Raw genomic sequence first — 258,168 nt, forward strand, 5'->3', positions numbered from 1 at the left:
GTGATAATTCTTACTTGATTACGAATTATCTTATTTGCCAGGCCGACTTACAGCACAGCACTAGTTTGTAAACTTTAAATAAAGCAAGTCGAAACATACTCTAAAATGTATTGTGTCCAAAAACCAAGACTCAATTTCTGTAAGGATTAACCTTAACACACATCATCTCTAGAAAGCAGACATATTGGCGTTGCCAGTGCTTGTTTAATTTACATGGTCATGGTACAACTTCACTAAATCAAGCAGGACACGAAAAAATTCCATGACCTCATTTCCTGGCACGTGGTCTGGCAGAACAGTGCCTTGTGGGTTCTCACTTCCTGTCCAAGACCACTCATAGAGAGGGCTCACAACCTGTCCACTCCTTGCTCGGTGGAGGTGTGAAGATCTGAAGATGGATTGTCTGTGGGTGTTGGCTGCTCTCAGCCTGCTGTCAGGTGGGTCTAAACTACTTGTGCAGGAGGCTTGGGGGGGCTTCCCCCACTCCTTCCTCCTTATCGCATCTTCCACATGAGATGAGACATTTCACAGTTTATTACATGCGGTGTCCCATGAATGTATACAATTGCGCCTCTTTATGGGTTTATTTGAGTGGTTTCTTTGTTTTTACTGCTGAGGCATTTTAGACTACAGCACACTGCACTGTAGTCTATTCTCACATTATTTAGCACTTGTTAGCCTATATGGGACACTACAAGCTCTTGCCTACATGGGTGTGGTGCAGCCTGGTGTAGGGTGTGTGGTTAGAAGGTTAGTTGTCTTTGATATGATCTTATGTAGGAAGTGATTACGATGAGCGTAAAATCCACCGAGGTGCAGTTATCGTGTTATGGGATGCAGCGCTTAGCAGCGTGGTGGATGAAGTCGTGCGAGAGATAGGTGCATAGTTGATGGTTTTCAGTGGGCTGGCAGCTTTTAGCTTCTTCTGCAGGTCCCTTTATGGCATTTCTTAGGATCACAGTTCTGTTATGTTAAAAAGTTTGTAAAGCGCTCAACTCACCCTAGGGCATCTCGGCGCTACCTGATAGACTAACATCCTGGACAGGAGAAAGCAAAAAGGAACAGAGTGAATAGTTCAGAACAGAAAGGCTTTCAACTTTTTCCTAAAAAGTTCGCACTTAGGAATTGATCGCAGAGTCTGGGGAAGCTGATTCCAATTTTTTGGAGCAAGATATGAAAAAGCTCTGCCTCCCGTCCGATTAAGACGGAAACGTGGAACCTGGAGGAGGCCCTGCAAACTAGATCTGAGACTCCTTGATGGACCATATTTAAAAAGTTTTTTTGTAAGTAAAGAGGACCTCTGTTGTTCAAGGCATGGTAGGTGAGACAGCAGATCTTGAAAAAAGATCTCTTCTTCACCGTTAGCCAGTGCAATTCTCTGAGCAGTGGCAGAGAGGGGGAGCCTGCTGGTTGATTTAAGATCATTCTCGCTGCTGTATTTTGAACCACCTGCAACTTAGCTAGGTGGGTCTCACCTAAGTCCGCCAGTAGTGCATTACCGTAATCCAGCCGACTAGTTACCAAAGCTTGCACTAAAGTCCGGCGATAACAAGTAGGCATATATGGAAGGATTTTTCTCAAAACACGGAGGCTATAATAGCATGAGGAAGACGTGGTCGCAATATGGTCTTTCATGGACAACAGCCGATCAATTTTTATGCCCAAATTTTTAACTGAAAGTTTGGGGATGGGGGCGGAGCCCAATTGGGCGGCCACCAGCCATTGGACCAGACATCAGTTGCTTTCCCCAATAGCATAATTTCTGACGTGTCTGGATTCAGCTGTAAATAATTGGCCGTCATCCAGTCATAGGTCATCTTCATGCCATTAGCAAAACAAACTTTCTCACTCCCTAAGTTTCTGCACTGGGATGTCCATTCTGAGGTTTGTTGCATGTGGTTATGATTCTGAGCAAGAGGTTGGAGGGAGAGAAGGTGGGGAGACCTGCTTGGACAGACTTTGTTACAAGCATCTATTATACGACTGTCGCGAGATGTCACGAGCAGTCATAGCTTGTTGAGACCTGCTGTGGTGGACTAAAGTAGAGTCCGCCACTTTTCCGCGGTATGTGGCTGATCTCTTCAGTTACTTCAGCTGGTGACGGGTGGTTTGTTGCTGTGGACTGGCACAGTACTGGGTGATGGACGTGATCTATAGGGGCTCTATCCTATGTTTCTCATTTCTATTTTCACCCCAAAAGGATATGAAGGTGCTTAGAAATCCTAATACACAATTAAAACCAGGCATCAATAGAAAAGTAAGAACACAAGCTTAGACTGTGGAAACAACCATGTTTGGATTCATTTCCTCAATCAAGCAGGGGTTAATATAGCACAGCTACTCACCCATAAGGGTCTCAAAGCGCTGAAGATGTCCTACACTTGACTAGGTCAGACATCTGTCTCAAATTCATTGGGGAAATCTTGGAACTGGAGCAGGAGGACAATAGAGTTTTGTGTACAAGACACATGGGTTTGAATAAATACGGACTTTCACCGCAATCCAATGTGCAGACGCCCCTGCTGTAGAGATGTTATTGTAGGAGGGCCAAGCAGCATATAGGAATCACTATGCAGCCTGTAAGAACTAGAGTCGGCGGCACGGCCGCTGAGTGTCATGGTATTAGCATTAGAGAAGGCCAGGAGGATGATGTATGAATGTATATTACTGCATAATCCCCAGACTAGACACAGGTCAGTCCTTCATAACTTACCTGAACATAGAAGGGTGTGTGCTGGCAGGGCGGGTCTCAGTCTTATGAGACGATGCAGTTATCTAAGGACTAGATCTGTGTTCACCTCTGTCCAAGACTGGTAAGGTTGCTGAATGCTTCAAATCTTGGCTCATAGTGAGTTCCAGAGCTTGGTGGCTTCTACCGAGATGGTGCATTACCAAAATGTTCTGCAAAAAATATTGGGAAAAAAGAAAACTGTGTGAAATATTTTCAACTCAAATACAGTAGGATAGAATATAGAAAGTAAAAATATGGGGGCAAGTTAATCATGGTTTTGCCTCACCCTTGCACCATGCATGGGGGCGCAAGGGTGTCACAAAACCTAGAATGACATTTACCAGGTCACGAAAGGTCACCTTGCATTGCCCTGCGTGGCTTGGTAATTGTGGTGTAACGCAAGGCAGTAAGAGCTTTCCATGGTTAAAGCGTGAGTGTTCCCACACAACCACCCATGGGTTTTGGTGCGTCCCCAGATTTACCATGATTGGTAGACCTGGGAAGGTGTCCCTTCCTGCACAAACAATCCTGCTTAAAAGTACAACACAGGCATCCTTGTACCATGGTGCAAGGGTGCCTGCCTTGGCACAAAGCAGTAGACCGAGCGGGAATGTGCTTTATAATGTTAAATACGCCACATTACTGTCCTCCCCGTTTCACACAGAGCAGCGCTACAAGGTGGCTTGTTGCATTGCATGAATATTTCATAAATATGCCCCATAATCATTTATGCATGTAATGATTGTTTTTTGTAATATAGTTGTATATATTATCATTTAATTTAATATAGTTGTATTAAATGTCATTTTTTAAGTAAGTTATAAAATCATTTTTAGGTGCTAGTATTAAGATAATTGCTTTTTGGTTAGTATAGGTTGTAATTTTGAATATGCAATTTATATTTTTGTACTTTTACTTAGTAAGTTTTAAGTGAGGAGTAGCTGGATATTGGGTAAGCAGTAGATTAGGTGGGAAGTTATTTAAAATATAATTAGTTAATTGTTAAATAATTGGAAAGTAATTAAGTAATTTTTTAGCTGACTAATATTAAATTCAGGCCCCAATTAAGATGCCAGTCGGACAAGCGTCACTGCATTAAAGGGACCGGCCGACAAGTAGTCGGCAGTCCCGAGCCCCAAATTAGGATCCCACCGCCATGGAGGCGGTCGGAAACATGCCTGTTTGCATTGAGGCTTGTTCTGTAGCCAAGAAAAGGGCCGCAGTTTAAGCCCCAATGCCAAAAGGCATGTTTTAAAAAATCCCTGCATCCCGTGGCACATGGCGCATGGATGTTTGTGGCCTCAGAGGGGCCGCGGAGGGTCGGGGGCCCTGCTAGGGGCCCCTCAGAGTCCGATTATGACAGCCTTTCAATGGTGGTTGGACCGCCATTGAAAGGCGTTAGAAAGGGCCATCGTAATCCCTACGGCAGTGCCTGAGCAGGCCCCGCCCTTATTGTAGGGGTTACATTCCGACCGCATCAGTCGGTCCCTCACCCATGCAGGTGGACTGACCACATCGTAATGTGATGGTCTGACCGCTGTTTCAGATATAAGTGGGACCACTGCACGTCATTCCCATCAACAATGTAATGAGGCCCTTCGTATCATTTAAAAATTGTAATGTGTAATGCAGATTAAAAAAAATATTATTCATATTTGATATAGAAATGGATGGTGGGGTTTGTAAGTTATTAGAGTGGGAAGTTATTTAAAATCTGAATCATTGTTTAATATTTTGAAAGTATTGTTTTTAATTTCATAATAGGTAATTAACTATAGAACATATTTAATTGTCATTTGAATTATTTCTGTAAAGTTGATAAGTTTTCAGTGGAATCTATTTCGTTAAAACTTTATTTAGTCATTTTTATTTTAGTAGTGAGTTGTTGGGTGGGACGTTTTCTGAAAATTTAAATGATTGTTTTTTTATTTTTAATAACTTTATGGTAATGAGAATAATTCGAAATTAATTAATCAGTATATCTGGTTATATTTATTATTTGTGTTAACTTTATTCATTTCTTATAGTTTAATTATTATTTTAATATTTGTAATGTTCTATTTAACTTTTTAAAATCTTTTTTATGTTAGTGGGTTTTTTGGTTGTAAGTAGGGAAGTATATTTATTTTACATTTTTTCAATTTGTTTTACTTTTAAAATTATTTGTAATATGAAATTTGTTTTTTCATATCTTTCATTTTATGTTAAAACACTTTGGGAATTGGAATGGAATATCGCACCCCGCCGTAGTCCAAGACTTTCCCTACTGTTGCTTAGATTAGAGTGGGAATAGTAAATCTGACCCCTCCAAAGTCTAAAACTTCCCTTAGTGTTGCTTAGTTTGAAGTGGAAATATTAAATCAATCCCCCACACAGTCTAACACTATTTCTGCTGTTTATCTTGGATTGTTATTATTTCTCTAAATATGTAAGTACGTGAACTCTAAATTTTTGTTGATGATATTCTTGTTGATGATATTTTTTCATACAAGCGCTGTGAAAGCAGTTTCTCCTATGGATTGGTGGTATAAAGATCCCTGGTGCAAGCCTGTTTTGCTAGTACTGTTTGGAGTTCATTTGTAGCTGTAGGGGTCGTTTCCCTGAAGTCTCTGTGGGCGTTGCACGGTGCCTTGAACATTGCTCGTCGCGTCACTGTAGCCGGTGGAGTGCTGGCAGGATTGGTTCAAGCCCTCTCTGGGGTGAGTGAAGGCTGAGGGTCTTGGGGCAGGGTTTGGATTAGTTGAATCTTGCACACGATGAACCTGGGGGTGCCGAGGTGGAGGATGGTGACAGAATCGAGCTTGGCGATTACGAGTGTGCGGACAGAGTGTCTCTCTTGTTTGTACCCAAGGTATGGGATGGTGAGCCGCAGCGTTTGTATTGTGTAGAAGGTGCTCTTTGTGCCCTTGTTGACATGTGGTATCAAGGATATATCACCTGATATGTTTCTACATATGTGCACGCTTTACGTTACTTGTGCCCTCTTCCAGAAGCTGTTACTAGGCATTTACTTGGCTTGGCTTCTTTTTCTGAGCCAGAGAAATAGCATTTGACACAAACAATGTTTGTATTCCACCAGCTTAACCCCTACGCCGCGGCACGAATTCTGCCGCGGCGCTGGGGGGGGTTCGGGGTGAGTGCGGCGCCGCCATGCTCGTGACGGAACCACTCCGTCATGAGCCATGGGCGCGCTGTGCTCATGACGGAGTGGTTCCGTCACGACTCCGCCCACTTGCATTATTCGCCCGCACAGGCGGGGAATCAGCGCCGCGTGGGCGGAGCGGCCGCAACGGCCGCAGCATGACGGAACCACTCCGTCATGAGCACACGGCGCCCGTGGCTCATGACGGAGTGGTTCCGTCATGAGCAGGCAAGGGGTTAAAACAATAACATGTGCATTTCTCTGCATTGATTGCAGAGAGAGGACACATGTTTTAATTTCAGAAATAAATATAAACAGAAGTGACTGCTGCATTTCCATGACTTTTTAAACAGACATTGGTAAAACAATCTACACTTCTCTGTTACAGAGTCTATGCTTTACATGAACTTCAGAGTTTTCTGTAATTCACAAAGAATTTCAGATGTACAAGTCCGAAATTGAAACCACAGCAGAGTCCCAGGAAGGTGCAGAGTGTTAAACATCCTGAGATCACTCAAATATACATTTACTCATGGAAAAATTACTCGTAAAAAATTAGACTTTGAATACTTTTAATCTAATTTCTCTACATGTTAACAAGTTTCATAATGCCCCTCCAAACCCCCCCCCTATTCTTCCTCTGGATACGTGGTTAATCTGACAATAGAAAAACTGTGTTTAGGGAGGGAATGTGCCCACCAATAGTTTGTAAACCGGGCCAGACAGGCCATTTATTTCATTCAGCATTTCCCGAAGGGGGTTCACTGATAGAATATCAACCCCCAAAACATCCCCATACTAAAATAATGAGTTATAAATAATCGATGTAAAAAATATAGTTGTACAAAATGGCGATTTTAATATATAAAAAAATAATATTAAATATATTAAATAATATAATTAACTTTCAAATAAATTAGATTTAATATACATTGTAACAAATATAACAAATACATTTAATTAAAAAAATGTAAACGCGTATATAAAATGTTATAAATATACACTTTAAAACAATTAATAAACTATAAATTTTAATTTCTTTTCTAATTTCATAAATATTTAACAATTTACAAATATATATATATATATATATATATATATATATATACCAATAACATAACATCTAATAAAAAAGCACTATATTATAAATGAAAACATTAAACTATTTAAAAATCTTTAAACTTACATTTTCCACTCCAGTGAGTGCAATAGTAGGTAAAGTGTTGGATAGCGGAGGGGTAAAAATGACTATTCCAACTCCAGTGCATGAAGCAGTAGGGAAAATGCTGGATAGCAGAGGAATAAAAATGACTATTTCCACTCCAGTGAGTGCAACAGTAGGGAATGTGTTGGATAGTGGAGGGGTAAAAAAATACTATTCCCACTCCAGGTAGTGCAACAATAGTGAAAGTGTTGGATAGCGGAGGGGTAAAAATTAACATTCCCTCTGGAGTCAGTTCAAAATTAAAAACCAAAATAATAACACACATTTTTTTTTTAAACCATATAAAAATATTAAAAATTAAAAAAGATAGAAACATATTATAATGTTAAATACATATAACAAATACCTAGAAATGTTATATAAGTTTTTTAAAATAAAAATAAGCCTTATCACATAAAGTGAGCACCAGGAGTGCTAAGGTAAGACGCAGGGCCGTATTACATAAAGTGAGCACCAGGAGCGCTAAGGTAAGACACAGGGCCGTATTACATAAAGTGAGCACCAGGAGCGCTAAGGTAAGAGACAAGGCCATATCACATAAAGTGAGCACTGGGAGTGCTAAGGTAAGACGCAGGGTGGTATCACATAAAGCGAGCACTGGGAGTGCTAAGTTAAGGCACAGGGTGGTATCACATAAAGCGAGCACTAGGAGCGCTAAGTTAAGACACAGGGTGGTATCACATAAAGCGAGCACTGGGAGTGCTAAGTTAAGACGCAGGGTGGTATCACATAAAGCGAGCACTAGGAGCGCTAAGTTAAGACACAGGGTGGTATCACATAAAGCGAGCACTGGGAGTGCTAAGTTAAGACGCAGGGTGGTATCACATAAAGCGAGCACTGGGAGTGCTAAGTTAAGGCACAGGGTGGTATCACATAAAGCGAGCACTAGGAGCGCTAAGTTAAGACACAGGGTGGTATCACATAAAGCGAGTACTGGGAGTGCTAAGTTAAGACGCAGGGTGGTATCACATAAAGTGAGCACTGGGAGTGCTAAGGTAAGAGACAGGGCCGTATCACATAAAGCGAGCACCAGGAGTGCTAAGTTAAGACGCAGGGTGGTATCACATAAAGCGAGCACTGGGAGTGCTAAGTTAAGACGCAGGGTGGTATCGCATAAAGCGAGCACTGGGAGTGCTAAGTAAAGACGCAGGGTGGTATCACATAAAGCAAGCACTGGGAGTGCTAATTTATGACACAGGGTGGTATCGCATAAAGCGAGCACTGGGAGTGCTAAGTAAAGACGCAGGGTGGTATCACATAAAGCAAGCACTGGGAGTGCTAATTTAAGACACAGGGTGGTATCGCATTAAGCGAGCACTGGGAGTGCTAAGTTAAGACGCAGGGTGGTATCGCATAAAGCGAGTACTAGGAGCGCTAAGTTAAGGCACAGGGTGGTATCGCATAAAGCGAGCACTGGGAGTGCTAAGTTAAGACACAGGGTGGTATCACATAAAGTGAGCACCAGGAGTGCTAAGGTAAGACACGGGGCCGTATCACATAAAGTGAGTACCAGGAGTGCTAAGGTAAGACACAGGGCCGTATTACATAAAGTGAGTACCAGGAGTGCTAAGGTAAGACGCAGGGCTGTATCACATAAAGCGAGCACCAGGAGTGCTAAGGTAAGACGCAGGGTGGTATCACATAAAGCGAGCACTGGGAGTGCTAAGTTAAGACACAGGGTGGTATTGCATAAAGCGAGCACTAGGAGCGCTAAGTTAAGACACAGGGTGGTATCGCATAAAGCGCGCACTAGGAGCGCTAAGGTAAGGCACAGGGTGGTATCGCATTAAGCGAGCACTGGGAGTGCTAAGTTAAGACGCAGGGTGGTATCACATAAAGCGAGCACTGGGAGTGCTAAGTTAAGACGCAGGGTGGAATCACATAAAGCGAGCACTGGGAGTGCTAAGTTAAGACGCAGGGTGGTATCACATAAAGCGAGCACTGGGAGTGCTAAGTTAAGACGCAGGGTGGTATCACATAAAGCGAGCACTGGGAGTGCTAAGTTAAGACGCAGGGTGGTATCGCATTAAGCGAGCACTGGGAGTGCTAAGTTAAGACGCAGGGTGGTATCACATAAAGCGAGCACTGGGAGTGTTAAGTTAAGACACAAGGCGGTATCACATAAAGCGAGCACTAGGAGCGCTAAGTTAAGGCACAGGGTGGTATCGCATTAAGCGAGCACTGGGAGTGCTAAGTTAAGACGCAGGGTGGTATCACATAAAGCGAGCACTGGGAGTGCTAAGTTAAGACACAAGGCGGTATCACATAAAGCGAGCACTAGGAGCGCTAAGTTAAGGCACAGGGTGGTATCGCATTAAGCGAGCACTGGGAGTGCTAAGTTAAGAGATCGGGCAGTATCACATAAAGTGAGCACTGGGAGCGCTAAGTTAAGACACAGGGCGGTATCACATAAAGCGAGCACTAAGTTAAGACATTGCCCGCTCAGTTAACCAATGGGTAATTTCATATGAAGAGAGCACCAGGAGCGATAATTTAAGACCTGGGCCATATTCTATGAAGAGAGCACTGAGTGCTCTAAGTTAAGGAACAAGACTAGGTGTGGGACAACTGGTGTAATGCTCTCTACCGTAATTACTAGTAATTAGCGCAAAATTACTCTTAATTATTGGCATTTGTGTGAGAAGTGTAATCCAGCATTTAGCACTGTTTTCTTAGTGCAAAATGCATCCTCACTTCCAAAATGGTCCCAACGTTACATTTTTGCTCTAAGAAAATAGCACTAAATGCTACAGGATCTGAACAGCAGTAGCCGCATCCGCTCGCGCTCTTAGTTTGTTCTTCCTGTGCTTCTGCGGTAAGATTTGTGCTCCAAATTACTCTGAATTATTCAGAATGATGTAATCATGTAATTTAAGTAATTTTGCATTATAGGAGTAATGCGTAATTGCTGAAATTACTCAGATTGCTCCTGCATAATTAACATTGTGCCCAGGCCCACAGAAGACTGTATCACATGATGCGAGCACTGGGAGGGGAAAGTGAAGTCTCAGTCTCTGCCGCAGTTTTGGGGTGACTGGTGCTTACTCAGATGAAGAGCTGGCGCAGCGCTGCTATACCACTTTATACAGTGGTGAATTGCTGCTGGTCACTGGAACCACAATGGCATGCGTGGCTTTTCGCTGAAAATATAGCAGCGTTTGTTGATGTATCTTGAGTAAACATCAGAACATAACACAATTACATATGCAAAGTAACATAAGAACACAATAAAAACCTAATAGGGCACATCACTATAAAAGACTCAAAACACACTGCAACATAACACGGTCACCCACACACTCATCACTAGCAGACTCGACTATAGCAGAGCACTCTGCGCCGGCATCACTCAGAAAATTCTCAGGAAACTACGGAACGTTCAAAAATCTGCAGCAAGACTGGTCCTCAACATCCCCCGTCAAAGCCACATCACCGAACACCTTCGAAAACTGTACTGGCTCCCAGGCAACAAAAGAATCACCTTCAAGCTCCTCACTCACACCTACAAAGCCCTTTACAACCCTGTACCAGTTTACTTGAACCACTGCCTCCCATTCCATGTACCTACCAGACACCTCTGCTCCGCCCAACTGGCCTACGCCTCTGTCCCTGGGATCCACAAGACAAGAACTGGAGAAAGATCCTTCTCCTACCTCGCTGCCAAGACCTGGAACATCCTGCACCTCCACCTTAGGCAATCCCCGTTGATGATCCAATTCAAGAAGGATCTCGAGACCTGGAACACCCTGCATCTCCACCTTAGGCAATCCCCGTTGATGACCCAATTCAAGAAGGATCTCAAGACCTGGAACACCCTGCACCTCCACCTTAGGCAATCCCTGTTGATGACCCAATTCAAGAAGGATCTCAAGACCTGGAACACCCTGCACCTCCACCTTAGGCAATCCCCATTGATGACCCAATTCAAGAAGGATCACAAGACCTGGAACACCCTGCACCTCCACCTCAGGCAATCCCCGTCACTGACCCAATTCAAGAAGTATCTCAAGACCTGGAACACCCTGCGCCTCCACTTTAGGCAATCCCTGTCGATGACCCAATTCAAGAAGGATCTCAAGACCAGGAACACCCTGCGCCTCCACCTTAGGCAATCCCCGTCTATGATCCAATTCAAGAAGGATCTCAAGACCTGGAACACCCTGCACCTCCACCTTAGGCAATCCCTGTTGATGACCCAATTCAAGAAGGATCTCAAGACCTGGAACACCCTGCACCTCCACCTTAGGCAATCCCCGTTGATGACCCAATTCAAGAAGGATCTCAAGACCTGGAACACCCTGCACCTCCACCTTAGGCAATCCCCGTTGATGATCCAATTCAAGAAGGATCTCGAGACCTGGAACACCCTGCACCTCCACCTTAGGCAATCCCCGTTGATGACCCAATTCAAGAAGGATCTCAAGACCTGGAACACCCTGCACCTCCACCTTAGGCAATCCCCGTTGATGACCCAATTCAAGAAGGATCTCAAGACCTGGAACACCCTGCACCACCACCTTAGGCAATCCCCATTGATGACCCAATTCAAGAAGGATCACAAGACCTGGAACACCCTGCACCTCCACCTTAGGCAATCCCCTTGATGACCCAATTCAAGAAGGATCTCAAGACCTGGAACACCCTGCACCTCTACCTTAGGCAATCCCCGTTGATGACCCAATTCAAGAAGGATCTCAAGACCTGGAACACCCTGCACCTCCACCTCAGGCAATCCCCGTCACTGACCCAATTCAAGAAGGATCTCAAGACCTGGAACACCCTGCGCCTCCACGTTAGGCAATCCCCGTCGATGACCCAATTCAAGAAGGATCTCAAGACCAGGAACACCCTGCGCCTCCACCTTAGGCAATCCCCGTCGATGATCCAATTCAAGAAGGATCTCAAGACCTGGAACACCCTGCACCTCCACCTTAGGCAATCCCTGTTGATGACCCAATTCAAGAAGGATCTCAAGACCTGGAACACCCTGCACCTCCACCGTAGGCAATCCCCGTTGATGACCCAATTCAAGAAGGATCTCAAGACCTGGAACACCCTGCACCTCCACCTTAGGCAATCCCTGTTGATGACCCAATTCAAGAAGGATCTCAAGACCTGGAACACCCTGCACCTCCACCTTAGGCAATCCCCGTTGATGACCCAATTCAAGAAGGATCTCAAGACCTGGAACACCCTGCACCTCCACCTTAGGCAATCCCCGTTGATGACCCAATTCAAGAAGGATCTCAAGACCTAGAACACCCTGCACCTCCACCTTAGGCAATCCCCGTTGATGACCCAATTCAAGAAGGATCTCAAGACCTGGAACACCCTGCACCTCCACCTTAGGCAATCCCCGTTGATGACCCAATTCAAGAAGGATCTCAAGAACTGGAACACCCTGCACCTCCACCTTAGGCAATCCCTGTTGATGACCCAATTCAAGAAGGATCTCAAGACCTGGAATACCCTGCACCTCCACCTTAGGCAATCCCCGTTGATGACCCAATTCAAGAAGGATCTGAAGACCTGCAACACCCTGCACCTCCACCTTAGGCAATCCCCATTGATGACCCAATTCAAGAAGGATCACAAGACCTGGAACACCCTGCACCTCCACCTTAGGCAATCCCCGTTGATGACCCAATTCAAGAAGGATCTCAAGACCTGGAACACCCTGCACCTCTACCTTAGGCAATCCCCGTTGATGACCCAATTCAAGAAGGATCTCAAGACCTGGAACACCCTGCACCTCCACCTCAGGCAATCCCCGTCACTGACCCAATTCAAGAAGGATCTCAAGACCTGGAACACCCTGCGCCTCCACTTTAGGCAATCCCCGTCGATGACCCAATTCAAGAAGGATCTCAAGACCAGGAACACCCTGCGCCTCCACCTTAGGCAATCCCCGTCGATGATCAAATTCAAGAAGGATCTCAAGACCTGGAACACCCTGCACCTCCACCTTAGGCAATCCCCGTTGATGACCCAATTCAAGAAGGATCTCAAGACCTGGAACACCCTGCACCTCCACCTTAGGCAATCCCCGTTGATGACCCAATTCAAGAAGGATCTCAAGACCTAGAACACCCTGCACCTCCACCTTAGGCAATCCACGTTGATGACCCAATTCAAGAAGGATCTCAAGACCTGGAACACCCTGCACCTCCACCTTAGGCAATCCCTGTTGATGACCCAATTCAAGAAGGATCTCAAGACCTGGAATACCCTGCACCTCCACCTTAGACAATCCCCGTTGATGTCTATACAACAAAGAGAAGGGGGGACCGGGAGCTTGTTATGGTCCAGTGTCTGTGCTCCGTGTGTCATCTATAATACTCAAATGGAGACACTGTTCCTTAAGAGGGAAAGGAAAAAAGAGACAAATTCGAAAAGAAATAGGGAAGAGTAAAGTCCTAGGCTAGTATTAGGCCCCAAAATAGATCAAGGGGGGGGCATACCTTAGTTTCTCTTGTTGCCCTCACACACCCCGAAGGATGTCATGCTTCATCATTGGGCGTTTTGCTCCTCGTCGGGCCGGCGCTGCAATGCCCTACGGGTCCCCCGAAGGGTCACTTTAGCGGAGATCTTTTAGAGAAAACGCCGTTGGGTGCATGCGGGTGTGTGGTTTGGGTCCTAATAAAAAGACACGTGGTGATGTGGGTGTGTCGGTGACGTGATAGCCTAAAAATGTCTAAGGGTTACTAAGGAGATAGGATTTAATATAGACAGCACCCTTGACATACTAAAAAACCCGTAGGTTAGGTGTTACCTTATTGGAAATAATGTGCCATTAGGTAACTAATGTGTGGTCATGTGGTCGACATGTTTCGCGCCCCACTGGTCCAAAAAGGATCCTTGGCGCTTCCTCAGGACCAAAAAATAAAATAGTAGTGAATGTGGACTGAGGGATACTACCCACAGTTAGTATCCGGGCGTACAGGTCAAGATAGCCCTGCTCTCTGTGTAAGAGTCAAGTCGCTCCAGGATAAAAGCCTAGGTAAACATAAAAGAAAGAGAAAGGAGAACATCCTGCGTATTAAAGTATGTTCACCTGTCCAACGAATTCCAAAACGAGTACATAGTTAAATAATTAAATAGGGATATCACCTCCACTCACGGGTGGTGGCGTGATGGGGTCTCAACGATAAGCTACCGGGCGCCTAGACCAGGGAAAGTAACCTGGAATAAAGACTACCCGTCGCCGATCGGAGTCACCCATTAGTCCAGACACTAACCGTGGAAGAGATCATGACAGATGTATAAGTCCTCATACGGTATACAGTGAGTAAGCCCATAGCGTTTGGGCCAATACAACAGAATGTTACACCACTCACCTAAAAACGGGGAGAATAATGCTCCATAGTAGCGCTAGCATTATCTTTTAGCTATGACACATATTTTCGTATACACAAATAACATAGGCTAAAAATGCGAGTACTCATACGATGCGTTCTCTAACTAATTCTACCCCAGTGTACCTAAGTGTACGACAAGGTTAGAAGTAAGTGCTGTATGCTATAGTCTAGTATACCAAGTCTGATATGCCAAGAGTCCTTCTAGGTTCTAGTCAGCTCCTTACCTTAAGAATGAGAGAGATTGGAATCTCTATACGGTTCTCGAACTCTAACACCCCGCGAAGGGAGTCAAAACACTGGAAGCTGGATTCTCTGCGAGCAGGGATGACAGCGTCTTGTCAGAGCGTCAGGCCGGGACACAGGCTCCTCTAAGTCGAGGTCTCCTCCTTGCTTGCCGCCGTGGTGAGCAGTATCAAGTCTTGCAGCCGAGCCTTGGCTTGCCATGGTAAGGGAAGGTATATTTATACCTGGAAGGTGCTTGGGAATGGTCGCATTGATGTAAAGTCGGGCAGAGGAAGACGTCATGAATGAACCCATAGGGTATAGCGGTTCATGCATAATAAATGAATTCTTGGAGAAATCAATCATCCTGGGCTAGGGAAACTCCCAACAGCTTAAGGGTCTGTTTTCTAAGAACTTGTTGTTAAGTTGGGGTGGACGGATGTAGGTGACCATGCTTGTATTTGGATAGCTTGGCTAATGCCTAAATAAGGACTTGGTTCCTATGCCTATATAAGGGCAATGTGAATTGTGCCTATATAAGGACATGTATCAGGAAAACCTATATACGGACACCTAAAGCGGAATACAACACCCCAGCCATCCTAATATGGCGGGGGATCTTTTAAGTATGGATGGTGGGTAGATCGCCCCCGCCGGGCCTTCTGTGGCTACCGCCGGCCCGGTGGGGGCGATCTGCCCGCCATCCTAACGGGGCCCTTAATCTGGCCCTTGATGCTGCCTTAACAGTGTAACCGTATCAGATAAATACCAGGAGCGTATTCTGAACCGTGCCCTGGGGTAAAACGGTCGTGTGCGACTGCTTCAGGTGTCACCGATGCACTATGGTATTACATAAGAGACAGTAGACGATAGTATGGCCACTTATGTAATACCAATAGCTGCGGCACTCATGTAGCACCAGCGCAATCTTGAGAAGACATTCCCTCATATACATGGGGTTGGGGCCGCATGGAAATGAGGCAATCACTTTGTCTCTGTGCCCACGCCTTATTAGAGATGGCGCATTAGGGACAGCACGCCCAATTCATAATATAGCCCCAGGTGTATCTTTTGATACTCGTTGACCAGCAAACGTTACCTTTGTTTTACTGCATTAACTTCTACTTTGTTGTCTAATGTTGGCTAATGGGCATGAGGTCAAATAGCACAGAATGTTCCACAAATTGTAAAAATGGGATGCATAATTATGTAGCAGGGCTAGGCATGCACTTTTGCTTTTCAAGATGGTTGGTAAATATCTTTGAGGAGAAACCATTATCCATTCCCAATTTAGTCTGTACCCACATATTTTCCTATGAAGACATAATGGCTTTGAATAGAATAGCTGTTGTTATGTTATGTGAATTTGTAGCGCGCGGCTAATCACCTGTGAAGGCATCCAGGCGCTGATTACAGTAGGCCTGGGGCCCCCACAGGGGAGGTGATCATGCCTGTTTAATCTGGAAGAACCATGTCTTGGGGTTGCTTCAGAAGTCCATGAGGGAGGGGGAGGTTCTGAGGTGTTTCGGGACGCCGTTCCAGGTCTTGGTTGAGAGGTATGAGGAGTGCCAACCATTTCTGGTCTTCTTGATGCGAGGGAGGGGTACTCTTGCCTGGGATGCAGATCAAAGGTGTCAGGTGGGTTGGTAGACATTGAGGTGGTGATTGAAGTGAGTTGGACCAGTGTTGTGGAGAGCTTTGTAGGCGTGGGTGAATAGCTCAAGCTTACATGTTTCCTGGACTCGGAGTCTGTGGAGAGACGTGATAATTTTGTGTTATGTTCTGGATGAGTCTGGTGGCAGAGTTCTGGGTGGGAGAGCCGTCCCAGGGGGGAGTGGTTGTTGTCGAAGATTAGGACTTCAGTTTTGTCTGTGTTGAGCTGGAGGCAGTTGTTTTTCATCCAAGCAGCTATGTTTCTTATGCAGTTGGCGAAGTTTGCTTTGACGGTGCTGGTTGAGTCAGTAAGGGAGAGGATGAGCTGTTTGCCTTTGGCGTAGGATACAATGTTGATGCCGTAGGGTCGGACGATGTCCGTGAGGGGCAACATGTAGATGTTGAAGAGTGTTGGGATGAGCAACATTCCTTGAGGGACTCCACATATGGCTTTCTTGAGTACTGTAGGGGAGAAGTAAAACGTTTTGAATTGTGTCCATGAGGAAGGATATCCACTTGAGAGCAGGTCTGCAAGTGCCTAAGTGCTGAGGCTTTCTGCAGAGTGACTTGTGGGACACCGTATCAAAAGCTGCGGAGAGGTCGAGGAGGATGAGTGGGGTCATTTCTCCTCGGCTGAGGATGCTTCTGATGTCATCAGTGGCTGCAATGAGGGCTGTCTCTGGGCTGTCTCGGGTGTGAAATCCTGATTGAGTGCCTTCTAGGAATCGATGGAGTTGTAGGTAGTCTGCGAGTTGGGTACAGATGGATTTCTCCATGAATTTTGCTGGAAAGGGCAGGAGAGAGATGGGTCTGTAGCTACTGAGGCTGTTGGGGTCTGCTATTGGTTTCTTTAATAGGGCGTTGAATTCTGCATTTTTCCGGTATGACGGAAGGTGGCGGTGGTGATGGAGGTGAGCACGGGGGAGATGATGGTTCTTCCAAGGCAGTATTTGAAATAATAATAATGCTCAGTTTTGTAGAGTACGTCTAGTCACTCGTAAGGGTCTTTAGGAAATGTTCTTAAGCATGGGAAGATTAAGTGATTTGCCCAGAATAACAGGATGTTGAGCCGATGCTGACACTTGAACCGCTCTAACATCACCAGCTCTGGTCTTCATGCCACACCCTCTCTTAAAGTGGGGGCATGGATCTGAGGGGGCTCCTGAGTGGATGGTATTCATCAGGGCAGTGGTTTTTTCATTTGAGTGAGGCTTCCAGTTACTTAGCTGCTGTTTGGTGATTAAGGAGGTGTCTGGTTGGTCGGGGGATTTTGTGTCAGTATGCTGTGGGTCGAATGTGTTGTAGATCTTGGCAATTACTGTTCGAAGAAGTTTGAGAGGTCATTACAGAGTGCCTGGGATGTGGTGATGATGTTGTTGTTGGCAGCTGCGGGATTGGAGAACTTTACGATGGTGAAAAGTTGTTTGAAGTTGTTGGAGCTGGCTTAGAATCTGAGATTTAGGGCCTTTTTATTTATATCTCGTAATTGTGGGTGGATTCTTTGATTACTTAGGCATAAGTGATGTCTCCATATACTATCCAAAGAAGTCATACAGACAACAAAACAGGCATAAGGTGATGAGTACTTACTGTGTGTCTGCTAACGACCCAACATCACGTAGGCTGCAATGTTGTCCAAAGTCTCACATGAAGGGCAAAAACTATCTGAAAAGGAGAAATCAAATGATTTCTATCTGACCAAACATCTAAAAGCAGGGAAGCATCATACTTCGATTCAACATCAAAGAAGGATCATCGGATAGCTGCCAGATAATGGTGGATTATGCTTCTTGTATAAAGGGCAGAGAATCGAAGCCCTCCATGAATCAGGAATCACAGAGATACTGGATAAAAACACTGCGGGGAGCATCGTGTTCAGTGGGAGCGGCTCTTGAATATCGAATCCAGAATATTGTGGGACATTAACATCCTGGACAAAATATTGAGAGAATAAAAGTTGGAAATGTAGGTGTGTATAGATTTTCTATACCTCACTCTACATCTACGTACCTTGAAGCTTTATATAGCAAGGTACGTAGATGCGGAGTTAAGAAAGTGAATCCATACTTCCCTATGTGCACTTACCTGTTGATATTTTGTCCCTCGATATTAGTGTTCCACGATATTCTAGTACTCGCTATTCAAGCGTGTAATCTGTCCAGTGCTTCCTGGGGCTGTTTCACAGTGTCTGACGGTGTCTGTGGAAGTGGTGGGCGGGGAATGTTAGCTGACAGGAACCTTATTTCCTGGTCAGACATTTGGTTGTTTGTGCAAGAGCTGAACATGCAGAGCACCCACTGCCCTCGCATCCAGGAACTGTTGACGACTCTGAACCACAGCTGGAAGACTAATTTGTTGATACTTTGTCTCGTTTAAGATGCACGTGTTCTGGAGGTTGGTAACCGAAGTCGAGGCAAGCAAGACTCCATTGCTGCAAAGCGCCAGCGTCGTTGGATTCCCAGATTGCCAAATATTAATGCCCAGCCGGGTGGTAAGTATAGATCACAGGTGACGGTACAGGGTCTTCAGGGTCTGGTACAGGAGTATGCAAAGTAGGAGCCATTTGTTTTTAGGGGAGCTAGATGCAGCTTTTATGGGCTTGGCGGCTTTTGAAAATTGGAAACAGAATTTTGGCTAGACATCAGACCAGTAGCACTGACCATTGTAGGCAAAAACAGGGCTAACAGCACACTGCTTGTGGGGATTGTAATAGGAAGTATGATGAGGGCTAGAAAACTTGCTAGAAAAAATTCCAAAGGATAAATTATGAGGTTTCTGCAGCCCAGTCTTCGGAAGCATGATGGGAGTGTGACTGCAAATATGCACAACCCTAGCGGACAGCAATAATGGTTGATCTGTGCAATTGAGATATCATTGGCCAGCAGAAAGATGGATGACATTAGAGTGAAACAACTTGAAGATTACCGGAATGGGGTGTTATACTGAGTGTCAAAATCCAAAATTGAGGCATTTGGTAAAATGACAAGTAAACACCCTGAGCCTATGGTTGACCTTGTTAGTCACATCTAGATGAGGAGACGGAAGCGTTTGAAGGGTTGGGATCATGTTATATTATATGTATTTGTAAAGCGCACTATCCCCCACACAGCTATACTGCCGCTGAGCAGGCGGGTGTGCCGAGCCCTGCCTAGAGTAGGTTGGTTAATTGCAGAATCCAAGAAGAGAAGGGGAGGCTCTGATGTGGAATGGGACGCTGTTCCATGCCTTGGAAACAATGTCAAAACATGCCCATCCACCTGATCTGGCTCTGTATATGTGTTGGATATGTGCGAGTTGGAGTCCTGCATGGTGGAGATGTATGTGTGGTTGGTGGAAGGAAATGCAACTGTTCAGGTGGCTGAGGCTTACATTGTACAGTACCTTGAATGTATGTGTGTGTGAGGAGTTTGAACTGATTCTGTTTGTGTAGTGCGAGCCAGTGGAGCTCCCGGAGCTGGGGTGGGATGTGAGTTCTGTGTGGGAGGTTGAGGAAGAGTCTGGCGGCCGAGTTCTACAGGGTTTGTAGTCAGCTAGTGTGTTGCTTGGTGATCCCGGAGTAGAGGGTATTCCAACTTGATAGTAATGAGAGAATGAGTGAAATTATTTCTGGTGTTCCTTGGGAGCCATTTGAACTTTTTCCTCAGCATCTTCAGGGTGTGGAAGCAGGATGCAGTGACAACGTTGACCTGTGTGGTCATGTCCAGTTGGCTGTCGATGATTATTCTGAGGTTCCTGGCGTGGGTGTGGTTCCTAGTTCAGCTGGCCACCAGTTGGAGTCCCATGGTGACCGAAGATCGCTAGTTCTGTCTTGTCGGTGTTGAGCTTGAGGCCGTTGTCTTTCATACAGTTAGTGACTTTGGTCATGCAGGCGGTGAACCTGTTTCTTGTGATGGGGGTCTTATCTGAGAGGGAGAGTATAACTTGAGTGTCATCAGCATACAAGAAGATGTTGATGTTATGTGTGCGGATGACATTGGCCAGAGGAATCATAAGTATTGAATAAAGTGGGGCTGAGCGATGAACGTTGTGGCATTCCACAGGAGAGTTTGTGGGCATCCGAGGAGTAAGGTGCCAGGCTGACAGTTTGTGTTCTATCAGTTAAGAAAGAGCAGATCCATTGGAGAGCAGGTCCCTGGATGCCAATCTCAGGCAGGCGCCTGATGAGGATGGGGTGTGAGACCATGTCAAAGGCTGCGGAGACGTCCAGGAGAACGAGGGCTGCCGCGTCTCCTCTGTCAAGGATCATGCGGATGTCATCTGCGGTGGTGATGAGTGCTGTTTATGTACTGTGATTAGGCCTGAGTCCGGACTGCACAGCATCAAGTAGCTGGTGGTTGCTGCAGTGGTCAGTGAGTCAGTGGTCTATAATCTTCCAATAGGTACAATATTCTTAAACAATGGAGAAAATAGATTTTTAAAATGTGTATAATTGCTATAGAGAACTGAGCCACAACCCTAGAACAGTTAATAAAGCTGATCTCAAGCATATCAACCCCAATCGTTCACTCCAAGACTCACCTACATCGGATGCTCATTAAGTGCAGATCGGCTGTTAGTCACGTGTCTTATATTTATGACCTTACCACCACACATGAGCTCGACCTCGTTATCCTGACAAAAACGGACTCATCTGCCCCCTATTTTAGATCTACTAGTCCCCCCTAGTCACAACATCATTAGGCTGGACAGAAATCAGAGAGCTGGTGGGGGAGTTGCACGCATTTACCGTAATACCCTAGTGGAAAGCTACTGATGCCCTTCCTGCTGGAGAATACATTTGCATCAATATCGTCAGCGACAATAGACTCATTTGCAAACTTCATCTAATCTACCACCCTCCCGGAGACAACCTAGCTTTCATCGAACATGTCATGGAAGTAATCTCAATCAACGCTGATCAACAAGCTACCCAGATGTTCCTTGGGGACTTAAGCCTTCACTGGAATGACTTGAATGACCAGGAAATATAACACCTTTAAAGCCTTCCTATCAGACCTCGATCTGACCCAAATTTGTGATCACTCTACTCACAAACAATCATTGCAAAGTGGGGCAACACTACACTGGAGTCTATTCTGCCTTGCAATTGGACAGACCACTACCGTATTACCTTCCTCATGAATGCAGGTGAGATCCCAAAAAAAGCTCAAATAAAAAAAAGGCATTGGAAAACAAATCTACAGAACGTAAACCTCATTGACTTATCGGCCCTCAGTCACAATTACCTGACTCCCCAGGTGGACTTCCATAACTTTACAGAGCATTACAATACCTCCATCTTGAACATCCTTGACTCGATCGCTCCTCTACAACTAAATAACCTCTCTAAACCCTGGTTCAACGAAAACCTCAATACTGAAAGATGCAATTTGAGACTAGCAGAAAGAGCCTGAAGATTCTCACCTTCCATGGTGAACCTGAAATGGTTAAGATCAGTCAGAAACACTTACAACAAAAGAATCAGAAACTCGAAAGTCAATTTCTTTAGAACTCAACTGCACCATGCCAGAAACCGCCCCAAAAAACTTTTTGAAATTGTCAAGCAACAATCCAACAACCAACTCAACCTTTCCGGTGTCGGATCCAACAAGATTCTAAATTGCAAAGAATTTGCATCCTTCTTCACGGAAAAAATGGTCATTATTGAAAAGGAGCTGCAGAAACCGAGCGAACTGCTACCAACTAAGTTACCCACTAGTCCTCATCCATTACAGTCTGCTATTCCTGTCGGTCACCCTGGGCATTCCCCCAAAATCAATGCCTCCTGGCACACATCCACTCCCCTCAAGGAAAGCGACATTCACTACTAGCTTTCAGTGCTGAAACCTTCCAATAACTTCTTTGACCCTTTACCTCCAAATATGTTGAAGGAGATCAAATCGCTATCCTCCATTTATAGATCGAGAATCCTTCATGGCACCATCCCTGATTGCGTAAAAGTAGGGCAGGTAAACCCCATCCTAAAAAAACAACGGCAGATTGCTTAGACTTAAACAATTTCCGTTCAATCTCCAACATTCCCACTCTGGCGGAGCTTATCGAGAAATGCATACAGACCCAACTCTGCAACCACATAGATTGTTACCAACTACTAGACCAATACTAGTCTGGTTTCTTCCATGATCACATCAATGAAACAGACTCCCACATATAGTGGATGACTTAATATCAATGTTTGATCAGAATGAAGGATGTCTTCTTATCCTTCTGGACTTACCCTCAGCGTTTGACACTGTGAAATATGACAATCTTCTAAACCTACACGAAATAAGGATGGGGTTATTAGACGCCGTCTGTCAATGGTTTGCTTCATTCCTCCATAACAGAGCCCAAAGAGTCAAGATCAACCAATCTCTGTCCAAGCCCTCTGGAGTCACCCTGGGAGTCCCACAGGGATTTGCCCTCTCTCCCATTCTCTTCAACTTATTCATGGAACCTTTAGCAGACTCCTTGTCATCCTCCAACATTCATTGCCAAATGTACGCAGACGACACACAATTGTATCTGAAAATCTCCTCTCCTGATGACCTCAATACCCTAAAAGTTATTCTTCAAAATACTCAGAACTGGCTCTCAAACATCTCAAACTTAATGCCATCAAAATAGAATTCCTTATCATTACTCCACCTAAACACATTCTCAAGATCGACCTACGAATGAAGTAACTAACTGCCCTCAATTGTACACCTCTCTTTGTAGATTCTGTGACATCTCTGGAAATGATACCAGACAAACATCTAAATATGCAGAGCCACATCAGTAATGCCACCAAAGAAGCAAACTACCAGATGAGCATCCTAAGGAAATGAAAACCCGTCCTCCCCCAGGACGACCTTAAATCCGCGGTCCAAGCCCTAGTCATCCCCAGGCACTATTACGGACGTGCTGCGCTCAGTGGGCTGCGCAGATACAAGCTGGCCCTTTTACGGGCCTCTCTTGATGCTGCGGCCTGACTCGTCACCGGTACAAAAAGAAACAAACACATCTTCCCTGATCTGAAATCCTTGAACCGGCTCGCTTATGAAGCACAAATTCAACTACAAATTCCTTGCATGACTTATAAAGCCCTACATTTCAGTACGCCTAGATATTTGGAACAAAAGTTGGAATTATCTGGCGGATGTAGATCATCGCGAAGTATCTGCTTCCTGCTGCGGAAACCACAGACTTTCTGCAAAAAGAAAACATACAACAGCTTTATCGGGCATTGCACCGTAAATTTGGAATTCTTTGCTGAAGGAAATCTGTCTGATTCCTTGTACACCTCCTTGTATTTAGGTTGTATCTGCATTTTATTACTGTGTCTGTACTGGTTATTCACTCCTCTCCTGCTAAGTGCGCTGATATTATCAGGAGTCATGTTCGCGCTATATAAAACTTTATAAATGTCCGAATAGAGGCGGTGGTTCGGAAGGTTGGTGGAAGTGTCGGAACGCCTCTTATAAACAACCCTTGGAATTCAACCCTGCCCCAAAGCGTGCTCTTGCATAAGAGCAGCATTTCATTTCATTTATGGAGCTAATGCAATGTCACCGCATTCATGTTTAGCACTGTTTCTTATCTCGCTTTCCCTGTCTGTTTTAGCACCATTTCTTATTGCTCTTACCCTGTCACTCTTTCAGCTCGTGTTCCCTGCCACCGGGTGATATCGGCTCCTCACTGGGAGACCGTGTGATGGGAGCCGATATCGCGTGTCACACAGTGGCACCCTGTGAGTTGGCAGCTATGCAATACACTTCTGGAACAGTTGGAATGTTGTCCCACTATGGGGAGAGTTTGTGGAGGGGTGGGAGGGTTTTCGTATCAGTGCAACCTAGGGACCAGCTGAGGGGGGAACTACAAGGGTAAGAAACCTTGTGCTAATTAAAGCTCATGTTGGAACTAGCAGCTTCACCAAGAGGTTTACCTTGAACATAAGGGGTAGTAGCAGCACTGAAACTATAAATTACCTTAAAATGAGGAACCCACTGAGCTTCTGAGATCCGAGGGGCATATTATCAAGGTAATGCGATAAACATCGCAAATCGCGCTAATTGAGTTTACCATTATCGCCGTCTATCGCTGATTCACATCACTGTGTTAGCGGCGTATTAGCAACGCCTTGCTAAATGGCGATGTGTAAACAAGCGATAGACGGCGATAATCGGCAATAGCGCGTGAAATCAAGCAATGATTTCACAGCGCTAAGGGAATGCTTGATAATATGGGAGTGTGGACTTAACCTGTAAATCCACCTCCCATATTACAGATAGCTTAGTCAGGATTTTACCAGGCTTTAGCTTCCGGTGAAAACCGCGGTTAGCGCAGCTTTTTTCTTTGCTTCGCGGACCTGCTTCATGCTTGTAAATATCGCAAAGCTTTGTTAGCGATTATTTACATGGAGTAATGGTCAGGAACGCCTTCTTTGCATCTCGTTAGCGATGTATATCGCTAAGATGCGTGGCGTTACGAAAACGGCAGCTAACATGCGCTAATGCATGTTAGCGCCACATTGTTGATAGGTAGATAATATTATCGTGCTTTTTTGGCTTTTAAAGCCAAAAAAGCGGCGAGATGGCCCTTGATAATATGCCCCGGAGTGTTTATTATGGTTCAAACCCAATCACTTACCCTAATTGAATTGATCGTCTACTAAAAGATATTGGGATGGCCCCTCTGTGGAGCCTACAATACACAATCCCAATTCTAATGCTCAAGCTCTGTTTTGGACGGATGTATGACGTTACAACGCACACTTTTACAACGCATGCACTTACAACGCATTTTTTACAACGCATAATCCATTACAACGCATGACATTACAACGCATGACACTACAACGCATTTTTAAAAAATACCTTTACAACGCATTTCCATTACAACGCATACTACCTTTACAACGCATACCATTACAACGCATAATATTAAATTGCATTTAAGGTAAGTATTAGATAGTATAGGGGTTAAAATTACTTTTCTAACTCCAGGGGGTGCAACAGTAGGGTAAGTGTTGGATAGTATAGGGGTAAAAATTACTATTCTAACTCCAGGGGGTGCCACAGTAGGGTAAGTGTTGGATAGTATAGGGGTAAAAATTACTATTCTAACTCCAGGGGGTGCAACAGTAGGGTAAGTGTTGGATAGTATAGGGGTAAAAATTACTATTCTAACTCCAGGGGGTGCAACAGTAGGGTAAGTGTTGGATAGTGTAGGGGTAAAAATTACTATTCTAACTCCAGGGGGTGCAACAGTAGGGTAAGTGTTGGATAGTATAGGGGTAAAAATTACTATTCTAACTCCAGGGGGTGCAACAGTAGGGTAAGTGTTGGATAGTATAGGGGTAAAAATTACTATTCTAACTCCAGGGGGTGCAACAGTAGGGTAAGTGTTGGATAGTATAGGGGTAAAAATTACTATTCTAACTCCAGGGGGTGCAACAGTAGAGTAAGTGTTGGATAGTATAGGGGTAAAAATTACTATTCTAACTCCAGGGGGTGCAACAGTAGGGTAAGTGTTGGATAGTATAGGGGTAAAAATTACTATTCTAACTCCAGGGGGTGCAACAGTAGGGTAAGTGTTGGATAGTGTAGGGGTAAAAATTACTATTCTAACTCCAGGGGGTGCAACAGTAGGGTAAGTGTTGGATAGTATAGGGGTAAAAATTACTATTCTAACTCCAGGGGGTGCAACAGTAGGGTAAGTGTTGGATAGTGTAGTGTAATATTATGCGTTGTAATGGTATGCGTTGTAATGGTAGTATGCGTTGTAATGGAATGCGTTGTAAAGGTAGTTTTTAAAAATGCGTTGTAGTGTCATGCGTTGTAATGTCATGCGTTGTAAAGGATTATGCGTTGTAAAAAATGCGTTGTAAAGGTAGTGCGTTGTAAAAGTTGCGTTGTAAAGGTTGTTCCCCGTTTTGGACATCTTAAGGGCCAGTTTATAATGCGCTCAACCAGATTTACTCTCATCCATGTTTCTAGGTTTTTTAAATGGTGCCGCCCACAAACGCCTACTGGTGAGGGACCACAAGGCACCAAACCATCGAGCTGATGATATTAAATGCTTTGGTTACGGCTTAAGTGAGGCATTTCTAATACAGGGACTTGAGTCGGTAAAAGAGTCTGTGATTTGCCGCCGACCGCGGCCCCCGCATGGGGCCACTACAGCGGTCGGCGCCCTAGTGCCACCGGGGCACCGGTCACCCCTCCCCACCCCCTCCCAAGGGGAGGGGGCGGGGACGCCGACCGGTGTCCCCCTCCTCGTGTTGGCCGGAAGTGATGCGCAAGCGCGTCACTTCCTGGCCCCTGTGGGGAAGGGGAGGCTATTTAGCCTTCCCCCACCCTCCTGGCGACCTCTTCTTGCTTCCGTTTGGTCTGGGGGACCAGGGTTCGAGGCTGGGCTGTGGCGCAATGGTCTCAGCGGCGGCCCAACATAAAATTTGCCGCCAAAGGGCGAGAACGCGGGCTGCGAGCCTTGAGGTCGCGTCACCATCCTGGGAGTCTGGGCAAACTCGCGAAGTGCGGTCCGGCGGCGGCGCGACCGCCCAGGGGGCGGGAAAGCAGGTTGTGATCCTCGTGTGCTGCGTTCGCATCCTCAGATCAGGGGCAATTCACTTGCTCTCCCCGGGTAAAGCGTCGCATACACTCGGGCGACCTCGCGTTATATAATTAACATGCAACTAATTATAGGTTGAGCATCGTGGCGCGTCTGACACCTGTTACCTCTTCCCTGAATGGCTAAATGTACAGACGATGCTATGTAAGGTGCTCCATTACCTTCGGGCGATTTCGCGCTGGTGAGATATGCAGCCTAGTAACAATTAAGAGCGCGCCTCCAGGTGGAGGTCTGGACCCGGCAGCTGAGTAGCGGTCCGCAGGGAGGTGGGGCGGAGGAGTGCGCGAGCAGCGTGAATTCACCCCTCAACACCGCAGCAGTCGCGGACGTGCCGCGGCTAAACATTGCAGGGGGAGAATGGTAAACCCCACCCCCCCTGGGCATGTGTGTTCCTTGTCTCACAATGGTTTGTTGTTACAGCACCGTTCTCGGCGGGACTGAGGGACCAGCGAACGACAACCGGACGTCCATTGCAATTCCCCTTGTTTAGGTGTAAGTACGGGCTAGTCGGGGGGGTCGGGCCTGCGTCCATTGTCCAAGGAGCAAGGCGTAAAGTGCCTCAGGGGAGGAGTATATCGCTAAATTATGTATTTTCCCTCCCTACAGACCGGAAGCGTGCACGCCTCAAATAAGATGGACAGTCAAGGATCCCCTTCGCTGTTTACAACCGGGCCCCAAGTCGAGGAGACCCAGGCAGGCACCTCGGAGGACGCTCGTATTGCCGCTTTTCTAGATTTGGCCAAGACCAAGGGTTTGGCTTGGGCCACCGAACTGTTGAGAGCCAACATCCCCGCTGACTCTGGTATCGCCAGTGAAGTCCCGCTCGCCGACCGGGAGCACGGCGAAGACGTGGGCCCCTCAACGTCAAAGAGGATTCGCCGCCCCACAGTTAAGGATTTTCCGGCTGAACAACCGCCGGCGAGGAGCAGAGCCGCTGCTCCCCCCAGAGCCGGACTTGCCCTCCAGGCGCCCCTCCCCTTGTGCACTGGGCCGTTTCCTACACCTCCAAGCTGCCCTAACCAGGTGGCATTTGCAACATCTGATGACCTCGGTAAGCTCTCGGACACCTTGAGAAGCTTTATGGCAGAGGTCAGAACGGGCCTATTGCTGGTCAGGTCGCCCACTGGGGCCGGGCCTGCCGCCCCTGCCCTACCTAGCGTTGCCCTGGGGCTGGGGGCGTTCACACAAGTTTGGGGGGAAGGGGGCAGCCAGTTCAGCGCCACCGGGTCGACCGGGGCGGGGGGTCTGGCGGGGGCCGGCCTTTCGCCTGCGGGAGGGCAGCCCGCTGCAGTGGTGGCCCCACCTCAGTCGTCCACCCCCGCAACGAATGTAGCGTCAGACGCAGTGGCAAGCACACTAAACATACCGACGGGGGTCCCACCGGCGGGGCCCCCGGCGGCGCCCACTCTGGCTGTGGTGCCCAAGCCGCTGGTTACCACCGCTCCGCTTGTATCCGGCCGCTGCTCCTTCGCTTGGCAGGTTCCCTTGGTGGCCAAGGAGGGTATATGGCGTAGGGAGTTCATCGATATATTCACCCTGCTCATGCATGGGGCAGAGGGGGTAGATACTAGAAGGATGGGCACCAAGGAGGAGGACAGGAAGATGCGCTTTCAATCTTGGCCTGAGAAAAACATTGTCACTTGGGGCCAGGCCTTCGCTATAATGGCAGCAGTTATCATGGAGAAATTCCCTGATGAAGGGCCAGGGCTATTCCATTACGCAAGCGTCATCACAGAGGAGGCTTCCAAGGGTGGGGGCATGGGGTGGTACCGATACGATAGCGACTTCCGAAAGAAGAGGGCTATTTGTCCAGAACTAGAGTGGGATCAGCTGGAGGTCAGGCTATGGGTGATGCATATGGGTAAGCACACGGTAGAAGCGGCAACAAAAACGAGCACTCCGAACAGTGAGAAGAGCAAGGAGACTAAGCAGGAAGGGAGGGCACAGAATAAGAAACACTTTCGAGGCGGCCGAGGGGGGGGGCGCAAGCCGGGCTTTAGAGCACAGTCCAACGGCACCTGTAGGCTGTTCAACGCAGGGTTATGCTCCTGGGGCAAGGCGTGGCGGTTCGCCCACAATTGCAGCAAGTGCGGGCCCCCCATGCTGCGACCTCATGCTCCAAGCGCGACAGCCCGGGCCAGCCCACTTCCAGCAAGTAGCCGGTGGCGGGCACAGGCCCCACAACCGCCCCGCCCCCCTGCCCCTGCCCGCTGGCCCTTGGCAGACGTAACTCACAGCGCGCTTGTCCTTGCCCCGCACGACCGAATGAAAGGCCCATCTCCCATCTGCATAACCAACCTTCTTCCCGTCCTCCGTGGATACCACAACAGCAGAGAAGGGACCCTCATTGCAGAAGGCTTTGTAGAAGGTTTCCGCATCCCATACCAGGGCCCCCTCGTGAGCAGGGATGCGGAGAACCTCAAATCTGCTAGGGACCACCCGGAGATAGTTCAGTCCAAGATAGCAAAGGAGGTTGCCTTGGGTAGGGTGGCGGGCCCGTTTGCCAGCCCCCCCCTGCCGCATTTTGTAATCTCACCCCTGGGGGTGGTGCCGAAAAAGGAGCCTGGAGCGTTTCGGCTGATACACAATTTGTCGCACCCAGAGGGGGACTCAGTGAACTTTTGGCTTGATGAGGGGAGGTGCTCAGTGTCCTACTGTTCCCTAGACCTAGCTGTTGACATGATCAGGAGGGCAGGTAAGGGAGCTTGGTTGGCAAAGTCAGACATAGAGTCGGCATTCAGACTGCTGCCAGTACACCCAGATAGCCAACACCTTTTGGGCTTCAGGTGGGAGGACAAGGTTTTTTACGACAGATGTATGCCCGTGGGTTGCTCAGTGTCATGCGCGTACTTTGAGGCGTTCAGCTCTTTTCTCCAGTGGGCCCTAACGAGCAGGTATGGGGTAGAGGGAGTGACCCACTACCTGGACGATTTCCTGTTCATCGGGGGACCTGACACGCAGAAGTGCGCAAGGGCACTGCAGTGTTTCCAGGATTTGGCAAGTCACTTGGTGTGCATTTAGCTCCGGGCAAGACTGAGGGTCCAGCGCAGATTTTGGTATTCTTGGGCATTGAGTTGGACACAGTCAAGGGCGAGTCCAGACTCCCTGCGGATAAGGTACAGGCCCTGCGTCAGGATAATCACAGTTTGCTTGGTAGGGACAAGGCTACGCTGGGTGAAATCCAATGCTTGTTAGGGAAACTGAACTTTGCAGTCAGGGTCATACCCATGGGGAGGGTTTTCGCCCGTAGACTAGCAAGGGCCACCACGGGGATAAAAAAGAAGCATCACTGGGTCAAGCTCGGTTCAGGGTTGAAACAGGACCTGGCTGTATGGGAAGATTTCCTTTCCCGTTTCAATGGAGCAGTGATATGGAAGCAACCGTGGGTGGACAGCCAGGAGCTGTGTTTATTCACGGATGCCTCTGGTAGGGAGGGCTTCGGGGCAATCCTGGGCGAGGACTGGTGTGCTCAGGAATGGCCCAACGTCTGGCGCAAGCGCATGATCACAAAAAACATCACGGTACTTGAGCTCTCCCCCATCGTAGTTGCTCTGCACCTCTAGCCCGTGGTGTTGTCGGACAGAAAGGTCTTATTCTGGTCTGACAACATGGCGGTCGTTCAGGCTATCAACGGTCAGACAGCCAGGTGCCGGCTGGTACTATGCTTGTTGAGGGAATTGGTTAGGGCTTGCCTGCGCATCAATGTCGAGTTCACAGGCACATTGAAGGCGTGAAAAATGTGGCAGCTGATGCTCTTTCTCGTTTTCAGTGGCTCCGCTTCAGGGAGGCCTGGCCGCGGGCGAGAGCTCAGATGACCCCATTCCCGGAACACCTATGGAGGATCCTGCAGTGGGACAGCAGCTGAAAGCGATGGGAGAGAGAGCCTTGGCCCAAGGTACCAGGAAACACTATGGTGCACACATGGCAACCTTTAGGGCGGTGTCCCTGGCGCTGGGTACTTCGGGGGCAACAATGGAGATCAGAGTCAGAGCATTTGTCGTATGGGCAAGGGGGCAGGGGAAAAGCCACTCGTGGGTGGGCAGCCATTTAGCGGCGGCGAGCCACGATACCAGGTTATCTGGTGGGGCGGACCCCACTATTCCTTTGCCATCCGGGCCGCCATGAAGGGTTGGGCCAGGGATGAACCCAGGGTGCCGGACAACCGAGCACCCATTGACTTTGACATACTGAGGGGCATGCTGGGCGCACTCGAGGCGGTCACCTATTCATCGTATGAGGCCACGCTGTTCTCTGTTGCTTTTAGCCTAGCATTTTTCGGCGCATTCCGCATTAGCGAGCTAGTGGCCAGGTCAAAGTATGACAGCTCGGGGGATGCCCTAGCTATCTCAGATGTGTACGTCACTGACTCCCTGTCCATCCACCTACGGAAGTCTAAGACTGATCAGGCAGGGCGGGGATTGATGTGGTTCTCCAGCCCCTCGGCGACCCTAGGTTCTGCCCAGTACATTGGCTAAAGGTGTTTCTGGGGTGCCGCCCCGGGGTACTTACTGTTCCACAGGGACCAAACCCCGGTGACCAGATACCAGTTTGAGACTATGATCAGGGCCAGCTTGTCCAGAGCGGGGCTGGACCAGCCTGAGAAGAGGTACTCCAGCCACTCTTTTAGGATTGGCGCGGCCACGGCGGCCCACTTAGCTGGTTTAGCGCCCGCCAAGGTGAAGAAAGTAGGGCGTTGGGAGTCGGATTGTTACAAACGATATGTTCGCCCTTGATGTTGGTTTTGCAGTGATTTGTAGTGAAAGTGTTATTAAGTGAATAATCTACTGTGATTAAATAACCCTGAGTGTACACCATGTCTCCTGTTTTATTAGGGCGCGTGGTGTGGGTGATCGGGCATTAATTTGTCGCCCCGGCGGCCCAATGGGCGTCGCACCGAAATTGGATGCGGCACTTCCCACAGACACAGGTGGAGTGGATGGGTTTCCCTGGCATGAGATGGTTTGAGCTAAGGAACAAGCTGGAGCAGGGGCTGATATCGCAAGGCTCCACCCTCCCTCACACGTTGGTGATTCACCTGGGCGGGAATGACCTCATCACCCTAGGAAGGAGACTGCTGTTGCTAGCCATGAAGAGAGACCTGGGGGAGATTTGCAAGCGCTTAGGCCAGAGTGAGGTGGTTTGGTCAGAGATTATCCCACGTAGGTCTTGGCGGGGGGCTAAATTGGCAGAGGCAGTGGAGCATTCTAGGAGGCGTATCAACGGGGCTATGCGGAAGTTTACCGCGCAAAGGGGCTTAGGTTTTATACGCCATGAGATGATTAGGGGGAGCGTGAAGGGATATTTCGATTTGGATGTGGTACACCTGTCCCAGGTGGGCATGGACCTCTTTCTATTAGATTTAAGCGAGGCGTTAGAGATGAGAGGGTGCAGGTAAGAGCAAGGTGTGGTGGGGGGCCCTGGCTGTGACGGTGAGCCGGCTCCAGGGCTGTGGCGGAGTTACAGGGCGATCTGAAAGCAGGCCGGTACAAAGGGTACCTCTGCGCGGCACCATAGGGGGTGCTTGAGCCTAAACCGAGGAGCCTCAGGGGAGGGTCCCGGAAGCCGTGTCGGTGCCCCACTAGTCCTGCGAGCGGTTGTGGGCCTGAACAACCGGGGGTTTGCTAAGCGACGCTCCGTTCCGAGAGGGGGGGTGTGAGTAGAAGTTACCAACGCCACATGATCGTAGAAAGAATCACATGGATGGCAGCAACGGCGGGTATCGCTCCCGCGCTGCCCGGCTCATCAGGCGGGCAGGCGGCCCAGTTGGTTGCCTCCCCTTGGATCACCCGTAAGATAACCCACCCATTACATATTCTGGACTATGTAATAAACCTGCAGCAAATTTACCCAACTCAACAGTCTGAGTGTGTGTTATTTGGGTATGCATTTTGGGGGAGGGGGGACAGAGGGGTGCCCTTGGGGGTACTATGCCGCCGACCGCGGCCCCCGCAGGGGGCCACTACAGCGGTCGGCGCCCTAGTGCCACCGGGGCACCGGTCACCCCTCCCCGACGCCGACCGGTGTCCCCCTCCTCGTGTTGGCCGGAAGTGATGCGCAAGTGCGTCACTTCCTGGCCCCTGTGGGGAAGGGGAGGCTATTTAGCCTTCCCCCACCCTCCTGGCGACCTCTTTGTCGCCCACCACGCCACATCCCTCCCTACCGCTTACCCGGCGTAGGCGTTGGGTGGGGGGGGGGTTTCTGAGCGTTGTAATGTTTCTTTTTTCGTTGCAGGCGGAGTTACAGGGCGATCTGGAAGCAGGCCGGTACAAAGGGTACCTCTGCGTGGCACCATAGGGGGTGCCTGAGCCAAAACCGAGGAGCCTCAGGGGAGGGTCCCGGAAGCCGTGTCGGCGCCCCACTAGTCCTGCGGGCGGTTGTGGGCCTGAACAACCGGGGGTTTGCTAAGCGACGCTCCGCCCCGAGAAGGGGGGCGTGAGTAGAAGTTACCAACGCCACGTGATCGTAGAAAGAATCACATGGATGGCAGCAACGGCGGGTATCGCTCCCGCGCTGCCCGGCTCATCACGCGGGCAGGCGGCCCAGTTCGTTGCCTGCCCTTGGATCGCCCGTAAGATAACCTACCCATTACATATTCTGGATTATGTAATAAACAGAGGGGTGCTCCTGGGGGTACTTTGCACTGAGCTCATGTTTCCGATAAGCAAGTAAAAAAGAAAGAAATAACACTGTTACGCAGCCGTGCCGCACTAACTGAAAACAGTTGGCTTCTTGTCGCACTAGAATATAAAACGGGCACACACAGTCAAAACACCGTCCCTTTCACTGACCTCACAAAGCAGCCCATCTGGCACTGCCTAATTGCCTTATAGGTAGGCCCACTGGAGTTATGCGGCAGGAAAAGACCGAACTATGCGGCAGGACTGAGCAAATTATGGGGCCAGAACAGGTAAATTATGCAGCTTAATGCTGCACATTTTGTATAAGTGTTACTTCATTAATTAGTCCGCTTGAAAAGTAAAACGAAGGCCGCTATATTACATATGTCAACGCTTAAACAACACTTTTAAGTACAAGTTTATTTAGCGCATGCCCTATATTTACAGAAATCCCATACTTTTTCATACCCAGAAACTGCTGTTTAATAAGCTATAAGAAAACAACAGCCTGTGACAGTGCACCCCTTTCTTGCTTCTTGGATGTTCTTTTATTGCTTATACTATTGCTGGGATGTAGTTCACAAAAAAAAGAACTAAAAAAGATTGTTATTTGCAACCCCCCTAATGACACTAATTTCATGAATGCGAGACCGATTGCAATGCAAATGCTTGTTTGCACATTTGGCAGGCATAATGTGGACATTGCGCTCCTACAGGAGACCCACCTCACTGAGCGTTCAGCTGGCACCCTGCGTGGGCGCTGGTCCTCCTGGGCACGGGGGTGGCCATGTTAATACAGAGGGGTGTGTCTTTTGTAAAGGGCTGGTCACTCATGGATACACAAGGCTGGTGTCCCATACTATGGGGAAGGGAGGGACGCACAAAGGTAACTATTGTCAACTGCTATGGGCCCAAAATAGATGAACCCACTTTCTTCAATATTTTGTGAGTTCGAATTTTGGCTTCCGACCCACAGGTTTTGATATGAGGGGTCATATTAACCGCGTATTACAACCCTGGCTGAATAAAACCCATGTGCAGCCTGGTGCTGGAACCGCTGCTGCACATTTAAGGTCCATTAGGCAGGATCATGACCTTGATATCTGGTGGTGTAGAGTCCCACACTCTGTAGAGTGCACCTACTACTCGCACATACACTGGAGGGGGTCACACCTGGACTATTGGCTACTGTTGAAAGATGTGGCACCCTGGTTCTGCTGTCCATGGTGGTCCCCAGGGCACCTGGGACTGGTTGCTTTGAGACACTGTATCTCAAGATCCAGTTCGATGGGGGGCTGCGCATGAGGTTCACAAGCAAATTATGGAATACTTCTAAATCAATGATGGCACAACTACCTCTAGGGAGGCCTTCAAGGCCACTATCGGGGGCAAATGCATGGCTAAGCAAGGCAGAGTGGAATGTTCTCTGCATGACCACTTGTCGAGGCAGGAGCGGGACATAAAGGGGACAGAGCGCACTCTGGTACAAGCACCGGATACGACAACAATGCCCACCTTCGAGCCCAGTTACGAGAGTACAATGAAGTTACACCCAGAGAATGTAAAGTTTGGGGCATATATGCCAGGGCGCCAATGTATGGAGAGGGGGAGAGACCTGGCCACTCATTGGCTTCCAAGAGCGCACAACCTTGGGCTGTGGAGTGTTGTGTGGAGGTTGAGGATAGTCATGGGCGAATGCACCAGGAGATCACGCATGTCCTAAATGTATTCCTGAGATACTATCAGGAGCTGTAAGCCACTGCGGGGGTAAAGACCACCACACACGTGGGCAAATATCTGTAAGATGCAGACCTCAATTGGTTGAATGAGACACATCGCCTCTTTTGATGCAGCCATCCACTGAGGCAACAATGTGCTAAAATGGCTCGCGTCCTTCCTCAAAGGCAGAAGCTTCCAGGTATTGAACCAAACATTTCTCTTGGACATCTCATCCCTGAAATGTGGAGTGCCACAGGGCTCAATATTAAGTCTCACTCTTTTTAACCTTTAGCAGAGTTAGTCCAATCTTTTGTGCTGACCATAAATCTAGTATTATCTATCGCTTCGGAACTGCAAACAACTTGTCTCCTGCCTTCAGGAGGTCGCCAACTGGATGGACAACTGTTCCCTCAAACTAAATGGGGACAAGATGGAGCTCTTGATGTTAGAAAACAACAAAGCCAAGGGGAAGGTACTCCCCTTGCTGGAATGTCTTGTGGCCACACCGATCCTGAAAAACACAATAAAATATCTGGGTATCCGGTTAGATGACATGCTCACAATGAAGCACAGGCCAGCACGCTAGCAGCAAAGTGTTATGGAATTCTCCGACTCGCAAACTCGAAAGCCCCAAACTGGATCCAATCTAATCCTGTACTCAGGGAAACCAACATGTGGATGGAGCTCAGCCCCCTCTCACAGTAAGACGCTGAATGTTCTTTTTTGTTGCTCACATAAGTTCAAGTGACACTTGCACTGTCAAGCCAGACCCAAAGGTTCATGTAGATCATTCTAGCCCTGGGTATCGCTGTCTGCTCTCAAACACAAAACTACACTCTGAAGTCTAAAGTTAGTAATGGGAGGGGAGGGTGCTGGGACTGCAACAACTCCTCCCCCGGTGCTGCTGTCAGAGAAAGACCGCATAGATTATGGAGTTATCTAAGACACCTTTACAGCATTACAATGTCACGTGTGTGCGCCTTAAAGTTCATGCTCAAGCAGCTGGATAAATAAACACGATCACAGCTAGGCGAGGGCAAGTACTTTTATATGAATCAATCAAAACATGTACTTCTGGCTTTCAACATGTGGGCGGAGCCAAAGCCCCTCTCTAGTAATGCTCATATAATTGTCTGTCAAGCCAGACCATTTAAAAGGAGAAGGACAAAAACAAGCACAGGAGATAGAAAGGGAAAAACAGAAATAAAGAAATCAAACAATTCACTTTTAAATACTTGTACCAACATTAGAACTTTCATCAGCGCCCGCCTTGGTAGGAGATTCTTATCGCATCTTTTAAAACCTGATACCACAGGGATCAGAATTTAAAACGTGCGATATTTATCGCCCATTACAAGCGGTCTACTTTAAAATGAGGCATAACCTGCGTAATCGGTATTCAACACACTGAAATCCCTATTTTCTTACCTTTTTCATGGGCCTTTTCACCTGATATATTTCAGCAGGTTTAACGTTCCGGGACTTGTCAGGGGAAAACTCTGAGGTGTGATAATTAAATATCTCTGTATATATCCGAGTGATTTCATGATTTCCTAATAATACCTTGAGTTATGATCCTCCGTTTCAAGCAATAGTTAAAACTTGTCGCAAGGCATTGCGTTGAACTGGAACAACATCCGGCCTGAGTGAACAGACTCCTAAATCTACATCATCATAGGTTAAAGGACATATATGGTCCACTCTAGCCTAATCATTAGTCCTGTTGTCTGATGGTGTCCTGGCTGTGGGTGTGCCCCGGTCCACGCGGCCTGATGTGCTTATCAGTCAAATAACTGGGGTGTGGGCCATGATGACTTTGTAATAGATGCTGTTAATTGTGAAGATGGAGCAGGAAAGGTGCGGCAGGTAATGTAATGGGTTTTGCTGTGGTGTGTAGGCTGTCCTTAACAGATGGGGCCAATATTAACTCTGGGAGCTCCTGGAGCAGGGTGTGTCCATCATTGAAATGTAAGAAGACAAGGGCTTAAACATGAGTTCCGAAGTTGTTCTCTGGGAGGAACGGTTCCCCTTTTTTAGTAGAGAGAGCTGGTGGCAAGCCCCCAAATTGCAAATCCAAGTGACTTGGCATTGGGTGAAATTTGGGGTTCGGATCGTCCAGGATCATGTCATTTAGCCAGGTTTGGGCTGCTTGTTCCTGGTGAACTATGAGAATTCTTCTTGGTGGAGTTGAGTTCCAGGTGGGCGCTGCACATCCACTTGTCAATGAGGTGCATGAATTCTTGATCCCTCCAATTTCAGGTCTAGAAAACTGCCATGTACAAGTGCCAGCCTCCATGGCAGACGTCAGTGATGTTGCCAAGACCCCCCCCCAAAAACTAGCTGAGGATAGAAGGTCTGCCATCACTGGCTTTCCTGCCCAAACCTGAATTCCGTGGGATGAAAATGTGCCATTTTTTCACACCTCTCAACAAAACTCTCATTAATAACATGCATGATGAATTTTCATGATTTTTGCAGAGGTTTCATTACAGGTTTTTCAGCCAAGCTACGCAAATGTGACAGTCGGTGAAACAGTGGTGTTAGAGTGCTCCCACTTCAGCGAGAATTCTACCAAGGGCAGCTATAAATGGTTTTTCACCAGCACCGCCACCTCATCCTCTTCTTTAGGAGAGATCGAGGTATCCAACACCAGTCAACAGTTCAGCAGAAGGGTCTTCAAGTCAGAAGATTCCACCATCACATCCCAGCAGGAAGCCAACATTGAAATCCACAACGTGCGACATGACGACTCAGGAACATACGTCTGCGAGGTGGAGCTCCTCATGGTCACAAATGTTACAGGACGCGGAAATGGGACACGGCTGCTGGTGCTGGAGGGTAAGATGCCTTTGTGTTTGTGGTACTTATGATGACTACCACTCATGATTCCTTCTTTGAACATTTCTGATTGAGTCGTCTCAGAAGCTGCAACGGTCCAACCAGGGTATGAGGGGTACTGCCCATGTCCCACGACCCGCTTATGCAGTGTTGCCTCCACAATGCTGCTGGACTGATATATTGTCATAAGTATTAGGAGCCTCACTTAATTCTGAGACCTTACCCCAAAGTAAACCTAACATTTCTCCTCTGCACAGGGACCTTTATTGTTTGCACCTAGCACCACACTTTTGTCTGTACCTGTCTAATAGTTATTGACTCCGGGATCCTCGACCCTGCCCTCTCTCCTTCCACCTGGCAGACCCTGAAATAGTGTACGCTGCTATCATCCTTGCTTTTTCTAACCATTTTTTACTTGTTGACCCCCAAAGTCCCAAAGTATTCCAGTACATACGCACCAGCGAAGTCTTACACACACAGGTGTGTGGTCGCCATCACTCTCTAACACTTGGATAGAGACTCCTTCCCATAGGTTGGTATCCACCCTCTTAGCTGTAATCCACCGGGCAGTCATCCTTCTAACCAGGAAACTGAACCTTTCCCTCTTAGTTTCAATCACCAATGTCCAAACCGATATCCCGACGACTGCCCACTTCAAATGCCCCACTGATGAATGACGACACTTGAACTGTAATGGGGTAACCCCGTGTCCCTCAGAATGTGGGCATTTCCAATGTACTACAGATGGTTCTGTCAGGTAACCAATTTCTTAGCATTCCATTATAAATATGTAACAAGAAACACACCAAGAGAATTATTATCTGATTTTCATGAATAGTATATTATAGTTTTTATATTTTTATATATGCATCGACATGTTCATAATTAAAAAGACAAATACGTGACTTATTGGTGAATAAGTGATCATAAAGTGACAAAGTGGTAAAGTGAATACAATATATACTTTGCGAGCGTTTAAAAACACAATGTATAAAATGTGTGAATCAATTTGCATCCGTCCCTATACAGGAAAATCTCAAACAACCATAATCTGAGTCCTTTTTCAATTTTAGGGCGTGGAGAACGTAGGGTATGGATTGTTAAGAGGCATTGACGTTTCGACCCAGGAACTTGCGTTACTGAAACAACATCACAGCGGGTCTTCTTCGGGAAAGATGTGTGAACAGCCCGCTGTAGTGGCGTTGATTTCCACTTGCTTAACTTAAAGGCAAATGGTGAATCAACTGTCTGGTTAGATTCTTTTACTCAGCACATGTTGTTAATGCAATATGTGGGCGCCAGCACGAAGAAGATGGGACCAGATTCCGAGAGCCAGAATATAATCTTCAAGAGATCCAGGCAATATGAATGCTGGTAAATTTCATTATTAATGTTGTAGAGTCGAGGATTGCACAGGATCTATTAGAAGGAGTGTGGGTTTGATGGGCCCGTAGGTCTATGACAAATCTGACATTAATAGACCTTAATTGGAGGCTAAAAGGTTTAACTTATAACGACAAGTTGGTTCTCTATTTGTGGCACACAGGAATAGAAATATCCGAAGCATTGTTACAAACAATAAAATCAATAAGGGTATCTTTAGATCCAAACAAGGAAGAATAAAAATATCCAGTAAGGAGGACAGGAGGCTAGGCGTGTGGATCAGCTTATCGACCAATCGGTTAGGAGTACCTGCGGCTGAAGTAAGATGGACAGTAACCAAAAGAAGGAACCAGAGGACGGCTATTCTGGGTTTCACTAGCCGAGTCAGAAAATGCGTTACTCTGCCCTGGGAAGATGTTCTTTGGATGAGCGTGGGTGTTCCCACGCATCCATCCGTGGTTTCCGAGGGATTCCCAGACTTAGTAAGACAGGTAAACCTGGGAATTCGTTTTAAGGCTACAGCTTTCCCGGGAAGGTGTAACAAGTAGAAACTCTCTTTGGGTCATATTATCAAGAACGGCGTTAAAATTATCACCGCTTTACGCAGAACATGGGCTTCTATTGGAATTGTCTGCGGCATATTATCAAGCCCATTCTCACCGCTTTAGCGTCAGTTTTCTGCCGCTAAAGCAACGATAATTTTAACGCCGTTTCTTGATAATATGCCCCTTTGTTTTTTCCTCTTCCTAAGTATCCTGCATTTTGCAGCCCACATAGAAACAGAACAAGTCCAAAAGCAATACTGCGTGCAACAGAGGCAGCCCTCAGTGCACCAGCAGAGGGGGAGGCCGTGAATGCTTAATAGATGTGGCACATTCCTGCCTTCTCCCTGTCACGCTGTGCAGCGAGTTGTTTTGCGTTGCGTGACTTGTCAGTAAATATGCCTAAGTCTGTTGGAATGCTTCCACTCAATCTTTCAAACACCCTGAGAGCACACACCACAAGGGTAGTGGGAAAAAGGACGCCAGTCGAGAGTCTTGTCTTCATCTGTCAGATGCCTTCTGACAGTGAAGAGTTTTTGGAGTCCGAGGCAGTAGCCTCATTACTCCACATTCATTTTGAGTTTATTAGGCGCTGTTTCGATTTTCGAATTGATGTGCGACACTTTGTCACAGTTGGAGTTGGTTCACAAGGTCAGCACTGTGATGAGCGGTCAAGAGTCTTGTCTTTGTCTGTCAAGATGCCTTCTGGCGGTGTTGAGCTTTGGATGCCTGCCGAGGCGGTAGCCTACTGGCGGTGATGAACTTTGGATCCCTGCCGAGGCGCTAGCCTTCTGGCAGTGATGAGCTTTGGATGCCTGCCGAGGCGGTAGCCTTCTGGCAGTGATGAGCTTCGGATGCCTGCCGACGTCAGGTGGGCGGGAGAGGTACTTATACCTCGCACCCGCCCACTCCTGCCCAGATATGACCTGGGCGCGTGGACCCCTAGGCGGTCCCCCCAACACTGGGCTGTCTCGTGTGGCACGTGTGCCCTCATGTGGCACTAAGGCGGCCGCCCTCTTAGGAGGGTCTCCTTCGTGGACCGCGGGCAGCCAACATTGACAGCTGGTGTGGTGTGAGAAGTGCCGGTGCGCACACGGTGCGTACGTTGGACACACTCTTCAACTTCATGCAGAAGGAGAAAGAGCAGCGGGTTGCAGAATAATTATCATTTTAATTCCCTAGAAGTAAAAGCTGTGATGAGACTGGAAAAATGCGAGGCCAGGGATGGAGTTTACTGCTTTTAACGCGGAAACGTGCGACCATTTGGACTGACAAAGAGGAGAGGCGTGAACATTACTTTGAACAATTTCCTACAGCGTCGTGAGCTTTGTGAAAGGTGCGAACAGCTATTGTTAGAGCCGACATTGTACCCCCCTCCCACCTGCCAGACCCCCCACCTGCCAGACCCCCCCAAACTTTGCGTGAGGAAACAGTTTGCATCTGAATTGAACGCGCCTCAAGAGCTGTGAAGAAGCAGGATGTATGCGCTATCTTCCGTTCCAGCTGGGCCCGCGAGGTGCGTTTAGTAAACTATCCGGGCTAGCAGGATGGAGCCTAGTCAGTAAGATTGAGGGGCTGGTAGGGTGACCAGACGTCTCCGTTTTCCCAGGATGGTCCCCGTTTTTGGAGAAGTGTCCCGACACTTTTCTCCAAGTGACTCAAATGTCCCTGTTTTCAAAGAGTGTCCAGGTTAAACACAGAAATGTCCCTGTTTTTCATTGTTCCGGTTGAGCATGCGCGCGCATGCCCTCTTTGCACTCTTTATGTCATGTGTCGTCACTGAGGTGAGTGCTGTAGCAAGAAGGGAAATCCTTTGAAGAGGGACATTTTATACGCAGCGCCACCTACGTCATCGTGCCAGCCAAAGTTTCTACTTTGGATAAAACAATATTTCTTCGTCCTGTAGCTTGTATTCATAGCTACACAAACTTTTCAGTAGCCCTTATGCATACTGTGCAAGGATTAATGCATTGCTCATTGCATGTTTTATTCATAACCAATTGATGCATGCTCTGTGTTCTCCATATCAAAGCTATGACTTGACCTTTTGACTGACCTTTCAGATTATGGCAAACAGTTTCGCTGGAAGGGACTTAAAGGAGCAGGGTTAACGCCTTTGGGAGAGGCAAGCAGCGCTGCTCGAGCTTTTTGCTCAGGTCTTCACACTATTGCGCTATGAGATGATACCAATGGCTAGAGTGCACTATACATACCCCAGTACGGTAACATGACATCCCAGCAGTGACCACGCAAATGTGGGAGGACTGTGTGGTCGGCCAGCCTTTGCAACCCTTAAGACCCTAAGGTAGTAATACCTGCAGAGAAGTGTTTTTTTTTACATTGGTCCATGGCTGCCATTTAGCAATTTAGCATTCCGCAGTTTACCTCCCATGCTTTTCTGTCATGAGCAACTAAGCAACATTGGTGAGTTGTACTTTACGTGGTGCTGACGCGCAGCTATAGAAACGAGCATTGATAAAGCTAGTAAATCTGGCGGTTGCTAGCCTGTGATGTTTTATTGATTTTTGACAAATATATGCTATAGTCCTTAAAAGTGTAAATAAAAAGTACTAATGCTGCTGTGTAAAGGAGAGGGGTGCCAATAAAAGACCGCGGATTTGTTGTCTGTAATGCTTCATCTCGGTCTGTGGAGGGAAGCTGTCATTGTAGTCCCTTTTCTATGTCTATGCCTAAGTCTGTTGGAATGCTTCCACTCAATCTTTCAAACACCCTGAGAGCACACACCACAAGGGTAGTGGGAAAAAGGACGCCAGTCGAGAGTCTTGTCTTCATCTGTCAGATGCCTTCTGACAGTGAAGAGTTTTTGGAGTCCGAGGCAGTAGCCTCATTACTCCACATTCATTTTGAGTTTATTAGGCGCTGTTTCGATTTTCGAATTGATGTGCGACACTTTGTCACAGTTGGAGTTGGTTCACAAGGTCAGCACTGTGATGAGCGGTCAAGAGTCTTGTCTTTGTCTGTCAAGATGCCTTCTGGCGGTGTTGAGCTTTGGATGCCTGCCGAGGCGGTAGCCTACTGGCGGTGATGAACTTTGGATCCCTGCCGAGGCGCTAGCCTTCTGGCAGTGATGAGCTTTGGATGCCTGCCGAGGCGGTAGCCTTCTGGCAGTGATGAGCTTCGGATGCCTGCCGACGTCAGGTGGGCGGGAGAGGTACTTATACCTCGCACCCGCCCACTCCTGCCCAGATATGACCTGGGCGCGTGGACCCCTAGGCGGTCCCCCCAACACTGGGCTGTCTCGTGTGGCACGTGTGCCCTCATGTGGCACTAAGGCGGCCGCCCTCTTAGGAGGGTCTCCTTCGTGGACCGCGGGCAGCCAACATTGACAGCTGGTGTGGTGTGAGAAGTGCCGGTGCGCACACGGTGCGTACGTTGGACACACTCTTCAACTTCATGCAGAAGGAGAAAGAGCAGCGGGTTGCAGAATAATTATCATTTTAATTCCCTAGAAGTAAAAGCTGTGATGAGACTGGAAAAATGCGAGGCCAGGGATGGAGTTTACTGCTTTTAACGCGGAAACGTGCAACCATTTGGACTGACAAAGAGGAGAGGCGTGAACATTACTTTGAACAATTTCCTACAGCGTCGTGAGCTTTGTGAAAGGTGCGAACAGCTATTGTTAGAGCCGACATTGTACCCCCCTCCCACCTGCCAGACCCCCCACCTGCCAGACCCCCCCAAACTTTGCGTGAGGAAACAGTTTGCATCTGAATTGAACGCGCCTCAAGAGCTGTGAAGAAGCAGGATGTATGCGCTATCTTCCGTTCCAGCTGGGCCCGCGAGGTGCGTTTAGTAAACTATCCGGGCTAGCAGGATGGAGCCTAGTCAGTAAGATTGAGGGGCTGGTAGGGTGACCAGACGTCTCCGTTTTCCCAGGATGGTCCCCGTTTTTGGAGAAGTGTCCCGACACTTTTCTCCAAGTGACTCAAATGTCCCTGTTTTCAAAGAGTGTCCAGGTTAAACACAGAAATGTCCCTGTTTTTCATTGTTCCGGTTGAGCATGCGCGCGCATGCCCTCTTTGCACTCTTTATGTCATGTGTCGTCACTGAGGTGAGTGCTGTAGCAAGAAGGGAAATCCTTTGAAGAGGGACATTTTATACGCAGCGCCACCTACGTCATCGTGCCAGCCAAAGTTTCTACTTTGGATAAAACAATATTTCTTCGTCCTGTAGCTTGTATTCATAGCTACACAAACTTTTCAGTAGCCCTTATGCATACTGTGCAAGGATTAATGCATTGCTCATTGCATGTTTTATTCATAACCAATTGATGCATGCTCTGTGTTCTCCATATCAAAGCTATGACTTGACCTTTTGACTGACCTTTCAGATTATGGCAAACAGTTTCGCTGGAAGGGACTTAAAGGAGCAGGGTTAACGCCTTTGGGAGAGGCAAGCAGCGCTGCTCGAGCTTTTTGCTCAGGTCTTCACACTATTGCGCTATGAGATGATACCAATGGCTAGAGTGCACTATACATACCCCAGTACGGTAACATGACATCCCAGCAGTGACCACGCAAATGTGGGAGGACTGTGTGGTCGGCCAGCCTTTGCAACCCTTAAGACCCTAAGGTAGTAATACCTGCAGAGAAGTGTTTTTTTTTACATTGGTCCATGGCTGCCATTTAGCAATTTAGCATTCCGCAGTTTACCTCCCATGCTTTTCTGTCATGAGCAACTAAGCAACATTGGTGAGTTGTACTTTACGTGGTGCTGACGCGCAGCTATAGAAACGAGCATTGATAAAGCTAGTAAATCTGGCGGTTGCTAGCCTGTGATGTTTTATTGATTTTTGACAAATATATGCTATAGTCCTTAAAAGTGTAAATAAAAAGTACTAATGCTGCTGTGTAAAGGAGAGGGGTGCCAATAAAAGACCGCGGATTTGTTGTCTGTAATGCTTCATCTCGGTCTGTGGAGGGAAGCTGTCATTGTAGTCCCTTTTCTATGTCTATGACAGCTGTCAAACAGTCCTATTTTTATGTCGATGGTTACTGCAAACCGTAGTCCTACTTCTATGTCTATGACCTGTCCCTGTTTTTTGTTTTGAGAATCTGGTCACCCTAGGGGCTGGGGGTGATTGAGTCAGATTTCCCGACCATCTGTCCGGCATATAATGTTTAAATAAATGACGCGACACGCAGAGTGCATGAGAGGGTCTTTGCGTCGTGTATTGTGAGACGCCAGTCGGATTTCAAAACAGAGAGGGAGAGAGTGCGTGTGTTTTTTCTGTGTATATGTAAAAGTACTGGTGAAATCCGACTGGCATCTCACAATACAGGACTCAAAGCACCTGATTGATTGATTGTACCCAACTTACCTGTACCCACCCCCAAAGTGGGGGTTGTATAGCACCCTCCACTTGAAGCCACGCCCCTGAGGCATCACTGGAGCCAAGGCAGAGGGCGTTGCTGTTGGCAGGACCTTTAGGCAGACAGCTCTTTTTACTCCTCTGATGATTGGCGCCCTGGGCCTGTGCCCAGCTCACCCTTGCCGAAAACTGGCCCTGAATGCAAGTGGCACTTTTAAAGACCGCTGCAATTTGTTGCTTGTTGTAACTGCTTCTTCGGACTGGCCTAAAGACAGCTTTAGCTGTCTTGCCAGCCTCATGTTTTCTGAAAAAACTCACATAAAAATATGCGCATATATTGGGATGCTCAATCACTCTATCCCCATTGGTCTCTTAAAAAATCACTTCAATAAAGCTCCCTCCCTCCACAGTACAGAGTTTAGTTCACATCCACCTAAAAAGAATTCCCCAAGAACACATGTTTTAGACGCCTATACTCTCCAGTGACTGCCAGCCCCTATGGATAGTAAGGTGCTATCATCTAATTCCATAACACTCAAGACAGTTCCTGTGAGCTGCAGTGTTGACTCGTCCCTATCCAGCGGCTTAGGTACTCTTGTAGCCTTTGGAATTTGGAAGTGCCAGGCATTAGAATAGCAGAGTATAAAAACGATACAAAATCCAAGTATAAGTAAAAGCAGGTTTATTTGCTGCACGGCTAAGGCGTCCGCCTCGGTTGATCTCTAGATGCAACTGGAAACAACTGAGTGGAACCTAAAGTTACAAGCACTCCAAAAGGAATGTGGAACACATGAAAAATACACAAAGCGCAGGCCAATGAAATAAAGGCAAAGAGCACAGTGGGTGCATGCACAATTATGATGAATAGATAAAATGTACATGGATGAAATGCAACACATCCTCCTCATTAGGAAAAGGGTGAAGGAGAAAGGGGTTAAATAAAATCATTAACCAAAATTTGAACACGTCTCATACGAGTGTTAGTTTTGCCTCTGGAAGCCACAGACTCATTGTCATGTCCACTACTCTGGTTTCCAATCTGGTGGTCGATGTTCCTAGAATCAAAAATCTGTGAGAGCAAATGATCGGGGCATTTAGCAACCCTCCTAGTGTTCCATACCTTACCATCTTGAGTGATTATGCTGTTGCTAAAGGCTTTCCTGACCTGCATGGCCGTTCCATATCTATTGGAACCTTTATTGAGAAGACCCGGTTTTAAAACTCTGACACATTCACCAACCCTGAAATCATGTGCTTTCGTTCTCCATTTATTATCGTACCATATTTTGGTTCTGTTTGGTTTCACCCTCCTGGCAGCATCATGAACACATTCTCTCTCTTGTAACAAACTCTTGCATTTTTCCCTGAACCACCAGGGACAAACACTGGCAGCCGGATTTCTACCTTTGAGTAACTTAAAAGGACTGCCTTCAGTAGTGGAATGTGGAGTAATGCGATACACCCACAGACATTCCCTAAGCGCAGTCAACTAATTTCCTCCTTGTTTGAGGGAATCAGTGACAAAACTCTTGAGCACACGGTTGAAGCGCTCAACCTGTCCATTCTCATGTGGTTCATAAAGTGAGGTGAGTTTATGGTTAATACCACAACCTTTAAGAAAATCCTCCATTTCAGACGATGTAAGTTGCACCGCATTTTCAGAAACAAGGGTAGCAGGGCATCCTTCACGTGCAAATACTTCTTTAAAGAAGTTCACAACAGCACAAGTGGTGGCCTTTGGAACAATCTTCACTTCTGGCTATTTAGAATGATAGTCGATCATGACCAAAGCAAAGTGCGACCCCTCAGGCAACTTACAGAAAGAACCTGAAATGTCAAAAGCAACTTTCTGCCATGGCTCCTCAGCACTTAACTGTCTTAAGAGGAGGGGTATGTACCTTTATCATCTTTTCACTGGACACACACTCGCGGCATTCCCTGACTGTTCAATCAAAGAACCTGTCCATTCCAGGCCACCACAGAAAGGTTTTGATTAGGCGCTTCATGGCGGATATACCTGGATGTGTCTTGTGAGATAATTTCAAAATGATATCTTGTATACCCTTAGGAGGAATGCACTTCCCCGCTTTGAGAATTAAATCACCTTTGATTCCTAGTTTGTCTGTAACATTGTAAAACGTCAATAAATCTGACCTCACATCATTCTTCCTTGGCCAACCTTCCATCACAGATTTCTTAAGATCACTCCACCTGTTCAATTTCTCTCCAGAGTTGTTCTGTGATTTCCTGGTACTGTAAAGGAATAATGTCATTAATTCCCACCACAAAATCCATTTCTTTGACAACATTTGCATTATCATCACTGCGTGGTAGACGTGACAAAAAGTTAGCAGGTAAATTTTTCTTACCCGGTACATATTCAACTTTAAAATTATACTCCTGGAGTCTTGATGCTAGACGGGCAATTCTGGCTGTGGAATGCCATCCTCCTCCTGTGGGCAGAATATATACTAACGGTTTGTGGTCCATCCTCAGGATGAACTTGCTGCCCCACACATAAATTCTGTAATGTTCGACTGCCCATACACATGCAAGCAGTTCTCTCTTAAATACTGCATACTTGCGCTCAGTCACATTAAGAGTCCTTGAAGCAAAGGCAACATTCCATTCATCCACGCCATCCTTTTGAGATAATAGACTTCCAAGCCCATACAGACTGGCATCAACTGTTATGATGCATTCTTTCCTCATGCGGAAAGGTTTCAAAGTGGGAGCATCAATAACATCTCTTTTTATGGCTTCAAAAGCTTTTTGTTGTTCTTCTTTCCACTTATATGTGACACTCTGCCTCAACAATTTCCTCAATGGTACCAACTTGGTGGCAAACTTTTCAACGAATTTGCTGTAATACTCACACATCCCTGAGAATGATAATAATTGTTCCTTGTTTTTAGGAGATGGGGCATTCTGGATGGCCTCAACATCAGATTTTTTTTACCAGATAGCGTGTGCCCTAAGTATTGAACAGAGTGTTTGAAAAGCTTACACTTGTGAGCCTTGAGAGTGAGGCCACAACTTTCAAGCCTCTTGCATACCTCATTCCAATGTTCTGATTCATTTCTTGAGAATATTAAAATATTATCTTGAAAACATTTAACATAAGTGTCAATGTCCCTAAACATCTGAAACATTACCCTTTGAAAGACTGACGCCGTCGACGCCAGTCCAAAGGGCATTCTAGTATATTGAAAAAGCCCTTGTGGCGTGATGCGACAGTGTACTTTTTTGACTCCTCTGTAAGTTCTATTTGGTGATGTGCAGACCTTAGATCAAGGGTGGAGAATATCTGCGCACCTTCTAACTACGAAACAACCTCATTAATATTTGGAAGAGGGTGGCAATCTTATCACATTGTTAGAATTTAATGCTCTCAAGTCCACACACACTCTGAGTTTTTGATCGGGTTTGCGCACTAGAACAATGGGTGAAACCCATTCAGATGATTCGATGGGCTCGATGATGACCTCATTTGACAACTCTTTAAGCATTTCTTTCAATTCATCCCTAATGTTGATGGCTACTCCCCTCAACTTTTGTTGATTTGGACAGGCATTTTCTTTTAATACAATTCTATGTGTAAAATTCTTCATTCTCCCCAATTTGTCACAAAACACTTTGTTTTATGTATTTAACATCTTTGTTTCTCTGTCAAGCATGGCAACATTCGTGTTAACTGTAGCGATACTGCACATTTCTTGTTCGCCACAAAGAGAAACAGGATCTTCGGATTAAGGATTATGCCCAGCTTCCATTGATCTCGCCAACCTAACACATTTACCCCTCTCACAGCAATGTACAATTTTATATGAGCACACTTCCCTTTGAAATACAATGGTACTTGGAAAAAACCTTCCATTTCAATGTTTGACCCTTCAAAGCTTTCAGCAGTAATGTCAGACGGTTGCAAATTATCATAATTACACACAGTCTGTAACTTTTCTAAAATTAATATTAAAATATTGTACGGTGATAATTGTCCACGGTGACCCAGAGTCCACCATGAGCTCTAGATCAGTACCTAAAACTTGAAACACACATTTAGGAGACTTCATGCAAACTTCTTTTTCGGGTCCGCTGTGTATGATGGAAACAACAAAACCTTTGTTATAATCAGGAGTCTCTCTAACACTGGTGACCCTATTAATTTCAGAAATACCAGAACTAGTACTCTGTGTCTGGTTATTGTAGCGCTTGTCTCTGCAAACATTTCCAAAGTATCACATTCTGCCACAAATTCTGCACTCTCTGTTGATTGCAGGACATCCCTGACAAAATGACACATGGGATCTGCTTCCACATCTGTAATATGTATTAAGGTTAAATGAATTGTCATTCCTTTTACGAGGATAAATGTTGTTGACCTATCTAGTAGGAATCGTTCCTTGTGGAATATCATTTTTTAAATCGTTTTTTGCTTTAACTACACAAATCTCCTCCTCAGTTGCAGATTTTTGGGGATTTTGTCTTACAGTCTCCAGTCACTTTTCTGAAAGTTCCATAGCTTTTGCCGTAGAAATTGTTTCATCTAATTTGGGGTCACCCATGACCCATAATTTTTCCTGTATCTTCTTGTTTTTCACATGTACTATGATTTGATCACGAATCATTTCATCAGTGATGGTACCAAAATTACAATGTAGACTCAAAGATCTTAGGGCAGTTAAGAAATCGTCAAAGGACTCATCCTCTTTTTGAGACCTGGTGTAAAATTTAAATCTATTTAAGGCGATATTTGTAGTGGGTTTGAACCTCATTTCCATCCTGGTGAACGCTTCAATATACACGTTCATGCCATCTCCTTCGCCTCCCCCCCCTTTGGGCAGTAATTTGGGGTCATTTTCTGAAAACTACCTGCCCCTCAGAACCAAGACAGTGGAGAAAAATACTTTTTTTTCTTTCTGGGCCCATGCGCTCACCATCTATGGCCTTTATGTAAGTAATGAACTCTTCTTTCCACCTTGACCATGGTACAGGTGGGTCGCCTTTGGTTTGAAGAAATTTGGCCGGGGATCAAACAGCATTTTGTAAATGACGCACTTGAATATACTTTGTATTTATTAAAGATAAGTCACTGGTGCAGAGGAAGATACCGTATTGATAATAAGTAATACATTAATAATCAGTAAATCAATGTTTTTCTTGCAAACAGTACCATAGAAATCATGTCAACAAAATGAAATATAAGTGTGAACACTAAACGATGTCAAAAATGAGGTAACTCACATCAGTTCGCATTAATTTCCTTCGACCGCTAATTAAATGCCATCAATATGTTCAAGACGCGTACGGCAGTGTCTATTTTCTTTCACGAAGACACTTGCCGACGCACGATGAAGCGTTGTCAGGGCAACGGCAATATGGCCGCTATGCGCGTTGCACGCACAGGCTAGCGCAATGACGTTTAAGGACTTGCCTAAAAGCGTGTTCAAGGGAATCTCAAAGGCTCCATTCATCATCCAGGACAAATGTGTTCCACATTCCTTTTGGAGGAGTGAGGAACACAGATGAAAAATACACAAAGCTCATGACAATGACATAAAGGCAAAGAGCACAGTGGGTGCATGCACAATTATGATGAATAGATAAAATGTACATGGATGAAATGCAACACAGAGACTACATGGAAATCTGCTAGTCGAGGCCACACCCTCTCAGCTTTGTGACTGACATTTCAAGCAATTTTCTCTAACTTAAGAGGGACCTCTAGTAACAACTTGAGGAACTACACCAGCTTTACAGGGCTTGCACTTCTTTCTAATAGATGGGTGTTTCCATTACATATAAGTATAGACCCAGGAATGGCTGTGACGCCTTTGTTCACTTCTGCGAGGACCGCTGTTGGTAGTTTAGTGCAACGAGCTTCCCCTCTCCACTGCACTTCTCTGTGAGGACCTGTGCTGTCGGGCTAACACAACTGCAGCTTTTCATCCTCAGCTCCATTATACCCTTCTGTGAGGACCATTTTGTGGTTCAGTATAACAAGTTTTCCATCTTCATTGCACCCTTTTGTTGGGAGTTCTGTTGGTAGTATAGCAAAAGTGCAGCTTTCCATCTTGTTCCCATGCATCCACCCATGAATGTTTGCGCATTTCCAGATTCACTACGAGTAGCTGACCTGGAAATGTGTCAAAACGCTGCACCTCCCCAGGGGAGGCGTAACGAGGAGAAATATATTTCTCCCGATTTTTTCCTCTTTGTACATGTGCTGTTTTCTGCAGCACATTTGGAAAGAGATAAATGAGTCGGATTGTTTTTCTGCAGAAAGGTGTTCTGTCCTGCACAAAACAATGGCGCCTACAGTTCAGGCACCCTTGCCCTGTGGCGTAAGGGTGCCCGCATTGGCGCTCGGCAGCACATTGTGCACCAGTGCCGGCATAGGGCATGAATGCGCCGTATAATGTTAAATACGGTGCATTTCTGCCCTCTCGCTTACATGCAGCACCGCACGGTGGCTTGTGCTGCGTGGAAATTTGATAAATATGTCCTAAAGTCCCTAGTGCTAGAGGGTCAGGAAAACCCATTTACGGGCCGTGTTCCATTCAGCCGGCAGTGCACAAGGTGTAAGAAAGTGTTATTAAACTAAAGTGCATCAGGAGAACCAGACTCAATGGCATTTATAATTTGAAATGAAATGACAGCTGTAATTTGAAATTCAAATTAAATTAAATTCAGTTAAAAGTGAGAAGGAACCACGAGAAGATTTAGAAATACTTGAGGTAAGAGGCGACGTGCTAGAAATGGTGCAATGATCAGTCTGAACAGGAGCCGAAGGCACAGAGCAACGCCACACCCTGGTTGCCAGGCTGGTGAATTTAGTAAATTGAAATGTATAAATTGCTTGAATTTTTCCATTCAATACGGCAACTCAAGATTGAGTACTGCTTTTGTTTTGAAAAATCTTTGACAATTTAAAACAATATTGAGGGGTTATTACTGGACAAAATGTAATCTGAGTAATATTTATAGTGTGTGTGTCTATGAGTTGTGCTCTGAAGATCTTAATCCCTTCCTTACATTTGTCCCAATCTTCCGGTGCATAATTTGTATTTACAGGCGCGGTTCACAGTGGCTAGGTCGTGTGTATACCAAGGATCCAAATTTGTGAAGTCACCGTCACCCCCGGAGCGACTGGGTCTAGGGCAGGCACAATCTATGCATTAAAATTCACCCTGTTCTCCTGACCCTTGTCATGTAGAGCTCAAGGAAGGTTCTTGAGAGGTCGGATCCAACACTCAATAGGTAACTTCAAGTATCTTTTATTCAGGATGGTTCTTACATCTCAGCCTGATAGTCCCAGCTCCAGTCCAATCCCAGCAGTCTTCTTTTGAAACTATACATTCCAGACATGGAGATTGGACACACAGGATCCTACCACTGGAGAATGGCAAGCACTAAAGTGTTCTTTACAAGAACCTTACAATGGCTTAAAGACGTAAACACAGGATACCACAGTTCTCCAGAGTAGGGCCCACATTTGAGGATGAGATGTTACCCAAGTTACCGTTAGTGATCCAAAGCTGACGAGAGAAGATAGATTTGTGACCACTTATCTCATAACTCAATGAGAATAAGTGTTAAGTGATCTGACCAGGCCACCAGTAGGGTGATCACATCCTATATAAAATCACCCCATGCCAGGTCTGCCGTTTGGAACATGACACTCGGCGATAGATCATTCGTCTCAGAGCCTCGAAGAGCGTCCCTCAGTGGGGAGCGGGCACCGTCACTACTCAGAGGGGTCAGTGTTCATGCAGATGTGTGGACGTGGTAGTGTTTTAGCTCAAGGGTCTGGATATAAACCGTGAAGGTCACCTCGAGCATTCCTTCCTACAGGATTTTAAATCGTTTTTGAAAGTACAGTCGATGGGAAGATCCACAGAAATGGTCCCAATATGTAACCTGTAGTCTCCATGAGTGGTTGTTTTTAAATCTACAAGTAAGTGCCAGTAGGGTTTTCCAGTATTGTCTTCCAAAGTTTCCAAGAAGATCTGCAAAATTCTGATCCGGCACTCGATATGAGGCATTTAAAGATATAGATTAGCCGAGTACTTTACCCATCTCTTTCTCCATCTTCTTCACACATTGGGGTATATTCTCAAGGACTTATCGCCGAGTTAACGGCACTTTATCGCAGCCAAAGTGGCAAACCTATCGCACCATTCACAAGCTGGTGCAAACAGCACATATCACCAATTTATCTGCGATAGCAGCTGGAAAAAACATCGCCACGGATGACCCCGGCAACGAACGCTAATGAGATGCAGAGTAGGCGTTCCGGTGCAAAAAGCAGCGAACACACAACTCTGCCACATTCTCAACAACCAGCAAGATCAGTGATAAGATCACAAAACAGGCGATAAGGCGCGTTAGCAGCAGGAAACTAACGACTGCTCTGACCTGGTGTAAAGTCGGACGACAACCTGCAACATAAAAGGGAGCCCAGACCACTGCCATACCAGAAGAACAACAGTTGCCATTGAGCCAACGATCATGCAGCTCGTACGCCCAAGAGGGCCTCGACACCCACCCCCAAGCCCGGCCCACCCCTGACAAAGATATGTGACATCAACCTTACGAAATCATGAATAAAACAATTCGCCTGATGTCGCTAAAGTACAACACTCAACATGTATGTGAGGTTGGAAAAAGGAGAAACACTCAGTCATCTTTGGATTACCAAACAAAACATTTTATTCTAATTAAACTCAAAACAAACATTTGGAAGATCCATGGCGGGTCATCCCTGGACAATCTGTAAGTCACAGTCTGCAAGACAAAATGCAAGATAAGAAGGTGCGTAATGTGCTCATCAAAGGACTGAGAGAGAGAAAGAGAAAGAAAGAGTGAGAAAGTGAGGGAGAGAGGGAGAGAAAGAGAAAGACAGAGAAAGGAAGAGAGGGAGAGAGTGCCGACACTGCAAAACCAGGGATCACTGCTCACCTGCTGCCACCGGTGTGTCTCCAACCAGGTGCGGTACACACTGCAGTCCACCAGGTCCCTTATCTGAAACAGAGTCCAGATTTAGGAATGGCAGAGTACATACAATTGCACATGCCATCTTTGCTTGCCCGCCCCTGCGCTCACACACTGCCGCACCCCAGCCCCTATCGCCGCCCAGTGGTGACTGCCCACCCCTGCGCACCCAGAGCTCACTGCTCACCTTCTGCCACCGGCGTGTCTCCAAGAGGGTCCACCACGTGCCGGTGCAATCTCCAAGCCCGGGGCCCGCGACCTTGGCAGCCTCAACAGCATGCAGTCCCGCACCGCGGGCCACCTGGTCACACACTTGATTCTGGGTCTTGATATCACAATGACCGAGAACATATCAGTGCACAGGGCATCATCGCAGGCTACACACCCGCTCAGCCTTTAGGTGCCACTAACTCTGTGAACCGCGAGGCAACGCCACATGGCGGTAGGCCCATGCTGCCCGCTGGCTCAGGCCTACACTGCGGTTCAGCAGGGCACACACAAATCCTTACCAGGACAGGGTATTATCGCAGGCTGCACACCCGCTCAGCATTTAAGGTGCCCCTACCTCAGTGCACCGAAAGTCACCGTCCCGTGGCGGTGTGCCTGTGCCGGCCACAGTGTGTCCGGTGCCATCAAGTCTGTGACCCGCAATGCATGGAACCTCTATGATTGGGTATCGTGGTGCGGACGCTATCATGTAACCTCCGGCCCTGGGGAATGTGATGTTGGAGGGACCTCAGGCATAAATAATAGGCACACGGACACACACAGATAGAAAGTGGAAATGGCGTCCAGCACGTGCGCCCGGACCTTTTTATTGGCAGGGTAACAGTCACATGTCCTGTGATGCATGTGCTGGATGGGTGTGGTGTGGGTGTAAACCAGCCGTGAGGGAGTGGCTGTAGCATGCTGACAACTAGACCAGTGATAAGCAGATCACTACAAGGAAGACTTGGGACATGTAGCGTTGTCGCCCCCCGTGAATGTAAGCGGAGTGGGCTGGCCTGGCGTATGGGAGTCCAGCGTAAGGGTGTGAACAATGACCCCGGGGCTCTGGGCGTGGTTCTGTCCTGGGCTAGACAAGGAAGTAACTGATGCGCGAGTCCCAGTTGTGGTGCCGGCGCCACCTGGACCGCAATTGGCGATTTGTCACCCTGTGACCCAAGTCCCACAACATGAGCAACATGGACGTAAGGGGGAGTCATTGACCCTACATTCATCCATACTTTCCCACTTGAAAGAACATAGACATGACACATCTGTGTGAATATGAATGTGTAAGGCACATTCAGTGGAGTGTTGTAGCTGGAGCAGTACAGGTCCAGGCAAACCCCACTTTACATTGTTGGCCCGTGGAGGGCCAGCCAGAGTCCTTCAGGGAATGACAAGTTCAACGGAAGGGAAAGCTCTCAGTCCGCAGCCTGAATGCTGTGTCATAGGGGACTAATCAGAATATGGCAGTCCATGTCGAGGTCAAAGGTGAGTGTCACAGAGTGTATCGGGGGACAGTGGAGGGTGATGATGCAGAGGGCAGAACCAAGCACAAACCGTCCAAATGGCGGAGATGAATGCTACTGGTTTCTTCTTACTGGGATTTCTGATTCATCCGCATCTTCATCCTCTGCTGTTTCATGTGCCTCACAAGTGGGCGGTGGTGTTCTGTCTCCAGCACTCTGTGGCAGTGACACCTCAGGGGGCAGAGATGTTGACGTGGTGGTAGCAGCAGCAGCATTCATCAGCGCTAGGCCTTGTGGCAGCAATGCCATGAGGAGGGTCTTCAGGTCATTGAGGAACCCAGCTACCACTCGCTGGTGTGCGGCCGTGGCAGCCACTCCTTACGTCTGCATCTACACCATGGTCTCCATTAACCTCCGCATGTGTCCCAACTCCCGGGTGACATTGCTGGAGCCACTCCGACTACACAGTTGTTCTTGTCTCAGAGTCAGGACTCCAGCGATGTCAGCCATGGTTCATTGGAGGGCATGGAGTCGACTGTGGGTGTCTGTTAGGTACTGTGAGTGGTCCGTGATGGGACTTAGACACCCACGTATGGCATCTAGTTTGTCTACCATGCGGTCGAACCCCACCCGCACCTGTTCAGCCAGCTGCTACTGGTACCCCAACACACGGCGTTGGAAGGCCATGTGGCCTTTGTGGGAGTCCTGGGAGTCAGCCGTGGTGGTGGGTGCTGCCTGCTGTGTGGTCTGTGCAGGGGGTTGTGTCTCCTCGTGGTAGCTGGGATGCCCTGCTCCTGGAGGTGTGAGGTCGCAGCTGTCCAAAAACTATGAGGGCATCGTTGTCGAAGGTGTGTTTGTCCTCTTCATCATCCGAGAAGAGAGGTTCGGACAGCTCTGCAGGAGGCGTTGGAAATCCCTCTGCAATGTGAAGGGGAGATGCGTTTTAACATTGTGTTTACATGTATGTTGACACATTGTACATGTTTACATACAGACTGCATGACAGTGTACATTGTGACTGTTTGGGAGGAGCTGCCTATCTGATGCGGGACAGTGGACATTTCGACACCATCACGGATGTGGATTTGTACTTGTATATTGTCAACTCACATTTACCTGCATTGCTGTAGGAGAATACGATCTGCTTCACATGTTTACCCCCACTTTTTGCTGGTGTTTCACAGGTTTTTTTTTTTACTTTAGTCTTGCTGGGACCCTGCTATTCAGGGCCCCAGCCTAGCTGCTTCCTCTCTAAATTGATTGCAAGTACATTAGGTGCAATCCAGATTGGATTCTGGGGTACTCTTGTGAATCCCTAGTATATGGTTAGGCTAGGTTTAAACCTATAATAACTGATTAAACCCCACCAAAAGGAAAATAGCCATCACCGGTGTAAAGTTATAAACACTGAGAAAACACCTCTGCAACTACAAACTAAGTGCCATTCAAAGAAAGGAAAAGATGAGTGAAAGAGTCATTTTTATTTCTACCTGAGGGGCCAATACAATGTAACTTTTTTATACAAGGCAACAGCAAGAAAGACTGGGCTAACATTATTCTGCTTGAGTTTTGTTGTTTAAGACTAAAACATTGTCTCTTATTCCTTCTGCTTTTTTCAGTTTTGTGGTCTTTGGTCTAAAGATGCAGTGTTTAGAAGATTGTTTTAGGTGTTATTTAGTTATTTTATAAACTGTAGAGAATCAGAAAATATCAAAATTATATATGATATTTTGGCTACCTTTGATTTCACCGATAGGTAAAATGGCTGGTTTCATAAGAATCCTTCCCAATTTGTACAATCACATTTACCCACAGACAGAGAATGGGTGAAGTCCTTTGATACATCATCCTCTTTTTCTAGCGAGTCAGTATTGATTGTAAGTGAATTGCCAAACACCCTAGGCTTTAAACATTCAATGCAAGGTGTAGTGACAGGTATATGGTAAAAGAATGTTGTCACCAAGATAGTGGTGAAAACATGACACCAGACGTTGGTAAATATGGAACGCAGTGTCACTTGGAATGATGCTGAAAAAAGTTCCTACCAAGTTCAACAAAGATTGGAGTTATATTGTTTGTATTTGCAGTAGTTCAGCTATGTATATGAAAAAGTTGTATAATGACCTGTCAAAATCGATACCTGAGCTGAAGTGCTTCCCTGTAAGAGATCCTTGTCACTTGATAGATGGTATGCTGAAAGCATCTTTACAATCTACACAGTTAATAAAGAATGCTATTGACTTTGTAGTCCATTCTAGTGCACTGTTTTGTTATGCCCAGGAAATAAAATGCAAATATTTCTCATTTTGTGCTTTGTGTGGCATCAAAGAAAGAGTCATCCCAACGGTGTCCCTTAGCTTATGCTTCTCAGTCGTAGAAGCTGGGAATGCCATATTATCCATGTGGCGACCGTTTACAGAATTTTTGCTTAGTGATGACGCCAAAGGCAAGAAATGTGATGAGATTCGGTCACATATTGAAAGTGATGTGAAAAAAGTACAGTCTACTGTATGCTTAGGTTTTTACAGTAAAATGTGACTGCTGTAGTGGACATAATCAAAATACTAGAGTCTGAAAACACCCTTGTCTACCAAGTGTTCAGCGTAATTGGTGTAGATGTGAAACATCTCATTTAGAGTAGGCTGGGCAACACTTTTAGTGACTTTGGCACTGCAACATAGTCCATGTTAGAATTCTTGCCACTTGCTAAGGAAAGAAATGTTGAGGAGCAATTCAGGAACTGTTTTTTTACAGTCTATGGGAATGGCTTGCAATGATGGATAGAAATGTCTCCACCAACCATGGCATTTGAAGTTAATGAAGCCTCACTGAGGTACTCTGCACAAGTTCTAGATCCCTTCTGAATTTTCTCCAGACTTTGAAAAGTACTGCTTCATTTTTGACCGCTTTAATAACTAAGGGCATATGTGCCCAACTCAACTCATATGTTGCAGAGCATGTCCTAATCTAGAGAATCACAATCTTCAGGTGCACCAGTATTGGCATGGGACGCTATGTCATTGGCCAGAGTTAGCAAATTGTGTACTGGCTGTTTTGGCGTTGCCCAGCTCAAGTGTCAATGTTGTGAGGGCCTTTTCACAGATAAACGTTTACATAGGAAGGAAAGAAGAAGCGCATATCACCAAAGACTCACTAAAGAAGTATTGTATGGTGTCCTACAATAAGTTTGATTTGTAAAATTGTAATTGGTCCTCATATACCCTGTGCCCACGCTATCTATACACATGCACTATCAGTGCAGAAAGCAAGCAATAATTAAAATAAATAAACATTCCATTAACACCGGAAAAACACTGTATCTGTGGTTTTTAATGGCGCGTAAATGTGTAACCACTGATAACCACTGTTTTTTTAAATAATTGAAAAAACTGAATAAACCCCACCAGAATTTACCAACAATAGAAACTGAACACAGGAAAGCCTATATATGGTATACTATGTACCCAGGGCATAAGTACCCCAGAGGCTTACCAGGGGCTGAAGCTTGTATTATGCCACCCCTGGAAAGCACTCCAAAACGACAGCACTGGTCTGCTACTGCAGCCTGGGTAAGGTGGTGCATGCACCCCTTACTGAGGTATAGGTTCACTATACCTCACCTATCACTGCACATAGTAACCTATCAGTCACCCCTATGGCAGGCCTTATCAATCCTGAAGGCAGGGTGCTTGGTTATCTGTGAGAGGGTGCCCAGGCATGAGCTGAGCCCCTCTGCAGCCTTTGGAATCTCTTCTCCAGGGTTGTCAGTGGTGCAGCCTGACCATATACTCTTAAGTGCATTATATCTTAAACGATTAATGCTAACTTCGGACTGCTGCACGGAAACATGTCGTGTTTGGTGCCAAACACCTTGGAATCATACCCCCACATCAAATCTTGATAGGAGGATATGATCTCACCCTTCTAGAGGGAAAGACATGGCTGTACTGGTATACCCGGTAGAAATCTAATAGAGCCCTGGCATCACAAAATGGATGCTGCAGCCACAGACACGGGTCTGGCCTCCTGCTGCTGACCGAGAGTCCGGCAGGGGAGGCCTGGACAATAGGTTTCCTGTCACAGAGAGGTGTAACCACCTCACAGACAGGTTTATGTGTATTGGGGCTGGGTGGGAGCACTCTCAGAGTGCTTTGAAGTCCTGCACTGGGGGCACATTTGGTATCCCGGTGCATAGTCCAGCTCAAACCGGTTCAGGGGCTTCCAGCCCCTGCTCTGGCGTGAAACTGGACAAAGGAAATGGGTGTAGGCACCCCTCTTTCCAAACCCTCCCATAGGTGGGTCCCTTGAGTTAGTCCAACCCCTTCCTTAGGTATAAGTAAGGAACCCCTGGCAACAGGACTTTAAATATCCCTGGACGAAACTCTGAAGCTGAATCCTGGAACTTCAACGCTCTACTAAAAACTAGAGGACTGAAGAAATCTCCCTGAGCCCAGGAAAAGGATTTCCAGACATCTCAGAGGCCGACCTGAGTCCCCAGCAAAGCTGAGACCCACAACCCTTGTGAGTAGCTCAGATCCGGAACTCCTGGTCACCGTGCACTTTCTCAAGTGCATTGACTTATTGACGTCTCTTAAAGTCGTGCTTGGGGTTACTTGTAGCCCCCACCTCGAGCAGAGAATCCACCGAAGATGGTCGGGCTAGTCACCCTGAGTGACCCGTGGGCTGCCATTTTGTGTTTCCTCTCGAGGCCCCTTCGCGATCCCTGGTCCGTCGACTGGTGGGTCCCTGTGAAGGTAACTTTGATTTTCCTTCGGCTTCCCTGGTTACTCCAGACGTGCCCTGACTTCCAACCAAGTGGTGAGTCCCTCAAACCTTGCTCGTCTGCACCGAAGCATATTTCTCCTTTCTGCGTGGGTTGCTGTTGCCAAGGCTTGTTGTGTCCATTCCGGGCACCGACGCTGCAGCACTTGACATCCTTCGTGGGACAGCTCGAATCCAGCTCCTGGTTGTCCTCGAAGCCTCCTGGTCCTCGTGGCTGAAGAGTCAAGCTTCACCTTCTTCATCTGAAATCACCCGACTTTGGTGGTCATCTGCCTATCGTATTCCTGGTCACTAGCAAGTGACCCAGACTCTGTCCCCTCTGCTTTCAGGTTCTTCTCGACTTCGATCCAGGCTTGGATCTCTTCGGACACTTCGCATCTTCCCGGCAGCAGCACTTCTTTGCCAGCTCCCATTGAAATCGACGACCTGACACCATTTGACACCTATGCACCTGGCTTCCTTGGGTGAGGTAACACGAGTACTCCAGTGCTCCCGTGGGTGTTGATCCTAGAACTTCCTAAGTCCCAAAGGGTTTGGTCCTGACTCATTTCTAAGTGTCCCTAATCCTAAAAAATCCAACCGCGACTTTCCCCATAGAAGCTAACGGGAGCTCGCGGCTATGCTATCACACTGCACACGGCCCCCATGGATCCCCTGTGTCACTACCTTGGGTGGTTCCTTGGGGTCCCAGCGATTCTACAGGCTCTAGGCCTTGTATCTAGTTAAGTCGTGGTTCTTATACCACTATTTAAGTATATGGTTTTGCTCACCCCTAGGGCCTGACGTGTATTTGTGCTATTTTACTGTCATATTTGTAGTGTAACTTATGTGTTTTGACCTCTAGTCTCATAAAGAGACTAGGAGGGTGTGTTTAGAAATAAATACATATATTTTATATATATATTTGAAGTGGTTGTCTTTCATTTAGCCATTCAAGAGATTATAGACTGGTAAAACAAGCTGCTTTACATTCCTTCAAGACTTAGCCCGAAGGCTGCTCTCCATAGCTACCACTAGGATAGCTTTCAATAAAGGTTGTCTTTAACCTATAACCAATAAGGGGTTGTTTGGACTGGTACAGGGTGCCCACTATAATTAGTGGACAGTATATACCAGGCCAACTTCTCACAAATGCCAAATGAGTTCGGCCAGTTTCTACACACAAGCGGCACCAATTGTGTCCTGTGTTCTGTTGTGTGCGTGTTGTGGTTTGTACCACATTGTTATCAATGTTGATGTGCTCTGCCTGTTATGTGTGTGTGCAGCATTTTGGGGGAGTCTCCCCTGCAGCTCTGATTTTGCTGCCCCTTCTTCCTTTCATGCAGTGTGCCTTTGACTTCTGTGCTTATGCAGTGCAGAGAAGTTGCATACTTGGGGACATTGGTCTCTTACTGGGAGTTGGGGGTCCGGGGCATGGTTTGTCCGCAGATGTGCTCTACTTAATTGTGCATGTGTGCCATTGTGCCCATCTCCCCCGGTCCCCCCAGTCCCTAGTTGTTACTCACCCCGGTGCTGTTGCGTCCGGTCATAAGCAGTGTCCGGTCCCTCAACTCCTGCCACCGTCTCCCCACTGATGACTGTGGACACCATTTCCACCATGTCATCCAGCTCCTCCTGTGGCGCTGGGCTCCCACCTCCAGTCTGCCTTGCTGCCCTCCGGAGGTTGGCGAGTTTCAGCTTTGTTTTGCGCTTGACATCATTCCAGCGCCTCTTGACCTCACCAATTGTCCTCTTCCTCACTCCGACTGCATTCTACTTGTCCACGATGGACTGCCATATTCCATTTTTAGTTGCCAGTGACACAGTGGAGGTGACGAACAGTTGTTGATGGTGTTCTACCACCTCCATTATCAGGATCCTGTTTCCCTGCGGACGGAACCGCTTCTTCCTACTCTTCTTGTCCTTGACCTTCGCTGACCCCGAGGTCCCAAGCTGGACCTACGGGGGGCTTGTGGGGGTCTGATTGTCCTCTGGACTTGCTCTGGCTCCCTCCATTGTGCTTTGCTGTTGTTTGTGTTTTTTTTCTCTCCAAACTTTTATAGTGATTTTTCCCGCCTGACGTGTGTGATTTTCAGGCTTGGGTAAGATTGTCACTGTCTTTTTTATTGTGGTTGTGCCCATCGCAACTTTTTTCGAGTTGGAGTTTTCTTTTTTATCGCCGTCCCGGTGACTTTATCGCGGACATTTGGCGCGGTATCGGGAGTCTATCGCATGGCCCCGCTGTGTTCAGATTAGTACATTAACACGGCGTTATTTTCCCGTAAAATAGTGCGATATGCAAAGTTGCGTTAAGCAAATTTTGCGATTATTAACACACGTTCTTGGGACTATACCCCATGGTTTGTTATCATCTAGAGGCTGGTCAGTCAAGATTATTTAAACACATTTAAATGTAAAAGCCACATTTACGCTCATTTTTCCATCGTTACAAACCCAAAAATAAACAAATGACTTGAGCTGAATGATTCACCTATACACTGGTCTATATTATTTTTTTTAACAAATATGAATTTTCCTATTTTCTTTCCCCCTTAGTTTTGAACTTGGAGCTGCTGGGGAGAGACCACACCGCACTCAATGCTGTGCGGCTAGCCGTGGCCACATTGCTGCTCAGTTTTCTGCTGATTCTGCTCTGGACCGGCAGAGCCCTGTACATGAACTTTCATTTGATGGAGGAATCAGAGGTAAAACTCCAGTTTGGGGGAAAGCATTGGTTAAATCTCCTGCCCAGAGCTTGGTAGTCAATTTTTCCTTGGCCTGTCTAGTGTGGTGCGAATGTCTCCTTACCCTGAACCGGCAACAATCTTTCCCCCACACAGAACTACCAGTCATCCGGCAACCAAAAGTGTAACTCACTCAAGAGCCACATTAAATGGAAAACAAATATTTGTGTTGATTGTGTTGGGGGTTTCAGGGCACGTGGAAGGGTTTGAAGGTGTACTAGCCATATTCAAAGAAATCTTGGCATTTCTTTTTCATGAACTATTAACTGTTGTCTATGTTGGCTGGCAGATATAAAACAGAAAACGTTACTCACCTTAGGAACTGCGTCTAGCCTTTATCTCTGCTTCTTGCAGGCTCATAGTGATACACACCCTCCTCAACTATCTGAGGAAGGAGGTCTGGAGGCTACCAGTCCAACAGAGTTAGAGTTAGTTATACTTTATTTGTTGATTAATAAAAATCATTACAATCAAGAATAAGACACAATAGGTTAAGAACATTAATTTTTGTTGTCAGAACACATTTGCAGCTTTATACGGAAAAGTTAGCATCAATGATTAAAAGTGCCTGTACCAAACAATAATTAAAGTACAATTGTGCAAATATTGTTTTTTAATTTTTTTTTAGCATCAATAAGTAAAGTGCAGTTGTGCTAGCAGCTGGCGGACAATTCCAAAAACTGTTATTAGGAAATAAATAATTTTCTCCTTAGCAGGACGGCCCACAAAATACAGTTAATTGTGCGTGTTTTAAAATTTTAAAACCGTTTTACTTAAATCTCAAATTTGTTTTCCCAATCACTATAACAATTTAAAACCTTTTGGAACTTCAAATTCAGAGTCGTGCACTAAACCTTTAGACGCAAATTATCATTTTGGCGACATGTTGCTTCAATAACAATCATTATCAGACTTGGTTAGTAGCTTTTTTTCGACAATATAAATGAACTTTACAAATTATATTCCCAGTGAGACAGATTATAATGGCGTGTCGACATGTTCTCACCCCTAGTTCATTAAAAATGGGTCTCAACAGAGTCTTCCGCTCTTCTAACAGTTGGGGGCACGTAGTTACAATATGTAGTAAGCATTCGTTCTAAAAGCCACATAACATACAGCTTTTTGTGGACCAGTTTTTTTCCCATTTGGGTATTCCGTCCTTTGTGGGATATCTCCCAAACCGTAACAACATAAATTTGTTCCTCAAAAATGGTTTTTAATGGGCCATGAGATATGATTGAGGTTCTAATTTAATAAATGAGTTGATAACTGATCAGGAGTGACTCTTTTTTGTGAGCTCATCCTTATCTAAAATACTCGATAAAAGAGTGACTGAACAATTTATTGTCTGTTTATAAACTGCCTTGTTCCTAACTTCTTCTTCAAAGACTGGACACTTAAAATTGAGTAAACTCTCTCTTAGATAAGCTCTCCAACTCCTAGCGTGCTCATACCTGGTTATCTCCTGCCAACATTGGTTTGCAAGGGAAGCCTGGTCTGAACGAAACAGAGAATATAACGTTTTGAAAAAGGCAGATTGCCGTACCAGAGATTGCCTTTTCAGACCAAATTCTAATCTGACATTAGCGTGACCTATATACCTAGGGACCACAAAGAGTGATTTGAAGACTTTTATTTGTAGGTCATCAAGGATTTTCGCGTTAACCTTTAATAGATGTTCATGATTTGGATAAGACAACTTATTCCTCAACTTTCTGAAAGCAAAGGACAAGGCTGCCGCATTTGCTTTAAGGTTAATGAAATGCTGTCTAAAAGACAGATTATCATCGAATGTTATTCCTAGGTACTTATAATATTTCACGGTTTCGATATTTAACCCGTTAATATTCCATTCTTTCTTATCTGTTTTTGTACCACCTATCGTCATTATTTTTGTCTTTTTGGTATTGATTTGCAAACCATTAAGGGTGATATAGTGAATAAAAGAATCAACGAATCTTCTTAGGCCTATGGCAGTATGGCTTAACAAAATGGTGTCATCGGCATATTGTAAATATTTGATGTCTTTGCCTAAGAAGGTAGGTGAGTGAGCGTTAAATTCTTTAAAATGCATTGATAGGTCGGCCATAAAAAGATTAAAAAGGCATAGAGCCAGAACGCAACCTTGTTTCAGACCACTCTTAGTTTCAAATCGGCAGGTTGTACTTCTGCCATATCCGACTTTGATCTGGACCCATGTGTTAGTGTATAACAGTTTAATCATGTCAAGCAACTGGTTTGGGAAACCCCATTATGAAAGTTTGACGCAAAGTAGATTACGGGGAACAGAATCAAAAGCGGCCTTAAGGTCGACAAAACAGATATATAGCTTTTGCTTTCTTATATTTTGCTCTTTTGGACAATAAAGTCAGTAAGCTCAAGTTCGTACTCGTTGATTCGCCCCTTCTGAAGCCTGTTTGGAAAGCTGGAATTAGATCTTTTTTTGCTGCCCATTCTTCCAAGTCGTCAAGCAGGCAGCTCGCAAAGATTGTTGCCTCCACATATGTTAGGGCAATTAGCCTATAATTTGCAGGGTTATCGTGTGGACCACTTTTGTATATCGGCTGAATTATACTTCCTTGCCATGACTCGGAACCGATCCAAATTTCAATAACATCATTGAATAAAATCGTTAAAACCTCTGACCAATGCTCAAGATTTGCTTTAAAAATTGAATTTGGAATTCCGTTAGGGCCAGGCGCTCCATTCGATCTGAGCCTACTTATACAGTCCAACAGTCAGTGCAGTGAGTAACTTCAAGGAACTCTGAAAGCTACATTCTGCCCCACCTCCTCCAGATCAATGCAAAGATTTCAGAGGCCTGAAACATCAGGGTGGGATAGAGCCTATCCAAAGGAGGTTGCTTCAACAGGGCGTGGCCAAAGGGAGCTTTCAGTGTAGGACAAATGTAGTAATTAGAGAAAATGTACATCGTAGCACAAGTATTTGTATTTGTATTTTGTTCTTGTAAAGCGCTACTGTCACCCAACGGGTATCCTGGCGCTAGACTGAGATGGTAAAGAGACTTTTAACCGGCCAAGTAACCACAGACAACCAAGATAAATACTGAGGTCGGCCGGAGGAGCAGAATTAGGAGATCAGGAAATCAAGGGCTTCTCCCTAGGGAAAAGCCAAGTTTTCAGGCTATGCCTAAAATCCATCAGAGAGTTAGCCTGTCTAATGTTCAGAGGAAGATCATTCCAGCACCGTGATGCCACTGTACTAAAGGCCCTGCCCCCCATCCTGGCCCTCTTGACCCTGCCAGTGGTTAGCAGAGAGGCATTTGAAGAGCGTAGAGTCCTTTGAGGCTTATACCAGGACAATTTCTCCTGCAGGGGGGTTGGGCCGAGACCATGTGCCGCTCTATAGACAATGCATAGGGCTTTAAACCTAACCCTTTCCCTTATAGGAAGCCAATGGAGCTCTTGTAACGCCAGCGTGGTTGAAAATCCGCGTTTCTTGTTCAGCGCCAATTTGGCTGCCATAGACTGGACCCTCTGCAAGCTCTGGAAGATGTAAAGAGGGGCTCCTAGGTACAGAGAGTTGCAGTAGTCCAGCCTACTCAGGATGATACTGCGTACCACCAGAGGTCTTTTCTCCGCTGGCAGAAGAGGTAGAATCTGTCGTAGGGCTTTCAGGAGAGCAAAGCAAACCCCCACTGTTTTTTTAACTTGAGAGGCCATTTGAAGATTATAGTCAAACATAACCCCCAGATTCCGCACTGTTGTCACAGGGATAATGGGTTCCACCTCTGGGGCCAGTCTGAGGTCAAAAGGCATATCACGTACTCCTGCAGAGGAACAGTAGATCACCTCTGTCTTGCCTCCATTGAACTGCAGGGAGTTGGCCCTAAGCCAGTCCGATGTCTGGCGCATACATCTCTGGAAGTCATCCATAGTCAGAGCACCCTTCCCCTCCAATGAGAACACCAATTGGGTGTCGTCTGCATAGTTAACCAAGTCGACCCCATGCGACTTGATTATAGAGATTAGTGGCTGCAGGTAAATATTAAAGAGGATGGGGCTAATGGCCGGCCCCTGAGGGACCCCATGCTCCACCAAGGTCCTGCTGGAGGTGAAAGGGGACAAGGTGACCACCTGTTGTCTCCCTGTGAGATAGGATTGCATCCACCTCATGGCACGTCCCTTAACTCCCAGAAGCTCCAGTCTATTCAACAGAATTCGATGGTTAACCGTGTCGAAAGCAGCAGACATATCTAAGAGAACCAGTACAGATGAAAGGCCTCTGTCAGCCCGCATCTGCAGATTGTCTAGCACGGTGACCAGAGCTGTCTCCGTTCCATGACCTGGCCGGAAGCCAAACTGGCTCTTATCCAGGAGATGGAACTCTTCAAGATACCCTGAGAGAGACCTACTCACTAGCTTTTCAAGGATTTTTATAGGAAAAGGCAGCAAGGAGATAGGTCTAAAACTAGTGGGATCTCCTGGGCCCAGAGATGGCTTCTTTAGTAAGGGAGTAACCACTGCCAGCTTCCATGCTTCTGGCACCACCCCTTCCTCCAAGGATTGACAACATATCTGCCACATCCGGGGAAGCAGTGCCTGTGCATGCTCTTTCCAGATCTTGTTAGGTAAGGGGTCTAGCGGAGACCCTGACCTCACATTCTGTACACAGCTGTTAAACAGCTCATCAGTAAGCGGTGTAAAGTGTTCCAGAGAGGTTACCACCCCTGGTTTTTCCGCAGGTCTCTGACCATAAATGTTTTGGGGGGAGGCGTCACACAAAGAAAGCCCCCCAACAATTTGTAAAATTTTCTCCTCAAAATGGGAGGCAATTTTGTCACATAGTGCCTGCGAGGCCACCACTTTGTTTCCCAGACTAGTGGGGGTGGAGAGGTCTCTGACGATCTTAAAGAGAGCTCTGGCGCTATTCGATGAAGACAAGATGGTATTGGCAAAAAAGTCTGCCTTGGCTTTAACAATCTGCTCCTTGTACTGAGCTAGCACCCCTTTGAAAGCCACTTTGTCGTGCTCAGCATAGTGCCTGCGCCATTTCCTCTCTGCCAGCCGACAGGACCTGCGTGTAATACTCAGCTCTTCAGTAAACCACGGTGCGGAAGGTTTAATTTTGGCCTTCAGGCGCTTCAGAGGCACGTGCTGATCCAGTACTTCATGGATGTAATTATGGTACAGACGATAGTTCGTACCTACTGACTCTTTGGGGTCAAAAGGAGGCAGATTTTGAAAAAGCAGCTCCGTCCGTCTTTTCATAAGTTTAGCCCAGTTTCTCCCCATACGATATGTTACAGGAGGTGGCCTAGTTGCTTCACTACCAGGTATTTGAATCCGAAACTGGATCAGCGAGTGGTCAGTCCAAGTCTGAGGTAGAATGTTAATCACCTCAGTTTCATTACAGTCTGCGAACAGAAGATCCAGAGTGTGACCCCCTTGATGGGTGGGTTGTTGGACCAACTGATGCAGGCTGCAACTCTCACAGGTTTCCCTGAGATCTCTTAAGTGCCATTCTCCCACAGATTGAAATCGCCCAGGAGCAGCATTCTGGAGTGTGTCAGTGACTGGGCCGCGATGACATCCAGGAGCGCTTGGTACTGAGTATTAGAGCTTGGGGGTCTGTATCCGACCATCCCAGTAAGGAGCCTCCCCCTCTGTTCTTGTAGGGTGAAACCTAATAGCTCAATACCCACCACCTCATCAACCTTAAAAGGGGCAAAGTCCCAGGTATGCCTGAACATCACCCCAACCCCTCCGCCTCTCCCACGTTGCTCTGGGCTTATGAAAAATCTTATAGCCCTCCGGGCAGGCGAGCCCTAGTTCCACCAGGGAGTCATTACTACACCATGTCTCCGTCAGAAATAACACATCCAGTTGCAGCTCTTCCACCAGACTTGACACCTCCTGGTGATGTTTGGCCAGGGAGCGACAGTTGAGCAAGCCACACTCAAGGACCGGGCTGGATTGTAGCGCCCTAGTAACCTTCTCTCCCCCACTGACCTTGTTCCTGATGTTCAGTAGTTGTTCCTTTGTATATTTAAGAGGACTTTGGGAAGGCCACACCGCGTGGCTGGCGCTAGGAGCGGTCGAGGCGCGGACGTGCGCAGACGGGCTTGCCTCTGGCGCGCCAACGGCGCGCCCGCTGCGCGCGCGCGCTGCGCGCTTGCATGTCTCCTCCTAAATAGAGGCCCGGCTGTAGTGGTTCAACCACTAGAGCGTCGACCAAAATGGCGGTGCTCAGGTGTCGACTGGAAGTGAGGGGAAGTGCTTCTCGACTTCTCCGTAAGGAAGGACCCAATGCTCTATCCCTCACAAAATGCGAGAGTGAAAGAAGTATTTTACAGTGCGGGTAAGTGCAATTTTAAAAACGCTATGATTCAGTTCAGTGCAGTTTTTAAACGATATGATTCAATTCAGTTCAGTGCAATTTTTCAAACGCTAGGATTCAGTTCTCCTAAATTCCCTCCTTCGGCTCCCCCGCTCCCCAAAGCAATACAATACACACAGATACAAAAGATAGCAGAGCGCTCACATGTCACCTACAACAGTCAGTGACCCAGCGCTGTACAGTTACGGTTAAAATCAGTGGCTACTCAGATAATGTCAAGCAGAACATGATTCTGAAAAAGCGCTGCTGCTGCCTTGGGTCTGCCTGTGACCGCATGCCCAAGTGGGGAGGGGGCGGGAGGGCCTCACTCATGGCATCTTCCCCGCATTCAGGGGCTAACAAGCCAGCAATGGAGGCTTTCCACATGGGCCTATGCTAGGTATCAATGTCAAGGTAGCAAGATGGGAGCCTGGGACCTGCTAATGTAGCAAGAGGTGTCTTACCACAGCTCCTCCAGCAACCGTCCTCTTCTGCCGCATAATCCAGGCACCCTCTGTAGTGCCTGAGACCTCACTCTTCAAGGCACCCTCTGAAGCCTCTGAGACCTCACTCTTCAAGGCACCCTCTATAGCACCTGAGACTTCACTCTTCAAGGCACCCTCTGTAGCCTCTGAGACCTCACTCTTCAAGGCACCCTCTATAGCACCTGAGACTTCACTCTTCAAGGCACCATCTGCAGCCTCTGAGAGCTCACTCTTTAAGGCACCATCTGCAGCCTCTGAGAGCTCACTCTTCAAGGAACTCTGTGAGGCGTCGGAGACCTCACTCTTCGAGGCGAATCACTGACAGAATATCGACTACAAGAATATTGACGTCAAAAATATCGGAGGCGAAATATCGAGATCCAGAATATCGAAGTCCTATCTACATTATAGTAAGTACAAAAATATCGAGAAAAAAAATATCGTTGTAAAAAATCATTTTTTTTTAATTCACACTCCAGTTAGTCCAACAGTAAGGAAAGTTTTGGATAGCCTTTATGTCGATATTCTGGTCACCATTCTTGTTGTCGATATTCTGTCCCTTCGATATTTCTAACTCGATATTTCAGTAGGTCGAAATTAAAAAGTCGATAATGTCTGTTCACCCTTCGAGGCATCCTTGGTACCGTCTGAGACCTCACTCTTCAAGGGGCCCTCTGTAGAGTCTGAGACCTCACTCTTCAAGGCACCCTCTGTAGCATCTGAGACCTCACTCTTCAAGGCGTCCTCTGTAGCGACTGCAACCTCACTCTTTATTGCTGGACCTGCAACGAGGATCTTGGCAGTGATTCTCAGTCGTCAGGTTGAAAAGGTGACTCTGGTGTGTTGCAGCCAGAGAGAGATTCTGGCATTAACACAGGCTTGAGGCGGAGCCCTCTGGATGGTGAAGAAATAGAAACATTGACTTGGGACCTGCATCACTGCATCCTGGCTCTGTTCCTGGCTCTGGCTCTGGCTCCTCAGGAGAGCCCTATCTTCAGAGCCACAAATATTGTGATTGGCAGTTCTTACAATGTGTGCAGCTGTCTATTACCCAGAGGACATACCAACACCATCTATGACAAAGTGGGACACCACCCAAAGGGAAGTCCTAAACAACTTACATCATCAATATTTTCTGCACCATCTCTGGCATCATTGGCATCCTCAGAGCCGCATCAAGCAGGAGCCTTTGACACCACCAGAGCCTCCAGACCAGAACTGATGGTGACGGCTCCAATGAGCTAGATGAAGTGAGATCCTGCAGCCTATGAGTATAGAGAAGCTCTCGAACATACAGTTCATATACTGTCATCGTCTACAAATATCCATATATCCTGATTCCATGATCAAATTTTGGTTGTTTTAATCATTATGTTATGTTTCTTTTGGCTAAATTAGTTTGTGAATTTTATGTATTAGTTGGGGTGAGCGAAGCATTTCTCAAAGAAACTCTACCTGACACGGTGGACACGGTGCAGGATCACCGCTGTAGTGGGAGCTCAGAGCTCCACGGTATGAATCTGGAATCTTACAGCGGTCTGGGAGTGGATTTAGTTCAAGCAGCGCCTCGCACCAGAGAAGAGGCTCATCGTGTCCCAAGAAAGCCACTCTGCTGGGACCTAGTGTGGAGCTAAGAGTAGGAGATCTCCAGGAGAGGCTGAGGGTAGGAGATCTCCAGGAGAGGCTGAGGGTAGGAGATCTCCATGAGAGGCTGAGGGTAGGAGATCTCCAGGAGAGGCTGAGGATGGGCGATCTCCAGGAGAGGTTGAGGGGAGGAGATATCTCCAGGAGAGGCTGAGGATAGGAGATCACTAGTAGAGGCTGAGGTTAGGAATCTCCAGGAGAGGCTGAGGTTAGGAGATCTCCAGGAGAGAAGGGTGGCACTCGCCCTTGTGGTTCCTATTTGGGATGGGGGCCTTCGGGGTAAGCTGATGGTTATGAAGGTAATTTCTGGAGGCTGATTGAAGGCGGTACCAAGCATAGGTGACTGCACTGTCAGGCACCTGTGCCAGCGGACCATCCTAGCGCAACAAGTGGTTCCCCTGAGCAGTACTTGGAGGGACAGATCTGCGGGGTAATGATATCCATGGGTCTGGTAACATGCGGGCCATGTATCCTCCATCAGAATGGACTCACCACTGGCTCATCACGGTTGCCCCACCACAGGTCTTCAAGTCTCCAGGCCCTGATGGAGGGGTTCAGGGGCTCAAGAGAAGAGTGATCAATAGGATGGAGGTGCAATTGATAGTGGCCAGGTGTCAGAAATGGGGTTTCTGGTTACCTTAAGTAGACACCCAAGCCGGGCAGATCACACCACTCTAGTCAGGGTAAGCTAAATACACCACTGAGATAATCTGTGGTCACCCTCTGGCAGTGTGACACAGAGCAGGGAAAAATCCGTATTTGTAAAGCGCGAACTACTCACCCTTACGGGTCTCAAGGCGCTGGGGGCCGTCGTGGAAACTACGTGACCTATTGCCCAGAGTCACATGGTGCTGAGCTGAGCTGCTGTCGGAGATCGAACCATGAACCCTGTGCTCCGAAGTCAGCTGCCCTGGCCGCTGCACCACACCTCTCCACCAGGTAGGCTTATTTAAAGAGGCAATGTGTAAAGTACTTATGCAACACACACACACACACACACGATCACAATACATACACTACAAAATGACTAAAAACAGGTTTATAAAATTAGCTAATGGATTATCAACAAAATGAGAACAAAATGATAAATCCAATGAATACTTCTTAAGTTATTACACTCAGTGCACAAGGGAATCAAATTCTAATCTAATCTATTCTATTCTATTGTTTTTATAAAGCGCATAGCTACCCAAAGGTGTCCCAGCGCTAGTGCCCATCATAGTGCACAAATATGCAGTTGCTACTATTACATTATCTACGGTAGTGCAAATGCAGGCTCAAAAGCATTCTCGATCCCAACCGGGGATCGCTTGGTGCACACGGGCACCTGTAGTGCCCAAGCGGCGCTCGTTGATGTGTCTGCATGGGTCCGATGAGAACGGTGCATGCAGGAATGCGAGTGGCCTGCAAGAGTGCAGATAGGTGCAAGGAACTCTCGCTTGAGGTCGGAATCTCAGTAACTTTCTAGAACTGCTGGGGCTCAAGTTGCTTTGGTTGATGTCGGCACACAATGTCGGAGCTCCTCATAGGGGTGGGCGGTGTTGGCACGCTGTCTGTTATCATCCAGGCAACAGTGGTGGCTCCTTCGCTAAGGCAGAGGAGTATCGCCCCACTGCTCAATAGGGAAACTAAATTGATAATAATGTATCGTTATTATCTTTTAGTTTTCCTATTAGTCAGTGGCTTTCGGGGCGGGTGGGGCTGGGCATAGCAGGAAGAGGAGTGCTTTACACTCCTTCAGTGTGCCGACTTCTTGGCCTTGTCTCTTGGGCCGGCTAAACAGTCATGCGCACTTTGCATGTCCCCCACCAGGCTGCATTACACAACCTGGTGAGGAGCATGTGAAGCCTCCCAGTCCCCCTCTGAGTGCTGGGCCACGGTGCTCAGACCAATCAACCAAAGCTGCATTGCATTGATTGGATCAGGGGAGCCTGGGAGTTTTCTGATACTTCCAGCTGCTGACCAGAGGTTGGAAGAAGAGGGTAGAGGAGAGACGAGGCCACCATAGCAAGATAAGTGGCTTTTTTTGTTTCCGTCCCCTTCCTTGTCCCCCCTCCTCCGCCACACCACCCGGGTCTGGTAGCATCCGCTACTGCCAGGCAACCACGCAGGTCTGGTCAGCAAAGGCTTCTCTTGGTGCTGCAGCATCAGGCGTTACAGACGTTGGAAGCATTACTCAATCTTTCAGTTGCGCTGAGTCAAAGGGGAGTTGTCGATGCTCGATCCGAGCGAAGCACTTGGGATTGAACAGCGCAAGCTGACGAAGTGGCTCAGGAGAATTGTAGATGCAGGATTTATGCCAGACTCCTTGTAGAGCAGAGTCCCACAGTGGGAATTTGAAGTCTTTGATGGTCCTCAGACTTTGGGTAACAGGTGGCAAGCCAACAAGCCCTTGGACTTTGGAAGGTAGCACAACAAAAAGGTAGCAGGCAGCAGGTCAGCACAGTGAGGCAGGCCTCAAATTGGCAGTCCCTCCTCCAGCTCAGCAAGCAGCAGGCAAACACAGCAGAGCAGTTAGCAGAGTGGCATTCCCTCCTGGCAGCACAGCAGTCCTTCTGGCATTGTGCAGATGTAGAGCCAGCGATGTCTGGATACAGGTCCAAATATGTCTGATTCGATGGGGTCAGAGATCCAGTATTTATACTCAAAAGCGCCTTTGATTTAGGGGTGAATTCAAAAGAACTCTCTGAAGTGCACAGGTCCCCGTTTAGGCCACTCCTGTCTGCTAGCCTAGCTACAGGGGGTAAATCAGCACTTTGTAGGGAGACAGGGCACTACCTATTCATGTGAAGTGTTACCTCTTCTCCTCCCTCCTGCCCAGAATGAACCATCAGTATGCAGATAAATGCAAATGCTGTTTAGTGTCTTGTATTGTGGCTGTTTAGAGAGAATGCACAAATGTAGTTGTCACCCAGCTCAGACATGTATTGGAGACAGGCTGTCAGGCACACAGAGCAGTAAGTGCATGGAAATGTCCACTTTCTAAAAGTGGCATTTCTAAAATAGTAAAGTTAAATCCAACCTCACAAGTAAATAGGATTTATCAATACCCTTCCAAACATAGGAAACACCAAAAAGCCACTCCTCTCTTATCAGAAATTTTGGCGTAAATGATTATTAAGGAATTCCCAATGCTACCCTATGAGAGGGGTAGGACTCACAGTAGTGAAAAACAAAATAGGCTGTTTGTCACTACCAGGACATGCAAAAGATAAAGGTGCATGTCCTACCTTTTACTTACATAGCACCATGTCCTTTGGGCTACCTACGGCCTACCTTAGGGGTGACATATGTAATAAAGGGAAGTTTAAGATAAGAAATTTTGGCAAGTAGGATTTAAATGCCACATCAAAGTGGCAGTAAACTGCACACACAGGTCCTGCAATAATAGCAGACCCTAGACAGGTTTGAAAGGCTACTGCTTTGGGTGGCACAATCAGTGCTGCAGACCCACTCGTAGCATTTAACTTACAGGCCCTTGGTATATGGTATACCACTTTATAAGGGACTTGCAAGTAAATTAAATATACCAATCAGGTATGCACTATCACAAACAGGTATAGGGGAAAAAGCACATGTACTTTAGCACTGGTCAGCAGTGGTAAAGTGCTCAGAGTCTTGAGGCCAACAAAAAGAAGGTCAGAAAAAGAGAAGGAGGAAGGCTATAAGTCTGTGGTAGCCCTGCAGTAACGGCCATTTCCAACACCAGGCATTATCAATACTAACAAAAGAGGACCCTGAGTTTGTCACTGGGAACTGATGCCTTCGAGATGCTTCCTCTGCTTTCAACATTTTCCTGAACTGAGGCATGATTGAACTATGAAAGGGACTGAGATTTTTCAGCTTTCCTCCAAGTCCACTCCAAGTAGATTTATATTCACACTATATGTGTGAAAATCTATTTGGAAGGAACTGGTGGAAACATGAAAGGAGATGAAATGTAGAAGCGAAAAATAATGTTGCACTCAGCTTTCATAATGATCAGAAGCTGTGTTTAATTTGAGCCGGTGGTTTCCGGTGATCGGCACCAGAATTTAAATGCTAACACCGGCGCTTATGACAGTCTGCCACATGGTGGTACTGTTTCTTTACTTTTGAGATGAGCACAACAAAAGTTGTCTATTGTTACAATATACATCAATTGTGATTAATACCAGCCACCTAAGCCATTCTTAAAGCTTTGTGAATCTGGAATAGTCTGAATTGTCACTTGTACGAGTGTGAAGGTTAGTAGTTGTGTTGGTAGAACACGTTCCTAGTATTCGTTCGTGACCAGTTTGGATGAAATTTCACCAATGCGGTGTTACATAGAAGCGCTTTTTTGAGAAAGAATTGTTCACATTTAGCTTGGACGGTTAAATGTCAGTGTGACGTGATTTTGACATTAGATACAATCACTTGCTATTAATTACGATAGCATCGTAAAAATAGTAAAACGGAAACTGAAAATATTATTGGATCATCTTGTGATCTAATAGGACATATTCCAGATAAATTCAACTATTAAAATATCCGTGCTTTGACGCAGTTGTTACCTTAGAAGGATATATTACATCCTCTACTTGGAAATTAAGGGTCGAATTCGATGACTAAATCAGAGTCTATGATGAGGCCTACAACCAGCAGAAGGCCTTTTATAAAGTCTTTTTAGAATTTTGTGGCTTTCCTGACGAAGGCGCAAAGTGCGCTGAAACGCACGTTGAAGATTTATCTCTTGCCACTGGATGTTTTTTATTGTAATCCATGTATGTTATTTATATTATAATGTTTTATAAAATTGATCTATTGTTGATGTAATTATTGAATTTGTTAGTTTTATTAATTTTGTCATCAACAGGATATCTGTTTAAATGAAAATGGTTTTATATTGTCATTGATTTTTTAATTGAAAATAAAGATTCATATATCAATGTTTTTGGTTGTTACACTGCGTGGCGCAGCTGGAGATATTTATAGAATTGCGAAGGGTGCAATGAAAATCGGCCCTAAAGCTTCTGAAAGGAGCACATGCGGCCCCCCCGCCACAGGTCACCTAAGCGAGAGATCCCCAGAAGGTCCCATGCTCGAAACCCCGCCACCTCCCGCAGCCAAGTCCCATGCCAAAGTGGTGTGACCAGGGTCAGTGTCCTTGTCCATCGGGTATGCCGTAGAGCAGCACGCCATGCCAAGAAGGGGGCCCGCATAACGTCCGGGAGCGATAGGGGGATCACCGCCCCATAGAGCATGTTTTGAATGGAGGAGAACCCCACTCGCTGTACCTCAAGCCTATAAGCCGGATCGTCCCACCCACCCGAGAACCAATCATGGACCACCAAAAGCCGAGTTGCAAGATAATACAAATAGAGGTTGGTCATACTCAGGCCTCCATCGTATGAAGGAATCCGACAACGGTCCAGGGCCAGACGGGGCCTACCGCCACCCCAGAGAAACTTAGTCGCTACCTTGTCCATCTCCCGGAACCAGGAACGGGGGAAGGAGCATGGCGTAGCATGTATAGGAACTTAGGGAGGATCATCATCTTGTAGAGTGCGATCCTCCCCAGTGGATTCAACGGGAGCGACTGCCATTTCATCATGTCCGATCTGGTCTTGTTTACCACAGGAGCCACATTGAGGGCCCAGCAGAGCTCCGGAAGAAGGGTGATCCAGATCCCTAAATATTTAAAGGAGAGTCTCCGGAGGGGAATATCCGACTGCCAATCGAAGCACTCCCTAGACGGGTGCAGCGGGACCAGGACTGATTTTTTGGGTTTAGGCGGAGACCCGATGCCTGTCCGAAACGGCGAAGAATCAGGCGAACACGAGGACCCGAAGCAGCCGGGTCTGAGAGATAGAGAAGGACGTCGTCCGCGTATAGGGCTTTTCTTATCGGGGACCATACCCTGCCAGGCCCATCCGCGAAAAACTGGGTCCGAGCGGACCAGAGCGGCCAGGGGCTCCATCGCCAGAGCGAAGAGAAGGGGTGAGAGCGGGCAGCCCTGTCGCGTTCCTCGCCCTATGGAAAACGTGCGGGAGAGGGCTCTATTCACTAGCACTCGGGCTCGTGGATCCGCATACAGGACACGGACCATAGCACGGAACTGGATGCCAAAACCCATAGACCTCTCCGAGGTAAACCCACCCCATCGAATCAAAGGCCTTTTCAAAGTCAACCAGTAATAGGGCCAGATAAGGAGATAGGCGCTCCCGGTGGGCCAGGGCCAGATGCAGGCGCCGCAAACATTGCCTAGTCCCTCGAGCCGGCATAAATCCACACTGGTCTGGGTGGACCAGGGAGACAAGATGCGGGCGAAGCCATTGCGCCAGGATGGTAGCAAATATCTTAAGCTCGGTGTTAATGAGAGATCTAGGCCGATAATCCGAACAAGACTGCGACGGGGGTTGTGTTTTTGGAAGGACTACTATCGTAGCCGTGTCCGTCTCGGGTGGGAATGATCCCTTCTCCACCACTTCAGCATAGAGATCCATAAGCCTCATGGCAAGGATTTCACGGTAGTGGGCATAGTACTCCTGCGGGAAGCCTTCCGGCCCTGGGGTCTTCCCGGAAGCCAAGTGACTAATTGCTTCATCGATTTCTTGGAGCGTGATGGGCAGATCCAGTGTCTCACTAGCCTCCCCTCTTAATTGCCCAATAACCGCCCCGCTCATCCCCATCAGCTCCGAAAGGGAGATCCCCGGCGCCCGAGCACGGTATAGGTGGGAATAGTAGTCTGCAAAGGTCTGTGCCACTGCGACGGAGGTTGTGTGAGTCACGCCCGTGGAATCCGCAATGGCAGGAATAATCCGGTTTGCACAAGGGTAGGTGGCCAACCGGTGGAGGAGCGTACCATTCTTATCCCCCCATCCGTACACCAGGGCCACCGAGGAGCGCCAAAGAGTCTTGGCCGCCTCCATAGAGTACATAAGTATCTCTTCCCGCAGAAAGGCCAGCCGCCATGCCCGTGCGGCATCACTCAATGCCTCCCGGTCCCGTTCAAGCTCTAAGGCTTGCGCCTCGCAGGCCGTGAGTCGCTGGAGCTGTGCCCAACGTTGCTGCTGTATGTGCCCCCGGGCCGCCCCTCAAATAGTCGCCTTGCCGGCCTCCCAAAGGATGGCCGAGGAGGAGACAGAGCCAACATTATGACGATAATAATCGGTAAGCTCGTCTCCCACTGTTTTCCGAAAATCTTCGTCCTGGAGGAACCAGGCATTCAGGCGCCACATCGGGCGGGCGGAAAAGGGCGGTGGGCCGAAAGCGAGAAGCAGTGGCGAGTGGTCCGAGAGGCCCCTTGGAAGAATGCGGGCGTCCTGCACACCCGCACATTTCGTAGACGGGACGAAAATTAAGTCAATCCGGGCGTGTGAGTGATGTGCCGCAGAGGTGTGAGTGTATTGAAGAGCGTGGGGGTGCCAAACCCTCCAGACATCGCACAAGCCCTGGGCCTCAGCCCAACTCGACAACTGGCTCTGGCGAGCGAGATCGGACCTGTCGAATCCATATGGGGCGTGTAGACAGCATTGAAGTCCCCCCCCTAAAATGAGCGAGCCCGCCGGGAGCGTTGGGATCAAATCTGCGGTGTAGGAAAGGGCAGCCTGCAACAGGGACGGCGCCGCATATAGGGACATCAAGGTGAGTGGTCGCCCCTCGAGAGTGCCACAAACCGCAACCGCCATACCCTGGGGGTCACAATGCGCTCAGGCCAGAACAAAGGGAAAGGACCGTCTGATCAAGATAGCTACCCCCCGGGATCCCCTAGCAAAGCCGGAGTGCCAAACCCTGTCATATCCGTAGCGGGCGAGAAAGGGACAGTTATTACCGAGGAGGTGGGTCTCCTGAAGGAGGAGCACGTCGATCTCCATGCGCTGCGCATATTTAAGGACAGCTGTAACGCCCTGAACGTCTCAGGATCGTTTAACAGACACGACAATGAGGACGCAACCACTTGTGAAGGGTTAGTTCTTTTAATGAAGGCAAATAAAATACAAAGAACAAACAAAAGTTATAGTCACTGGAATCCTCCAGGCTAAGTACGTTACCAGCCCACAGCACGGATGGTCCTAACCGTCCTCTGCATATACGCCGATCCCGGCGTATGCCAACAGAGGGCAGAAATGAAATGGCCGACAATGCCAATCGGTAGGCTGTGAGGGGCACGAAGAGTGTTGGGGAGAATCGAGGAGTCAGGGAAACACCCAGCCGGGGTCTCTACCTGAAGGGAGCAGCCGCTCAACCTCTTCCTCAGACTGCACCGGGACGCGGAGTCACCTCCTGGTGATGCGTCACCGATACCCCAATCACAAGCAAGAAGACTGAACCGAGAGCAGCCGCTCGATCGATCCTGTGGACTTCCGAGTCTGTAACGCGGCAAACACCTCCTGGTGTGCGTTACAGCTGGCAGTCCCTGTGTCTCTGGTCGGGCTGGGAGTTACGACTCCAACCAGCAAAAGCGCCACTGCGCTTGGACTCAGCCGAGTCAAAAAGCGAAGCTCAATGGTTGACCGGTAGAGCTTCCGGGTCCGTCACAGGTGACGATGGGGCAAGACACGGCCCAGGGAGTAACGACTCGACCTACCTCCGTTCTTGCCTTACTGGAGCACCACTCCGGAACACTGCTCTTCACGAAGCAGGTACGTCGGTGTAAACACAATATCCGACAGCCTTGTACCTCCCGGTTCCTCCCTTTATAGGGCGTGTTTTCCTTGAGTTATGTAACAGCTCTCCTGTTTACATAAGGGCGTGTTTCCCTTGAGTTATGTAACAGCTCTCCTGTTTACATAAGGGCGTGTTTCCCTTGAGTTATGTAACAGCTCTCCTGTTTACATAAGGGCGTGTTTCCCTTGAGTTATGTAACAGCTCTCCTGTTTACATAAGGGCGTGTTTCCCTTGTATGACAGGAATTCTTGACAACAGCCATGCGTTAGAAATGGTCCAAAAGACCATTTACGTTCCAGGACAGTATGCGCATAGCTGCCCTAGGAAGGGTTGTGTCAGCCATAAGTATAGTCGGAGGCACGCCTAACCAGAGTTGTCGCCTTCTGGAGCAGAGGGAGCGCAACCCTCAAACCGTAGGGAACTCCATAAGTTAAGGGGAACGAGCCTGGAGCAGGGAGCAGAGTAAGGCGCCATCTCGGGGTGTGTTGGGGACCGGTGCCTTCGGAAGAAGCGCGTCCCTTGTGGGGAACGGAGAACCCCGGAGTCAATGGCAAGGAGGGCCGGGGAGCGCGCAGAAAGGGGCCACCCGTAGGGCATGGCACCCACACCAAAACTGAAGGGGGCGCAAGCGCATGGTCTCCCCAGAGGGAGAGACCTCGGGAGAGCGAACATGGGAGCAGGTCAACAGTGTCTGGATGCCATAGAACCACAACAAAGAGGAAATCATCCCCCACCAACGAAAACCCCCCTAGGAGGAAGAAACACCCCCCAACCAACCCCAACCCCCCACCCCCCACCCTATACTTCAGAAACAGAAGCATCTGTCGCCCGAACAATATGGAACAATAACCAAGCTAAAACTCTCGGATTTGAGCATCTAGTGAACCCCTCAGTAGATCGGAATAAGACAAAATCTCCTGCCCTGGCCGAGAGCTGGAAATATAGCAAACACTGGAGCCCAGACCTTCGCATCGCCAGCCTGGAAAGCACCTCCCCTCTCCCTCACACAAGTCCACCTGCAATAAAGAAAATCAAATGACCGGACTGCGGGAAAGATCCGTAAGGTCTATGTGTGCGGCTGGCTGGGTTGCCAAGCCCACCCGTAGGGGGGACTCAGTAGGTCGTCCAGTAGCAGCAGGGCTTGTAGGTGTGGCCGAGGAAGCAGAAGAGGCCCCAGACCCCCGGCGTGTCCGGCCCACGGAGCGCGTTACGATCACTTCTCCTGCCGCGCACCTCCGGGGCAGTGTGCGCCGCCATCGACGGGTTCTGGACGTCCGGGGCACCTCCTGTCCCCAACGCCCAGCCACCGGTGATCCCTGTCCAGATCTGTGCAAAGGACGCTCCTCCGTCAGCCAGGTCCAGGCTGCTCGCGGCGTGGCAAAGAATATTGTTTTGTGCTGAAAAATGACCCGAAGGCGCGCCGGGAACTGAAGCTGGTACTGGAGGCCCATGGCTCGCATCTTCTGCTTCACCTCCGTGTAGGATCGCCTGAGCTCCTGGACTTCCCGGGTGTAGTCCGGGAAGATCATGATAGTGTGGTTTTGGTATGTGAGGGTCTCTTTGCGCCTGGCCTCACGGAGAATCGCGTCCCTGTCTCTGAAATTGAGGATCTTTAAGATGAAAGGGCGGGGGGGCGTTCCCGGAGGCCTGGGCGCCAGCGAGCGGTGGGCCCTTTCCACCACAAACCAGGTTGACAGGCTGTCCGCCGGCATCCAGGACTTAAACCAGCGTTCCAGGAAATCGTCTGCACGGCCCGATTCTGCCCCCTCTGGAAATCCCACCAGGCGGAGGTTACTACGCCGGGCGCGGTTCTCAGCATCCTCAGCCCGGTGGTGCAGCTCCTTCGAGTGGGTGGTCAGCTCTCGCACCTGGTCCTGTAACTGACGGATGTCGTCCTCGGCTGTCGAAATTCTTGATTCGGCTTCGGAGATGCGGGCAGTGGCGTTACACAGGTCCTCCCGGAGGAGGGCAACGTCGACTTTGATCTGCCCGACCATACCCTCCAGGGAGGAGCGGGAGGCGCTGATGGCCTGCAAAATGGCTGTTAGGTCCGTGTTGGGGGCTGAAGTCGCCGCCTCGGTCGAGCCCGCCCCCCTCTCGGAGGTCGTGTACTGATCAATCCTGGTTTGGGTGGCAGCAGGTGGAGACTTGGAGGCCCTGTCCTTACCCATGATGGCCGCCCCACGATCAACAGGGGATGTCACGGTCACTGGAGACCCCACAAGGGATTAGGGCGGCAGATGGCAGGAGGGGAGGATGCGCAGCCGGGGCCCCTCACCCGCCCGGCAGGCCGAATATCACCAGCAATGCCGATCACGTCTCTGCGCGCTGCCCGAAGAGGCAGCAGAGTATCGCTCAAGGCCGCCGACTAGAAACTCCAGGTTCGAGGCTCACCAGTACCCTGGGCAGCGAGCCGCCTCCTGCCGGACAACACAGCAAAGGGCAGATCCACGGCGTCCCCAGCAAAGTCACCGGACCCGATCAGTCCGTGCAGATGCCCAAACCCTTCCAGATGGTCCTCGGTGAGCAGGCAGGACGGACCGCCCCCCATCCAGGCACCTCGCGGCGGATCCCCAACCGCCGACGCCAGCACCCAGCCCGGGGCCGCGGGCACCGGATTCAGCTCAGGTCGCCCTCCCCGGGATCTTGACCCCTCACAGGGGACAGCGTAAAGCCTGCATCCAGGGGGGTGGGGGGGCGAAAGGATGCCACACACACCCACCGACCGCCGGCTTGCGGCCCGAGTAGCTAAGGCGCCAATCAACTCCCCCTGCAGATCCCGAGGGGCCAGGTCCAAGCGTGGCAGAAGACGCAGGGGGGGGTAAGGGGGAGCCGGACCCCGACCGTCGACATCCGGCCCGAAGGGTGACCACTCCTCGGTCACCCCGAAAGCCAGGGCCGCCCCACTCACACGCCATCCTCAGCGCCGCACTCACCGGCCTCCGTCCATCAAAGTGCGGCCCCCCCGGGGCACGTTCCGCACCCCCGCACTTACTTCCTGCAGTCCTGGGGCGGGAACACCACTCTTCTCGCCTGGGGGGCAGGGGAGGGGCGGTCCAGCAGCGGCAGCTGAAGTGTCTCAGCAAGGCGGCCGATGTCGCAGGAAGGCCGGGCCTAGACCACGCGTGGGAGCTGCGGGCTTGAGTAGCAGTCCGCCCGGGTCCCAGCACCAGAAGTGTCACTGCCAGCCGCCGGTCTACCTCCGGATCGCCAATCGTCGCGCGGGCCAGGTCGAATCCAGGCAGCTTCGGGCGCAGGGCCGCGGGTCAGGTCCGCGCTCCGTTGCGCCGAGAATGGGCCGGCCAGGGCAGCTCGCCGCGGATTTGCGGGGTTAGGTGTCCGGAGCCTCACCGCCGAGTGGCCATGTCGGTCCGGCGCCACCTAGCGCTCAGATCCATAGCTTTTTAGCCAAGTTTTAGGGAGCTCTCCTTACACAAATGCACCATTTGTTTGGATTTTTAACAAGGCATTGGTGGTGGTGGCGTCAATTATGGTTCAAGCAGTGATTATATTGATGTTATAGATAATGTCATAAATATTGGCACTTGCAATTCCATGTGTGATGTCATTCACAACTCAAGGAAACAGTTTAAGTGATGGTTTGTCTGATTTGTGAAATTATACATTGTGATACGTCACAGAATCGTTAATTTATTATCTCTCTTACAATCATTTTACGTTCTTTCTTTTGGTAAGCTCTGGACCCCGGATGGACACCCAGTAACTCACTGTACTGTTACCTTCATTAAAGCATTCATATCCTTGAGTGAGTCTTGAGTGTGCATCTGAGTGAGTGGCGGTGGGCGGAAACCTGGACGCACCTGTGGAGTCCATCAGGGATCCTCATTGAGCCCGACCCTTTTTATTATTTATGTTGCCCCTCTCGCCAGGGTTGTAAGATCTTTTGGGCTGGAAGTGTTATCCTATGCTGATGACACTCAAATTATGGTTTCCATCACTGACCGTGTAGAAGCTTTGGCGACGAATGTTAAAAGCCGCATGCAGGCAGTGACTACCTGGATGGTAGAGAACTACCTCAGACTCAAAGGGGATAAAACTGAGGTTTTAATTTTTGGAAAGCATCAGATCCTGGTCAGAGGCCTGGTGGCCGGATACGCTTGACCCTGCCACTGCCCTGGGTCTAGTGCTTAAAACTTAGGCATCATAATTGACAATTCCCTCTCCCTGGGCCCCCAAAGCAGTAGAACAGGGTCCACCTGCTTTGGGATTATAAAGACTCTTAGAAAGATCTCCCAATTTCTCTCCTTTTCCTCCGAAAAGAGGCAGTTGTGGCCCTTGTGCTGTCCAGATTGGACTACTGTAATGCCCTCTATTTGGGTTTTAATAACGGGCTCGTGCATCGACTTCAGCTAGTGCAGAACGCTGCTGCCAGGCTGGTGATGGGTCTTCCCAAATATCACTCAGTCTCGGCCACTATCAGTAAACTGCATTGGCTCCCGCTTGGCCGGAGAATAGTATTTAAAGCCCTTTGCCTCGTTCACAAGGCTTTCCATAATACTGGGGCAGAAGGCATTAAAAAAGGTTTTCGAAGATATGTCCCCACCAAGCAGCTAGATCTGCTAGCAAGAATTTACTGATGGTTCCGAGCTTCAGGAAACCTAGATGGGGGGGGGCAAGGGGGGGGGGGGGTAGAGCGTTCTCTCTTGCTGCGGCCAAACTCTGGAATTCCCTTCCTTCCTCAATTACTGGACTGGAAACTCATTCTCTCTTCCGTAAAGCCTTGAAGACCTGGCTTTTCACCCTTTCAACTCTGTAAGCCTTGTACATATTTGCACAGTCGTCTGCTGGCCCCTTTCCGTAGTGCCTTGACGCCCCTGGACAAAGTTTGCACTTTACAAAGCTAATATTCATTCATATTCATTCACCTTGCACTCCATACACCGCCTCACTGTACCTTTGCCTCACTCGTAGCTTTCATAGCCCTGTGTAGCCATAAGTATGAATTTGAGAGAGTTGCATTGTGCGTTAACTTGGATCTGCGTTAGACACAGACCGCCTGATTGTACCTTTGGCTCTATCTGAGGGTTCATATCCCTGAGAGTAGCTCTGAGAGTGTATCGGAGTGAGTGGCAGTGTGCGTTTACCGAGACCTGTGTTGGACGCCTTCCGCCTCACTCTTCCTTTGCCTTCATCAGAGGCAGTGGTACGTGTAACCCTGGACCTGTGTTGGGCCTTTGACTCCACCAGAGCATTAACATCCAAGTGTGTATGTTAGGTTTGTTTGACAGGCGCACTATCACCTGCGAGGGTAGCCTGGTGCTGAGCACGTGTGTGTGCCGAGCCCTTCCTAAGGCAGGATGGTTAATTGAAAAGCCAGCTCTTCAGATTCTTGCAGAATTGAAGAAGAGAGGGGCAGGCTCTGATGGAGCGTAGGAGGCCGTTCCACTCTAACAGCGATGTAAGAGAACTCCTGTCCTCCTGATCTGGTTCTGTGTATGCCTGGCATGTGTGCAAGTAGAAGTCCTGTGGCGCTAAGGTGTATGTTGGTTGTGGAAGAAGGTGCGACTGTTCAGGTAAATGGGCCCTGAGTTGTGCAGTGCCTTGAATGTGTGAGTGAGGAGCTTGAAATGATCGTGTTTGTGTATCAGGAGCCAGTGGAGCTCCCTGAGGTGTGGTGTGATGCGAGTGCGGTGTGGGAGGTGGAGAGAGTGAATGGGCAGCAGTGGAGCTCCTTCAGGTGTGGTGTGATGTGAGTGCGGTGTGGGAGGTGGAGAGTGTGAATGGGGAGCCAGTAGAGCTCCCTGAGGTGTGGTGTGAGATGAGCTCTGTGTGGGAGGTTGAGGATGAGTCTGGCTACCGAGTTCTGGATGGTTTGTAGGCTTCTAGTGAGTTACTTGGTGATCCCAGCATTGAGGGTGTGCCTGTGGTCCAACTTGCTGGTGACAGTTTTTCTAGTGCTGCTTGGGAGCCATGTGAAGATCTTCCTCAGCATCCTCAGGGTGTGGAAGCGGGATGCAGTGACGGAGCGTGTGAGTGAGGGGCAGTGTGCGTAACTTGGGCTTGCACTCGCCTCCTTCTGTCTCACTGCACCTTTGCCTACATTAGAGCATTTATATGCCTGAGTGTAGCTTTGTTTAAGTACCAGTCTCTTTGGCAGTGTGCGTAAACTTGTGCCAGCATTGCACTCACACTATCTCAATGTATCTTTGCCTCCATCGTAGTGTACCTACCCTAGTGGAGCTGTGAGTGTGTATATGAGGGAGTGGAGTGTGTGCAGAATTGACCCTCTGGTGGACTAAGTGTAAAATCACCAGCCATGTCGGAATCAAGACTCTTCCCAAAATATAGGCTTTTTCTTGTATAATTGTCCTGCCAATTACACTTGAGGAAAACACCAATTGTGATTGACAGAAGCTCTAAACGGCAGATCCATATGTTAGTGGATTTTGTAAAGAGCAAATAGCTGCCCAAATCAGGCTTCCCGGTGCTAACAGGAGGGTAGACGACAGAGGAGCTTATTTAGGAGCCTTTGCGTCACTTTTGCGCCGCCGGTGCGTCATATTTACGAAGAGACGCATCTAGGTAGATGCGTCACTTTGTAACCCCCTGCACCACATTATACCTGCGCCAGGTATAATGTATGCAGGGTGGGCGTTCCGATGCAAGTAAGCCTCGTAGAAGTGAAGCAGTGAAATCTGAGATTTCACTGCGCCACTTCTAGGACGCAAATGCGTCAATATCTTACACCTGCCTTACAGCAGGCGTAAGACTGACGCAGGCACATTTGAAATGGGACTTGCCCATGGGTAATGACCCATTGCTGAAGTTGTGTTCTTTTGTGACACACTCCAGCAATGCATCCAGCAATGCATCACTTTTGCGCCTACAGATACATCAGAAATACTGACGTATCTGTAACTCCTTGCGACGTGATGCGTCATACTGTACATATGACACACCCAGCATGTCGCAAGGAGGGCGCAATGAAAAGTGACGCATCGCTGTTTTCACGCAGGGATGCGTCACTTTTCATAAAAGAGGGCCAGAGTGTTTAGGAAATGTCCTGAACATTTATCTAAAAGGTGTGCTTTGTTTCCTAAAACTTGACATTGTTATTAGACCTAAGCTGTAAGGGAAGAGAGTTCCATAGCTTAGCAGTAAGGAAGACACATGATCGCCCTTCTCCCCTCGCTCTCTTTATTCTGGGAATGATTGTTTGATCTTAGTGCTCTTGAGCTTGTATGTGAGGCAATAAGATGTTGTAGTACACGAGGTCCTGATGAGTATTTTAGCTTGTCGTGATGCATAGTGCCTTAAAGTCTATGCGTCTCTTGATGTGTGGCCGCTGCAGTTGCACGAGAGCCTGGCGTGCCGAGTTCATCTTAGATGAACCCATAAATGTTCATGCTGTGGTATTTTGTATGACCTGCAGTTTCTTTGACATACGTAGGGCTTCCCAAGCATGGGGAGTTGCCGTAGTTGAGGTGTGAACACATCAAACCTTGTACCACTGTCCTACGACTCTCAGTTGGGAGCCGTCTAAGCGTCTTCCTTAGGGATCTAAGGAGGCAAAAGCAAGTGCCCGCTATCTTCTTGGCTTGGGAGTTCATGGTCAGATCCTGGTCGTGGATGACACCAAGGTTCTTCACCTCAGCTTTGGGAGTGGGGGGACCCCCCTCAGATACGGGGGGCATGTAAGTTGTTCCCAGAGTGATGGGTTATTACCTACCATCGTCACCTCCGATTTGTCTCCGTTCAGCTTGAGACAGCTTGCTGCCATCCAACTGGTCTCCTGTTCTAGACATGTATGAAGTCTCTTGCAGGTAGAATTGGTGTCTAGTGACGTAGAGACCACAATTTGAATGTCGGTATTTGTTGGATACCATGGTAAAACCATGAGCACAGGTAATGTCTGAGAGTGGTTTAACATAAATGTTAAAGAGCGCAGGACTCAGAGGGGTGCCCTGCTGCACTCCACATTCACATTTGTAGGTGCTCCAGCGAGAAAGGGCGCATTTACATATCCTCCCTGTGTCACAGACCTGTCGTTGCACATACTCATTCATGCATGCATTCGTTGGTGGGGCCCATAACACCAACACCCATATGTCTCACTCGCATCTGCACACAGGAGGAAGAGAAGCGCTGGACATGTGGGAGTACCTTATTACCTATGGGAAAGGAAATTCATTACAGTATGTACATATCTACATCAATACCTATTGAATCCTAACCTTAGCATCAAGGCACTCCACCACTTGGTCGACGGACCAATTAGTTGGACTGGTTGATAGTGATTTAGAACCAGCTAAAGCACATTAAAAGCTTCGGAATCTTTAATCAATAACTTACCTAAAGAATCACAAACTCATTTTCTGTTAATCAATGTTTAGTTAATCTAATTAATTTGCTTTCATTTGCATAATCAGCATTTTAGTCAACGCAGAGTTCAAATTTGATTATTCAGCACAATTTTAGCATGACAATTATATTTACCTAAATCTTGATTTTTAGCGACCATTAGCCCTGCATAAATCAAAAGCTCTTCCGATATAACCCTCCAGTCGAATGCAGGCTAAGACCCGATCAGTCCGGAGAAAAGTTCTTTGCCCTGCACGACACAGTCCCAAAGATCTCCGGGGACCTGACCCTCGTGCCAGCAAATCGATCAACGTGACTCGGATCACACTCCTGGAACGCAGTACTAACGACGACGACGACGACACCCATCTACTAACCCCCCTTTCATAATAAATTTGGATAATCCTACTACGTTTGCTACTTTGGAGTCGGCTCTGATTGGTCGAGCCATCAAATTTGCAAATTCCGATGGCTTTTCGAAAAGTTCTTTGGTTCCCATACTCTACTGAAGATGTCATCTATGGCTGGGACAGTTCTCATGTGAAAGGGTCCGAAGTATCCATATTACGGCTACTGGGAATAGGTGTCCTTTGTGTTCTCTGTCAGTCACACTAGTTGAACTTTGGCAGTCCTCCACGTTCCTATCCTTGACGAGGAACACTGTGACTTGGTCAAAAGGACTCCTGGAGATCTTCAGTGCCATCCGATTCTGCGCAGTAAACATCGCGCTCACACGACGGTGGCCACTTCCGAACTCCATTTTGGATATTGCGGCCTAGTAGGCCCAAATGCCAGCGTAAGCGAAACAAACATAAAGAATAATTAACATACAGAAATGATGATTCTAATATTTAAACCCATACTAATCCCTTTATATATTAGTATATTCCAAGCTTATAGCAACATTTAAAGCAATATTACTCACCATTTCGTCCTAACAGGAACGCAAAACATCACACACAAAAAGCAATATAACCTTGCAATTTTCTATATCAACACAATCTACCGTTAATATGCGTACCACAGTTATTCATTAGGGTTATTTGCCATGCAATCTGCATTTAGTCCAGCGTGTAATTTTTGTTTATTAACGTGTAAGGTTGGTTAATTTAACCACGACACACAATTTATATACTATAGTAATTAAAAAGTTACATAATTAGTATTTTCATGCAAAATAGAGAAGGTATACAACATTTTGTTTTACCTGCTCCACCATAGGTTTCTGACATGAAAGGGCCTTTGCTGACTTGTAAGCTTCTGTTCACTAAAAACGCAGTTAGCCACTTTAATGCTGATCCAGTGATCCCTAATGCCTGCATCCTCTCTCAGGACTGAGTGGGAGACCGTATCGAATGCGGCACTTACATCCAAAAGAATGAGCGCAGCCCCCCACCTTGATCTAGGGTCATTCTCATGTCTTCTGTAGCCACCAAAAGAGCTGTCTCTGCACTACAGCTGGGACGGAGACCCGTTTCGTTTGATGCAACAGGTTACTGGTGTCCAGGTACTTCCAGAGGGAGCCATTCAGCCACTTCTCTAGAATTTTGCTGATTCCGGGTAATAATGAAATAGGCCTAAAGTGTTCTGGTTTGTCCTGGTCCAAAGATGGCTCTTTTTTATCAGTGTCCTAATGATCGCATGCTTCCACGATTCTGGGACACAGCCTTCCTCCAACGCGGAGTCGTATATAGCTTTAGGGCGGATATTCTATAACTTCTCCTCCCTTCATCAAGCTGTTGACTGGGGCTGGATCTAACGGTGATCCTGATTTTATTATGCTTGCTTCTCCAAAAACTTCATTTGTACTCATTCTTGGAAAAGATGAAAATACTACTAAATTCTGGCTATCTGTGACTATGGCTTTTGGGGTGACCAAGGACTCTGGCAGTACTGCTATGAGTCCTAAGAAGTGAGTGAGCTGCTGACATTGTTCTCTCGAGGGAGGGGGACCTGATCCTGCCATGAGTTATCGATGCTGTATATTTCTCTCACGGGACGTACTGTCTTCTTGATCTTTTCCTCAAAGTCATACAATTTGGCCCTGTGGATTGCATATTGGTGTTTTCTAAGGTTAGTTTATAGGCTTGATTACTTTCCTCATCATATTGACATCTCCATTTTCTTTCCTGTCTCTTACAATCTTTTTTTCAACTCTTTTAGCTCAGGTGAAAACCAACATACATTTACTCTGGCTCTAGAAGATCGACAGATGCTTCTGGGTGTGGCTCAATGGTTAGAGTGGCAGACCTCGATGCAGAGCACTGGTCCGGGACCAGGGTTCGATTCCCGTCACGGCAGGGTCTCGGGCTATAATTTCCGCGGACCGGATATTCTCGCCTCAGTGCCTATTCTAATCATGGGTCCCACGCTGCAACTCTGGGCAATAGCTTGCTTAATCTCCACAACGGCCCCAACAGCGCTGGGATGCCTGGCCTCACCATGGGGGTGCCCAGGAGTGGACACCTCACACGGAAAGCCAGGAAGGGTTCCACAGCGGTATGAGTAAAAGCGCCAGGATGCCCCCGTTGGGGGTGGCAGTGCGCTATACAAGTACAAACACATTTACATTTACATTTACATTTTAACATGTTTTCCCGTGTCGAGTCTATCCTTTCCCCAAATACTAGACAGGAGGTGCACACCTCTCCATCCATTATGGGGATGGACATGCTCAAATTGTTTGGCAGCCTAGAATGTCCAGTTTTGGTCACTGCCTAGATTGATAGGCAGGGGCTCTACTGGGTTGAGATGGTCCATCTTTGAGGATAGTGAACTGAATTAACAAATGATCAGACCACAGAATTGGCATTGGGGCATATACTGTAATGAAAACACAAGGAGATGACGAACGGAGCGCTGAAACTTTCCAGACACTCACCCGCAGTCACAGATCTGGGTTGAATCCATCATCGTTCTTTTACTCACCATGCCACCCCAGTTCAGACACAGCCATATGCAAATTAGTCTTGCCCTGTGTCTCCAGGGAACAGTCCAGCCTGAACTGCCAGGCCATGTCTCCCTGGACTGGAAACAAGCGTCCTGGGCACTCCGTCCATCATCTCCTTGTGTTTGCATATACTTTAATGGTCAGAAAATTTAGGAAAATAGAGTTCAATATATGGCCCTTTAAGTGGGTAGGCTGCTCTACCGGTTGTGGCATCTGTACTGCCAATAGATCACTCTTAAATTCTTTTGCCTGCATGCACATATCAGCGACAAATGTATATTTAGATTCCCTATTAGTGTATGGGTGACATACAGTAATCTGCTATTATTTCAGGTGTAGCCTGGACTAATTTGTTGCCAAACGCGGTGGGCGGTCTAGAAGCAGACCTAAAAAGCCGAATGTATTTGAGAGTTTACCTGAAAAACAAGGTTTTCACAATCTGCAATCCGAACGATAAAAGACCTGCACGCGAGATTTTTTTTAAAGATAATAGCGATTCTCCCTCTTTTCTTTCCAGGGTGATCATATCGAGCTATTGCATATCCGGGATATTCTCGTGCAGGAAGAAGGGCTTCAGGTCTCATTCCTTCTAACAGTGCAAATATTTCCATTTTGTGTTTGGGAAGCGGTCTGCAGTTTACTAAATACATTTGTGTTGTATCTGGTTTATGGTATAATACATCTTTCCTGCTTCTCTGCCTCTGCTGCTCAGCCAGTGTGAATGTGGTGTGGAATGTTGGTGTGATGGTGATGTGGTGGAATGTGAGGATGCCTGTGATGTGGAGTGGAGTTGGAGTGTGGGCTGAGCGGCAGGGAGGCTGCTCCTGGTGGGGCTAGATACAGATCTACTACAAGACCATCTAAAGAACTAAGAACAATAAACCTTCATCTTTAATATACATCTCGGCTACTGGACTTTTCCTACCTGGCCGCCAAAACATGGAACTCCCTCCCCACCCACCTTCGACTGACCCAGGATCATCTCATGTTCAGGAAGCTACTCAAGACCTGGCTCTTCGAGTTGTAGCACCCACCCCCCCCCCCCCCAGCGCCTTGAGACCATCCGGGTGAGTAGCGCGCTTTTTAAATGCCTTGATTGATTGATTGATTGACTTCTTACAACGTAACAATTTGCCAGTCGATCACCAATTGTTTGGGGGCTGTTGGAGCTTGACGGTTCTCTTTAAATGTGGAGCGGGAAACATTTAGTCAATGCCGCATTTAAGCGAATAATTACAGCTTGGACATGTACTGAGTTAAGACTCTGGGGTCATCACACGCAGGCACTCTTTCTTCGATGGCTGCATGAGGAGCTTTAAATCCTTGGGGTAATAACATATCTGCTTCCCAGGCGGTAGACCAAGGCTTTTAGCCCCTGCCCCCGGCCAGCCGCGGACGAGCACAGATGGGTTTGCCTTTGGTGCGCCTTCAGCGTGCCAGCGGCGCAGCCGCGCATCAGGCCTCATTATATACGCTTTTACCGGATGAGCAAAAAAAGCTGGACTGCCAACCAATATGGCATCCACTCGTGCAGTGAGGGGGCGTACTGGCACTGAACGCGACCAGGAAGCGCTGGTCTCCAGAACGCCTTCACACACTCTAGTTACATTCTAAATAGTGCCTGGTGTGCGACCCCCGTAATAACAGTAAAAAGCAGTTCAAGCTCAGTTATTCCGTTTTACAATAGTGCCTGGTGTGCCTGATGTGCAAATCGCACATTAATTACGATAAGAACAATTAAAATTCAATCTCTAGAATTGCATTTAAAACGGTGCAGCACGGTGCTCTCGACTTACTAGCTCCGGTTTCTAACCAAAGTGTTAATCCGTTTAGGCCTGTTTGGAAACTTCGTTTTATCATAATTATATCTTAAACAATACTGAGCGAGTATTCATCAATCTAAAAATGCGCACACTGTCACTAAAGTACTACTTTGATTAGAAGTGTTTTTGTAGGCGTTTGGACTGTGGATCAAAGCAAAATTATTTCTGGAAGTTATAATGGGAAAACAATTGTTTTTTTGCCCCTGCCTTAACGTTTTTTAAACTCCATGGATCTTAGCTGACTAAGGGGCATATCATCAAGGCCCCACGATAAAATTATCACCGCTTTAGCGTCCGTTTGAATTTTATCGCACTATCAGCAAGGGCACGCAAACGCGCGTTTCAATGCCTCAACGCCATTTACCTTAACCCCCAGCTTTGCATCTCTAATGAGATGCAAAGTGGGCGTACCTGACCAAAATAACTTGAGAAATGTCACTAACCGACATTTCTCCAATTATCAAGCTGCACGCTAACCTGCATAGCGATAAGAAAAGTAGCTCTAACCGCGCTTATCGCTACTTTCCTTACGCCTGCTTTCAATTTGACTTAGCCGTTAATTTATCCAATGGAAGGTGGATATTATGGCTAAGTCTGCCCTGCCCTATCCACAAGCTATCGCCTATGTATGTGCGATTATCGCTGGATTTCCAGCGATAATCACACATGTTGCAGCTTGTGCTTAGATTTTTATCGCATTGGAGATAAGCGTTGCTGATAGCACGGTATCTCTGCGATAAAATCCAGCGATAGCCGGCAATAATTATCCTCGTGCTAAGCACGCTTAGCGATAATTATCGCCGGCTGTTGCTGATATGCTCCTGAGTTAGTAGGTTGCCAAGTTTCATACATATCTGTCCATGTGGCCAAAAGTTATAGGCAAATCAAAAAATGCCTTTTCAACGGAGAGTGCGGCTGAAGTTGAACGGTGTCATTTGAGACGATGAGTGATATCATCAATACATGTTATTACTTTATTCTGAGTGATGCAATATGTGAGGTCATAAGCAGTGACGAACAGGGGTGCAAGGTTTGTTAATTCATAATCACTGCGGGCACGCACCCCTCTGCCCGTGCCTAACCTCCAGCCAGGCCCTGTGCCCTTTTACCTGTGGGTCCCCAACCCCCGCCAATGTAAGAAAGTGGGTTATTAGTTGTGAAGGACGAGAGCCCCTCATAAGTAATAAGGTCCTCATTTATGGGTATTGGGCGTAGGGCAGCTAGTCAGCTTGCTGCACTGCTCTTCCTACATAGAAACACTCCTAAGAGGCATTTTTCTCTTCTATGTGTGCTGCAAAATGGTGTGTGCTGCAAAATGCAGAACACATAGAAAGAGGGAAAACCAAGCAGAGGTAAAGCCATTTCTCCTCGTTATGCCTCACCTCATGAGGCGCAAGGTTCTGGTGCTACCCCAGCTTTACATGCTCTGGTAAATCTGGGGAAGTGTCAAACTCCATGGATGTTGCATTGGAAAACCCACTGCAAGGACCATGAGACGCCCCCCGAATGCAGAGTAAGTCAACGCAGCGGTTTGCGCTGCCTTACTCCATATTTATGAGGCCAGTTAAAGCCACGCATAGTGGCTTTGCGTGGCCTCGTAGATATGATTTTGTGATTTGCCCCGCCAGAGCATCAGAAGAAGTAATGCTCCGGTGGCACAAGGGGCTCGTAAATTATGCCCCTAAGTCTGCAAATTTCCATCTACTTGCAACCAGAGCAATCCAAGGCCTACTCAGGGGAGCTGGTGTGGGCTAGTAGCCGGGTGTGTAGGAACGCAACAAACACCCGATAAATCACAGTCCAGCCAGTGCTTTACTTGTATAAAAGGAAAAGTACTTTATTATGTGCAGACATATTAACTTTAAAATATGTACAAGATGGAAAGTGGAAATACCTATGGTGGCACTCTCCTAACAGTCCACACCCCTAGGGAGCCCTGGACCCCAAGACCACGATACCCCCCACACAAACTAGACACAATATAAGGAGGGTTTAGTTATCAAATGGCAGGCCTTCGGGTTTTGTCAGGGTGTCACCACATTCATAAAAGAAGAAGGAGATTATAACAAACCAATGCAAAACCTCAAGATCAAGTCATTGCGATCACATTCATGAGAACTTGTAATGACTCAGTGTTAACCTGGTGATAATGAATAAAACATTCCTATGACCTTCATTAAGACATATATCATTGTCGATTCTGTCATTATCAATAAGGCATTGGTATGTCAATAACATATCTTACCCGACCAACCAACACTCCAGGGAGCGGGAACAGAAGCCCTTTCGCTGGGAGTGCTCAAATGTGTGTCACTAATGAAACCCCCTAGGGTACTCAGAACGACGTTAAAAACACTTTAGTGGGCTCCTTTGGGAACGGCAGCATCCCTGGCAGCCCCATTAACACTTAAGGACATTATTGCGGTGCCGTACCCTCTTTGGGGTATGCACGTTTTTAAAAACCCTTGCATGGGGCCTACTACCTAATACTATGCATGACTTTACAAATACGTACAAGTAGGCAGGTGGGAATACCAACAATGACAAACTTCTAACAGTACAAACCCCAAAAGAGCCCTGAACCCTAAGATCACAGCACACCCCACATATATTAGACAAAATATGAAGGGTTTAGTCATGAAATGGCAGGAGTACTGGCTTTGCCACGGTGTCACCACATTCATAAAAGCAGAAGGAGATTATAACAAACCAGTGCAAAACCTTAAACTAAAAAGCTTGCGGTACTCAGAGGAAGAGCGAGAAGGCACCTGAAGAAAGAGTTCTCCACTGTTTGCAAAGTGTGAGTGTCCGCGTAGCCACAGATTTCTGATGGATACATCTGCCAGTGGATTCCTCACCTTGTGAATATCCCCTGCTCCAGCAACATTCGGAAATTTTTGTAGCAGTCCACGCCGATGAGGTTGAAAACGACGTCACAGAGACACGGCTCCGCTCGCGACTCCGCTGACGTCACCGGCTCCATAAGAAGACCTTAACGGCGTGATGACGTCAGTTCCCTTTTTTCCGCGCCGTCGACGCCAACGGATTTCGGGAATCTCTATCTGTAGCTTCACTGTTACTTTGTTTCTTCTGGATTTCTCTGTCCTTTTTCGTGAGAATGTCGACAAAGAAATCGGGGTTCAAGCCCGGTCGTGAATGTGGAAAACATATGTTGATCACAGATCCACATGACGACTGTGTATGGTGTTTATCTTCAGACCATGAGGTGGATGGATGCTCTTGCTGTCGCAAGATGAGCTCCAAAGCTCTCAAGGAAAGAGAGGCGAAACTCTTCATCGCAAGGATGAAAAAAGAGAAGAGAGGAAGGAGGAAGTCGAGAACCAGGTCACGGTCGAGGTCGAGGTCGGCGTCTAAGTCGACTTCGGGGCATGCTTCAAGATCCAAGAAGCACAAAAAGAAGAGGAGACATTCTTCTCGACGTCACTCTGACAAGAGTACGGCTCCGAAGTCGAAGTCACCTACTCGACCCCGTAAGGACTCTGTGTCTCCCTCACCCGTTCCGGATTCACCTGCTGGTCCTTCTTCTCCAGTGAATTCACCGGTTCATTCTCGGGCTCCATCTCCGGCGCCGGCTCCATCTCCGACGCCGGTTCCATCCCCGGCTCCGTCCCCGGCTCCGGTTGAGGAGCTTCCAGTACCGGGTGAGCCTTTGACGCCGCAAATTCCACCGTCGGCGCCGGTTGGCCCGAGTCCGGTGATGCCTGATCGGTACCCTGCGTTCCCTGGACCAGGTCAGGATCCCACGCATTATTTAAATGCAATGTAAGGGGTATTTTCAAGGGCCATGTACTCCACTGGTGCACCTTCGGGTCCCATGGGTCCTATGGCGTTCAGTCTGGGAGTGCCTCAGGCATATCCGCAGGACCCTTTCATGCCATTTTTCTCGGCGGTGCAGTCTTGGCATCTACCGTCGCCGAGGACATTGACGCCGCTTCCTTCTTCACCGGCGCCGACTCGACCTCGCTCGACGACGGCTGCTCCTGTGGATCCACGTTCGACGCCGGCACCGGCGCCGTCGGATTCGATTCGATCAATTGTTTGGGGGCTGTTGGAGCTTGACGGTTCTCTTTAAATGTGGAGCGGGAAACATTTAGTCAATGCCGCATTTAAGCGAATAATTACAGCTTGGACATGTACTGAGTTAAGACTCTGGGGTCATCACACGCAGGCACTCTTTCTTCGATGGCTGCATGAGGAGCTTTAAATCCTTGGGGTAATAACATATCTGCTTCCCAGGCGGTAGACCAAGGCTTTTAGCCCCTGCCCCCGGCCAGCCGCGGACGAGCACAGATGGGTTTGCCTTTGGTGCGCCTTCAGCGTGCCAGCGGCGCAGCCGCGCATCAGGCCTCATTATATACGCTTTTACCGGATGAGCAAAAAAAGCTGGACTGCCAACCAATATGGCATCCACTCGTGCAGTGAGGGGGCGTACTGGCACTGAACGCGACCAGGAAGCGCTGGTCTCCAGAACGCCTTCACACACTCTAGTTACATTCTAAATAGTGCCTGGTGTGCGACCCCCGTAATAACAGTAAAAAGCAGTTCAAGCTCAGTTATTCCGTTTTACAATAGTGCCTGGTGTGCCTGATGTGCAAATCGCACATTAATTACGATAAGAACAATTAAAATTCAATCTCTAGAATTGCATTTAAAACGGTGCAGCACGGTGCTCTCGACTTACTAGCTCCGGTTTCTAACCAAAGTGTTAATCCGTTTAGGCCTGTTTGGAAACTTCGTTTTATCATAATTATATCTTAAACAATACTGAGCGAGTATTCATCAATCTAAAAATGCGCACACTGTCACTAAAGTACTACTTTGATTAGAAGTGTTTTTGTAGGCGTTTGGACTGTGGATCAAAGCAAAATTATTTCTGGAAGTTATAATGGGAAAACAATTGTTTTTTTGCCCCTGCCTTAACGTTTTTTAAACTCCATGGATCTTAGCTGACTAAGGGGCATATCATCAAGGCCCCACGATAAAATTATCACCGCTTTAGCGTCCGTTTGAATTTTATCGCACTATCAGCAAGGGCACGCTAACGCGCGTTTCAATGCCTCAACGCCATTTACCTTAACCCCCAGCTTTGCATCTCTAATGAGATGCAAAGTGGGCGTACCTGACCAAAATAACTTGAGAAATGTCACTAACCGACATTTCTCCAATTATCAAGCTGCACGCTAACCTGCATAGCGATAAGAAAAGTAGCTCTAACCGCGCTTATCGCTACTTTCCTTACGCCTGCTTTCAATTTGACTTAGCCGGCAATTTATCCAATGGAAGGTGGATATTATGGCTAAGTCTGCCCTGCCCTATCCACAAGCTATCGCCTATGTATGTGCGATTATCGCTGGATTTCCAGCGATAATCACACATGTTGCAGCTTGTGCTTAGATTTTTATCGCATTGGAGATAAGCGTTGCTGATAGCACGGTATCTCTGCGATAAAATCCAGCGATAGCCGGCAATAATTATCCTCGTGCTAAGCACGCTTAGCGATAATTATCGCCGGCTGTTGCTGATATGCTCCTGAGTTAGTAGGTTGCCAAGTTTCATACATATCTGTCCATGTGGCCAAAAGTTATAGGCAAATCAAAAAATGCCTTTTCAACGGAGAGTGCGGCTGAAGTTGAACGGTGTCATTTGAGACGATGAGTGATATCATCAATACATGTTATTACTTTATTCTGAGTGATGCAATATGTGAGGTCATAAGCAGTGACGAACAGGGGTGCAAGGTTTGTTAATTCATAATCACTGCGGGCACGCACCCCTCTGCCCGTGCCTAACCTCCAGCCAGGCCCTGTGCCCTTTTACCTGTGGGTCCCCAACCCCCGCCAATGTAAGAAAGTGGGTTATTAGTTGTGAAGGACGAGAGCCCCTCATAAGTAATAAGGTCCTCATTTATGGGTATTGGGCGTAGGGCAGCTAGTCAGCTTGCTGCACTGCTCTTCCTACATAGAAACACTCCTAAGAGGCATTTTTCTCTTCTATGTGTGCTGCAAAATGGTGTGTGCTGCAAAATGCAGAACACATAGAAAGAGGGAAAACCAAGCAGAGGTAAAGCCATTTCTCCTCGTTATGCCTCACCTCATGAGGCGCAAGGTTCTGGTGCTACCCCAGCTTTACATGCTCTGGTAAATCTGGGGAAGTGTCAAACTCCATGGATGTTGCATTGGAAAACCCACTGCAAGGACCATGAGACGCCCCCCGAATGCAGAGTAAGTCAACGCAGCGGTTTGCGCTGCCTTACTCCATATTTATGAGGCCAGTTAAAGCCACGCATAGTGGCTTTGCGTGGCCTCGTAGATATGATTTTGTGATTTGCCCCGCCAGAGCATCAGAAGAAGTAATGCTCCGGTGGCACAAGGGGCTCGTAAATTATGCCCCTAAGTCTGCAAATTTCCATCTACTTGCAACCAGAGCAATCCAAGGCCTACTCAGGGGAGCTGGTGTGGGCTAGTAGCCGGGTGTGTAGGAACGCAACAAACACCCGATAAATCACAGTCCAGCCAGTGCTTTACTTGTATAAAAGGAAAAGTACTTTATTATGTGCAGACATATTAACTTTAAAATATGTACAAGATGGAAAGTGGAAATACCTATGGTGGCACTCTCCTAACAGTCCACACCCCTAGGGAGCCCTGGACCCCAAGACCACGATACCCCCCACACAAACTAGACACAATATAAGGAGGGTTTAGTTATCAAATGGCAGGCCTTCGGGTTTTGTCAGGGTGTCACCACATTCATAAAAGAAGAAGGAGATTATAACAAACCAATGCAAAACCTCAAGATCAAGTCATTGCGATCACATTCATGAGAACTTGTAATGACTCAGTGTTAACCTGGTGATAATGAATAAAACATTCCTATGACCTTCATTAAGACATATATCATTGTCGATTCTGTCATTATCAATAAGGCATTGGTATGTCAATAACATATCTTACCCGACCAACCAACACTCCAGGGAGCGGGAACAGAAGCCCTTTCGCTGGGAGTGCTCAAATGTGTGTCACTAATGAAACCCCCTAGGGTACTCAGAACGACGTTAAAAACACTTTAGTGGGCTCCTTTGGGAACGGCAGCATCCCTGGCAGCCCCATTAACACTTAAGGACATTATTGCGGTGCCGTACCCTCTTTGGGGTATGCACGTTTTTAAAAACCCTTGCATGGGGCCTACTACCTAATACTATGCATGACTTTACAAATACGTACAAGTAGGCAGGTGGGAATACCAACAATGACAAACTTCTAACAGTACAAACCCCAAAAGAGCCCTGAACCCTAAGATCACAGCACACCCCACATATATTAGACAAAATATGAAGGGTTTAGTCATGAAATGGCAGGAGTACTGGCTTTGCCACGGTGTCACCACATTCATAAAAGCAGAAGGAGATTATAACAAACCAGTGCAAAACCTTAAACTAAAAAGCTTGCGGTACTCAGAGGAAGAGCGAGAAGGCACCTGAAGAAAGAGTTCTCCACTGTTTGCAAAGTGTGAGTGTCCGCGTAGCCACAGATTTCTGATGGATACATCTGCCAGTGGATTCCTCACCTTGTGAATATCCCCTGCTCCAGCAACATTCGGAAATTTTTGTAGCAGTCCACGCCGATGAGGTTGAAAACGACGTCACAGAGACACGGCTCCGCTCGCGACTCCGCTGACGTCACCGGCTCCATAAGAAGACCTTAACGGCGTGATGACGTCAGTTCCCTTTTTTCCGCGCCGTCGACGCCAACGGATTTCGGGAATCTCTATCTGTAGCTTCACTGTTACTTTGTTTCTTCTGGATTTCTCTGTCCTTTTTCGTGAGAATGTCGACAAAGAAATCGGGGTTCAAGCCCGGTCGTGAATGTGGAAAACATATGTTGATCACAGATCCACATGACGACTGTGTATGGTGTTTATCTTCAGACCATGAGGTGGATGGATGCTCTTGCTGTCGCAAGATGAGCTCCAAAGCTCTCAAGGAAAGAGAGGCGAAACTCTTCATCGCAAGGATGAAAAAAGAGAAGAGAGGAAGGAGGAAGTCGAGAACCAGGTCACGGTCGAGGTCGAGGTCGGCGTCTAAGTCGACTTCGGGGCATGCTTCAAGATCCAAGAAGCACAAAAAGAAGAGGAGACATTCTTCTCGACGTCACTCTGACAAGAGTACGGCTCCGAAGTCGAAGTCACCTACTCGACCCCGTAAGGACTCTGTGTCTCCCTCACCCGTTCCGGATTCACCTGCTGGTCCTTCTTCTCCAGTGAATTCACCGGTTCATTCTCGGGCTCCATCTCCGGCGCCGGCTCCATCTCCGACGCCGGTTCCATCCCCGGCTCCGTCCCCGGCTCCGGTTGAGGAGCTTCCAGTACCGGGTGAGCCTTTGACGCCGCAAATTCCACCGTCGGCGCCGGTTGGCCCGAGTCCGGTGATGCCTGATCGGTACCCTGCGTTCCCTGGACCAGGTCAGGATCCCACGCATTATTTAAATGCAATGTAAGGGGTATTTTCAAGGGCCATGTACTCCACTGGTGCACCTTCGGGTCCCATGGGTCCTATGGCGTTCAGTCTGGGAGTGCCTCAGGCATATCCGCAGGACCCTTTCATGCCATTTTTCTCGGCGGTGCAGTCTTGGCATCTACCGTCGCCGAGGACATTGACGCCGCTTCCTTCTTCACCGGCGCCGACTCGACCTCGCTCGACGACGGCTGCTCCTGTGGATCCACGTTCGACGCCGGCACCGGCGCCGTCGGATTCGATTCGATCAATTGTTTGGGGGCTGTTGGAGCTTGACGGTTCTCTTTAAATGTGGAGCGGGAAACATTTAGTCAATGCCGCATTTAAGCGAATAATTACAGCTTGGACATGTACTGAGTTAAGACTCTGGGGTCATCACACGCAGGCACTCTTTCTTCGATGGCTGCATGAGGAGCTTTAAATCCTTGGGGTAATAACATATCTGCTTCCCAGGCGGTAGACCAAGGCTTTTAGCCCCTGCCCCCGGCCAGCCGCGGACGAGCACAGATGGGTTTGCCTTTGGTGCGCCTTCAGCGTGCCAGCGGCGCAGCCGCGCATCAGGCCTCATTATATACGCTTTTACCGGATGAGCAAAAAAAGCTGGACTGCCAACCAATATGGCATCCACTCGTGCAGTGAGGGGGCGTACTGGCACTGAACGCGACCAGGAAGCGCTGGTCTCCAGAACGCCTTCACACACTCTAGTTACATTCTAAATAGTGCCTGGTGTGCGACCCCCGTAATAACAGTAAAAAGCAGTTCAAGCTCAGTTATTCCGTTTTACAATAGTGCCTGGTGTGCCTGATGTGCAAATCGCACATTAATTACGATAAGAACAATTAAAATTCAATCTCTAGAATTGCATTTAAAACGGTGCAGCACGGTGCTCTCGACTTACTAGCTCCGGTTTCTAACCAAAGTGTTAATCCGTTTAGGCCTGTTTGGAAACTTCGTTTTATCATAATTATATCTTAAACAATACTGAGCGAGTATTCATCAATCTAAAAATGCGCACACTGTCACTAAAGTACTACTTTGATTAGAAGTGTTTTTGTAGGCGTTTGGACTGTGGATCAAAGCAAAATTATTTCTGGAAGTTATAATGGGAAAACAATTGTTTTTTTGCCCCTGCCTTAACGTTTTTTAAACTCCATGGATCTTAGCTGACTAAGGGGCATATCATCAAGGCCCCACGATAAAATTATCACCGCTTTAGCGTCCGTTTGAATTTTATCGCACTATCAGCAAGGGCACGCTAACGCGCGTTTCAATGCCTCAACGCCATTTACCTTAACCCCCAGCTTTGCATCTCTAATGAGATGCAAAGTGGGCGTACCTGACCAAAATAACTTGAGAAATGTCACTAACCGACATTTCTCCAATTATCAAGCTGCACGCTAACCTGCATAGCGATAAGAAAAGTAGCTCTAACCGCGCTTATCGCTACTTTCCTTACGCCTGCTTTCAATTTGACTTAGCCGGCAATTTATCCAATGGAAGGTGGATATTATGGCTAAGTCTGCCCTGCCCTATCCACAAGCTATCGCCTATGTATGTGCGATTATCGCTGGATTTCCAGCGATAATCACACATGTTGCAGCTTGTGCTTAGATTTTTATCGCATTGGAGATAAGCGTTGCTGATAGCACGGTATCTCTGCGATAAAATCCAGCGATAGCCGGCAATAATTATCCTCGTGCTAAGCACGCTTAGCGATAATTATCGCCGGCTGTTGCTGATATGCTCCTGAGTTAGTAGGTTGCCAAGTTTCATACATATCTGTCCATGTGGCCAAAAGTTATAGGCAAATCAAAAAATGCCTTTTCAACGGAGAGTGCGGCTGAAGTTGAACGGTGTCATTTGAGACGATGAGTGATATCATCAATACATGTTATTACTTTATTCTGAGTGATGCAATATGTGAGGTCATAAGCAGTGACGAACAGGGGTGCAAGGTTTGTTAATTCATAATCACTGCGGGCACGCACCCCTCTGCCCGTGCCTAACCTCCAGCCAGGCCCTGTGCCCTTTTACCTGTGGGTCCCCAACCCCCGCCAATGTAAGAAAGTGGGTTATTAGTTGTGAAGGACGAGAGCCCCTCATAAGTAATAAGGTCCTCATTTATGGGTATTGGGCGTAGGGCAGCTAGTCAGCTTGCTGCACTGCTCTTCCTACATAGAAACACTCCTAAGAGGCATTTTTCTCTTCTATGTGTGCTGCAAAATGGTGTGTGCTGCAAAATGCAGAACACATAGAAAGAGGGAAAACCAAGCAGAGGTAAAGCCATTTCTCCTCGTTATGCCTCACCTCATGAGGCGCAAGGTTCTGGTGCTACCCCAGCTTTACATGCTCTGGTAAATCTGGGGAAGTGTCAAACTCCATGGATGTTGCATTGGAAAACCCACTGCAAGGACCATGAGACGCCCCCCGAATGCAGAGTAAGTCAACGCAGCGGTTTGCGCTGCCTTACTCCATATTTATGAGGCCAGTTAAAGCCACGCATAGTGGCTTTGCGTGGCCTCGTAGATATGATTTTGTGATTTGCCCCGCCAGAGCATCAGAAGAAGTAATGCTCCGGTGGCACAAGGGGCTCGTAAATTATGCCCCTAAGTCTGCAAATTTCCATCTACTTGCAACCAGAGCAATCCAAGGCCTACTCAGGGGAGCTGGTGTGGGCTAGTAGCCGGGTGTGTAGGAACGCAACAAACACCCGATAAATCACAGTCCAGCCAGTGCTTTACTTGTATAAAAGGAAAAGTACTTTATTATGTGCAGACATATTAACTTTAAAATATGTACAAGATGGAAAGTGGAAATACCTATGGTGGCACTCTCCTAACAGTCCACACCCCTAGGGAGCCCTGGACCCCAAGACCACGATACCCCCCACACAAACTAGACACAATATAAGGAGGGTTTAGTTATCAAATGGCAGGCCTTCGGGTTTTGTCAGGGTGTCACCACATTCATAAAAGAAGAAGGAGATTATAACAAACCAATGCAAAACCTCAAGATCAAGTCATTGCGATCACATTCATGAGAACTTGTAATGACTCAGTGTTAACCTGGTGATAATGAATAAAACATTCCTATGACCTTCATTAAGACATATATCATTGTCGATTCTGTCATTATCAATAAGGCATTGGTATGTCAATAACATATCTTACCCGACCAACCAACACTCCAGGGAGCGGGAACAGAAGCCCTTTCGCTGGGAGTGCTCAAATGTGTGTCACTAATGAAACCCCCTAGGGTACTCAGAACGACGTTAAAAACACTTTAGTGGGCTCCTTTGGGAACGGCAGCATCCCTGGCAGCCCCATTAACACTTAAGGACATTATTGCGGTGCCGTACCCTCTTTGGGGTATGCACGTTTTTAAAAACCCTTGCATGGGGCCTACTACCTAATACTATGCATGACTTTACAAATACGTACAAGTAGGCAGGTGGGAATACCAACAATGACAAACTTCTAACAGTACAAACCCCAAAAGAGCCCTGAACCCTAAGATCACAGCACACCCCACATATATTAGACAAAATATGAAGGGTTTAGTCATGAAATGGCAGGAGTACTGGCTTTGCCACGGTGTCACCACATTCATAAAAGCAGAAGGAGATTATAACAAACCAGTGCAAAACCTTAAACTAAAAAGCTTGCGGTACTCAGAGGAAGAGCGAGAAGGCACCTGAAGAAAGAGTTCTCCACTGTTTGCAAAGTGTGAGTGTCCGCGTAGCCACAGATTTCTGATGGATACATCTGCCAGTGGATTCCTCACCTTGTGAATATCCCCTGCTCCAGCAACATTCGGAAATTTTTGTAGCAGTCCACGCCGATGAGGTTGAAAACGACGTCACAGAGACACGGCTCCGCTCGCGACTCCGCTGACGTCACCGGCTCCATAAGAAGACCTTAACGGCGTGATGACGTCAGTTCCCTTTTTTCCGCGCCGTCGACGCCAACGGATTTCGGGAATCTCTATCTGTAGCTTCACTGTTACTTTGTTTCTTCTGGATTTCTCTGTCCTTTTTCGTGAGAATGTCGACAAAGAAATCGGGGTTCAAGCCCGGTCGTGAATGTGGAAAACATATGTTGATCACAGATCCACATGACGACTGTGTATGGTGTTTATCTTCAGACCATGAGGTGGATGGATGCTCTTGCTGTCGCAAGATGAGCTCCAAAGCTCTCAAGGAAAGAGAGGCGAAACTCTTCATCGCAAGGATGAAAAAAGAGAAGAGAGGAAGGAGGAAGTCGAGAACCAGGTCACGGTCGAGGTCGAGGTCGGCGTCTAAGTCGACTTCGGGGCATGCTTCAAGATCCAAGAAGCACAAAAAGAAGAGGAGACATTCTTCTCGACGTCACTCTGACAAGAGTACGGCTCCGAAGTCGAAGTCACCTACTCGACCCCGTAAGGACTCTGTGTCTCCCTCACCCGTTCCGGATTCACCTGCTGGTCCTTCTTCTCCAGTGAATTCACCGGTTCATTCTCGGGCTCCATCTCCGGCGCCGGCTCCATCTCCGACGCCGGTTCCATCCCCGGCTCCGTCCCCGGCTCCGGTTGAGGAGCTTCCAGTACCGGGTGAGCCTTTGACGCCGCAAATTCCACCGTCGGCGCCGGTTGGCCCGAGTCCGGTGATGCCTGATCGGTACCCTGCGTTCCCTGGACCAGGTCAGGATCCCACGCATTATTTAAATGCAATGTAAGGGGTATTTTCAAGGGCCATGTACTCCACTGGTGCACCTTCGGGTCCCATGGGTCCTATGGCGTTCAGTCTGGGAGTGCCTCAGGCATATCCGCAGGACCCTTTCATGCCATTTTTCTCGGCGGTGCAGTCTTGGCATCTACCGTCGCCGAGGACATTGACGCCGCTTCCTTCTTCACCGGCGCCGACTCGACCTCGCTCGACGACGGCTGCTCCTGTGGATCCACGTTCGACGCCGGCACCGGCGCCGTCGGATTCGATCATGGCGCCGCCGACGCCGGTTGTACGAATCCGGTCTAGGAGGGAGGCTCAAAGGGTGCTTGATGAGCAAAGGTACCTTTTAGAAGAGGCAGAAGAAGGAGAGCTTGTACAGTCGGATGAAGTTTTTGAAGAACTTAAGGAGGCCAGTGGCTTGGATTTATCTCCTGAGTGGGAAATTACTCCACCTTCTGATGAACCGTCAAAGGATGTGGCTCCATATCATGCAGTCATAAGGAAGGCAGCTGAGCTGTTGGATCTGCAGTTGCCTACTACTGAATTTAAATCAAACATTCTAACAGAGGTACTGCATTCTCCTACTACGGTTTCAGAACCATTGTTGCCCTTTAATGAGGCCATTATAGATCCTGTGATGGAGGTGTGGTGTAAGCCTTTTTCTGCTCCCGCAGTTTCTAAAACAGTTGCCAGGAGGTATAGGGCGGCTCCAGGGGACCCAGAGTTTTTAACTTCACATCCTTCGCATGAGAGCCTGGTGGTTCAGGCTGCTTGTTCAGGGAAATCTAAGGGTGCGTTTCCTCAGGTCCCGAGTGACAGGGAGGCTAAAAAACTAGATCAGTCGGCCAAGAAGGTCTTTTCATCGGCCACTATGGCCCTTAAATCTACAAATGCCACTTGCCTTTTGGGACGCTATATTCATGCGCTCATGGAATCTGCAAAGAAACTGGCTCCAAAGCTATCTGAGGAGGATAGAGTTGGCTTTAATGAGGTTTTGACGGATGCCCAGGCAGCATCATGCCAGGTGATACAGAGTTGTCTGGACACGGCGGATTCGGTGGCAAGAGTCATGGGGTTTTCTGTGGCGACTAGGAGGGGTGTGTGGCTTAAGTCTTCAGAGTTTTCTGATGTGCAATCAACGTTGTTGGACTTGCCACTTGATGGCTCTGGACTATTTGGTAAAAAGGCAGATGCTGCTCTTGAACGTTTTAATGAAAGCAAGGCTACGGCTAAGTCTTTGGGCCTTCAATCCCAGTCAAGGGGATTGTTTAAAAGATATAGGGGTTTTTGAAGGACAACCTTTCGTTCCTTCAGGCAGACCCAGCAGCAACAACAGCAGAGCTCTCTGTATAAGGGATACAGAGGCAGAATCAGGGATCGCACACATGGCCATCAGCTCTCCTCAACCTCCTCTTCCTCTTCCTCAGCCCCTCCCACCACCACAAAGCAGCCCTAGATCCACCATTCTGGATCATGCTGGTTGTAGGAGAGTAGGATCTGCTATCCTATGGTCATCCCAAATTTTTGCTTTTTGCTTCACTGGTTTTTGACATATTGAGGCTGTGGGCCTGCTAATCAGACCCCCAGCCTGCTGTTCTCTCTACTAAATTGACACTATGCACTTTAGGTGCATAACCAATTGGAATTGGATCACCCTGTGAGCCCCTGTACCAGTGTACACTAGGTACCCAGCGCATTGGTGTATCTAAGGCCTACCAGGGGCTGAAGCATGTATTGTGCCACCCCTGGCCTGGCCTAACAATTTGACACAACTGGCTGATCACTCAGCTGGGGTAAGTTGGTGTATCCACCTCTTAGTTAGGTGTAGTATACCTATACCTAACCTTAAATGGGACACATGTTAACCTATAAGTCACTCCTATGGCAGGCCTTAACAATCCTGAAGGCAGAGTGCTTGGTTTCATGTGAGATGGTGCTCTGGCATGAGCTGAGCCTGTCTGCAGTGGTCGGAACAACTTCCTTCTACCGTTTCCAGATATCGCCATACCATATACTCTTAAGTGCATTATGAACCTCGCGGTTAAATGCTCTCTTTGGTTTGGCTTTATCAAAACATGTCGAGTAAGGTGTCATACGAATTGGAATACTAACCCCTCGCCAATTCTGGCGACGGGGTTAGCATTCCACCCTTCTAGAGGGACACGACATGTACAGATCCTGAAACCCGGGTAAAATCAGACATAGCCTCAGCTCCACAAAATGGACGCTGCCACCACAGACACAAGTCTGCCCTCCTGCTGCTGGGAGTCCTTCCAGCTTGGGAGACGTAGACAAAGGGTTTCCTGCCAGGGGAGGTGCGAGCACCACCCCAGACAGGATTTTGTGTATTGGTCAGGTAGGGCTTGAATAGAATCAGACATGCCTGAGGCTCACAAGGAGCCTCGGTGCATATGCCAGTTCAAACCGGTCCTGGGGCACACCAGCCCCGGACCTGGGGCGAGCTGGACAAAGGATTGGGGGTGTAACCACTCCCCTTCCTGGTCCCACCCTTAGGGAGGGACCTAGCGAGTAGTCCAGCCCCTAGAATCCGCTTAAAGGTAGGAGCTGTGTCCTAAGACTTCAGACATCCTGGAATCAACTTAACACTAAGAAGAAGACGGGAACTTCGACGTTCTGCTGCACAGAAGACTGACCATCTTGCTAACGCAAGCACCAACCAGCGAATCGACGTCTGCTATGCCGCCGCCTCCCGCCGGAGCCCGAGCCCAGAGACCGACAAGAACTGGACCTCCAGACCTCTCACAGCCCGATCCACAGTCCCTGCAAAGAGGGAACCCGTGGAGGCACCGAGACACGTGGAGCCAGCCATCTTGGAAGACACTCGACAAGCTGCAAGCGCGACAACAGAGGCTCCCTCCAAGTTGTGCTTTGGGTCCTGAGAAGCCCAACATCCGAGCAGCATCTGCACCAAAGGTGAGCCCTCCAGCATCTCCACGATCTGCGTGGGGCCCCTCTGCACTTTGCAACTCGACGCGCCTGCCTGGTCCCTGACCCGTTGGCTAGTGGCCATTTTGGCGAACTATCTTGAAAACTACGACGCTGGTCTGGTTGCCCCAGACTGGCCCCTGCTTCCCTCCAAAGGAGCAGCCCCTCTGACCTTGCTGGTCAGAACCACCAGCTTTCTTCATTTCCTGCGACTCCTGCTTTTGCCAAGGCTTGTTTGCTTCCTTTGAGTCGCCGACACCGCCGACAGCGAGAGCCTGCGTGGGACAGCTCGTGAACCGACTCCTGGACGTCGTCGACCTTCAGGGACCACGTGGCTGCAGAGACAAGCTACACCTCTTCACCTGTTTGCACCCAACATCGCCTGGTACCTACCTGGTGCCACGCCGGTCACTGGCTAGTGACTGTGAACACTGTCCCCTCTGCTTACAGGTCTTCTACACTTCCGATCCACCCTTGGATCCACCGCATCTCTTCTGGACCGACCGCCTGCAGCATCTTTGTCATCAGGCTCCATTGAACAGATAGACGATCTGAAGTCTTGATTTCGTAGTTCAACCAGAAGACCCTTTTAGCAGTAACTTTTGAACTTTTACGCACCCATTGAAAACCTATGGGAGCCCACGTGTAACTTTCCTCACTGCACACGCGACCCGTGGACCTCCTGGTCACTAACTGAAGTTAGCTCCTTGTAGGCCCAGCGATTCTAGAGGCCCTAGGCCTTTTCCCTTTCCTAGTCGTGGTACTTATACCACTATTTTAGTATATGGCTCGAGCGGCCACCAGGGCCTATCCATATAAAGTGCAACTTCTGTATATTGCAATACTTTCTTGTTTAACGATTTGTGCTCCTGTGCTCATAAAGAGTCTAGGGGATACTTTGAGTAATAAATACATATATATTTTGAATATATATCTGTGTGGTGTCCTTTCATTGGTATAAAGGGGGGTTACATATGGTAAAACAGCTTGCTTAACACGCCAAAACGAGTTTAGCCTCAAAGACTGCTTAGCCTACGCTACCACTAGGGCAGCTAGTCCGAAAAGGTTGACTTACAACCACACCATAAGGGTTGCTTGGCATGGTACAAGGTGGTCACTTTAACTAGTGAACATCATATACCAGGCCAACTTCTCACACTGGTCCTGTGGGGGGCCGGCTTACCCATTTTCTACAAGATTGGGAATCTGTTACTACAGATCTTTGGGCTCTAGATCTTGTAGAAAATGGGTACGCCCTTCCCTTTCGGGAATTCCCTCCAAATTATGATTGCTCAGAGAACCACCGTCTTCTCCTACAGGAGGAAGTCCTGAAGTTACTACAGAAAGGTGCGATAGAGGTGGTTCCAGAGCAGGAGAGGGGTCAGGGATGCTACTCCCGGTATTTCCTGATTCCGAAAAAGGACGGCAGATTGCGTCCGATATTGGACCTCAGGATCTTGAATCTTTATCTGAAGCAAGAGAAGTTCAAGATGCTCACCCTTGCGCAGGTTCTTCAGGCGCTGAATCAGGAGGACTGGATGGTGTCGATTGACTTGCAGGATGCGTATTTCCACATCCCCATCCTGAAGTCGCACAGGAAGTATCTACGGTTTACGGTAGGATCGCAACATTATCAGTTTGCGTTCCTTCCGTTTGGTCTTACTACTGCACCCCGAGTCTTCACGAAGGTGATGGCAGTGGTGGCAGCCCATCTCAGAAGGTCGGGGATTTCAGTTTTCCCCTATCTGGACGACTGGCTGATCAAAGCGGAGTCGCCAGAGAAGGTGCTACATCATCTGCAGGATACAACTCGGCTGTTGTTCAAATTGGGTTTCTCGATAAACGTGCCCAAATCTCACCTGGTGCTCTCTCAGCGCAACCTGTTCATAGGTGCGGTACTGGACACTACTGTGTGTCAAGCATTGTCTCCTCCTCAAAGGATTCTCGACATACAGGAAATTATTCCTTTATTTTGCAATGGAGCGGTCGTTCCAGTCCTGAAGGTCCTTCGCCTGCTCGGTCTGTTTGCTTCCTGCATTCTGTTGGTCAACCATGAACGCTGGCACATGAGGGCGCTCCAGTGGTGCCTCCGCAGGCAGTGGTATCAGCACAAAGGAGATCTCAGGGAGTCTGTGAGGATCTCCAGAGAAGCTGCGGCGGATCTGTCTTGGTGGAGCATGGAGGGCAATCTGTCCCAAGGCAAGCCCTTCCATCTACTTCAAATCGGTGGCCACAGTGATAACGGATGCATCCACTTTAGGGTGGGATGCGCATCTGGGGGATCTGGAGATCAAAGGTCTTTGGTCTCCAGAGGAAAGGTTGCTTCACATCAACCTTCTGGAATTGCGGGCGATTCATTTGGCACTCAAGGCCTTCCTCCCTTCCCTTCGCGGTCAGTCTGTTCAAGTCCTGACGGACACTACCGCGATGTGGTATGGCAACAAGCAGGGAGGAGTAGGGTCTCTTTGTCTGTTCAGAGAGGCTCTGCGTCTATGGTCCTGGGCTCAGGACCATCAGATTTGTCTGATGGCAAATCATCTGGCCGGGGTGCTGAACGTACGTGCGGACAGTCTCAATCGGCAGTTCTCCACCGACCACGAGTGGAGGCTCCATCCGGAGGTGGTTTGTTACGTCTTTCGGACGTGGGGGACTCCTCGGGTGGACCTGTTTGCCACTCACAAGAACGCTCACTGCCCGTCATTCTGCAGTCTCCAGTATCCGATGCAGGGAGCGTTGGGGGGACGCGTTTCAGTTGAGTTGGGGCTCACGATTCCTTTACGCGTTTCCTCCAATACCCTTGATTCCTCGGGTTCTGAGGAAGATTCTGCAAGACCAGGCCCAAGTTATATTGATTGCCCCGGATTGGCCAAGAAGGGTGTGGTATACAGATCTTCCCCACCTTTCCTCATGCCCTCCGCTCTGTCTCCCTCTGAGGGCAGACCTCCTCTCGCAATCGGAGGGGCAGGTTCTACACCCCCACCTCCAGAGCTTACACCTTCATGCCTGGAGATTGAACGGGGCAACCTAAATTCTTTTTCTCTCCCGCCTGATGTGGTAGATGTAATTTTGTCTGCCAGATGTCATTCCACCAAATCTATCTATTCCTATAGGTGGTCTAAATTTGTAATCTGGTGTGGAGAGAAGTCAGTTGATCCTTTGAAGGCTCGTTTATCTGACATTCTGCAGTTTGCCCTTTCTCTTGCTCAGCAAGGATTTGCTGTGGCTACTGTTAAGGGATATTTATCGGCTTTGTCGGCTTTCCTTTGCTTGCCAGATCAGCCGTCATTGTTTAAATCACCTATTGTTCTGCGATTTCTAAAGGGCCTTACAAACAGGTTTCCTCCTACTCCCTTTATTGCGCCTCAATGGGACTTAAACTGTGTCTTGACTTATCTTATGGGTTCTCCCTTCGAGCCCTTACACAAGTGTCCTTTGAGACTGATGTCTTTTAAGACGGTTTTTCTCATTGCAATCACCTCGGCGAGGAGGGTAAGTGAGCTTCAAGCCCCGTTTTTGACCATTCATGCTGAAAGAATGGTACTCAGGACCAGGGCTGCATTCTGCCTAAGGTGGTAACTCCCTTCCATCTGGGGCAGTCCATTACCCTTCCTACCTTCTATCCTTCACCGCTTGGACCCTAAGAGGGCGGTGAGCTTCTACCTGGACTGGACAAAAGACTTTAGAGTTGATGACCAGCTCTTTGTGGGCTTTGTTGGCTGCAGGAAAGGCAGAGCGATATTCACAAGGTGAGGAATCCACAGGCAGATACTGTATCCACCAGAAAAAGTGTTACCGAAGGTAAGTAACTTGTTCGTCTCCACCATACACAGTGGCTGAGATACATTTGGCTTGGTAAATCTTAAGCATAGTCATGAGTTGTGCAGAGCACGGCCTCGATGCAAAGACCGAGACTGCAGTGATGGCTTTAATCAATGGAAGCCTTATATTAGATAAGGTGTTAGACCAGGAAAGTGTTCGATCGAGCTGAGCGGATTCTAGTACCCTTATGACTTCACTGCCAGAGATGTGCTGCCGGCAACATTTGGTAGATTTGGGGCTCACTATCATAGTATGGGATTTACTTGAAGTTATAGAGAGATCCAAAGAGGTGATGAAGTCATGAAAGGAAAGCCATAAAAGTTTTAAACCAAGAGATGGACGAGCAAACAGGACCGTATCATTGGCGTATAACAGTGCCGGAATGGGACCCTAGTTATTGTTCAGGGCAAATCTGTAGCGCTCCGGAATAAGAGCGTCTTAAGACAGGTGATATAACACTTGAACAGAACTGGGGCAAGATGCCCCCTTGTCTAGCCCCTCTTTCCACCACCGAAGCTTGCAGTGCATTCAGCATCAAGCCATATCTAACACTGGAGGACATGTCCTCATGCAGGTCTCTTAAAACATGCATTTGCAATGCAATAGGTCTCGCAATTACGAGATTTTGATCTATTGGCAATGACAATGCCTTTTATTTATGTGTTTAAAAAACCTGCAATAATAAAAGGCATTGTCATTTACAATAACAATAGGTTAAAGTTTCTAAAATGCGAGACCTATTGCATTGCAAATGCTTGTTGTTTACAAGCGCCCCATGCTGCGCTTTCATGTTACTAGACGCCACACCCCTTTCTTTAGACAAGCCGTGTCAGGCCAGTCGCCGCCACCGCTATTAAAGTGAAAGTACGGTATGGGGTGCTTTTTAAAAAAAAATGCGCCCCATGAAAGTGTGCATGACGCGTTGAATGTTGCAGGAACGCATGTCGTGCCTACAGTAAGAGAAACTCATTAAATAAAATAATGCTTACAGACAAAATAAGACCTACAGTGTAAAAATCGAAGTAAAAGGGCCAGTCCTCATGGGAGGTCACAAATGAAGATGGGGCAGTACTAAGGAGGGACTAACAAGCCTATTTACCAATCAGAAGCCAGCATTTATGAAGGACTATTGACACAAGCCAATGACAAATATGGACGTAGCTTCAATTCCATACCCCAGTACTGAATGCCGGCAGAGCAGCGCATGCACTGCCCAGTCTCGACCTAAAACAGACAAAGTCCACATCAACCCCTATCGAGATCAGCAAGTCCCAAAGTTTGTCCCTATTTACACGATCAAATGCGGATGTAAGATCCATGACAGCCATGTGCAAACTTCCTTGCTTAGTCACTACAGGCCTTATTTACAAGGAATTAATGCAGCACAGTGGCGCAAGCCATTTGGCTGCGCCGCGCTGCGTTAATTCTGAAGCACAGGGATGCATCATATCTACAACGATATGACGGATCCCTTTGCTGTCCCCTATGCTGGCACACAATTAGCTGCCATGTGCTGATGCAAGCACCCTTGCACCACAGTGCAAGGGTGCCTGCGCTGAGGGGAATGATTGTTTATGTGCAGGAAGGTGTCCCTTCCTGCAAGTAAGCAATGTGAAATGGCATTTTGAAGCTTTCATGTGTGCTGCTTAATGCTGTTGTTTATGTGCAGGAAGAGGCACCTTCCTGCACATTAACAATCACAAAAAGTGACACACCAGTGGCGTAAGTGACTTGTAAATAAGCCCCTACATATTTATTGATGGGTAAATGGTCTTAAGCCATACGGCAGGTCTGATACAATCTATTGTCATCTGCCCAGGGCGAAAGCCTGGCAAGGACTACACGGGCAATCACTTTGACAAATGAGTCTGTGAGTGATATGGGTCTGTAACATCAAGGATCACCCCGTCCTCCTTTGAGCCTGAGCTCAAAGGAGGCTTGCAGTATGGACTTGAAACCCCACCCACTCTCCACCCATATTTTTAATTGGCTTGCATCATTGTCCTTGGTAAAGGATGGCTTCCCATTGGTTATTAGGCTTGTTAGTCCCTCCTGAGTACCACCCTGTCTTCTGTTACCTCCCATGAGGACTCACCCTTTTACTAGTTTCCCGAGTTGGGAGCTTTCATTAGCAGTCCCGATAAATATTTACTTTATTGTTGTAGACCGCACTGTACACCGAAGCTAGCTTCAGCAATGGTGACTGCTCCCAGTTGTATTTCTTTCTCTGAGAAGCAACTACAGCACTGATGGCTGCTTGCATTTCTCCAAGATGCTGTGTATTTATTTTCAATAAAGAGATCCGGGCAGGGGATAATAATTACTGCCCACATCGAGGCTCGAACCCTGTTCTCCAGCTCCAAAGCCACCTTTAAAGACAATACGCTTTTTTCAGGGGTTTATCTTGGTTTCCCTCACCGAGCCACCCTCCGATCATGCACCCACCCTTAACCCCTTCCTCCCTTTTGCTTCCCTGAGCTCCCCCAGGAGCGCATGGGAAGTGTGCTCCCTTCATTACTCAGACGTGTACAACAAGCGCTTTCACTTTAAATGTAAAGAGCCTCAGATCCTGAGTCTCCCTTCCACAGCGCTAGCTGCAAGCCCTCACAACATCCACACACCGTATAGACTGGGCAATTTTTAGCCAGCCTGTGATTTGGGAATGATTGCTTTGGTTCTTTTTAACTAGGACTCGTGTGCACACTTTTTTTTGGTTTCGGTTTTCATTGCCTGCATTTCTTTGTACCTGTACTTCATTGGCTCCACTTCCGTTACTTTTACATTACTGCCTTTTAAATGCGGAACATGGAGGAAACTAATATCCGTCTCCAGAGTCTTGAAGACAAATGGTCACATACGGAGCAGAAAGTTGACTACTTAGAGAGACGAGTTGAGTCCGTTCAAGCTGTCACCAATCAAGTCCCTACTATGCACAAAGAGATTTCACATCTTAAGCAGCAGGTGGAAAACCTGGAAAATCGCAACAGGCGTAATAACTTACGCATTTATGGCCTTGCGGAAGGAATTGAAGGTTCAGATCCTCTCTCCTTTTTCCAATCCTTACTTCTGACTCTTCTTGGTTTTCCTGAGTCCCCATCATTGAATATTCAACGAGCGCATCGCTTGGGACAAGGTCCTCGCTCATCATCTTCCTCAACTAAACCTAGAGGCGTTTTTTCGAATTTCCTGGAATACACCGATTTTCTTAAGGTCCTACATGCTGCCAAGCAGAAAGGAAACATTTCCTGGAATAGTTCTAATCTTTTCTTCGCGCAAGACTATGCCAAAGTGACAGCAGATCGCCGAAAAAAGTTCTTGGACATGAGACCTGCCCTTCGAAGTTTGAATGCTAGATGTGGTTTGTTCCATCCTTGCCTTTTTAAGGTGACTTGCAGCTACAAAACAACAAATTATGAGGATCCAGCACTTCTTCAACATTTCCTGGACACCTGCAATGAAGAAACTATGGAAGTTCCTCGGTCATCGATGATTTGATTGTTCCATTAATGTTTGCTGTTGCGTGTATTTCTTCCTATTCTTGATGTACCTGATTGTTGTTTTGTTATGTCTTTTGCTAATGAATTATTTTTCTTCTCTATCTGGTGTGGTTTTGTGGTCCCCCGCGCTATGTTCCCTTAATCCGCCTGGATGATGTTCCCCCTTGCCGTCTTCGTCCTGGAGTCTCCTGCTTGGCGTGCTGGCTTCCTTTTGTGGCTCCACCAACCCCGCATTCATTGTATGTTCATTGTATGTTTGTGGCATGTCTTTTTGTTTTCTTTCATCACTATCAGTTGTTTGATTTGAATTGTCTTTTTGTTTTTTGTTATGTTCCTCCCTTCTTCCTACCCCTTTACTTTGTAATTTTCTTTCCTCTTACCCTTTTTAGTATCTTTTTTATCACATCCTCTCTCCCTTTTTTCCTCCTAAAACAGAGTTTCTATTTCCATACTTTTATCTTTTTTCTTTCACTCAATTTTGAATTCAATGGTCTCACTGTTTGTTTATTAATTGTTCATGTTAAAACTTTTTGGTTACATTCAGAGTCACTACATGGAATGTTAAGGGAGTAAGGAATCCCATTAAAATACAACAGGTATTAACCCATTTAGCTAAATTAAAAACGGACATTGCATTACTTCAAGAATCACATCTATCTGAAGCTGAGGCATCTAAACTGAAAAGATGTTGGGTAGGCAATGTATTTTCTTCTCCGGCCCTAGGTAAGAAAAATGGTGTTTTGATTCTTTGCCACAAAAAATTTCATGTTTCAGTTGTTCATCAAGAATCAGACTCTGAGGGCCGCTGGGTTATTGTTAAACTTCTTATTGATCAGATACCTTTAGTTCTTTTTAATGTTAATGGTCCAGTTAATGTTGACAACGTTTCTTGGACTCAGATCTCTGATAAACTCTTTTTTTTTATGATGATTATTTTGTTTTTGGTGGTGACTGCAATCAAATTATTGATCCCATACTGGACAGACATTCATCAGTTAAATTTGTCAACACTAAAATGCACTCACAATTTACCTCCATTCCGAAATAGGATCTTTTTTAATATCAGACCATGCCCCGTTTTATGTTGATTTTGATTTGATTCCTTTTACCCCACATGCTGGTAGATGGCGCTTTAATAATTCATTATTAACTGATCCTAGCTTCTCTAGCCAATTCAGCTCCTTTATCTCTGAATTTTTCTCTCTTAACTCAACTCCAGACTCTTCTCCTGTAATGGTTTGGGAATCTTTTAAGGCCGCAGCTCGAGGCTTTATAATGAACTTTGTTTTGCAAAAGAAAAAATCTTTTGAAGCTCAAACCACTCAATTACTTACTAAGATTAAACAATTGGAATATACTTATCATCATTCTAATGCTGAATCTTCTTTAAAAAATCTTATTGATGCGAAACAGAATATCCACGGAGGCCGCTTCCTCCTATCTTTTAAAAAGCAGTTCTCGATACGAGGGAGGCCAAAATAAAATGGGGAAATTATTGGCTAACTATTTGAAGATAAGAAGAGAAAGAACTAAAATAGAATCTCTACGAAATGCTGCCAGTATTTCAATACTTAAAGACTTACATGAGTTTGTTTCCTTTATATACAAATGTATATACCCCTGAGAAGCAACCAAGTCAATTGGATCTTTCTTCTTATTTTCAATCTATTGATTCCCCTCCTTCTCATCATATTGATTTTGATTCTTTGGAATCTGATATTACTTTAACAGAAATTACTCATGCAGTTTCGGTGCTAAGGAGAGGGAAAGCCCCTGGAACCAATAGATTTACTAATGAGTTCTATGAGCACTTTGCTAACCTTCTCCTTCTAAATCTTTTACTTTTATTAAATCTTTTTACTACAACTGGCTCTTCTCACGGAACTTTTCAGGAAGCCATGATATGTTAAATCCCTAAAAATAATAAAGACCCTTCCCTTTACAAAAACTATTGTCCCATTTCTTTAGTTAATACAGATTATAATAATTTTGCAAAAATTCTCACCCTCCGCATTGATCCTATCTTACCTGAACTCATTGACCCGAACAATCCGGTTTTGTAAAGGGTCGACTATCAACCAACAATTCAAGAGTCTTTTTCAACATTCTCAGCAAAGCTTCTTCCCTAGATTACCCTATTGCTGCTATAGCGTTAGATGCTGAAAAAGCTTTTGACAGGATTGGTTGGGATTTTATGTTCCAGGCTTTAAAATGGATAGGTTTTCCTCCAAAATTGATCTCCTTAATTTCCGTATTATTTTCAGATGCCAGAGCATCTATTTTTGTTAATGGTAAAACCTCAGATTATTTTCCTCTCTTCAGGGGAGTAAGGCAAGGATGTGCTTTATCACCTTTATTATTTGTAGTAGCATTAGAGCCCTTCTTAACTAAGATCAGACAAGATACTCAGATCACTGGTTTTCAACTCGACCCATATCAAGTTAAAATGTCTGTATATGCAGATGATATTCTTTTATATTGTCCTAATCCTGCAACGTATCTCCCCTCCTTTCTACGTCAGGTTGATATTTTTTCTCAACTGTCAGGCTACCGCCTCAATCCAGATAAGTGTGAGGTCTTACCTCCCAATGTGTTATGCTTTAAACATTATTTCATCCATACTTGTTTTTCCTGACAGCCTTCTAAAATAAAATACTTGGGCCTTTGGTTCTCCTCAAATATTTCTGAAACATTAAAACTAAACTTTGACCATATTACCAACACATTAAACAATACTATTGCACGTTGGCACCCTCTTTTTCTCTCTTGGTGGGGACGAATGGACTTGATCAAGATGATGCTTACTCCTCTGATTCTATACATTCGTTCAATGATCAATGTACACATTCCCGGAATTTATTTTAAAAAAAATTGATTCCCTTTTAACATAATTTCTCTGGAAAGGTAAACCTCCTCGGATAGCTTTATCCTCCTTAAAGAAGGATAAATCTAGTGGTGGCCTTAAATTCCCTGATTTCAAATCTTATCATTATGCTTTCTCTTTAAAGCAATCTTCCCGTTGGCTTTCCCTTGAACCTTGTGCACATCCCCCTATATGGATCTCTATAGAGAAATCTTTTGTTTTCCCCTTAGATTTTAAAGAAACTCTTGCCTTTACTAATAACATATCCTCTTTTCTTCCTCCCGTTATTTCCCACTCGCAAAATTCTCATCCCTCTTCTACCACCTTCTTATCCTTCTCCTGCTTCTCTTGATCAACAGCCCATATGGCACAATAGTTTATTGCGTATAAAAAAATCGCACCATTTACTGGAAATCCTGGAGATCCAGGGGGTTGTTTTGGATTTCGCACCTATTAGCCAATGACTCTCCTCTATCCTTCACTGATCTTCAAATTTTCATTGCCGACCTCTTTCAAATCACAATATAATCTTTTACTTCCTTCTCTTAACCAATATCTCCTCTCACTATCATCTGCACCTAAGCCTCCTATGACATGTTCTACTCTTTTTCCCATACTAACTTCTTCTCCTTCTGCATCTTCTATTTATAAGCACATATTCTTAAATTCTGACAGAAATAAATCAAAGGCTGAACTGGCGTGGGAAAAGGATTTATCACAGTGCTGGTCAACCTCCATCTGGGATAAATTGTGGTTTAAGATTCACAAAACGTCTGGAGCTGCAAATACTTCTCAAATCCTTTACTTTGTCTATCAGCGTCTCCTATTTACTCCTGCAACATTAGCACCTTTCTCTTCGAACACTCCATCTACCTGCTGGTCCTGCCCATGCACTACTGCTGATTTAAAGTATATTGCTTTTTGATTGTCCTACTACTTTTCAATTTTGGCAACTAGTTTGGACCCAAATTAACAAAATATTAAAAACTAATATATCCTTCTCTCTAACTAACATTTTTTTAGGCTCCTTGTCACCTCAGTGGCCCCAGGCACCCTCTAACTTAAAATTGATAGATTTATTACTAGCAGTAGCCTTACATTTAATAACCTCAAATTAGAAACAAGCAGACAGTCACCTCTAGAGCATGGTGGAATGCTATATGTTTCCATCACAGGCTTGATACTAATTATGTCACCCCCATATCTTTATCTATTAAGAGATCTTTAATGGCTCCCTTTGACTACCTACTTAACCTGGTCCGCTTCTTCAACTATTCAACCTGTAAATGCCTCGGATGAAGTCCGGAAACCACCATAAATGCACCATTTTGTCTTTTTCTTAAAATAATAAGTCATTATTATCTCTTACACATATGTGTTCTATATCATAGTATGTTATTTATTCCTAAACGTTTTTTATGCTTACAGTGATTATCTCTATATACTGTTTTTCTTCTACTGTTATACAGTTATAACACATTTTTCATCCCCTTTTTCTCTCTTCATCCTCCCCCCTTTCCCTTTCCTTCTTCTTTTATTTTTCTTTTCTTCCTTAATTTCGCTCCTTTATTTCACACAGCATGTTTCATGATAGGCATTGTACTTTGTTTTTTTAATTTTTCTTTTTATAATATTTGTAATGAGATATATTATACTTGTATTTGCTGTTTTACTCCTTTGACTTTTTTGCTCAATAAACTCAAACTTAATAAAAGAGAAATCACTGCTGTGTTCAGGCAACTGTGTTCTTTGGTTGTCGGCATTGGCACCTTTTTATTAAACAATCGTCAGTTTCAAGAAAATACACCATCGTCATCAATAACACCGTGTATATATCTTCTGCACTGTACTACTTCAACTTTAATCAATAATTATACTTGACAACCGGTGTGTTACCCTTATGTTTTCAATCCTTTGTACATCTCTTCCCCTCCCTCCACCCTCAATTAACTCTCTGTCAGCACCCAGTTGCCCCTGTAAGACTCCCATTGTTGCCATTTTTCCCCCATTTCTTGGGGCATCCCCTACTTTCGTATATTGTCTTTTCTGTGGCCGAGCACCAGTCCATATCCGTTTTCCATTGTGTTGCCGTTGGTGCCTGTGCCGCCCCCTACGCTTTGGCGATAATTCATTTGGCAACTATTGAGCAGCCAATAGCTATATTTTATGGTATTTGGGCCACTGCTGCTCCCCCGAGACACAAAGTACATGCCAGCGGGCAGCATTGGCACCTTTGAAGAGTCGGAGGAGTTGGTATGTTTGAAGAAGGGATTGCCCCACCTCCTCCCCCCTTCTCGTGCATTGTCATGCAGGAATGTCTGCTGGGCACCAGCCAGGTCTGTAGAAGAGTTTTGTGAACAGTGTAGTCGATGGCTCTCTGCTGCGAGAAGGGAATAATTACTTTTTTGGCTGTGTCGGTATTAACATACTGTGCCACTCAGCTTGAGTGATGCTGATGAGAAGTGATTCACAACTTTATTGTCTACTTTCTACAACAGTAAACCTTTGCTTCCATGTTTGACGAGTGTAGCTTGAAAGTGCGCCTCCTTTAAAAGTGTGTCCATTTTATTCTCGTGATCCGAGGCAGCAAACTTTCTGTAATTTAAATTGTACCATGCGGATCTAAAGTTATTGAAAGACGGCGGTATAATTATTCAGTTTTTGTGCTAAACTACCTTGCATTACAACAGTACACAATAAGACCGAAATCGGAACACAAACGCATGCAGCCTGAAAATGCAATAACAGGTTGTTACGGCAACCAGCAGTGTACTTACTACATTGTATATTTACTGGAAAAAGAGAAAAAGTACTAACCAATGGAATGCGTAAGTATTTTGGCACAGCTCTGTCATCAGCTAGAAAACCTAACCATTTTTAACAAGCATTTGCAATGCAATAGGTCTCGCATTTACGTGAGTTTGAGCTATTGGCATTGTAAATGACAATGCCTTTTATTTATGTTTCGGTTTAAATAGGAATCAGGATAGACTGAGACTAGGTGCTGGGGAGGTCCTTTCTAACTGCAGCGTTAAGAACCTGAGTGACTAAAGGGGCCCAAAGCAAGTCCATCCATGCCAGGTGCTTTGTACTTCGCTAGACAAACAAGGGCATCAGAAACTTCCTCAAGTGAGAAAACAATATGTGAGTCCTTGTTCGATAATCCTGGGACCAGTTCGGAGGCAGGAGTACAACCACCGCTATAAGCCCCTTTAAAATGCTTAACCCACACATCAGACAAAATGTTAAAGCATTCAGTGTGGCCGGCATCATGCGCAAACAAAAGACGATTTACGATTTCCCAGAAGAGAGTACTCTGGGAGAATGTACAGGCTGAGAGGAGTTGGTACCACACCTCCTCTTTCTGGGTTCTTTTTCTCTCCTTGATGGCTCTTTGATAGGCCTGTCAGCAGGCTGGAACCTGGCTTCTGTCCTAGGGATGCGACCTTAAAGCCGTCTCAAAATCTCTATTGGCCTTGGAGCATCTGTCGTCAAACCACCTAGGGTAGAGGGGGGGAAGGCTTGAAGCTTTACTAGTTACTGTGGAGTTCACTTTACAAGGTTTGTAACTTTTGAGGTGGTTCTTAGGGAATTGGCACACACCTGTCAGCCCCTCAAACCAATAGGACTATACTTGTGGTGTGCCTGACCTCTCTGGGCACCACAAGTAGAGAATACAAATTAGAACTAGCCCCTCAAGGGCTTATTCGGCTCTCCAGGCCCCAGCTGATCCGATGTGGTTCTTTAATGCGGCCGCCATGGGCAAAAACTGCTTTTTTTTATCTTTTTGTGCTTCATAGAGGGTGCTCTGGTCCCACCCACAGCATACATTTTTCATTGGGAGCTGCGGGAGGAGGGCACCCCTGCCCCTTTATTACCTGTTGGCTGCCCGCATGCTGCGTAGGAGTTGGCATCCTTCCCTGGTGTTCTGCAAGTTTTTTCCCAGGACCAGAGGGGGATGATTTTTTCCTGTTTCCTACCACCAAGTTTTTCGATGGTGGCAGATAGGAAAGAATGTATTACACTGTCCACTCCAAACAGGGCAGACATGCTTATGTCCTTCCTCTGACAGCTTTTACTTTGTTGCTCTCTCGGAGGAAGAATACATATGGTCTGCCCATCGCTACATGAGGTGAGCGGACTGAGGGATTTTCCGGCAGGGGACTCCACATTCACAATGGAATACCCTGTCAGCCAAACTCTAATTGAGGTCCTAAGTGTTAGAAGCTTGCACACGCAAACAAGCACCAACCTGATATGTCCTGGCCCAGCCAGAATGATGGTGTGAAGACAGTCTGACCACTTAATTTAGTGTTCTACACGGAGAACAGAAGACACTGTTCACCTGTGAGCACACCGAAGGAAATGGGGGTGTGGATAAAATAATAAAAAACAGCCAACTGGTACTCTGCACCCTGAATGGATCTCCTTCTGATGTGCCACCTGGATAGGTCTCTAGAAGCATCTTCAGAAAGGAGTCAGTCAAGCGGCACTTGTGGTGGTCTGTAAGAAAATAGCAGACAAGGTATAAGCAACACAATGATGTGCCTGCTTCCACTCACACACTGTCATTCACATCACTGATATTCCACACTCACATATAGCCAATCACTCACATGTATTGTATGGCTGTTTAAATGGATTGCAGAGTTATGTTTCTCACTCTTTTTCCTGGGGCTCGTGATTGGCTCTAAGACCACTTTGACTTGGACGATTGTCTTAAAATTCACATTGCGCTCTTCATCATTCTCAGTCCAAAGTTTTGAGTCATAGTTCACTGGAGTGCTAAACCTGTGAATGCGCACTTAACCATTCAAGTTCAAAATTCTGATTCTCACCGCTCACTCGATCGCAATGTCTTTATGTCATTCGGTATGATTAGTTTTCATATACACACAAACCCTAGTTTACATGATTTTAGTACTCTTAGTATTCACCATCCTTAGTTTGCATGAGTTAGTTTTGCATGATTAAAATTAGTAATCACAATCCTGAGGTTGCATGATTAAATTTCTGGGTGCCAATTCACAAAGGATCCATTCACTCGAGCACAGATCCCCTACGCGGTTTAGTGATTAATAATCAAGTCCTGTTATCATACACATGTGGACTCATACACTGCGTTGCCACTTAGCTGACCATTGTTTCTGTTTCTTTTATTTTGCAGGTCCAGGTGGGGTCCGCCATGATGGTTATGCCAGAAGAAGAAGACTCAGCAATCAAGAATGAAGCTCAGGAATACGACGTAAGTTGCAATCTCTATGCCTTTGGGAATCCGCATGGGCTGCTCAGGAGAAGAACTGTCTTCTGTTGAAGCAAGATTGCCTAACAGGGTGGGGTTCCAAAGGTGTGGCTTATATGTCCTTGTGTCCTAGATGGCCGCCAAGAAGTGGAAATCTCACCCGATCTCACTGTAAGCTTAAAAAAACATAGGGGGTTATTTATGAGAAGCTTGCGCCACTGGAGCGTCACTTTCTTTACTCTTCTGCGGCGTATGCCTCTTGATTACATATATTAGGCGACACAAAGCCACTCTGCATGGCTTTGTATGGCTTCATGGATTTGGAGTAAGATAAAGCAACGCAAATTGATGTGTTGCCTTACTCTGCATCAAGAATATGTTCCATGGGCATAGAGGTGGGTTTCCCCACGCAACACCCATGGATTTTGAGGCTGCCCCTGATTTAATTCATCACATAAACCTGGGGCAGCGCCGAAACTTTACTCTTCCCCAGAGCAGATGTAAGGAGTAGAAATATTTTTATTTCTCCTTATTTTTTCCTCTATCCATGTGTGCGGCATTCTGAAGCACACATGGAAAGAGGAAAACGCCTCTCTGGATTGTTTTTGTGCAGAAAGGTGCCCCTTCCTGCACGAAAACAATCCTGCCTGCAACAAAGGCACACTTGCACCATAGTGCAAGGATGTCCATGCAGCAAATCGTGCGCCAGCGCAAGGGGAAAGGACAGGAATTTCATAAATACTGTGCATTTCTGCCTTTTCACTGTGGCGTAGGGCAGCACTGCAAGAAGTCTTGCTGCGCTGCTCTACACCAATTTCTCATAAATGAGGCCCATAGGCTCCCTGGGAAATGGAGCCTGTTACATGAGCGCTTTCCCATATATACAGCCTTGCATTGACCCAGAAATGATATATACAGCTGGCCTTATTTCACACATACAATTGTGTATTACTTTCCCTGAGTGTTTATATTTTGAATTTTGATAGCAACATTGTTAGACCTGGGTAGTCATAGGGGATGGACAGCTTATGTGTTACTGGTAATATGGTGAGAGAGTATGGACATGGTGCCAGACACAGGCACAGATGTTCTTATGCGTGTGTTCTGTTTATGTGCCCTTGACATTTGCACTCCTTAAAGACCGCCATCTCTGCGGTTGTCCTGGTTTCGATGGGTGTTGTTATTGGAAGCGTCATAAGAGTGTAGGAGAGAGATGATTGTGAGCTGGTTCCCAAGAGCTCTCCATGGGTCTGAACCCTTTCCATTCTCCCAGGTAATATACTTGTCTCCTCATCAGTTCAGAGTCCAGTATTTGCTTTGCCTCAAACTATAATTCTCCTTCTACCTCAACGGGCGTGGGAGGGCGTTTCAGTCGGGTACTGGGAAGACGGGGTGAAAGACAGACACATGGAACACTATGGTGGCGATTCCGATCCGTTAAAAATTTTCCCCGTACGAATCGTATCCGGATTTATTTCCGTACGAATCGTACAAGTAGCGTACAAACTGCCAAGTACGATTCGTATGGGAAAAAGTCCATACGAATCGCATTGGGAAAATTCCCCCTCACGTCCTCGGGTCGGAAAATGTGTCCGACACGTCCCCGGACGATTTTACGGACAAATCGGAAAACTGAAGTCCGAGCGCGCAAGTACGATCCGTCCCTTGCGTCCGATTGTACAACCGTATGGAAAATACACCGTACGGACCGAACTCCTATAGCAACCATGGAGACATGTACCCGCATACGCGCCGAACACCCCCCCCAGCCCCCGTATGTATGCTCCGAATACCCCCCCAGCCCCCGTATGTACGCTCCGAACACCTCCCCAGACCCCATATGTACGCGCCGAACACCCCCCCAGCCCCCGTATGTACGCGCCGAACACCCCCCCAGCCCCCGTATGTACGGAGCGTACCCCCACCCGTGTATGTATGGAGCGTACCCCCACCCCAGTATGTACGAAGCGAACCCCCACCCGTGTATGTACGGAGCGTACCCCCACCCGTGTATGTACGGAGCGTACCCCCACCCGTGTATGTACGGAGCGTACCCCTACCCGTGTATGAATGGAGCGTACCCCCACCCGTGTATGTACCGAGCGTACCCCCACCCGTGTATGTACGGAGCGTACCCCTACCCGTGTATGAATGGAGCGTACCCCCAACCGTGTATGTATGGAGCGTACCCACACCCCACCAGTGTATGTACGGAGCGTACCCCCACCCGTGTATGTATGGATCGTACCCACACCCCACCAGTGTATGTACGGAGCGTACACCCAGCCCCCCCTGTATGTACGGTGCGAAACACCACCACCTATGGACGGTGCGGACCAACACCCTGCCCGTGTCTGTACACACCCTACCCCAGGCCCCTACACCAGCACCCTCACCCAACATCGCGCATGTACGAGTCGTACTAAGCCATAGCAAAGGTCAGCACTGTACAACAACATGGCCGATGTACGCACCGTACAGACGCAAAAAACACTCGTACTGAACCAGGACAAAGCAAAACAACACAAGGAGAGTCAATTCAAATCGCACAACACCACAAAACATGTCCAACATGCCCAAATACATCCAATACACTGACCTGCAACTGCCAAACAGCTAAACAGAGGCCCAAAACACAACCACTCCTTATAACACACCCGCCCCAAGTTCAAACACAGCCACACCCACAAATGGACCAATAAAAAGGCCTAACACACACAAACCATGATCCTTTGCAACAGATCCACTACTGCCAGACCACAGACACAATGCACTGCACCATACTACAACCATCAATACACCTTACACTTGCACTCCTACACACAACCACCATCACAAACACCCCCTCATCACATTCACACACACACACCTTCACAACCACACTCACACACCCACAACCATCCACACCCACACCCCACACCATGCCCACTAACAAGAATCCAAAGTTCACAAAGGATGAGCTGGAGATCCTTGTCGACGAAATCATCAGAGTCGAGCCACGGCTCTTTGGAACATTGGTCAGACAGACCAGCATATCCGAAAAATCTGCCATGTGGCAGAGGATCGTTGATTCTGTGAATGCTGTTGGGGCCACCAGAAGGACCAGGCATGAATGCCAAGCCAGGTGGTATGATCTGCGGAGGAGGGTCCGCCGCAAAATGACGGACGATCACAACCAGGGGAACATCACTGGAGGAGGGCTGCCCCGCAGACCGGCACACTACCATCCCTGGGAGGAGAAGGTGATGGCCACGCTGCCGCCGGTGGGAGTACACGGACTAGAAGGAGTCCGAGAGCCTGGTGACTACACAAACAATTCACCTCACATGGGGGGAACGCCATCCACAACCATAATCCCAATCATGCACGCAACGACCCCAAAGCCATCACCGGACACAACCACACTCAAAAAACATACACATGCCACTAGCGGCTCCATGCCCCATGCCCCATGCACCAAGCAAGGCCATGCCAAGTCACAGGCCACACAAAACACCACCACAAGACAGGATGTCCCGGATGCCGGGAGGGTGGGCCTCTAAATTAACATTGAGCAACTCAGAAGCAGACAACAATGCCCTCAGCCCATATGGCCTAGGGCAGAGCCATACAAACAGTGTGTCCCCACACAGTACTGTGTTGCCTGTAAATGGTGGCCGCGTTGCAGGATTACATGGGTATGAAGGCACAATTTGCACATAACAGCAGCTAATGAAGAGGCATCACTCTGAAAGAGTGTCAGCACACACCGCCACAGCAGCAGCGCAGACTCAGACACTCCACCCAGTGGGTGCCTGGAGATTACAAACAAACCCACATGAACAAGCCAATGGCCCTTGAAAGACCTGCAAACTGTGTGTGCCCAGGAAGCTGGCCTGAGGTGACAGAGGGGGACAGACAGAGGGAGGGAGAGGGGGAGAGAGAGGGAGGGAGAAAGGGAGACAGAGGGAGACAGACAGAGGGAGGAGGGTGACAGAGGGAGGGAGAAAGGGAGACAGAGGGAGACGGACAGAGGGAGGAGGCTGACAGAGGGAGGGAGAAAGGGAGACAGAGGGAGACGGACAGAGGGAGGAGGCTGACAGAGGGAGGGAGAAAGGGAGACAGAGGGAGACCAAATCACCCTTGGGTGGTGTGGGCATGTCCGCTCGTCAGCAGGTGGACTGTGTGCATGTAGACAAGGTTTGGCAGTGCGTGAACCACCCCTTTTTCCTTTGCAAAACACTGGGCCATGTGTCAATCTGTGCACGAGTAGATCCGTGCTGCAGGCACAAACCTAACCTTACACCCAGTATACCCACTCACTGTGTTTGTTAGAACCCAGTCACAAATGCATAAGTTACCTACCTGCATTCTCAAATTGTCTGGGAAAAACACCATTTGCCCATGTACAGTGCAACACGTAAGGCGCCTCTGCATGGCTCGCTACGCCCGCTCACTACACTGCTGACTGCGTTCCAAAAAGATGCATCAACTAAGAGTGTGTCACACATAGGTAAAGTGTCGAAACCTGTGGCCAAGGGACATACCCATGCACAAGTGCACTGTGAGAGGAATGCTAGACATATCCAACTACCCAGAGGAACAGTGCCAACTTGAATATGAATGAAACATGGATGTCGCATGTAACACAATTAACATTGTCTCTCTCACACACAGGTCAACGTCGTCGATCTCCCCCCAACACTGGGGGGGAAGACTCACAGGATCAGGCTCTGCGTGAAGAGGATCCCACCGGCAGTGACGACTCTTACCACTCCGTGGATGACCCCGACCAACCTGGCCCCTCTGGTGTCCAACCACCTGCAGCACCTGCGTCAGGTACAACTGTGCCAACCACCACCCCCATTCCTGCCACATCCCAGGAGACACCCAGGAGCCCTGCCCGCACACAACAACGCAGTCAGTCTGACCAGGAGGGACAAGGTTCTCCGGGCACCCAGGAGAAGGCAGGCGAAACCGCAAATGCCATCCCTCAGGGGTCCCGGAGACCCGATGTGCCCACAACGGCAGGCCAGGCGCAAGTGGGCAGGGGTGGTGGGAGTGGAGGACGGCGGAGGCGCGAACCTGACCAGTTAGCTCAGGAACCGGTAATGTCACACGTCAGCAACATCCTCGACACATACCGGCGTGACACCAGGGGCATCAGCCAGGTTGTGTCCACCCTCAACGAGATGAAGGGGACCCTCGAGGAGATGAAGACCCTGCAGGCCGAGCAACATGCCAGTCAACAGCGACACCAAGGACGGATGGAGGCAAGACTGGCTGAGCTCCTGACGGTGCACACGGAAATGAACCGTTCACTCCGTCGGATTGCCGAAAACATGGGCAACCCTCCCTGTGCCACCAGGCGAAGATCACCACCAGCCCCAGGGAGGGATCAGGAGGAGGAGGATTCATCCGACGGAGCATCACAAGCATCATCACGACCTGCTTCTGAGGGACCCCGCAGGAAGGTGGGTCGTCCACGCAAAAGACCGTGAGAGTCAGCGGAACATCACCATCTCCCAGGTCACCTGGCCTGGCATCTGGCCCTCTGGCCCAACAGCAGCACATCATCAAATGACATTCTCTGCCACATGGACTTGCTGGTCACTGTCTGACCAATGTTGACAAAGACTGTGGCATGGACTCTGATGATTTCCAATGGCAAGGATACCAACTCCCCCAGTGAACTTTGGATTCTACACACCCGGAAAGCACCTCTTGTCATCCCCCCCCCCAACACGTACCCCACCACAAATAAAAATCATCACAATCAAGAGATGATGCCGTCATTTTGCATTATTCCATTACATGTGTGTGTCGTAAAGTCAAACCATGCCTGAGTTTTAAATAACTACAACCATCCATACCCTGGGGTCTGAGTCTGGCACAGGACACACATGGGTCACAATGTATCATCCAATACAGACATGGAGCACCATACTCACCCGTGATGGGCCCAACCAGCTGAGGGGGTGCCCGCACAACTGTGCCGACAGACCTATTGAGAAGAGCAACAGTCATGCGCAGAGGTCAGGGATCATGTGGAGTGTCCTGGGGTGCTACTCCCAGGTATGTGTAGACAGGTGGCAGAACCATGTCCTGCATGCTTGAGTCAGGTGGATGTCGAGAATGGTGGCCACGCCAAGGTTGGATGCATGGAGATGGCACAATGGGGTCTTGGATGACAGTGCCACAAGGTTGTGTTGGGGTTGTGGGCTGCATCCTGAGTGTGGGCGTGGATTGTGAAGGTCATCCTGCAGCTGGCAGTGATCCATTCCCCTATCTCTGTTGGACGTTGATGTGGCTTGGTCGCTGGATGTAGAAGCAGAGCTGTGCAGATGCACCCTGGATGTGGACAAGTATCATGGGAGTTGTAACGCATATGTCCGTACAGTGCAGGGTAGGATTAGACACGGATGTTGGAGTTGACCTGGGGGATGGTCTGTCTTGCCTTGAGGTGGATGGAACTGGGGATCTTGTGCATAATGCAGAGTGTGCTGCAGCATGAGGCACAGATGCTGCTGATCAGCATAGCACATGTGAGCAAGCAATCCATGATGAACACCAGCTCGTGTGCGTTGACACTGGGTGCCCTTGCTGCAGGGCCTGCAGCAGCATGCGCCATGTGAAGAAAACAATGCCACAAGTTGCACACAAAGACAAGGATGTCAGGAAGGAACTATGCAAAAGGTGTATGTCAAGGAAGGAATGTCTGGTTCAACATGGCGCACACACACACAATGGATGCACATGCAGCACAGTGGCCGTCGGGGATACTGACATGCCACATTACCTACACAGCCATGGACATCATGCACAATACAGATTATAATCCCTGACAAACAGCTTGCATCTTGCTACCCTACACATAGACTCATAGGCACTATCTCTGATAACTATGCCAGACATGCCGCATGCGCAGGGGCAACAGACCAGCATTGACAGAGATGAGGCACCTTGGAGGCAGAGGGACACCTTTATTAGTCATGTGTGTCGGAATGCAAATGCATCTCTGTTAACACATACACAGGTCATGTGGATGAACATGTGGGACCGACACTGGCACCCCCCTTTGCACCACAGATGCTGCAAATCCATAGAACTGGCACACAAGTGACGGGTTACAGCTAAACACCCCCTGCTGCTCACGGAAAGGCTGCTATACACCATTGAGCCTCTAATGGGGAAGTCCCACACCATGTCAACACGGTGCAACCCGTATGTTTCCGAGGGCAGTGTTACACACATTGATGCCTTCATCACAATCCACTATCCCATTACAGATGACTGTCACCAAGTCTGACCATCAATTCAGGTGAATCCAGCTCCATGTCATGTTCCCCATGGTGATTCTACATGTATGCAAAGTAACCAAACATGACCAGGAGCAGTGCACACACATTCAAAACAAATACCACACCCAAAAACCCGTGCTGCATCCCTTACCCTAAGGAGATTTTCAAACTTGTCCGTGCATGTAAAGCTGAGTCAGCACACGTTGCTGTGTTCATGTGGACTAGCAGGACCACTACAATGCCACCAGCAGACAGCATGCTCAAGTACCTGGGGATGAGAGACACACAAGAAGTAAGCCAAAAGAAGCACATCCGTATGCATGTGCATGTACTCGACACGCATAAGGTTGTCAACATGCTAGGTGACAATGATGACTCTGGAAAAACATTCTTCTATTGCACCATCACTCGAGTGACACATCCAAACACACCTCTGACTCACTTGGCATACATGCAGATGGACACACACATTGCAACACATGCCACACACGGCCCAATGCGTGCACACTCAGACACTGGAACTCACCACTAAGCAAAGAAGTTGCGAATGAGCCGACTCCAGATGTCCTCTTCCGCCTCCTCCTCCTCCACATCACTTGCCTCATCACCAAGCCCTTCATCCTCCACGGGTGGATGGTCCTGCTCATCCGGATCCAGGATGAGTGGCACAGCTTTCTCCACTGCCATGTTGTGCAGCATGCAGCACACAAGGAAGATTTTGCAGACCTTCACCTGTGGAAATTTAGCTTGTAACTGAACATTATCTGCGCCATCTTGCCCCTCCCCAGCGCCACGCACAGCGAACACACGGCCGCCATTTTAGGCACCCCACTCTCTCCCCCGCTCATTGTCGATCGCCAGCACGTTCCCCTGGCGCTGCAAGCATCCCCCGCGCGCCGGCCACCCCCGCTCTCTCATACACGGGCCATAAACCCTCTCCTTCTGCGCGACCCTGCCATGGAACAGCATCCCACGCCCGACCGACATCCCATACATGGTCATGCATCTCTTTGATAACCCCCTTCCTCTGCGCCCCATTGTTCGAACCGATCCCAGGCCATCACCTAGCCCTGCGGATGCAGTTTATTGCCCCTACTGTAAGGGGAACGCCCCACATCAAAGGGATTACAGTAGATCAAGGCCCCCCCACCCCCTGGGACCCGACCGGTCACACACACCCCCGGGAATTGGCGGAATACCCTGCTGTGTGATAGCCATCTCCTACTGCGGGTGAGGTGGGAACTTCTACGGTAGCTATGTGTGGGATCGGATCTGAGCCGGGGCTTCAGGGGATGTTCTTTCATACATCAAAGTGATCTCAAGAATGTGCCATGTACAATAATCCTGTAATAAAGTCATAAACCTGTGTATAAGAGGCCAGGCCTCAGAGATGCAGTTAGAGCACCTCGTGACGATACCTTGCTATCTGATCTGATGTGTTCTGCTCCGACGGAATAAAACTTTGTTTCCTGCCTTCCAGTCTCCGGCGCCTGCCTCTTTCATTGGTAAATTATCGAGTGGTATGAGAGGCGATTACCGCCAGGCAATATTTGAAAGGTTATCGACTGACACTGCCGCTACCATTTAACAATTGGCGTCCCAAGCGTGGGGCCCATCAGCGACACGTGGATCCAGTGGGAGAGGTCCCGACGACAGAGTGAATGACTGCAACGATCGGGAGAGCTCCTGCCCGATAGACCCTCGTCTGGCAGCCGATCATCCGAACTTCACTGGTTCCGAACAGACCTCTCTCGATTGATCTACGGTCCTGACTGGGAACCATCAGGAGTGCCGCGGCAAATACGGAGAGTAGAGGACGATCGGGCGCTGGAGGCGGAAGACGAGAAACTGTCCACGCGGTCCGGGTAAGGTCGTGAAACACGACAAAATTGCGAAATAATTGATTGATTGTTTTTAAATACTAGTATTGCTCATTGATTGTTCTCTTTGAGATATTCGCTGTCTACAAACGGGGAGGAGTAGAAACTCTCTCTCTCCCTTTGCAGATAGTGAAGGGTAGGTAACGCAGACTTTTGTCCCCGTTGAAACCCGTCGTGCCTATCTTTATCTCCCCACTGATTGATTGTCCGAACATTGATTGTTTTGAAGAATAGTGCTCTTTGAGATATTCTCTGTTTGCAAATAACGTAGAATAGAAATATTCTGTCTAGTCTTTGCAAATAGTGAAGGGTAGGTAACGCAGACTTTTGTCCCCGTTGTAACCCGTCGTGCCTATCTTTTATCTCCCCATTGATTGATTGATTGATTGTCCGAACACTACTTGTTCGATATTGGTTCTTTGGAGGTATTCTCTGCTTACAAATAACGAGGAATAGAGATATTCTGTCTAGTCTTTGCAAGCAGTGAAAAGATAGGCAGTGCTGACTTTTGTCCCCGTTGAAATCCGTCATGCCTATCTTCTCCCCACTGATTGGTAGTTGGTTCTGCCCGGACCGTTTATTAGAGGTGGACCATCCGGCTCCTCTGGAAGGCACCCCTAATAAGGACATATTCACTAAAACACGAACTAATCGCCGTAGTTTATAGCAAGCTATGGCATAAAATATACAAAGGGGGACCCCGAGAGTCAGTGGCCACTGGTAGGATCCTTTTTGACCCTACAAAACTAAAGAAACGCTAGGAAGTAGCCCTTTGTGGGATATATGGAACTAGGGGAAGGAACCAAGCTCGCGGTCAAGACGGCCACGAGGTAGCCCGGCTCCATCGCTCTCGCTGCCTAAACATGTCCGCCCTACCACCCACCCCGCCCAGTAGACACAACCGGAAGTCTGTTGATACCCACCATCCACGTCACCGAACTTGACTAAGATTACGCGCAATTGGACAATGCCATTTTTTTTCGATTGCACTAACTAGATTGCAAATATGTGCAACACTCCAACAAAGTAGTATGGTTAAACATTTTAATAACTTATAGGTATAACAACATTCCGACAAGATGAACGGATTAAAACACGTTTTAAACAACTATTTACATGACAGTCTGCTGCGACCTGCATCCCAAAGCATTTACGTCCACATGACACCGTCCTCGCCTCTCCTTCCTCGAAGTTGCAACATTGGCCTGTTTTGGGTGGTCCTTTTAGTCGGTTTTGGGCTATAAAAGCCATGCAAAAATCCATCGACATCAGTGGCGGACAACTGTGCGAATAGTCCGGAAGCCACACACGGCACCAAGACCCTGACAACGCCGAGGTGGATCTGCCACGACGTGCGGATCTTCCCATTCTCTTCTTCTTTCTTCAATAACGGAGGGTGCCCTGGCGGGGGGAGGCGACGCGGACGGGCCTCCCCCACCTCCCCAGGTGGAGGCTCGCCAGCAGATGAGGGCACCCCAACCGTCTCTTTCACCAGCCAGCCGAGTTGCGCCCTGCCACTTCATTCGCCGTTCGGCTGAGCTGGCGCCCCTGCACTCGACCGCTGGGCAACCACCCAAGCACGGGTTCACCAAGGTTGCCGCTAGCGCCCGTCGCGAGGAGTGGGCCCCCGCAACCGAGTAATCGGGGACCCACCCCGGTAACGGTACCATCCGAACTGCTGCCGTCGCTGCCACTGGACAAACCACGGTGGCAATACCATCCGAACTGCTGTCGTTGCTGCTGCTGACCCCTCTCCGGTGGCTGTACCGAAGAGCTGCTGCTACTGCTGCCTTTGGACTCCGGCGGTCGGATCCTCCGGATCCAGGCCTAGCCCACCGTGAGACAATTCTGGACTCGAAAGCTTGTCTGCTTGGGCGTGGGCCCCACCCTTGACAAAACGCTCCCCTCAGCTTTGCAGAATCGGCTGGAGTCATTGGCACTCGACTCCCGCGGACTTCCGGTAAGGACAAACCGCCGCCATTGTTCTTTGCCCCGGGCGGCAGCCACCTTGCCTCCGCTTGGTGCAGTGAGAAAGACTGGTTCAAAGCGTCGGCGGAAGAACCCGCCTGCTGCCCCGCCCCAAGAACGAACCATGGCATTGCTACGAGGTCGCGGTGACGCCATGCTGACGCAAAGTTGACGCTAACGAAAGTTCTCGAACTACCGAAAGGAATTCTGGTCCAACAGCTAATACATGGAAAGACTTAGACTGTACACTGGCCCGACCTCGCCCCAAGATGGCGCCGATGTAGGAGAGGCCTACAACTCCTTGTGGCGTTCCAGTCACGTGACATTTGTGTTAAAAAGAGATATATATATATATATGCAATGCTTCCACACATGATGGTCGGGGGGGGGCGGGGAGGGAACCGATTTTATGCTAAAGTAGTGTTGCTCATGATGCTCGACGCCTCTCACGCCGTAGCCGGCCTATAGCGGTTGTAGGCCCGTATTTGTATACTGACATTGTTTTAAATAAAGGGCTTCTTAAAAGGAATTACGGAATCAGTGTCATGACAAATCATCTAGGTTGTTAAAGGTTTTTCTTTTGAATAAATGATTGTTACTCCCAAGCAAAAGAATACAGATAATACAGACTCCATTTGCCTAAATCTTTTTGATTAACGGAATTTGTACCCATCACACCTGTCCTTTTCCAAGAGTTGTCAAATCGATGATCAACTATAACTTAAGGTATATGCCGAACGCAAGGTATGGTATCTTGCACCATAGTACACGACCTATTGAGAAATGCATGTACGACCAAGGAACCCGAATTTAAGAGATGAATGAAATAGGGCATCTTTGCCTCGGACAAAAAGAATAATAGGCCTATGGTATTACCCACTCCTGCGGCTAGCCTGGTACGTGGTAAGTAGAACTTTTTCGTGTCTACGCGCGCTAGGGTACTTTGAATACTGCACATCCCCTCCCCTCTTTTTCCCCTCTATAGGTCACGACGAAGTTCCGACTGAAGAGTGGAGTGGACATGGACCGCACCGAGTTCAATATCAGGGAAAAACATAGACAAACGTTGTGAGATAGTGCGTAAAGTGCAGACCACCATTGTGAACATGAAAGACTGTATGGTATGATTGTGTGTTTGTGCTACGATTATACGGCATGAATGTGTATGCATTTCATGCTTGGGTCACTTGAAGAGAGCGTCACTGTATGATTGAAGTGCTCGTCCATCGATCAAAGGGAGGAGAATAAAAGGTCCGACACCCCCCAAGATAAACTACAAAATACTGAAAATACGCAGCATGCATAGGAAAAGAGGACAGGAAAGGAGAGGTCCCCATACTCAACGTAGCCATGAGTCTCCGTCTTAAGTTTCTGCGCTTGATGCATGTACTGTCACACCCTATCCGGCATTTGTGTGTACGTGATCACCGAATTTATGTCTTTTCCCCGCTTGTGTTTTCTTACATGGAACAGACCCATGCTACTCCATGTTGTGTGTGCACCAAGTGGCCTATTATCATACCCATGTCTCTCTCGTTTTGTGTCGTATGTATGCCAAATAGCCTACTTGATGCACACGTCTCTCTCTCTCTCTCTCTCTCTCTCTCTCTCTCTCTCTCTCTCTCTCTCTCTCTCTCTCTCTCTCTCTCTCTCTCTCTCTCTCTCTCTCTCTCTCAAAAGGCTTTTCTTGCCCTCTTTCTTCTTGAATAAATTAACGACACATACCTCTTCGGTAAGTGTATAATTGGCCTGAACACGGTGGTGTTCGAACAAATTGACAGAAACAAAACGACTATACTTTACCACGTTACTACCTCTCCTTTCTGCAAATGTTGAGCATAATTGGCTGAGAAAGAAAGGACAGGTAAGACGACTGATGTCTCCCAATCTGGCCCTCATCACGGGGACTATATGTCAGTGGTTTTCGTTTTTAGAAGACACCATCTCCACCGCCCAGAATTACCCCCGACCAATTACCCCGAAATAGAATGTCTAAAGCACCCCATTCTCCCAAAAATAACCCCAGCCCTATACTAGCCGTCTCAGAGTATTTCGAACGAAACAGCTGATGACCTTATTCTCTAATAATACATCGCCTAAACTGATAAAGGGTTACCTATTGTCCCCAGCAAAAATAATGCTTAGCTTATGTTCCTCCCCGAAATGGGCACTCGTGAACGCATGACAGTAGCGCCTCGCATTTTTTCATAAACTTAGCAGTCCTCGGAAGAAAATGTGTATTACCAAAACTTGTGTTGAGATGAACGAGTCTCTACCGGAGAAGCCGGTTTGAATTTTTAATGGACCAAAGGGTTGACAGATGTCAGGCTTCCTGCAACGGTTATAGGGCGCAGGAACGACACCTAGAAGGCCAGACGATGGACAGGGACGCCCACAGAAACCTGCACCACAGCAATGATTAATAGATTAGTAACACGCACACTAACATCAGGGTTAATAGACATCAATCATAAAGCAACTGATAAAGGCATTTCCGCAACTACTCGGTGGTTGGGAGAGAGGATGAAGTGTATAAATGTCTTTCCTGCCAACTCTCTAAGATTTTGTTTCTTGTACTCATTTAAAGATAACGTGCTGCCATCGGAAGAGAGGGGTCGGACACGACGCACAGCCTGGCTGCGGACCATGGAACATCTATGGCATCGACCAAGGAGGAAGCAACGAAGCAAAAAGGGCGTAGGACAAGGCACCACTATCAGGATGATAAGCGGTAGAACGAAGGGCTACATCGAGGCCCCCTGCTCACTGACCAACGTGCCTGAAGTCCCAACCCGTCGGGCCCGATTGATGGGCCCAGTGCTGGAAGATTCTGCTCCCCTTGGTCCGCATTTTTGATTCGATCCCACTCCACCCCCTCTTCCCCCGGCATCCCGAAGCACGCCACACCCCTTCTCTCTCTCTCTCTCTCTTTTTATGGATTTTGAATTTGACTTAACTGCCGAAGTACCTATGATGAACTATGCTAAGGGAACAGGACTGTGATCGGAGAACAGCGAATGGTCACACCCTGCCACGTGAGAAACTGGATTTGAGCTGGACCTTAGCTCCACCGCCGGTGCTCAACAGCGCCAACAAAAGAAGAACAACGATAAGGGCTTACCAGTGATGGCTCTTTATAATAGGACACTGGAAAGAAGAACCCATGTTAAGTTGAAATCCTCTCCCAACCACCTTTTTATATTAACTATCTTCCTATTGAGTTTTCATGATGTTACATCAGTCACTTCCGACTGTACACTGAGAAGTTAAGAAAATCTAACTTTGTATAATGACATTCATACAACACCAGCCATCCACACGACTATACTGACTATTTTTTTTTTGATCCACACGAAGTCTGGGCCTTGAGTAAATGTACGAAAATATCCCTTGTTTTGCCAGAAACATTTTTTTTGCTTTACAGTATCCTATTTGTGCTCAAACAAGCTCCCCTCCTCCTATTCCTGGGCCTGACATGCGGCACAGCTGATGTAATTTTGTATGTACTACCTCCTCGCCTACTTTACCAACTGTATGTAGTTACGTATAAATGTGTCAGATTACTCCTGCCTGCCCTAAAAACTCTGTATCTTTAAGGAATGTATGGAAAACATTAACGATATTATAGCTGAAGGGTTAACGAAGGTGAATGTCGGCCAGGCAAGCTGGCGAGATATGTTAAAAGGGAGGACTGTGGAAATTTAGCTTGTAACTGAACATTATCTGCGCCATCTTGCCCCTCCCCAGCGCCACGCACACCGAACACACGTCCGCCATTTTAGGCACCCCACTCTCTCCCCCGCTCATTGTCGATCGCCAGCACGTTCCCCTGGCGCTGCAAGCATCCCCCGCGCGCCGGCCACCCCCGCTCTCTCATACACGGGCCATAAACCCTCTCCTTCTGCGCGACCCTGCCATGGAACCGCATCCCACGCCCGACCGACATCCCATACATGGTCATGCATCTCTTTGATAACCCCCTTCCTCTGCGCCCCATTGTCCGAACCGATCCCAGGCCATCACCTAGCCCTGCGGATGCAGTTTATTGCCCCTACTGTAAGGGGAACGCCCCACATCAAAGGGATTACAGTAGATCAAGGCCCCCCCACCCCCTGGGACCCGACCGGTCACACACACCCCCGGGAATTGGTGGAATACCCTGCTGTGTGATAGCCATCTCCTACTGCGGGTGAGGTGGGAACTTCTACGGTAGCTATGTGTGGGATCGGATCTGAGCCGGGGCTTCAGGAGATGTTCTTTCATACATCAAAGTGATCTCAAGAATGTGCCATGTACAATAATCCTGTAATAAAGTCATAAACCTGTGTATAAGAGGCCAGGCCTCAGAGATGCAGTTAGAGCACCTCGTGACGATACCTTGCTGTCTGATCTGATGTGTTCTGCTCCGACGGAATAAAACTTTGTTTCCTGCCTTCCAGTCTCCGGCGCCTGCCTCTTTCATTGGTAAATTATCGAGTGGTATGAGAGGCGATTACCGCCGGGCAATATTTGAAAGGTTATCGACTGACACTGCCGCTACCATTTAACACACCGGTGCATACGGGAGTGCGCCGCCGGTTTTGTGGAGGCAACGGAATCGGCTCTTCAGGAGGCCAAACGTCCTCTCTATCACTCGCCTGGTCCGCCCATGGGCGTTGTTGTAGCGGTGCTCTGCAGTCGTGCTGGGGTTGCGGAGAGGCGTGATCAGCCATGGCATGTTGGGATAGCCAGCGTCCCCTACATGGAAACATCATGGACAAGAGTGGGTCAGGAGAAGCAGTAAGACAGGAAGATGACGCTAAATACAGGACTGACAGAGTATACCCACCAACAATACATGCTCGTTCGTTGCGCAGCTGCAGCATCATTTCAGGCACCCTGCTACGCCTCATGATGTAGGCATCGTGTGCTGATCCTGGAAAACGAGCACAGACATGGGAAATCACCATGTTGGCAAGACACACCACAAGGGCATTAATGGAGTGGTAATGCTTGCGGTTCCTATACGCTACCTCCTGTGCCTGTGGTGGTACCAAAGCCACATGTGTTCCATCTATGGACCCAATGACATGGGGCATCCCTCCCAGGGCATAGAACTCACCCTTGACACCTGTCAACTGCTCAGGAGTTGGGAATTTAATGAACTCATCCAGGTGATCCAACATGGCCTCTAAAAATTCATGCAGAACACGGCTGAACATGGTTTGGGACATGCCACCAACATGAGCAATGGTATATTGAAAGGTACCTGTGGCAAAGAAATGTAGGGCTGCCATGACCTTCATCTTGGGTGTCAGTGCAGTTGGATACCTGTGTAGTGGTTGGAGATGTGGTGCCAGCCTTGCCGTCAAGTTCTCAATCAACTGTTGGGGGAAGCGGTAGCGGCGTATACAGTCATGTTCCCTCAGGTCAGCCAAGTCCGGAATTGGTCGGGGGAGAGGCGGAGCCCTGCAGTAAATTGGAAGGGACAACGAAGAGTGATTACAGTACACCAACAATGTCAATGTACTGAGCACATGTTCAACAGGCAATACACATATGCTACATACAGAGTCAGGTCTGTGCAATATGCCCTGGACACGTATGCCAGGCAGGTGACACTCCTACCAAGAGCCAGCTACAAACGTGGATTCTCAAGCACAACATGCCATGGCATGAAACTAGCTGTGGGCCAGTGTAAGTGAACAGGCAGACGCATTACAGGAGTGACAGACATCCACATATGTGCAGAAGAAGGATGTTTATCGTACAGACAGGTTGCGGAACACTAGAGGCACAGGTCACATGTCATAGAAAAAGGACAGACCACACACCTTGCCATGAAGGAGTACATGTCAAGACTGATCACACATACATTGAGAGTATGCAGATATGTACTTGTTTCGCAACTCCGTGTTTGATGCATACATGCACACCTTACGTTGGATTCCACATGTGGGCTGATGTGCGTAACAGTGTGCCATGCCCATCTACACACAGACACATGTTGGTTGCAGCAACTGCAGATGCATTTGACGGAACACCTACAGCAAGCTTATGGGAACACATGACACACACATGACATAGTCACATCGTGCAATGCGGGTATTCACATGTCAGGTGTAATAATCCGTGTACCTGGCATCAGGGGACAGTTGCGGGTGTTGGTGACTGTGCCATGCCAGTGACGCATGGCTCAACACGTCTGTACTATATGCACACATGTCAAAGGAGTGAAGGGGATGTGTGGCACAAGGTGCACCATCACACATGACATGTGTACACAGCTCATCACAAATGTATTTGATTCACACCTCAGGAGTAATGTGCCACATCACAGCCTGATACACCTGTGCCCGACAAATGTAGTACTGCACAGACAATGCCTTGATGTCCAGCCTTGGACAAGTATGCCAGCTCAATTCCTTTCTGTGTGCCGCCTGTCACCACTGTCAGGTGTGAAACGCACTGTACATACGCTCTGAGGGCGTGTGTACATTCCCTATCACTATGGGAGTGCTCGCGTATGCGTACGCCATAGTAATACGGACCGTACACGCGTGTGTATGGTCCCTATCACTATGGGAGTGCTCGCGTATGCGTACGCCATAGTAATATGGACCGTACACGCGTGTGTACGGTCCCTATCACTATGGGAGTGCTGCCGTCGGCGTACGCCATGGTGATACGGACCACACACGCGTGTGTACGGTCCCTATCACTATGGGAGTGCTCGCGTATGCGTACGCCATAGTAATACGGACCGTACACGCGTGTGTACGGTCCCTATCACTATGGGAGTGCTCGCGTATGCGTACACCATAGTAATACGGACCGTACACGCGTGTGTACGGTCCCTATCACTAGGCGTACGTCATGGTGATACGGACCGTACACGTGTGTGTACGGTCCATATCACTAAGGGAGTGCTGCTGTAGGCGTACGCCATGGTGATACGGATCGTACACGCGCATGTACGGTCCGTATCACCATGGCGTACACCTAGTGATAGGGACTGTACACACGCATGTACGGTCCGTATTACTATGGCGTACGCATACGCGAGCACTCCCATAGTGATAGGGACCGTACACACGCGTGTACGGTTTGTTTCACTGCAGTTGGGGTGCCCTAGGGCCGTGGAACGCACCGTACCTGTGTGTGAATATTGAAATTACATAGGGGACACATGAGGGACAAGTATAAGGGCCTAAATGCATGCTGGTTGTCATGGAGACCGAGTTTCAAGTTTGGAAATTTGCATCAGGTGGCCAGCAAAAGTCGGTTGGAGACAATATACTTTGTTGCAAAGTGGTTGTTGACTTGACATCATGCTCAATTTTTAAACCATGCAAAGCCACTCACTGGGGTAGGTTTAAAGGGATTGGAGGAAACGTAGGATGCAAATGTGACTGACCAATCACTCTGTACTCCTGTGAATGAAACAGGCCAGCAAGGCAGATATAAGGCAGCCAGGTCCCATGAGAGAGCACTTGCCTGCACATCCTTTCATTCCACAACACTGCTGCTGCTCGTGATTCCTCTGGCACCATGTCCAGGTCTGTGGAGAGGGCCCAGCCATTCACCATGGAGGAGAATGTGGCATTGGTGGATGTGATCCTCCCACAGTACACCATGCTGTATGGTCGACCAGGGGAGCAGGTGAGTGCTGAGTCCACTAGCTTAGACTGTGCCCCTTTTTTGTGACAGTGACTTCTGGCATTGTGTCCATGTGTGACAGACATGCAATGTTGTTTAGAGTGGGTCCCAGGGGGGGAAGGCCTCATGTTTCCCATGCAGAGCATGCTGTAGTTCCTGTGTGCACTCCTCACTTACATAGTGCTTACTGTGACAATCAATGCATTGTGCATGCCACATTCAGCCTGGCTAATCCTCCTGGGAATGTTGTTTCTACAGTCCTGATGTGATTCTGTGTTCCCCCCAGTGTGACAGGCGACAGTACCCACAGATGTGTGTTTGTTTAGTGTACCTGTGGTGAGAGTGTCCAAATGATGTGTTCGTCCCCTGGACATTGGTGTGTGTGTGTGTAAGTGCCCTGTCGTGTGGGTGAGTGCATATGTGGACTGCTGCACCCCAGCTGCATGAGGGATGGATATACCCTGCCCATCTGATGTGAGCAGGGAGCAGTGCTGTGTGACTGCCATGCTGAGCCAGCCCCACACCTGTGACACCCCCCAGTCTAGTGGGACATGTGCAGAGTGAGGTATGTACCTGCAGTTGGCAATGGCAGGTGATTGTTCTGTGCCTGTGTGTGTCTGTGTACTCTGCTGAGGTTGCGTCAGTGGCCTGGGGCATGTGACTGCTTGGAGGTGCTGTACATCATCCTGGTGTAGCTTGTGATGCACAGTGTGAGCCTGGATCATTGATTGTGTTGCACCCCTCATGCCACCTGTGTACTTTCAATGCCACCTAGTGCATTAGCCCTTCCCCAGAGGATAATGTCACTATGACAGGGGTGCAATGAGTTGGCTGCATACTATGCCCTGTTCAAACAAGCCAAATTAGTAATATGTGTGTCTCTGTGACATTGCTCAGGTGTATTAAAGTATTCTCACTTTTGCATCCTCACAGGTAGGCGTCTATGCCAAGGGGGAGATATGGAAGCAAGCCGTCAGTGCCGTGAGGAAGACGGAGGTTCGGAAGCGGCGCCTAGCCCAGGTGAGGAAAAGCTGGCAGGATATCCGGTGCTGGACGAGGAGGATTGCACGGGTCCTGCTGGGGGACTCACCTGAGAGCCACAAGAACCGTGGGCGCCTGCGTCTGACCCACATCCAGAAGCGTGTGCTGGCGGTGGTCTTCCCTGACTTGGATAGGCGCTTACAGGAGAAGCAGCAGCAGGAAGGGGGTAGGTACATGTGTTTGTGTTGTGTGTCACCAGCTTTTCGAAGTGCGCAGTTGCATGGATACACTGCCAGGGTTTAAATGTGCAGTGCATATCCTGTTCCCCAAAGTATACCGGTGCTGTTCTTCCTCCCTTCCCCTCCTTGCCATGCGTTCCCTGGTCTGTGTGTAGTCACTCTTGCACAAGGTTATCTAGGCTGCCAGTTTATCCAAGTGCCCAATGCTTGCAGCATCATGTGTGGGGGTGGTGTGTAACAGGTTTTGGGACCTTGCCTGTGCCCTGTCCAGTTCAGTCATTGTGGGGTCCATGTTAGTTGGCACTGATGCTGAGTCCCGACATAGGAGTGTGTCTTAAAAGTGTACTGCCTTACAGCATGCATCTCCAATGTTGTGCCCTCTGACATGATGTGCATGAGTGGGAGAGATGCATAGTGCAGGGACGGTTGCTTCAGTTGCAGTCATATCCATCCAGGACCATGGAGGAGTGTGGCCACTACCGTGCCCTGGGGCACCTTTTCCTAGGTATCATGTGTGTCATCCAACAATGTGGAGATTCTCTGTGTCTTCAGCATAGGTTGGGCTCTGTGGCATTGTACGCTGGCCTCATTTGTATTTACGTAAACTGTGCTACATGTGTCCACTGGACAGGGTGACCCAATTTTGCTTGTGCACACTCACAGTGGCCAGTGCCTGTGTGTGTTGGTACAATGATCTGATGATGGTTGTTTGTCAATGATATATGTGGACAGGCGCACGAGGGGTAGTTTGTGTACAATCAGGATCTATTGCAGGCCATGTGTTTTTATCCCAGAGTAAGAGGTGTAAGTACTTCCTTTGTCTCAATCACATTGTCTCAGGTAGGGGGTGGTTTGTGCAGGCAAGGCCTACATGTCAAAACCTGAAGTCTCCTTGCCAGGTCTGGCCTGTGTGTGATGTTTGTCTAGACATACACTCAAGGTGCAGTGACCCAGTCATGTTGGGCATGGTTTAATGTATTTGCTTTGCAGCATGTGCCAAAATTTAAAAGACATGGTTCCTGCTCATCCCTTTTTTGGCAACGCTGTGTGGTGCAGATGCTGTGCTCGAGTGTCCCCAGAGCCTGGCTCCCCTGTCTAATTTGATATCAAATTATTTGCTGTTGTGTCATGCTCTCCATTGTTTCTCAGTGGCATGGTGGGTCAACCAACTGTGTGTTGCAGGGCCTACATATGTTCCTTGTATTGTAGATGTTACTCATGTTGCTTTTCAGGCTATGCACTGTGACCAATGTGGATTTGACTCATGTGATATATGTATACAGGTGTCTGATTATTTCCTGTCTCTTCACCTTGCCCACAGCATCGTCGGGGAACTCTGAGGGAGACACTGGCACGGACCGTGAGGAGGGATCGAGCACCAGTGCCAGCAGTGCTGTCTTGTCTGGCGCATCGAGTGGCACCGAGGCCGAGGGGAGTGAGGCGGACGACCTGTCCAGTCCCACCACCGACTATGACGCTGACGGGTCCGAGGCTGAGCTCTCAGAGGGGGCGGAGGCTGCTCCCACAGCTGAAAGCAGCACTCCATCTCTACCGGCCTCCCACTTGCTCGGGTCCCTTCCGTCCGTGCTAGGCCAACACATGTCTCCTTCTTGCCAGGCACCGCACCCCCTGCCCCTGTCTCCACTGCTGCCGTGAATGCCGAGTCTGTGGACATCCTGCGCCAGTTGCAGGTTGGTCAGACATCCATGCTTAATGTCCTCCATGGCCACACCCGAGTGCTCACCCAGATGGAGTCATACATGGAGGGCATGTCAGCTGCGATGTCTGACCAACGCATGTTGCTGAGGTCCATAGACTCGACACTGACTGCAGCAGTGGGTCTCCTGCAGCGCTGCGTCCCCCCCCACCCCTGCACCATCCACACTTCCCACTCCCATGCCTGTCCCAAGCACACCCAGACGTACCCATGCACGCACCCCACCAGACACAGGCACCACACCACCAGGGAAGGCCAAGCGCACACCTCCTGTCACACACACACAGGGTGAAGTAGGCACACCCACTGGGTCGGGGGGCAAACGGAAGACACGCAGACACAGTGGGAGTCCGCAGTCCTCACAACCCACTTCCTCCAAGACAACTCCCCTCAGCTCTCCTGCCCCACAGTCAGACAAGGAGTCCTTCATGGGCAGTCTGTCCCTCAGCCCCAGTGTGACACCACCCCGCAAGCGGTTGAGGGAGTCCGAGGGCAGGGTAGTTGAGTCCACCCCCATGTCCACACCCTCCCCGAGTAGCGCTGCGACCCATCCCTCTTCCCCCCCCCCTCCTTGGGGCCTGTGGTTCCTTCGGGTGCAGGGGAGATGCTGGGGGACCTTGCAACCGTGTGCAGCGCCATCCTAACCACCATCTTTGGCGCTGCCCCACCCCCTGTGGTGGAGTCCTCCGTCCCTTCACCCACAACGCCTACCCTTGCCCCTTGTAACGCCCTGAACGTCTCAGGATCGTTTAACAGACACGATAAGGAGGACGCAACCACTTGTGAAGGGTTAGTTATTTTAATGAAGGCAAAAACAATACAACGAATAAACAAAAGTTATAGTCACTGGAATCCTCCAGGCTAAGTACGTTACCAGCCCACAGCACGGATGGTCCTAACCGTCCTCTGCATATACGCCGATCCCGGCGTATGCCAACAGAGGGCAGAAATGAAATGGCCGACAATGCCAATCGGTAGGCTGTGAGGGGCACGAAGAGTGTTGGGGAGAATCGAGGAGTCAGGGAAACACCCAGCCGGGGTCTCTACCTGAAGGGAGCAGCCGCTCAACCTCTTCCTCAGACTGCACCGGGACGCGGAGTCACCTCCTGGTGATGCGTCACCGATACCCCAATCAAAAGCAAGAAGACTGAACCGAGAGCAGCCGCTCGATCGATCCTGTGGACTTCCGAGTCTGTAATGCGGCAAACACCTCCTGGTGTGCGTTACAGCTGGCAGTCCCTGTATCTCTGGTCGGGCTGAGAGTTACGACTCCAACCAGCAAAAGCGCCACTGCGCTTTGACTCAGCCGAGTCAAAAAGCGAAGCTCAATGGTTGACCGGTAGAGCTTCCGGGTCCTTCACAGGTGACGATGGGGCAAGACACGGCCCAGGGAGTAACGACTCGACCTACCTCCGTTCTTGCCTTACTGGAGCACCACTCCGGAACACTGCTCTTCACGAAGCAGGTATGTCGGTGTAAACACAATATCCGACCGCGTTGTACCTCCCGGTTCCTCCCTTTATAGGGCGTGTTTTCCTTGAGTTATGTAACAGCTCTCCTGTTTACATAAGGGCGTGTTTTCCCTTGAGTTATGTAACAGCTCTCCTGTTTACATAACCTCTCAACCGCTAAGCATCCTGGGAGATGTAGTCCGTTTACGCTGGTTACCGTTTTCCTCCCCTCGCATGACAGGAATTCTTGACACCCCTCCTGTCCCTGCGGTGCCTGGTCCTTCCCCCCCACATGATGCCCCCCCCTGTGGATGACAAGGAAGTATGAACTGTGCAGGCAAGCTAGGGGACACGCGTCCCAATGTGTCCCCCACCAGGATGTAAAATATGGACTGCCCTATGGGCTTGTAAATAGTGTGCATTTGAAAACTATTATTTTTTCATGCTGAATAAAGCAATGTTTTTTTTTCCTTTGAACACTACTGCTTTTCTGGTATTGCTGTTGGTGGTGCTGCTCCATGATTTGGGGTGGTGATAATGTGTTAGGTGTCTGGGAAATGTAGTAGTGTGCTGGTCATGGGGTGGACCCTGGTATCTGTGTGCCATCACAAGGTATTTGCTAACAATCTTTGGTTATGTAAGCTGTTACTGCATGGACATTGTCCCAAGGTGTGTTCCTTCCTCTGTGGACCTTGACATCTTCCCTGCAGGGTCTTTTCAGAATGTTGTGCTGAGCTGTGTCTACATTTGCTGGGTGTGTGACGGACCACTTCAACTTTGGCCATGCATGCTGGGCAATGTCTCCACCTGCATCATTTGTGGCATCCTTGGTGGTCACTGTACTTGTGTATGGAGTATATTGACATGACTTCATGTGGACATGTTCCCTTTTCTGCACTATGCATGTGTGTACTCCCAGCCTCGCACACATGTGTTCCGTGTTCTGCAGGGTCTTTGGGCACCTGAGTGACAATTGTGGGCATTGTATCTGTGGGTACTCCACACTTTTCTTTCCATGGGCACTGCTGGGAGGACTCTGCACCCACCCCTCCTATGTGTGGGCACTGCTGGGAGGACTCTGCACCCACCCCTCCTATGTCTGGGAACTGCTGGGAGGACTCTACACCCACCCCTCCTATGTCTGGGCACTGCTGGGAGTGATAGGCACCCACCCCTCCTATGTCTAGGCACTGCTGGGAGGACTCTGCACCCACACCTCCTATGTGTGGGCACTGCTGGGAGGACTCTGCACCCACCCCTCCTATGTGTGGGCACTGCTGGGAGGACTCTGCACCCACCCCTCCTATGTCTGGGCACTGCTGGGAGGACTCGGCACCCACCCCTCCTATGTCTGGGCACTGCTGGGAGGACTCTGCACCCACCCCTCCTATGTCTGGGCACTGCTGGGGGGACTCTGCACCCACCCTCCTATGTCTGGGCACCGCTGGGAGGACTCTGCACCCACCCCTCCTATGTCTGGGCACTGCTGGGGGGACTCTGCACCCACCCCTCCTATGTCTGGGCACTGCTGGGAGTGATAGGCACCCACCCCACCTATGTCTGGGCACTGCTGGGAGTGATGGGCATCCACCCCTATGTCTCTGTCCACTGTTGTGGATTGTAGCATGACACCCACCCACCCACCCACCTGCACCCTTGGTGCAGTACACTGCTCACCTGGGCATCAACCCCCCCCCCCCCCAATATACTGTTCTGATGCTGCACCAGGCACTATGACATCGTTCGTGGCGTGTAGCCATGTTTCAATGATGTACTGGTGCCCTAGGGGTAGGTGTGGTACGACACGTACCCACGCTCTGCAGGCCTGGGTACAGTGCGTACCCCCAATATTGGGGTGCCGTAGGGCTACGCACCGTACCCAGGCCTTCAGAGCGTGGGTACGGGTCGTACCACGCGTACCCCTATGTCACTCCAACAATGGCGCTACGGGTCGTACCCAGGCCTTTAGAACGTGGGTACGGGCCGTACCGCCATTGTTGGAGTGACGTAGGGGTACGCGTGGTGCGACCCGTACCCACGCTCTGAAGGCCTGGGTACGGTGCGTAGCCCTACGGCACCCCAACATATGGGGTATGCACCGTACCCAGGCCTTAAGAGCGTGGGTACGGGTCGCACCACGCGTACCCCTACGTCACTCCAACAATGGCGGTACGGCCCGTACCCACGTTCTAAAGGCCTGGGTACGACCCGTACCGCCATTGTTGGAGTGACGTAGGGGTACAGCCCGTACCCACGCCTTAGGAGCGTGGGTACGGGTCGTACCACGCGCACCCCTACGTCACCCCAACAATGGCAGTACGGGCCGTACCCAGGCCTTTAGAACGTGGGTACGGGCCGTACCGCCATTCTTGGGGTGACGTAGGGGTGGGCGTGGTACGACCCGTACCCACGCTCTTAAGGCGTGGGTACGGTACGTACCAGATTTGTTGTGTTGCCGGTTCGCGTCAACATCCACTTCCGTTGTGGCGGACGCATGCCTTGGTGGACACGCCCCCACCCCCTCGAAGTGACCAGGCCCTGGAGGTCAGGTATGTCCAGGGCATGTGTGATTAGTGACTTGGGTGGGGGTTCTGTATCCTGCCCCTGCCCCCCCCTTAGCCCCTGGGTGTTGTTCTGACCTTCTGCGGCGTCTGCGTCGGTTCCTGTAGAGCAGGTGGACTGCTATGAGGGCCGGGATGACACATAGGTTGGGGTCCATGGCTGTCCGTCGCGTACAGGTGCTCCTTGTGCGCGTCATCCTGGTTTCCCGGCAGTTTTTGGCTGCCGGAAAATATAATCCGTGCGGGGTGACGTCGGTACGGATCGTACTTCCTGGTTCGTGAAACGCAGCCTGAATGCGTCCGGACGTCACATCGGCGCTGTCCCGGATCACATTCGTCTGTATTTTTTCGTCGGTCGGTGTTTTGTACGATTCGTACGGAAATTGTGTTTCCGTACGGATCGTACTTGCATATTTGTAATGTTTTTTACCGGGTACGAGTCGGACGGAGAAAATGCTCCGTCCGACGGTTCGTACCCGGTTTCTCCTGGATCGGAATCGGCCTCTATATGTATGTGCCACTTGGCAGGTAAATTTAGGCGCATCGTTATAGAATTTATCACTTTAACTATGCTGTACGAGGCTATGTATTTGGATTTCAATTTACAGTTTCCTTTTAAGGCTAAGTGTCTTGTGGCTAGTCACACCATATTTCTAATTTCATATGAGGACTCATGAGAGTGCTTCTGGTCAGCAAACTGTTTACTGTTGTGCTGTTCTTTTTCTAGGTATCTTTTTGCCTTCTGTAAAATGTGACAAAGGTGTTTGTGGTGTTCTTGTATGGAACAATGAGTGGTTGTGGCTGTCCACTCGAGAGGCAGTGTGTTTGAGTGAAACCCATACAGCAATTAAAGGGGGAGCTCCCTAGTGTGGTGTCGATCTGTGTTGTTGTAGGCAAATTCCGTCAGCCATAGGAGTGTATTCCCCCTGTTGTGTTGCTAAATACCTAAGGCATTGCTCTAGTGTTTGGTTTAGTCGCTCGGTTTTCCTGTCTGTTTAAGTGTGAGAACTAGTAGAACAACCTGGCGTCAATATGCATGGATTTGCAAAGTCTTTGCCAAAAATGTGATGTGAATTGTGAACCACGATCGTTTATAAGAATCCCGGGAATGCCATATATTCTCACTATGTGTTGTAGGAACACGTTGACTCACTCTGCTGCAGTTGGTAGTTTAGGTAAGGCAAGAAAGTGTCCCATATTGGTCAAGTGATCTACCACCACAAGCATAGCTGTATTACATTCACTAGGGGCCATCTCTATGATTAAGTCCATTGGGGTGGTAAGCCAGGGATTAGGCGGCACCAGAATTGGTCATATTAGGCCAACTGGTATTCTATAGGCTGCCTTCTCTTGGGTGTAGAAGGCTCACATCTCCACATACTGTTGCACATCTTGATGCAAAATAAACCACCACAGATTACACCCTTGTTCCCTCCCAAGGTTGAGTCATGAACCCATTTCAACACCTGTTGTTGTAAGGTATTCCTACAAGGCCTTGTGTTGATACAAATATTCTCGCTCCTGGGTTCTGTTTTCGGGACCTTGTCGCACACATGCTTCGGTGTCTATGGCTTGTAGATGGGTTTTAAAGGTTTTGAGGAAATTGTCCAAATGTGTTGCAAGAACCGTGGAGTATTCTTTGGGCTCGGTCTCTGCTAATATTAATGACGGCTCATTTACTGTGTTTTTTGACGTCACCACCTGGTGGTGCTTATCTGGAGAGAGCTTCCACTTTTCCATTTTGGTGACCTGGTCGATATTTAATCAGGAAATCAAAGTTGGAGAAAAATAACAACTAACATTTACTGTTGTGGTGTAAGTGCTCTGGTGGACTTTAAGAAATGTAGGCTTTGGTGATTTGAGTAGATCTTTATTGTATGACTAGCTCCCATTAGATAATGACACCATTCTTCAAATGCACACTTAATAGTTAGTAGCTCTTTGTCTGTGATACTGTAATTCACATTACATGGTGTGAATTTACGGGAGTAATAGGCCACTCTGAAACTTCCCGGTCTCGTGGAATCTTTGCGATAGAACTTTTTGCATAGTGAAATGGGAGGTGTCAGTTGCCAGTACAAAAGGGAGATTTAGATCTGTTCTGGATGTCGTAAGATGGGTGCCTGGAGAAATTGCTGCTTCAATTCTTGAAAAGCTTGTTCAGTTTCTTTGGTCCACACAAATGGAACAGCTTTTCTTAGCAGATGATTTATGGGTTGCACTATGGTGGAAAAGATTTTTTATAAAACACCTTTAAAAATTGGCAACCCATAAAACATTCGGTAGTGTTTTGTTAGAGATAGGTGATTTCCATTGAGTGATTGCTGACACCTTATTGTCCTTCATCTTAATTCCTCTTGGAATGATGATGTATCCAAGAAATTCAATCTCATTGACATGAAACAGGCATATTTCTAGGTTTGTGTACAAACAATGTTCTTTTAGTCTGTCCAAATGGCAGAACATGGTCTTCCAGTATTCACCTTGTCTTACCCAAAGCAGGTGATATGCCCTCCGGAGGTCCAGTTTCACGAAAAGTTTTGCACCTTTCAATTGGTCCGATAGGACTGGCATACTAGGTGTCTGTTTTTGACTGTTACTCGCTCAACGGCTCTGTAGTCTATGCAAGGTCTTATTTCTCCTCCCTTCTTAGGCACAAAGAAAAGAGGGGAGGGCACTGGGGATTGCGAGGGACAAATAAATCTTGAGGCCAGGTTATTATAAATGTGTTCGCGCAGGTTTTTGGGTAAAGTACAGGTAGTGGCGTTCCACAAGGGAAATATCCGCACATTCAGTGTGTTATTAGATAGTTGTTCATTAGAGGTGCTGTGTCTCTGGTTTCATCAGAGCATATATCTGACTGCATGGAATTGGCAGCTCTGGGGATCAAGTCAATCTTCGAGTCATACTCTCTGTGCGGAGGGAGTTGCCTTTACTTCTGCTTATGAAAGACTTGATTGGTACTGCTGATAGTCTTCTGGTAAGGTTACAGTGCAACATATAAGGTTTCTAAACTGCTATAAGTCAGGTTTATGGTGGGGTTATCTGAAGCCGTATGTGAGAACATGTAATCTTTAGTGCAGTGCCTATGACAGAATGAGGAATCCATGAATGCAGAGCAGGTAGCCCAGTGAGCCGTGGGGTCATGTAGCGTACATCATGGCGTACCCAGAATTAACTTGAACTGAGGTGTGCCAATTAGGTCAAAGCACACTGATTCAAAGTGGTCTACGGCCAGGTGAGTTATTAGAGTGTCCGTATGATACGGCACTGGGAAGGATTTTAATGGTGTGCTGCCTACTGCCTTGATCAGTTCTGGAGATTCTTTTTTAATACAAGGTATGTTTATTCTTAAATACCCAGTGGACCATGGGTTTAACAAGGCCGGGATCATCATTTGATGCCCATCTGCCAACCACAGCTTTACGTCCAAGTTTATATGCACCACTAAAGCTTGTAGCATGTTAGCAAGTACTAATAACATCTCCATTTCTTTTTCACCCAAACAAGTTACCTCGGTTCTTTTCGGGGTATCTAGTTCTCCGACTACGTATTCTCTTTGGAACTTGCGTGGATAAACAAGATATATCACGGCAAAACGTTCACATGATTTAGTCTGTTCTGAACTTTCGTAAACATCTTGCTTAGCCTTGTAAAGCGCTCTGATAACCTAATGGATCACGTTTGCGCTCTGTAAAACACTACATAAATAAATAAAATCCATGCCCATGCGTCAGTTCCTCATAAATAAGGCCCTAAACTTCTTCAGGTTTCCATAGAAACGTTCTTAGGGAGCCAGGGGTATCTGAGGGGCATTAACCACTTGAATGGAGGAAGGAACTGTAGGAGGAACATTGGGGGCTTGTGGAGCACTATAGTAACCTGAGCCCTGCGTGCGCCCACCCGTGGGATAAGGTAAAGTGGTGTGGTTGTACAAAGTGCCTGAAGTACTTAGGGGAGGTGATAATGTCCATGGTTACTACTGTCCGGTTTACCTTTACGAGTGAGTCCTGCTACTTCCCTTCAGACGGACGTTAGGTCTCTCTTCAGTTCCTGGCTTTCTGCTTATTTGCTTTGCACCTCGATGTGTAAGCTTGCAATGGTTTCTAAAATCGTGGTTTGCACTGTGTTGGTATTCATTATTCAACACGGGTGTCTACCTGGGCTAGGCAATCTGTTAGAAGCCTGCATACGCAAACAAGTACTAACCTGATAAGTCCTGGCCCAGTGGGAACAATGGTGTGACGACCGTCTGACCACTCCCTTTAGTGTACTACACGGGGAGCAGAAAACACTCTTCAACTGTAAGCACATCCAAGGGAATGGGGGTGTGGATAAAATAATAAAAGACAGCCGACTGGTACTCTGCACCCTGAATGGATCTCCTTCCGATGTGCCACCTGGATATGTCTCTAGGCAGTCTTAGGGATGGAGTCAGTCAAGCGGTACCTGTGGTTGTCTGTAAGAAAATAGTGGACAAAGAATGAGCAACACAATGATGTACCTGCTGCCACTCACACACTGTCATTCGTGTCACTGATATTCCACACTCACATATATCCAATCACTCACATGTATTATATGGTTGTTTAACCGGATGGCAAAGTTATACTGGAGTTTTTGATTCACTCCAAATGATGCCCAAAGTTTCACAATCTTTTCCTGGGGTTCATCAAAAGTTCTCAAACCCCTTTGACTTGGACACTCATCTTTAATTTCATATTGCACTCTTCATCATTCTTGTTCATAAGTTTTGAGCTATAGTTCAATGGAGTGCTAAACCTGTAAATGTGCGTTTAAGTATTAAAGTTCAAAGTTCTGATTCTCACCGCTCACTCGAGCGCAAAATCCTTATGTTATCCTCTATGATTAGTTTGAGTATAATCACAATCCTTAGTTTACATGATTTTAGTACTCTTATTATTCATTATCCTTAGTTTGCAGGAGTTCTTTTGCATGACTAAAATTAGTTCTCACAACCCTGAGGTTGCATGATTCAAATTCTGGATGCCAGATCACAAAGGATCCGCTCACTCGAGCGCAGATCTGCTACGTGGCGTAATGATTAGTAATTATGTTTTCTTATCATACACGCATACATACATACACCCCATTGCAACTTAACTGACTGTTGTTTCTGTTTCTTTTGTTTTGCAGGCAAAGATGGAGTCCGTTGTGATGCTTGTGCCAGAGGGAGAAGATGCGGCAATCAAAAATGGTGCACAGGAATATGTGGTAAGTTGCAAACTCCACGCGCATCGGGAATCAGCACGGGCTGCTCAGGAAAAGGACCGGCTTCTGTTGAATCAAGATTGCCTAGCAGGGAGCGGCCGCAAGGGTGTGTGTTGTAAGCCCTTGTATCCAAGAAGGCCAAGACGGTTACCTCCAGGTGCTCCCCACCGCTCCCGTTCCCGCTGCTGCGTCCCCTGCGGCCCACCCCTCACTGCCCATTTGCTGCCCCTGCCTCCTAGTTGCTCCTCCCTCCCACATCCCCATATATGGCAACCGCTGTGCGGTGAGGAGAGCGACCCTTGACCTTGCTGGTAGGTCGCTCCCCCACCACACAGCTCCGCCTGTGTGCCCTAACGCTGCCACTGCTGTGAAGTCGAGGCCCTCCTCCACCTGCAGGCTACCACCTGCGCCTCATCCCTGGTGGCCAGTGGTAGGCCGTAGGTTTGTATCTTGTACCAGTTTTTTGCCTTCTGTCTCCCCCTCGATGCCCTGATTGTTGCCTTTTTGCCTTCTGTCTCCCCCTCGCTGCCCTGATTGTTGCCTTTTTGCCCTCTGTCTCCCCCTCGCTGCCCTTAACTTGTGTCCGTATTTTGTCTTCTGTCTCCCCCTCGCTGTCCTTAACTTGTGCTCATTTATTGCCTCTGTCTCCCCCTCGCTGCCCTGAGTGTTGCCTTTTTGTCAACTTTCTACCCCTCGCTGCCCTGATTGTTGCCTTTGTGCCTTCTGTCTCCCCCTCGCTGCCCCTGTTGTGCCCGGTTACCTCCAGGTGCCCCCACCGCTCCCGTTCCCGCCGCTGCGTCCCTTGCAGCCCCGCCCCCTCACTGCCCATTCGCTGCCCCTGCCTCCCAGCTGCTCCTCCCTTCCACATCCCCATATATGGCGGCAGCTGCGCACCAAAGGCGCGCCTAAGGCAAGCCCGTCTGCGCCCCTCCGCGCCTAGACCTCGCCCAGTGCCAGAATCCCTGTTCCCTGCACCCGCCACGATGACCGCCGCCGCTACGATGCCTGCACACTCCACGCTCTCAACCCCGGACAGACCCACACCTGCTTCAAGGCCGCCCCGAAACGCACGCATGGTCCCTTCACCTGCCGGAACTGCAGCTACACCAGCCTCAGAGCTGCCGAACAACCCGCCAAGAAAGACCTCAACCACATCCAATGCATACTACTGAACACACGCTCCGCACGCAAGCACACCGTCGAGCTCTGGGACCTGCTTGACACATCATCCCCGGACATCGCCTTCCTGACAGAGACCTGGACGAATGACTCTTCCGCACTCGACATCGCCATAGCCATCCCAGACGGCTACACAATCACCCGCAGAGACCGCACCAACGGAGTCGGAGGAGGAATCGCCATCGTCCACAAGAACAGCATCAGGATCTCGACCAGCACCGACTACACTTCCAGCCCATCTCTCTGCTCCCGTTCCTGGCCAAGGTCATCGAGAAGATCGTCAACAGACAGCTAACCCAATACCTCGAAGAAAACAGAACCCAGTCAGGCTTCCGCAGCAACCACGGCACCGAGACCGCCCTCATCGCCGCCACTGACGACATCAGGATACTGCTAGACAACGGTGAGACCGCGGCTCTCATCCTCCTGGACCTCTCCGCCGCCTTTGACACCGTCTGCCACCGCACACTACGCGCACACCTCCATGCTGTAGGGATCCAAGACAAGGCTCTGGGATGGACCACCTCCTTCCTCTCCGGCAGAACCGAGAGCGTCCGCCTCCCCACATTCCGATCCGAAGCCTCCGAGATCATCATCGGCATACCGCAGGGGTCCTCCCTCAGCCCGACACTGTTCAACATTTACATGACCCCGCTCGCACACGTCGCCAGACTGCACGACCTCAACATAATCTCCTACGCTGACGACACCCAACTGATCCTCTTCCTCACCAAGGCCCCCATCACAGCCAAAACCAACCTCCATGAAGGAATGAAGGCCGTCGCCGACTGGATGAAGACCAGCCAACTGAAGCTGAACTCGGACAAAACGGAGGTCCTCATCCTCGGCTCCAACCCTTCAGCCTGGGACGACTCCTGGTGGCCGACGGCACTGGGGTCAGCCCGACACCCACCGACCACGCACGCAACCTGGGAATCATCCTCGACTCAACGCTCTCCATGACCAACCAAGTCAACGCCATCTCATCTTCCTGCTTCAACACCCTCCGCATGCTCCGGAGGATCTACAGGTGGATCCTGACAGATACAAGAAGAACAGTCACCCAGGCCCTCAAAAGCAGCAGATTCGACTACGGAAACACAACTTCTACGCGGGAGCCCTGACCAAGCTCATCAAACGACTGCAACGCATCCAAAATGGCTCGGCACGACTGATCCTCGCCGTACCATGCCACAGCCACATCACCCCCCACCTGAGAAACCTGCACTGGCTGCCCGTCAACAAGAGGATCACCTTCAAACTCCTCACCCACGCACACAAGGCACTCCACAAGACCCAGCCTAACTCAACAAACGACTTTCCTTCTACACTCCCAACCGTCAGCTCCGCTCCGCCGACCTCGCACTCGCCACTGTCCCGCGCATCTGAAGAACAACCACCGGCAGGAGTGTGAGAAGTTGGCCTGATATATGATGTCACTAGTTCTAGTGTACACCTTGTATCAGTCCAAACAACCCTTATGGTGATTGATTGTAAAGTCAACCTTATAGACCAGCTATCCTAGTGGTAGCATGGACAAGAGCAGTCTTAGGCTAAACTCTGTATGGCATGTGAAGCCAGCTGTGATACCATGTGCAATCCCTTGAATACCAAATGAAAGGACACCACAACAGATATATATAAAAATAGAATGTATTTATTCTAGTCAAAATACCCTCAACACTCTTTATGAGATTTTAGGTAAGTACAACACAGTCTTATTTAAGCATACATAAGTCACACAGGTAAGTAATACAGTTAGGCCCTAGGGGCCATGCAAACCATATACTAAGTAAGTGGTATAAGAACCACTGTCACGAACACAGGTTAGGCCTAGGCCTAGGGAATCGCTGGGGCTACACTATACTACCAGTTGCTAGGCAGTGGGAGGCCCACGGGATTCAGGTGCAGAGTGGAAACACTCACGTGTAATGCGTAAAAGTCGATAGAAATAGTAATGTTTAGAATTAAAGAATTTTAGGACACTTCGGAAGGAGCTAGGAGTTAGAGACTTGGCAACTAGACCCTAGGATAGTCAATACCCTTGTGAGCACCGGAGTACTCAAGTTACCTAGCCCAGGTTTCGTCGTTGACTCCTATGGATGCCTGAAGAAAAGGTGCTGACAGGCAGTCAGTGAAGAGTGTCCGGTGGATCCCGAGCATGGAATCAAGAAGGAGGATACCTGCAAGCAAAGGGGACAGAGTCTCGGTCGCCAGCCAGGAGCCGGGAAGGAACCAGGGAGGAACCAGGCGATGTCATGAAGGTGCAGGTGAAAAGGTGAAGCTTGTCGCAGCAGCCACTGGTACCAGGAGGCGTCGAGGACGACCAGAACCAGGAGGCGAGCTGTCCCACGAGGGCTCTTGCTGTCGGCGGCGTTGATGTCGAAATCGGACCCACCAAGCCTTGGCAAGCGCAACCCACGCAGGATGAAGGATTTGCTTCTGTTGCAGACCAGGAAGGCCTGAGGTGCTTCTCTTTCACAGGGAAGCAAGGGCCAGTCTGGAGGAGCCAAACCAGCGGTGGAAAGTTTAAGGTTCGTCGTCACAAAGGCTACTAGCCAACGGGCAAGCAACCAGACAGACGCATCGAGCAGGAAAATGCAGAAGGGCCCCACGCAGAACTCGTGGAGTGTGGAGGGCTGATCTTCGGTGCAGATGGTGCTTCGGGCTTCTCAATCCCCAGAGCACAACTTCGAGGATGTCTCAGAAGCTGCGCTGGAAGCAAGTAGCCAATTTTTCCAGGTAGCCGGTCCCACGTCTCTCGTCGTCTCCACGGATCTCAGTTTTGCTGTGGATGTAGATCAGGGTCGGAGAAGTCTGGAAGTCAAGGCGCTGGTCGGGCTCTGCAGTCGGTTCCTCGTAGAACTTGGGCAAAGCAAACTGCAGGTTGCTTGATGGTGCCTGTTTGCACAGGGTGGCCACTCCTTGGCCACAAGGGAGATTCTTCAGTCTTCTTCCGTAGTCGAATGTCGAAGGTCCAGAGTTTCTGTTCAAGTTTCAGTTATCAGGATAATCCAAAGTCCTAGGGACTCAGCTCCCACTCTTATACTGATCTGGGGGGCTGGGTTACCTGCTAGGTCCCTCCTATGGGTGGGACCAGGGAGGGGGATGGTTACACCCCCTTCCCTTTGTCCACCTTTGTGCCAGGACTGGGGCTGGAGTGCCCCAGCACCGGTTTGAACTGGACTATGCATGGAACACCTTGTGTGCCCCAGGCACTGTCTCGTTTCATTCATCCCTCCCTGCCCCAATACACTAAGGCCTGTCTGGGGTGGTGCTAGCACCTCCCAAGGCAGGAAACCTATTGTCCAAGCCTCCCTTGCCGGGATGACTCCCAGCAGCAGGAGGTCAGACTTGTGTCGCGGCAGCAGCATCCATTTTGTGATGCTGGGGCTCTGGTTAACTTTAACCGGGTAAGTAGGACTTTAACATGTCTTCTCTCTCTAGAAGGGAGGAATACTATCCTCACTGCCAGAAATGGTGTGGGGGTAGTATTCCACAGTGTTAGACACCTTACACAACATGTTTTGATAAAGCCAAACCATAGTTACCATAACCGCAAGGATTATAAGGCACTTTAAGAGTATATGGTAGGCGATATCATAGAACAGCTGTAAGGACATGGTTCCGAAAGCTGCAGACAGGCTCAGCTCATGCTAGAGCACCATCTCACATGTTACCAAGCACTCTGCCTCCAGGATTGTTAAGGCCTGCCATAGGAGTGGCTTACAGGTTGCCCATGTGTCTATATATAAGGTAGGTATAGGGACACTAAACCTAAGCAAGGGGTGATTACACGACCTTGCCCCAGCTGAGTGATCAGCGAGTTGTGTCATGATGGAAGGCCAGTTATAAACAAAAGGATCCACCTTGAAAAGGAGGTACTAAAGAGACTAAATAACAGAGGTGGTGGTGAGTGAGTGTCCCAAAACGTGGTTGGGCACACTCAGTGTTGTTTAAATACCCCTCCCACATCAAGAATGGCCCATGGTGTCATGCTTCATCATAGGGGTCTTCCCGTCCCGCTGCGGGACGGGGCGTGCTGCGACCTACGACTACGTGGGAGCACTTTTGATGAAGGACTATGTGTGGTGTAAAGGGAGGGTCTATTGTAGTTGTGAAAATGTGTGTATTAAAAAGCAACTGGCCCAAGGGGAGAAAAAAACTTTAATTTGTCCCAGGAGGGCTGGTGCTGTTAAAAACAAAAGTGCGGAGTTTGCCTACGTAATGTGTGGTTACTCCATGTGGGTCAACATGTTTCGATGCGGAGCATCTTCATCAGGACGGGGAAAAAGATCCCTCCCAACTTGGAGCATGTGCTCAATAATATACCAAAAGTGAAACAAATGTAGTAAATAGTGCACGTATATACAATACCTAATCGTATGTATGTGAATCTGCAAAACAAGGAAAAATAGAAGACTAGATAAATTTCCCTAGCAGGAGAACGTAGTACCTGTAAATGCAAAACGCAAACAAACGCCGCAATGTGACATAGATTGCGTGCTTCAGCTGTAACATTAGCGTTATCTGGAAGGGGTGCAGTGACCTGTAAAAAAAGGACAGTACAAGACACTACAAAACAGAAAACACACACTCTATAACTAATAGTGAAAAGGTTTATCAGCATTTCAAGTGAGAAACGTGATTAAAAACGAAAAGTGCATATTTATATGTAATGAGGATAATGCCTCATGAACCTAGAACGGGTGGGATCGCAACCGGACTAGCGGCAGGCTATATTTATCTACACTAGCCCTTTAAATCATTTTGATTCGGTGTACCTGATCAGCAGCGGGCTAAATGTATTTTGGAACTATTAACATCTGAAGGGATAAATGTATCTTTGTTTACATTTTATTACGAACTCAGCTTTATTTCACCATAACACGCGGTTAATTTTGAGAAATGTTATAATTATAAATATAACGTCTATGCATTGACATAGGTTTCCAGACATCTCTTTACGATTAAAACCCACGAAGAGTTGTTTATCCACTTCCGTAATTCAATACACGGATACTGCAGTCTAGTTTCCATGTAAACCCCGACCCGGAAGCACTTCTGTACTACCCGGCGCCACCAGCTGATTCCATTTTCTGATCCAATCAGGAGCTTTAAAAGTAGTCCACCCGCCCTGGTTCCATTACACAGCGGAACCGCGGGAGGGACAGACTCGTAGCTGATACTTTCAGTCAGGGCACGTAAGTACGGAGCCACGGCTCCGTTTTGCAGACTTCGCCCGGCATTTCTGGCAATGGAGGTAACAATCTGACCCCTTGTTTTATCTTCTTTTTTTCTCACCACTAGAATTGAGGCTCCATTGCGATCCCACCCATTCTAGGTACATGAGGCATTATCCTCATTACATATAAGTATGCACTTTTCGTTTTTAATCACGTTTCTCACTTGAAATGCTGATAAACCTTTTCACTATTAGTTATAGAGTGTGTGTTTTCTGTTTTGTAGTGTCTTGTACTGTCCTTTTTTTACAGGTCACTGCACCCCTTCCAGATAACGCTAATGTTACAGCTGAAGCACGCAATCTATGTCACATTGCGGCGTTTGTTTGCGTTCTGCATTTACAGGTACTACGTTCTCCTGCTAGGGAAATTTATCTAGTCTTCTATTTTTCCTTGTTTTGCAGATTCACATACATACGATTAGGTATTGTATATACGTGCACTATTTACTGCATTTGTTTCACTTTTGGTATATTATTGAGCACATGCTCCAAGTTGGGAGGGATCTTTTCCCCGTCCTGATGAAGATGCTCCGCATCGAAACATGTTGACCCACATGGAGTAACCACACATTACGTAGGCAAACTCCGCACTTTTGTTTTTAACAGCACCAGCCCTCCTGGGACAAATTAAAGTTTTTTTCTCCCCTTGGGCCAGTTGCTTTTTAATACACACATTTTCACAACTACAATAGACCTCCCTTTACACCACACATAATCCTTCATCAAAAGTGCTCCCACGTAGTCGTAGGTCGCAGCACGCCCCGTCCCGCAGCGGGACGGGAAGACCCCTATGATGAAGCATGACACCATGGGCCATTCTTGGTGTGTGAGGGGTATTTAAACAACACTGAGTGTGTCCAACCACGTTTTGGGACACTCACTCACCACCACCCCTGTTATTTATTCTCTTTAGTACCTGCTTTTCAAGGTGGATCCTTTTGTTTATAACTGACACTGAAGTGGAGGACGTATCCACCCTAGCGCCTACGCAGGCCCTACCTCTACACTCCCTAATCTTGTTATATTTAGCTATGATGGAAGGCCAGCCAGGGGTGGCATAATACATGCTGCAGCCCCTGGTAGGCCTAGGGTACACCCATGCCCTGGGTACCTAAGGTACACTGTACAGGGCCCTAGAGGGTGATCCTTACCATTTGGGTTATGCACCTAAAGTACATAGTATGAATTTAGAGAGAGAACAGCTGGGCTGTGGGTCTGATTAGCAGGCCCACAGCCACATCTAAGTCGAAAACCAGTAAAGCAAAAAGTGGGGGTGACCATAGGAAGCAGACCCTACTCTCCTACACAACCCCCCCCCCCCCCCCCCAAACTTAGGGACATTAAACTAACCTTGACCACGTTGAGTCTTCATGTTCTAAGTGGAAATATCTGGAGAGTCCATCTGCATTGGCATGGTCAGTCCCAGGTCTATATTCCACTGTGAAGTCCATCCCCTGTAGGGAAATGGACCACCTAAGAAGTTTGGGATTTTCACCCTTCATCTGATTTAGCCACAAGAGGGGCTTATGGTCTGTCTGAATCTTGAAGTGGGTGCCAAACATGTATGGCCTCAGCTTCTTCAGGGCCCAAACCACAGCAAAGGCCTCCCTCTCAATAGCTGACCAACGTTTCTCTCTAGGGGTCAGCATTCTACTAATAAAAGTAATGGGCTGGTCTTGACCATCGATATTCAGTTGTGAAAGAACAGCTCCCACACCCAACTCAGAAGCATCTGTCTGGACAATGAACTCTTTGGAGTAGTCTGGACTTTTCAGAATAGGTGCTGTGCACATGGCCTGCTTCAGGTCATCAAATGCCTTCTGACAGCTTACTGTCCACTGAACTTTCTTTGGCATTTTCTTAGAGGTCAAGTCATTAAGTGGTGTCACAATGGACCCATAGTTCTTAACAAACTTTCTTTAGTACCCAGTCAGGCCCAAGAAAGCTCTGACCTGTGTCTGGGTAATTGAAGGAGTCCAGTCCTTTATGGTCTGGATCTTGCGCTCCAGTGGTTGAACCTGACCCCCACCTACTAGGTGGCCCAGGTACACAACCTTGCTCTGCCCTATCTGGCACTTAGTGGCATTGATAGTGAGGCCTGCCTTTTGCAGGGCCTCTAAAACATTTCTCAGGTGGACCGGGTGATCCTCCCAGGTGGAGCTAAAGACAGCAATATCATCAAGATAAGCTGCACGGTTGTCATCCAGGCCTGTAAGGACTTGATTCACCAACCTTTGCAAAGTGGCAGGTGCATTCTTCTAGCCAAAGGGCATTACCACAAATTGATAATGTCCTCCTGGGGTTGAGAAAGCAGTTTTGGCCTTTGCACTCTCAGCTAGTCTGATTTGCCAGTAGCCTGCTGTCAGGTCAAATGTACTCAAAAACTTGGCAGCTGCCAATCTGTCAATGAGCTCATCTGCCCTAGGTATTGGGTGGGCATCTGTCCTAGTGACAGCATTGAGACCTCTGTAGTTCACGCAAAACCTCATCTCTCTCTTACCATCTTGGGTGTGAGGCTTTGGCACAAGAACTACAGGACTAGCCCAAGGGCTCTCTGAAGGTTCAATGACTCCCAGCTCCAACATCTTTTGTACCTCAATCTTTATGCAGTCCCTGACATGGTCAGGTTGCCTGTAGATTTTACTCTTCACAGGCAGACTGTCACCAGTGTCCACCTCATGGGTGCACCAGTTTGTCTGACTTGGGGTCAGAGAGAACATATGTCTATAGGCCTGTAGAACTTGTCTGCAGTCCTGTTGCTGATGGTTAGTGAGGCTGTCTGAAAAGACCACACCATCAACTGAACCATCATCAGGGTTCTGAGTCATTAGGTCTGGGAGAGGGTCATTCTCTTCCTCCTGCCCCTCATCTGTAGCCATGAGTAAGCCCATGTCTGCCCTGTCAACATATGCCTTTAACCTGTTGACATGAAGCACCCTGTGGGGGCTTCTGGGAGTCCCAAGGTCCACCAAGTAGGTGACTTCTCCCTTTTGTTCAACAATAGTGTGGGGTCCAGACCATTTGTCCTGGAGTGCTGCTGGGGCCACTGGCTCCAACACCCACACTTTCTGTTCTGGCTGGTACACAGTCAGCATAGCCTTTTGGTCATGCCAAGCTTTTTGGAGTTCTTGGCTTGCCTCAAGGTTTTTAGACGCCTTCTTCATATACTCTGCCATCCTGGAGCGGAGGCCAAGTACATAATCCACTATGTCCAGTTTGGGTTGTCTGAAAGGTCTCTCCCATCCTTCCCTTACTAGACACAGGGGTCCCCTTACAGGATGCCCAAACAAAAGCTCAAAAGGGCTGTAGCCAACCCCCTTTTGTGGGACCTCTCTGTAAGCAAACAGAAGGCAGGGTAAAAGGATGTCCCATCTTCGCCTAAGCTTGCCTGGTAACCCTTTTATCATTCCCTTTAGGGTCTTGTTGAACCTTTCAACAAGCCCATTGCATTGTGGGTGATAGGGGGTAGTGAATTTGTAGTTTACACCACACTCCTTCCACATTGCAGTCAAATATCTTGACATGAAGTTGGCACCTCTGTCAGAATTAACCTCCTTTGGAAATTCTACTCTGGAGAATACTCCAAGTAGGGCTCTTGCCACAACAGGAGCTGTTGTGGTCCTCAGGTGTATAGCTTCTGGGTACCTGGTGGCATGGTCCACTATCACCAGTATGAATCTGTGCCCAGATGCTGTTTGGGGGTCCATTGGTCCAACAATATCTATCCCCACTCTCTCAAAGGGGACCCCCACCACAGGGAGTGGTATGAGGGGGGCTTTTGTGGTGCCACCTGATTTGCCACTGGCTTGGCAGGTGGCACAGGAGTGACAACATTCCTTGGTATCTTCTGACATGTGAGGCCAGTGAAAGTGAGGGACAAGTCTGTCCCAAGTCTTGTTCTGGCCTAAGTGTCCTGCAAGAGGAATAGCATGGGCCAAGGTAAGAAGGAAGCCTCTGAAACTCAATGGTATGACCAACCTCCTGGAAGCACCAGGCTTGGGGTCTCTAGCCTCTGAGTACAGCAGCCCTTCATCCCAATACACTCTATGGGTACCTTGAGCATTCCCTGCAGCCTCAGCAGCAGCCTGCTGTCTGGGGGGTTCAAGAGAAGGACAGTCTAATTGTGCCTGCCTCAGATCTGCCCTTGAAGGTCCCCCTGTCCCAAGAAACTCAACCTGATCAGGTTTCAGTTCTTCTAGGACAGTTCCTTCAGGGCTCTCAGAATCATTCTCCTGGGAGAGCTGATCCTCTGCCTGAGGCAGGGGAGAAGGCACAGCCTTACCCCTACTGCTCTTTCTCTTGGCTTGTGTCTGGTCCATTGTCCCAGGATCCAGCACCTTGTCAGTGTTGCACTTTTTGGCCTGTGACCTAGTCACAGCAAGGACATGTGCATCTATTCCCAGCATTTCTGCATGGGTCCTATACTCCACTTCAGGCCACACTGAAGTTTCAAGGTCATTTCCCAACAGACACTCTACAGGAAGGTCTGAACTCACCGCAGCTTTCTTGAGGCCAGTTACCCCTCCCCAGGAGAAGTTAACAATTGCCACACTATGGGAGGTAGTGGCATTGCTAGCGTTGGTCACTAGGTAGTTCTCACCTAGCATGATCTGTCCAGGGTCCACAAAGGCAGGTGTCACCATTGTGACACTAGCACCTGTGTCCCTGTAGGCCTGAGCCATTCTTTGGTTGATTAAAGGAGTCTGTCTGTACTTGCCCAGGTTACTGGGACCCACAGTAGAGGACAAAACTATGTCCCCATCACAGATCAGAACAGCCTGAGTGGGTATTCTGACTAGGCCAGAATCCACTTCAGTTCCCAGGGTTAACCCTATTACACCCTTTTGCTGGGAACCAACACTTACAGCTGGACTAGGGGGTACAGTTGCCTTAGGGGCAATGGTGGCTGGGGGCTTGTCCTTTTTGGTGCATTCACTATACCAATGGGAATTGGACTCACAATAGTTACACCAAGGTTTCTTTTGGCCATCTTTCTTTTTATCCTTTTTGGGACCACCCTCCCCCTGAGCCTTTTGGGGGCCTGGTGAAGACTTCTGGTCTTTTGATTTCTGCTCATTACCCTTCTGGTCTGCCTTTTTCTGATCACCGCCCTGGTTCTGGTTTTTCTGCTTAACTCTAGTCCTGACCCACCTATCTGCCTTCTTTCCCAATTCCTGGGGAGAAGTTAGGTCAGAGTCAATCAAGTGTTGATGCAGTAACTGGTTTTGACAGTTGTTAAGGATTTGTTCTCTCATGATCAAATTATACAATCCTGTATAGTCCTTAACCTTACTACCCAATAACCAGCCTTCCAAAGCCTTAGTGGCAAAATCTACAAAGTCAGTCCAGTCCTGAGTCTGTGTCTTCTGGGTATCCCTGAACAACAACCTGTATTGTTCAGTGGTTAGGCCAAACCCATCAATCAGAGCACTCTTCAGGACAGTGTAATTGTCAGCATCCTTATCACTAACTGTGAGGAGCTTGTCTCTACCTTTCTCAGAGAAGGAGAGCCACAAGATAGCTGCCCACTGACTTTGGGGTACCTGCTGTACTTTGCAAGCCCTCTCCAAAGCAGTTATCAATTTGTGGATGTCATCCCCACACTTGTAGGGAGGGACAATCTTTCTCGGGTTTCTATTGTCATAGGACCTGTCTCTATCTTTAGGGATAGTGCTGCCACCAGTGAGTCCTAACCCACTTAACTTTTGTTCAATTCAATTCAATTCAAATAGTCTTTATTTCGATAAAATTTCATCATAAAAGACATTTTACAGACATAAAATTTAAAATACAATATCATTAAAAACAGATAAAAAAAGAACATAAGCCATTTGACAGTGTAAGAGTGGAGGAAAATCACAGCATCATACCAGGCAACTATTGGGACTTATTACGAATAATCCAGACCCAGGCAAGGAATTTAGCCACAGCAATTACAACGCACTCACTAGTATCGATTCTCAAAATGTTGAGTGCTACAAAGCCTTGCCGGGTGTTCATATTCTGGCAGAGTGGTTTTAGCCATTTAGCCCGGGGTGCTACATAGGCCGGGCAGGCAAAGAATATGTGGCCAACGGATTCGACACAATCCGAGCACCACCTACAGGTATCTCGAGAGCCACCCTTCCAACTTTTAGTAAATGAGTTGGTGGGTAGGGAGCCTACCCTGAATTGGTGGTATAATTTCCTGTCGCTAGGCCTGGTGATGATATCCCAATACTCTTCGGAAACCGGGGTTTGTTTAAATCCATAAAAGTTGCCAGTCAGGGACTCAGGGGAAACAGATAACATGTGTTTTTGAGAAATCATGGACCAATAGAGGGTCTTAAAACTTTGTTTCGGGGGAAAAGAACTATTAGCTGGGTCATTCCAGAGGGTATCTAAGCCCATAGAGGACAATAGGAGACTGACAAGTTTACACCAAGGGAGGTCACCCGCCCCCAAAATACAACGAACATCCATAAAGGCTTTGGCAAAGGGAGCCAATTCGGGGACTGTCCATAACCTCCTCCAGTAAGCCAGAGGTTTGAACCTGGCGATGTCATCAAATGAACAACAACCAAGGTCCAGAAGAAGTGGTTTCACTGGCGTTGAGCTGGGGAGTCCCGTTAACTTTCTGAAAAATTTGTTTTGGGCTAAAACCAGGGAGGAAAGATCTACATGACCCCATAGTTCGGCGCCATATAAAATTGCCGAATTGATTCTGGCTTCAAAAATTTTGATAGGCGGACCTATCATTTTTGCTTGGGATCGATTTTGCTCCTTGATCAGACAGCCCGATAATTGAGCAAATTTGAGAGAAAGAGCGTCAATTTGAGGTCCCCAGTTCAACTTATTTTCAAACAAAACACCTAGGTACTTCATAACATTTGTACGTTCCAGAACACCACTATCCATAGTCACCAGGCCCCTCACAGATTTCCCTTTATTAAAAACCATATATTTGGTTTTTGAAACGTTAACTGACAGGTCGCAGTCGGAACAAAAAGAAGAAAATAAATTCAAAGCCGACTGCAACCCTGACAGGGTTTGTGAGAGGAGTAGGGTGTCGTCCGCAAACATAAGCAACGGAACCTTTGACCCTCCTAGTGTGGGGGCATCTGTGGATTTGTCGGAGAAGTATTGGACAACTCTATTGATGAATAGTAGGAACAAAGTAGGTGCCAGTACACACCCTTGTCTGACGCCTCTGTTGACATTAAACTTATCAGTGACCTGCCCTTGGTTACCCCAGCGGACTTGGGCAAAGTTATTATCATGTAACCTAATTATGATGTTTAAGAGGTCAGGAGATAGCCCAAGCTCCGCTAATTCACCCCAAAGTTTGGTCCTGTTGACCAAATCAAAAGCAGACCGAAGATCTACGAAAGCTGCATAGATTGTACCACTGCAAAGATAAACCGTTTTCCAGACAATTAGTTGGAATTTAAAAGCCTGGTCAATGGTACTAATGCATGAGCGGAAGCCTGCTTGAAGGGGCGAAATAATATCAAACTGCTCAGCCCAGAGCTGAACCCTTACCAAAATCATCCTTGCAATAATCTTTTGAACAGAGTCAATAAGACTAATGGGGCGATAATTGCCCGGGCACGAGCGGTCGCCTTTTTTAAAGATGGGCAGGATTTCGGCGCCCTTCCATGAGTCAGGGATAGGGGCCCCTTTAACTAGTGCGTTGGCCAAGAGGGCGATGTAAGGGGCCCAAATTCCAGGGTCGGATTTAAAGAGGTCCGCGGGGACACAGTCGATACCTGGGGCCTTACCATTAGGAACCCTTAATATTGCCATCTTGACTTCATCAACATCAAACTCAAAGTTGGAAGGTATAAACGAGTCCCAGCAAAATGATTCAGGAGATGTAACGGCCATATCAACACCGGAAAACTGGGATTCATAATGGGATACCCAGTTGTCCGGAGAAACATTATTGGTGGGAGCCTGAGAGTTTGAGGTATTAGCCCACTTCAAGGTGTGCCAGAACAATGTTAGGTTCCTTGATTTGCTGGCTGCCAATAGGGCACTCCAGTGGTCATTATCCCAGTCACGCTTCGCCTGGACTTTGGCCTTGGTGTAGAGTTTTCTCATAGATCTTATGGTGGCCTGATCCTTAGAAGCGATAGCAGCTTTCAAAGCATTGTAAGAATCTCGGCAGTTTTTATTATACCAAGAGCTTTGCTTGGGAATCTTGGGGGGCATGACCTTGCAGGGTTTTGTAAAGATGGATTTTAGGTCCAAAAACAGATTGGTATGTATTTTAGTAGCATTGACAAAGTCGCCATTGTCAAGCCTAAGTGACTGTAAGGCTACTGTTGCTGTAAAGACTTTGTCACCAATCTCAGAAAGTATAGCACTGTCAAGGGCAACCCTATCCCATCGCACTCTGCGATGATTATTGGTTAAAAGGGCATTTGCAGTCAATATCTCGGTTTGAGTGTTTCTAAACTGAGGACTGAGCAGGAGTGTCAGAACCAAGGGATTGTGGTCGCTCTCAATTCGCTCACATATCATCATATCACCCAGAGTATGCCAGTACTCCACTTTTATTAGAGCATAATCAATTCGACTACTACGTCCTCGGCCATCGGAAAAGGTCACTTTGCCAGACGGGTCCGAGGGGGTTCGCCCGTTGGCTGCTCTAAAACCACGTTCAAGGCATAAACTCGTCCATTGAACAGCAGATTCACTCCAGCGTTTAATAGGAGTGAGGGCGAGAAAAGGTATGTTCCAAATAACATCGATTTCCGAGGTCAGAGAATCACATTCTGGATATAGTGGCTCGAAACAACAGTTGAAGTCACCTGTAATGAGTACGTTGGAACTGGGATCAACTGACTCAAGGAACTCGTCCAGTTGATGGAATGTGTTGGTTCCACGCCCTCCTGGAAGACCCCGGTTGTAAATGTTAATTAATAACATTGAGGGTTCATCGTTACTCTGCAAGGAGATAATCAGAAGGTCAGGATTTTCTATAGACACTTCGGTTAGGCTATACTTCAAGGTTTGCCTAACCCAAAAACAGAGACCGCCAGAGGAACGACCCCTGGGGTTACTTATTGCCCCCTTGAAAAAGTTGACGTATCCAGGATAACACACAGGGTCGACAGCCCATGTCTCCTGAAAAGCCAGGATATCATGGGTAGAGACCCAAGCGGACCAATCCTCGTTAGTTAATTTACTACGGAGACCCGCAATATTCCAGGAAGCCAGGGTAAGAGCGGGGGGGCCAGGGGAGGCCAAGGGAACTGGGGGGCAAGGTAAAGTTAGGCAACTGGAGGACTCCAAAGGAATCAAGGGACATAGTGGAGTTGAAAACACGGGAGGGAGTTCGTCACCATCCAAACCCGTAAACCTAATTCCAGGGTTACAGGAAGCGATTAATGCAGGGGATGGAGGTACTAGGAGCAACCCACCAATATCAGAAACCACATCAGAGCATGTGCTGCTGGTGATGATGGGAGCACATGGCAGGGATAAATCTAAGCTCTCCCGAACTGCGGGTGGTGCAGCGGACTTATGGGGGAGTGTATGTGAGCGGTCACATGAGAGACCGGGGGGTGAGAACCCCTTGACCGAGCTAAGTCTACCATGCATGCCCCGGCCACTGGTCCTATAAGGCGCGGGGCTATGGTTGCAAAGAGGTCAATCAACCCCGTTCAAGTCGCTCAGCGGGGCGTATGGGTTAAATAGTGGTAGATGGAAATCCAGGCCCTGTACTCTTCGAGGACCCCTAGAGACCAACTCCCAACCAAGAGACCCGGAGTTGAACTGTTGGAAAGGCGCAGGGGGATAAAAGTAAGATAAATCTGTAACAAAAATTCCCGAGGCACCCGGGATGTTAGGGTGGGAACATAGGTAACACACCACCCGGGGATCACGGAAGTTTACAAGCACACAATCCCCCTCCACTCCCTTAACCCCACTACCCAGCCAACATACCCTACGAACAAGCAGTATTTCTGCACCGGATGAAACGGGCAGAGGCCTGTTACAATTTAACCAGTGAGTAACCTTGTTTTTTAACTCACTGTGAGTCTCGGCCTTACCCTGCATAAGACTGGGAACACCCACCAGAATAGCAGTATAAGGACGGGACTCAGGCGGAAGGTTAATACGAGGGAGTTCAGAAGATGGAGAGGAACCCAGGACGGGGGGACGGTTAGTAATAGGTTGGTTTCTATTGTTGTTTGCATTACTATCTGGAATGTGGTGGGAAATGATACAAGGTGGCTGGTGGAGAGTGGTTGTAAGAGGAACAGTGGGAACAGAGGGATCAGGGAGAGCTCCAGACATGGGGGTGATGTCGTTAGAAACGACCTCAGCCGCAGTGGTTACATCAGGAGGAGTAGTGGACCCAGAGGCCACTGAGGGAGCTGAAAGCTTCTCTGTTATTGCCAAATTGGCGTGCATCGTAACCTCTAGTTTTTCAACCACATGGGAAAGACGATTAACCTTCTCATATAGTGGAGTAAAGAAAGCCTTGAACAGCTGCTCTAAGACCTCAATATGGGCGGCAGAAAAAGGGAATGTAGTGGTTGGGGGCACTGGGCGAGAAATGGGCACGGAACTCTCGTCAGTGGCAAAGTTAACCTGTGGTGCTGGGGGGATGGAGTCGAGACAGGGAGCAGAAATAGAGGACATTTTGATACTATTAGCTGTATTGCCCTTGGAATGCGCTTCCCTACACGAATTCGTCCGCTGGGTTGTCGGTGACAAGACACCCAGTGACGAGATAGCGGGACCAGGCAAATCAGGAGGGGGCTGTAAAGGATTGCCTGAAGTGGTAGAGGGCAAACCGAGGGGAGGAAAACCAGATGTAGAAAGTGGAGTGTTAACCAGTGGGCCTGTTACTAAGCCAATATCCAGGCCAGGCCCAACGCGCTCTGTAAGATCAGAAATAGGTTGTGGGGGCCTGGGGATGGGAGAAGAGACTGTCATAAGGCTGCCCAAAGAGGATCTTTTGGAGGACAGCTCAAGAGACAGTCTTTTTTCTGTTAAATCTATTTCTCGTTCAAGAATCCGGGCAGCTCTGGTGATAAAGTTATCTAATGTCCCCGAAACACAACCCCCGGTACTACTCTGTGCTAGTTTCCTACCTGACCTCAGTGACGACATCACTGTATACGGCAATTTGGAAGTAGGACTTGGGTCTGGGACAGGTAGGCTAGGGTTGTACTCAGCCTAAGTACAGAGTAATGGCCCGTCCCGTCCACCTCCGTCCACGAACGGCCACAAACGGCCCGCTCTTTGCCCGGTCTTCGCCCCGGGCCTCGTACCGCTAGCGCGCTAGGGCGAAGGCTGAGATAAGCCCGGGGGAGGAGTCAGGGGCGTGACCGGGAAGAGGAACCAGGTGAGCAGAGTTGGAGGAGCGCAATGCTCCGTGGTCCTCGCAGTCCCGTGAGTGATTCAACCAGCGTCCAGCCCCCAGCAAGCAGCGTAGCATCCAAAGTGTGTGGTTCAGCAGAGAGTCCCACCGTAGAAGTGCCCCAGCCAAGGTTTTATACACCTGGGGGCCACGAGGCGTGGCGGTTGAGGGAGGAACCAGGCGGGAAGAGGAACCAGGTGAGCAGAGTTGGAGGAGCGCAATGCTCCGTGGTCCTCGCAGTCCCGTGAGTGATTCAACCAGCGTCCAGCCCCCAGCAAGCAGCGTAGCGTCCAAAGTGTGTGGTTCAGCAGAGAGTCCCACCGTAGAAGTGCCCCAGCCAAGGTTTTATACACCTGGGGTCAACGAGCGGCACCCGCGGTTGAGGGAGGAACCAGGCGGGAAGAGGAACCAGGTGAACAGAGTTGGAGGAGCGCAATGCTCCGTGGTCCTCGCAGTCCCGTGAGTGATTCAACCAGCGTCCAGCCCCCAGCAAGCAGCGTAGCATCCAAAGTGTGTGGTTCAGCAGAGAGTCACTTTTGTTCTCTGGCCAGAGCAAGTCTCTCTTTGGCAAGGGCAAGTTCTTCCCTTTCAATCCTCAGATTGACTTCCCTCATTCTGGCCTGATGCTCTTTTCTCTGTGGAGAAGTCATCCCCCTGTGAGAAGAGGCATGGGAGCTATTCGAGACATGGGAGTGGATAGATTCCCTGGAAGGGGATCTTCCTCTTCCATCTCTCTGGTTAAGTCCACCTGGGGGTCTGAATGGGGGGATCCCAGTCTGACTCGATGTAGTCTTAAGTTAGCCTGGCTAAGTCTCCCAACTCGGACCTGGCTGTCTACCTCATCTTCTGAAGTCCCTTCTGACTCATCTGTAGAGGGTAGACCCTCACCTGTACCTAGGGTACTATCCTGGGAGGCTCTCTGAGCATCATACTCTTCTAAGATCTCCACTAGATAAATGAGGGTAGGGTTTGTACCCTGTTTTAACTTTCTGGAGGTACACAATTGTCTCATCTCCTGAAAAGTTAGCGTATCATATCTGGAGGGTATCTTTTTAGGATCTACCCCTCCTGAGAGAGAATCATCTTGATCTGCTCTCAGAGACATGATCTAGTGAGGGTGTGGTGTGTGCACCTACCTACACTAGTTGTATCTACTAAACCTCTCTAGTAGTTGTAGTCAGGGTGTGCTAGGCCCTTCAACCTACAACAACTAAATTCAGTAGAACGTAAGTATTTATAAGCTATGTTATATGTACCTTACAAATATCTTTGTGATCTTTCAATTTGATATCTCAAGATTGCAATGGTATTACAACAGCAAGCTCAGATCCCAACCGCTGCTCACCAATGTGAGAAGTTGGCCTGATATATGATGTCACTAGTTCTAGTGTACACCTTGTATCAGTCCAAACAACCCTTATGGTGATTGGTTGTAAAGTCAACCTTATAGACCAGCTATCCTAGTGGTAGCATGGACAAGAGCAGTCTTAGGCTAAACTCTGTATGGCATGTGAAGCCAGCTGTGATACCATGTGCAATCCCTTGAATACCAAATGAAAGGACACCACAACAGATATATATAAAAATAGAATGTATTTATTCTAGTCAAAATACCCTCGGCACTCTTTATGAGATTCGAGGTAAGTACAACACAGTCTTATTTAATCATACATAAGTCACACAGGTAAGTAATACAGTTAGGCCCTAGGGGCCACGCAAACCATATACTAAGTAAGTGGTATAAGAACCACTGTCACGAACACAGGTTAGGCCTAAGCCTAGGGAATCGCTGGGGCTACACTATACTACCAGTTGCTAGGCAGTGGGAGGCCCACGGGATTCAGGTGCAGACTGGAAACACTCACGCGTAATGCGTAAAAGTCGATAGAAATAGTAATGTTTAGAATTAAAGAGTTTTAGGACACTTCGGAAGGAGCTAGGAGTTAGAGACTTGGAAACTAGATCCTACCCTTGTGAGCACTGGAGTACTCAAGTTACCTAGCCCACGGGCTGCAGGTGCATAGGTGTGAACTTGCGTCGGGTTTCATCGTTGACTCCTATGGATGCCTGAAGAAAAGGTGCTGACAGGCAGTCAGTGAAGAGTGTCCGGTGGATCCCGAGCATGGAATCAAGAAGGAGGATACCTGCAAGCAAAGGGGACAGAGTCTAGGTCGCCAGCCAGGAGCCGGGAAGGAACCACGGAGGAACCAGGCGATGTCGTGAAGGTGCAGGTGAAGAGGTGAAGCTTGTCGCAGCAGCCACGGGTACCAGGAGGCGTCGAGGACGACCAGAACCAGGAGGCAAGCTGTCCCACGAGGGCTCTTGCTGTCGGCGGCGGCGATGTCGAAATCTGACCCAACAAGCCTTGGCAAGCGCAACCCACGCAGGATGAAGGATTTGCTTCTGTTGCAGACCAGGAAGGCCTGAGGTGTTTCTCTTTCACAGGGAAGCAAGGGCCAGTCTGGAGGAGCCAAACCAGCGGTGGAAAGTTTAAGGTTCGTCGTCACAAAGGCTACTAGCCAACGGGCAAGCAACCGGACAGACGCGTCGAGCAGGAAAATGCAGAAGGGCCCCACGCAGAACTCGTGGAGTGTGGAGGGCTGATCTTCGGTGCAGATAGTGCTGGGGCTTCTCAATCCCCAGAGCACAACTTCGAGGATGCCTCAGAAGCTGCGCTGGAAGCAAGTAGCCAATTTTCCCAGGTAGCCGGTCCCACGTCTCTCGTCGTCTCCACGGATCTCAGCTTTGCTGTGGATGTGGATCAGGGTCGGAGAAGTCTGGAAGTCAAGGCCCTGGTCAGGCTCTGCAGTCGGTTCCTCGTAGAACTTGGGCAAAACAAACAGCAGGTTGCTTGATGGTGCCTGTTTGCACAGGGTGGCCAGGGTTCAAGTTTCAGTATCAGGATAATCCAAAGTCCTAGGGACTCAGCTCCCACTCTTATACTAATCTGGGGGGCTGGGTTACCTGCGAGGTTCCTCCTATGGGTGGGACCAGGGAGGGGGGTGGTTACACCCCCTTCCCTTTGTCCAGTTTCGCGCCAGGACTGGGGCTGGAGTGCCCCAGCACCGGTTTGAACTGGACTATGCATGGAACACCTTGTGTGCCCCAGGCAGTGTTTCGTTTCTTTCATCCCTCCCTGCCCCAATACACTAAGGCCTGTCTGGGGTGGTGCTAGCACCTCCCAAGGCAGGAAACCTATTGTCCAAGCCTCCTTTGCCGGGATGACTCCCAGCAGCAGGAGGTCAGACTTGTGTCGCGGCAGCAGCATCCATTTTGTGATGCTGGGGCTCTGGTTAACTTTAACCGGGTAAGTAGGACTTTAACATGTTTTCTCCCTCTATAAGGGAGGAATACTATCCTCACTGCCAGAAATGGTGTGGGGGTAGTATTCCACAGTGTTAGACACCTTACACAACATGTTTTGATAAAGACAAACCATAGTTACCATAACCGCGAGGATTATAAGGCACTTTAAGAGTATATGGTAGGCGATATCATAGAACAGCTATAAGGACATGGTTCCGAAATCTGTAGACAGGCTCAGCTCATGGTAGAGCACCATCTCACTTGTTACCAAGCACTCTGCCTCCAGGATTGTTAAGGCCTGCCATAGGAGTGGCTTACAGGTTGCCCATGTGTCTATATATAAGGGAGGTATAGGGATACTATACCTAAGCAAGGGGTGATTACACAATCTTGCCCCAGCTGAGTGATCAGCCTGTTGTGTCATGATGGAAGGCCAGCCAGGGGTGGCATAATACATGCTGCAGCCCCTGGTAGGCCTAGGGTACACCCATGCCCTGGGTACCTAAGGTACACTGTACAGGGCCCTAGAGGGTGATCCTTACCAATTGGGTTATGCACCTAAAGTACATAGTATGAATTTAGAGAGAGAACAGCTGGGCTGTGGGTCTGATTAGCAGGCCCACAGCCACATCTAAGTCGAAAACCAGTAAAGCAAAAGCAAAAAGTGGGGGTGACCATAGGAAGCAGACCCTACTCTCCTACAAGGAGGTCCTTCTCCCACCTCGCCGCCAATACCTGGAACACCCTCCGACTTAACCTACGACAGACCCAAGACCTGCTGGCCTTCAGGAGGCTACTCAAGACCTGGCTGCTCGATCAGTAGCGCCCCCCCTCCCCCCCAGCGCCTTGAGACCCTCACGGGTATGTAGTGCACTCTACAATTGTTGTGTGATTGATTGACTGAGACTTGGAAGTCTAGCGCGGTCATGAAGTTAGCATCATAAAACATAGGGTCCCTGGGAAATGCAGTCTGTTATATGCGCACACACGCCCAACCATATATACAGCCTTGCATTGCCCCATAAATGTTGCGTACAGCTTGCCTTACTTTTCCTGCGTGTTTACATTTTGGCTTTTGATAGCGACAGTGTTAGACCTAGTCAGTTATAGATGGTGGACAACTTATGTGTTACTGATACAACGGTGAGAGCATATGGAAATGGCGCCAGACACAGGCGTACTTAGGCGTATGTTGTCTGTTTGTACCCACGACACAGCAGGGCTCATTATGATGTCGGGCAGACCACACCGTTGCGGAAAGGAACCACCCGACCTCAGGTTGGCATTTCAGACAGCAGTATTGTGATGCAACCGCCCATTGAGAAATGGAGGTTTTGAAACATCACTGTATTCATGCATCCCTGCACCATGCAGAGCCTGCCACATTGTGCAAGGATGTTTAGGGGAGCACCATAGGTGCCCCCAGGCCCCATTGTGGCGGGTAAGAGGGGAAGGGGGCCCCCAATGTTGCTTTCCGACAGCCTTTCCATGTCAGAAAGGCTGACATGGAATATTGTCGGAAACCGACATCATAATCCCAACGGTGGAGCCACCATCATTATAACATTATGCGGTCTGTCAGACGGACCGACGTGCTCAAGGAGCCTATCGGAACCACGTCGGCATCCCCAGCAGGTTTACCTCTGAATGCCGTCACCCTAATATGACGGTCAGACTGTAAACCTACCATGTCAGGCGGAAAGCTCTGCCCGACATCATAATGAGGCCCTAAGTCTTAAAACACCATAAATAAATTCCCCTAGAACTTGCATGCGCCAAATATTTCTTGATGTTCTTTATAAAGTATATTGTTGTAAAGTTGATGCACCTACTGCTATATTTCTACAGTGCTACGCTTACAGTTGAAGAGTGTTTTCTGTTCCTACGTTGTTTTTGCAATATTTCTTCAGCTTAACAATGGTCAACCGTTTTTGCTACGAAAATACATTAGTTAGTTTTCCTTTAATTCTCCAAGTTTATTATCTTATTAATTTGACTAGTAAAGATCCCTGATAGTAATGTAAGAAAATGAATCATTGGCACAAAACCTAAGTAGCACTCAAATTACAGATTCTCTCAACATGTAGTTCAAAACCTTTTGACTTCAGTGGACCCCCACTTACTTTTTAATGACATTTTGGGGACCACGACTGAGTTATTACTGGAATCCCTGTACACTGTACTAAGCAATTTTGCTGATTTGGACCGCAAAACAGTACACAAAAATACAGAAACAATTATTCATCAAATATACACATGATTAAATATTTTATTGAATTCAGAAACAAATATAAAAAATCATAATTTTTTATTTTAATGGGAAGTTTGGAGCTTGCCTAAATTCATTGGAGGCCATCGCCGATACTTTATTCTGTTTGAATTAATCGTTAGACACTAATACACTTTTTAGCTTCCAATTTCACATTTCTTCACATTAACATGTATGCTTTTAAATTTTAAAGTTTTCCATTTTGCTTGTTCATTTATAAACACTTTATTAATCAGCTAGTATTACTTCATTTTCTGAGTAGGCTTCGTGCAGTTCTGAGGGGTTTCCTGAACCACATGTTGAGAGCCATTGCTCTAAACCTTGGTAGAAAGTCTTAAATGTAATCCAATTAAAGCATTAATAAGCAAATTCAACCGCTCACCAGTCTGTGAACTAAACTAATATGTTTACGTAATAATATAAATTCCCATTCTTCTACACCCGAGTTTCCAATATTACAATATCAGTGCATGTTCCCAGGTTCCAGTCAGGACAACCGTTCACCTTGCACAGCCTGTTCTTCATCATTGGTAGACTTTGCATCACCTTCTGAGTTTAAACATACTACTGCAAGGACCATGCTATCCACTGCATGGTGTCCACTTGCAGAGCTGAGAAGGTGAAGCTATGTCTTAGGAAGCAAGACACTCAATCTGTTGGCTAACTCTCACTGAACCTTTATTTGTAAGCTAACATTTTTTTCCTGTTTCACAATGCAATTACATTAAAAAACATGTTTTTCTATTCAAATCGCTGCTTTTTGGTGAAGTCTTTTCATTCTGCAGTTCATTCTTTGAGGTTCTCAGGACCATCAGCTGTAGAGTTAGTGCTGGACAGAGGGGAACTTTTTTGCTAGAGCATGTGGTGGTAACAATGATATGGGATTGCCTAATGTTGACTTTACATGGATTGGCATCTGTGAAAAGAAATGGCGTCAACATCTAACTTTGGTGGGCATCATTTCTCGATGTGCACACCCAGATGTAATGATTCTGCGTTATGGAGGGAATGCTTTAGGCATAGTTCACAGTGTTGTTTTATTTTTCAAAAGCAAACAAATCTTCCAAAAGTTAATGCATCTCTTCTCTCTGTCCAGCGTTTGTATAGGCTGACGTCTATAATCCCAAAACTAGATATAGTCTGACCAGTTTAGCCTAAAAGTAAACAAACCCCGGAATCCTTTCAGCAAAGTGCTTTCAGCAGACATGACAGGGGATCCGGCTACAATGACATCCAGTTCGACATGCCTTGAATTTTCAGAAGGGATGGAATACATTCCACAGCAGAAAGAAATAGGATAATCTTTAGCAACCTGAAGAATAAATCGAATTCTGTCTATAGTTCTGCACAAAACACATCATGAGCTCAAAGGCTCTTCTCAGAGCCACCTTTACTTTATAAATGATTTTTTTTTTAAATAAAAGCCTATTTTTACTATTTATAGGTTCAGCAGATACTCCATGGTTCCGATACAAAACCTCATGGATTTCTTCTACCTCCATTGATAGTTATGCAGAGGATCCATTAATCCTATATATTGATAAAGTAGTGCATGATTAATTCCATACGCAGGAAGGGATGGGCACACAGTGTGGTCTCGGGCAAGGCCCTTCACTCTACCATCAATGAATGACCTTAGCTGCAGTGAGGATATAGCGAAGGGCCTGGGCTGATTCCCGCTGCGTTTGGCTTTTGACCATGCACAGCTGGGATCGGTCACATGGCCTAGCTTCAGCTTCCCACCAGGCTATGAGCTCCACCCTCCCCAGATGTCTGACCCCCTCTGTGCATGGCGTTTGGATGTGAGCTGCAGTGCCTGACATTCAATCAAGCCCTGCACTCCACCCTTTATGGCTGATCTCTCCTGCTGTGGGATGGGCCTGTATTTTGACATGCCCAGAGTGGCACCAGTGGCCACAGATTTGGTATTTTCAAGATGGCATTTATACCTCCACAGCCTCAAAAAGTAGGTCACTGATTATTTCCCCCATTTTGGATGTTTTAAGTTCAAGGCATCAACATTGAATTCAAAATGATGCTCAAAGTAAGTCTGTGGCCTGGGCAACATGGACAGATATTTGTAAACATTTTTTGGTGTTTAGGGAGACCAGGACTTGGGCCTGGAGGGTCAGAGTGTAGTCACAGTGAGCCCTTATGTGGCCCTTCAAAGCTTTTCTAAAGATGCAGGGATTGTGCCCCATGTTATGTAATGGAGCCACAAGACCAAATGTTCTCTTGCGACCAAGCAGTCAATGCTCAGATCCACAGGATTCATATTGAGGCTCGGATTCTAAATGGATGACAGGAGAAAGAAGATCCTTGTCCAAAGGGATCTGTTCGCTTTTTGAACACTTGGGTCGGCAGATGGTCCTTGAACTTAATTGAGGTTGGCAAATACCACTTTTCCAATGCAAATTTCTCAAACTACGGAATGGATTTACACTACATCAAGCAAAAGCTCTTACCTGCATAAAGTTCTAGTTTCATGCCAAGTTTGGTGTATTCACGCTCAGTATTTTTTCTGTAGAGGAGAGCAAAGATTACCAAGGGCTCTTTTTTCAACTCCCTCCCCTCCTCGACCACCCACCTCCCACCTGGACAGATCTGCACAAAACAGGCCATACTGAACCCAATCAGATTAACTCTGTATTATTTTTTAAGATTTTATACAGATTCATCCAATCCCATCTTTACTTATTAGCAAAGCAATTAAGTTGTTATCACCAACTGTGTAATAGTATAATCCTATCAAGAGTTACACACACAAAAAAGAGATTTTTCTAAAGCTTATTCACCACCCCTCACCTTTGCATGTTCATAACTGTTGTGAATCCCCTTACTAACTCCTGTTTTTTTTAAAATCCCTAGTTAATTAATGCAAAGGATGGAAGTGTGTAATTGACAGCAGGGTGAACCAGAGTTTACGTGAACTGTTCCAATGTCCAGTTGTCAACACGAAGGTGGATCAGTCAAACTTAAAGAAGTCTACCTTTAAATCACTAAAGGACTATGGGACCCTCTGGGAAGTGTAGTCCATGGAAGCTACACACTTTGTTCCCTTTTGTGTTAAACTTGTGATTCTGTTTTATTCATGGTGGTTTCTTCAATTGAAAATGTCGTCAATAGGGTGTTTCGTATAAAGGGAGTCTAAACATCCTGCTGGCGCATCAGTACATTACTTCCTGTCTCCTGACTCCTTCGCTGTGACAGGAGAGGAGTCTGTTCAGGGCTCCAATACTTTAGTCTGTTAAGAGGCTAGGGCCTAGGAATGTACTCCCTGACCTTCAACCTTCCCCTTGTTTTCTCTTCTTTCTCTTTGAACTTAATGTCAGTCGCTGATAGCGTGAGGCAGTCAAAATATGTGTTATTTTCTTTATCTGCAGACAACCACACATTATAATTGAGACTATCATTGACTGTTTTCAACAAACATTGTAGTTTCATAAAAAAAGACCCTTTGAATGAGAATGGCGCCAAAACAAACATGTAATAAAAACAGCATTGGCATAGCCAATAGGTCTCGCCTTTGGGAACTTATAAGTGATTAGCGATACTCCAGGGGAAAAAGGAGAATAAAATTCCAAAAAATAAAGTTATTCGGGTCCCATTCCTATCGTCTCTAGTGACCCACTAAATCAAAATGGGAAGAGAGAAGGAGGCGGTCAAAGAGATGGGTGTCTGAGCTGCTGCTCCAAACTCCATATTTCTCAGTTGGGTACTGATGGGGGAGGGAAAGTACAATAGTAATCACGCACCGCAAGAAGCGAGGGTAAAGCTAGAGATAGTGCAGCATCTGCGAAAGTTGAGGAGAGGGTGCGTCTTGAAAATGCTATGTCTGTTTCTATCTGTGTCATTATGGGCGCCCCTTTCAGATGAACCCGCTTAAGCTCCCTGTCTCATTCTATGATCACAATAGTAGTGGGGGCGGGGGGAAGGAACGTGGAACGTGGGAGCTGGGGGAAGGGTGGGGTGATCCTGAGATACCTCAGTAGTAGATTTGTCTTTGCCAGTGCTTGTTTCTCGGGGGCACCTGGAGTTGGACTGATTGTGGGAGGAGGAACTGAGGGAAGTGCAGGGTGATCCTGAGATACCTCAGTAATAGATTTGTTTTTGCCAGTGCTTGTTTCTCGGGGCACCTGGAGTTGGAGTGATTGTGGGGGGTGGAGATGAGGGCAGTGTGGGGTGATCCGGAGGTACTTCAGTAGTAGATTTGTCTTTGCCAGTGCTTGTTTCTCGTGGGCACCTGGATTTGGAGTGATTGAGTGAGGGGTGGGAGGTGGAGCACAGACACAGGGATATTCAGGGGAAGCACCTTCGCCCCTTCTCTAGCATTGAAACAGAACCTTTTGCAATCCAAAGAACAATTGTACCATCAGACACAGGGACATCCAGGGGTAGCACCTTCGCCCCTTGTGTAGCATTGAAACAGAACCTTTTCAAAACCAAGGGAAAACTGTACCATCAGACACAGGGACATCCAGGGGTAGCACCTTCGCCCCTTGTCTAGCATTGAAACAGAACCTTTTCCAATACAAAGAACAATTGTACCATCAGACACAGGGACATCCAGGGGTAGTACCTTCGCCCCTTGTCTAGCATTGAAACAGAACATTTTCCAATCCAAAGAAAAATTGTACCATCAGACACAGGGACATCCAGGGGTAGTACCTTCGCCCCTTGTCTAGCATTGAAACAGAACCTTTTCAAATCCAAGGAAAAATTGTACCATCAGACACAGGGACATCCAGGGGTAGCACCTTCACCCCAGTCTAGCATTGAAACAGAACCTTTTGCAATCCAAAGAACAATTGTACCATCAGACACAGGGACATCCAGGGGTAGTACCTTCGCCCCTTGTCTAGCATTGAAACAGGACCTTTTGCAATCCAAAGAATAATTGTACCATCAGACACAGGGATATCCAGGGGTAGCACTTTCGCCCCCAGTCTAGCATCGAAACAGAACCTTTTGCAATCTTAAGAACAATTGTACCATCAGACACAGGGACATCCAGGGGTAGTACCTTCGCCCCTTGTCTAGCATTGAAACAGAACCTTTTGCAATCCAAAGAACAATTGTACCATCAGAAACACGGATATCCAGGGGAAGCACCTTTGCCCCTTGTCTAGCATTGAAACAGAACCTTTTGCAATCCAAAGAACAATTATACCATCAGACACAGGGACATCCAGGGGTAGCACCTTCGCCCCTTGTGTAGCATTGAAACAGAACCTTTTCAAAACCAGGGAAAAATTGTACCATCAGACACAGGGAGATCCAGGGGTAATACCATCGCCCCCGGTCTAGCATTGAAACAGAACCTTTTGCAATCCAAAGAACAATTGTACCATCAGACACAGGGACATCCAGGGGTAGTACCTTCGGCCCTTGTCTAGCATTGAAACAGAGCCTTTTGCAATCCAAAGAACAATTATACCATCAGACACAGGGATATCCAGGGGAAGCACCTTCACCCCTTGTCTAGCATTGAAACAGAACCTTTTGCAATCCAAAGAACAATTGTACCATCAGACACAGGGACATCCAGGGGTAGCACCTTCACCCCTTGTCTAGCATTGAAACAGAACCTTTTGCAATCCAAAGAACAATTGTACCATCAGACACAGGGACATCCAGGGGTAGCACCTTCGCCCCTTGTCTAGCATTGAAACAGAACATTTTGCAATCCAAAGAACAATTGTACCATCAGACACAGGGACATCCAGGGGTAGTACCTTCGCCCCTTGTCTAGCATTGAAACAGAACCTTTTGCAATCCAAAGAACAATTATACCATCAGACACAGGGACATCCAGGGGTAGCACCTTCGCCCCTTGTCAAGCATCGAAACAGAACCTTTTCAAATCCAAGGAAAAATTGTACCATCAGACACAGGGACATCCAGGGGTAGCACCTTCACCCCAGTCTAGCATTGAAACAGAACCTTTTGCAATCCAAAGAACAATTATACCATCAGACACAGGGACATCCAGGGGTAGCACCTTCGCCCCTTGTCAAGCATCGAAACAGAACCTTTTGCAATCCAAAAAACAATTGTACCATCAGACACAGGGACATCCATGGGTAGTACCTTCGCCCCTTGTCTAGCATTGAAACAGGACCTTTTGCAATCCAAAGAACAATTGTACCGTCAGACACAGGGATATCCAGGGGTAGCACTTTCGCCCCCAGTCTAGCATCGAAACAGAACCTTTTGCAATCTAAAGAACAATTGTACCATCAGACACAGGGACATCCAGGGGTAGTACCTTCGCCCCTTGTCTAGCATTGAAACAGAACCTTTTGCAATCCAAAGAACAATTGTACCATCAGAAACACGGATATCCAGGGGAAGCACCTTTGCCCCTTGTCTAGCATTGAAACAGAACCTTTTGCAATCCAAAGAACAATTATACCATCAGACACAGGGACATCCAGGGGTAGCACCTTCGCCCCTTGTCAAGCATCGAAACAGAACCTTTTGCAATCCAAAGAACAATTGTACCATCAGACACAGGGACATCCAGGGGTAGTACCTTCGCCCCTTGTCTAGCATTGAAACAGAACCTTTTGCAATCCAAAGAACAATTATACCATCAGACACAGGGACATCCAGGGGTAGCACCTTCGCCCCTTATCAAGCATTGAAACAGAACCTTTTCCAATACAAAGAAAAATTGTACCATCAGACACAGGGACATCCAGGGGTAGCACCTTCGCCCCTTGTGTAGCATTGAAACAGAACCTTTTCAAAACCAGGGAAAAATTGTACCATCAGACACAGGGAGATCCAGGGGTAGTACCATCGCCCCCGGTCTAGCATTGAAACAGAACCTTTTGCAATCCAAAGAACAATTGTACCATCAGACACAGGGACATCCAGGGGTAGTACCTTCGACCCTTGTCTAGCATTGAAACAGAGCCTTTTGCAATCCAAAGAACAATTATACCATCAGACACAGGGATATCCAGGGGAAGCACCTTCGCCCCTTGTCTAGCATTGAAACAGAACCTTTTACAATCCAAAGAACAATTGTACCATCAGACACAGGGACATCCAGGGGTAGCACCTTCACCCCTTGTCTAGCATTGAAACAGAACCTTTTGCAATCCAAAGAACAATTGTACCATCAGACACAGGGACATCCAGGGGTAGCACCTTCGCCCCTTGTCTAGCATTGAAACAGAACATTTTGCAATCCAAAGAACAATTGTACCATCAGACACAGGGACATCCAGGGGTAGTACCTTCGCCCCTTGTCTAGCATTGAAACAGAACCTTTTGCAATACAAAGAACAATTGTACCATCAGACACAGGGACATCCAGGGGTAGTACCTTTGCCCCTTGTCTAGCACTGAAACAGAACCTTTTGCAATCCAAAGAACAATTGTACCATCAGACACAGGGACATCCAGGGGTAGCACCTTCGCCCCTTGTCTAGCATTGAAACAGAACCTTTTGCAATCCAAAGAACAATTGTACCATCAGACACAGGGACATCCAGGGGTAGCACCTTTGCCCCTTGTGTAGCATTGAAACAGAACCTTTTCAAAACCAGGGGAAAACTGTACCATCAGACACAGGGACATTCAGGGGTAGTACCTTCGCCCCTTGTCTAGCATTGAAACAGAACCTTTTGCAATCCAAAGAACAATTGTACCATCAGACACAGGGACATCCAGGGGTAGCACCTTCGCCCCTTGTGTAGCATTGAAACAGAACCTTTTCAAAACCAAGGAAAAACTGTACCATCAGACACAGGGACATCCAGGGGTAGTACCTTCGCCCCTTGTCTAGCATTGAAACAGAACCTTTTGCAATCCAAAGAACAATTGTACCATCAGACACAGGGACATCCAGGGGTAGTACCTTCGCCCCTTGTCTAGCACTGAAACAGAACCTTTTGCAATCCAAAGAACAATTGTACCATCAGACACAGGGACATCCAGGGGTAGCACCTTCGCCCTTGTCTAGCATTGAAACAGAACATTTTCAAATCCAAAGAACGATTGTACCATCAGACACAGAGGAATCCATTGTCAAAGAGGCACGCAAAAGTGCACGTAAGAATAACAGATCCTCACTTTTGGAAACATTACCAAAAACCCAAGACACAGAGGTCTTCAAACTGTGGGGCGCGCCCCCCTGGGGGGCGTGGATGGGTTCCCAGGGGGGCGCTAATGCCTCTGAAAGTACATGTAAATGAAGATGGCCTGGAAGTGCAGCGATCTTTATTTGCTGCATTTCCAGGCCGTCTTCATTTACACCCAGGCCTTGAAGTGAAAGTGACAACTGTTAGCAGAGTGCGGCGGGGTCGGGGGTCAGTGAGTGTGCTGGCAGGATCAAAGAAGTTAAAAAAAAGTGCAAGTGTTTTGTGTTATGAGTCTTTTAAGTGTGTATAAAATAATGCAATAACAGAAGAATTGAAAAATAAATGCAAGTTAAACTAACTGGTGATAAATGCACTCTTTTAGGTTATGAAACCTCAGTTTGCAACTACTATCACTGTAGATGTGTGTGTATGTGTGTTAGCATTTTGAGCATAGTTATGGATTTCCTGCATTTGCCACATAATCCATCATCTGCTGCATGATTTGCAGATTTAAAAAAAAAAAGTCATTTCGAGCTCAAACTGCAGCAGCAACACGTTACCTTGCAGCGGAAAGCCCTTTCTAAAGGTTGACTGGTCACCTTTCTGTTGCTTATTGCTATATGTGGGTGTTAAAGTGGTACTAATGAGGGGAAATATATGCCAGGACACTGTTAACAAGTCAAAAAATGGCAAAATAATGCTATCACAAAATAGGCAAGATTATGCAGCATTATTCGCCTCTGCTTGTTGCATAATTTGGCCTTCTCCTGCCACATAATTCCAGTGGCCCTGTTTATAGTGCTATGAGGTCCCAGCCTGTAGCAGAAAGCACTCTGAATATGTAAGTCAATATTTTAAAATAGTATTTAAATAGTCTAAACTAGGCTGCTGCTGCGGCAAAACGATGCAGTGATTGAGGTAAAACAAGTTCTTACATAATATACTTTTTAGTAAGAAGTAATGACACTATATCTAATGCAGACATTTTTGTAAGTGCCTCCACAATTCCAAATCTCAGCTAACACCCCTACATTACATCTCAAAAAGAATAAATCTTTGCCGCCATGAAGCTTTAAGCAAAGCCGCTGGAATAATTCAGTAGGAGAGGACCACATTATGCAGCAGGTTGACTAAATAATGCAACAAAAAGGTTAATTATGCTGCACATTTTGTGGTTAGCATTACTTCATTATTTTGTTATTTTAACTCATGGTAACGCTGTCAAGGGAAATATTTCATCTCACCCAAATACAGCCGTAAGCAACTACAAGATTGCCAGACAATCTTTGCAAAGGGACTTCCACTGCTCCGAACACTTTGCCTCATTTTAAGTAACTTTTGTTCCGTTTAAGCTAAAATCAAGTTTTTTTGGTTGGAATCTGCTGATTATGGATTATGTAGCAAATGCGGTAAACTCATAATTATGTGCAAAAATGATACTGCTGCAGAAACTCATAATTCCAGTGGCCCTGGCTACTCAGGACTGCAGTTATGAGAATTGCAGCAGGTGTAGTTGCATTGGGGTCCAAAAGTGGGAGGGGCTCACAACACCCCAATTATGGGGGTAAGTATGTTTGGGATGATACATGTGTTTGTTTGATGCTTTTGCTGTTTTAGAAGTCCCATATTTAGTGAGGTTTATAAGCTATAGAAAAAGTACTCCTGAAATCAGCTCATAAGCCCCGCTCCCTATACGCACCCGTTTCCCTCCTACTCCCCCAATCCTTGCCATAATGTTTAGGAGGGGGGCCTGACTTCGAAATATTTTGCTTAGGGGGGGGGCTCTGAGCAAAAAAGTTTGAAGACCTCTGCCTTAACATGTGTTACATCATTCACCCCTCAATCAAACCAGATGACAAAAGTTATTTAAAAAAACCTGGGGTATCTTACAGACTGGGGCACAGCAATACGCATTACCCAGGGTTTCCTTCAAACGTTCTTGGAACCTAAAACACACAATAGTACACACAAGACCCAAAGTTGTGCAAAAACTCACATAACAACCCCTGTGGGCACTACCACCTGTGAATGGGTACTATCCATGTGGGGTATGCGCTCTGACCAGACTCTCAAAAACTATACAAGTGAATGACCACCAGACTTAGACACAACGATCACACTCTAATCACAATTACATTAATTGAATTTACATGATTATCTGCCCCTGCGACATGTGTTACATTGGCATGACCACACACACGGTCAAAACAAGGAAATTGGAATATGGCAACAATATACGCTGCAAACGGATCACCACCAAGCGGAACGCACATTTTATTGATAAACCGCACTCCCCTGATCACCTGTCTTGGACAGTATTGGAAATGCATCCCCATGCGACCAAATCCTACCTGTTCCCGAAAGAACAGAGAAGGATTGTTCGCTTACCCACCCATACGAAAGGATTGAACGACGACATCCCTTGGGGCGAGATGCACACCTGACACCCCTTGGGCACATTCTAACTGCCAACTTGCACTTCATTTGGTGCAAAACAGTCATTTCAGCTAAGCCAATTAATTTGACTCATGACTTTGTGCTCTCCAAATGGACTGTGATTATTGACTTACACCGGGTTGATGACTGTCTTTATCGGGATTGGGTCATCAATATAATAACTCATGCACACTGCCGGGTCAAAATCCCATATCTCTAACACAGGTAACTTGCGATACCACATTGGATTGATCTAATTCGCACAGCCGCCCTGATTTGTTTCGATCTATGTAGAGTGACTAACAGGTCACCCCACCTATACCTGGCTACAGCACCACTTTGAAATGGCGCGCGTGTGTCACTCTATCACGTTTCTATATGGCGCCCATTTAGTCCCATGATACTACACTAGTACCTATGAGACAGACAAGCAGCGCGGACACGCCTCTCTGACGTATCCCCTGTAGGGTGACCAACTGGCATTGGTGCAAATTCAGGACGGTGAGTGTAAAAATTCAGGACAAAGGGCCAAAATTCAGGACACAAAATCAGGGCAGGAGGTCAAAATTCAGGACAATAGGTAAGTTTTACAGACACATCAGAGGAGGTTGCGCAATAGTATATAAGTAAGCCCAGCCATAGCCAAACATATTCAACCATTTGCAAACCTATCCATCATGTATCCTTCCATCTATCATTTCACTCATCCATCCCTTCATCCATCCTTTCACTCATCTATCCATCATCCATCCACCCTTACACCCTATCCATCTGTACACTCATCCATCCACTCTTCCACCCATCCATTCATCCATCCATCCAGCCATTTACCCTTTCACCCATCTAGCCATCCTTTCACTTTCATCCATCCATCCACCCAGTCACTCATCCTTCCACCCATCCACCCTTTCAGTCATCCATCCATCCTCCCTTTCTCTCTCCATCGACCCTTTCACTTAGCCATCCTTCCTTCCATCCACCCATCCATCTACTCTTCCACTCATGAATCCATCCATTGACCCTATCACTCATCCATCCTTTCTCTCATCCATTTATCCTTTCACTCCTTCACTCATCTATTCATCCTTTTGTCCATCTACCCTCCCTTTCACTCACTCATCCATCCTTACATCCACCCTTTCACTCATCCGTCCATCCATTCACCCTTGCACTCATCAATTCATCAATCCAGCCATCATTTCACTCATCCATCCACCCACTCATCATCCACCTTTTCACTCATCCATCCTTCCACTCATCCATCCACCCTCTTACCCATCCAGCTACCCTTCCACCCATACATCCAGCTATTTACCTTTTCTCTCATCCATCCTTCCACTCACTCATCAATCCATCCATACTCTCTCATTATCCATCTATTCAATCTTTCATTCATCCATTCACCCTTTCACTAATTCATCCAGCCATCCACCCATCCCTTCACTTACTCACTCGCCCACCTTTTCATATTAATTTAGAGCTGAGCCTTTTTGAGAAGAGGCCCATCAAGAACTTCACCCTCGCTGCAGGAGCCATTGTAGGACTGGGACAGAAGCCACCCAGGGAGGAGACAGGTTCCACCACAGGGGGGACAGGAGCCATCACTGGTGGGGGGGGGGGACAGGATCCACCACAGGGGGGACAGGAACCATCACAGGCGGGGGGGGGGGGAACAGGAGCCGCCACATGGGGGGACAGGAGCCATCACAGGGGGGGGGGAGAAGGAGCCATCACAGGCGGGGGGAACAGGAGCCACCACATGGGGGGGGGGCAGGAGGCATCATTGGGGGGGGTGGGCAGGAGCCATCACAGGCAGGGGGACAGGAGCCACCACATGGGGGGCAGGAGCCACCACATGGGGGGGCAGGCGCCACCACATGGGGGGACAGAAGCCATCACAGGCGGGGGGGACAGGATCCACCACAGGGGGGGACAGGAGCCATCACAGCCAGCGGGGGGACAGGAGCCATCACAGGCGGGGGGGGGAGGACAGGAGCCACCACATGGGGGGACAGGAGCCATCACAGGCGGGGGGGGGGACAGGAGCCATCACAGGCAGGGCGGGACAGGAGCCATCACAGGTGGGGGGGGGACAGGATCCACCACAGGGGGGACAGGAGCCATCACAGGCAGGGAGGGGGGGGGACAGGAGCCATCACAGGCGGGGGGGGACAGGAGCCACCACATGGGGGGACAGGAGCCATCACAGGCAGGGGGGGACAGGAGCCATCACAGGCAGGGGGGACATAAGCCACCACATGGGGGAAAGGAGCCATCACTGGGGGGGGCAGGAGCCATCATAGGAGGGGGAATAGGATCCACCAGGGTGGGCACAGGGGTGGGCATGCAGTATTCTAGTATCATCTTGGTCTCTTCCAGGGTGGGGTAGGGCTCCTCACCCCCTCCTGGACAAGACAACGAGAAGACAGGCTCTCATTCCAAAATGTTAGTTTTGCCATCCCCCACTGTGATGTACAGTACTTAAAGGAGATACTCCAAGAGAACTGATTTAACTGATTGTCCTCCATACTTTGTTAATCAGTGTGGGTGCGATTGTGCCATTTCTTTATTTTATTACATTATAGACTGCATGTTTGAAGAACTGAGGTGTGCTTACAATTTAGTGACAGTAATTAAGCTCTGTGAAGAGAACCACGTGCTGCCTCGGGGTAATCAGGGCAGTTCTAGGATGTTTGGGGCCCTGGGCAGAAAGGGAATGTGTGAGGCCCCTCTAAATTGCAGAGACATGACGCATTCAGGGCTGTTTGCATCTGAATAGATGCCCTTGCTCCTGAAGCTGCAGCCCCCATCTCAGTCACCTTCTAGCAACTCTTAACAGCTCATCAAGGGCTGAAGGTGTGAGGGTTGCCATCTTGCTGTGCCTCTCCAATGCTGCTGGGTATCTGAGCTTTGGTGCTGCATCGGAGTCTGTTACACCCGACCTCAGCAGCATCGGAGTCTGTTACACCCGACCTCAGCAGCAACGGAGTCTGTCACACCCGACCTCAGCAGCATCGGAGTCTGTTACACCCGTCCTCAGCAGCATCGGTGTAGGAGAGTAGGGTCTGCTATCCTATGGTCACCCCAAATTTTTGCTTTTTGCTTCACTGGTTTTTGACATATTGAGGCTGTGGGCCTGCCAATCAGACCCCCAGCCTGCTGTTCTCTCTACTAAATTAACACTATGCACCCTAGGTGCATAACCAATTGGAAGTGGATCACCCCGTCAGCCCCTGTACCAGTGTACACTAGGTACCCAGGGCATTGGTGTATCTAAGGCCTGCCAGGGGCTGAAGCATGTATTATGCCACCCCAGGCTTGGCCTAACAAATTTGACACAACTGGCTGATCACTCAGCTGGGGTAAGTTGGTGTAACCACCTCTTACTTAGGTGTAGTATACCTATACCTAACCTTAAATGGGACACCTGGTAACCTATAAGTCACTCCTATGGCAGGCCTTAACAATCCTGAAGGCAGAGTGCTTGGTTCCATGTGAGATGGTGCTCTGGCATGAGCTGAGCCTGTCTGCAGTGGTCGGAACAACTTCCTTCTACTGTTTCCAGATATCGTCATACCATATACTCTTAAGTGCATTATGAACCTCGCGGTTAAATGCTATCTTTGGTTTGGCTTTATCAAAACATGTCGAGTAAGGTGTCATACGAATTGGAATACTAACCCCTCGCCAATTCTGGCGATGGGGTTAGCATTCCACCCTTCTAGGGGGACACGACATGTACAGTACCTGAAACCCGGGTAAAATCAGACATAGCCTCAGCTCCACAAAATGGATGCTGCCGCCACAGACACAAGTCTGCCCTCCTGCTGCTGGGAGTCCTTCCAGCTTGGGAGGTGTGGACAAAGGGTTTCCTGCCAGGGGAGGTGCGTGCACCACCCCAGACAGGATTTTGTGTATTGGTCAGGTAGGGCTTGAAAGAAACCAGACATGCCTGAGGCTCACAAGGAGCCTCGGTGCATATGCCAGTTCAATCCGGTCCTGGGGCACACCAGTCCCGGGCCTGGGGCGAGCTGGACAAAGGATTGGGGGTGTAACCACCCCCCTTCCTGGTCCCACCCTTAGGGAGGGACCTAGCAGGTAGTCCGGCCCCTAGAATCCGCTTAAAGGTAGGAGCTGTGTCCTAAGACTTCAGACATCCTGGAATCAACTTGAAACTAAGAAGAAGACGGGAACTTCGACGCTCTGCCGCACAGAGGACTGAAGCCAATCTCCCCTGTGGTCATGGAGTGACCACCTTGCTAAACGCAAGCACCATCCAGCGAATCAACGTCTGCTTTGCCGCCGCCTCCCGCCGGAGACCGAGCCCAGAGACTAACAAGACCTGGACCTCCAGACCTCTCACCGCGCGATCCACAGTCCCTGAAAAGAGGAGACCCGTGGAGGCACCGAGACACGTGGAGCCAGCCATCTTGAAACGACCACGACAAGCTGACAAGTGCAACAACCGAGGCTCCCTCCAAGTTGTGCTTTGGGATCTGAGAAGCCCAACATCCGAGCAGCATCTGCACCAAAGGTGAGCCCTCCAGCATCTCCACGATCTGCGTGGGGCCCTTCTGCATTTTGCCACTCGACGCGCCTAACCGGTTGCTGGCCCGCTGGCTAGTGGCCATCTTGGCGACGAACTTCAAGAACTACACCGCTGGTCCGGTTGCTCCAGACTGGCCCTTGCTCCCCTCCAAAGGAGCAATCCCTCTGACCTTGCTGGTCAGAACCATCAGCTTATTGTCGTTTTCCACAACAATTGCTTTTGCCAAGGCCTGTTTGCTTCAATCAAGTCGCCGACACCGCCGACAGCGAGAGCCTGCGTGGGACAGCTCGTGAACCGACTCCTGGACGTCGTCGACCTTCAGGGACCACGTGGCTGCAGAGACAAGCTACACCTTTCTTCCTGTTTGCACCCGACATCGCCTGGTACCCACCTGGTCACTGGCTAGTGACTGTGAACACTGTCCCCTCTGCTTACAGGTCTTCTACAACTCCGATCCACCCTTGGATCCACCGCATCCCTTCCGGACCGACCGCCGGCAGCATCTTTGTCCACAGGCTCCATTGAACAGATAGAAGAAACCCGACGCACTTCGACACCTACGCACCCGCTTCCTGTGGGTGAGGTAAAGCTGGCACTCCGGTGCCCAAGTGTAGAGTATCATCTCTAGTGTCTGTGTTTCCAATCTTGAGTTCATAGTCCATCCGGAAGATCCTCTTTGCAGAAACTTTGTACTTTTTACGCACCCATTGAAAACCTATGGGAGCTCGCGTGTGACTATTTGCTCTGCACACGCAACCCATGGACCTCCTGGTCACTAACTGAAGTTAGCTCCTTGTAGGCCCAGCGATTCTAGAGGCCCTAGGCCTTTTCCCTTTTCTGTTCGTGGTACTTATACCACTATTTTAGTATATGGTTCGAGTGGCCACCAGGGCCTATCCATATAAAGTGCAACTTCTGTGTATTCTACTGTAATCTTGTTTGACGATTTGTGCTCCTGTGCTCATAAAGAGACTAGGGGTTACTTTGAGAAATAAATACATATATATTTTAAATATATATCTGTGTGGTGTCCTTTCATTGGTATAAAAGTGGGTTGCATATGGTAAAACAGCTTGCTTAACACGTTTCACGAGTTTAGCCTCAAAGACTGCTTAGCCTACGCTACCACTAGGGCAGCTAGTCCGAAAAGGTTGACTTACAACCACACCATAAGGGTTGCTTGGCATGGTACAAGGTGGTCACTTTAACTAGTGAACATCATATACCAGGCCAACTTCTCACAATCGGGGTCTGTTACACCCACCTCAGCAGCATCGGAGTCAAGAGGGAGGTGGGTGGAAGCTGTGCGGCTTTAGGGTGGTGCTACACCCGACCTCAGCAGCATCGGAGTCAAGAGGGAGGTGGGTGGAAGCCGTGCCGGCTTTAGGGTGGTGCTACACCCGACCTTAGCAGCATCGGAGTCAAGCAGGTAGGTGGTTGGAAGCCGTGTGGCTTTAGGGTGGTGTTACACCCGACCTCAACAGCATCGGAGTCTGTTACACCCGACCTCAGCAGCATCGGAGTGTGTTACACCCGACCTTAGCAGCATCGGAGTCTGATACACCAACCTCAGCAGCATCGGAGTCTGTTACACCCGACCTCAACAGCATCTGAGTCTGTTACACCGACCTCAGCAGCATCGGAGTCTGTTACACCCGACCTCAGCAGCATCGGAGTCAAGCAGGGAGGTGGGTGAAAGCCGTGCCGGCTTTAGGGTGGTGCTACACCCGACCTCAGCAGCATCGGAGTCAAGAAGGGAGGTGGGTGGAAGCCGTTCGGCTTTAGGGTGGTGCTACACCCGACCTCAACAGCATCGGAGTGTGTTACACCCGACCTCAGCAGCATCGGAGTCTGATACACCGACCTCAGCAGCATCGGAGTGTGTTACACCCGACCTCAGCAGCATTGGAGTGTGTTACACCCGACCTCAGCAGCATCCGAGTCTGTTACACCGACCTCAGCAGCATCGGAGTCTGTTACACCCGACCTCACCAGCATCGGAGTGTGTTACACCCGACCTCAGCAGCATTGGAGTCTGTTGCACCCGACCTCAGCAGCATCGGAGTCTGTTACACCCGACCTCAGCAGCAACGGAGTCTGTCACACCCGACCTCAGCAGCATCGGAGTCTGTTACACCCGTCCTCAGCAGCATCGGGGTCTGTTACACCCACCTCAGCAGCATCGGAGTCAAGAAGGGAGGTGGGTGGAAGCCGTGCCGGCTTTAGGGTGGTGCTACACCCGACCTCAGCAGCATCGGAGTCAAGAGGGAGGTGGGTGGAAGCTGTGCGGCTTTAGGGTGGTGCTACACCCGACCTCAGCAGCATCGGAGTCAAGAGGGAGGTGGGTGGAAGCCGTGCCGGCTTTAGGGTGGTGCTACACCCGACCTTAGCAGCATCGGAGTCAAGCAGGGAGGTGGTTGGAAGCCGTGTGGCTTTAGGGTGGTGTTACACCCGACCTCAACAGCATCGGAGTCTGTTACACCCGACCTCAGCAGCATCGGAGTGTGTTACACCCGACCTCAGCAGCATCGGAGTCTGATACACCGACCTCAGCAGCATCGGAGTCTGTTACACCCGACCTCAACAGCATCGGAGTCTGTTACACTGACCTCAGCAGCATCGGAGTCTGTTACACCCGACCTCAGCAGCATCGGAGTCAAGCAGGGAGGTGGGTGGAAGCCGTGCCGGCTTTAGGGTGGTGCTACACCCGACCTCAGCAGCATCGGAGTCAAGAAGGGAGGTGGGTGGAAGCCGTTCGGCTTTAGGGTGGTGCTACACCCGACCTCAACAGCATCGGAGTGTGTTACACCCGACCTCAGCAGCATCGGAGTCTGATACACCGACCTCAGCAGCATCGGAGTCTGATACACCGACCTCAGCAGCATCGGAGTGTGTTACACCCGACCTCAGCAGCATTGGAGTGTGTTACACCCGACCTCAGCAGCATCGGAGTGTGTTACACCTGACCTCAGCAGCATCGGAGTGTGTTACACCCGACCTCAGCAGCATCGGAGTGTGTTACACCCGACCTCAGCAGCATCGGAGTCTGATACACCGACCTCAGCAGCATCGGAGTCTGTTACACTGACCTCCGCAGCATCGGAGTCTGTTACACCCGACCTCACCAGCATCGGAGTCTGTTACACCGACCTCAGCAGCATTGGAGTCTGTTACACCCGACCTCAGCAGCATCGGGGTCTGTTACACCCGACCTCAGCGGCATCGGAGTCTGTTACACCCGACCTCAGCAGCATCGGAGTCTGTTACACCCGACCTCACCAGCATCGGAGTCTGTTACACCGACCTCAGCAGCATTGGAGTCTGTTACACCCGACCTCAGCAGCATCGGGGTCTGTTACACCCGACCTCAGCGGCATCGGAGTCTGTTACACCCGACCTCAGCAGCATCGGAGTCAAGCAGGGAGGTGGGCGGAAGCCGTGCCGGCTTTAGGGTGGTGCTACACCCGACCTCAGCAGCATCGGAGTCAAGAAGGGAGGTGGGTGGAAGCCGTTCGGCTTTAGGGTGGTGCTAAACCCGACCTCAACAGCATCGGAGTGTGTTACACCCGACCTCAGCAGCATCGGAGTCTGATACACCGACCTCAGCAGCATCGGAGTGTGTTACACCCGACCTCAGCAGCATTGGAGTGTGTTACACCCGACCTCAGCAGCATCCGAGTCTGTTACACCGACCTCAGCAGCATCGGAGTCTGTTACACCCGACCTCACCAGCATCGGAGTCTGTTACACCCGACCTCAGCAGCATTGGAGTCTGTTGCACCCGACCTCAGCAGCATCGGAGTCTGTTACACCCGACCTCAGCAGCAACGGAGTCTGTCACACCCGACCTCAGCAGCAACGGAGTCTGTCACACCCGACCTCAGCAGCATCGGGGTCTGTTACACCCACCTCAGCAGCATCGGAGTCAAGAAGGGAGGTGGGTGGAAGCCGTGCCGGCTTTAGGGTGGTGCTACACCCGACCTCAGCAGCATCGGAGTCAAGAGGGAGGTGGGTGGAAGCTGTGCGGCTTTAGGGTGTTGCTACACCCGACCTCAGCAGCATCGGAGTCAAGAGGGAGGTGGGTGGAAGCCGTGCCGGCTTTAGGGTGGTGCTACACCCGACCTTAGCAGCATCGGAGTCAAGCAGGGAGGTGGTTGGAAGCCGTGTGGCTTTAGGGTGGTGTTACACCCGACCTCAACAGCATCGGAGTCTGTTACACCCGACCTCAGCAGCATCGGAGTGTGTTACACCCGACCTCAGCAGCATCGGAGTCTGATACACCGACCTCAGCAGCATCGGAGTCTGTTACACCCGACCTCAACAGCATCGGAGTCTGTTACACCGACCTCAGCAGCATCGGAGTCTGTTACACCCGACCTCAGCAGCATCGGAGTCAAGCAGGGAGGTGGGTGGAAGCCGTGCCGGCTTTAGGGTGGTGCTACACCCGACCTCAGCAGCATCGGAGTCAAGAAGGGAGGTGGGTGGAAGCCGTTCGGCTTTAGGGTGGTGCTACACCCGACCTCAACAGCATCGGAGTGTGTTACACCCGACCTCAGCAGCATCGGAGTCTGATACACCGACCTCAGCAGCATCGGAGTCTGATACACCGACCTCAGCAGCATTGGAGTGTGTTACACCCGACCTCAGCAGCATTGGAGTGTGTTACACCCGACCTCAGCAGCATCGGAGTGTGTTACACCTGACCTCAGCAGCATCGGAGTGTGTTACACCCGACCTCAGCAGCATCGGAGTGTGTTACACCCGACCTCAGCAGCATCGGAGTCTGATACACCGACCTCAGCAGCATCGGAGTCTGTTACACTGACCTCAGCAGCATCGGAGTCTGTTACACCCGACCTCACCAGCATCGGAGTCTGTTACACCGACCTCAGCAGCATTGGAGTCTGTTGCACCCGACCTCAGCAGCATCGGAGTCTGTTGCACCCGACCTCAGCGGCATCGGAGTCTGTTACACCCGACCTCAGCGGCATCAGAGTCTGTTACACCGACCTCAGCAGCATCGGAGTGTGTTACACCCGACCTCAGCAGCATCGGAGTCTGTTACACCCGACCTCGGCAGCATCGGAGTCCGTTACACCCGACCTCGGCAGCATCGGAGTCCGTTACACCCGACCTCAGCAGCATCGGAGTGTGTTACACCCGACCTCAGCAGCATCGGAGTGTGTTACACCCGACCTCAGCAGCATCGGGGTCTGTTACACCCGACCTCAGCGGCATCGGAGTCTGTTACACCCGACCTCAGCAGCATCGGAGTCTGTTACACCCGACCTCAGTAGCATCGGAGTCCGTTACACCCGACCTCAGCAGCATCGGAGTCAAGCAGGGAGGTGGGTGGAAGCCGTGCCGGCTTTAGGGTGGTGCTACACCCGACCTCAGCAGCATCGGAGTCAAGAAGGGAGGTGGGTGGAAGCCGTTCGGCTTTAGGGTGGTGCTACACCCGACCTCAACAGCATCGGAGTGTGTTACACCCGACCTCAGCAGCATCGGAGTCTGATACACCGACCTCAGCAGCATCGGAGTCTGATACACCGACCTCAGCAGCATCGGAGTCTGATACACCGACCTCAGCAGCATCGGAGTGTGTTACACCCGACCTCAGCAGCATTGGAGTGTGTTACACCCGACCTCAGCAGCATCGGAGTGTGTTACACCTGACCTCAGCAGCATCGGAGTGTGTTACACCCGACCTCAGCAGCATCGGAGTGTGTTACACCCGACCTCAGCAGCATCGGAGTGTGTTACACCCGACCTCAGCAGCATCGGAGTCTGATACACCGACCTCAGCAGCATCGGATTCTGTTACACTGACCTCAGCAGCATCGGAGTCTGTTACACCCGACCTCACCAGCATCGGAGTCTGTTACACCGACCTCAGCAGCATTGGAGTCTGTTGCACCCGACCTCAGCAGCATCGGAGTCTGTTGCACCCGACCTCAGCGGCATCGGAGTCTGTTACACCCGACCTCAGCGGCATCAGAGTCTGTTACACCGACCTCAGCAGCATCGGAGTGTGTTACACCCGACCTCAGCAGCATCGGAGTCTGTTACACCCGACCTCGGCAGCATCGGAGTCCGTTACACCCGACCTCGGCAGCATCGGAGTCCGTTACACCCGACCTCAGCAGCATCGGAGTGTGTTACACCCGACCTCAGCAGCATCGGAGTGTGTTACACCCGACCTCAGCAGCATCGGAGTCTGATACACCGACCTCAGCAGCATCGGAGTCTGATACACCGACCTCAGCAGCATCGGAGTCTGATACACCGACCTCAGCAGCATCGGAGTGTGTTACACCCGACCTCAGCAGCATTGGAGTGTGTTACACCCGACCTCAGCAGCATCGGAGTGTGTTACACCTGACCTCAGCAGCATCGGAGTGTGTTACACCCGACCTCAGCAGCATCGGAGTGTGTTACACCCGACCTCAGCAGCATCGGAGTGTGTTACACCCGACCTCAGCAGCATCGGAGTCTGATACACCGACCTCAGCAGCATCGGAGTCTGTTACACTGACCTCAGCAGCATCGGAGTCTGTTACACCCGACCTCACCAGCATCGGAGTCAGTTACACCGACCTCAGCAGCATTGGAGTCTGTTGCACCCGACCTCAGCAGCATCGGAGTCTGTTGCACCCGACCTCAGCGGCATCGGAGTCTGTTACACCCGACCTCAGCGGCATCAGAGTCTGTTACACCGACCTCAGCAGCATCGGAGTGTGTTACACCCGACCTCAGCAGCATCGGAGTCTGTTACACCCGACCTCGGCAGCATCGGAGTCCGTTACACCCGACCTCGGCAGCATCGGAGTCCGTTACACCCGACCTCAGCAGCATCGGAGTGTGTTACACCCGACCTCAGCAGCATCGGAGTGTGTTACACCCGACCTCAGCAGCATCGGGGTCTGTTACACCCGACCTCAGCGGCATCGGAGTCTGTTACACCCGACCTCAGCAGCATCGGAGTCTGTTACACCCGACCTCAGTAGCATCGGAGTCCGTTACACCCGACCTCAGCAGCATCGGAGTCAAGCAGGGAGGTGGGTGGAAGCCGTGCCGGCTTTAGGGTGGTGCTACACCCGACCTCAGCAGCATCGGAGTCAAGAAGGGAGGTGGGTGGAAGCCGTTCGGCTTTAGGGTGGTGCTACACCCGACCTCAACAGCATCGGAGTGTGTTACACCCGACCTCAGCAGCATCGGAGTCTGATACACCGACCTCAGCAGCATCGGAGTCTGATACACCGACCTCAGCAGCATCGGAGTCTGATACACCGACCTCAGCAGCATCGGAGTGTGTTACACCCGACCTCAGCAGCATTGGAGTGTGTTACACCCGACCTCAGCAGCATCGGAGTGTGTTACACCTGACCTCAGCAGCATCGGAGTGTGTTACACCCGACCTCAGCAGCATCGGAGTGTGTTACACCCGACCTCAGCAGCATCGGAGTGTGTTACACCCGACCTCAGCAGCATCGGAGTCTGATACACCGACCTCAGCAGCATCGGAGTCTGTTACACTGACCTCAGCAGCATCGGAGTCTGTTACACCCGACCTCACCAGCATCGGAGTCTGTTACACCGACCTCAGCAGCATTGGAGTCTGTTGCACCCGACCTCAGCAGCATCGGAGTCTGTTGCACCCGACCTCAGCGGCATCGGAGTCTGTTACACCCGACCTCAGCGGCATCGGAGTCTGTTACACCGACCTCAGCAGCATCGGAGTGTGTTACACCCGACCTCAGCGGCATCGGAGTCTGTTACACCGACCTCAGCAGCATCGGAGTGTGTTACACCCGACCTCAGCAGCATCGGAGTGTGTTACACCCGACCTCATCAGCATCGGAGTCCGTTACACCCGACCTCAGCAGCATCGGAGTGTGTTACACCCGACCTCAGCAGCATCGGAGTGTGTTACACCCGACCTCAGCAGCATCGGGGTCTGTTACACCCGACCTCAGCGGCATCGGAGTCTGTTACACCGACCTCAGCAGCATCGGAGTCTGTTACACCCGACCTCAGCAGCATCGGAGTCTGTTACACCCGACCTCAGTAGCATCGGAGTCCGTTACACCCGACCTCAGCAGCATCGGAGTCTGTTACACCCGACCTCAGCGGCATCAGAGTCTGTTACACCTGACCTCAGCGGCATCGGAGTCAAGAGGGACGTGGGTGGAAGCCGTGCCGGCTTTAGGGTGGTGCGACCGGTCCCCGGTTAAAATTACGGACAAATGGCGTCCATGAAAGAATCCCTCACGGACAACGGACAGACGGCCGAAATGACGGACTGTTCGTGACATTTACGGACGGTTGGTCACCCTCATCCGCTGCTCTTTGTCTGTGCACTCTGTTCCACCATGCCTTCTTTGTGCACTCTGTTCCACCATGCCTACCCGCAGACGAGCATCATCCGAGCCAGGGGTATGTCATGCTTCCCGCGGCGAACCTGAATCGGAAGTTAAACACTCACTGCTTCCATGTGACCCTGCCTGTGGGGATCTTTGCCCCTGTGGTCATTTGCTTCTGTTTTGACCCGTTTCCTAGACTTCCTTCCTCTTCCTCTACTCAGCAGCGCATCTCCGCTCTTAAAGTTCTGACTTCCTCCCTTAGACGCAAGAAGTTCGTCTGCTTGAACGTGTGCGTGAATTACTTCTGCCTTTTTTTGCTAACAATGTGTGCGAACTGATTTCCGTGATGCCGCACTGCGCATACGACTCTCTCAACTACGGACACGTTTGTGTTGAAACCTTTACGGGAATCTGTCATCCACCTGACTTTATGCACACTGTGAATGAATGGGTGACACCGATACTCACATACATGCAATGTGGGATACCCTCTTCACCTCCCCAGTCTGTGTGTGATCACTTGCTGAATGGCATTGCTGATTATTGATGTCACACAACACCGGCGTATTGTTATAACCTGTTCGCATTGAACCCAAGCATGCGATAACTTTACATGCGTCCTCTAAGCACCAATACAGTCACTACAGCTTTATGGCTTTTGAACCCCCATTCTTCCTTCTAGGTTGGATGATTCATCAAGTGCGTTAAGGTAGATCACAAAGCCTTTTGGATTGGAAAGGGCACGACTCTAGGTAACATAAGTACCTCTGACTGTCCCCCCCCCCAACCCCCTGAGTAGTTTAGTTGGTTCACACTCCACGGTCCTGACGAATTGCCCTGATCATTTTTTACTTTAGCGGCAAGAAACATGTTGACCAAACACTTGACCAATACTTGTGCCCAAAGCTCATGTGTGGTCCAATCTCTCCACTTTAGCTTGTACTGGTTTTTAAACATAACCCAGTGTCTCACACATTAAAGCTTGACTTCGATTCCCTGCGAGTTATTGTTAATTTCACCACTCTGCTGATTCACTGCACCCTCACCGCCACCCTCATACTTCACTACGGCTGTTTAAACGAACCCCGGCAAAAAGCCCAATGGGTATTGCAGCGCCGGCCCAACGAGGCGCTGCCCTATGATGAAGCATGACACCCCTTGGGGTTTGAGGGTATTGCAGCGCCGGCCCAACAAGGCGCTGCCCTATGATGAAGCATGACACCCCTTGGGGTGTGAGGGTATTGCAGCGCCGGCCCAACGAGGCGCTGCCCTATGATGAAGCACGACACCCCTTGGGGTGTGAGGGTATTGCAGCACCGGCCCAACGAGGCGCTGCCCTATGATGAAGCAGGACACCCCTTGGGGTGTGAGGGTATTGCAGCGCCGGCCCAACGAGGCGCTGCCCTATGATGAAGCATGACACCCCTTGGGGTGTGAGGGTATTGCAGCGCTGGCCCGACGAGGCGCTGCCCTATGATGAAGCACGACACCCCTTGGGGTGTGAGGGTATTGCAGCGCCGGCCCAACGAGGCACTGTCCTATGATGAAGCACAACACCCCTTGGGGTGTGAGGGTATTGCAGTGCCGGCCCAACGAGGTGCTGCCCTATGATGAAGCACAACACCCCTTGGGGTGTGAGGACTCTTGCTCCTGAAGAAACAGATACCGGCTTATCTTGATCCTCAGGCACGCCCGACCTTCCTTTTACAGATACTGCACACCCATTGTGTATAGTTATACTTTAGGGGGCATGTGTGCTGGACTTTGAACTGCCCTCTGTCCCTCCCTTGTGATTTAGGACTGGCATACATGCCAATCTGGCAGCGTCAGAAGGACTGATCTAACTGTTCAGTGTGTTACTTGAACATGAAATACCTTGAATAAAGAAGAGACAATAGGCATTTGGCAAAACAGGAACAGTTTAATTAAACGTAGGAGCCCTGAGAACAGTTACAGGTGCAGGGTCTTAGGACTGTCTCAACTTACAGCCGGTCTGTGGCTTTCTTTTATACAGTTCATCGTAGATGAGAAAGGTTTCCGATGATCCATATATGGTGAGGAATGCAAGTTGCTGCCTTTGGAGTCATAAATCAATTGTCGAAGGGAATATACAGGAGAGCCTAGACCTTTCCTGGACGCAAGGTGATCAGTGGGTAACGTGTCCAGATGTCCAGCTTGGGGAGCGCGTGATCACTGCATGTGCTGTGTCCTGATTGGCTATGTGTTCCTAACTCGTGGCATCGGACTTTATGGTGTTTTATGAGCGCGCGTACCCCCTCTGGCCATGTGCGCTTTTTTGGGCCAATCTCCCTTGACCATTGTAATGTCACTGAGCCTATCTGTGGGATTGATCTAAGGTTTTCTGTTCAAGCGTTTGTCTGCTGGCTGCGTGCTACCGCAGCTGTGACCTGTCAATCAGTGACCTCAGGCCTAGGTATCAGTGCATCCATGACTACGTATTTGCGAGTCTGGATTGATGTGGAGTTCACAACTGGCGATGCCATTAATAAAGACGCAATTTTGTTCTCATAAATAAATGGATCATTTTCTATTTTAACATCAACATTTTGCATATTAACAAGTGTATGGCCTGGTTCTTTTTAGCAGTTTGTGGGCCTGTTTTTTGGTCTGGTGGTACAGTTTTACGGTCGATTCCCCTTATATTACCACAAACATTGTCTGCAGCAGAAATGCATACAGACTCCCGTACCTTGCAAACACAGATACAGTGTGCCTTTACAAGTTCAACAGTGCTCCCATTTAAAAATACCGGCCTCTTTCTTTATGTAACTGATTTACTAGTGGGGGGCACTTTTCTTTTGTTGCCCATTTCCTGTCCCAGTCCAACCCCGCAAATAGAATGGAGAAAGCTTGGTGGTAAGTTACTCCCAATGTCCCCTTTAAAAAAAGACGCAGCGTTTCAGTGACAAACACCTTTTCTGGGAGTAGCTTAGTTTCTTCGGCTTAAACCGTGGGCACTCACAAACCTTTTCCCAGGGGCCAAAACGTTTGGTCCTTGATGTGACAGAGGGCGGCATTGATGCCAGTAGGGTGGTGGTTGGCTGTAGGGGCAGCGAAGCATGCACGTCTAGTGGCTGAATAGCACCGAGTGAAACCAGAAAACATGAGATAAATCCCGGCTTCCCCACTTGCCCAAAATGTGTGTTCTTAGACAATCGTTTTATTAAACTTTTCTTCATCATCACGTATACGAGTACCTCAGAGTATTTGTTAGTTGCAGATTTATATAGCACAAACTCGACCCGAAGGTAGTGGAGCGCTTTACACGAGCACCGTATTTACATTACACATTCAGGCACGGAGAGATTAAGTGATTTGTCCAAGATCACAGGATGTGGACGCAACCCTGAGGCTCGAACCCTGGTTTCCAGCACCAAAGTCATCAGCTCTGGCCGACGGACCACATCCTCTCCCAAGAGTGCCTGCCTTTAGGATGTGCGTTGAACAAAACCTCCTCCTATGATTACATTTATTAAACTATATTGTTGTTCATGTACAAGAGGGACCCAGGCCACCCATAAGGTGCACATAACAACGGACTTGCCTCTTCGGTCACTGTTGGCATTGTTGTCAGGGCGAGGATCAGCAGGAATGTTTTTAAATTCATGTTTGAAAACTATCACTAATGCCTCTCAATGCGGTGATATAATGTGATACAATAAAGTGAAACCGTACTGCATTTTAAACATGCCAATTGTGTACACACCAATGTTAGCAAATTTAGGGTAAAGTGCTCAGAGTTCTTAAGCCAGCAAAAAGAGGAGAAGGAAGGCAAAAAAAGAAAGTTTGGGGTGACCGTTCAGAGAGGGTCATTTTCCAACAGTCCCCCATACTTAGCTTGGTAGTAACAGCAGCGATAACAGGGGACTTGGGGGCTCTCACACTCTTGGGCCCTGGTGCCACTGCACCTGTTGCACTACTGGCCCCTGCTTGTAAAGTATTGCGGGTCCTAGCACGGTCAGTGTTGGTGAACCCACCCAGTTAACACTAGTGAAACCAGCAGTCCACGCCTGGATGCACAGCTCGACTCAACACAATCCGCTCACTCAAGAGTGAATGAAGCAGTGTCTGGAGAGGGCACTGGAGGGGGTGGAAAGGAACCAGCTAAGAGGGTCCAAAGATATTTACAAGTCTTCAAGTACAACGGACCTCTCAGGTTTCAATTAAATCGTGTCTGCTTCACTACTATGGTCTCATCGGAATCCTTGCGCGTGCTGCTTCCGACGTCACTTCCGGTGCTGGACCCATCTCTGTCAGTGTTGTGGGGATGTGGGATCAATGGATGAGGCAACATCACCAGCCCCTCTTCACTTAACTCTGCAGAAGGCGAAGCTTCGCGGGTTCTCGGCCCTTCGTGATGACGGATGAAAAAGTGCTTTAAAGGTTTCCACTTCAGTATCAGTGCCCCCGCCAGCACCAACGTCATCAGTGACGCCACCAACACCAGCAGCCGACCCCACCGGCTCCTTCCATGTGGACCTGAAACAAAAACACAAAGTGTAAATATATTGTGCACACAAAATGTCCTGAGGCCATTCATGAGCAGAGCTAGTTGGGGGGGGGGGGGGGGAGGCATGGGGGTAGGACAGAGAGAAGGGCTCAGCCACTCCTCAGAGCTTCAAGGTGTATCTCAGCATTCACGAGACACCCACCAAACCCCCCTGCAGCATTGCAGGACACTTTGTCCAGTTAAAAAGAAAGCACCCCCCCACACTCACACACATCGAGTAACCGCTTTTAAAATGATTTTATACAGTAAGAAAACGCACTCTCTCTCGAGTAATGGGGCACTGATGAAAAAAATAAGGTAACAAATAAATATGGGTGGACCATGGCCACGCGCAGGTGCAAGTCCGACATTACCTGCATTCACCACCACTTGTTATGCTGCGCATCGTGCCGCTCACCTAGGGGCTTATTTAAGATCCCTTGCGTCACTTTTGCGCCGCCGGTGCGTCACTTTTCATAAATGAGTCCCCTTGCCGTAGGACATGGGGGTCATTTCCTGACTAGTTTTCTTGGTCTTGTGTGACTGCGGCGGTCTCTGGCTCTCCTGTTGAGGTGAGGTGGCTTGGCTTTGTTTAGGGCTGCGGGGGCGCCCTCCACCGCCCTGGAAGCACCCACGTGGGGTAGCCTGGCAGAGTCAGCACCAGTTGCAGTCTCCAGGAAAAGGCAGGTAGAGGCAGCACAGGTTTGGGTTCCAGAAACTCTGGAATCCCAGCAGGGTAGTCCGGGAGGTTTTGAGAGGCAGCCCCTAGTGAAGAGGAGTCTGTTGTAGAACCCCATTACCAACTCAGTTACCTGAAGCCGGGAAGGGATGAGAGGCAGAGGTATGGTGCAGGCCCTTCACGTATGGAACCCATGATCCATGTATTTGAGGGTAAGGAGCGCGCAGACCAGGGGGTGGGTTAGCAGTAAGTAATACTTTATGTGTTGATTAATGAAAATCATTACAATCAAGAATAAAACACAATCGGTTAAGAGCATTATTTTATTTAGCATTATACAACTTTATACTGAAATGTTAGCAGCAGTGATTAAACGTGCCTGTGCCAATCGATAATTGAAGTACAATTGTGCAAAGACTTCTATTTAGCAGCGATAATTAAAGTGCAGTTGTGCAGAATCGAACGGCTGGAGGACATTTTCAAAACAGTTGTTAAAAATACATTGTTTTCTCCTTGGCAAAATGGACCCACACAATACAGATAATTGTGCATGTGTTAAGATATGACCAGTTGTTGCGAACAATTAAACATTTTTTTTTCTTTTTTCTAAACCATTTAAAATATCGAATTTGTTTTCCCAATTACTATAAACAATTTAAAACCTTTTAGAACTTCAGATTCAGGGTTGTATACAAGACTTTAGGAACAATTATTTTTTTAGCATTAATGGCTTTAGCGACTTGTTCCTGCAATACCAATCATTATCAGTCTAGGCAGGCGATTGATGTTGGGAATCGCACTTGGTTAGCAGCTTCTTTTCTACAATAAAAATTAACTTTACAAATTGTGATGTGAGGCAGGGCATATTTCCAGTGAGACAGGTTATAATAGCTTGCCGACATGTTCTAACCTATAATTCTTTAAAGATGGGTTTCAACACAGTCTTCCGCTCTTCCAACAGCTGAGGGCACGTAGTTACAATATGTATTAAAGATTCATTATAGAAACCACATAACCTAGTTTTTTGTGGACCAGTTTTTTTCCCCATGTTGGGATTCCGTACTTTGAGGGATATCTCCCAAACCGTAACAACATAAATTTGTTCCTTATAAATGGGTCATGAGACATGATTGAGGTTCTAATTTGATGGATGAGTTAATAACTGACCAGGAGTGACTTTTTTGCGAGCTCATCCTTAACTACAAGATAGCAGTAGAACGTAAGCTTGCAGGCCCGTTAGCGCAACCAGCTATGACTCATCCCTTGGCAAAAGGCATAAACTTAGATCTCAAGGAGGGATTCAAGACAAATGCCTTGAATGAACCGGGCGCACTGCTGTCTACAGTTCTTAATCCTTACTGTATAAAAATTAACGCACATTTTGACAGCTTAATGCAATGTAACACAAATAGACTGATTTTTTAAAAAGGCATCATTTGTTAATGATCAAATGTAGATTTACATATTGTTAAATCTGTTATAATTCTTTGGTCATTACTTCATGATTCAATAAGTTCAAACATCATAGTTGTCTGTACGACAAGTATAGAATATAGTCACAATTCTGTCATTATGTTAATATTGTGACTATATTCTATGCTTGTCGTACAGACAACTATGATGCTTTTTTGAAAAATCATTGTCTATTTGTGTTTGTGTTATATTGCATTAAGCTGTCAAAACGTGCATTAAAATTTAATACAGTGCGCCCGGTACATTCAAGACATTTTGTCTTGAATCCCTCTTTGGAATTTAGCTATCCCAGGGACTGGCAGCCCTCTGACACCGAGCAGCATGCAGGAGTTAGATTAAACTTCAAACTCTTTGTTTTAACTTTATTTACAAGTGTATATTCGCAGGTATGCAAGTGACCAACCCCCCATATTTTTTCATAAACTTAGATCTAACATCTCTCTTTAAGGAGTTAAAACCACGAACAAACAACAAGCAGGTAGCGCATGCAGCCCCAGTACCCTCTTCGGTTAAAAGTAAAGGCCTTTGTACTAAACTTTCACAAGCGAAGGATACTTCCCTAAAAGAAGGAAAGGAGAGACAGGCCCTAACTCTCAGCTAAATATGGAGACTTCACAGGGGCAGCTGCCTCGCCAGAGAACATGCTCGGAGCAGGAGGAGCTCCTCTCTCCCACTCAGCGATTCCCACCATGAATAGATTCTCATTACTGGATGACTCTGCCCCGCCACCAGGAAGCAATGAACGGATAGGGAAGAAAGAAACCCTAGTCGATTTACATGAAACCCAGACACAACATCCTACATCAAGCCAACACAACGATGAGGTTAGTAAGGTTAGCCAGGATGCACCAGGTTTAGCCAGGATGCACCAGGTTTGGCCATGGTTCAAGGGATATTGAGTCAACTCTCCATTGAAATTAAAGAAAGTTTTTCCAGAGGAGGATTCAGGATACCTGCACCAGCCTTGAGGAAAATCTACTGGCGTTAACTCACTGTACGGAAAGTAAAGTTCAGGAGCTAGGATCGGACATGAGGGATAACACCCAGGAAGTGGGTAGGCTAAAACAGAGGGCGAAAGACCTATCAAAAAGGTTAGAAAGCCTGGAGAACAACTCCAGGAGGAACAACATCAGGTTCCTGGATGTCAAGGAAGGGGTGGAAGGGTACAATGTCAAGTCATTTGTAATAGATCTTCTGACCAAAGCCTTCCCGCATGTCGCACCTGCTACAATTTCGGAATCTGAAATCAAACGAGCACATCGCGACCCATTTAAATTAAACCCTGGGTGGAAGAAACCCAGACAAATTCTGGTAAATCTAGAGTCCTTCACACTTAAGGAAACATTTTTGGGGGCTGCCCTTAAGCAAAAATACATCCAGGTCCAGGATCTAACCTTTAAAATCAGGTCAGATATCTCTCGTGTGACAAATTATAGACGGTGGGAGCTGGGCAAGCGAATAGAACATCTAAGGGAAATGGGTTTCCAAGTACAGCTAAGGATTCCAGCAATTCTTAAAGTGCTGTGGGCCAACAAATTGCATAATTTTCAGTCTCCAGAAGAAGTGGATAGTTTTATGACCCTCTATAAGGCTGGTAAATAGTTAAGGCACCCACGTTAGAAGGCGGTTGGTGGTGACAGTCAAGTCTATCTGTAAATACAGGATTTTGTGGATAGCATCTCAAATTGGCAATGCCAATAGTTAGCAAGGGAGGGTTCCCTGGGGAGGAGAGGTTCCGGGGGGGGGGGGGAGCACGTGTGGGGAAAAATATAACAAAATTGTCCTCACTCAGTTTAAAGGGGGTTAAGAGATGCTGTGCGACCATGACAGAAGATGATGGGGGATAAGGGGAGACCACTGGGAGATGAATATTTGGAGGTTAAGAGTTGGAATGTGAATGGCATAAGGGTTAAAAGGAGGCAGTGCGTGGTCCTTCAATACCCGAAAGAAAGCCCCGCCAGGGTTCTTTTGCTCCAAGAAACCCACCTCTTACAGCCTGAATATTTAGCTTTATTTACTATGCAAAGATGGGTAGATGAGGTTATAGCTACAGATCAGCAATACTGCTCTAAGGGCTTGCTATTATAATTGAAGCAAATTCAGGAATAGAGCTACGAAGATCGCAGGCTGACAAAGGCGGGCGCTGGGTGGTATCGAAGTTAAAATTTGCCGCTCTTTATATACCATGGCTAGCTATTACGGTCCGAATGAAGATGACACCTCACCCATGATTAATCTTTGCTCTAGTTTGCTAAACTTTGAAGCCCCTCTCATAATTGGTGGAGACTTTAACGTCATTTTAAATAATAATCTGGATAGATCTTCACCGCCGCACTCACATCACTTTTCCACGAGTTAAAGCCTACCTTCTTTCTATGCTAGATAATCTAAAACTATGCGATGTGTGGCCTAAGGTTAGTGGCGATTCTAGAAATTATTCCTTCTACAGCAAAAAGAATGGTCACTATTCCAGAAATGATTATTTCTTTCTCGAAGTGTCAGCAGTCGGAAAAGTTATAAAAATGGATTACCTGCCTATCAATTTATCTGATCAAGCTGCAATTTGGTAAAACAAAAAACGAGCTCCCCCTGAATATTATGTCTAGGAGGTGGATCCTGAATAGAAGATTACTCACATATTACGAGCAAGATGGAAAGGGACACAGTAGTTTTTTTTAAATGGAACTCAGCATCCGCCCTAGCACACATGGTATGGGATGCTTTTAAGTCCTGGCTAAGGGGTTCCTTGAAGGGTGCCTCGGTTGCCTGGGTTAGAGCAGAAAAAAGGCAGATTGCTTCACTTGAAGATCAGCTAGCGATAGCAGAAGCCAATCTGAAGTCAGGGCATCTCCAGGGGGTTGAAAAAGCGAGTTTAGTTGGTAAAGTTGAGGACTTGCAACTTAAATTCAGACTTATGATGGAGGGGAATTTGTAGCAGAAATGGAAAGTTGGGGGGCGTGGCAGACTGCCACGGGAATGGCCACACGGTAGCTGAGCTCCGGTGCGCCACTCCTGAATAAATCAGTTTCAAAACATCTGCCCCGTCCCAATCATCACCCTGATTGTCTCCGTGACTGCTGGTGCTGTTTTCCCGGGTGCGGGAGAACTTTTATGCCAATCGGACACTCCGGCGGGGGAACACTCCGTATACCGGCATCATTGGCAGCGGTCAGGCCGACCGGAAGTGCGACTCTGCGGGGGCACAGTGCCACGCGAGACTGTGGTTGCGGCCTGGATGGCGAAGTGCGGGCGCTCCGGGTTGCGGGGCCCCACGCCCTGATTAGTGTGGGTCGCGATTGGCTCCGGAACAGCGCACAAGACTGTTGGAGTCAGTGTGGAAGGGTTAAAATAACTCAATCGGCGCTGCTGCTACTCCTTTGATGCCGCCTCATCTCCTGAAGAACACAAGGTCTTCATTTTGAGTGGGGGACTCCCCAGGAGCCCGTCCGGCGCCGGCAAAGACACTTTCGTGGGTTAATGCCGACTTCTTGGGGAGTGCTCCGGTGAGTGACGAGCATCACCGCGTGGGGGCCTGCTCCTATTTGTCAGGGCTCCCTGATGTGCCCTTCCATCCACCGTGTCCCTTACGTGGTGCTGTTCTCAAGGTGGGCCCACCGTGCGTCCCCGGTGTGAGTGGGCGCCTGGGCTCCGGGGCACATCGCGACAAAAGCAGGCTGTCGCGGAGGTGTTCGGGGGGACTGTTACCCGGAGCTGCGGCGTGATCCTGGAACTGGACTCAGTGACATTTTCTCGCTCCGGCAGTTGCTGGAAGAGTGGGCCCCCCGCAATCAGGGCCATGGGGGAGGGATGTGCTGAGCGCCCAGTGACGACAAAGGGGTGCTGGTTCTACAGATTTGATTAGGGGCTGAGGAGGCGGTGGTTAGTGGTTTCCTCCTAGCCTTTCTCGCTCCCCTCCACGTGGCGAACATGGCGACAGGCTGCAGCGGGCGGAATGCGATGCAAGCTAAGCTGGAGAAGTTTGCTTGGCAAAGATCCCAGGAGGAGAAGTCGGGCACTGCTGTAGACCAACGGAGCGACTCTGAGCCCATCAACAATGATCTTCTAGCGGCATTCACTACGGTGCAGACATCTCTGGAAAACCGAATCGATACTGTGGCTACGGAGGTGGCCCTAATTAGGGAGGCTATGTGCAAAATGGCCGATCGTGTGCACACCATTGAGACTACCAAGGCGGACCTGGTGTCCGACACTGCCATCCTCAAGAAGCAGGTCACCGACCTACGCACCTCTCACGAGGCGATGGCGGTCCAACTTGATGAATACGACGCAATAATGTTCGCATTCTTGGTGTTCCTGAGTGGGCGGAGGGGCCTTCCGCTGATCTCTATGTTGAGGAACTCATCCTAAAGCACCTTCAACCGAGAGGCCTATCCAAATGCTTTTCGATCGAGAGAGCCCATCGTGTGCCGGGGGTATGCCCACGCCCAGGGCTCCCTCCTGTCCGCTCCTGGCCCGAGTGTTCAACTACCGTGACCGCGACGTGATTCTACAGACTGCACGAGCGGCACCTACTTTGACTGTCGAGAATAGTAAGGCTCATTCTTCCCTGACTTTACCTTAAAAGTCCTGAAACAACATCGCAGTTTCCTAGACGTAAAATATGCTCTCAGAGACCTTGGGATCAAGTATGCCATGCTATTCCTGGCGAAACTTAGAATCGAATCTGATGGTAGACTCTGGTTCTTTACCAGGCCTGAAGACGCCTGGGACTGGATTGACGGTTGGCGCACTGTTGGCAAGAAACCACAAAAGCTGACTTCGCTCGCTGAAGAATCTAATGACTAGCGTCAACACCGTTGATCCCAGCCTCCGTCCGAGGCGAGTTCCCAAGGCCCTGAGGGATGATCAGGAGACACTGTCCTCTTCAGGGGCCTTTGCGCCGCTCTTTTTGTCCACTGCGGCCTCTGAGGGCTGCTTGACTTACTATGGCTTCGAGCCCCCCGCTTTCAGTGGTCGTTCACTGTGCATACTGCTTTGATTTGTTTTTTGGGGTTTGTTGTGCTTTGGTGCCTTGCTTGCCAATTTTTTGCTGGGCCAATTCTGCTGCTGTGTGTTCCGACTTCGGGCTGGGGCTACTGTACTGATTTATTAATTTATGCTTTAGGGAGAGGGGTTGGACACGTTCCTGAAGTTGATGAGGGTGGGCGACAGGCACTCAGCAAGTTGCGGGAGGTGGGTGTTTTCAGGCCCGTCATGCAGGGAGGCAGGGTGGGAGGGGGTCCCGTCTGGGGATGTCGGGGGGGGGGGGGGATTGTTTTTTATGTTTAAATGTTTTTTGTATCAATGCACTCAAATGCTGAATTTCCCACCTCCATTGTCATTCATTCACGTCTCCACCCAGGCCGCTTCAGGCCTCATAGAATTGGCTGGCTTTCTCTGACCCCCTTTGATTTGACATGATGGCCCCAAATTTAGCGCTTCGTTTCTCCTCATGGAATGTCCACGGCCTGGGGGACAAAATGAAGAGGGGCATAGTGTTGCAATATGTTAAACGACATGAGCTTGATTTGGTATTGCTGCAGGAAACGCACCTGGTCGAGAACTCCTGTGGGGCCCTGAATAGGAAAGGCTACCGTAGGATTGCACACTCGGGGCTCTCCTGCGGCTCTCGGGGGGGGGGGGGGATTCTCCTCCGTAAGGGCTGCCCCTACATCGTTCACAGAACCTGGACTGACGCTCAGGGTAGATATGCTGCAGCCTCGGGCACCTGGGGGGGACGGGTTATCAATGTAGTTGCTGTAAATGCCCCCCTGGACTACAGGGTCTGACGCTGCGCGATGTGGGGTCCCTACTATTGGAGCTTCCATTGGGAGTGGTAGTTTTGGGGGGGAGGGGACTTCAACCTTGCAATGAATGGTTCCTTGGACCGTCTTCCGCCCCGGGGGTGATCCGCCGAAAGGCTCGTCTTTGTATGAGCTCGCTAATGCTTTAGAGGTGGTGGATATATGGAGGTGGTTTAACCCATTGCACACACGATTCACGTTTCAATCAAGGGTACACGGTAGCCAATCTATGATAGATTACATATTCCCGCATGCCCAAGATGTCCATCTATTTACTGGGTCGGGCTGCTTGGCCCGCGGGATCTCTGATCACTCCCCGGTTTGGGCTTCCTTGAGTATTCTGCAAAAGGGGCGACCGGGATCCATCACTATACAGCCATGGGTGTTTAAAATTCCGCATATTAAAGATGCTCTCCGCAAAGATGCGGAATATTATTTTCCTGAAAACGTGGGCTCTGTTGCCTCGTCAGTGACACTATGGGGGGGGCGTTTGGGGCAGTTATTAAGGGCAGGGCACTGTCCCTGATGGTGGGCCATAGGGCCAAGCGATTGAAGAGGGTATCTGAGCTAGAGTCGGACATTTCGGATCTGGAGGAGGCAGAGGTGCGCGATCCTAACCCCTCACTTCAGCATAGCCTTACGCTCAAGAGGCAAGATTACAGGCAGCTTCTGCAGGAGGACGCCACAGTGCGCGCTCTGTCTTCCCGACATAGGATTTATGAGCAGGGTGAAAGAACAGGCAAACTTCTGGCATGGCTGGAACGGGTAACTTATTACAGGGCATTGCTCTCATCTCAGTATGACCGGCTGCATCATCCTACCCTCACAACAAGCTATTATAATAGATTCTCAGCTGTAACCTGCTAAGAGGCACCAGTGCATTTTGGCCATGTCAAAAAGCAAGGCTGGCATGAAACGCAAAAATTCTGAAGCACCAAAACCGGACTCACCAGTAAAAGAGATAACTGACAACAACTCAACTTCACCCACAACAGCGCCCAGAGCACCAAAACTAACACAGACTTTCTATACGCTGAAGTGGCAGTATAAGAAACGACTTGAAAGTCCTATCCGTGAGACACAAACCCAGAATCAATAAAGCAGAGGCCAAAAACTTACTCCAACAGAACCAAATAGATAAAACAGTCAGGAGGTTGATTCTTCTACAGCGTGATTTTCCGGACTCAGAAGACTGCAATGGAAGACACAACTTAAGGATGTTTGGCCTACCAGAAGATAAGGAGGACGCCACACCCTAAGCAATCACATTTTTGGAAAAATGGCTGCAAGAATCATAGGCATTAAGTTCAAAGACTTAATATTGGAACATTTAAGATTGGAACATGATATGCACATTCAGTTGCAAAGGCAAAGCTAACAGCCCTAAACCCTAAAACCTAAAACATCAACACTGAGAACAAATCCTTGTTTATATGGTGAAAGTGAAATGCATCTCATGGAATGGGACAATACTATACATTTTAGAAAATCTTTGCCAGAGACATAGTCATGAAGAGAAAATGTGTTTTGCTCTACAGTAAACTAACTGAGATGTCTATTCAGATCTCATATAGTGGTTCAGGCAACTTCAGAATTATCCACAAGGGCCAAACACAATTAGTCCAAATCTGCAGACCTCGAGACTTTTATTCCACAAGACAATCTGACCCAATGTTTTCCTACTGCAGTTGTTTTTATACGTCTGGTCACTCTTCAATTACTGTCCTGGAAATATAAAATAAGCCCGATCTAGACACTAATGCACCAATCATTACTGCTCCATCTAAAGATTAAATTTGAGCCTTATCAGGTAATGATCTTGATACTGCAATTTGTTTCTCTCTACGGCGTTGCTGGATGCTACACAACCACAGCTCTACACCACTGTTCTTCAGACTAACTCTAGGAAACCAGCGTAAATGTCAGACCAACAGCTAATTCTTAGCACAAAAAGATAGCTATGTCTCCAAGTTATACCCTCAACAAATTAATCATAATGCCCACAATTTGGGCCCATACCGAGCAGCATACTTACCTGTCTTCAGGCAAAAACAAAATGGTTACTTACCTGTAGGAGTAGTTTTGCAGCTTGGAGGGTTTTCTGGATTCACATACCGTGCATTATTCTGCCATCTAGTGGTTTGGTCTGGAATCATCTTTTTCTTTCTTTTTCTCTTGTAGGCGTCGTCCACCATCATTTGGTGATATGCTTGTCCCTGTGTGTGACATCAGACGGTGCCCCGGATGTCATATGTTGGAAACAAGTATAAGCATAGAAAAATACAATTGTAGGTGATTCAGAAATAGGGTGCTCTCTAATACAAACTAATAATTAAATACGGTGCTCACTAATATCCACTAGTGATTAACGTCCAGTCGTAGGTAAATAATTCACGTGTATTTCGCCATGAGAATCGTTATCACTTCTTTTTTTAAGGAAGCAGTGGAAGGGTTCAGTCTTGTTTCTGTAGGCAAAGCATTCCAGATCCTGGGAGCCATTCCAGAGAAAGACTAGTTGCATGTTTTTTTCTTGGCAAAACATTGTGGTTTCAGCAGAAGATTCTTTTTTTTTTTTTATAACTCTTTTTATTAAAGAAACATCGACTCAGCAGAAGATTCTTGAAACTTCTGGAGGCTCTATTACCAGTCGAGAGCACCAATTTCTGAGCTAGATAGCTCGGGGAATTGTAATGTAGTGCCTTGTGCATCATACATGCAATTTTCAGCTGAATTCTAGCTTCAAACGGGAGCCAGTTGAGGGCTCTAAGGTCTGGAGAGATGTGAGAGGTTCTCTTTGAGCCTGTGATGAGTATCGCAGCTGAATTGATAGAGGCTCTTAGCGGGGCTGTCGTTGCCCCGGGGAAGCCAACTCGGGTTACCGCCCCATATTCCACTCTTGGGATTACTAGAGCTTAAACTGCTTGTTTGAAGTCGTAAGCTGGCAGGAAGGGTTTCAGTTTTCGCAGGGCCTTCATGTGAAAATTTGCTCATTTTGTGGAGGCGCTGATATGCTTCTGCATCTTTAGGTTTCTGTCCAGTGTCACACCTAGCGATTTCGCTGATTCCACAATGAGAGTTTGCCCTTTGAGTGCTGTTAGGTGCTTCATCCATTCCGGATGGTGGATGATTTGTTGGGGGGGGCGATTAGGAGGAACTCAGTTTTGAGGGCGTTTAGATTCAAATGGTTTTTAGCCAACCAGGTTTGAGTTTTTTGTAGCGTTGTGTTGAGAGACTTGATGTCCTCAAGTGAATGGATCTTGATGTAGAGTTGGGTGTCATCTGCATATATATGGAAATGGATCCCGGAGGTACTCCTAACGTGACTGGCTCAGAGTTGGACAAGAATTGATTGACCTTGAATCTTTGAGATCTATTTTGGAGGAAAGAGATAAAACAGATAAGCACGGATCCAGATAGTCCCATTCTGTGCTTCAGGAGCTCTAGCAGGTTGTTGTGTTTAACGGTGTCAAATGCCGATGACAGATAAAGTAAGATTAATAAACAGGCTTCGTTTTGGTCCAGGATTTTTAGAGCATCGTCAATTGTGTGTGTCATGGCTGATTCAGTACTGTGACCTGCTCGGAAGCCTGATTGGTATTGGTTAAGCAGGTTGAATTGATCTATGTGGTTGCTAAGCTGGGTGTGAACACATTTTTCCAAGAGCTTGGCTAGAGTGGGGATGTTGGATATCGGGCGATAGTTATTTAAGTCCGCTGGGTCAGCCGTTGGTCTCTTTAGGATAGGGGACACCTGCCCTGTTTTCAAGTATTCTGTAATGGTTCCTTGAAGGAGGGAGGTATTTATAATCTTGGTCCAGAGAGGTAGTAACAGTGGAATGAAGTCTTTTAAGTAGTTAGCGGGAAGCGGGTCTGTGAAGTGGCTGGAGGGGTTCAGGGCGGTTAGCGTCTTTAGTATAGTATCTTCACTGTAAGTGTTGAAGTATGACCAGGTTGCCTTGTTTTTAAGGTTGAATTTTGTGGAGCATTTACCTGGGACACCTGTCAAGGGTAGTGTGGCATTCTTTTGCATGTCCATAAGGGACAAAAGGTCATTGTGCAAGTCGGTCTTTATGGGTTCTGATTTTGTAGTGAAAAAGGAGGCAAACTACTCACAATTGTGCGGAGTGTCAGGGATAGTCTTGGAGTGGTTGGGTGCAATCTTGGTTTGGGCTTTGATCAGATCGAATAGTTTTTTGGGACGGTTCTTGGCTTGGTCTAGTTGGTTCCTGTAGAAGTCAGTTTTAGATCTTCTGATCTTTCTGAAGTAGGAGTTTCTGGTAGTTGTTTGTAGCTTGAGGTGGTCAGCTGAGGGTGCGGATCTCCAAAGTCGTTCAATTACTCTAAGTGTGCGTCTGTCTTCATTTAGCGTACCATCATACTAGGCAGACCCCCCAGGATATAGCGGCATGGATTCGCAAATTTAGCGGCACAAATATGGAAATTTAGCGGCATTTTTGCGGCACTTTATTTTAATCATAATCATTCATTTTCAGCCTTAAATCAATGGAAACTCTTTTAGCAGAGTATTCCACTTTGAATAGGCAACCTGGAATATGGAACAGAGGAAGCAGCTCACAGGTGAAGGCTGTTATCCTTTGGAAATGCAATTGTCCATTTGCTTTAGTATAGGTTGGTAGCAGTTATCACACCTTTTGACACATTGCGGGACCGGTGTTTGGCACATCCTTAACCCTTTTCTCGACTGAAAGTCTGAGGGCGGCTGGACACCGCTTTCGTGGACAGGCCATGGCCCGTTGAGCAGGTCCGAGAAGGTCCACTGTGAGAAAAATAACTGACTTTATTAGTATGCAAACCTTTTGAAATCCTACCACTGCCCATTTATTTTAAAGCTCGAAATGATTCTGGTTTCTTCTTCCCACATCCTAAAGCTAACTTCCTGATTTGCAGAAGGGAAGCCACTTGTGGCGGTCCTAGCCTTTGCTGCCCCGCAGCGGCTGTAAGAGCAGGAGGGGGGTCGGGGGGTGCTGGCGAACGAATCCTTTGTTTGCCGCCTCACTCGGCCACAGGTAACAGCGGGAGAGGGCCAACGCATCAAAAACTCGTGCCGCCCGGGACATGCCGCCCCGCCAACCCACACCTCCTCCCTTGCTATGCCACTGATAGCGCAGTCTTGCATCAGGCAGTCATTACACGGGAGGTGCATGAACATTCCTGTGCACCCACCCATGTAATTTCACACAACCCTCATTTACAAAGACTTGTACACATAGGCTTAAGTCAAAATAGTGTGCCTACCTAAGGCTGGTGTAACAGGGAGAAATAACTTCAGTCCTCCTTTTTACTTCCTCTTTATATGTGTGACAAAGATGAAAGCTTCCAAGGGTACCTCTTCCTGCACAAAAGTTATCCTGACCTTAACGCAGGAGTCCTTGCGACATGCCTGAAGGGTGCCTGTGTTGGTGCTAGGCCACCACAAATGCGCCAACACTAGGTGAGAGCAACACTGTGCCATACCTTTGAAAATACGGCACAGTTCTGCTCTCTCCCTTTCACGCAACGTAGTACAGCAACTTCACTTGCTGCGATGCGTTGCGTTGCTTGAAATGTTAGTAAATATGCCCAGCCCCCATGGTTCTTTCCCAACAAACCATGAAAAATTCGACCAACCAGTAGAAAGAACTCTTTGCCATCACAATAAAATCATAGACACCACAGAACTCAGGATCATGTCACACTAGATCTAGAGCTTATCACCTTTAAGGATGGTGGCAGGGGTGCAGGCTTCACTCCATTCACCTGTTACATGCTTGGATTGACACGTAGGAGCAACCTCTTTCAGTCGTGTGCAACACCAACACATTCCCACATGTGTTAAACTGCGTTCCATGAGAATTCATCCCAAACTATCAATGACATCAACCTTCAGTATACTAGCTCTCACTCGTTTTCACTCCCCTACACGCGAATGGCACAGTAACATTTGGCACAATAAAAACACAATTCTGGCCATTATGTGTGATATAGGCCACTCTGCCTATTGCTTAAAGATTCAGCCCCCCCCCCCCAAAAAATTTTCTTAACCCACCCCCCCCTCCCCCGAAATTTTGCTCTTGTTGCGCCTCTGCCTGTGGGGGCAGAACATCATCAACTACGGGATTAGGTCCAGGGGTTGTACATTGCCGATTTCGCAGGCATTTTTGTAAAAATTGCGGCATTTTTACAAAAGTGCCGATTTCGCGGGCACTTTTGTAAAAATCGCGGCATTTTTACAAAAGTGCCGATTTCGCGGCAAACCGCGAAATCCTGGAGGGTCTGACTAGGGTTTTGAGACTTTTAAGGTGGTTCTTTTCCACTGTAGATGGGCTATTTTGTATAGTAGGCTGTTCATGGAGTGGAAGTAGTGGTTGGTCAGACCTTGAACATCGACTAGGTCTTCCGGGGGACTTAGGATGTTTGGATTAGAGGATGCTAGTAGGTTGGCTCCGACATTTTTCAGATTGCTCTTCCAGATCTTTGTTCTCAAAGGTTGTGTCGAAGGTCTTTCAACTGATACCATGACTTGGAATGTAATGATGTGATGTCAGACCAATCACTGGGGAGGATTGAGGCGAGCTGAGTGGCGTCTACCTTTGGGATTACTAAATCGAGGGTTGCGCCTTTGTCGTGTGTGGGGCTGTTACAGATTTGGTTAAGATTAAGGTCTGAGTGGAAAGCTTTGAGGCTGTTGACCCCTGGGTCGTTCTGTTCATCCCAGTGCAGGTTGAAGTCACCCAGAAATATTTGCATATTTTGTTGGCCGTCATTGGTAGCTAAAATATCCATGAGTTGTTCTATGAATGTGATGGTATCTCCTGGCGGGTGGTAGAATGTGTGTAATGAACATATTTGTTTGTTGTTACTAGAGATGTTTAAGCAAAGGTATTCACAGGAGGAGGGTGCGGGGGCATTGGAGTTGATCACTGTTAGATTTCTCTGATGTATGCAAGCGATCCCTCCACCCGGCCTATCATTTCTGTCAAGTCTAGGGGGTACTAGTATGTCGAGGGTGGGTGTAGATGATTCCTTTAGCCACGTTTCCGTCAGGATTAGAATGCCTAGTTCGTTAGTCAGTAGAAGGTCAGCCATATCGGCCACGTGTCTAGATGTGGACCTGCAGTTTAGGAGTATACATTTTAGCTGCATCTTGTTGGATAATATGGTGGGTTTGCATGTGAGAGGGATTCTTGTGAGGTTGTTTTCAACTATGCCTCTGGGGTTGTGTCTTGTAGCTCTGTATGAGTTGATAGGGATAGACTGGATTAAGGCGTCTATATGCAAGTTATCTGGGTGCACAGAATTATGTGAGAGGTACGATAGCTCGTAAGATCGGAGTAAGGCACCTAATTCTTTAGATAAGGAATTTTTCATCCTGATTGGGCGGGATAAGGCATTAGGGTATGGCACTGTACTCCATCTTGGGGGCTTGTGATTTTGGGCGTTAACGTGTATATATTGGGTGCGATTAGATTTTGTGATGTGTGGGTATGTTCTGGAATCATGCTTAGGGCGCGGGAGCTTGGGTTGCTGTAGAATCAGATTGTGTAGGGATTGGATGTCAGCTTTGACCTGTTGCGGCGATAATAATATCTTCTCAAGTCTGGGGTCTGCAGTAACAGTTGCCATATTTGATGGATGGATTGTGGGTGGAAGAGTAGTTGTGCCTTGAGTGCAGTTTGAGGGGGAGTCGTATTCAAGATCCTCGTATTGAGATCTTTCTAGGAGTATGTCGATGGAGAATGGGAGTGTAGAGGCTGGGTGTGGAGGAGTCTGGATGTGGGTTATGTAGGGGACTGTTTTGGTATAAGTGGAGACAGTTGGGATGTCGGGCTGATGGGAAGAGGGGGCTATATGTGTGGTTTGGACCGTGTGACTAGTCGTGTTGTTGGGGGAGGGGTAGGAATAGGGGAGCTGAGTGATGGGTTGGCTGAGAGGTGTGGGCTGGGCACTGGGAGTAATAATAGTGCGGGGAGAGGGTGGGGGTGGTAGGGCGGGTGGGCGTTGATAGTGTGTGTAATGGTAGTGTTAGTGGGGGAAAGGGTGTATGCGTAGAGAGGGACAGCTGGGTATCATGACTTATTTGAGAGTCAGATTGGGAATTGGAAATGAAGCTGTGGTTGGCAGGTGTGGGGGGTGTGTTCTTATAGCTTTTTCTTTGATGAGCGGAAAGATGCTATCTAGCTGGTTTAGGTTGCGGTCGGATGATTGCACGAGGGTGATCCCATTATGATAGATAGTGATTGTAGCTGCTGCATTATAGAATGGGATGGGAGGATAGATAGTGTGAATCCATGCGCTATTTTCCTCATGTTGGCAACCTTAAAAAGAGGGCGAAAGGCTTTTCTCCAATGAGCTGTTCTCTTAGTATAGATGATGATGTCATTAGTAATGATCCCTTTGGTCATGGAGTAGTAGGTATCAGAGATTGGGGTTTCCGGGTGAGATTTTAGAATGTTGTGTTTAAATCCTGAGTGTGTGAAATCATTTGCTGATTGAGTGGGTACATCAAATGCTTAACACTACCCTCTGATAAAGCCTTACTGCTCGACCACAAATAGAGTGTAAGGTGCTATCTAACTTTACCTCTGCCTACCTTTGGGGATCCACTGAACCCTGTGCACACTATACCTCACTTTGGTATCGTATATACAGAGCCAGCTTCCTACAAATAGTCTCCTTTTCCTTCCTCCAAATAAACTTCATATGCTTCAACAGCCCTTTTGTTGAGGTTGTTGTAGAGAGACAGATGGTCCGGGGGCGATGGCCTCAAAGGGTAGTTATCCACTCCTTCTGGGGATTCGGTGTAGAGATCGTGCAATGATTCTTAGTCGAACTCTGTTGCCTCTTCGGCCTCCTAAAGTTCATATAACTTATCCTGTTCCTCTACATGAGGTTCCAGATTTGCTGGAGTCTCCAGGGCAGACAGGTCGTCTTCAGTCGACATGGAAGGCTTTGTAGGAATTCGAAAATCCTTCAAGGAGTCGTCAAACTCTATCTTCGTTTGCTACAGTGCTGCCATTTCGACCTCGAGCGTTCTCTTGTCGCGTTCAACCTAGAGCGCTTTCTGTTTGGCATAACGACTAACGCATGCTTTAACTAAGACACACCTGTACGTCAATCTCACAATTTACATCAAACCAGCTCTACACTTTTAAACAGCGACTCCATATTGTTCCAAATTAAACCATTGGACTTCTACTCATGTCCACTCACACATCTAATAGCCTAGTACAACAAAGAATACCTTAATTATTCTACCCAGGTTAGACTCTTACAACATATCCATTAGGTTCCTCTCTCAGTGTGAGGGCTTTGTTCAAAACTAAGGGGGAGGGGGGATCCGGATAGCCTCCACAGTTCTCATGTTCGAAGTTTTATCCCTTTAGTGGGATTGCGGTTGGGTGGGATGGTTGGGTCCTGGGTGATTGGAATCCTAGTGTCACCTTCTGGTTCTCCGCTGACTCGGTCTCCCTGCTTTCTCCTACGCATGTACACGTGTCTCACTGATCGACTGCAAAGCTCATATAGTTTGTCAGCAAGTTCCTGGATTCTTGTAATTAAGAGATGTGATGAATTAAGAGATGTAATAAAGGTCCTCCATTCGTTTCCATTTTGTTTATTGTCACTGGAACTTTAAATAAAAAAAATGTATAGTGCTTCGCTCAGGGAATTAGCATTGGTTTCAAGATTCTCTTAATGTGCTTCAGTTGAAGGGATGTCAGTATAATTCAAATACTACAAGTCATCAGTTAAAGAGATATTATAAACCAAATCCTAAAAGCCACTGAAGCTCATTGGTCATTGTAGGAAGCTGGGCATTTATGTGGTGTACCAATGTTGAAGTACAACCATGCAAAAAGTTCAGACACCCCTTATTCTTTACATTTCTTCTTCATCCAGTTGGCGACGGCTTTCATCCCTTCTTGGAAGTTGTGCCTGGTGATGTTGGGTGCTTTGGTGAGGGAGAGGATGAGCTGGGTGGCGGAGTCGATGTTGAGCCCGTGGTTCCTGATGGTGGTTGTGGGGGGCATGTAGATGTTGAAGAGGTTAAGCATTTATTGCACACAGAGTCAGTAAGTGAGACACACACAAAAAACCCCACATCAGAATTGATAAAAAATAACAGATTTTTATATGATTTTAAACACCAAGACCATTATAATCGGGTAATTATTTTTCGAGTTACAACTTTCTTAAGTATACACTCATTTGTAGCTTTAAAGCAGCAATGTTATCGTATGGGAAATAAACGAATACAGCAAATGGTCATTTAGCAATGACTTACAGGACTATTCTTCTGGACTTAAGGCAAGTAGGGGGCAAGGTCCTAGACACCACCAACAGGTCGACTTTGGGGCGTCCGGGTGCAGAGGTGCGTTTTGGCATCGGGTGCCCTGTTCAAGTCAATGGGAAATGGTCCTGATGAAAAGAGGCTGCAAGCAGGGACTGGGAAGCCAGTCTGGTTGAACTCAAAGGGGATCTCAGGTTTTGAGGGTCTCTGTCACGCAGGGACACCATCGGTCCACTGAAACTCGGGCTGGGGGGCTAGTGTGCAGTGGTGCTTTGTCCGCTGGGGTCGTGCTACTGGAGGCTCATGCCGTTGTCGGTTCCCTGCAGGAGAGGCTGCAGGCAGGGACTGGGGGATCAGTCCTGCCACACCCAAGGAGGGGCTAAGCTTTAGAGGGTCTCTGGACACTGTTGACTCACTCAGACTTGTGATGTGAACTCGGGTGCAGAGATGCTTTTAGACGTCAGGTCGCAGCTGTCAAAAGCTCAATCTGTATCGGCAACCTGATGACAAGGGGAAACAGGGCAGTAGGGCCACTCTTGGTGCTCGCCTTCTGGGTCCTGACGTAACTGAACGGTAGGTCGGCCTTGGTGCCATTGAAGTTCGGACCAACAACATGCCTTGGTTGCTGCATGGGGAACAGTCACTCTGGGAATAGGTGCAGGGAGCCTTCGGGAGGGTCAGTGTCTCCAAACAATCTTTCTCCTGGCTCAGTGCTCCCTTGGTGGGCTTGTAGCTCATAGGGACTGAGTACCGGACTTTGCGAGCGGTGCCTTCAGATGCAAGGAAGCAGCTCCCTTGCTTCAAGATAGATGTTGCTAGCAAGATAAAGTCATGGGTCGGTCCTCTACAGCTCTGGGAGGTGACAACGTTCTGGATGAGCCAGGTCCGTGCAACTGTCGAGGTCCAGGGTTTTGCACCAAGTGGTGGATAAGTCCTCAGTACTGGCATCAGTGTCTCTTCTCTGATGTCAGGGGGCCACCTAAATACTTAATTTAGGGGCATTAAGGGGAGTGAAGGTAAAGCCAATGGGCTACTTCCTGCTGGGGTCACTACAGCCCCTGGTTGACCACTTCCTGAGGGAGTGGGCATCACCCTGTCCCAGAGTTCCTAACTGCACCACACACAAGATGGTGGAATCCTCTCTTTCATGTTCACTTCAGGCTGCTCACCTTCGCAATGTGCACAGCCTGGCAGTGCAAACTGCCTTCTGACTATCTAATATCCCGCATGTCCTCGAAGAGTCCGGTCAACCAGCACACTATTAGATTAGTTAGGTTTTAGGTCCTGGAAGAGTCCGGTCAGCCAGTGCATCGACTAGTAAGGTTTTAGGTCCTGGAAGAGTCCGGTCAGCTAGCACTATTAAACTAGTATGGTTTTAGGTCCTGGAAGAGTCGGGTCAGCCAGCGCACTATTAGACTAGTAAGGTTTTAGGTCCTGGAAGAGTCGGGTCAGCCAGCGCACCTTTAGACTAGTACCATTTTAGGTCCTGGAAGAGTCGGGTCAGCCAACCACACTAATTGATTAGTAAGATTTTAGTTGGCACATCCAAGGTGCCCCCTCTGGGTTCATGTAGTTATTAAATACAATTTTATAAACTTGTATAGCAGATCAATTGATTGAAAGCATCAAGGGGCTAAATAGCCAATCCCGAGAGTCACTCTGCTAAGAATCCAGTCATGACAGGTGAACGGCAAGTTATAAAGAGGATGTTATGTTCCATATAGGTACCCTAATATAGGCCCGGATAATATCGTTCCCCATCACCTACATTCCCTCCCCTACACTACACTGTAACAAGCCTTTTAGGATTGAACCTTTACCTAGTTCTAGTCCTGGGCGCAGAAGAAGGGTTTTCCCTGAACAATAGCGTTCTATGAGTTCATCATTAGACTGACACAGTATGAATGAATATTCATAAGGGTTCTTGGAAACAAGGCTGGGGCTACATCCACCTGCATAGTATCTACGTAAAAGGTTTATCCCATACGTCATCCTCAAATCCAACAATGGCTGATACAAGAAACCAGGGACAAAGAAACCCTAGATACTTTCGGTATAAATACAGCACACCTTGCTAGGGTTGGTAGAGGGAACGGAGACTTCCAGGCCGACACACTGACCAGAGACGCTGAGGCTTCTGCATGCAGATGCTCCAGCTGACAGTGGTCTGATACATCCCTCTCGGGGTGTCCAACTCGAGACCAGGACAGGGTCCCACACTCTCTTGCTTCAGGTAATGGGGTTAGACTAAACAGAGGGATTCTTGGCTTCACACCTACTCACATGCTAGGTACATCTAGATAGGCATCGTAGGAGTACACACGCTTTCTTTTATCATGCATTTTATATCCATGTATGTGTTCATGACCATTACAAAAGTGTAGAACTGTACTATCCTTGCATATTCACTGTACTGCTGATCATATATCTTTGCTACTGTTTAACGGTTGTCGCAGCACATATATTATACACTAGAAGAATAATTGAGCAATAAATACTTATTGTAACACGTCCGACTGTTTCATCTGTGTAACTCTGAGACCGAATAAGTGAGCACGAGTGACTGAGCGAAAGGTAGTACATGGTTTCCACGATCCTTGGGGATCAGAATTGTCCCACATTAACTTGTTGGCATGCTAACACATCCACAAAATAAAGTTTGATAAATGTGTGTGAAGAAACCCATGTAATTACTTTATAGATGTCAGCTATAGGAATGTAACCTAAAATGGCCAAAGATGCTCTTATTTTATGAGTAGAATGGGCTCTAGGAGGTATAAACAAAGTTCTTTTGGCTTTAATGTAGAAAGTTTGGAAACATTTAACGATCCATGTACAAATGTCAGATTTTGAAATAGGTTTCGCTTCATGAGGTGTAGCATATTCAACAAAAAGTTGTTTTGCGAAAATCCTTTGTTCTGTCAGTATAATACATTAATGCTTTTTTGACATCTAATATCCGGAGAGCTCTTTCTGCTACCAAATGAGGTTGAGGGAACAAAACAGGTAGCTCAACGGATTGGTTAATATAAAAGCCGAGACTACTTTTGGAAGGAACTTTGGATTGGTACGAAGAACCACTATCTTTATGAAATTGTAAGAATGGTTCTTCTAGTGTAAATGCCTGAATCTCACTTACAGGTGTTAGTGAGGTGAGGCAATCAAAAACGTAAACTTCCAAGAGAGAAACTGGAGGGAACAGTTATGTAAAGATTCAATGGGTGGACCCATAAAGAAGATAACTTTAGGTTCCATGCCAGTGCGGGTGGAACTTTAGGTGGTATTACTCTTTTAAGGCCTTCCATGAAAGCTTTAATTACTGGTACTTTGAATAAACATAAGTGTTGTTTGATTGATTGATTGATTTTGAAGACAGGCAGCCACTAGGTGTAGGCATATAGAGGTGTAGGCCTGGTCTTTGGTTAGAGGGTGAGGAATGTTGTGTTCTCTACTGTCCCAAAGAGATCTATTTTTGGAAAGCTCCACCTGTGGAAGTATGGGAGGAGGACTTGAGGGTGGAGTTCCCACTTGTGGACTTGTTGCGCATCCGCTGAGGAGGTCGGCGAAGTCGTTGTCTGTCCCTGGAAGGTGTTCTGCTAGCAGTTGTATTTTGTGATGTATTGCCCAACGCCAAATGGTCTCACGAGAGGTAGGATAGCTATAAAGAGTGTGCTCTCCCCTACTCCCCTCCCCCCATTTTTGTACATAGTACATGGCTGTCTGATTGTCCGTCTGAACTCAGACGGATTTGCCTACAAGGTGAGGTTGAAATGCTTTTACCACTATGTGAACAGCTTGAAGCTCCAGGTAGTTGATGTGGAGATTCTGGTGTATGCTGTCCCAGAGTTCCTCAATTGTTGTAAGCGAGCACCCCACACTGTGAGGGAAGCGTCCGTTGTTAGCATGATCTGTGACACAGTGGTGACAAAGGGCCGCCCTTTTGATAGGTTTTGTGTGTTCCACCACTGCAGAGCGCGATGGGTGCAGCGGTGACTCCAAATGAGAGCACTTTGAATTGATAATTCTTTCCTGCTATCACAAATCTGAGATATATGGGATGTGCTGAGTGGATATGTGACCCTGGCATACCAGTACATGCCCTGTGTGTAAGTGAAGCTGACATACCAGTACATGCCCTGTGTGTAAGTGACCCTGACATGCCTGTATATGCCCTGTGTGTAAGTGAAGCTGACATACATGAACATGCCCTGTGTGTAAGTGAAGCTGACATACCTGAACATGCCCTGTGTGTAAGTGACCCTGACATACCTGTATATGCCCTGTGTGTAAGTGAAGCTGACATACATGAACATGCCCTGTGTGTAAGTGAAGCTGACATACATGAAGATGCCCTGTGTGTAAGTGAAGCTGACATACATGAACATGCCCTGTGTGTAAGTGAAGCTGACATACCAGTACATGCCCTGTGTGTAAGTGAAGCGGACATACTAGTACATACCCTGTATGTAAGTGACCCTGACATACCTGTATATGCCCTGTGTGTAAGTGAAGCTGACATACACGAACATGCCCTGTGTGTAAGTGGCCCGGACATACCTAGACTCTCCCATGCACAACCCTGAGTCTAAAACAGAGAGACTTTTTGGATCGTTTACTGCGACACAGTCCGCAGGGGCTTCAACGAGGAGATAATCCAAGTTATCACATAACTACATCTATTTGGACTGGACCCCATATTTTATATTACTGACCTTGCCACCGGCTAGGAGGTAAATAATACACATAGGGTGATACATAGAACTAGCTGATTCTTGAGTTTCTTTGTAGAAATGTAGTATATACACAACTTTCTTTGCTCTACTGACCATTGAAGACAGATCTCTGTATCAAAGGCCCATTCAGAATGTATTATTGTTATAAGCATATATACCCTTCATATTTCCAAGCCTTATCCACTGTGCTCTGTCCCAAAGATGCGTATAGAGAACTACGTAAAGACAACAGAACCGTAGGATAACACCAATTGGTAGTCAGTCAGAATCATAGGGTTATCCAATAGTCCATAGTTACCATCTGGAACAATAGACAAGTACCTTCATTGATAACAAAATACAGGCGAGTCGCTTAATGCTCCCTACTGAATTCATGGCTTCTATTCTAAATTTCCTTGGGAGCTATGACCAATGCTCCTGTTTTCTGACTTCAATATGAGCATTTTTCATCTAATCGATAGAATACCTAGTATATGTCAATACTACAAATTAAATTGACAATTCTGTTGGAAGACTTCCATACCATTCCCATATGGTGCCCCTTTAGATCTAATACGGTATAGATCAGGCCATTCTACACCATTCCAACATGGCGTCGTTTTAGATTCAATATCATGTAGACTGTATGATTTCGGATACTATCGTGTAACCACCTTTCTAAAAAACAAAACTACATTTCACGCGGGCTCGCACATATAATCACCCAGAGTGGATCTGAGATACACCTCCACTCTGGCCAGGATTGGAATTATATCGACTAAGCTCCTTTCAAAGATGCCGCTCAAACGCATGAGGATGTACTTAAATTAGAACACGCTGATCCGTAATCTCACGAGAAAACGATTATGTTAAAGTCCGCCTTATCCGCATTCCAATTCTTCGGCTGTTTCTGCTGCTGTTTCTCGGCAAGGCTTCTACTTGAACAGGTATGAACTTCTATGTCAAAACAGGGATTTCTTCGCTTGGTTTTAGTTCAAACTATCAGCCTATCTCGCGCTATAGTTAGTGTGAGGGATTGCGGGACGATCTCACGAATCTGACACCATGGAAGGGCTCTGGTCAACACTTACCACACAAAATCCCCCGTAAGAGAATTATGGACCACCCTGAACTACGATACCCATATTCCTCTCCTGTTTGTCCACAGACAGGAAGCGAGGACCCGGAAGAGGGCGGGGTTAACCCCGGAACTGCAAACCAACACCCAATGAAAGGTGAAGGAGAAGGGACATCGACGTCACAGACCAAAGGCGAGAGAGAGAGGAAGGGACGCGGAACGAACAGCACGAAGAAGACGAAGGCGGAGTAAGAACAGCGGGAAGAGCGGACTCGAACGAGGACAGTCGGGAGGAAGACCGAGAAGACGCGGAGCCGGAGGACCGGTGGTGCGAAGATTGGTGGTGCCCTCCGGAGGATGCTGGGGAGCGGCCGCAACTCTGGAGAGTTGCGGCGGGGCCGGTGAGTGAAAGCGTCACAGGGGTTTAAGAACGGAGGGTTTTAACGGGCTCTCGTGAAACGGGAGGGAACGCATTGAGGGGGAGGCGGGAGAGACCGAGGAAGGTTGGGCTTGGTCTTATATGTATTAATCGCCCTATGCCTGCCTCGTTAAAGTCGGACCTAGCTATACGTCTTTACACCCCGAACCTCGCTGACTCCTCATCCCGCGAACCTTGTTCTTGCCTAATGCACGATAAACACATGAACGAATAAATAGTTAACAGGAAGGTTTTCGACTCCTTTTTGTAATTACCCTACTCCCTTCACTACCCTATTCCTTCACGACCCTACAACTGATAGACCCCGAATAAACCCTCCTGGTGTGGTGACGGTACTTCTTAAACCCTACAAACCAGTAAATACATAACTGACGGCTCCCTCTTTTCCCTCCTATGAGCCTCCGGGACGAAGGACGCTGCACTGCCGAAGAAACACCTGGCACGTCAAGCTCAAGCTCTACAGACCCAACGAACTCGGCGGAAGTACTCGCAGGAGGGAAACCAGAAGACACAACAAGCTCCAGAACTCTCTTGTCTCAGAAACAAAATAAAACCCTTTCTTTCGGCAAATACATCCAGCCTCCTCGCCTGTTTATCAAGCCTGCCCTCCCACAGTTAGCTTTTAGTCGATATGACTTACTGGTCTCATTTACTAAGTAGAACCCACAAACAAAACTAAATAAACAAGCATTTACAATGCAATGGTCTCGGCATTGGTAAAGTTAGAGCTATTGGCATTGCTCATGACATTATTTTTGTTTATGTTTTTGTTTTTAAAACATTTAAAGAAACGGCATGGTTATTTACAATGCCAATAGCTTAATCACTCTCAAATGCGAGACCTTTTGCATTTGCACCCACACACAGAGCCACCCACACAGAGCAACCCACACACAAATAGAGCCACCCACAAAGCCACCTACACACAGAGCCACCTACCAAATAAGCCACACACACAGAGCCGTCCACACACACACAGAGCCTCCCACACACACAGAGTTGCCATATTACTCAGTGTCAGAATGACAATGTTTCGGGCCCTGATTTTTAATCATGAAATCAACGGATTCTACAAACCAAGTCATACACCGTTTTTAAATGCATAGCCTAATACTGTAGTGCTTGTGTACAGTCAACATGGAGCGACCGGACTACCAGTTTAATTCGCGCAGACGTAGGGCCTTCTGGTACTTGTAGTAAGGCAAGTGAGGCATGTCCACCGCTCACCTGATTTAAATCCTTGTCGTTCAGCAGAGTGCTATTTGATAGGCAGTGTGATCAATAGAACACTTTCTGATAGCTGGCTGGCTACCTATTACACAGTTTGCAACGCTACATACAATGGTCAATTAACCTTTCCTGCCGTTTACCCGGCTGTCTGGCAAGTATCACATTTTCACACCTGTCCGACACAATGACACTAAAAATAAGACACTTTCTGCTATTGGTCTTGCTGGCTACTGCACACAATAGCTCATTTTATATTCATCTCGCAGCCCCACTAACAATACGTTTGTGTCTACGTACCCAACACGCCAAAACAAAAACATTATAGATGTTTCTTGCAGTTTATCCACCTGTTGATTTCACGGAGAAGTTTAAGATGGAGGTGAAAATCGCCAGCCTTGTAACACACGTTTAATCGTGTGCTTCGTCCTTAAAGAATCTCGTTAAAACTTTTCTGCACATGTAAGGGAGACAGCATGAACGTGGTGCGGTAGTAACGTGCACCTTAACTTCACCACTGCCTTTAACAAAGAGCGCCACAGCTGCACCACTCTAACACCCCCTGAGCAAAAAACGATGACAATTGGTTTTATTCGACTTTTAAAACAAAATCCCTTCTTAGAATAAAACGAAAACGTTGCAAACTGGCATACAGTGGATAAAAGCCAGGGGGAAACCGCGAAAGACCTCATGCACACACACAGGCAGGCAGGCAGAGGAGAGGTGGTCCAGCAGCTTTCCAGGAACCGGGAGGGAGAGAGTTAGGGAAGAGTCAGACAGCTTCAAAGAAATGTTTGACAGGAGGGATCGAGAGCCTGCGGGCCGGGATTGTTTGGGAACCATTGTGACCTTATCGCCCGTACTCAATACGAGAGAAAACACAACACGGGAAAGGGGATAGGTGCGATTAGTTTCTCCGTGTTTCTTCCCAGAGGGGGGGGGTGATGGGATTACAAAGATACAAACAAGCGCCCCCCCCCCATCCCTTAACAGCTCTTACCCTACCTGCATGCCCGCGGTACTGAAGGGGCAGAGTGGTTTCTCCCACATTGGGGGTCCTCCTGTCTGAGACCCCAGGCGCCTGGCACGGTGCAGCTTCAAAGGCAGGGCAAATCACCGCAGTCCGCTCACCCCGGGCGGCACAGTGACACATCAAAGTAGGGCGAAACTGTGCCGGGTGTCAGACGAGTGCCCACCTTGCGGATCACCACAGGACATGCACCAAAGTTAATCCACGGGCAACAAACACCCCACGCACAGTCCTGGCGGGGTCTGGACCCTCCTCCCGCTCTGCCTTCTGCGGGGTGCAGCAGGTCCCCGGCTGGATCCCAGAGGTACGACTACCCTGCTGTCTCTTCCCCCACACATGCACTGGAGGGAAGCAGGGGGCGCTCGTGTCCCAGACCTGCCTGCACCACGGCTTGCAGTTAATACTGTCTCGCGCTGAGCCCACAAATGAGGGAAAGTGTTCAAAAGAGGCCAAAACGTATTCCCATAGTATTTTCTCGAGCACAGCCCCTTCCCTTAGCAAAGCTGATCAACACAGACAAACCAAGGGATAGGTTCTATCGGCTGCGCTGTCAATTCCTTATTTCAGTTGTGTTTTGACTCCGTTTTTGCGGCTTTTTCTTCCACCTGCCCCGTTCCTTAAAAACAAAATGAAACGGCCAACATACTTTTAGTATTAAAGTGCTATCATCTTAAAATATTTTTTAAATGACTTCATTTTGTCTAACTTAAAAAATAAAAACCTGCTGCTAATACCGATCTAGCTTCATTCACTCCCTGCATAAGTATAACCAAAAGGAATTGCTCTATTCTAACTATTATGTCAAACGTACTGTAATTTTGACAATAGCATGATTATTACACTTTGTGGTTTTATAAATGATGTGTGTACTAAGTTATGCCAGGTATGTAGTGTAAAAGTGCTGTCTTTACAGGAGAGCACAATGAGCTTATATATAGGCTGCAGCTTAGGGCTACACCATAGCTTCCAAGGTTTCATATTGCTATGAGTGACCTTTTCGTAATTTCAGTGTAATTATGAGCGACATTTCAACAACTACGAGTGACACTTTCTTGTGAGCAAAATCAAGCCATAAAGACAAGGGAACCATATAAAAATCTGAAATTGCACCTTTTGACCAATGAGAAACTCTACGAAGATCCTAAAATTGCAGCAATGCACCAGAAAAGGAAGGGTACTGACATAGTAAAAAGCAGTAACTCACAGCTAATAGTCAAGGATGCTACCATTCTAGTCACCTCTTCTAAGCAAACTGGGCAGGGTGTCCCTTTCTGCTGACCTTCAAAAGATAGTTAACAGCTGTGGAGGGGAAGGTACATAAAAAAATGGAGAAGCAGAAAGGGAGATGCACACAGTGGGCCACAGCTGTATTTTTTTTTGGGGGGGGGGGGGGTAGTTGGCAGGGTAGCAGTCCTTTAAAGATTCTCTGTGGGGAGATTAGGCTATGCATCATAATTATTTGTAACAGTTTCACTATGCCCGATTCTTTTGTTTATAACACAGAAGAAAGACCATTTCTCCCTATCACAATTTAAAAGGTAAATGTTTCTGTGACTATTTTCTGAAATGAGTATGACAGTTTGGCACAAAAATGGGTAAAAATCAAGGGTCTGTTTCGCAAAGCCATTTGCACACTGAAGTTGGATTAACGTTTGCAAATGGCTTGTGTGTTACGGATGTTAGCTCTAGTTTTGTGTTCCCACAATGTTCGTTAACATTCACAAAATAATTTAATCCGAAGAAATATTACCTGTGCACAAATCTTTTCTCGGGATAGGGTATGGACATTTCTGAGACAGTGATGCCTTGCAAAGTCAATGTACACCCACAAAACTGCAAGAAACCTTTCCAACCTAGGTACTGTCTGAGATTCTCTCTTGTCCAGGGCAAAAATAAATATGCATCCATGGTGGAAATGCCGACAAAGATGGTGAAGATGAAAATAAAGGGATTTCTATACAAGGGAAAAATCTCAACATTTTAAAATGCAATTGCAATTTTTTATTACGTGTACACGTCTAAAGATAAAATGCATAAATAGAAACCAGTGAGAGCAATACTGAAGTCATAAAATAATTGTACTTCCAATTTTGGTTATTTGCAACCTGTTTGCCAGAGATGTACTCCCAATGTAGACAGAAACACTTGTGTTTGCCTTAAGAACAAAGGAGTGACAGTGGCCGTGCGAGCATGTGCACTTTCCCTGTGTAATTTTCGTTCCCCAAGCAAAGCTCTGCATACACAGTCAACTGCTAGTCACTCACTACCTACCTGCGGAAGGCAGCCTGAAGCAGGACACACAACGGTCAAGCTGAAGACTGTGGCCCGAGCACAATGTGAAAGGGGACGGGTGAAATGTGCATCGCAAGGCATGTGAATCTTGCACATACACTGTTGAGGACAGTGAGAGCAGTCAACGTGCAGAGGTACGCCCCAGAGCAGGATGCGAATGGACTGTTTGCAGGTCTGCGGGCACTGCCCACACCAGCTCCTGCACCCGTGGAAGCAGAAGTGGCAGCTAGCAGTGCAGGCTTCAGCAGCTCCGCCTTTCACCTGCGCAGAGATATCGATGCAGAACTGTCCCTAACTCGAACACCACTACCTCTCCCAGTGTCACAGCACAGGCCATTATGCCGAGCTCGTACCCCCGGTTAATTCAGCCTACAGTGTCGCAGGAAATGCGAAGAGACCCAGGGCTCTCCTGTGCCAGGGTCCGACGGGAAGCAACTAGTAGGGAGTGTCACGTCTATGAGACCAGGCCAGCTGGAGGGAACACAATGGGGTGGACATGTGTCCGTGACCAAGTGATGGCACCACATTCTGGTCCGTGCACTGATGAGGGTCCAGTCCAGTTACTGCCTGCCATCACAACTTGAAAGGCGGCTGGGAGAGCTGAAGCACCACTCGTAAATGTGCATGGTCTGAGGCAGAGGCAAGAGTGCCGAGGCTAGACGGCTCAAAATGCAACGGCCACGCCTCCTCCTGCTGACTCTCTTCTAGCTCCTGAGGTGCGGCGAGGTCGGCCCGGAGGCAGGGAGAGCAGAGCAGCAAGAGGGGCAATCTAGACACTGAACACTTGCACTCCCATCACGATACAGAACTTAGGATGGCGCACGTCACATGACAATCCAGGATGCACATTTATGCAGCCCAATCTTGTAATAAAATGTGTGATGAATATTTTTAATGCGGTGATGCTGGCACTTGGCAGCGCTGATATACGTACGCCCACTGCGACTCCTTGTCATGGTCCACAGTAGATTGCACTGCGCACCTCACCTGCAATCTAGATAGTGATCACATCTTTCTCACATTCCATTTATAACCATCCTGTAAAGATGCAGCTGCGTGCAAGCACCGAGAACTTCCAAAAAGTGTGCGACTCCTGTGCAGGAGGTGCATGCTCACGCCCTAGTGCGGTGTGTGAGAAGGACCCTTTGCAGTGTTTCTCACTAATGGCGCAAACTGCGTGTCTGTTCCTGTGACAAACGCAACCAAGCAACGCACAGCCGTAATACATCGCAATACTTCCCATTTGACTCGCCCAGCTGCTCTGAAAGGAAATGACATTTTCGAGTCTGCAGCTGTTCAAAATAGCCAGACATTAGTAATACGGGCTTCGTCACATCAAAAGAGAACAAGAACTAAGGGCTGTACTCCGTGGTAGCGCCGCCACCAGCACAACAACACGTCGCTGGACGGATGGATCCTCACGGCCAGACGATAGATAAAAAATGGCGGATGGGAGCTTCCAAACTTTTTCAGATTCGGGGGCGTGTTCCTGCTGTTCGAAAAAGGGCGTGGCTAAAAAGTGGAAAGAACAGCACGGAACACGCCCCCGAATCTGAAAAAGACGGAGCCTATTTGGAGGGACGGCTCTCTCCTCCAATGGCTGGCCTCCGTTTAGGAAGCCAGCCAATGGAGGAGAAGCAAAAAGAGAGGCGGGCTAAATAGCCACTCTAGAAAACATTAAATCTCCGACTTCCGGTTCTGCCTTCGGCAGACCGGATAGTCCTCGACCTAAAAACGGCTGTTTATCCTCGCATGAGTCTTAGCAGTGTCTTGTTTGATTTTGTGGCCACTGAGCATTTTTTTCCTAATGTATACAGGCCCAACAAAAAGGTTGCCCCCGATATCTACAGGAAACTGACCTGGGTTTAACATGCAAATAAGAATGCAGTCTTACTAAACAGTAATACAAGCTGCATCACTAATCTGAGACGTTCCTTCACATCTATAGGAAGTCTATAGTATGATAGATTCTTGATCGATTCACGGTTTCAGTAACTTTTATTATAGGATAGCGTACCAAGAAGGTCCTCATTATTCGTTTCCCTGAAAGGAGAGATATCATGCCATACCTTACAAATCCTAATTCCTAAAACAAGGCACTCGATATGTCTTTCTAAACGACTTGGCATTAACAACATGCCTGAAACTTTTGCTTTGCATAATCAATTACTATTACCGTAGTTTGCACACACATATTCTGTATAACATCAGGGTCACCTATACCGTTATGACAAATTTGCTCTCATATTTTACAGATATCTTTGGATTGGATAGCATCATCAATAATAAATAAAAAGAAAATACTTTAGAAATACAGAGAAAACCAGACATCTGTTTGCTCTTGCCCTTATGAACAACTACACGCCCTGACAAGGTAACTAAGCCCTTATGATATTTTGCCCTGCTGCCACATAATCTTGCCCACAGGACACCATGACACGGCTCACTCTCTAAAAAGTCTGTTCTTTCTCTTACAGCATTTTGCGAGTGGTATCTTAGAAACTGACACGGAGATTTGTTTGCTTCAGGTATTTTGTCTCTCCCACTACTTTTAATCATGAGAGTTTTATAGAGAATAGCCTCAACCTGTCACCAGCTATTGTAAAACCCATTGGTGTTATTAGGGTAAAAGTTGAAAAAAGTGCCAGATGGAGGCCAAAATGTGTGGTGACAGGTTGAGGCAAGCAAACCTAAATAAATAGGCACTTTTTTCAACTTTTACCCTAATAACACCAATGGGTTTTACAATAGCTGGACTCTGTACTATGTGTCACCTCCTACTGCATGTTTTACACAGCTTTATTTGACATACTTTTTGAGTACTGATAGCACTCAAGGAAACTAACAGCATACAAAGAAGTTATAAATATATTAAGGAAGTAATCTCCTTCTTAAATTAAATGCATTCTCTTTTAACTTGCCAATGCCATTTCCTTTGTCTTCTCTACAGACATCCTGACACTCTGTATATATTTCATCTTTTAATAAATTGCAGTTGGTCTTGAAGAAGGTGGTCTCCCACTGAAACGCGCGTTGACCGCGAATTTGTTTCCAACACAGTGATATTGAAGATTGATATTTTCCATCTTGTTAATCTGAAAAAAATCTGACCAATTCAAGGGTCCTTTGCTTTCCCTCCCCAAACTTCCCTATAGTGCTTACTTATTTTTCTGAATGAATGGGAGCATGAATGATTAGTAAGTGGTTTTTCATGTTCATGATGTCTAGGATGTCACTTTATCATATGAATTATGTAACATGTCGGCACCAAAATTATAAGTGAATCCAAAAAAGAAAAAATGTTGTTTGTTCTAATTATGTGTGATTCAAAATTTTATAGATAAAAGAAATAATAAATCTTTGGTCTAAAAACTATAAAGGACTGATAGTGTGTCTATGAAAATAACAGCATAATATGAAATGATATTTGGCATGTTAATTTGGCAATGCAGAATCTAAAAAGATCAGTTATTTAAATATATAGGCCGGTTTAGAGGTTTGCTATTTTATATTTTTCTTGTCCTCTCCCTCCTCTAGGTCCTTAAGTAACATAGGGAGAACCTTTGTTTCAATCAACCCTGAGTCTCCGACGTGAACTCACCAGTGAGCACCAGCTCTATCACCAGTAGAGGCTGCGAGGAGCTGGTGCAGAGGGTATAAAACCCTTCATCCTGCCTCAATGCGTCATCGATGACGATGCGGCCACCATACAGGCCCTTCCGGACACGGTCACCAAGTGCAGGTTTAAATGACCAGGGCTCCCCCAGCAGCACGGTAATACGGTAATGATGGGGGCCCCTCTGCAGTCGGGGGTGTGGGTCCCAGCCCACATCACCAGGGCAGACGTCAGGTTCATGGTCGGGATGAATAAGGGGGACCCCTCAGAGATGCGGACACGGCAGGGTTCAGCGCCTTTACAAGGAAGAAGAACAAAGTACGTGTTTATTACATGAAGAGCAGTCGATGTACGTCTAAAGTGTATGAAAGGTAGGTGCAAGCTTCAAAGCGCTGTAGGGGACGGGGGTGACATTAGGGGTGGGGTACGGTTCGGGGTCAGTCGAGGGGGACAGGACTGAGATGGTGCACTTTCCATCCAAGCAGAACCGGTTCTGAAGCAGGGGGGCCCTGCCCCTGGGGAGTGGGGGTGAGGGCGGAGGGGGGTAACACAAGAACATATAACAAACTACTCAAACTGCTACACAGTGCTTTAAATGGGCCGGTACTCACCAGTACTGAGTACCGGCACTTCCAAATGTTCTTCCCGTCAGTACCGGCACTTCTCTTTAGCCAGAGAGAGTACTGGTACTCTGATCAGTGCCACGGCAGGCTCAGGTTGGGCATCTCCTCCAGGGCAGGGCTCCTGAGGAGCTTGTAAGTCACAGAGCCCCTCACTGGCCTTTTGCAGAGTCACTACTAAAGATTCCAGCAGCGCCCACCTGAATGTCCCAGACTGCAGGGGGTTGAGAGGGCTCACATCACGCAGTGATTAACAGGACAGGGTCTAGACAGACCCTGCACTGTTGATCTGATACGCAAAGACTATTCGGCTGAAGGTGATTTCACCCCCACCCCTCCCCCCTCTCCAAGAGATGAGTGAAATGGTCTGGGACTGCCGGACAGTCATCCAGTCCTATTTAGGGTATTGCCCTGGCCCTACTAAAGTGAGTAGCAGCCCAAAACAATCCTCCACCTTCACCAAAGCTGATTTTCTTTTCATCTTTATGTTCAGCACAGGAGCTGCTTCCCTTTGTGTGCCCTGCAAACACTAATTGCTGCATTTACAAGATACCAGGGACTGACCAGGGGACTGGGACAATGGGTGTGAATTTGGCCCTGCCCATAGGGCAATGCACAGCAGGGAACGTTGTAACGCTCCAGGAATTAGCTCCCATGACAACTGGTCATGCACTTGGTTGGGAGAAAGATTAGATGAACATAGAAGGACAAGGGAGGCAGGAATGTAAAATGAGGTGACAGGTGAAGTTAGGATTGGGCTTTTTCAGATATTTGCTGAGTTCTGAAGTCATTAATGGACTTACTAATGGCATTAACACAAATGTGTACTTTCAAAAATCTGGTGCATTTCTTCTTAACACGTGTCTTTGGATCATTATATATCAGTGACAAAATGTAAGAGACTTGTGGAGCCAGTAAGCCAGAGGTGGGAGTGAGAGAGGCAGAACCAGCGAGAGAAGGATAGAGGCTGGGTAAAGATGAGAGCCAATCGGAGAGGACATTTGGATGTAAAGGCACGAACCAGCAAGAGACATGATGAGCCTGGTCATAGGGAAAGGGCAGTGGCAGTGCTTTAAACGGACCAGTACTCACAGGTACATAAACGCATTTCATGTTTTTGATATGTGCTGCAACTGGTACAGACATTTAAATATGATGTCAAAGGAACACAACACAAATAAGAATGCACTTAGTAGAATGTCAATTTTACTTCCTACTAAATGTGGCAATCTGAATATTCATTTACAAGGCTGTCAAGAGGTAAGTGTATAGAAATTGGTGACATAGAAGTGCAGAGCTTAGTGACTGTGGTGATGTGAACATATTATATACAGGTGCAGAGAAAAATATTTGCAAATAATCAAGGAGGATTTATAAATGAAAAATGGTCAGAACAACATTAATCAATGTCTCCGGTAGATGGCGAAAGTGCTCATTATTCACAACCATGAGACTTACTGTAGCTGAGCCAACGTTATACGCCGACGTTTCGACCCTAATAACAGCCTGATTAATGGATGTCTAAGCGGGTCTTCTTCAAGGCTAGTTGAGGTGGACAGCCTAAAAAAGAATTATTCTATCATGAGTTGTGTTCCAGATTTCCAATGTAACATATACAATTGGCAACGTATTTAAGGGTAAATAACGGGTAAATAACTCACCCAAAAGGAGGAGTGGACTCCCTCAGTGTAATCTCTTCGGGTCAATTCTATTAGTGGCATAAAGAAAATGGGGAAGGGTAAATTAATCTGCCTATTATGCGAGGATGAGTCACCTATTTGCGGCATAAAGTAAAGTGAGTTGGCAACGGTCTTACTGGATAGCTCATTGCAGCCTGTCTAAGGCGTAGAGAAGAAAATAAAATGTGTCGGTGTGGAGGTTAAATTCATGTGACCGCTGTTAGCTTGAACATTATATTGGCCACTTCTACATGCACACAATGAGCATCCAGCTCTTGATATTTTGCATTTTACTCTAAAACATTTTTACGGTGTTAAAAAAAGTGTGGGAAGGGAGACCCTGTGGGAGGGAGCCCTATAAGTGAGCCCTGCGGGAGGGAAGTGAAGCCCCCGTGGGAAGCAGCGCTATGTAAGGAAGCCCATGTGGGAGGGAGGCAGCCCCTGTGGGAGGGAGCCCTATAAGTGAGCCCTGTGGGAGGGAAGCGAAGCCCCCGTGGGAAGCAGCGCTATGTAAGGGAGCCCATGTGGGAGGGAGGCAGTCCCTGTGGGAAGGGAGCCCATGTGGGAGGGAGGCAGTCCCTGTGGGAAGGGAGCCCCTGTGGGAGGGAGCCCTTGTGGAAAGCGAGCCCTGTGGGAGGGAGCCCTTGTGGAAAGCGAGCCCTGTGGGAGGGAGCCCTTGTGGAAAGCGAGCCCTGTGGGAGGGAGCCCTTGTGGAAAGCGAGCCCTGTGGGAGGGAGCCCTTGTGGAAAGCGAGCCCTGTGGGAGGGAGCCCTTGTGGAAAGCGAGCCCTGTGGGAGGGAGCCCTTGTGGAAAGCGAGCCCTGTGGGAGGGAGCCCTTGTGGAAAGCGAGCCCTGTGGGAGGGGAGAGGGGAGGGAAGGGAGCCCATGTGGGAGGGGAGGGAGGACAGTGGAAGGGGAGGGAGCCCCTGTGGGAGGGAAGGGAGCCCATGTGGTATGTGGGAGGGAAGGGAGCCCCTGTGGGAGGGAAGGGAGCCCATGTGGTATGTGGGAGGGAAGGGAGCCCCTGTGGGAGGGAAGGGAGCCCCTGTGGGAGGGAAGGGAGCCCCTGTGGGAGGGAAGGGAGCCCCATGGAAGGGAGCCCCTGTGTGAGGGAAGGGAGCCCCATGGAAGGGAGCCCCTGTGTGAGGGAAGGGAGCCCCATGGAAGGGAGCCCCTGTGTGAGGGAAGGGAGCCCCATGGAAGGGAGCCCCTGAGGGAGGGAAGGGAGCCCATGAGGGAGGGAAGGGAGCCCATGAGGGAGGGAAGGGAGCCCATGAGGGAGGGAAGGGAGCCCATGAGGGAGGGAAGGGAGCCCATGAGGGAGGGAAGGGAGCCCATGAGGGAGGGAAGGGAGCCCATGAGGGAGGGAAGGGAGCCCATGAGGGAGGGAAGGGAGCCCATGAGGGAGGGAAGGGAGCCCATGAGGGAGGGAAGGGAGCCCATGAGGGAGGGAAGGGAGCCCATGAGGGAGGGAAGGGAGCCCATGAGGGAGGGAAGGGAGCCCATGTGGGAGGGAAGGGAGCCCATGTGGGAGGGAAGGGAGCCCTGTGGGAGGTGAGTGAGCACTGTGGGAGGGGAGGGAGCCCCTGTGGGAGGGAAGGGAGCCCATGTGGGAGGGAAGGGAGCCCATGTGGGAAGCAGTCCTTTGGAAGGAAGCCCACGTGGGAAGGGAGCCCCTGTGGAAGGGAGCTCTATGGAAGCCAAGCCTGTGGGAGGGGTGGGAGCCCATGGAAGGGAGCCTTGTGGGAGGGGAGGGAGCGTCTGTGGGAGGGGAGGGAGCCCTATGGAAGCGAGCCCCTGTGGGAAGGAAGCAAAGCCCCTGTGGGAGGGCAGCGTAGCCCCAGTGGGAGGGAAGCGAAGCCCTATGTAAGGGAGCTCCTGTGGGAGGGGAGGCAACCCCTGTGGGAGGGAGCCCTATAAGTGAGCCCTGTGAGAGAGAAGCGAAGCCCCTGTGGGAAGCAGCCCTATGTAAGGGAGCCCCTGTGGGAGGGGAGGCAGTCCCTGTGGGAAGGGAGACCCTGTGGGAGGGAGCCCTATAAGTGAGCCCTGTGGGAGGGAAGCGAAGCCCCTGTGGGAAGCAGCGCTATGTAAGGGAGCCCCTGTGGGAGGGAGCCCTTGTGGGAAGCGAGCCGTGTGGGCGGGGAGAGGGGAGGGAGCCCCTGTTGGAAGAGAGTACCTGTGAGAGGGAGCCCATGCACTCCTGCGGGGGGAGCCCCGGGGCAGGGTAAGGAACCCTGGGTGGCAGTCACCCCCAGCACTGAAGCTGCACTGACACTGTCCTGACCCCCCCCCCGGATATCACACTCCTATGCTAGTTCGGACTCCTGCAGACGCAGCCAACAACCCACGGATGAGATTCCCGGACTCTAGAGGGATCTTAGGGTGGTCAGTGGGAGACCCAGGATGCGTTTCTGGGGACCCTATGTGTGAGCCCGGAGTGACTGTCAGAGACCCAGACTCTGACCCTAGCCCTCCTCCAGCACTGCACTCTGTGGACCCCACCTCCCTTGCCCCACAGCACTTGTATCTATATGGACCCAGTGTTCCTCCTGCACTGCAATCTGTGGCCTGTCCAACCCTGTCTCCACCTCCCCTGCCCCACAGCACTTGTATCTATATGGACCCAGTGTTCCTCCTGCACTGCACTCTGTGCCCTGTCCTCCCCTGTCCCCACCTCCCCTGCCCCACAGCACTTGTATCTATATGTACCCAGTTCTCCTGCACTGCAATCTGTGGCCTGTCCTCACCTGTCTCCCACCTCTCTTGCCCCACAGCACTTGTATCTATATGTACCCAGTTCTCCTGCACTGCACTCTGTGCCCTGTCCTCACCTGTACCCCACCTCCCCTGCCCCACAGCACTTGTATCTGTCTCTAACCATCCCTCCTCCTGCACCGCACTCTCTGCCCCCCACTTCTGCACAACACTTGTATCTATCTGTACCCAGCCCTCCTCCTGCACCACACTTTGTGCCCCCACCTCTTTTGTACCAATGCCCGCAGCACTTGTATCTATCTGTACTCAGCTCTCCTCCTGCACCGTACTCTCTGCCCACACCTCCTCTGCCCCACACCTCTCCACCCCACAGCACTGGTATCTATCCCTAACCAGCCCTCCTCCTGCACCGCACTCTGTGCCCGCTCCCTCCCCTGTCCTATATCCCCTGCAGCACATGTATCTATCTGTGCCCAGCCCTCCTTCTAAACCACACACTGTGCCCCCATATCCTCTACCCCACACCTCTGCCGCCCCACAGCACTTGTATCTATCTGTACCCCTCCCTCCTGCTGCACTGTTCTGTGTCCCCCAACTCTTCTGTACCACCCCCTAGGGCACTTGTTTCTATCTTGACCATCCCTCCTTCTGCACCGCACTCTGCCCCCCCACCTCCCCATCTCACAGCAGTTGTATCTATCTGTACCCAGCCCTCCTCTTGAGGTCCGTCGGGTCTACAGAGGATTTCTTCAGGAGGGGGTTGAGTTCGGCGTGCTTCCAGTCGTCGGGGAATGTGGCGGTCTCAAGGGAGCAGTTGATCGTTCAAAGTAGCTCTGGTGCGATGGCTATGGCGGCTCTGTGGAAGATGGGTGGACAGGGGTCTGAGGGTGGTCCGAAGTGGATGCTCTTCCCGGCCTTTAGTGTGTCTTCTGTTGTGAGAGCGGGGTCCAAGTAAGTAGGGTCTGGTGGGTGGCGTCGCCGGGGTTGAGAGTTGAGGCGGTACAGAGGCCTTGTTTTTCGAAGTTGCCGTAAAGTGTCTTGATCTTGAGGTGAAAGAAGGAGCGGAGTCTGCTGCAGAGGTCTCGGGAGGGTGTGGCGTCTGTTTCGCTGTTGGGTTTGGCAAATTCCTGTGTGGTGGAGAAGAGTTCCTTGGAGTTGTGGGCATTGGAGAGGATTGCCTCAGTGCTATAAATTCCACTCACACACTGCCGCCCCATGAGGCTCCGATTGTAAAATGTAGCGACCACGAATCTCTCCCTCTTCACAGTTTAGTACTCACTCCGTCATCCGTGCTTTTCCCGCAGCGGCTCTGGACCAGGCCTGTATTGCACATTAAGTAGATAGCCTCTTCGCTCCACAATCCATTGTATTTATTTAGGTTCAAAGTAACAAATGCCTCAGCCTCCTAACTGCGTCGTCTCAGCTCCCTCTTAGAACCTATAGGACCCAGCTGAACCCTACATTCCACTCTATACCCTGGATGCACTTCTTTTGTCTCCTTTTCACTCCTTCAATTGCATATTCTGTTTACAGACAGTTCTGATGTCCTTTTGAAATATGTTTCAACTAAAGAAAAATAAAATGTAGAGGAAAGGGGGGGGCTCGCACAGGAGATTCATGGGGTCAGGGTACCCCTACCTGCCCAATCAAGCCTTTTTTTAAATGTCAAATTTCAGGGCATGGGCACAGTCAGTATGTCCTGAAATGGCGGCTGCAATGTTGCCTTTATGTTGCTCTGAAAAGTAACAAAGCTGTTCCTAAAGTGAGTGAGACGGACCATGTAATGTTCAAAAAAGGTTTTTTGTTTGGATATTGGAACCCTCACACAACCATCAGGATGTTGTGAATCACGTACCCCTCAGGTCCTGGTAGAGCGGGGTAGGTCTGCTGGAGACACGGACTCGGCGTGTCTAACGCGAGGAACTCCTTGCGTAGCCTACCAGGAACTGCAGTGGACTATCCTATGGAGTTAATAGGGTAGACCGAGTTGCAGGTAAAATACCAGCTACATATGAGAATGCTTACTGACAATTAGGATATACAGTCTGAATTTAAATGTAGATGGAATATACTTGGTCCTGAAGAATCGCTGGAGTATTCCTCATTTAGAGCGAGAAACATGTTGACCCCGATGAGGCAGTGTATATAACCTAGAACATTAACCTAAGTTACCAACACTTAACCTCACAGTTTTTAATTAGGCGAGGAGGCTTCATAATAAATTGATTGAGATAGCACTCCCTCCCTATTTTAATTAGCAACTACTTTTCTTCATCTACATCACTAAAGAGCCCCACACTCCCACCTCACCTAACGGCTGTATTGGATAAAAAGATCTCCATAAGAGTGCTCCCTAAACAAGAGCCCGTCAGGTATTGCACCTGCCGACTCGACGCAGGAGCAGCCCGATGAGGACGCACTGCATACTGAGGGGTACGTGATTCACGACATCCTGATGGTTGTGTGAGGGTTCCAATATCCAAACAAAAAACCTTTTTTGAACATTACATGGTCCGTCTCACTCACTTTAGGAACAGCTTTGTTACTTTTTCATGGTTGTATACTTTAGGAAATACTTAGCTGGACCTCTCTCCCAAAGCCCATTTCGCCCCCCCCCTGTTCTTTGTTGATATGCCTTTATGTTGCTGCCAGCCAATCAGTGTGAGCTCCTGTAGGACTTGTAGAAGCTTTTCGCTTCCACAGAAGCAAGCTAGCCGACAGGGAAAGAGGCCTTCTACACCAATCGCATTGCTCTATTATTTAAAGTTGTGCACATGCGAGACTCCTGCGAAGTCTTGCGAACCCAACTGTCCATGTATACATGCATTTTGAATCTTCATTTCTCATAAAACGCACCAAATCACAAAAAGCAACTTTCTAGGTAACAATCAAGCTTTGTGTCTTCCTCCCACCCCGTCCTACTCCAACAGATCACCCAAAAACTTTTGAGGAAGGAGCTGGGGTGGATGAACTTTTTTGGGAAAGTTTGTGTGAAGATTCACGAAACAGCGCCAAATTTATTAGTAAACCAAATAACACTCTTCCTACGGTACCCACCACTGGCCCCCGTTTCTTGCCCTCCACTGGCCCCCGTTTCTTGTCCTCCACTGGCCCCCGTTTCTTGCCCTCTACTGGCCCCCGTTTCTTGCCCCCCCCCCCACTGGTTATCATTGATGGGGATGGTGGCATTGACCAAAAAGGTCATCCAGCTGAGATGCCTGTACACCCTACGGAATTCACTATATATGGTCCCGCAGAGGTTTTTTTTGCAGCTGGACAGTCTGATAGTGGAGCTACTATGGGGCGACAAATGGAAATGGCTAAAGCTGAACACCCTACAGAGGCGATGGGGGGCGTAGGGTCTGGAGGTTCCCCGTTTGAACTCTTATTACATGGCCGCACAGCTGCAGCATGCGGTACATTGGTTTGATGAGCAAGACAATTGGGAGAAGAAACTTCTGGCAGGCACGTAGAGAAAGAGTTCCCTCCCGGAGTTTTTTATGATGGGCTCAAAAGCGTTGGGATCCCTTCCTTATAGATATTATACATCATGTAGCGTCGATATGGGGCACGGTAGTGCAGAAGGTACTTAGGAGAGCACCATATGCTGTGGAAACCCCATTGGGGGCGGTGGTACCCATCAAACGGAAAGGGCAATTGATGAACATTAATAAATGGAGGGAGGGCGGCTGCCTATTGATGGGGTATTTATATATCGCGGAGCGGTTTATGACAAGAGAGGAAGCGGGTACTGCCTTCTGGCTGGGCGCGGGGCAGTTCGCCAAGATTTCTGCGGTGGCCAGGGAACTGTGGCCGTCCTTCCCACAAGAGTCGCTGACCTCATCGGTGCTGCGGATAACTACAATGGCAGAGGGAAATAGGCTGGTCTCTGTCACCGGGCTAGGCTGCGGGGATCGTAAGGTGCCAAGAAAGAGTATGATTACGTTTCTTTTGGTGATGTTTTATTGGTTTTTCAACAGAAGGATTGTCGGGTAAAGGTAACTCAAAGTGTCCGAGCCTAGTAACCGGGCTCCTAGTTCAGGTAGGCAACGGTAGAGGAGGGTCCTCTTATCCTTAAAGTCTCTGGACTTGGAGTCTTCTCAGGGTGTCTCTCATTCGTCTGGGAGAGTCTTCCATTGTTTGGCCGAGTCTGACGGGACCTCCCCACATGTAAACAAACGAAAGGAAAGGGTCAGTATTACGTACAGCGGTCCGGTTCCGGGGTCCCAGGGTAGGAAGTGAGTGAAGGGGGGGGGGGGGGGGTCACCACAGTGTCCGTGATGTGAGCAAGTTGTCAAGAGGAGTGCTTAGGCGTGAGGTGCAAGGGTAGGCGAGAGTACGGGGCTAGCGCTTCGCTTTCGCACCCCAAGCCGGCCTCCCAACCCGCTACGCGGCTTCGTACCTGTGAGAGCCACACCTCTCCAGAGGTGTGGCTGGGCGAAGCGCCGGACTGTTGGCCTCCTGGCTCTCCGTCCGCCTGATGCAGTCTGCCGGTTCGGGCCGCTGGTCGAACTCTTCTGCTTCTCGTCACCTTCTGTTCACGCTCACTTCTCTCTCCGTCTCTTCCGGGTTTCCCGGCTCTCTCTGGTCGCCTCCCCTTTTTCTGGTGACGCCTAGTTCCAGGATTGGCTCCGCTTCCTCGTCACCATCCGAGGGGGCGTTTTCTCCGAGGGAACGATGCCAGTTAAAGGAGACACTGCTCCCCGCGTCCTCTTCCGTCATCCACTCGGTTCCTGTCACATTTTGCGGACCTGTCTGAGAGAGGGAAGACAGTTCAAGACGTTCAGTGGTAGGTGTCCACGTGGCCCCTTTCAGTCTTGGGTGATGGTTGTTTTGTTTCCTGGGGGTCCCGGTTACAGTCTCACACACATCTAAGGAGCGTTGCGTGAGGATGTCCCCTCAGCTCCTGTCCCACTACACAGGAAATGGGACGAGGCAATGGAGGAGCCTCCTACGGAAACACCATGGCGGAGGGTGCATGAGGCGGTCAAACAAATAACCTCCAACACGCGTCGGGCAATAATCATGACCAAGACTCAAAGTGGGGTAAAAGGCCGCTTTATTGGACAGGTAGGCAAAGAAACAGGTCCTAATCAAACATAATCCGAACTAACACCCCCCGCCCCTAAGCAATATCCCCGTACAACTACCACCCCACCTTGCTCGGCCTAATCCTCCTCCCAGAAACCCCTAACTCCATCTCCTGCCTAACTCTTGCCTCCAATTTCTCTCCCTTGCTTTCCTCTGTCCGAAGCTATCCCTAACGCCCCCAAACTTTCCTGCCTGTCTTGATCTCCTCCACTCTGCCACCTGTCCAAGCGACAACCTCCCAGACGAAGCGTTACTCATGGCGCTTGCTTTTTTTTTTTTTTCTTTTTTTCTTTCCTCCTTCCCCTTTCTCTCTCCCTTTCCCCTTTCTCTCTTTGGGTGGGGAGGGTGGGACAAAATTCGTCGACCTTCCTGTCATACACTCCAGGCGCCTACACAGAAAGCTCTGGAATGTTAGACTCGCGCTACCGAAGCGCCGACCAATCAGCGTTGCCTACCTGCCTCGGCCATACCATGTGCCCGAAGCTGCCCGGGGGTGCACACTCTGCGAGTGGCGCCCCCAGGAGCCCTCATCGGGCAATAATCATGACCAAGACTCAAAGTGGGGTAAAAGGCCGCTTTATTGGACAGGTAGGCAAAGAAACAGGTCCTAATCAAACATAATCCGAACTAACACCCCCCGCCCCTAAGCAATATCCCCGTACAACTACCACCCCACCTTGCTCGGCCTAATCCTCCTCCCAGAAACCCCTAACTCCATCTCCTGCCTAACTCTTGCCTCCAATTTCTCTCCCTTGCTTTCCTCTGTCCGAAGCTATCCCTAACGCCCCCAAACTTTCCTGCCTGTCTTGATCTCCTCCACTCTGCCACCAGGAAAAACCCTTCCACAGGTGTTTTTCCTGTCCCCCCCCTCCCGCTCAAAAAATCTCACTTGACAACATTTGAAATGGCAAATGTATTCAAAAACGATCCAAAATATACCTGAGCCCCCAGCCGCTACAACTGGGAAAAACATTTATTACGAGAAAATCAACAAGCACCATGTGCAAGAAACATAAAAACATATATATATAATTAAATATACACATATATATATATTCATATATATATATATATATATATATATATATATATATATGCATATACACATACATACTGTCGCCAAACAGTGGAAAAACAATAGCAAAATTTTCTTAACCAGAAAAAACTACCACCATCCACTAAGGCTGGGCGGCGTAAGCACCCAGAAAAACTGCAATAAATACAGCGGATTCATGAAATAATCCTATGGGAGGGAGGGGAAGAAAAGGAGAGGGGGGAGGGGCGGGGGGGGGGGGGGAGGTGGAAGGAAAAATGGAGACGATAATTGATTATATTGGAACTAGAAAAATTTTCCTTCTAAAAACAGTTAAGTATTGCATAAACTGAATAAACGGATGCTGCCGCTTCAACAGCATAACTCAACACCATGTTTTTGCGTTCAAAATCTTCAAAATCATTTCTCGTATATTCAGAATATAAATCTCATTGCCAATGAAAGATAAGTGTACCCCATCATGCCTGAAAAATTGATAGTCATCTTTGGTTATCTCACTATGCACAAGCCAATGAATATTATTAAGGATACAGAAACGCTGCATGCCGCGGTTGACTTTTTTCCTCGCTCGTTCCATGGCAGTAAATCTGTCCGCCCCTCTCCAAACCCTGCGAGGCATTAAAGCAGTCAAAACCAGCTGTGCATGAGGCCAAGTGTTCGAAAAGAGTTCCAAGTCAGTTTTCATTTCCATTAAGAGACACAAACCTGACAACTGTACCAAATCGTTTTCCCCCAGGTGCAAAATTATCACATCAGGTTTGCTGTTTGCAGATAACTCGCTCATCAAAGGTAAAAACTGCCCCCATCTCATGCCACTTTTTCCCCACCAGCAGAGCAGCACTTCCTCTGAAGAAAAACCTAAATTTTTTCCAAAGTGCCGTTTTTCGGCTTGTTTAGCTGCCCATTTGATGAAGGAATGACCGACCATCCAGACTCTTGGCTGACGTTTTTCCAAGATGGCAGCCCAACCTAAAATGAAAAGACAATTAATATTCCGCGACATTAACTGTCCTGATCTAACTGTCTAATGTAGCGAAGGCAGCAATCGGATGACCAGCGTCCCAATTTTTTGACATCATTAATAGCAAAACCCCAGCGAACTGCTTCCGATGCTGCCCCAATACGAAAAGAATGGGTACCAAAACTGGTTGGATCTTTGCCCAATCTTGACAAAGCCTTTCGTAAAACAGACAACAATTGAAAAGCAGTTAGCTGTGACCCATTCCGATGCCTAAATACAAACTTTGAACTTGCCCCGCCTACTGACAAAAAATCTAGCCAAGCTTGCACAGGACATAACAAGCCACCCACCTCCTGTAGTATTATTTTAGCACCCCTGCCCATTTGGTCTGTTTTAGAGTGTTGAAGAAAAATCTCTATGTCGGATTGCCGCAAGGATATGTTTTCTTTTGGTATGTCGCTGCTCGCTACACTCCCTAACAACTCCGAAACTCTAAAAGCCCCAAAAAAGAGCCAGACCATGCACAATTTGAATAGCCGGAATTCAAAAACAGAAAAACAAACTTCTTGTAATACAGTGACTATTCTATGCAACAGTTGCAGGGATATAGGATCTCTCCTGTATGCACCTCTCTTTTTTGTCTTAGCCCATCCCTGAAGAATTCTTCTTCCCATCTCGCCTGCTGACGGTTCGTAGCCCCAGAAAAATTTACCGTAAAATGAAATACCGGCTAGCTTACCGGCTATAGTGGTGGAAGAAATGCCTTTACTGATATTGAGCGTAATGAAATGCACCACATCCTTTCGTCTCTGTTCTAACCCCAACCCATCAAAACTCCTACATGCAGCACCTGAGTCAAGAAACTCCAGCCAAGCTCTTCTGTAAGCCAGCTTTGTACTCTTTGCTAAAGAGAGCTCGATGAGATGGTACACATTCACACCACCAGATTCCATATCTCGTCGGGTATTGGAGTCTTCCGCCTGTCTGCTCCTGGCGCCAAGCCACGGAATCTCTCCCACTGAAATCGAGATAGGGCATCCGCGATGTTATTTGAGATACCGGAAATGTGCCTTACTTTGAAAATAATGTTATGTTTAAGACAGCCTAACATGAACATCTGCAACAATTTCAACAAAGGCTTATCTTTAGGTTTCTGACTGTTGATCAAATCGACCACTGTTTTATTGTCAACGTTGAATAAGACTGTCCTGTTGGCCAATTTCTTTCCCCAAACAGTTAGAGCCACTATTAAAGGAAAAAATTCCAGGAAGGCTATGCTCTTCTTTTGGGCGACCCAACTAGCCGGCCATCGTTCGGCACACCATTTCCCCTCCCAGAAAAGGCCAAAACCATTGGCTCCAGAAGCATCGGAAAAAAGTTGCATTTCCCAGTTAAAATCTTCTTCTAGTGACCAGATTGTTATGCCATTGAACTCTGCCAGAAAAATCGACCAAACCTCAAAATCTGCTCGCATCTGAGCCGTTACTCTAACCCTGTGGTGAGGGAGCTTCAGGCCTGACATGGAGAAACCCAAACGTCTGCAAAAGGATCTGCCTGCACGAATAACCTTGCATGCAAAATTTAGGTGGCCTAATAAGCTTTGGGCTTCCCACAAAGTTAGTTTCGCTGCTGAGCATGCGTGGTCCAAAAGTTTAGCTATTTCTTGAATCTTTTTCCGAGGTAATCTGGCCTGCATTTCAGAGGTATCAATTTCAATGCCCAAATATGTAAGGCAACAAGCGGGGCCCTCTGTTTTATCCTCAGCTAAGGGTACCCCCAACTCATGAGCCAGCCTTTCAAAATCGAGTATAGCTTTTTTGCATTGCTGAGAATTGGCTGAGCCTATGAACAAAAAATCATCTAGGTAATGTGTTACCCCGGTGTGTCCTGTGATAAAAGAAAAGCACCACTGCAGAAAGGAGCTAAAAGCTTCAAATAATCTGCATGATATGGCGCATCCCATAGGAAGGGATTTGTCAACAAAGAAACTTCCCTCAAAAAAGATTCCCAGCAAAGAAAAATCAGAGGGGTGAACTGGCAGGAGTCTAAAGGCTGATTTGATGTCGCACTTTGCTAACTGCGAATGCTCCCCTGACCTCCTGATCATCTGAAAAGCTGAGTCTATAGTTGAGAATTGCACCATAGCATCGTCCCTGGATATAAAATCATTTATGGAGCCACCTGAAGGCCACGAAAGATGCTGAATCATTCTGAACTCTCCAGCAGTCTTTTTTGGAACAACGCCCAGAGGTGACACAATGAGATCATCCAGGGGCCATGAATCAAAAGGCCCTGCCATCCTTCCCTCCCGGACTTCCGTCATCAATTTTTCTCTTACCACCTGGGGGAAAGCATTGGCGGATTTTAAATTCAGGGCAAATCGGCGACAGCGTGGGCCTTGATAACCTAACTTGAAGCCCTCCTTAAAGCCCCATGCTAACAGCGCTGCCTCCTGAGAGTTGGGGTAAAAACGTAACCAATTACATAGGTTGTCCACCTTGATTGGTGTAGAAGCCCTTGTTTCCAGACTGGAACGAGAAACCTCTGCCCCTATTTGAAAAACTGTTTCCCCAGTTCGCCTGCTCTCCAAAACACTGCAAGACTGCGTGCCTACCTCCGCACTTTGAGCACTCGTGCTTGTACTTGCAGGGGTTCCTTGTACAGAAGCCTTTGTTAAAATTCCAGCATGCCCCGGAAATGGCTGACTGCTGCTTGTTCCCATTACCCACCCCCCCCAGGGTGGGTCTATTCTGAAAGGGCCGATACGCAACGGCTAGACCACTGGCCGTGTGCATGGAAGGAGGGGGCCGCTGAGGATACATCCATTGTATCCAGAGCTCATTATCAACCTCCCCCCATGGTTTATCCGGCATTAAACCTAGTCTGGCCCTAAATTCCTCATCATAGTGCAACCACGAGTATCCCCCGAATTCTGAGGCCGCCTTCCTGATTGTATCGAGGTATTTAAAAAGGGACACTGATCTATCCGGGAATTTCTCGCAGTAAACACTGGCAAATATAAGGAAGGCAGAGGTCCAAGAATCTATGTTTGTGGGTACCCTGGGCCTTCTAGACAACTCCCATGCTTCTTCTTTTGAACCCTCCTTCGCCTGAATTTCCCTGTGAAGCAGTTTAAAAACGTCAACAAAATCCCCCCTCCATATCTTTTCTTTAGTGGACTTATTCAAATGTGCTCCCAGGGGCATGGAAAAACCCATATAAGGTAAACGTTTGAACCTTGATGCAGATTTGTCATCTGACTCTGATTTTTGCTTATCCTCTGAACTCACCGTACCTTTGGAGTTGCTAACCGAAGGCTGCTCTTCGCCGCCACCCTGTGCATTTTTCCCCACATTGATCGCAACATTGTGCTGAAAATCAGTACCCACTCCCTTATCGACCCTTGTACGTTTTGGAGGCAAAAGCGCATGCACCTCACCTGACTGAGTTTGCCCTTGTTCCTTGGTCGTTGATCTGTTCGTTGCTCCCCTACGATGCCTTGGGATGGATCTGCACTGGGTGCCCTCGCTTAATGCGTTCTGCGAAAAATAAAATCTAGACAAATCTTTAGTAGAACCCCCCCCTTTTGCGGTTTCCCAAACCTGTTGATGACCTTCTCGTAGATTTGCCCCTTCCAAAATTTCCCCTTCCTCCACAGAATCGTCGTCATCCATAATTTGCTCGGAAACTACCACCCCTTCTCTGCTTGTATTCCCGTCCCTACCACTGCAACCTGGCTGCGCCCCATCACCTATACCCCCATCAAACTCCCTCCAATTTACAGCCTTCTTAAAAATTGCAGCTCTTGAATGGTCCAGCGGTGTGGGAAAATTCGTTGACAAATCTCCCTCCTCCGTACTTCTGGCGTTGCAGGACGTGTGAAGCCTGATATTAGCGTTTCTACTGCCCTTTCTTGTGACTGGCAGTGGTTTGCCCACGTTGGACTGCGAGCCGCTTGAACTCGCAGCAAAAGATGAACCCCTGTGACTGAGTTTCAGCAACCTATCTTTGTCCTTAATTTCTTGAGGTATCCAAACCCATTGCCCCAACCGCCCAGACTGTGGAGCGTTCGTGAATTGCGTAAAGTCACTTATACCATGCAATTCTGACTGAGAAGGGGCAGGCATGTCCTTCATAAAACACTCCTCCGGCTCCCCCCCGGTACCAAAAACTGGCCTAGGCAAAGGAGAAAGCGCAACTTGCTCCATATGGGATTTGTGCCCCCCCGGGATGGTGTCGCCTTGACTACTGGCAATAACCGGCAACAAATCCCTGTCCCGTGAGGACACTTCTGCTATTTCATCCTCCTTTCCCCTATTCACTGCAACAAAATTAGTGCCACTGCCTTGCTTACAATTGTGCTCCTTTAAAACAGGCCTATTCACATTTTGGCCACTTGGTGGAGCCCTTGCGACATTCTCTTTACCCAGCGAGCCCTTCGCTCTAACTCCGGCTCGTTTTGTAACCATATCTCTCCCCACATGAGCCTGAGAGGACCTTGCCCGAGTGCGTGGGCGGCCCCTCCCCCTCCTTAAAAACATGACTGGGGCAGGAGCAGAGGCTGACCTGTGAGGCGGCTGACGAGGAGGGGGTGAGTTTTTCCTCAAAGCGCTCGAGACGCTTCCCACCACTTCAGGTGAACCCTCGCTGGAAATGCATGCGGCGACAGCGGCGGAAACGCCTTTTGAAGCCTGCCGCCCCCGCTGTTCTAACCCAACCCACGCCTCACTGAGCACACCAGGAATCAACAAATCCTCCCTGCCTGCCTCGTATAGCACCCGCAGCGCCTCCTTCACTGAAGCGGATGACTCCATTACTAAGAACAATCTTATTAATTACCCTCAAAAGCGCCACAAAATTCGTCGACCTTCCTGTCATACACTCCAGGCGCCTACACAGAAAGCTCTGGAATGTTAGACTCGCGCTACCGAAGCGCCGACCAATCAGCGTTGCCTACCTGCCTCGGCCATACCATGTGCCCGAAGCTGCCCGGGGGTGCACACTCTGCGAGTGGCGCCCCCAGGAGCCCTCATTTTAAATTGGTCCAATACAATGTGGTGCATTAAGTATACCTCACTCCTCGCATATTACATAAAGTATACCCGGATCGGGAAGACATGTGTCCCAGACAGGCACGCAACACCCATGGGCTCCCCGGGCTTCAGCCCCTCTTCCCCCGTCGTGTGTGTCAGCCAGGCTGAGACAGCCTCGCGGGCTGGCGACCTTCTAATTACAGCCGGACCCGAGTACTTCACAGGTCTTTAAAAGACCATTTACTTGTTAATGAGGCTTTTGTAGTGTTTTAACCCCTTCTTAGAGCCACTCGGCCTATGGCTGGAAGAATTAGCCCCCCCCCGAAATCATTTTCAGCCCCTCTCCCCCCGAAATGTGGCTCTAGTTTCCTGCCTGGTCCCTGATGTAAAAGCTCAGGTGCTGGTTTTATTCACATGCTGTGGGATTGTCCTGAACTATCAAGTTATTGATGGGCGGTCATAGACACTCTGCAGACCGTTACGGGGTGGGTCATTCCACTTACTAGAAAGGAGGTGATATTGGGTCTCCGGCCTTCCCTAAAAGGCAAGAAGCTCCCTAGAAGGTTTGTACAGTTGGGGCTTGTACGAGCAGAGAGTTGAATCTCAACCCACTGGCTCAGTCCTCCCGCACCCAGGGTTGAGAAGTGGCTTAGAGGCCTGCTGGAGTGGGCCACTGCGGAACCGGTACGAATGAATAGGGTCAGGAGAGATGAGAAGACTCGAGGGCCTGACGCCAAATGATCACAGAGTTAACTAAAGATAAAGAGATTCCCAGGAGGGGCGCCCCCCAGGAAGGGCTTAGCCCCTTATCTCTTCCCGACGCCTCTGATAGGTAATGGAGGCAATTGATAGGACAGATGGACTCCAATTTCTGGAAGGAATATTGTACCCATGACAGGAGGGGCGGGGGGGGCACAGTTAATAGTTCTTGTTATTAAATTCCTACAGCTGGACAAGGAATGACGACATTGAGAAATCCGGGGCTGGAGTTAGAAATATGGAAAATACCGAT

The 258,168-nt window shown here is 48.2% G+C and overlaps 1 protein-coding gene and 2 long non-coding RNA genes across 3 annotated transcripts; 2 read left to right on the forward strand and 1 right to left on the reverse strand.

Annotated features, from left to right (window-relative positions):
- The first annotated feature begins 394 nt into the window (after positions 1 to 394).
- LOC146869151 (uncharacterized) lies at positions 395 to 169,859 on the forward strand. The gene is made up of 7 exons (XM_085632315.1): positions 395 to 437; positions 18,709 to 18,822; positions 37,739 to 38,098; positions 63,124 to 63,272; positions 125,036 to 125,113; positions 155,983 to 156,060; positions 169,764 to 169,859. The coding sequence occupies exons 1-7, from the start codon at positions 395 to 397 to the stop codon at positions 169,857 to 169,859; spliced, it is 918 nt and encodes a 305-aa protein (XP_085488441.1).
- A 34,945-nt stretch (positions 169,860 to 204,804) lies between these two features.
- LOC146869152 (uncharacterized) lies at positions 204,805 to 249,572 on the reverse strand. The gene is made up of 4 exons (XR_014976756.1): positions 249,420 to 249,572; positions 242,082 to 242,183; positions 239,989 to 240,299; positions 204,805 to 207,356 (listed from the first exon to the last, which is right to left on the reverse strand). It is a non-coding gene; the product is annotated as an uncharacterized LOC146869152 (long non-coding RNA).
- Positions 234,255 to 240,040, forward strand: LOC146869153 (uncharacterized). The gene is made up of 4 exons (XR_014976789.1): positions 234,255 to 234,399; positions 238,643 to 238,761; positions 238,865 to 238,915; positions 239,925 to 240,040. It is a non-coding gene; the product is annotated as an uncharacterized LOC146869153 (long non-coding RNA).
- Positions 249,573 to 258,168: the final 8,596 nt, after the last annotated feature.

This window comes from Triturus cristatus, chromosome 1_1 (assembly GCF_964204655.1).
Source record: "Triturus cristatus chromosome 1_1, aTriCri1.1, whole genome shotgun sequence".
In the NCBI taxonomy this organism is placed as follows: domain Eukaryota; kingdom Metazoa; phylum Chordata; class Amphibia; order Caudata; family Salamandridae; genus Triturus; species Triturus cristatus.

Coding starts and splice junctions, on each gene's coding strand:
- LOC146869151 (XM_085632315.1), top strand. CDS start 395: ATGGATTGTCTGTGGGTGTTGGCTGCTCTCAGCCTGCTGTCAG. Junction 125,114..155,982: donor ATGAAGCTCAGGAATACGAC/GTAAGTTGCAAT, acceptor TTTGTTTTGCAG/GCAAAGATGGAGTCCGTTGT. Junction 156,061..169,763: donor ATGGTGCACAGGAATATGTG/GTAAGTTGCAAA, acceptor ATGATGTTTAAG/AGGTCAGGAGATAGCCCAAG.